This window comes from Eptesicus fuscus, chromosome 18 (genome assembly GCF_027574615.1).
Source record: "Eptesicus fuscus isolate TK198812 chromosome 18, DD_ASM_mEF_20220401, whole genome shotgun sequence".
Lineage (NCBI taxonomy): Eukaryota > Metazoa > Chordata > Mammalia > Chiroptera > Vespertilionidae > Eptesicus > Eptesicus fuscus.
The window spans coordinates 25,130,062-25,390,394 of NC_072490.1; the positions used below are offsets into that span (position 1 = coordinate 25,130,062).

Below are 260,333 nucleotides of genomic sequence, written 5' to 3' on the forward strand. Positions count from 1 at the left end.
AATAAGTTCTATACATACCTCATTTCGCTTAATGCTGACAGCCAAAGGAAGAGTAAGATATCATTATCTCCACTTTATAAATGAGGGACCCAGGATTCGGAGAAGGCCACACAGTCCAAGGTGCAGCGGGACTTAGATCTGAATTTGTCTGGTTCTCCCCAAGACTGTATTCTTTATGCACCTTCCTTCTCATGAGAAGAGGAACTGGCTATAAGGCACAGAGGAAATTAGCCAGAATTAGGCTAGGATTCTAGTCCTAATTCTACCCCAAACTCCTGGTGCCAATCACGACATCTCTGGGCCTCGGTTTTCTGCGGATACAAATTGCATCTGGCTCATTAAATGAACTAATACTTAGCACAAAGCCTGGCATATGGAAGATAAACAATGTTAACTCTTATTATCTTCCTGCTCTTCATCATAATGATAATTAAAATGAAGGAGATGGGGTGATTTTCCCTACAATGTCCTCAGTTTATAAATTCTGTGATAAAGAATTTGCTACTTTCTTTGGTATCTGCGGCTTTTTTCTGGAACCCTTTGACCAGTGACCTCAGCTTAAGGATTGGTCTTTACGTAAAATCAGCCACTCCTTCCTGTTACCCTCTAGCTCCGCCTCGTCCCTGGGCTGTCCAGCCCGCTGTGGGTTTCATTCATAGCTGTGACAGAGAACTGTGATTTGGTGACTCTCAGAGGATCCCCCCAGCGGAACTCTTACGCTGTGTAACTGTGTTCAGCTCCCTCTGCAGCACCTGAGCGAGCCCTCCTGCCAGACCAGCAGGTTTACTGTCCAGTGAACACATTTGCAGTGATAAATGGATCACCCTCCACAGCATCAATGCAATGATCTCATTCTGTTATCTGATGCCCTGTAGACTATGGGATGGTCCAGGATGCAAGAGTCAGGCTTGTTCTGATACATACTGGCTATGTGATGCTGGGCTTGTGGCTTAACTTCTGGAAGCTCCATTTTTCTCAGCTGTGAAATTGGTTCGGTGAGACTTGGCAGGCGTAACGTGCTAATATAATACGGTGTCTGGCTTGCGGCAGCTACTCAATAGAAGTTAGGGACCATCCCTAATGACTGTTTGGGAAGCTGGTGCTAACTCTCAAGGTAATCCAAGGAACAAGGTTGTGTAGCCCTTCTGAGAGGACTGCTCATGGTTCTATAAGCCTTTGACAATGGGTTTGCCTTCACCGTGCTGCTGCTGTCACTATTTAAGAAGCAGATTTCGCAACAGCTCTCACTTCAGCATTTCTCCTTGGCACGGGTTGGGATGTGACCTCAGACACCTTCACATTCACAGCTATTCCTTAGCAGTGGGCTGAGTACATGGCATTCCTTCCAGTGCCTTCCAGGGCCCAGCGTGCTGAGTCAGCCTCCCCTAAACACGGAGTGACTGTCTCAGAGCTTCTGCCAGTGTTTGCAACCTGCCTGGTTGGAAGACATTTTTCCATGCCCGGAAGCAGTCCCTGACCTCCGCATCTAGGCCTCTTGTGTCTTCACTTATCTGAGTGAGAATAATTGCCCACTAAGTAGGGTTTTAACATGCAGTGTAGTTTTACCCCAATGCCAATGGATGCAACTAACATAGGATCAAATTTGCTTAGTTTTGACCAGAAATCATTTGGAGCTGATGTTACAGCAATTTTGTGACTGTACTTCTCAGGCAAGGGTTTTTTCTCAAAGTGGGGTCTAGGGGCCACTTCCATCAGAATTTCACAGGCCTAATTGAAATGCAGAGTTCCAGGCCCTCTGATCCTACTAAATTAAAATATCTGGCTGTAAACACAGAAGCTGCATGTTCATGTGCCCTTTAGGTGATTTTTATGCAGATTGTGTTATAATTTTACAATTTGAATTGCTACAAAAGCATTACTTGCTCCAATTTTACAAAATCAAATACCATTCACCTCCTTTCCCCTCCCAGACCCATTTCCCAGAGGTTACCTTATAAACTTTTACTACTTCTAATTTGTACCTCTCTATTTCTAATGAATGTGCTAATGCCTCCATTTTTATATCATAATTATTTTAGACATTATCTACTGAATTCCTATAATAACTGATAAATATGTAGCAATTTATTATCCATAACATAATTATCCATCCTTACCTTCATGATATAGTCCCTTAGGTTTTTGTTCAATCAAGAGGGTTGCTATTTTATGTCTATAGAAAGATTGCTTAGTATTGAGCCAAGAAGGGACTATAAATCTTTCTTTTTCAACTTCTGTTTTATCTTGGAATTTCAGCTCTGTCAAAGAATTGTCAATTTTATTTTCTAAATGCTCAAACATATCCAATACTTAGCTTTTCTTTCCCTTGCCTGGGACATTCCACTCCCAGAGTACCCCCATTCTTCTGCTCTGTGCAGATTCTTAATTCTGCTTTCCTTGTTAGACTGCCTTCGACCTGGTTCCGTGTCTTCCTCTTTCTTAGTTCACTAGCTTATTTTGAAAAATCATCCTCCAGTAACTTCCCTAAGAACCAGTGCATCACAGATATAATTTTTGAGTTCTTACATGCCCCCAAATGACTTTATTCTGCCCTCATACTTGGTTGATGGTTTGTACTGGGTTGAATTGTGTATTCCCAAAACCCTGGGATCTCAGAATGTGACCTTACTTGGAAATAGGGTTTTCACAGATATAGTTAAGATGAGGGCATACTAAATTAGACTAGGCCCTAACTTCAATGACTGATGTCCTTACAAAAAGGCCATTTGAAGACAGACACAAATAGAAGAAGGAAGGACATGTGAGGACAGAGGAAGAGACTGGAGTGTGGTACCTACACGCAGGAACACTGGCATTGCTGACAACCACAGAGACCAGGAAAGGAACATGGAACGGATTCTCTCTTTAAAAAAAAACATAGCCTACCCAACACCTTGATTTGGGACTTCTGGTATCTGTAACTGTGAGAGAATAAATTTCTGTTGTTTTAAGCTGCCCATTTTGTTATGGCAGCCTTAGAATACTAGTACATGGTTTATCTGGGTATAACATTCTACGTTGACCTCAGAATTGAGCATAATTTGCTTCCCAATTATGCCAGCACTACTCCGTGGTGTAGAGCTGCCAGTGTTGGTTTGAGGAGTCTAATGCCACTTTAATTCCCATTTTTTTTTTTTTTTTTGTATGTGAAGTACTCCTCCCACCACAAGCTTTTAGGATATTTCTTTACTCCTAGTACCTAAAATTCATAAAGTTCTTTCCTAGTGTATTTCCTTTTTTAATTAATGTTTTTAATCTGGCAAGTCAAGTCCCTCAATTCTGGGTATTTTTTGTTGTTGTTGTTTTCTTGGAAATTTTCCTCATCTCTATTTGTTCAAAGTTAAAGTCCCCCAGGTTGGTGTTCCCGAATTTCTTATCCTGTTTCTTATTCTCTGTTTCTCTCTTGTTTTACTTTCCTGAGATTTTCTCCATGTTGCATTTTTTGTTTGTTTGGGTCTTTCTCATACTGGAAAGTCTCCTCAGATGCCCAGTGATGATTGGCTGTCTATATTTAATTTTATTTTTTCATTAAATTTATTGGGGTGACATTGGTTAATAAAATTATATACGTTTTAAGTGAACAACGAAGAGTGGGGCAGCAAATAGCTTTTTGGAAACTTTCTGTGAAAGAGAGGGTTGCCAAGCAATTCTGGAGAGAGGAAGAGAGCTTAGGCCCCAACCACTTTACATAAAAATTTCAGTTGCTCTCCTTGTGACCTCTGCCTCATCCACATCTTTTGTTGTACTTACTGCTTTAAACCCTAAGCTTTCCAAAAATTCAGATTGTTTCTTTTATTTCCCTTTAAAAAAACCAAGTTTTTAGTTTTCTCCACTCTGCTAAGAAAGTCACCACTCTTTTTGAGAGATTTCGCTCTCAAAAAAAAAATTTGTGTTAATTCTTATTCGTGGCTGTGTATTCTTTACTTCTCTTTATGTTTGTAGGTTAATTTCTCTCTCCTTTTATTTTCTAATGTACAACACACAGCAAATATTTTTTTATTATTTAAAAATTTTAAATTAAATTTATTGGATGACAGTTTAATAAAATTATATTGGTTTCTGGTGTACAATTCATAACACATCATCTGTGTATTGCATTATGTTCACCACCCCAGAAATACTTCTATTATAACATTTGTTTAGTGAGAATCCTTCAGTTAAGAACACTGATAGTGAAATTAAAGAGAGATGAGTAGACCCCAGTTCTGACATTTATTACAGACTGAGTGTTTTTGAAACTCAGCTTCCTGTTTTTAAAGAGAGGTGGAAATACCCATTTATGAGTAGTCAGGGCTAGTCCATAGAGGTTAATGATTCTCACTTTAGGGATTCCAGTTAACTGGATCACAAGTAGGAAGAAAGTCATGGTGAGTTTAGGCTAATTCCTACAATCCCTCCAGATCCTCAGCATTTTGTCCCATGGCGTGGAATAAAAAGTGACGATGGGGAGTGATCATTTAATTCATTTAACAGAATCATTTTGTTTCAGAACGAACTTTCTGATAGAGAACCATCCTCAAAGATTAACTCGCACACTGTTACAGTGCAAAGGAAGGAGAGGATAATGTTGAAAATTGTAAGCTATCTCTTCATTTGGTCAAAGTGTGACTTCTCCACAAGAATAGGGCTGATTGGAAAGTTTCCAAAGACAGTTTCTCATTTTTTAAAACCTAACTGTAAAACCCTCAGGAATAAGAAAACATTAACTCAGAGCCAGAATTCATAAAGATAATAACAAAATGTTCATGGCTCAAGAAAAGAGTTGTCACAACATGTTGAACCGTTATATTTTAAACATTAACAAATGTTCCAAATTTCCACATGTAGGCCCAGACTGCCTGATTTCCACAAATTTTAGGTATTGCTTAATGAAATATTATTTCCCCAACAGCCTACTGACTCTTATTCATGAAAAGTAGAATATTTATACTCTGAATGTCATGAAGGCATATTTTGGAAACATTTTCATTATTTCTTGCTGCTCAAAATGACATATTTTCTTTTTAAACTAATATTTTTCTGATTTTAAAAATAATGTGTCAAACAGAAAATTTCAAATAAACAATTAACATCTGGCATTACAGTTAAAGCTTATCTCAATTTGGATGCTCCATGTTCATAAAAAATAATCTGTATTTAGATTTCATAAAATTAAAGTTAAAAAAGTAGATTGTGGGAGGGAGGGTGAATAGGTAGAGCACAGAAGATTCGCAGAACAGTGAAAATATTCTGTAGGACACGATAATGATGGACATATATTATACATTAGTTCAAACCTGTCGAATGTACAATATCAAGATGGAACCATAAATGTAAACTCTGGACTTTGGGTGATAATAATGTGTCAATGTAGATTTATTGATTATGAAAAATGTGCCACTCTAATGGGACATGTTGATAATGGGAAATCTCTGTATTCTCCTCTTAATTATGCAGTGAACCTACAGCTGCTTCAAAAAAAATTTTTTTTAAGTAGGTTGAAATACCAAGTTGTTCCAAAAACGTAATAGTTTTCTAATAGCTATGTTGGGCATAAGTTTTTTTAATTTAAATATTCAGCCCAGCCAATGTGGTTCAGTGGTTGAGCATCGACCCAGGTACCTGAAAGTCACTGGTTCAATTCCAGGTCAACGTACATGCCCACGTTTGGGGCTCCATCCCCAGTAGGGGACGGGTAGGCGGCAGCCAATCGATGTTTCTAGCTCTCTATCTCCCTTCCTCTCTTTCTAAAATCAATAAAAACATTTAAAAACATAATGTTTGTAATTACAGCTGACATACAATATTATATTAGTTGCAGGGGTACAACATTGATTAGACATGTATATGATGTATGGTGTGATCTCCCCATGCTCTCCCCCACGCCCCCCCCACCATAAGTCTAGTACCCATCCGACACCATACATAGTTTTTACAATATTATTGACTATGTTCCCATGCTGTATTTTACATCACCATGACTATTTTTATAACTGGCAATTTGTACTTCTTAGTCCCTTCCTCTTTTTCATCCATCCTCCAAACTTCCTCCCATCTGGCAACCCTCAGTTTGTTCTCTGTGTTTATGAGTTTATTTCTGTTTTATTTTTCTTTTAGATTCCTCATACAGGGTGGGGGAAAAGTAGGTTTATAGTTGTTCACATGGAAAATAATAAATAATAATGCAAGAATAAACTGTGTTTTGCTTACACCTGTAAACCTACTTTTGCCCCTCCCTGTATAAGAGAAATCATATAGTATTTGTCTTTCTCTGTCTTATTTCACTTAACATAGTACTCTCTAGGTTCATACATGTTGTTGCAAATGGCAAGATTTCATTCTTTTTTTTTTTATGGCTGTGTAACATTCCATTGTATGTATGTACCACATCTCCTTTATCCCTTTATCTATTGATGGACACTCAGGTTACTTCCATATCTTGTCTATTGTAAATAAAGCTGCAATGAACATAGAGGTGTATGTATTTTTTTTATTATTGTTTTTTATTTCTTCAGATAAATACCCAGAAGTGGGATTGCTGAGTCATATTACTGGATCCTGTTTGCTAATATCTTGTTGAGAACTTTTGCATTTATGGTAATCAGGGATATTGACCCTAATTTTTTTTTGTAGTGTCTTTGTCTGGTTTTGATGTCAGGTTAATGCAGGTCTTATGAAATGAGTTAGGGTGCCTTCTCTTCAATTTTTTGGAATACTTTGAAAAGGATAGGCATGAATGTTTGTTAAAATTCACCTAGAAGCCATCTGGTCCAGGGCTTTGTTTGTTTGGAGTTTTTGATCACTGATTCAATTTTGTTAGCAATTATCAATTTGTCCAAATTTTATGTTCCCTCCTCATGCAGCCTTGGAAGATTGTATGTTTCTAGGAATGTATTCACTTTTTCCTTGTTCAAATGTGTTCGTTTTCTTATAATCCATTGTATTTCTGTGGTGTCAGTTGTCACTTCTCTTTCACTTTTGATTGTATTTGGGCCCTCTCTCTTTTTTCTTGATGAGTCTGGTTGAAGGTTTATTAATTTTATTTTTTCAAAGAACCAGCTCTTGGTATTATTGATCTTTTTGTGTGTTTTTTTGACTCTACTTTGTATATTTTCACTCTGGTCTTTATTATTTCCTTCCTTCTGCTCACTTTGGGCTTTGTTTGTTCTTTTTCTAATCTTTAGGTGTAAGATGGTTTATTTGAGATTTTTCTTGTTTCTTGAGGTAGGCCTGCATTGTTGTGAATTTCTATCTTAGAATTGCTTTGGCTCTGTCCCATGGGGTCATTGTGTTTTTATTTTCATTTGTCTCCTTTTGGTTATCCCTTGATCTCATTGTTAACCCATTCATTTAGTAGCGTGTTACTTAACCTACATGTGTTTGTGTGTTTTTCAGATTTCAACTTGGAATTGACTTCTAGTTTCATATCATTGTGATCAGAGAAGATGATTGTTATCACTTCAATCTTCTCAAATTTATTGAGACTTGCTTTGTGGCTTTACATGTGGTTTATCTTGGAAAATGTTCCATGTGAACTTAAAAGGAAAGTATATCCTTTTCTTTTTGGATCCTAAAAATATTAATTAAGTCCATCTGGTTTGATGTGTCATTTAAGGCCACTGTTTTCTTGATGATTTTCTGTCTGAATGATCTATCCATTAATGTCAATGGTACATTAAAGTCTTTTACTATTGCTGTATTGCTGTCACTGTCTCCCCTTATGTCTGTCAATATTTTCTTTATATATTTAGGTGCTCCAATGTTGGGTACATAGATGTTTATGAGAGTTATATCCTCTTGTTGGAATGATACCTTTTTCATTATGAAATGCCCTTCCTTGTCTCTTATTACAGCCCTTGTTTTAATGTCTATTTTTTTCTGATATAAGTGTTGCTAACCCAGCTATTTTTTTTTTTCATTTCTATTTGCATGTAATATTTCATCCCTTTACTTTTAGTCTGCGTGTGTCTTTTGATCTGAAATGGATCTCTTCTGGCAATATATGTGTAGATCTTGTTTTTAAAATCCATTCAACCACCTTTTGTCTTTTGATTGGAACATTTGGTTCATTTACATTTAAAGTAATTATTGATATGTATGTTGTTATTGCTATTTTATTGTTTTCTGATTGTTTTTGTAGTTCACTGTTACTTTTGATTCTCTTGCTCTCTTCTATTGCATGTTGATGACTTTCTATAGTGTTGTGTTTGGATTCCTTTTTCTCTCTTTTAAATATTAAAAAAAATTTTTTTAAGAGAGAGAGGATGGGAGAGGGAGAGAGAAATATCAATGAGAGAGAAACATTGATTTGACTGCCTCCTGCATGCCCCCTACTGGGGATCAAGCCTACAATCCTGGCATGTGCCCTGAGTGGGAATTGAATAGGCAACATCTTGGTGCATGGTATGACTCTCAACCAATTTACCCACACTGGCCAGGGTTCTATTCATTTCTCTTTATTTCTTATATATCTATTGTATATTTTTGGTTTGTAGTTATCATGTGCTTCCTATATATCAAGCTGTGTTTATAGCAATTAATTTTAAGTTGATGATTACTTAAAATTGAACACATTCAAAAATCACTACAATTTTTACTCCCTCCACATTTGTGTGTTTGTCATTTTTTCTTCTTTTATGAGTATGTGTTTGTGTGTATCGCTTGAATTATTGTTATATTACACATGATCTTCCTACTTTTGCCTTTTAACCTTTGTCAATACCTTTGTACTTGGTTGATCCACTGCTTTTATTGAAGTGTTTGCCTTTGTCAATGAGCATTTTTTTCTTTCCTATATTTTCTTATTCATATTTTTATCTTTTCTACTTAAAGGAGTCCTTTTAACATTTGTAATTCTGATTTAATGAGAATAAACACCTTCAGCTTTTTCTTGTTTGATAATCTCTTTATCTCTTCTTTTATTTTAAATGATAGCCTTGTGGCTAGCATGGTCATGATTGTAGGTCTTTGCTTTTTATCATCACTTAGAGTATTTGGGCCTACAAAGTTTCTTTGGGGAAATCAGCTTATGGTTTATGGGAACTTCCTTGTAGGTAACTAACTGCATTTCTCCTGCTACTTTTAAGCCTCTTTGTCTTTAACTTTTGGGTTGAATTATGATGTGTCTTGGTCTGGGCCTCTTTGGTTTCATTTTGTTTGGGATTATTGTGCTTCTTGAACTTGTATGCCTACTTCTTCCACCAGGTTAGGGAAGTTTTCAGTCATTATTTCTTCAAGTATATTTTCAGTTCCTTGCTGTCTCTTTTCTCTTTCTGGTACCTATATAATGCTGTTCCAAAGATCCCTTAAACTGTCCCCATTTTTTAAAATTCTTTTTCTTTTTGCTGTTCCAATTGGGTGTTTTCTGCTACCTTGTCTTTTAGATTGCTGATTTGATCCTCTGCTTCATCTAGTCTTGTTGTTGATTCCCTGTAAAGTATTATTCATTTCAGTTATGGTATTCTTCATTTGGTTCTTTTTTTATGGTTTCTATCTTTTTGTTGAAGCTCTCACTAAGTTCATTTATCTCCTAAGTCCATTGAGCATCCTTATAATGAGTGTTTTGAATTCTGTATCTGGTAAATTGCTTGTCTCCATTACAACTAGTGCTTTTTCTGGAGTTTTGTCTTGTTCTTTCATTTGGGGCATGTTTCTTTGTCTCCTTATTCTGGCTGTGTCCCTGTGTTTGTTTCTATGTATTAGGTAGAGCTGCTATGTTTCCCAGGCTTGGCAGAGTGACCTTATGTAAGTATGCTATCAGGCCCAGTGCTACTATCTCTCTGTTCACCTGAGCCAAGTGCTCCAGGGGTGTCCTTCGCATGAGTTTGTGTCCTTCTGTTGTAGTTGTGCCTTGATTTCTGTCAGCACATCAGTGGATGTGGCTAACCCTCAGGCTGACTGGCTGTGAGGGCTGGAGTGTTACTTCAGGCAAGCTTCTGTGCAGGAGTTGACCCCACAGAGCAAGGGTCACTTTAGGGGGGCTCTGGAACTAGCCAAGCCTGCCCTTTGGATGTGTCATTTGTGGAGCTGGTTGGGTGGTGCTCCAGTGTGGTCTGAAGTGGGCTGCTGGGTGTGTGAGTTCAGGAGCCTTTTAGGAGGAGCTCTAGTGCAGGTCAAGGTCAGTCACCTTTGGTGCCCCGCTTGGGGTTGCCTAGTGAGTACTACAAAATGCTCTGCAGTTGGTTGCCACTTGTGCTGGACTTGGAAGCACGAAGGAGAGGCTATGCTGTGACTCAAGGACACCCACCACTTGTGCCAGGCTTGTGATCATTTAATTTATGTTCTGAGCCAACACTGTCACAGCTTATGGCACACATGGGACCTCCTGATGGTAGTTACTATGCAAGTTGAGACTGGTTGCCACTTGTGCTGTTTGAGGTTTGTATGGGATGCTTCCAAAGGGTTCCTATATTATGAATCTTACATCAAAATATGAAACTACTCCTGTAATGATCCTTCCTCTAACACTTGCCTCCTGTGCAAAGATTCATGTGTAGAATTTAGTTATTTCCTGAAAAATTAATTTAACATGATTCTTTAGCACAAGATCTTTCCAATAAAATAGCCACCCACTGTACTAAGCTCTATACATATTCAGTCCTCATAACAGCCTTATGAGTGGGTACTATTATAATCTCCATTTCAGAGAAGAGAAAACTGAAGTCCAGCAAGGCTAAATGATTTACCAGTCAGTCACAGCGTGGTGACACGTTATTGGCATTCACTGATGTATTATTTCCATCCAGTTGGCTAGTTATGTGTTTGTTTGTTCTCCAACTCATTATCAAAAGGGTCTGGGATGACTTTTACAAGTAAACATCCAAGAATGATGTTTAAGAGAAAAATTTAACATTATTCAGATGACCTGACATGAGAACAACCAAGTAAAAGGGAGGGGAGGGACACTTGGTAAGAGCTCAAACTACGTTCATGCCAACTGCATACCTCAAACTTCAAGGGTGTTTTTCAAGATACAGAGGAATTCAGACCATGTTCCAAGAAGAACAAACAATGAATTTCCTTTCTCGAGAAACAAAGGGAAGGACATTGTGGCAAAAACAACCTCAGAGGGACATAGGCTGGAGGTGTAGGAGAGATGGAATCTTCAAATGTGAGTGCTTTCTATTCCATGAGTCAGTCCATGCTAAGTTGTCATAGATGGCAGATCTCCAAGGGAAAGCTTCTAAACTAACAAGTTTGCTTTTGATTGACAGCTCTAACGTCCCATGATGTGATCATTGAAGGGAATCAACTCCAATTCTAGAAAGTTAAGAAATGAAAACTCAAATAATTTGTAAAATTCAATAATAAAACATCAATAGAAAAATAGACAAAATACAATAAAATATGCAATAGGAAAATGAGCATCATTACACTTAATGATAAGAAGCTAGAATTAATGAATTCAGCAGATGCTTGTCAAGCATCAACCAGGTCAACCCTTTACTAAGTGCTGGGTATTTCATTGTGAGAAAAATCAGACAAGTTTTCATGTTTCATGGAGTTTAGAGATGAGTGAGGAAGACAGACATTAGTCATCTAATCACATAAATAAGTCTGAAATTGTAATTTGGTACACTGACAAAATAAAATAAGGATGCCTGATCTAGTTAGGACCTTCAGGGTTGCTAATCCTGGAAGAAGTGATGAATTGAAATCTGAAGAAAAATTGGGAATTAGTAGGGGGAAGTGGAGGAGGTAAGTTGGAGAGAAAGAGCAGTGTATGAGAAGACAGGGAAGAGGATGTCTTCTTATTAAAATCAGAAATGAACATTAGTGCCTATTAACCCCAGTATTATCAAACTCCAGAAAATACTGACAAATACAATCTATAGTAATAAAATGGTAATATGATAATTAGACTGGATGAAGCCAGGGCTGCGAGGGAAGCCAGTGCAGGCAGCCAGGGGAAGGAAGGCCTATTCTTGCACGAATTTTGTGCATTGGGCCTCTAGTGACACAATAAAACAAAATGGGAAAGGAAGAGGCAAAATTATTATTTTGAGATAATATGATTATCTATCTAGAGAAAACTGTAATAAAATTATTATAGTGGAAAGGATGTTCAGCAGGTTGATTGATTATACAGATATACAAAAATCTATAACTTTTTATGTATCAATAATGAGAGGACAGTACTGACAATAACAACAATGTAAGATACTTAGGCATAAATATCTTATTATTAAGCATCATGATGCTCATTTTTCTATTGCATAGTCTATTGCATTTTGTGTATTTTTCTATTGGTGTTTTACTATTAATAAGAAATGTAGGGAAACTATAAAATTCCCCTTAGCAATATGAAAGAAAGCAAATGCATTCAATATTCTTAAAAGATAGAATATGTAAAGATGTAATTTCTCCCCAAAGTATTATATAATTTAACATGTTTGGGAGGATGGACATAGAAATTGAGAAAATTTTTAAATATTTCACCTAAAGAATTTTTTAAAATACTATTATCAGGTGATTTGCTTTATCATATGTTAAAACATACCATGAAGCCTTAGTTGTTTTAACTCAGTAAAAAAAAGACATAGGTGAATCAATGGAGTGATACAAAGTTCCAGAAACAGACTCAAATAAATATAGGATTTTAATATACAAGCATTTCTGATAGCTTGACTGAATTCTGTCATTTGGAGTACAGTACCCTTATGGTACTACCCTCTGATCATTGGAGGATAAGTTGACTTTGATCATCTCTATTTGCCTGAAATAGGCTTGGATTATGCCTTTTGTCTTGGCATAATTTTTAATAGTGCTCTCTTTCACTCTCAAAAGTGTTCCCTTTTGGGTGATACATTATATGGTCATCCTAGTAATATGTATTGTTTCTCATTTTTCCAAATTATAAACAACACTTTAATAAATATCCTAGCGGCTAAGTCTTTATACAGAATTTTTATGACTCAATCAAAGCATGTGTGTATTTTAAGTTTTTTCATATATATTGCCTTGCCTTCCAGAAAGATTGTACCAATTTACACTCCCACCAGCAAGTATGAGGAGCATCATTTTCCCAAAACCATTCATTTTTAGAAATCTTTGTCTGCTTAAAAAGTGAAATAGTATCTCATTGCTTTAATATCACTGTTCATTACTGTTGTAGATGAACATCTGCACAGATTTGTGTTTTTTCACTGCCAGCAACACAATTCTGGGTGGATGAAATCAAGAGGAAGGCAGGGGAAGGATATCCAAAACCCGCAGAATTAAAGGGAGCTGGAGAACGAGGCTTAGGAATGCATAAGATAGGCATTTCTGGAGGTGAGGAAGCAGGTACCCCAGAAATGAAGTCAGTGTAGAAGGGCATCATTGGGTTGGATTGGCTCAGGACACCATCACAGAAATAAAATGGAACCCCAATAGTTTTGGTCTCTATTCCTTTCATAATATTCAAGTTCCGGTTGACCTAGTTTGAGCCACATGCCTGACCTCAGGCTAGGAATGGGCAGTGCCCTGATTACAACCACTGAACCCTAGTTAAAGGGAAAGCGGTAACTTCACAAGGGAAATCAGTGTGGTTACCAAGAGGCAATAGATCTTGGGCAGCCAAACCCACAGATGACTATGACAGCTTCTTTCCGTGTTAGCTATTTATTTCGCTCTGCAAGCCATCTATTCCTAATCCTTGCCCATTTTTTATCCTACAGTGTTTTTGTTTATTTTGATTTATTTTTGTTGACTTATGAGAGATCTGCAAGTATGCTTTATTGTTTTATTTGTCAATTTTCAGAGCAATAATTTGGTGCCCTAATAGTTTCCAAGGGTTGTTTAAAAAGCATTTCTAAGGATATGTTAAACTATATACTAACCATCTCTATTGTTTTTTAATTAAATATATTGGGATGGCATCTACACCAATAAAAGAGACAGATGCAAATTGACCATCACTTCACGATGCCCACCAGCCAATCAGGAGTGACTATGCAAATTAACCCAACAAAGATGGTGGGTTAATTTGCTTATGCAGGTGCTGAGCAGCCAGGGGTAGGACGGCTGCTTGTGCGCACGCCGGCGTAAAGCGGCCTGGGTCCCGAGGACAGATGTCCTCGGGACCCAGGCAGCTCTGAGCCTGTAGGCCTGCAGGTAGGCCTGGAGTGGCCAGGGTCCCAGAATGCCCCAGCCACTCCGGGCCTACTGTCGCAGGCGCAGAACCACTGGGGTCAGGGCAGGAACATCCCCGGGACCCAGGAGCTCTGAGCTGGCGCACGCGAAAGCGGCCAGGGGTAGGGCCGGAACGTTCCCCGCAGTGAGCGAGCAGACAGCAGGGCCCTGCTTGCCCCTGACCCCGGCGGCGAAGGGCAAGCAGGCCCCCACAGAGAGCAGACACCAGGGCCTGCGGTGGCGTCAAGCAGACAGGTCCGCAGAGAGCAGAGAACCACGGGGAGCAGGCCTAAGCCATCAGTAGGACATCCCCTGAGGGCTCCCAGATTGGAGAGGGTGCAGGTCGGGCTGAGGGACGCCCCCCCCATGCACGAATTTTGTGCACCGGGCCCCTAGTTAGTTAATAAGATTGTATACGTTTCAAGTGTACAATTCTATGACATATCATCTGTATATTGCATTGTGTGCCCACCACCCAAAGTCAAATCTTCTTTCTTCACCATATATTTGACGCCCTTTACCATTTACCAACCCACCTCCCTTCCCTCTGGTGAAGATCATACTGTTTTATGTGTCAATAAGTTTTTGTTTATTTGTTCTTCTTGTTTGTTCAATTATTTACACACACACACACACACACACACACACACAATGGAATACTATTCAGCCATAAGAAATAATGAAATATTGCCATTTATGACAACATGGATGAATTTTGAGAATATTATGCTAAATGAAATAAGTAAGACTGAAAAAGGTCAACAACCATATACATTTTAAAGCTAAACTCAGTAGGGCTTTACAGAAACACCTAAATATCTCTTCATTTTGTAATTCATAGACGTTAAAGGCCCCTCTCTGCAGGTTTTACTGTTGTCTGTTGAGCTATAATCTACACTAATAAAAGAAAAACATGCAAATTGACCGCACCTTCGCTACACCCACAGCCAATCAGAGTGAACAAGATAGCGGTTAATTTGCATATGCGGGCACTGAGTGGTCTGGGTCTGGGAAACATCCTCCAGACCCAAGCCGCTCAGAGCCTGTAGGCCCGTGCTTAGGTCCTGAGCGGCAGGGGCCCCAGAATGTGGCCTGGGTCCCATAAACATCCTCCGGACCCAGGCCACTCCAAGACTGTAGGCCCGCGCTTAGACCCTGAGCGGCAGGGATCCCAGAATGCCCCCTGGCCACTCAGAGCCTAAGGGTGCAGGCGCCAAGCGGCCTGGCTCCCGCAAACATCCTCTGGACCCAGGCCGCTCCGAGCCTATAGGCCCTCACTTAGGTCCTGAGAGGCAGGGGTCCCAGAACGCCCCCTGGCCACTTCAAGCCTATAGGTGCAGGTGCCAAGGGGCTGGGGGCAGGGCGGGAACATCCTGTGTCACCATAGTGCCCCCAACTGCTTGGGAATGCTCCAGCACCAAGTGGCGGTTTGGGTCTATGCCCCCAGCCAGGCGCCCACGATGGGGGGCTGGCTGCTGGCCTCTGGGGTGTGTGGAGACCCCGGCGGCCACCGCTGCGTGCGGCCCAGGGGTCCCTGCATGCCCCCCAGCCTGGCACCCATGGTCAGGGCTCATGCAGGAGGCAACCAATCAAAGTGTCCCTCTCACATTGATGTCTCTCTCTGTCTCACCCTCTCTCTTCCACACTCTCTAAAAATCAATGGGAACATATCCTCAGGTGAGGATTAAAAAAAAAAAAAAAAAAGAAATGCATATCCTATGAAAGACACATCTTGAAAATGCCTAAAGAAGTTGTCATTTTTTCTTGGTGAAGGGACTGGAGTCCGTGTTCATGAAAACACCTTGGTGGCTGTGGTGACTGGCAGTGGCTGCAGCAGCGGGGTGATGGGGCTGGTGCCTTCCCCTGATCAGCCAGGTTGCCTCCCACAAAGGGAGGCCAGACTGCGGCTTAGGGGAGCAGGCCTAAGCCATCAGTAGGACATCCCCTGAGGGTACCCAGTATGCAAGAGGGGGCAGGTTGGGCTGAGGGATCCCCCCCCCAACCCCAGTGCACGAATTTTGTGCACTGGGCCCCTAGTTAAAACATAAAACTGTTAAGAAGCTGGCACTTTTTCTTCCCTCTCACTGTAGTAATTGTAACACTGGCTGCCATATCATAAAACCACAAAATCACAGTAGTTTAAAGGATGATTTTAATACATGGCCACAGAGTTCTTTGACATGCTTCTCACTGAAAAGTGAGCTCTGTATCCTGTGATCTCAGTTCTGGTCTCTGTGACTATTTGACCAATAAATTATAAAGACAGACAACATAAATAATATTGTGCCAGTTTCTTGGCCCAAACTTCAGAAAAAAAGTGTCAGCTTCTACAATCTGTCTCTTGGGACATTTGCTCTTGGAATCTAGATACTGTGCCTTGAGAAAGGCACGCAGCCCATGGAGAGTCCAGCGTGGACAGGAACTGGAGGCCTCCATGCCTCAGCCCCAGCCAAGCTCTTGTTGACACCCAGCAGGCACTTACAAATCATGTGGCTGGCCCATCTTGAAACAGGTCCTCCAGTGACTCTGTCCCAGCTTATGCCATGTGAAGCAAGGGACAACTGTCCAGACAGAGCCCTATCCAAATCCCTTTTGTGAGAAAAATAAGTGATTGCTGTTAATTTTAAGCCTCTGAGTTTGGGAGTGGCTTGTTGCACAGCAATAAACTGATAGAGTGTAACCCATTAGAAGTTCATCTTTCATGCCTTCTATATGGTGATTTTGAGGCTTTTTTGAGGCATGTTTCCTCCATCTTCTGTCTCCATCCCCGCCTTGTGAGTTCAGTCACTTTTTGAGGAAAGAGTAAGGGAGGAAATTAGTGGGGAAAGAAAATTTGTTTTTAAGCTCTCTGGTCCAGAAATAACCCATCACCTGCACTTGAATTTCTATTGGTCAGAACTAGGCATATGCCCACACACAGATGCAAAGGAGTCTGGAAATTGTGGTTCTTAGCTTCCTGGTTACAAGTTCACAGTGTGGAAGGTGGAACACTGATCTTTGGTGGAATAAGCGGTTGTCTGACACACTCACTTATCAAAGAAATTGAACCTTCTTCTTCCTTAGGCAGCAGAGAAAGAAGAGAACCAGCTGTTTCTGTTCGAAGAATCTCATCGTTCACCCTGTGTTAGTCTCCTCCATAGCATATTTATGGGCAAAATATGTAAAAAAAAAAAATAGAAGCCTAGTTGTGACTCGTGGTCTTTATTTAAAATAAATCGTAAAAATCTATGCTTATCACGGCGATGCATTTCTTTTTGGGAAATTAGATGATTTCCCACTAAGGAATCAAACATAGGAAACTTAGAGGAGATTACCTAGGAAAAACAAGCTGTCTGTGTTGTATGTCTTTTTTTGTTTGTTTGTTTCAGCTTTTATTTTTCCTCTAGAGGGAATCACCTAACATTTAGTAAAGAAAGATATGATGTAAGATGTTCACAGAGTCAACTGAACCCATAAGGTCTTTCTCTCATATAACTTCTAGTAATACACAATTATGGAAATAAAGAAAAGTACTAATAAAAGCAGCTCTTATCTATCACACTTTGAATACAATCCAAGCACTGTTCTAAGGGATATAATGTAATTATTTAGTGTTCACAATACTAAGCAGTATAGTGTTACTGTTATTAATTTATAAGTGAGAAAATTTAGATATAATTAAGTAATTTTTCCTATAAAAAAAGAGTTATAGTGGTAAAGGCAAATAAAGACTACATATTGGATAAATCCTTTCCCACTCTGATTCAGTTCAGGTTAATTTTACAAAATGAGATTGCAAATTCTGCACTGTATTAACAAGATTTTGGCAGGACAGAAGAATTTGCCACAATTTTAACATTAATATAGCCTTCCTCAAGTATGAATTATCAGTTGAATAACTTGTTAGCTAAAGCAAATTAGTGTCCCATATGTATGACATTTATATTACAAATCCTCTGATTTCCCGTAAGGGCTAAAGACCCCGATGTTGAGAAAGGTTTGAATGATTAATGTCTCTAACATATTCGCTTCCATCCTAAGCCTTCCCACTTTTCTCACATTCATGGATTTTTTCACTTTTTCACCATTTGAACTCTTATGCCAAATGAATTCTGAAACACAAATAAACCTCCCAATCCTAACATTTCTAAGGTTTCTCATAACTAACAAATGCCAAATAAATTTTGACTCTTCAATAAAAACTTTACATCCACAGTATTAAGTTATTATCCTCAGATGCTTTCCCACACTCCTTATAAGCTTTCTCACACTCCTTGTTTGTTTCTGTTTCACTATAGGATTTTCAGATGTCAATTAACTTCTGAACCTTCCCACATCTTCATTCACTCCTCTGTCCTGTATGAGTTTTTTGATGTTGACTAAGTTCTGAGCCACGACCAAAGGCCTTCCACATTCTTTATACTCGTAGGGTTTTTCACCATTGTGACTTCTCTTGTGATAAGCCTGACCTTCACACATTCCTTACATGTATGGGGTCTCTCACCAGTGTGACTTTTTTTGATATAGAATAAGTTCTGTGCTACAAATAAAGGCCACTCCACATTCTCTACATTAATAGGGATTCTCACCAGTGTAAGCTCTCTGATGTTGAGTATGGTCTGACCCACATTCCTTATATTTATATGATTTCTTACCAATATGAACACTCTGATGTCAAATAAGATGTGAATCAGAGATAAAGGCTTTCCCACATTCCTTACATTTATGAGGTTTCTCACCAGGATGAATTCTTTGATGTAGACTCGGTTGTGAGGCACAACTACATGCCTTCCCTTGTGCCTTACATTCATAGCATCTTTCACTAGTATGAATTACTCGATGAAGACAGCTGTGTATTATAATAAAAAGCTTGACCACATCCTTACATTTATGGGGTTTCTCACCAGTGTGGATTCTCTGATATTGAAAAAGGTGCCAGGGACAGGTGAAGGCTTATCCACATTCCTTACATTCATAGTATTCCTCATCCGTATGAATTCTCTGGTTTAAATGAAGTTGGGAGGTAGCTAGAAAGGCCTTCTCACACTCCTTACATTTATAGTGTTTCTCACTAATATGAGTCATTTGCTGTTTAATGAGTTGTGAACTAGAATGAAAAGCTTTCCCACATTCCTTACATTTATGAGGTTTCACACTGGTATTAATGCTCTGAAGTTTAGTCATGTCAGAGTCACAGATAAAGGCATGTTTCTTATTTCTGCTAATTTTCTTGCTCTCATGAATTCTCTGAGGCCTAATCAAGTCTGACCTACTATTAAAGGCTTTCCCACATTCTCCACATTTGGAGTCTTTTTCCTTATTAAGGCCGCTTTCATGTTGAGTTTGGTGTGATTGGTATCTGAAAGCATCCTTGCATTCACATGATTTCACTCCAGTATGAATTATTGAGGTGCTCTGTGCATTATGCCCTGATGGAAGTGGACCTTTTTCCAGAGGTTATCACAGCTGGTCTGAAATGTCCACCCTGTTGTCTCTGACCCGGGTGCACTCAATGTTAGAGCTTATAGGTTTCTTGGTCATTTCCAGTTGCAATGATTTAATTTCATACCTGTCCTCCTTTGGAGATAAATTCTTGATTTCTCTTCTGGACTCGCAATCTGGGCATCATTCTTTTGTCTTCTTCTTTTTAACAATCCAGGGCTCCTGCCCCCGCACCAATAAGGAGATCACATCTGGCTTAGAATCAGAAAGTCCCAGCGAGATCAGGCTGCTATAATTCTCCAACATTATATCTCGGTACAAATCCTTCTGAGCAGAGTGCAAGCAATCCCACTCCTTCTGAGAGACGTAAATGGCCACATCTTTGAACATCAAGCCCTGGGCTTTCTTATTTCCCAAGGACAGAGGAACCTACCCACAGAGAAGAAGGCAGCCCAGCTTCACCATGGAACCAGAGGCAACTGTGGGTTGTATATTTCAAAGCATGGCCGGTCTCATAGTAAGAAGTAATAGGTTATAGACAAGAGATCAGGGGAATAATAGTTTGGGGCTCAGCTCTGCCACCAGCTGCTGTATGACCTTGCACGCCCTCCCTGCATCTCCATTACTTCGGTGGAAAAAGGAAGAGGTTGGACTTGATAAACTTAAAGGTGTGTTGTTGTTTTTTAAGTTAATTATCTGTGATTCTGAGCACCACTATAGGAAAGGCTTCACTCTTGGAAACATGGAAATAATACCATGATTTATACTTCTGATTGCTAATTAATATTGTCCCCTATCAAATTATCCCCTCTTCAAAAAGTTAGAGTGAGAACCATGGATTTTCCATCTTTGCATGGTGTTCCCTTAGCAACAATAGCAACAGAAACTGCTCTGAACCTTAGTAGTGATAAATAAAGAGACATGTCTTAGAATTCTTTCTCACAGACAGAAATGACTCCCAGCTTAGGATTCATGAGTCCATAATTTCAGCAGGAAAATGCGAATATATCATTTCCTCCTCACTCCCGAATTTTAACTTGAAGAGATCAGCTAAAAAGGTGAGAAGGACATAGTGTGTGTGTGGGAGGGGAATTCTGCAAGCAAATTCTGTTCCCAAGTTATAATTAAGAGATATGGCTCGGAGGCTCTGCTGTCAGGAAAATGCCGACCAGATAAAACCCAAGCTTATGTCATAGGAGATAAATCTCTGAATCTTGGATGCATTTACTGAGTATCCATTCCTTTAGGAAATGTTTTAAATTTTTATTTTATTTTATTTTATTTTATCACCATTTATCCACTCTATACTCCCTTACATGTAGAAAATTTTTTGTTTCATGCATGGCCATAACTATTTTTTTTTTCCATCACTCCTGCCACTACTGTACAGAGGCATTCTGGATTTTGTCTCCAGAAACTGCAGCCTCAGCAAAATGGAAGAATGCATATATGAATCTCTGCATGATGTGGGTGGACATGTAACGTGTGTCCGTGAGTGTGTATGAACATGTGTAATTCTGCACCATGGATCCCAGAGGATAGATGATTAATCACAATAAACCTAAAACTCTTCAAGGTTCTGAGAGAAAAGAGTGGGAGAAGAACATCATATCCAAGAACATTCTCTCACACATCGACCCGGGCACGCGATGCTTAGCAACGAAGTCCAACACAAGAGACCTTGGAATAGAAATAATATCCAAGACAGAGTTCGTTTTGTGAGATTTTTTGGGGGGTGGGGTGGGGGGTACAAATTATTCCTTCAAAGGGCTTTCCTGGAATAAATAGAAAACTAAGATGTTTACCCATATTTATTCAATAATCTTTCTTACAGAAAAAATTACCATTTGGAGTAAAGTTAATTACTCTTGCTTCCATAAAAAAGTTCAGTAAAGTTTTCAATTTATTTTTTTAAAGTATTGAAAATCTCTCACATTGGCATCATTCATCTCTTATTTATTTATTAAATATATTTTATTGACTTTTTTACAGAGAGGAAGGGAGGGGGATAGAGAGTTAGAAACATCGATGAGAGAGAAACATTGATCAGTTGCCTTTTGCACAACCCCTACTGGGGATGTGCCCGCAACCAAGGTACATGCCCTTAACCGGAATCGAACCTGGGACCCTTCAGTCCACAGGCCGGAGCTCTATCCACTGAGCCAAACCGGTTAGGGCAAGTTTTCAAGTTATTAACTTCCTTCTTGGTCTTATTCTGATCTATTATTAGAGTATTCAAAGCTGCTAAAAACATAGATTTGCTATTTACACTTTACACCAAAAGACTCAATATTTACACCAAAAGGCTGTAACTAATTGTTCTTAAGGGGAGGAATCACTCTTCTGAAAATCCTGACTTATTATATTTTTACAACAGAGATTGGCTGCTTCTCCAGATGTCTAAATAGGCTTTAGTTCAGGCAGTTTAAATACAGGGATCTGTTCTGGCTGAAGACGAGTTCAGTGTAGGGCTTCTTCAGAGTAGGTTTTCCACCCCTGGTTCCATGAAAAAAAACCAAGACAATGTTTTAGTAAACCTTATCTGAACTCTTTTTACTACGTGCCTACCACAATAAGAGTCCTTCCAAATTTATCATTGTTCTTTAGATGCCTCTTTACAAAATGCACGGTGAGTGTGACTGTACCTGGGGACACAGCTTGCCAATACATCAGTAGTGCTGCCTACACCCCATATTCCAGCCACTGTCCTACCGTTCCCTTAAATAATGGCTCAAAGACGTGCCTGCAGACTGAGAAATCACGCTTCCTGGCTAGTCAGTATTTTAAGTCTGAAATCTAAAATTTATGATTGCTATGAAACCTTGGATGCATTTTAACTGGAATGCCTTGGAAAATTCAATATTTGAATTTGAAACTGAAATTCAATATTTGAAATTCAACATTTGTGGATCACTTTACAAAAACACAGTCTGCCTTAGTTTTAAACTCATAACTGAAAAGGGACAAGAAACTTCACATGAAGTTTGCCTCCAAAGAGTATCATGCATCTTATGGAGGGATTTCTTCATAGACTTTCGAGGACCTCCAAATCATGTCGTAAAACTTAAATAGAAAAAAATTATTGGTGTTTTCATTTCAAAACTGACAAACTTTGCCCAATGCACTATGATAGATAAATCCACCTCTTTGGGGAAAGAAAATATATACATGTTAAGGCACTCAAAGTATGAGTTTAAATCTTTCTCATAGCTTTTAGGGAAATTACCTAAAAGAGATCAGGCTACAAATTGAATTATTTTATATGTAATAAAAAAGAACAATTATTGTCAGAAAAGGGGAAATCATATTATTACTAGTTTTAGATATGTCCTTTTCCTTTAAAAAAAAATGTTTTTTTGCCCTAATTGGTTTGGCTCAGTGGATAGAGCATGGGCCTGCAGACCAAAGAGTCACAGGTTAGATTCCAGTCAAGGGCACGTAACTTGGTTGCAGGCTCCTCCCAGCCCGGGGCCCTGGTCAGGGCTTGTGCAGGAGGCAACCAATCCATATGTTTCTGTCACATCGATGTTTCTGCCTTTCCATTCTCTCTTCCACTCTCCCTAAAAATCAATGGAAACATATCCTCGGATGATGATTAACAACAACAACAAAAAGTTTTTATTGATTTTTAGAGAGAGAGGAAGGGAGAGGGAAGGGCCAGTGTGGGAGCATGCCTGCACACAGCCTAAGAGGAGTTGACATTGTGTTTGAATTGGGTAATGTGGGCCTTCATCACAGCGTGATTTTCTTTGCTGTTGCTGTTCCGCTCTTTTCTGAGTTCATACGCTGACCTAGGCACACAGACTCAAAAGGCCTCTCCAGTAAATGTCAATGTCCCTCCCCTCGCTTCCCCTCTCTGCACTCAATCCATATGCTGATGGCTGCTCTGACAGTTCCCAGGGAGAGCCAGATACGCCAGAGAGTTCATCTTCTGAGAGCACCTCTCAGCCAGTAAGACAGGGATTTGTGGGATAAATAACCAAGGCTGTTCTGCACTGTTTCCCAGCATTCCCCTCTGGGACTGAGCCCCAGATGTCCACAGGGTCACTTGCTAGATAACATTCCTTTCATTGGCAGCCTTCCCTTTCCTGTCTCACTTCTTAGAAGTGTTTTCAAGGATCACCTCCCAAATAAGCTACTTGCACATGAATCTTTGTCTCAGGGGTCTGCTTTTGAGTGAGAATGGGAGAGCACACTAGGAAAATTTCCATACTAGCCCAGAAAAGACAATGAAATCATGTGTAATCACATTGCAGAGACAGAAACGTAGGAGGTTTTGCTGTAACCGTTTCTAGAAATACATCCTACCACCCTTACCTGTGTCAGATTGCTTGGTTGTTTGTGTATAACCCCCGCATTCACTTCGTGGTTCATTTCCTGAGTTTTGATCTTGGCATCAATAATTAGTAGCTTGGGCAGCATGCTTGAGTTTCTGTGCCTGTTCCCTCATTTGTGAAAGACACCTCCCCTATGTGGCTAACTAATTGCTGTTGTTGCTGCTACTGCTGCTGCTATTGTTATTATTACTTCTCTGTTGTTTTCCTGAATCTTTAGACAGTTCATTAGGGCCACCTTGTCCTTTCTTGACGGCAAACAAAAAAATTTGAGGGAAAGCTTAAGAGCCTCCTCTGGGACCAAAGGGTTAAGGTGATATTCTTGGGAGTGATAACAAGATCTATGAGGAACAGTTCCCACAAACAAGATCAATCTTGGGGTCAGAGGTCAGATTCGCAAAGTCCAGCTGCCCCTCCCTTGCCATCCTTGGAGGATTATGTGTTGGCTTGATTAGTGGGACTAGTGGGTTTTCTTATGGAAGATGAAAGATATTTCACACCATATGGGTTTCATTTGTTTTCCGTGCCTTTAAAGACAGTACATACCATTTAGTCTTGAGAAGAGGTTTTTGAAAATTTCTGCTAAATCCCAATTACACCCTAATGGCCTATTAAGAGTGAATCGACCTCTCACAGAATTGTACCAGAGGAGTAAATCTCACAATGAGAAACTCTGGTTCAATGTCTCCAGCTTCTCAACATTTATTTCACTGAATGGGGGTGGGGGGTGAGGGGTCTTTCTCTACCCTGACTTCACAGCTGATTCAAAACCTCGGGGCTTAAAGAAAGATATCTGGTGATTTAATACATGCCCTAAGAAAGTAATTGTACCAGTAAATGCCTGCCACAATATGGTAAGAGGGGTCTGAAAATATATTCTGGGTTGTATTATTGCAAGATTAATGAAAAATAATATTTCTGGACATTCTTTAAGGTCTTAGAGGACACAAAAGCAAAGACAGTGAAATTTACACTGTTTGCAACTGACCATGTAACTGACAAGTTCCCCAGTAACAACAAGATAGTCATTTCCTAACCGGCCTCTCCCTCCCTACCATCCGTGATAAGAACTTGAGTCTGCCCTTGTCTGCAGATGAAGATGGGTGGGGGATAAGAGCCAAATTTACCTACCCAGCTTGGGGTTTTATATATATATGTGTGTGTGTGTACACATACACACACACACTAGGGGCCTGGTGCATGAGGGGGGAGGGTTCCCCTCAGCCCAACCTTCACCCTCTCCAATCCGGGACCCCTCGGGGGATGTCCGACTGCCAGACATCCCTCTCACAATCCAGGACCACTGTCTCCTAACTGCTCAACTGCCTGCCTGCCTGATAGCCCCTAATTGCCCCCCTCGTTCCCCCGTGGGCCTGGTCACCCTACACAGCCTGCTGCTTGGTCGTTTGGTTGCCCCTCACTGATCCCCCCCCCCCCCCTGCCAGCCTGGTTGCCCCATGCGGCCTGTTTGGTCGTCTGTTGAGTTGTGATGATCGCTTAGGCTTTTATATATAGATATAGATATAGATATAGATATAGATATAGATATAGATATAGATATAGATATAGATATAGATAGATAGATATAGATAGATATAGATATTTCAGAGAGAGAGGAAGAAGGAGAGAGAGAGAGTAACATCAGTTATTTCAGAGAGAGAGAATCATTGATTGGCTGCCTCCTGCACACCCCTAGTGGAGATTGAGTCTGCAACCAGGGCATGTGTCCTGACTGGGAATTAAACTGTGACCTCCTGATTCATAGGTTGACACTCAGCCTCTGAGACACACTGTACTACTTTAGAATACCTGAGGTACAATTAGAGATTGTCCTATAATTCTCCCCACTTCCCAACTGTTGTCTATAAGCCTATTTAGTGTGTCCTTATAAAGTACAGACTTAGAACTCCTATAATATGGACATCTGCATGCTCCTTTTCCCATTTCTCATCTATTTGATAAGCACAAAAAATCACCTCTACTTGTCTCTAAGAAAAAAAAAGCTCTGCTATCATCAATAAGGTGAACATCTCCTCTCTTGGAGAAGTTCTTTCTCTACCATATTTCTTGAAAGAGTTTGCTCTCCTGTAATTCCTTCATCTCCTATTCACTCAATGGGCCCCCAAGTTCTGGCTCCCACCTCCACCCACCCATTCCTCCAACAGAGCTCTCTGCACTGCCAAATCCAAAAGATACTCCCCAAGCCTCATCCTTCCTGACATCTCTGTGACCCGTGGCTTCGTCCTCGAGTCTCTTCCTACACAGCTGTCCTCCCCTGGCTTCAAGACGGGGTTCTTCCCAGGTCTCCTCTTGCCTGGCTGGCCATTCTTTCATAACTAATCACCATGTCCTGGAGCATCTTAAGTTCACCTGGTTATGACCCTTCAGCAATATTCCCACTGCCCTGAACAGCCCGTTCTTCTCATCCCTTAAATGTCAGCTATTTACTAGGACTCTGCTCTCAATCTCTGTCCCCATATAGTCTATTATCCTTTTAAACAGGAATCATATCATGTTACTCTGCTAAAAGCAAAACAAAACAAAACAAAACAAAAATACCTTCATTGCTCTAACTAAAAAAATAGAGATGGAACTGCCTTTGACCCAGTGATCTGACTTCTGGGAATATATCCCAAGAATCCTGAACTACCAATCAGAAAGAATATATGCACCCTATGTTCATAGCAGCATTATTTACAATAGCCAAGATCTAGAAACAGCCCAAGTGCCCATTAGTAGAAGAATGGATAAAATTAAAAAAAAAAAAAGCCATGGTACATTTACACCATGGAATACTATGCAGTTGTAAAAAAGAAGGATCTCTTACCCTTTGCAACAGCATGGATGGACGTGGAGATTATTATGCTAAGCAAAATAAGCCAGTCAGTGAAAGACAAATACCATATGTTCTCACTTATATGTGGAATCTAATAAACAAAATAAAGTGACAAACAAAATAGAACCCAGAGGCATGGATGCATAGAACATACTGACAGATGTCAGAGGGCAGGGGTTGGACTGAATAAAAGAAGGTGAAGTGATTAGCCGAAGAGCATATATGCATAGTGCATGGACACAGACAATGGTATGGTGAAGGCTAGGGGAGGGGGCAGGAGTGAGGCCTAGGTGGAGGTGAGCAAAGAGGGGCGAAATGGGGAATATCTGCAATGATGTCAACAATGAAAAACCCCACCTCTATTGCTCCCATGACCTTCCCCCTTCCCATTTCCTCTCTGGTTTCATGTCCTCCTACTTATCACTTTACTCTCCTAGTACTCACTTTTTATCTCTATTCAAGGCTTTGCCCAAAGTGATGTTCTCACTGCATTCAAATTGTAATCTTCCTCTACCATCCAATAAAATGCTCCCAACCCTCTTTCCTCAAGCACCAGAAAAGCCGGGATCTTGTTTATTTCATTCCCTGATGTATCCCTAGGGTCTAGGACAGTGCCTCTCACATAGTAGGTGATCAGTGAATATTTCAATGAATGATGAATAAATGAACTCTCCCTATATCACCTCATACACTCCTGTGGCTTCAACTACTAATTTTATGATGAACCCAAATCCATGTCTCCTGTTGAGACTTCACTTTCAAGGCCCAGACCTGTATGTATCTATCTGGCCACTGAGCATCACCATTTGGAGAGCTCCCAGTCATCTCAAACTCAAAATATCCAAAATAGAATTATCTTCTTCCACCTCCCTCCTCAAACCTTCTCCTCCTCCTATGTTCTTATTTCAGTAAATGGTGTTGCCCCCACATCGTTGCAAACCTGAGAGTTATCTTAGACTCCTTTTACTCACTCACTCACTCACTCACTCACTCCTCACCTCCAATCCATCACCTACCCCACCTACTTCTCTCACCTCATTTCATACCACATCCCTTCACTGTCCTGCCAGCACTGACTTCCATGCTTTTGTACATGCTGCTCCTTCTATCTTACTATTTCTTTCCCCTCTCAACATTCCTCATTCATCCCCAAGTCCAACATTTATCCCAAGCATTGTCACCTTTTTTCCAAGGTTCCTCCCATAGTGCCCAGGGCATACAGACCCCTAACACATTAATAATAGCACTTATTTATCCATCTCCAACACTAGACTCTGAGGTCCTAAGGTCAGAGACCATGGCTGATTGCATCCTGGTATCTAATACAGTATCTGCAGCATATTACATATTCAAAACATGTTTGATAAACAAATGGATGAGTAAACCAAGTAATATTCCTGGATGTTCTTTTTATTTTATTTTAAATAAAACATCATTTTTATTGACAAGTTATATCAATGGATTTCACAGAACAATAGAAATTAGACAGTTTCAAGACATGGAGAGTAACATTGCAGCAAACAGATTAATTAATACTCTTCATCCTTTTAAAAGTTCCAGCAATACAGCAAAGAACATTAGCTACTTACCCATCATTTCTCTGGTCCAGAAATGAAGAATTGCATAATGAGAAAAACTGGGGTCACTTTAGGCAACCACTGGTATTTATAAGATACTACATGCCCGGTGCACGAATTTGTGCACAGGTGGGATCCAGCCACCTGCCCTGATGGGGGCCGATAAGGGCCGGTGGGGGTGGGGGGGGGTGGGAGGGGATATGGGAGGGGATATGGGAGGTTGGCTGGCTGGCTGGCCCTGTCCCCGATTTGGGTGGGAGGGGGGTGATCGGGGCTGGGCTGGCTGGGGGGAGGGGCCATGGGAGGTTGGTGGGAGCCTATCGGGACTCTGATCAGGCCGGTTGGCCACCGCAGTGCACGTCACTGTTCGTTCCGTCATTCCAGTCACTTGGCTTTTATATATATATAGATAAGGACCCCTTTTTCTCTGCTTTTTTGCTTTAGTCTAAGTGGAAGAAAGTCTTTTTTGAGCACTGGTCAAAGTTTGATTCAGTTGTGAAAAATGGTTTGAACAGCAAAAGATCCAGGACATAAGATAGAGTGTTTTGAGATGCCTAAAACAATAATATGTCAAGGGGACTTGGCTTGTAGTTAAGGCCATGCTATCAAGCCTGCCGATAGAACTGACATGATTGTTGGTGCTGGCTGGTCCATGGATCACAGGCTTATGACTCCCAGAAACCCTTCTATCAGACTGGTATTTCCTATGGGACTGTACAACACATGGGCATTGTTTGTATGTGCGCTGCACTTGTAAAACTAGTTCTGGGTGAGCTAGAAACCCTGTTACAAGGAATCACAACCGCCTCTTTCAATAATGATCCCGGGATGAGGAAAGTATACTTGTGTTTTGTTTTTTTAATCTTTATTGTTCACAGTATTACATATGCCTCCCTACTTTCCCCATTGACTCTCTCCAGCCCACCCCCACCCCTCACCTCAGGCCCTCACCACCTCACTGTCTGCATCCATGGGTTATGCATATATGTATACAAGGTCTTTGGTTGATTACCTCCCACCCACCATCCCCCACCTTCCCTCCAAGATTCCCTCTTCACCATGCTTTCATGTCTCTGGATCCACTCTGTTCATCATTTTTATTTTGTTCATCTATTCTTTAAAATCCTCATACTATATGAGACTTGAAGTATCTTCTTAAAATCCTCATACTATATGAGACTATGAAAACATGATTACTTCTTTTAATCATTTCAGGTAAAAGCAATAATAATTTGAGATGTCCCAGTGTTTGCTTTGTTGTTGTTGTTCCAGCATTTTCCCAACCTTCCTTGCACCCAAACTGAAGGGCCTATAGAGAAGTCACCACTTTGAAGCCACCTGTCCTGGTGCCGCTCTGCCATGTGTATGAACGTTAAGTCTCATGATTCAAAACACTCCAAGAGGGACATGAGAAAGTGGCTTTATTCGTTACATTCCACTTGGGGAGGAACTGAGGTTAATGGCCTGGCCAAGGTAGCAACTGGTGACTGATGTCTACTCCAGACTTGAAGTTCTGCCCCAGATTTCAGAGGAATCCCCATTCCATGGGAACCATCTCTGTTGTGAGCTTGTCGTTTGCCAAGTTGACATTCTATGCTATAAAAGCATGCTCCGGGGCTAACCTCCTGCATTCACATCCCAGCTCTACCACTTACAAGTTTATCTTTCTTCATATTAAATTTTTTTTTCATTACTTAGGACGACAGTAAACAGCAAATTCTAAAAAACAAGCACGTTTGATTCCACTGAAAAGGGATAGTGCCACCTCTGACTTCTCAAGACTTTGCAGCTGCTGTTCCATTTGTCTGAAACCCTCCTTTCCCTGCTTTTATGCCTAGCTCACTCTTTAGATCTCAGTTTGGACTTTATTTCCTCGGGGGACGCGTCTTTTGGAGTCCAAGTCCCTGTTAGAATCCCTTCCCTAATGTTCCCATTGCCGCGCTTCCCCAGTCCAGCAGTCGCCACCTGTTTCCATCTGTTTCCCCCTAGTGAGACTGTAAGCCGAGAGCCCGACTTGGTTTTGGATCTCAAGCATCTAATAGCACTAGTAGCACATAGTAGGTGCTCGAATATTTGTGAAAGGAATAGATGTATAGGTTCGTGAATGGACAGCGAGAAAAATGTCAGTCAAAAAAAGAGTCAAGGATATTCCCCTAGGGCCCCTGGCCCCCAAAGCACTTGCCAGCAGTCCTGGGGCACGCGGTGGGTGGTCACCTTCCATAGCCAAGAGGAAGGAGTTCCCACCACCCCAAGACTAGGGAGCTCCCTTGCTAGCCCCTTCCTTCCGCAAGAAGACCCTGGAACACAGACGAAGCTGCTAAGCAGCAGCAGTTCCAACCCTCCCTTTGGGTCGCGCGCGTCCCTGCGAATCTGCGGGACGCCAATAAGGTGCACACCTCGAGCGCCCACATTGTTCCAGACGCCCAGTGTCTGGAGGGTCGCCTCCTTGGTGGGTACCTCCCGCGGTCTGGAGCTGAGGGTGGACATTGGCGTAGGGGAGAAGCCAGCGGGGCAATTACAGCCCGCTGCTAATCCCTCCAACTCCCACTTCATCACCTCCCTACCGCTGCGCTGCGCCCCCTTCCTGGGAGTGCACTGGGCCCGGGGCCGCCAGGGCGGGGAAGGGTCGGGCTGGGGCGGGGAGAGCCTTTATATAGCTTCTAGGAGTGGCGTGGGAGCTGCCGCCCGCCCAGAGACGCGGAGAAGCTAGAGGCTGCCCCTGATGCCTCGCAGCCTCCGGTCCCTTCCACGTTCCAAGGTCCCTGCATTCTGCGCCTCCAGCCGCGCGCTCTGGCGCTCAGTGCGAGTCTGGAGGAAACTGGTCCAGGGCTTGGGAAGCGCGGGGTGGAAGTTTTCCCTAGGTAAGTCCTGCACCGAAGTTTGCTGGCAAACGAGGCTTGCAAGTGGTCAGTAGTTGCATGAGCGGGACAGGACAGATAGAGGGGGCTGTGTGAGGACTGCGAGGAAGGAAAGAAGTGAATTTCAGAAGCTCACAATCAACTCCTGTTTTTCACCTCCCAAGCTGTTAGCTGCCCTCACCCATCCATCCTTCTTTCCGTTTTCTGCATCCCTCTGTTGGAGAGCCTACAGCACACTCTGTTGTCTCTCTGCTCCTGGCTCCGTGTCCCCCACCGCACACACCCGAGTGCCTCCAAAACGGAGGGGTGTCTTACCCAACAGTGTGTCCCCGTGCCCAGCACAGGGACTGATATGTGGCAGGCGCTCGGAATTAAGCAGGCAACAGAACGGATGAATGAATTTAACCAGCGTGGGTCAGGAAAAGTCACTCCCAAGCCTGTACAGAACAGCCTGTACTTTTGCTCCTGCACCTCACCCAAACTTATTAAAGACAGATTGAGGTTTTATTATTGTCTGGAGGAAGGGAAGAAGACAGAAAAAAAAAAAATGTGCCCTTTTATGAATGCCCAGTAACATTCTGCAATGAGTGGAACTGCAACTACCTGGCTCAGTATCAATTGTGCAAATTATTTTGATGAGGGGAGGAGGCAGGCTGGAAGAGGGGGAAATGTGGAAACGAGGAGGTGATTTCTTCTCTTCTGTGTCCTTTTGTGATAAAGATTTCTCATTTCTCTTTCTAGAAGTCTACTGTATGATGATATTTAAAGATGACCTGTGCCAGTGTGTGTGGGGGGGAATATTTAGATCCGAGAGATGGTGGTGATATTGATTAGGAGTATCTGAGATGTCAGTGGAAATCGTAAGACTTGAGATAGAAAGGATATCAGAAGTCTTTTGTCAAGAATTTCTAAAGTTACAGAAGTAGCAGTCACATTGCTGTTTCAAAACAGATCTATTTGATGTATTGTTAATATAAAAATTTCAAGTATACCATTTTGAAGTTACACTGTTCAACTTATTGTTTAGTGGCCCCATAGATGGGATCACCCACATTAAAGTCCTGAAGAGTCTAAAGAAATTGTTTCAAAATACATGGCCTTAAAAGGTGTTTTTTTTTTCCTAATGAAAAATGTTGTTCACTTCCTCCCTCCTCCCTCATTTTATTTCAAAATAGTATAAGTGCAGAGGAGGACCTGAACAGAAAGCTTATCTTCCACTCAAAAGTACACGTGAAGTCAAATTTTATGATGTACTTAACGACTCTATGTTAAGCACTCACTGAAGAATCATTATCTTAGCTTTTTAAAAAGTAACAAAAACCTTTTAATTTTACAAAACCTTCTTGTGAAACAATTCTCAGAAAAGACAGTGTTAAACATAATATACGTGCCATTTCTACTTTTCCCATTCCCTCCAGATATTCCGAATTTCAGAAAAGTTTGAATAGTTGGAATGTTTATGAAGAAAATATCTATTTTTATAGACAGGGTCAAGAGCAGTTAATTGGGTCACCAAATGAAGGTCGGGTTACAAGAATTGTGAATAAAAGTTGTTGGTTATTCATCTATATGCACAGTATACTATGTAGTCCCACTAATATAGTGGTTTTTAAAATGACTGGGAAAAAATCCACTACCTGTGGATTTCTCAAAAATATGCAATTGCTAGCTGCCTCTGCAAACAAATAAAAGTGGTCCCGACTAAGTGGATGTCTTTGAAATCAAAGATCTCCAACTCCTACAATCCCAAGAAATAAATATGAAGACTAGATTTTCTATACTTCTACTTTTATAAGTAGCATGAATATAAGACCTTTGTATGGTGATCAAATGTTGGCCAGAATACTTTTCCTCTCTTCCTGACCTTTCTGCTGCTGTCATTGTCATTTAAAGTAGGAAGTGGTTTAGCTTTGCTCTGAGACAGGTCTAGGTTCAAGTTGTGGACTAGCTTGGGCATTCACTTAATCCAGTGGCTTCCAACCTTTTTTTGGCCATGCCCCACCTAAGCATCTCTAAAATCCTGATGCCCTCCCCCCCCCATGACATATAATTTTTGTTATTCAAAAAATGAACTCCTGTTCACGTGGAGAAAGCCCAAAAGGCCATTAAAGGCCATGTTCTTTGGAAGCTTGGTCTAAACAAGCTTCCAAAGAACATGGCATCCATGAAAGAGAAAAATAAAAGAACGAAAGGACAGTTGAAGTACTGAGGAAGAAATCACTAAGAAATTGTTAAAAAATAATAACATGAAGTGATATGAAAAATAGCAAATATTTTCAAAACATACAATAGAGAACTGAAATGCATAAATATGTCACAATATATATTTATATACTGTATATGAGGTCCCTAGAACCATAAGAAATGCAAAAAGTTCACTGTTAATAACTCATTCTCAAATTGCACCCCCTTAAAAATAAAATTGCCCCCCCTGTGGGGCATGTGCCCACATTGGGAACCACTGACTTAACCCCTCTGAGTCTTTTCTCACCTGTCACATACCCACCTAACTCACAGAGACGTGTGAGAAAGAATCAAAAGATTCTTATAAAATGCCAGGCGTAAGTGCTCACTAAATGAGGGCAATGGTGATGATGTTGGTAAATTCTAAGCATCAAGGCAAATAGAAGTATTCCCAAAGTTCAGTTAATGTTGAGCCCAATTTTATTCTATGTTTTGACCTCACTGAGATACCTTCTTTCCATGAAGTATAACATGTAATGCATGACTCGCCAAACATTATAATTTCCCTGTTTCCCTGGAAGTGCTCCACTTTGTAGAGATCATTTAAGGAAAGACCTATCACTCAGGCATGCTGCTGTTCTGGAAGAGATGTTTGGGAATTGTGGCTCTACTGATTTCGCTATGCATTTCTTCATATTTTATGCTTTACAGTTTGGGGCAACTCTTCCTAGAGAAGTCAAAAGTACACTCGATGGTTTCATTTCTTTGGATAATGGTTTTGTGATAACAAAAGTGTCTATTTTCAGCAGAAAGGTATTATATTTGAATTTTCAGAATTTTAAAATAAAGTCCCCCAAAGTAACCTTAAATTCTTCAAGGGAACAGAGAGTTAAAAAGTCAAACTAGATCCTTTACCGAACAATGACTAATTAAAGGCTAAACTTTTTAAATAAAGAAATAATCCTTAGAGAGTGTTGGTCTCACTCCCTCTCCTCATTCTCTACCCTCCTTCCAAACTTTTTCTTTTATTGGAGTGACCCCCAAGGTCCTGGCAGGGAATTTGGAAGAGATTGCCATGAATAAAAATGGATACTGTTTGGCTAACATAAACCATGTGCAGAAGAAAAGATATCCATGTCTCTCAGGTCCCTGACACTTTCCACAGTACCTGGTACTTAATAAAAATTAAATTAATAAAAGACTTCAAATTTCAAACGTCTGGCTGACGTTTTAATGCTTCTCATGTAAATCTGGAGCAGTTGCACTTAGAAAATCCACTAACATGCAAAATCTCAGGATGACAAAGAAGGCTGTATCACCTGTACTTGTGTCTCAGCTTCTGACCTTCACTTTTGCTACAAACGCAAGAAACAGCTGATCTATCTTTACTAACTCTTAAGTCTTACCTTTATCTGTTGTCTTCATTGACTGAGGTAACCCTAAAAGCTAATACTTTTTATGGCTCCAAATAACAAGTCTAAGAAAATGCACTGATTTCATTTTGCCATGAATAGGAAATTTTCCCCCAAATGCTCTAACAGTAGAGGGGATATGAATGTAAACCTCAACATACCCCTTAAGTCACAAAGACATATTAAATAGACATTTAACCATTCTTCAATCATTTACAATTAAGGATTGGGTATTGATTTGACTCTAAAATGTTTTTGTCATGCTCCAAGTACTGTATCCTTGACTTTAGAGGGGAAAGATTTTGCCAGAGTTAGTTGGCAAAGGTATTTGTGTTGGCTTGAAAAACTATAAGCTAATCACTGAACAAGTCCTTTAAAAACAACTTGATTAATGCTTGGAAAGAAATTCTGACTGAAAATCTCCAGTACATGAGTCCAAATACAATAAAAGTTTGAGGATCACGAGCAAGTCCTAGTCACTTTTGGCAATTACTGTTTGGTGGACAAGACCCCAGAGTGGCAAATGGTCCTTGTGCTATCTTTTGGTACCCCCTACCCCACCATAAACCAGCATATGTAGTTAAATCCATAATTACACATACTTCCACATTTCTCTGGGACAGTTAAAATCTATAATACTAAGAAGATGACGTTATACATTGCAGCAGATTTCCCTGATGTCTAAGCTTTCCTCTTCTCTGCTGGCTAGCAGATGATGTCAGAGCCCTGCCCAAATTCCCTCTGAAATCACTTTTCAGTGCCTGTTGGAAGCTTCTTCCTTCAAGCACCTGTGAAGGTCACAGGACTTTCTTTGGCCTTGGGAGCATGCCTGAGTCATGTGAAGTGGGCCAGAAGGGTCTGGGATTTAACACCCCCAGGAGCAACCCTCGCCCACTAAACAGAAGAAAGTTGGTGACTAGATAGCCCAGCTTTCTCACAGTGTGGCGGAGGCAACTCTTGATTGGATTTTCCAGGGGTGCCCAAGGTAAAAAGCTCCAGCTGCCCAGCACGGTAACTGACCTGCTCATTAGCAATTCTACAGGCTTCCTTCCCTTCCCTGCTTCACTTCCCTGCTCTGCAACCAGTGCTCCCAGAGATGACCTCCTAAATAAACCAATTGCACAAATCCTTGCTCACAGTCTGCTTTGGGGAAAACCCCACCTACCATAAGTTTGTTGACTGTACATGCAATATTTTTGCTGTAAGTATACCGTAGATTCCATTCCAGCCAAAAATTGAATCAAGAATGGAACTCTTTGCACTCTGGAGAACAGAATTTTGTCCCTAGCCAGTGCTGTGTCACTTGTGTCTGGGCCAGTCAGTTTGTTGGTCATGACCTGATCCTGAATCCCCATCAGCTCTTTGAGAGCTATGTCATGGGGACATGGAGAGATATATCAGTGAGGGCCCAGGGTGGCCCCAGAACAGTGAGGGCTCAGTGTGACCCCATCATTAGAGAAAGAGTGAATTCTGCTGGTTATGAGAAGTGGTTCAATACAGACAATAGTAGGGTGAAGGCCTGGGAGGGGCGGGTATGGGGTCAATAGGGAAAAAAAACAAAGGAGACATCTGCAATACTTTCAACAAAAGGATAAATTTTTTTTTAAAAAAAGAAAGAAAAGTGGCTTAGACACATGCTCTGTAAAGATGGAACCGGCCTCTCTATATTTCTATTGGGTATTCCTACCTCCTCCACAGGTTTGGCCACCATTTACCTACTATTGTATTAGGGTTCTCCAGAGAAACAGAACTGCTAGAGTATAAATGGAAATATATAAAAGGAAATTTATTATAGGAATTGGCTCACATGATTATGGAGGCTGAGAGTCCTGTGAGCTGCCATTTTCAATCAGTCTGAATCGAAAGGCCTGAGAGCTGAATGCTAAGGTTCGAGGGCAAGACTAAATGGGTGACCCAGCTCAAGCAATAAAAGCCAATTCGCCACCCTTCCTCTGCTTTTCTGTTCTATTCAGGTCCTCCCTGGATTGGCTTGTGCTCACTTGCACTGGTGAAGGTGATCTTTACTCATCCTATCTATTAAAATACCGATCGCTTCCAAAACACCTTCACAGGCACTCCCCAAAATAGTGTTTTACCATCTCTTAGCTCAGTCAAGTTAACATAAAATTAACCATCCTGTTTACCAATTACTTTCTAATTCCCCACCCCACTGCCCCATCAGGCCAGACCTCTCCTCAGGACTCCAGATCTAGATATCTAACTGCCCACACGGCACATGAACATCCTCCACCACAAACCCAGCACAGCAGTATCTCTTCTCCCCACAAGCCCTCCCCTGTTTCTAGCAATGGCACAACTCAATGGCCCCACCAAAAAACTCCAGAGCAGCCTTGAAGCCCTGTCCTTCTCCCCAGCCCTCATCAACAGTCCCATCTAATCAATCTCCAAGTCCTAACAATTTTATTTCCTAAGGATCTCTGCAACCTTTACTCCCCCTTCTCGTCACCTCTGCTCCTAGTTCCCAAACATTGTCCTTCCTTTCTTCCAGACAACGCTGCCTCCCAGTCCACCTCCCTGCCTCTGGTCCTGCTCCTCCTCCAGCGTCCTCCATATTCCAGCCTTGGCAACCCTCCTAAAACCTGTACTGTCCTCGCTTAAAATGCTCCACTGCCTTTGGATAATATTGTGGTTGAAAATCCTCCTGCCATCCAAGTGTTACTACCTCTTCTGCCTCATGCCTTCCTATTTCTTTGTCAGCATCCCCAATCCTCCAGTTTTTTTAAAGGAGACCTACCTCCTGCCATTTGCATTTGGAATTTCCTCTACCTGGAACTGTATTCTCTAGACTCTAAATCTGGTTACCTCCTTATCTTCCATTAGAACTTAGCTAATTTGTCCATTCTTTGGAAAAGTATTATTAAGGTACCGGGCCCTGGGTCCCCACAATTCCCAGTGCTTCTCCTGTCATATTGCTCTCCCACTAAACTGTGACTACTTTGCCTTTCATGTTCACCAGGCTATCTTCAGCGCTAGCCACTTAGTAGATGGTCAATACATATCTGTTATATAAATAAATGAGCTGAAATCAGGTTCCTTACTAGCTTATGGGCAAGTCACATAAGCTCTCTGAGCTTTAGTTTTCTCTTTTAAAGTAGAAACCATATCCACGCACAGGGTGGTTGAGAGGATTTTATGAAATCATGGATTTTTGGTTCCTGGCACATAGTTGGTGATCAATAAACGATATTTCCTATGGATTCAGGAAGATAAGTGCTATGCTTGATATGACACTTGAATATAGGGACTTTGGGTGGGACCCAGAGGAAGGAAATTGTCATTTAGCTAAAAGCATCCTGCTTTCCTGATGTCCTTTCAAACCGTGCAGAGAGCGAGTCTGGGGAGATGTAAGTGACATAATGACATATAACGGCATCTGATTCCCTCACACAGTTTCTCCCAAACAATCCTTCTTTTTAAGCTTCAACATCTGCATTCTCTGGATTAGTGCCACGATTCCAGTTTCTACACTGAGGCGCATTTTCCAAGAGTTTTTCCATAATGAATTATTCCCCAACTGCCATTCCTCCTTGACTTCTCCCTTCTTCCACGATTATGGCTGTCATCCTAAACCAGCAGCCTTAGCACCTAATAACTGGGCCTCCAGGGACCTGTCATGTAAATGCTCACCAACTCTGATGCACACTGTCGTTGATTTGACTGGGTAGAGGCAAGCACTGAGCAAATTAACAAACTCGCATGGGCCAATGATTAAGGCAAGGAACGTTTCGGATGTTAGTGGTAGGGAGTGAGTTAAGTACATATTGGGATGGATATTAGGACATTAGCATCTGAGAGAGCTGTATGAGACTTTAAAGACTTGTAGGTATTTTTTGTTGAGTTACTGCTTTGGTGTCTTTACCTAAGTCGATGGCAATTCAGTTGTCAAGGTAACAGAGCAGGGCTGCCCAGTCCCACTTCAACACACAAAGTTTTTGAATGTCCTTTTTTTCCTATAAACCCCAACTATTTGGGCACACATAATCATTTATGATCAACAGTCATTATGTAAAGAAAATTATATAAGTTGATGGTTGATGGTGTTGTCTGTGTTAGAGACCCACCTCGTAAGTTCACAAAAATGTATTCCTAGATGCAAAATACTTCAGATAGATGCCTGTTTTCTCCTAAAGCGTGAGGGTTTCATTTATCTGCTCCTTTATTTTATTTCTCAGTGCTCCATCATTTCTTTCCATTTCTTCATGGAGATCGTTGCAATTAGGCACAGATGTTCCATTGTCATCTCGGTCCACAGCTATGAATGTTATTGATTTGGGTAGGGCACTGGCCACTGAAAGAGAGGTGGTGATTACATCCATTGTGTGTCTGCTAAACCTCCCACTCTGAGAAAGGAGACGTGTGCTCTGCTTTCAGAGCTGTGGCCATGCCACTAGCAACAGCCAGTACGCAAGAGATGACCAGGCTGGAACCACCCCAAGCAGAAGGAGATGGCTGACCTCAGGTTTATTCTGTGAGTGTAGTGATCCGGGCAAGATCACTGGTGCAGGGACAAGGGTGGGAGGTGGTGAGAAGTGATTGGATTTGAAATATATTTTCAAGGCACTGTTGACCAGACTTATTGACGGATTGGCTGTGGAGTCTTAGAGGAACCTCTTCTTTACAGTATAGAACATATTTGTGTGTTTTTTTGGTAATATATTTTTATTGATTTCAGAGAGGAAGGAAGAGGGAGAGAGAGATAGAAACAGCAATGATGAGAGAGAATCATCGATTGGCTGCCTCCTGCATGCCCCCCACTGGGGATCAAGCCCGCAACCCAGACATGTGCCCTTGACCAGAATTGAACCCAGGACCCTTCAGTCCGCAGGCTGATGCTCTATCCACCAAGCCAAACTGGCTATGGCAGAACATACTTGTTTTTATTTAATTCTTTCAAAAATACCTTGCTTCCTCAATAGACTATAAGATCCACAAGGACCAAGAGCATGTCTGGTTTTACTTTTCTATTGCCTGCCTGTTGCCTAGCACAAAGAAATGAGCAGAGAAGTAAATGTACTAAAATTACAGATGAGGAAAATGAGTCACTGATAGTTTTAAGTTAAAGGATTGGCCTCAGGCCTCTCAGCTCAAACTAGAACCCGTGTCTCCACACTCCTCGTTCAGGCGACTTTCCCTCTGACAGTAGAGCCTCTTCTAAACACTGTGCTCTTTTATTTGGGGAGGTGGGCCTACCAATATGTACTTTAAATATTCCTAATGGGTGACTCAACTGTTTAGCCAGGTACCCACAAATGGCAGCAAGCATTATTCTAGTCACCTCGAGTCTGTGACATTTCTTTTCTTCTTTGACCTTGTTTTCTTCTCCAGTAAAATTGTTGATCTCATCTCACCGTTGGTGAGGAGGTTGGCCTAAGCCAGTGGTTGGCAAACTGTGGCTCGCGAGCCACATGCGGCTCTTTGGCCCCTTGATTGTGGCTCTTCCACAAAATACCACGGCCTGGGCGAGTCTATTTTGAAGAAGTGGCTTTAGAAGAAGTTTAAGCTTAAAAAATTTGGCTCTCAAAAGAAATTTCAGTCGTTGTACTGTTGATATTTGGCTCTGTTGACTAATGAGTTTGCCGATCCCTGGCCTAAGCCATCTGACTTGTATTCTGTTTTGAAAGACACCACAGCTTTTGACAAGAGCAGCTGGTGTGTTTAATCTTCATATAAGAAGTTAGCTATTCAAAAATGCTCGCTCCCCAAAGGCATTTTGAAAAAAACACAACAACACACAAAAACAGTTGAGGCAAGCTGTGATTAAGAGGGGGAAAAAGAATAAAAGGCAATTAAGAGTTTCCTGGTTCTCTTGGAAGAGAAAAGAGAGGCTGAAATGTAACTTTCTCAAGCAATGATCACATCCTTGGACCTCTGCCTTTCTAATTAAATTCCCGATTTATACATATGGATAGTTCGCTTAATGAACAGCTGGTAAAATTGGATCTTTGCTCTGCAGAGGGTTACCAAAGCGCTTCAGCGTTTCTGTGTGATTGAATACTATTTAAGCCTGAAATGCAAAAAGATGCAATTAAATCTCAGCTCGCTGCTCATCCTCTAGGCTGCACCCTCCCTGGTCTGCATAGTAATTGGTTCTGTTCCTTCCCATCAAGTGACGTCCAAGCTAACCTTCCCCGTTTCCCTGGCCCTCTCTTGGAAGCGCTCCCAGTGTGCTTTATACCTTTCTCGGGCCCTGAGACCCGGTCTCCACCCTCCCGAGGCTTCCAGTCTGGTGGGAGGACAGACAGTAATGAAATAAACACTCCAGTGGAGGCTTCATCACAGATTTGAGATGAGCTATGGAGAGAAAGAATAAGGTGCCCTGCGAAAAATCACAAAGGAGATCTAATTTGAGAGGACAGCGGAGGAACTCGCTGAGGAAGTGGCATTGCAGTGAAGACCTGAGCCAGGGTGGAGGGGCAAACACGTGGCTGGAGAGGGTGGCAGCAGTCAGAGGGACACAGGTCAGGGCCCCTCAAACTTTGCTGTGCACACACACCTTCTGGGGATGACATTTCCCTGCAGACTGACTCACTAAGGCTGGGATTCTAAATTTCCAACCGGCTCCCACGGGTGCTGAGACGAGAACCGCACTGTGAGTAGCAACAGTGTAGGCAAGGGTAGGCAAAGCTTTTCTGGATAGAACTAGATAAACACGTTAGACGCTGGGGCCATACTTTCTCTGCTGCGACTACTCCACTGTGCCAGTGGGGTGAAAAGGCAGCCTTAGATAGCAGGTAAATACTGTGTTCCAGTAAAACCGTACCTAGCAAAAAAGGAATCGGGTTGGCTCCCAGGTGGTAATTTGCTGACTCCTGAAGTAGAATGAGATGGTATCCATTCTCAGCCTTGACTGTACATTAGAATCACCTGGGTTTCAAAACAATACCCACCAGGTTCCTACTCCAAATCAATAAAATTAGGATCTTGGGGATGGGGCCCAGGCATTGGTGCAATTGAAAAGCTCCCCAGGTGATGCTGAAGTGCAGGCTGGGCTGAGAGCCACGGTGGGTCTTGATTTCCTTTGATAGTCTCCTGTTCTCGACCTAGCCCAGTGGTCGGCAAACTCATTAGTCAACAGAGCCATATATCAACAGTACAACGACTGAAATTTCTTTTGAGAGCCAAATTTTTTAAACTTAAACTTCTTCTAACGCCACTTCTTCCAAATAGACTCACCCAGGCCATGGTATTTTGTGGGAGAGCCACATTCAAGGGGCCAAAGAGCCGCATGTGGCTCGAGAACCGCGGTTTGCCGACTACTGACCTAGCCCAAGGAGATAGGTAAGGCCAAAATAACCCCACCTTTTTTTTTAATTCTGAGACACCACCAGTTGCCCAATAGCTTTCAAGAAAAGGGAAAAAACCTAGCAGGAAATGTAACAAATCAATAGTAACACCCATCGGGATTTTATGAATGTTAAGATGCGGGGAGAAGGGAGCTTTAAATCCAGGAAATACGGTATCCCCATTCCTTTACAAAGGAGGAAAAAATGAGGCACAGATGTACTGTACAGATTGTATGATGATGCACCAAAGGAGATAGAAGGAGATATAAGCAAAATACAGCGACTTCCTTCCCCTCAGGGCCTCTGCAGGTACTTGCTAGTCTCCCTGCCTTGGACTCGCCTCACCACCTCCTTAGAATCCCCAGTCTATTTCCTGCTTCTGTCTCTGGTCTCTGGTTAGTCTTCTGGGATGTCCTCCCTGACCCCACACCCAGGGGAGGGGCCCCTGCTGGGAGCACCTCCTGCCCTTAGTGAGGTTCCCCATCCAAGCTCTTTCTGTAGACACAGACTCATCCTCCAGGCCCTGGAGAAGTCGTGAGGGCAGGGACCAGGACTGCTTGTCATCATTTTATCTCTATCACCTGGTGTGATATTGGGATTTATAATTATAAATGTTTTGGTCTTCCTCCAGAATTCCTGGCTCACAGCTCCCAAAACCATTGGAATTTCCTAAGCAGTCGGAGCAATGGGAGGAACTTTGGTTATATTTTGGCTCTTGTCTTCAGTTCCTAAAATAGCTTCAGGGCCATAAGGGTGAAATGGTGCCTTCTTATCCACAATGAGTCCCTTTCCACTGCACCTGGGTGTATGTTAATGAGGAGACTCTTGAAAACACCTAAGGATAGGGGCTGGTTACCAGGGAATCAAGCATTTATAGAGGGTTGGAATGTTTAGTCCCACCCCCTGATTTCCGGGGGAGGGAAAAAGCTGGAGGTTGACTCAATCTCCAATGGCCAATGGGTTAATCAATCATGCCTATTTAACGAAGCCTCCATAAACACCCAAAGGACTGGGTTTGGAGATTGGTGAGTGCCTGGAGGTGCTGGGAGTGTGGCTTGCTGGGAGAGGTCATGGAAGCTCCGTGTCCTTTTCTCACTCCTTGCCCAAAGCATCTCCTCTGCCTGGCTATTCCTGAGTTGTATCCTTTTATAAAAAAAGCCAGTAACAAGGTAAGTAAAACATTTCTCTGAGTTCTGTGAGCCACTCTGGCAAAACTAATTGAATCCGAGGAGAGGGCTGTGGGGACCTCTGGTTTACAGCCTGTAAGTTAGAAGCACAGGTGACCGCCTGGACTTGTGATTGGCATCTGAAGTAGGGAGAGAGCGGGGCTATTGTGTGGCTGAGCCCTTAACCTGTGGGATTTGATGCTGTCTCCAGGCTGTGTCAGAACTGAGTTGGATTGTAGGACCCCCAGCTGGTGGTAGAGGATTTTTTGGAGGTGTGGGCCTCCCTAAACCCTGCTCCCTTCCCCTCCCCCCACACGTGAATTGGTGACCAGACCCGCTACACCTGGTATATCGCAAGGACTCAGGAATATTTGTGGAATGCATGCACTTTGGCCTAGACCTGCTTATTGTTACCTATAGCAGAGTGATTTAGAGCGAGGGTTCTCACAGTGTGGCCCCAGGCCGGTCCTATTCGCATCACTTGGGAGATTGTTAGGAATGTAAATGTTTACCTCAGCAATTTGTCTCAGCTAAGTCTCCTGGTGATTCTGTATGGGGACCACAGATTAGGGTATGGGCTCTGGAGCTAAACCTCCTTGTTTTAAACCTTGGCTCTGTTCTTTAAAAACTGTTTGGCTCTGGGAATTTGCATTGCCTTTCTGTTTGTGTTCTCATCTATAAAATGGAGATGATAAAAACAATAGCTGCCTCAATTGAATTAATGACAGAGTTGCTAGCCCAGCACCTGCTCACTGCTAAGAGCTCAAAAATTGGTTAACTGTTAGTGGTATTATTAGCTGTGCAACTATGGGCAAATTCATTAACTTCTCTGAATTTAACTTTCTTTATCTTTAAAACAAGAGTGAAATCTTGACCTCACAGGGTTTTGCAGGTTACTTGTGTGTGATGGTTAAATTTATGTGTCCACTGGGCAAGGCTACGGTGCCTAGTTATTTGGTCAAAGAGCAATCTAGATGTTGCTGAGAAGGGGTTTTTAGACATGACTAACTTTTAAATCAGAAGACCTTAAGCCAGGGGTCCTCAAACTTTTTAAACAGGGGGCCAGTTCACTGTCCCTCAGACCGTTGGAGGGCCGGACTATAGTTTAAAAAAAAAAAAAACTATGAACAAATTCCTATGCACACTGCTAAGTCGGTTGCTAAGCAGGACAGGCAGCAGCGGCAAAAACACCCGGCGGGCCGGATAAATGTCCTCGACGGGCCGCATGTGGCCCGCGGGCCGTAGTTTGAGGACCCCTGCAAAGTAGATTTCCCTCTTTATGTGGATGGGCTCATCCATCAGTTGACTTTAAGAGATAAGACTAAGGCCTCTCAAGTCTTCAGGGAAAACTGCCTTCAGTCTCAAAACTGCAACATCAACTCCTGTTGGAATTTCTAGCCTGCCCTACAGAGTTGAGACTGGCCAGTTCTCACAACTCCTGCTCCATACGTCTATATAGATGCAGACAAAGATAGAGTTTATATAGAGATATTATGTATAGTAAATATCTCTATATATAGTCTAGATATAGATATAGTCTATACACAGATATAGTCTATAGATATATCTATATTTAGTTTATATATACACAGAGACAAAGATGTTGATATAGTCTATATATAGCTCCTGTTCCATACCTCTATATAGATACAGGTGTGTATATATAGTTTATATGTAGAGGTATATCTATAGAAAAGTCTGTGGAGTATGTGTGTACATATAGATATAGGCACACCTTGTTGGTTCTGTTTCTCTTGAGAGCCCTAATACAATGTGTTAAAAATGTGCAGATCACTACTTCTCAACCTACATAGTTTCTCAACTATTGACATTTTAGCCAGATAATTCCTTATTGTGGAGAACAGTCCTGTGTATTGTAGGGTGTTTAGCAGCATCTCTGGTCTCTACCCACTAGATGCCAGTAGCGCTGCCCTCTTCCCTCAGCAATAAAAATTAAATATATATATATATATATCCAGGCATTGCCAAATGTCCCCTGGGGAAAAAATCTCCTCCAGTGAGAACTACGAAAATGCAGGAGCCGTTTCTCCCTAGTTCACTCCAGTTAAACCACTGCCCTCCTGTCCACACTCTTCCCTTCCCCCATCAAAATAAGTTTATCACTTTCCACAGAATCTGGCTCAAAACCCACTGCCACCAAAGCTGGCCCCGAGAGTCCTCCCTCCTCCAGATCCCACTTCTCTGCCTGTGTCCATTTCACTGTTTTCCAGTGGTTTTTTCAGTCTCATAGACATGAATTTTGTTTGCCCACTTCCACTGAACCTCCTTGAAGGAAAGGCAGTCCTAGTAAGAACAGATCATTTTATTTGACTCTAAATTCTCTTTACCAGCTTGTGACCTTGGGATAGTTACTCACTCCTCCTGAAGTTCAGTATTAATATCTACAAAATGTAAATAGTTGGATCTACTTCAGAGAGTAGTGATGAAGTACAAGCACTTTTTAAACTATAAAAATATAGGCTTTCCCCCCAAAAGCAGAGCCATGGCTTTTATATATTTTTGTAATAGGATAGCCAGTACAGGGGGTTTAGAATGAAATATAACCTTGGAAAATGCTAAATGAACAAATGAATTTGCATATTCTATTTTGCATTTTGTTTTATTTTCTTCTGATAGCTTTTAAAGTAATGTAGGCAGGGTCCTTTCTAAGTTCTTCTGAGATTAATATATCAATTACCTAGCGGGGCAGTTGCCAAGGCAATGCAATTTGCTTAGTTATTGATTTCAGGTTCCCGGAAATGATGGCACTCATCCATAATTTTACCTACTCTCAGTGTCTATGCCTTTATTTCCTTGGGAGCAGCCATGCTTGAGACCAAGCATTTGTCCTTCAGCAGTAGCTGAAGCAGTCCTCTTCCAGAAAAATGATCTCTGATCACTCCCCCGCTGAAGCATCAAGATGCTGCTTTTCTGATTTCCTGCAGCCCTCTGGGTCCCATCACAGATCTTCCCCGCCCATTAGATGAGTTCATGAGGTTGAGGGCTCTGTTTACTGGATTTTGTATTCCCAGGGGCTGGTGCACTATCTGGCCAAAGCAGGTGACTTCATTCATGAGGATGATGATGCTTCACTAGGGCTCCAATACCATGTTTATCTGACTGCAGGATGCCGCTACTTCCATGCCCCATGGACACTTCAAACACAGCATTTCAAGAAAAGACTAAGCCTGACTCTTCCTTCCTATACCAGTTATCTAATGTTGAAAAACAAGCTACTCTAAATGAGTGGCCTAAATACAGCAACTCATCTCTCATAGTTTTGTGGATTATTTGAGTTTCTTTGGACAGTTCTTGGTCAAGGTCTCAGTCACGTGGTGGCTGGATGTGGAATCCTCAGAAAGCTTTTCAATTACATGTCTGGTACCTGGGCTGGGATGGCGGGATCATCTGAAGGCTACTCAGGCATCTCTCTCTCTCTTTGCTTTCCCATATAGACCTTCTGTGGGGCTATCTCAGGCTTCTTCATAACATGGAGGTCCTAGAATAGTGGAACTCATTACGTGGCGATTAGCTGCCACTGCTCATGCTCCAAGAGCTCCATGAGCCTGGGTGGAAACCACAAGGCTTCTAATGACAACCTAAAAGTCTCAAAATATTGCTTCTACAACATTCTATTGACCAAGTAAGTCATAAGGCCAAGCTGGGTTCAAGGGAAAGGAAATTAGGCCCCCTCCCTCAGAATGGGAGCACTGGCAAAGAATTCCTGGCCATATATGATCTACCACATTTTCTAACAAGTGTACTTTCTTTCTTTTCTGTGTGATTCCAAAATAGAGATTTTGTTTATTAAGAATTATTTAGTGTTTGCATAAAAATTACCAATTGTTCCTCACTGGGTTTTTAACTCACATGAATTCTTTGGGTCGAGGGTCCCTCTATTCACCCCAACACTTTCAAAATACAGCTCTTATTAGTGCCAGGAGGAACAGTTAAGGCAGCGAGGTGTTTCCTTGGGTCTTGGCATTCGGAGGGCTCATGGTCTCCTCTCTGAGAACACATATGATAGGTAGTTTCTTAGGTGGGGTAGGCTGTCCCTGAAGAAAATACTTATGCAGAAGTATGCAAATTCAGTCATCTGTGGTCAGTTACTCATACCTGATAGCTTTTCAATAAAGTCCCCTTGGTCAAGGTCATCAAGGGCTTGCTGGTTGTTTTCAACTATAAAAAACTGTCTGGAAAAAGACAGTAGGAAAGAGCAGGGTCTATACTGACAGTGCTGTGAGGCTGGGCTGTGCACCCACAGGAGAGCACACAGCAGTCTGCTTTTAGCATGTGTACTTTCTTGACAGAGACAAGTTTGTATCCTTATATCTTAAGAATATTTTGTAAAGAAAACATATATTGGAATGAAATAGAAATTATTCACTTTTAAGTTACTTAATTTTCTTACCAGGTTGGTTTTCATTAGACATGAACATTCTCAGCTCAAGAGTTTCTGTTGGTTCCTTCTTTCTTCCTGCATTATATTGTCTAGCATTGTTTTGCCTTTCTTTATTCATGACTTCCTTGAGATATATAGAAAACTACAAAGAATAATGTAATAAATATCCCCTACCCAAATTGAAAACTAATAACTTGCAATGTTTGTTTCAGAAATAAATATTACAGATAGGGTTGAAGTCCCCTTTCTGATCTGATTTTCCATTTTGCCTTCCCAGAGGCGACCACTGTTCTTAAATTGATTTGTGTTATTCCCAGCTTTGCTTTAATATACATATGCTTTAAAAAATAGTATCTTGGTATGTTTTAATAGTTTTACATGGATTATATTATACTTATTCTGGGACATCCTCTCTGAATCTCTCATCCAGGGATGGGAGCACTACAATGAATAAGTCATATCAATCTATAACTAGTTTCCTCACTCTGTTTTGAGATTTATTCCTATTAAAGCAAGTAGAGCTAAATTATTCATTTAATGCTTGAATAATATTCCCGTGTATGAGTTTATGCCAGATTTATTACTCCTTTTTTCTCTTCAAGAACATTTAGGTGATTTGCAAGTTTATAAATGTCATAGAAGTCTTCTTACGCACATGTACCAGAGTTTCTCTAGGGCATTTACATTAGATGGAATTTCTGGGTCATCTTTAATTTTACTATGTACTGCTAAATTGGTCTCCAAAGTGAATATATCAAATTATACTCCCACCAGCCATGTATATGAGCTCTAATTTTCCTACATCCTTATCAACCGTTGGCATTGTCAGTCTCTTTAAATTTGCCAATCTAAGAATAGGGAAATGGTATCTTATCATTGTTTTAATATGCATTTCCCTGTTACTGTTAATGTTAGGGATCTTTTCCTATGTCTACTGACCATTCAGATTACCTCTGCTATGTCTACTGACCATGCAGAATTGCCTGTATGTATCCACTGTCCACTTTTCTATTGGGTTTAATAGTTTCTTATTGATTTGTAGAAATACTTCACATATTCTGGGTGTTAATTTGTTGTTTGTTAAATATGTTTTACCTCTAGGCTAGTTGCTTGTTTCTTATTTATGATGTCTTTTTAACATCTAAGATTTTAATTTTCTTACCTTCACTCCTTTATGGTTTATACTTTATCCTATCTTCCTTAAGAATTTCTTCCAAAGTTATAATGATTTTGGTTTGTATTTTTTTGTCATATTGCTTTTGGAGAGTCTTTTGTTTTATCAGAGTTTAACTTTAAGAAATACTATGTTTTCCTTAAATAATATCTCCCTTCCATCTTCCATGTTGTTGTTATTGAATATTTTAGTTGCACTTTAGCTTAAAACACCCCAAAGTATTTTCTTTTTTTTTTTCACAGTCAATATTGTAATTGGGATGGGAGAAGTCTGTAAGGTGAAATTATTTTTAACAGGGTATTAACCAAAGCCTAAGGAGGACGTGCTATTTAAATAAACATCTAAGCAGAGTGAGGAAGCAGAAAATTCAAAGGAGCAAGCTGTTCTGTTCAAGGAAAAGCAAGATGGGTGAAGCTGGAATGATTTGGGGAGGGGAGAGAGGAAGGAGATGAGGTCAGGGGATTAATAGAAGCCAGACCATGTAGGGCCTTGATGCACATGGTAAGGAATTTTGAGTAGATGTATGATATGATCTCATTTTTTTTTTTTTTAGTTTAAAATAAAGTCCTCTAGAAGAATTTGTAGTTGGGCAAGAGTGGGTGCAGGGAGTCCAATTAGTAGGCTTTTGCTAAAATCCAGGTGAGATGATGGTGTCATAGATTAGGGTGGAAGGAAAGAAAGTGCTGAGAAATGGCTGGATCTGAGACCCACTTTTAAAAATAAAACCAACAGTATTTGCTTATGGGTGTGAAAAGAAAGAGAGGAATCAATGATAACTCCTATGCCTCTAGCCTGGGCAGCTTTGTACTAGTGGTACCATTTACTGAGATGGCAGCTATAGTTAGCTGTGCATAATTTAACAGTTGATTGTTCTTTCATTATTTGGTACACAGGGGTTGGCAAAAGTAGGTTTATAGTTATGAGTACACAAAAGAGTTTATTCTTGTATTATTATTAATCATTGTATTTGTATTACTATTGTAAACCTACTTTTGCCCACCCATGTATGTGTTACAACTCAACAATAGATGGTGGGTCTGTGTCCCGCAACACAGGCTAACATAGTTGGACACACTGCATGCACACTTGATTGATTAGTTGATTCCACTTCTATCAATTAATAGCTGTGTGACTTTTGGCAAGCTTCTTAACTCTATAAATCAATCTCATTTGTAAATTGAGTTTAGTATTTATTGATATTTTCTGGGTTGTTGAGAAGATTACATGTTGCCCTTAGAACAATGCCTGGCACACCTGGTCAGCAAGTAACTCTTCTTATTCATTTTGGGAACTCTTCCCCCCAACTACAGTCAGTCAAACCAGGGATCTTATGAGGAACTCTCTACTTGGTTTGCTCAATGCAAAGTCAGAATGTTTTTAAAAGATACTTAATATTTTTCAAAGCTGATAGAGAAAATCCATGCCGACTTCAGAATGCCACTCTGTGTCTGACTCTCTCTGCAACTTAGAAGATCAACAATTAGTAGGTATTTGTTGAATGTCTACTTTGGGCTTAACTGCCAGGATATTAAAAAGAACCATTAAGATCTAATTCCTATTCCCTGTCATCCTAAGCCATGTATGCTTTTGGTTTAGCTGCAATAAATATTTTATCAGCTACCCAATATATTTTATTACCACTCTGGCCCTTCTGGGTATTGCTGGACAGATCTCAGATTAGCTGAGGTCATTGTTGGCTTTGTAAATTGTGTCAGTATGGCTGTCTTCTTGTAGCTTTAGCCAAATAGAGAAAAACAGCATCTTGAAGATGAGGAGCCTGTATTCAGACTTAATGGGGTCAGCTGTAAGCAGAAATTCACATTTGATATTCATTGAAAAAGAAGACAATTAAAAAAATAATTTCCAATAAAAAATAATTACAAATGTAGATTATCTGTTAATTCTAACACATTAGGTTGGTGATTTTCAACCTTTTTCATCTCATGGCACACCTAAGCTAATTACTAAAATTCTGTGGCACACTAAAAAAATATATATTTTTTGCTGATTTGACCAAAGGAAAAAAAAAGTATAATTTTGATTTATTCCCACCGGATGGCTGTTGTTGTGTTGGCTATTGTCCTTTTTCAATTTGACCATTTAAGGGAAAAGAGGTCGGTATCCCTGACTAAATAGGTATATTGCCCATTTTAAAAATTCTTGCAGCACACCAGTTGAAAATCACTGCATTAGATAAATCTCCATCTGCAGAGAACTGGATAGCATGCAAGCCTTAACCTCAAGGAAGGCAATATGATGTAGTTGAGAAAGAATGAACTCAGAATACTAGGGCTGGCTGTGCCCTGGGGAAATGCTTAACCTTGCTAAGCCTCAGATGTTTCCTTTCTAAGCCTCGGATGTTTCCTTTTGGAAAATGGGAATAATAATTCCTACCTACCTCACAGGGCCACTATCGGGATTCATGGAGATAATGGCTATAAAAGAACTTATGGAAAGGTGCAAAATGTTATATCTAAGCAAAATGTTATACCTTGCTTCCCTATTTCTCAGCCCATTATTACAAAACTTATTAGAGATGAGTCTCAGGGGGACAAATTTCTCCCTGTAACTGTCCCATGTCATTGGACTCTTAGGTTAATTGCCTGATTTTTTCTTTCCTCTAACTATACTTAATCAGAAAGTTGGTTATTCTTTTTCTATACATTTATTGGATCTCAAGTACACAGAATTAGATTAATCCTAACCCTTTGCTCATTACACACTCTCATCCATGGCTCCTTGCAAGACTTTCCTAAATATGTATTTATATGCTTATTTATTAATAATAAACACACCAAACGACCTGTATGAGAATCAGAAGGCTAATAACATATCTATAATAGGTTCCCTCCTAATCCCATCTCCCTGCCTCCCACATCCTATGTAACCACTATTCTGGATCCTGTATTATTATTTTCTTGCTTAAAAAAAAAAAAGACTACTTTTTAGAGCAGTTCTGTATTCACAGCAAAACTGTGCAGAAGGTACAGAGATGTCCCATATACCCACTGCCCCTACACATGTACAGCCTCCTCCATTATCAACATCTCCCAGTACAGTGGTACATTTATTCCAATTTACATACCATTACCACGCAAAGTCCATAGTTTACGTTAGGGTTCACTCTTGGTGTTGTACATTCAGTGGGTTTGGATAAATCTATAATGACATGTACCCACCATTACAGCATCATACAAAGTAGTTTCACTGCCCTAAAACTTATCTGTGCTCTGTCTGTTCATCCCTCCTTCCCTCCAGCTCCTGGAAACCACTGATCTTTTCACTGTGTTTAGCTTTGCCTTTTCAGAATGTTAAATGTTAGAATCATATAGTAGAATGATTAGAATCGTATGTTAGAATCATATAGCCTTTTTCAGTTTGGCATCGTTTACTTGGTAATATGCACGTAAGTTTCCTCCATGTCTTTTCATGGTTTGATAGCTCATTTTTACTGCTGAATATATCCCATTGTCTGGATGTCCTACCATTTATCCATTCACTAGCTGAAGGACATCTTGATTGCTTCCAGGTTTTGACAATTATGAATAAAGCTGTTGAAAATACCTGTTTGCAGGTTTTTATGCAGACATAAGTTTTTAACTTTTTTTGGATAAGTACCAAGAAGCATAGCTGTTAATTAAACCACCAAACTGTTTTCCAAAGTGACAGGCATTTTGCATTTCCACCAGCAATTTGTGAGAACTCTTGCTGCCCCACACGCTCACCATCATTTGGTAGTGCCAGTATTTTGGATTTTGGCCATCTAATCTAATAATAGACCAATATGCAAATTGACCACACCTTCGCTACACCTAAGCCACGCCCACCAGCCAAGCCACGCCCACCAGCCAATCAGGATGAGTATGCAAATTACCCCAACAAATATGGCGGCTAATTTGCATATCAAGACAGCGTGGAAAGAAGCCAAGAGCTGCAGAAGGGAGTAAAGCTTCAAAGAAGCAAGCAAGCCGAGGGGGAGGAGAAGGGAGGAGCGAAGTCAGGGCCGGGGGCGAAGGGAAAAGCAGGCGGGCTGGTGAAGAAGGCGGGGCAGGCAACAAGGAAGGAGCGGAGGCAGGGCCGGAGGCGAAGGGAAAAGCAGGCGGGCTGGAGGAGAAGGCGGGGCGGGCGACAAGGGCGGAGCAGAGGCGGGGTAGAGTGCAGCAGGAAATCCTATTGCAGGATTTTTCCTGCAACGGGAACGCTAGTTCTAATATAAGTGTAGTGGTATCTAGTTGTTTTCATTTGCAATTCCATGATGGTTTGTGATGTGGAATGTGTTTTCATATGCTTATTTGTCTGATGCAAATCTTATTTAAGTTGGCTATTAAGGTCTTTGGCCCACTTTTAAACCAGGCTGTTGGTTTTCTTATTATTGAGTTTTCAGAGTTCTTTGTATATTTTAGATAACAGTCTTTTATCAGATGTTTCTTTTGCAAATATTTTCTAAGAGTCTGTGGCTTGTCTTCTCATCCTCTTGACATTGTCTTCACATATAACAAGTTGTAAATTTTAATGAAGTCCAGCTTATCCATTATTTCTTTCATTGATCAAGCCTTTGGTGTTGTATCTAAAAAGTCATAGCAAACCCCAAGGTCATCTAGTTTTAATTTATGTTGTCTTCTAGTGTTTTATAGTTTTTCATTTTAAATGCAGGTTTGTTATTCATTTTGAATTACTTTTTGTGCAGGTGTAAAGTCTGTGTTTAGACTTATTTATTTACTAGAAGTCCAACAAGTGAAATCGTGCAGACCCGCCCACCTGTGTGTGCCCCACCTGCGCTCACAGCCCCGCCCAGCCATGCCGGTCTTTGGTTGTTACAGCGTTAGGGCCACGGGCTTTTTATATAGATAGATTTTTTTTTTTTTGACATGTGAATGTCCAGTTGTTCCAGAACCATTTGTTTAAAAGATTATCTTGTTTCCATTGTATTTCTTTTGCTCCTTTGCTAATTTCTTCTCTCATCCCTGCCTTTGGCAATCACCAATCTGTTCTCTGTATCTATGAGTCTGAGTTTTTCTGTTTGTTTTATAGATTCCACAATCAGAGAGATTATATGGTATTTGTCCCACTCTTAATTCACTTAGCGTAATGCCTCCAAAGTCAATCCATGTGCTTGCAAATGATAGGATTTTCTTGTGTTTTTTTTTTTATGGCCAAATAATATTCCATTGTATCTATACACCACAATTTCTTTATTTATTCATCTATTGATGGACATTTGGGTTGTTTCTATAACTTAGCTATTGTAAACAATGCTGCAATAAATATTGGGTTGTTTCTATAACTTAGCTATTGTAAACAATGCTGCAATAAATATGAAGGTACCTATATCTTCTCAAGTTAGTGTTTTTGTTTTCTTCAGATAAATACCCAGAAATAGAATTGCTGGATCATATGGTATTTTTATTTTTCATTTTTTAGGAACCTCCATAGTAACTGCACCAATTTACATTCCCACTAACAGTAAACAATGGCTTCTTTTTCTCCATAGTGTCACCAACACTTACTTCTTGTCTTTTGATAATAGCCATTCTAACAGGTGAGAGGTAGGAACTCATTATGGTTTTGATTTGCATTTCCTTGATGATTAATTATGTTGAGCATGAACCTGTTGGCCATCAGTATTATTATTATTTTTCTATTGAGTTGTATGAGTTCTTTATATATGTTGGATGTTAACACCTTATCTGATATGTGATTTGCAAATATTTCCTCCTATTTAGGAGGTTGCCTATTTATTTTGTTGATGGTTTTCTTTGCTGTACAGAAGCTTTTTTAATTTGATGTCCCATTTGTTTATTTTTGCTTTTGTTGTTTTTGCTTTTGGTGTCAGATTGCCAAGACCTATGTCAAGGAACTTACCAACTATGTTTACTTATAGGAGTTTTATGGTTTCAGGTCTTATATTCAAGTCTTTAATCCATTTTGAGTTAATTTTTGTGTATGGCGTAAAATAAAGGTCCAGTTTCATTCTTTGGCATGTGGCTTTCCAGTTTTCCCAAGACCGTTTATTGAAGTGACTATCTTTTTCCCATTGTATATTCTCGGCTCCTTTGTTATAAATTAACCATATATATGTGGGTTTATTTCTGGGCTCTCTATTCTGTTCCATTGATCTGTGTTGTCTGTTTTTATGCCTATACGATACCGCCTTAATTACTATAACTCTGTAATAGTTTGAAATCAGCTTTGTTCTTTTTCTCAAGATTGCTTTAGCTGTTCAGGTCTTCTGTGGTTCCAGACAAATTTTACAATTCTTTGTTCTATTTCTGTGAAAAATGCCATTGGGATTTTGATAGGAGTTACATTGATACCACATACTTTTTTTGTCTTATTGCATTAGCTAGGGCTTCCTGTATGATGTTGAAAGACAGTGGCGAGAGAGGAAATCCTTGCTTTGTTACTGATCTTAGTGGGAAATTTTTGAGTTTCCCACCATTAAGTATGATGTTAGCTGTAGGGTGTTTTTTTTTTAATAGGTATTTTTTATAAAGTTGAAGAAGTATCCCTCTGTTCCTTGTTTACTGAGAGTCTTTATCATGAATGGGTATTACATTTTGTCAAATGTTTTTTCTATATTGATATGATCATGTGATTTTTTTTTAGCCTATTGATGTGATGGATTACATTGTTTTCCAATGTTGCACCAGCCTCACATAGTTGGAATAAAGCTCATTTGGTCATGGTGTACAATTCTTTTCATGCATTGTTAGATTGGATTTACTAATATTTTATTGGGGATTTTTGCACCTATGAGTCATACTGCTTTATAGTTTTCTGGTAACGTGTTTGTTAGGTTTGGTATTAAGGGAATGCTAGCCTCATAAAATGAGTTATGAATTATTCTCTTTGCTTCTGTCTTCTTAAAGAAATTGTAGAGCATTTGGTATTATTTACTTTTTAAACGTTTGGTTGAAATCACCAGTGAACCTGTCTGGTCCTGGTGTTTTCTATCTGAGAAGGTTATTAATTACTGATTTAATTTCTTCATCAAATATAGGCCTATTCAAGCTGTCTATTTTTCTGTGTGTGAATTTGACAGATTGTGGTGTTCAAGGAATTGTTCCATTTCATTTAGGTTATGGAATTTGAGGTTATAATGTTGTTCATCGTACTCCTTGATTATCCTTTTAATGTCCATGAGATATATAGTGATATCCTCCCTTTTATTTCTGATATTAGTAATTTGTGTCCTCTCTCTTTTTTTCCTCAATTAGCCTGGATAGAGGATTATCAATTTTATTGATCTTAAAGAACCAGCTTTGGGTTTTGTTGACTTTCTGAATTGATTTCCTGTTTTTAATTCCATTGCTTTCTGTTCTGTTTTTTTTTTATCTCTTTTGTTTATTTTGGATTTAATTACTCTTTTTCTAGTTTCTTAAGATGTTTAAATGACCGATTTTAGATCTTCTTTTCTGATATATGCATTCAATGATATAAATTTCCATTTAAACTCTTTTGTTTCATTACACAAATTTTGATAAGTTGTGTGTTCATTTTCATTTAGTTCTAAATATATTTCAGTTTCTTTTGAGGTAATGTCTTGTTTACTCTTCTTCAACAATTGGGATATATTACATGTATCTTTTCTGTTATTGATTTCTAGCTTAATTCCATTGTGGTCTGAAAGCAGACATTGTATGATTTCTATGCTTTTATTATTTTTTAATATGTATTTTTATTGATATCAGAGAGAGAAAGGGAGAGGAAGATAGAGCCATCAATGATGAGAGAGAATCGTTGATTGTCTGCCTCCTGCACACCCAACACTGGGGATCGAGCCCACAACCCAGGCATGTGCCCTGACCAGGAATTGAATTGTGACCTCCTGGTTTGTAGTTTGACGCTCAACCACTAAGCCACACCAGCTGAGTATGATTTCTATGCTTTTAAATTTAAGGTGTGTTTTATGGCCAAGAATGTGGTCTGTCTTGGTGAATGATCCATGTGAGCTTGAGAAGAATGTGTATTCTGCTGTTGTTGAGTGAAGTAGTCTATTGATGCCCATTATATCCAGTTGATAGATAGTGGTGTTGAAGTCAACTATATCCTTATTGATTTTCTGCCTGCTGGATCTGTTGAATTCTCCAACTATAATAGTAGATTCATATATTTCTCCTTGCATTTCTATTAGTTATTCCCTTGTGAATGTTGAATTCCCTAAGCTCTGTTGATAGGTATATACATGTTTTCTTAGAGCTGTGATCAATTTATCATTATGTAATGCCCCTCTTTATTACTAATAAATTTCCTTGCTTTGAAGTCTGTTCTTTCTAAAATTAATATAGCTGCTTTCTTTTTATTAGTGTTAGCATGGTATATTTTTCTATATCAATTTACTTTTAATCCATATGGGTCTATAGTTCAAATGGATTTCTTGTAGACAACACAGAGTTGGGTCTAACAATCTCTGTCCTTTAATTAGTGCAGTGATGGGCAACCTTTTGAGCTTGGTGTGTCAAACTTTGCCAAAAAACTGAGCATAACTCGGGTAGTGTGTCACTTTGAGGAAAAAACATTATTTCGCAAATGTTTCATCCTCAGGAGCAGCAAATGTTTCATCCTTGGCATGCAGCCGCCTCAGCGGCCGCGTGTCATCAGAAATGGCTACGCTTGTCAGTGCTGACACGCGTGTCATAGGTTCGCCATCACTGAATTAGTGCATTATGACTATCAATATCCTATTTTCGTCTTCAATTTTTTTATGGATTTCTAAGTTTTAATTTAATATTTTATATGATTGCATTTTCTTTCCTTAGCATATCAGTTATACTTCTTTTTTTTTTTTTTACTTTTTTAGTGTTTACACTAGAGTTTGCAATATGTTTACAACTAATCCAAGTGCACTTTTAAATAACACTATACCACTTCACAGCAGTGTGAGTACCTTATAATAAAATCTAATTTCTCCCTGCTGTCCATTGTAGCATTACTGTCATTCATTTCATGTATTTAGAAGCATACATAAATGTGTATATTTACAAATATGTAAAATACATAATTGAATATATTGTTGCTGTTATTTTGAACAAACTGTTATCTGTTAGATTAATTAAGAATAATAACAAGTTTTATTTTACCTTTAGTTATTCTCCAGTTCTCTTCCATTCTTTATGAATGAGTGTCTGACTATCATTTTCCTTTGCTCTGAAGAATTTCTTTTAACATTTTTTGCAAGGCAACAAATTCCCTCAATTTTTATGAGTCTCAGAAAGTATTTCTCTTTCACTTTTAAAGAATAATTTATTAAGGTAAAGCAGGTTGGTGAATTTCCCCCTCTAAATATTTCACTCCACTCCCTGCTTGCTTGCATGGTTTCTGAGAAGTCCAGATGGAATTCTTATCTTTGTTCTTCATAGATAAGCTATTTTTTTTCTTCTGGCTTATTTCAGGATTTTCCCCTTGATTTTATGTAGTTTGAAAATTATATGCCTAGGTTTAATTTTGTGTTTGTTTAATTTATCCCGCTTGGTGGTTTTTGAGCTTCCTGAATCTGGTTTGGTGGTCTAACATTAATGTGGGGAAATTCTCAGTCATTATTATTTCAAATATTTTCCCTTTTTCTTTTTCTTTTTCTTCAGGCATTCCCAATACACATATGTTACACTTTTGTAGTTGTCCCACAGTTCTTGGATATTCTAGTGTGGGTTTTTTTCCCATTTGTTTTTCAGTTTTGGAGGTTTCTGTTAAGATACCCTCGAAGCCAGAGATTCTTTTTCAGTTGTGGTCTGAATACTAATAAGTCTATCAAAGACATTCTTCATCATCATTACAGTGTTTTTATCTTTAATATTTTTCTGGTTCTTTCTTAGAATTTCCATCTCTCTATACATTGCAATCTGTTCTTGTATGCTGTCTACTTTATCCATTAGAACTCTTAGCATATTAATTATAGTTGTTTTAAAATCATGGTCTGATGATTCCAACATCTCTGTCATATCTGGTTTACTTCTGCTTGCTGTCTCTTCAAATGATGATTTTTGGCTTTTCGGCGTGTCATGTCATTTTTCTTGATAGCCAGACATGATGCACTGGGTGACAGAAACTGCTGTCAATAAGCCTTTAGCAATGTGGTGGTTGGGTATGGGGGAGGGGAGTGATCTCTGTGATTAGGGCTCAGTCTTTTAGTGAGCCTGAGCCTCTGGCCCTGAGTTTTACAAGCTCCCATTCCTAGATGGAACAGCATGGACGGTGGAGCTGAAATTTCCCTACTCCCACATGGAAGGCTAGAGTGGGCTGGAGTTGCGTATTTCCTTTCCCGTAGGTTGGTTAGGCTCTGATAAAACCCCAGCTGGTTAGGCTCTCATTAAATAGTATCTCATGAGGGCCGACTTTGCTAAGAAGAGCGGAATGTTCTGGTGTATTTCAAAATGGTTCCTTTTCCCTTATCCCTGCTGGGAAAAAGATGGTATTTTTCTTAGATATTCACTGTGAGAACCCAAGAAAGCTCCAAAGTAAAACTCACAAAAGTGTGTCCTCCTGGAGTTTTTATGTCTCAGACTTGTCCACAGTGGGCCTGCAGCAACTTGTCAATTACAGTTCAGGTTTCCTGCCCCAGCACTGGCTCCCCCTGGGGCTCAGCTCTTTGGTTTCTGCCCAGGTAAGTTGTGATTCTCTGTATTTTTCTGTTTCTCTCTCCCATTTGAGGGGGGGAAGGGGAGGTGTGAGCAGCAGCTTGCCTGGTGAGCTCACTTCTCTTATAGATATGAGTTGTTGATTTTTCAGTTTGCTCAGCTTTTTAACCAGTGGCAACTTTCAAGCTTCTTACTTGTTGAATTGGAAACCATCTTTTGCTTTTTAAAATATAGTTCTGTCACATTTACAGTTCACTAAAATTATACAACTTTATTTTTTTTTTTAATGAAAAAGGATATACTGCATGTAGTTTTTTGGAACTTATTTTTCACTCATTCAATAGGTCATCATTTTTTGTACCTAGCTGTAGTTAATTCAACTGGTGGATGTGTAATATGCCTTTGTGTCAGTATGCTACATTGACTTACTCATTTTTTTCCTATCAATAACAACCGCTTGGGCTGTTTGTAGGTTTGTGTTATTGCAGTCAGTGTTGCTGTGAAAATTCTTGAACACCTCACCTGGCATATGTGTGAAAGATCTTCCACAAAGTAGAATTACCAGGTCTTGGGACATGAAAATACTCCATTTTATAAGATAGTGCCAAGCTGTTTTCCAAAGTGTCAGTACCAATTACACTTCCTACAGCAATATATAGGAGGTCCAGTTTATTCACATCCTCTCCAATACTTGATTTTTTTTTGGACTTTTTAATTTTTGTCAAGGGAATGAATATAAAATGATGTCTCAATGTGATTTTGATTTGTATTTCCCTGACCACAATTCAATTTGAATGTTTTAGCATTTTAGCATTTTTAGCATTTTAGCAGCTCTTTATGTGTTTAGTGACCAGATGTTTTTCAGTTCTATGAAACACCTGTTCATGTTTTTTGTCCATTATTTTGGGGTTATTTAATCCTAGAAATTCTAGGAACATTTATATATTTTCTATACTAATCTTTTGTCGGTATTGTGAATATCTTTTTCAAAACGTAACCTGCCTTTCCACTTTCTTTAAGATATCTTTGAACAGGAGTTCTCATTCTAATACAGTAAAATTTATTGATTTTTTTTTTGTACTTTCAATGTCTTGTTTAATAAATTCTTTCCTAACTCCAACTACAGTCAGAAATATACCGACCTATAGTTTTTACTTAATATTTTAGTTTTGCCTTTAATATTAAAGAATTGTATCCATCTGTAGATGACTTTTGTGTACAGTGTGAAGAAGAGATCTGATTTCACCTGTTTCCATGTGAGTAACCATCTCTTCACCCCCAGCCCAGTGACCTACCGTGGCAACTATGCATAGTATGTCTCAGGCTATCTATTCCATTTCTTTGGTCACATTGTCCTTCAGTAAAGTTTTATAAATTTTGTCATCAATCTTTTACATATTTTAATATGTATTTCTTGGTATTTGATATAATAATGCTATTTTAACCTGACTCTTCTAAAAAGACTTAACTTTTTGAGTTGCTTATTGCAGATATAATGCCGCTTGTATCTTGATGTTATATGAAGATAACTTGAATACTTCCCTTGTTATTTTTAATAATTTGTCTATAGATGTAAATATTTATGTCAGTTTCAAACAATAACTACTTTATTTTTTCTTGATCTTTTTCAATCCTTGTGGCTTTAATTTTTGCTAGAACCTAGGAGTGAGAGAGCCACCTTTTCTGGTTTCTCATTTTAAAGAGAGCACTTTTAATACTTCCCCATTTGGATGATATATATTAGAGATTTTGAAAATACATTCTTTGTCAAGTTAAGTAAGTAAACTTCTAGTTTACTAGGCTTTCTTTTTTAAATTATTAATTTATGGACTGGTTTTCCTTTTGTGTTTATGATTTTGAAAATACATTCTTTGTCAAGTTAAGTAAGTAAACTTCTAGTTTACTAGGCTTTCTTTTTTAAATTATTAATTTATGGACTGGTTTTCCTTTTGTGTTTATACTTTATCTCTTTTAGCCTGTTAATGTGATAAGTTATATTTATATAGTTTCTAATTTTAAAACATCTTTGCATTCCTGAGATACTACATCATTACCAAGATGAATTTTTCTTTTTTTATACACTGAAGGAGTTGATTTTCCTAATATTTTATTTAGACGTTTTTGTGTCTGTATTCATGAGTAAAATTGGCCTTTAATTTTTCCCTTCTCATACTGTTCTTATCTGGTTTGCATATCAAGATTACACTGGCCCCATAAAACTGAAATGGCTAATTTTCATCTATTTCTAGTCTCTGATGTAATTCATAAAAGATTCAGATGATCTGCTTCTTGAAAGTTTGGTGGAACTTGCCAATAAAACCACCTAGGGCTGGAGCTTCCTTTCTGTGATTATTTTAAACTATTCCTTTAATTTTTAACTTATAAAAAGTACTTACCTTATCTACTGTTGTATCTCTTTTTCATTCATACAGTTCTCTATTTGTGTCCTTTCTCTCTCCCTCTTTGATCAGTTTATTGTGAGGTTGGTGCTTTAAAACTTAATTTCCTTTATCTTCGTTTTTTAGTTTGCTAACCTGCGCACATTGTTAGCATTTTAGCATCTCTCTATTTCTTTTGGGTGGATTCTGTACTTTTTCTAATTTCTAAGTTGGGCATTAATTCCTAGTGGGCTTGGCTTGGAATTTTAGTCCCTTGAGTTCATGTAGTTGGGTCTGGGAGGATTCCATCAAAGATTTTGACCAAAGAGGTTTAACAGTCAAAACATGCTCTTTCTTTGGCTATGGTTCACCCCTCCAATGGAAGACCTGCCCAGGTGGTGTCTGAGGGGCACTTTCCTTCATTGGACCATTTCAAAACATGTGCTTAGCATTTCAATGTGATTTTGGCTTAATTGTTCATATATTTTTCTCTTCTAGTACTATCTGTTAGGCCAAGAACTGTTCATATGTGGCACTGTTAAAATTGAGAGAGAATGTCATCCCTGTGCTACAGGTGAAAAACCTCTGGAAGTAGGGTGGTGGTGTCTGAAGTCATACAACATCTTCGGAAAGGAGTGACAGCCAGGCCCTGAGAATATACCCTGCACTCTTTCCACCGAGCCAAGCACACACTTCTCCACACAGAAGAGTGTTCATTTTATAACGTGGCAAGGTCACCTGCATGACCTTGTTCCATATGAGCAACACATCCGGGCCCTGTCTGCTGATCCCAGAAAAAGCCACTGGGGAAAGTGTGTGTTGTTGGGCTCACCATCATTGACTCAGGGTTTATTTGTTCCTATTGTGCGCCAGATATTCATCCTGCAGCATTTAAAGATGAACTAACATCTTACACTGAACATTTGTGTTCCTGCCTTTTGACTTCTGAGAAGTCGAAATGGGTCAAGGAAGGGAAATTGTGAAAGATTGGGGGTTAAATAAGCAAACAACCGTTTGCTTGAACTGTGTGGCGCAAGGCCAGTGCAGTTTCTCCCAGTGCAGCAGCTGACAATATTCTTGTTTCTGAAGAAAAATAAAATTAGTATTTAAAAATGATGTATCCTGCATGCTCATTTCAAAGGAAAGAAACGGTAATGAATTCTGCTGAAGTTTCTTTTGTATTTTTCTGGGCTCTAAATATGTACTAGCTCATGAATTGGCTTCTATGAAGCAGAGGTCTCCCTGAAACCCCTGGTTTATGATAACCTCAAGAGAGGTATTGCACAAGCTCTAAATATTCTGATTTTAAACCATGGGTTATTGGCTGTGTTGCTTTTGCAGCTGTAGTTTAAATTAGAAACATCCTACCTTCTCAGCAGAAATTTTACAGAGATCCAGATTGTGGGTGTTTTTTTTTTTTAATTTTTGTTTTGTTAACCTCACCCAAGGATATTTTTTCCATTGTTTTTTTAGAGAGAGCAGAAAGAAGGGAGCGAAGTGGGGCGGGGGGGGAGGGAGAGAGAGAAACAATTGATAATGAGAGAGACACATTGATTTGTTGTCTCCTGCTGGGGCTGGGGATTGAATCTGCAGTTTAGGTACATGCCCTTGACTGGGAATTGAACCTACGAACCTTCGGTGCACTGGCTAATGCTCTAACCACTTACCAAAACAGGCCGTGGCGAGATCCAGATTTTTAAAAAGGCTTTTTTCCCCTCAGCAATATTTTTAGTACTCATGATTACAGTAGTAGACAGAAGAACCTAATATTTATTGAGTACTATTATGTGCCATGCAGTGGGCTTAGTGTTTTCTTTTAATTCTCACAACTATATGAAGGAAGTGTTTCCTTTATCTCTCGTTTTATAAAAAGGCTTTTTATAGCATAAAACTTCCAAAAGAGGTGTACTACCATCATCTTACTTGATTTAGAATAAATGCAGTACAACAAAATTGAGTTTAAAGAGACATACCTTTGAGAGTGTTTACATAATGAGAAGCAATCAATCTCATCGTTGTTACATTAAAATGGAGTGTACCACGAATTGAAATTTTATGTAAATTTCTCCTGCATTCTCCCCTCATGCCTTTGAATATTTTTAAAATTTATTTTAAATATTGAGATATTTTAAAAATGTAATGATGTAAATCCTGGTCAGGTCTAGTGGTAAAACAACATACAGATTATAGGCGATTCACCTCTGGTTTGATGTGGTAACAATAAGCCAAGCCTCCCAAGCATGAACTTGGAGGTTCAGTCCCACCACTGGTCCCAGCACACACGAAGCAGGGCGCAAAAGCACATCCAGATAACCTTTCATTGGGCTTCCACAATGTTGAATAGCCTTACAGCACACTAGGTTGCGGATTCCATTAAAATAGTGCAAGGAGATTGTGTTACTAAATGCCGTCCCAAAGAACTCAACTCTTAATGTACCATGTACAACTTCTAATGTGTTGACCGTCTGCATGGGGAAGTTCCTAAATGCTCCATGCTGCTTTGGGAGTGTTATCCTCACTTTTCTATCCAGGTTTTAACTTGTACTCCTTTCCTTCCATCTTTGTCATTTACCCTGTGGACTGTTCCTGAAGCCTTTTCTGTTTTCTCTCTCCTAACTCTTAAAGATCGCACTTGTTTATAAAGCTCATCACATAAGCAGAAAAAGAAGTGGCTAACAGGAACCCCTGGTTTTGAAAAGCCAAAGTAAGAAGGCAAGAAGAGAAATACCAGTATTTCCTGATACTTCTTTTTTCTTTCTTTTTAAAAATCTTTATTGTTGAAAGTATTAGGAAAAAAAGACACAGAACGAAGAAACTGGATGATACTTTTTGTGTTCACAATACTGAGTTTAGGGTGCAGAGGAACTGAGTTTGAAAGTGCAGATTTTAGAGTCAGGCAGATGTGGGCTGTAGTCTCCACTGGGGCCCATTTTATCAATGTGACCGTGGGTCAGTTACATCTCCTTCATGAGTCTCTGTTTCCTTATCTGTAAAGTTGGAGCAATAATGTCACCTGCTACTAGGTTTGTCATCGATATCTAACAGGAGAACAAATGTGAAGCTGCTAGCACAGGGCATGGCACATACTAAAAGCTCAGCAAAGGTAGAATTTGTTATTATTGTATACACATTAGAAACTTTGCACAGATGGTATGACTTGGTTTTTCCTTGGGGCGATCCACTTTGGGACTAAAACTCCTCTAAAGTGATAGGGTTGAACTAAAAAACCACAACCAACCACTTACAAGTCCCTTCCAGCTCACAGATTACCTCTGGGAAAGGATTGATAAATTGACTAACAGCCTGAAAAGTTGATCTCATCTAGGCTTCTGATAAAGGAATAGAACAGAGTCCCAAATTCCAGAATGTCAGAGGGACGATGAAGTAGGTGAAAAAATAGGTGGAATTGCTCATGGCAAAGGTTCCTTTTCTGAAGGGGGTGAACTATTAAGCACCAGGAGCCTGCCAGACAAGGAGTGAGGCAGCCACATAGAACCTCGCAAATACACATGTGGGTGAAAATAAAGCAAGAAACAGACATTAGTTTATTAATATGGATCAATTAATTTTTCCATTAAATGGATGAATGAGTGTTATGAATGAGCCTAACACTTAAGTAAAATATTTATTTTCAATATCTTTAATATCCTGTTTCACTCCATAAAATGAATAACTGAAGGCGACTAATTAGAATTAGAAACATCTTACCTTGGGCAGTTCTAGGCAGTTGGAAGCAAAATAGTACAAATTGAGTCATTCTGAGCAGCAAGACATCGTATGGGATATGGAGGGTCACTACTTACCTTTTGTCTTCTTTCAAATTTAAGGATGAAGAGAAATTGTTACTTTTCTAATTAATTATGTAGGAAAAGGAAAAAAAAATTAATTGGCCACAGCTAATGACATTTACTGCTCAAATATGAAATACACCTACGTGTTTGGGATGGAGCAATTGCAAAATCAGGCCTTAGATTGTCCCAACCATGAACTCTGAATTGTCTTGGCAATGAGGAGACAGCGGATGATACTAGGGTGCACAAAAAAAAGTGACTAATAGGAACACGTATTATTGTTGGAACTATAATGCTTCTGGCTACCTCTATTGACAGTCTAAAATCTTGTGTTTGTGCAGGGTCCGGGGACCAGGAGAAACCTGTGATTCTGTAAATGGTGGTGGTCCGCTTCTCACTAAGGCACATAGCAGATCATAAGGTCAGGAGGAAACCGCGAAAGTTCCTTATCCCCGGCTGCACCCAATTTATTACATAATTTTGTGTATTCTTATATGTGTGAGTCTGGTTTCCCAAATAATATCCAAAACAGTCTTAGATGTTTTTCTTTTCGCCCTTTCAGATTTCAAGTTGGAGATTTTTCAGTTCATAATATGAAAATGCTGCTGATTTTGTTCCTCGTAATAATTTGCTCCCATGTTTCTGTGAACCAGGATTCTGGTAAGGAAAAAATTGGGAAGAATTCTTTAACTCATTGTGGAAAATATATATGATTTTGACTTACTTAGAAGTTGAGTTTCGTTTCGCTGTCTTGATTTTGATAGTGGGAAGGGTGGGTGGTAGCTCAGTTTCTTTTTGAAGCTAATTTGTCTCCGGAATTTGCTCATTGTGAACGATAGGAAGATACAAGAGCCTCTATTTTGTCCTTAGTTTCAACCCCGTTTAGGTCTTCTGGGAGGTTGCATAAAATTCTGTCTCTTACTATTAGGTTCCGGCCTAAAAATCTTGGAATGTATCTTCCTAATTCATTTGTGCCAAAACATCATCTTGGTTACACATACAGCTTTTGCTCCCATTTAAGCGATTTAATCTGATATTGTAAAGGAAATGCTTTTACTCTGAAGAGAGAGCACCATAGCTGTCTACTGTCTGTCAGCAATCTGGATCCAGTGGACTTGAACTCAAAATACTGGCCTACCCTTCTCTGCCTCTACCAATTCTTAAATAACTAGTTTGCACACTGGTCCCTTCATGTCCAGGGCCACCTGTGTTAGCTTGTACAGTTTTCTCAAGGTAGTAAGTTTTCTGAAGAGGTAAACTAAGACTCAGCCCTGCAAGCATCTTCCTTTGATGTCTCACTGGGCCTGATATTAAGCTTTTTAAAGAAAAAGCTGAATCTAGCTCATGTGCCAGTTGTCTACATTTCCTTCCTCCACACACAAGAGGTGAAGGTTTATCCATGAATAGGAAGGCCGCTTGGGTCACAAGTCAAACCATCCTGGGCAGGGCTTGCCCGACAGTCCTCGTAGGGGTGCCAGCCTTCTCTTGGAGGAAGATATTAATGCACCCTCTCTTAATTCTTTCCCTAAAATGCTACTGGCTAAGTGATCATCAGAGGAAGCTCAAAAGTGGTTGAAATTAGGTTATTTAGAAGACAAGAAAGAATGGTTTTATCTACTGTGCCTCATAAGACTGCTATGAAGAGAATGAAATAAACCTAGAAGTGCCAACGCTGGTTTCCTACCAGGTGTAGATAGGAAAAGATTGATTTTATTTTAATTTGATTATAATGTATCGAGTAATCATATCAGATAACCGGCATCTGAGAGTGAGGAGGGGACCTTGGATATTTCCTTATTGAATCTTCTCATTTTAAAGGAGAGGAAACAGGCCCAAGTATATTGAATGGCTTGACAGAGCTGTTAGCTGATAACAAAGTCAGGACTTCTGTTACTTGTTCATTTGCATCGTATCTTCTTAAATATACGCCATCCAGACCCACACAGACATTTCCCTTCCTTCCCCGGATAAGAAATAGATCCTATACTAAAGTGCTGCGAACTCTGAATTCAAACCAGCAGATCACCAATACACAGCATTTTTGTGCTTGAACCCAGTGATTCTCTAGCACATAAAAATAGAATTCTGTATACCCAGCATTGAATCTGGCATTGAATGAAGCCTTAAAAGTTCAACAAAGTATTATATTTCTCTATAAAAATTACATTTTTATAGAAACTAAAACCATAATAATTTTCCTAGCTTAAGGTATACTGATTTCCATCACATTTACACATGTATGAATAAATTTATCAATTGTAATGCCCACTCATATGGTTTATAAAAATATTGTAAGTAATCTTAAAATAAATTAAGGCAATCTCATATTTTTATGATTTTTAAGCACTTTTTAAACTTCATCAATTTGACACTGGCAAACAAAACTAATATTTTTATAAATTAATCACTTACTTTGTTGCCATGCTTAAATTGGATCACAATAAAAGATTATCTTTCAGATTTCTCTATTCAAGCAAATTTGAAGCAGTTTAGTTCTCAGTTAAAATTTTTATCCTCTTGATATAAACTGAGGTCAAATTCTGAAAGCAAAAATTTAAAAAGGTATAAGGGGAAATTACCTACTACCAGTATAAAAACACAGGGGTTTTTACTCTAAATTTACCTATTTCTAATGAACCTATTACTTGTAAAAGTGATGTTTAATTTTGCAATTGGTTTAAATGAGAGGATGGAGATATATATATATATATATATATATATATATATATATATATATATATATATGAATTGGCCCTAGAAACAAGTATTTTTTCTGGAGAAGATGTGTAATTTCAGGCTATTATTTTCAGTTCATTGGGAAGGTATTAAAAATACAGATAAAAGAGCAAAGTATGTTTTCCCCTGTGTGGTTGGCATTAAGTATGGCAGTACCTCTTTAACGTTTATGCTTTGTTGATTTGGTTGTGTGTGGGTTTGCAGGCCCTGAGTATGCAGACGTGGTGTTTCTGGTGGACAGCTCTGATCACCTGGGAATTAGGTCCTTCCCTCTGGTGAAAACATTCATCAACAAAGTGATCAACAGTCTCCCCATAGAGGCCAGCAAATACCGCGTGGCCCTGGCCCAGTACAGCGACAAGCTCCACAGTGAATTCCAGCTGAACACCTTCAAGAGCAAGAATCCCATGTTAAACCACCTCAAGAAGGTGGCGTTCTTGGGCGGCGCCCTGCGGATCGGAAACGCTCTCCGGGAGGCTCACAGGACCTATTTCTCTGGACCTGCAAACGGCAGAGACAAGAAGCTGTTTCCCCCGGTTCTGGTGGTCCTGGCTTCGGCCGAGTCCGAGGATGACGTGGAAGAGGCTTCCAAGGCTCTCCGGGAGGACGGGGTGAGGATCATCTCGGTGGGGCTGCAGAAAGCGTCTGAGGAGAACCTGAAGGCCATGGCCACGGCTCAGTTTCATGTGAACCTTCGGACTGTCAGAGACCTCAGCACGTTCTCCCAGAACATGACGCAGATCATCAAGGATGCGGCTCAGTACAAGGCGGGAGCAGTGGATGATGTTCTTATGGAAGGTGGGCTTAGGTGCACACATGGAAATGATGATAAAATGCTTTTGAGAAATCAATGTGGAGAGAGGGTTGAGTCTCCATGGACCTCCCTTTCCCCAAAAGCTGGGCTGTATTTTTAACTGTTAAATATCGGTGTGTTCCAAAGGGCCTGTTGATTGTGGCTATTTTATTTTATTTTTTAAAAAAATATTTTTACTAGAGGCCCGGTGCATGAGATTTGTGTACTCCAGGGCAGGGCGTCTCCTCAGCCCGACCTGTGGCCTCCTGCAGTTCGGGAGCCCTCGGGGGATGTCCAACTGACGGCGTGGCAGTTGGACATCCTTAGCGCAGCTGCAGAGGCAGGAGAGGCTTCCGCCACCACCGCTGCACTCACCAGCTGTGAGCCCAGCTTCTGGGCTTCTGGCTGAGCAGCGCTCCCCCTGTGGGAGTGCACTGACCATGAGGGGGCAGCTCCTGTGTTGAGCTTATGAACATCATTCAAGTGAGGGGCGGGGGAGAGCCAGTAAGAAACAATTTGCTCCAAGTGTACAAGCAACATAGAAAACTCCCATTATTTCTAGTTAAATCAGTTGGAATGACATGACATATAAAATTATATGTTAATAGAGAATGCTTTTCTTGTGGTCATCTATGAAAATATGAGTCCTATTATGAGTATCTTTCCCAAATAAAATAATAGCAAAAGTATCCTTGACATCTCAGTATTATCTCTTAGGAATATTTGGACTATGCTGATTTCAACAGCGATGATGCTTAATGATTTTAATATGATAGTAGTAGCTGCTGTTCATTGAATGACTTAGGTCCCAGGCCACAGGTTAAACACCTTATCTCATTTAACTTCCATAACAACCCTATGAGGTAGATATTACTACTATCTCCAGTTTATAGAGGAGAACGTTGAAGCTGGGAGTTTAGCTGAGATCCAGTATTTGAACCCAGGACCCTCCGATAGGAGCTTCATAATAATTTCCTGTACCTCCTTCTTTCTTTAAGTGCATAACCCAGCTCTGTAGATGTTCTCCGTGCCTTTGAATGCTGAGCAGAGAAGCTGACCCACTAAAATTGTGCTCCTTCCATCCTTGCCCACACAGTTTGCCAAGGCTCCTCGGTGGCCGACGTGGTGTTCCTGTTGGATTTGTCCGTCAATGGCAGCCAGGACAACTTGGACTATCTTAAAGAGTTCCTGGAAGAAAGTGTATCTGCTCTTGACATAAAGGAAAACTGCATGAGGGTTAGCCTCGTGGCCTACAGCAATGAGACGCAGGTGATCAATTCACTGAGCAGGGGCATCAATAAGACGGAGGTGCTCCAGTCTATACAGGGCCTCTCTCCCCTGGCTGGGAAGGCCTACACTGGGGCCGCCATCAGAAAGATCAGGAAGGAGGTCTTCAGTGTGCAGAACGGCAGTCGGATGAACCAGGGGGTGCCCCAGATCGCCGTGCTGGTGACCCACCGGCCGTCGGAAGACAACGTGACCAAGGCCGCCCTGAACCTCCGGCGCCAGGGCGTGGCCGTCTTCACGATGGGCGTGGAGGGGGCCAGCGACAGCCAGCTGGAAAGGATAGCATCGCACCCCGCCGAGCTGTATGTCTCCAGACTGAAGACCTTCTCCGACCTGGTCGCTCACAACCAGACGTTTCTGAAGAAGCTGCGGAAGCAAATAACGCACACAGTCTCTGTCTTCTCAGAGCGCACCGAAACCCTCAAATCCGGTAAAGTGTTTTGCTGAGGGAGGTATTATTCCATCCTTTTCTTTTTTTTCTTGCCTTTCAGGTATTTTGTGTACAAAAGCGATTGGTGTGGGGTACTAGGTGGGAAGTGAGAATAAGTTCCTAATTTCTTACTTGACCTTGATCACATGGAATGTAATGGGGGGGAAATAAAAGCTATTGAGGTGTTGGAATAGGTCAAAAGGGTTTTCCTTTCTACCTCCCGTTTTGTGCAGCTTTAATTGGATTCTTTGTTACTTACAGACACCCCAGAATACCATCCTTTGCTGTTTTTCTCTCCACTTTCCCCCTCTCTCCTCCTCCTCTCATGTTCCCCTGCTCTTTCCTTCGTTCCTTTTTTCTTTTTGTAACTTTTCTCTCCTTTTCCCTCTCCCCTCATCGTCAAAATTCCAACTTAGAGAGTGAACAGGAAGCATGATTTGGATTGAGAACACTGTAATTAATTTGTTGTGAAGTACTAGTCTAGTACCCATGAGTTTAGAGAGACAGATAATTATTTTGTATATCTTATATATACACACATGTGTGCTATGTAAACATTTTGTGTGTGTATATACACACATAAGTATATATGTTTACATTCTTCAACAAATATTTATAGCATGTTTACTATAAAATTGCCCTTGTCCTACACAAATAAGGCCACTGGCAATACCCCTACTTTTGTTAAATGACCAGGAGTGAATAAGGAGTAAATTATTTATTCAAATTCTCAAGAAATAGAGCTCATCTCTCCACAACGTTCAGTTCCAGACCTTCTCCATTTCACAACACGCCTCTTGACTTTTTGCAAAGCAGTTACTTACTAATGAGAGAAGTGGCTTGTGAAAAGCATTTTCAAGTTTTCTCTCTTACCTTTTGCTGTGTCCCAGTTGGCCTTGATTCATGGCAGAGAATGATCAGAATAGTCCTAAACTGTCAAAAGAAACTCCTTTGGCCCCACTGATGCCGAGTCCCCTGGGCTAAGCCAGCAGAGCGTTTCTTTTACAGCGGGAAGCTGTTTCCCGTTTGTCCCTCTGAAGATGCTCGCACTTGTTCTTGCATTCTGCTCCCATTTCTTCCTCACACGTGCCCCCATGCCACACTCAGCCTCTCGGTTCCCCCTTAGGTTGTGTGGACACTGAAGAAGCAGACATCTATCTGCTCATCGATGGCTCCGGGAGCATCCAGGCCACGGACTTCCAAGAAATGAAGACCTTCCTGTCAGAGGTCGTAAAGATGTTCAACATCGCCCCCCAGAAGGTGCGGGTTGGGGCCGTCCAGTACGCCGACAGCTGGGACTTGGAATTTGAGATCAATAAATACTCAAACAAGCAGGATTTGGGGAAGGCCATTGAGAACATCCGGCAGGTGGGTGGGAGCACGAACACGGGTGCAGCCCTGAATTTCACGCTGGGGCTGCTGCGAAAAGCAAAGCAGCAGCGAGGAAACCGCGTGCCGTGTCACCTTGTTGTCCTGACAACTGGCATGTCCCAGGATAGCATCTTGGAGCCTGCGAACAGGCTGAGAAAGGAGCTCATCCATGTTTATGCCATCGGGGTCAAGGAGGCCAACCAAACACAGCTGCGGGAAATCGCAGGCGAGGAAAAGAGGGTGTACTACGTGCATGACTTTGACGCTTTGAAAGACATAAGAAACCAAGTTGTCCAAGAAATCTGTACGGAAGAAGGTAGGAGAAGGGCGACTTTCCCTTTGGACCCGGGCTCACAGGTGGCCCTCTTGCAATATTGACATTGCACGTTTGCAGAAACAGCATGAATTTCCGGGTTGAGATTTGTTGACTTGTGTTGCTGTGCTTGTTTCCAGAACAAAACGGGGGGCCCACTAGAGTGTGGTTCTGATTCATATCTGAGGCATAAAGATATTTGATGGAGTTCTCCCTTATTAGTATTAATTAGCCTCTTCCCACAAATCCCTGCTAATATATATATGCTTAGATACTGCGTATGTGAATGACCAAATGATTTCTTATTTTAAGGAATATTTCAGGTTTATTTAAGTTCAACAATACTTTTATGGACTCTTTTAGAGCTCTATCAGTAGTTTTCAACCAGGGGAATTTTGCCCCCTTAGGGGACATTTGGTAATGTCTAGAGACATTTCTGGTTGTCATAACTAAGGGAGTGCTACTGACGTCTAACAGGTAGAAGTCAGAGATACTGCTAAACATCCTTCAGTATCCTACAATGCGTAGACTACCCTCCCCAATAAAAATTATCTGGCCCCAAATGCCAGTAGTCCTGAGGTTGAGTAATATACTCAATCAAATCATTAAATAACAAATAGAGTGGTCACTTTATGGCCTCTAGTGCTTTATTTACTTACTAACTAACCATCCTTACCAAGCACACCTTTAACTTCAATATAGAATTTTTAAACTTTTTTTCCTGTTCACTCTTAATCTTTTTTACATGGTAAACATTTCACTTTCTCCCGTGCAGCCTGCAAAGAGATGAAAGCTGACATCATGTTTCTGGTGGACAGTTCTGGCAGTATAGGAAGTGAGAATTTCATCAAAATGAAAACATTTATGAAAAACCTGGTGAGTAAGTCTCAGATTGGGGCAGATCGGGTGCAAGTCGGCGTGGTCCAGTTCAGTGACATCAATAAGGAGGAGTTTCAACTCAACAAGTACATCTCGCCAAGTGAAATTTCAGATGCCATCGACCAGATGCCTCACATGGGACAGACCACGATGACTGGTAGTGCCCTGACCTTTGTGTCTCAGTACTTCAGTCCCGCCAAGGGGGCCCGGCCCAGCGTCAGGAAGTTTCTCATCCTCATCACAGATGGTGAAGCTCATGACATAGTCAAGGACCCCGCGGTAGCACTTCGGCAAGAAGGCATCATTATCTACTCGGTGGGGGTGTTTGGCTCCAATGTCACCCAGCTGGAGGAGATCAGCGGGAGGCCAGACATGGTGTTTTATGTTGAGAATTTTGACATTCTGCAGCAAATTGAAGATGATCTTGTTTTTGGAATATGCAGCCCCCGTGAAGGTAGGCCTGGGCATACCTGCTAGTGGGATTACCCAAACACCACATGTCCATGTTCGTCATTATTTCTACACATTGAACACTGTAAACTTCTTGTTTGATTGAAATGTTCATCCTAGTGGCTTTAGACCTACATAGGCAATGTGACTTTCTTCAACAGAACTGTTAAATTCAAGAGTCAGTAAGGAACAATTTTGGTCCACCTAGATTCTCTCCCATTTGTAGACAAATAGCAGTAGGGTGATGAGGCCTCCATTGAAGAAAAGTGGTAACATCCTGGGTCTTAGATCAGGTTCCCCGGATTCTTGTGGAAGTGGCTTTTTGAGAAGTCGTTTTCAGAAGGGAAGTAAGGAAAGCAGGACAGGGCATGGATAGGAGCTAAGCAAGAGGGTGGTCTTAGCTGGAGTCTCGCTTCAGCCTGATCCCCTGGGAAACCAGAGCATGAATTACACTATAGAGTCTGTTTCACTTTGAGCTGAAGGGCCCAGCCTGAGTCCTTGGGCTGTGTGTGGGCTCCCACAGCAGACCATAGAGGGGCATACCCCGCTGCTGGACAAGGTAGCTTCCCTTTGACCTAACATCTACTATATGCCAGTTATTTTACAGTTTTTAAAATCCATTACTTATATAAAATGAGATGACATTTGTAAAAACACTGATATTTTTTAAATCCTATAAAGGAGGACTCTAGTAGGAAGTAAATAGTAGAGTCCCAGTCTTCCTCTCATGAAACTACAGAGGAATGGAAGTGATAAAACAAAAGCCCTACAAATATAAGAAACTTATTTATCCTGTGATTCTGGGGGCTTGATGACAGAAGCATTCTGAAAAAAAAATCTCTCTGATTGTCTCAGTTGAGTTTTGAGAGAAGGAGAAACCTTGTACTGTTACTCAAATAACAGTTTTGTTCAGTTCCCACTAGACGGTTGATCGTGGTCTGTTACTTGTGGTAATTGAGATACACCTAGTTTGTATTTCCTGGTAATTCTGCAGGGAGCAAATCTGAACTCTTTGAAGGAGCAACCCTGAGTAAACTACCCCCAGACCTCAGGGGAATCCAAGCAAGCTCCCCAGGGCAGCTGAAGGGCAGAAGGACATCATTTCCTCTTTGGTGGAACCCGCCCAAAAGAAAAAAAACTCATGTTTTTCCTTCCCATGTTGGAAAAAAACCCTGTTCTTCCCTACTGTTTCATCCCTGTTGTCTTCTATACTAGTCACATGGCACACTTCACTTCTGATACTTCTGGTCACAATGTGTGGGGTTTTTTCCCATCTCAACAAGCAATTCTCGGATACCAGCAGGGTGTCCAAGAATTCAACCCAAGTCAGACCCTGTCTACCCATCAGATCCCACAGATTGAGGGCTCACTCCCATAAGACTGCCCCACTCCCCACTTCAGACACCAGTCACAAGTCCAGGTTACCACCTGTGCTTCTGACCAACCTGCTTTATCGATGGAAGTTTAACAACTACCTTCTTGGGTTCAATTAACTTACTAGAGTGGCTCATAGGACCCAGGAAAACACGTTTACCAGTTTATTAAAGGCTATGATAAAGGATCCAGAATGAAGACATGCATAGGGCAAGTTATGAAGAAAGGGGTGCAGAACTTCCAAGTATATATAGCATATACTGTGTCATTCCCAAGTGCCTCACTTTCCCAGGATCTTCATGTGTTCATCAAACAGCTCTCTGAACCCTGTACTTTGGGGATGATCCATCATTAACTCCATTTTCAGCCCTTCTCCCTTCTCTGGAAAATGGGGATGAGGCTGAAAATTCCATGCTTGCTCTTTCCGGTGACTCGCCCTCACCCAGGAGCCATTCTTTCCAGGAGACAACAGGAAAGAAACACATAGTAGGGGCCCATCTAGAGTCACCTCATTAGAACAAAAGACACTCCAGTCACCCAGAAAATTACAAGGGTTTCGGGAGTTCTGTGTCAGGAACTGAGACAGAGACCAATATGTATTTTCTGTTACACAGCCTTTCTTGAAGTCATTGGGGGTAAATATATTGGCCCCAGGGTTTTCAACAGCCCTACCACTGAGTGAGCAAGTGGCTGGCAAGAGAAGGAAATGTGGTGAACCTCTGCTGGAGGGGTGGGGGAATCCTTTCTCACAACTCCCATTTCCCCAGAATGGAGGAGTTAACATTTGGAACATACTCTTGTAAACTCTGCAGAGACATTGGGCTACATAAGGATTAAATCATTAAACATTTTACAATCCCACTTCTCCAGAATGAATGAGTTGGAGTTTAGACCTCTGCACTTTTCGTAGATTATGCTCCATACACATGGGTTAAGTATTAATTGGAGCTTTCCTGCTTTGCTTTCCATGGCATTGACCCAAGGAATACAAAATTAACGGGAGCATCACCGTAGTTGGGCCAGTGTGACATGGGCTTAATTCTATGATGAGGCCCAATAATGAAAATAATGTTTCCAGAATGTCCAAAAGGGGGGAAATGTAACCCTGAAAAGTCAGCGGTCATATAACCATGAAAAACTAGACAGTGTTGCCAAATTAATTTTTTTCTTTGGCCATTTCCCCAAGGCTTATCTTGAGAATAAAAATTTCACAAACCATATGGCTTAAACAGACAAATTCCTATAAATGAAAGCAAAGTTGAAAGAACCATTTATTCAGGAAAATTTCCACAGAATTGTAATTTTTTTTCTAGTCCAAAAGCATGTCCTCCTCTCAACTCTTACAGAAGATTTTACTTTACATTAGCTTTGTCCTAAAAACCCCCCTAGTTGAATTTTATTATGTACTGCCAACACAAATACATATGTACTAGAGGACCTCGGGGGGTAGAGGGGTCCCTCAGCCCGGCCTGCACCCTCTCGCAGTCTGGGAGCCCTGGGGGATGTTTGACTGAGAGCTTAGGCCCACTCCCCAGTCAGACATCCTTAGTGCAGCTGGGGAGGTGGGAAGCTCCCGCCACTGCCACTGTGCTTGCCAACCGTGAGCCCAGCTCAGGGCTTCTGGCTGAGTGGCACTCCTTCTATGGGAGTGCACTGACCACCAGGAGGCAGCTCCTGCATTGAGCGTCTGCCCCCCCAGGTGGTCAGTGCGTATCATAGTGACTGGTCGTTCCACCGTTCGGTCGATTTGCATGTTAGCCTTTTATTATATAGGATTGTGTATGTTATCTAAGGAATGGACATTCTAATAGACTGCTTGATCCAATGGAGGGGAGACACTGGCAATTAAAAAGCAGGCGAGGGGCGGTGAGTCTCCCATGATATCCAAAGCTAACCTCATGGTTTTCCTTTCTCCTCCTCTTAGAATGCAAGCGAATTGAAGTTTTAGATGTTGTGTTTGTAATTGACAGCTCTGGCAGCATTGACAGTAATGAATATAATATCATGAAGGATTTCATGATAAACTTGGTGAAAAAAGCTGATGTTGGCAAGAATCAGGTTCGGTTTGGGGCTATGAAGTATGCTGATGACCCACAAGTGCTGTTTTATCTGGATGACCTTGGCACAAAACTGGAGGTGATTTCAGCGCTCCAGAATGACCAGCCCATGGGGGGCAACACATACACCGCTGAGGCACTAGGCTTCTCGGACCACATGTTCACCGAAGCCCGTGGCAGCCGCCTGCACCGAGGGGTCCCCCAAGTCCTCATCATAATCACCGATGGGGAGTCCCATGATACAGAAAAGCTCAATGCCACAGCCAAGGCCTTGCGGGACAAAGGCATTCTTGTCCTGGCCGTGGGGATCGCGGGTGCTAACCCTGTGGAGCTGCTCGCCATGGCAGGATCAAGGGACAAGTACTTCTTCGTGGAGACTTTTGGAGGCCTGAAGGGGATATTTTCAGACGTGTCAGCCAGTGTGTGTAACTCCTCACAAGTAGGTAAGGCTTGCCAGTTAAATTTTTCTTCATTATCAGCAGAGGTCCAAATGAGGGAGAAAGCAATATCCCTCAAGAGTACGTTCTCCGCCCTATCTGGTTTGGCTCAGTGGATAGAGTGTCAGCCTGCGGACTCAAGGGTCCCAGGTTCGATTCTGGTCAAGGGCATGTACCTTGGTTGCAGGCACATCCCCAGTGGGGAGGGTGCAGGATGCAGCTGATCCATGTTTCTCTCTCATTGATGTTTCTAACTCTCTATCCCTCTCCCTATTGTGAAAAATCAATAAAATATATTTTTTTAAAAAGAGTACGTTCTCCAAACAGGAGAGGAGCACTAATCACTTTATAGGGCATCTCATTTGGCCCCCTCCCTAAAGAGGAATACATTCTGCAACAGTACTACTCTCTTCTGTCTAAACTCTTCTCATGGTGGGGAATTCACCATTTTTTGAGTAAGCTTTATTGATTGGGGCACAAATTAGTTTCCATGTCATTTCCATCCATTAGTTCTTCTTCCTGCTTTTTACACAAGAAATCAAATTCCATACCTTCCTAACAACTAGCGATCATTGCCTGAAGTCTTTTCTCTCCTCCAGGCTAGAAGTCCCTGGTTCCTTGTTCCCTTGCCTGTTTCTGTTATGACACAAGCTTGTTTAAGACATGGAGCCCAATAATGAACATTCTATTCCAGCCTCAGATGTTGCCAGAGCAGAGTACAGTAGGACTTCCTTTGCCCTGGCTGCTGTTTCTATTCTGGCATCTGGAGATTGCATTGCCACCTTTATGTCTATGTGTCTGTGTGTCTGTCTGTCTGTATGTATGTATATAATTCATTCATTCATTCAGCTGTCCTTTTACACTTTTTCAAAGGGAGATCATGGTCTATTTAAATTCCTTGTCTTTATTAAGAGTATTGTACTAAAAATACTACTTTTTATTAGATAAGTTGCTATTAACCTAGGATTCCAACATCTTGGTACAGTTCTTTTTAAAAATTAACTTTTCTGGTTTTCATAGATATTGCCTCCTAAGCATGCAACTACTGTCTTTTTCTTTCACAAAACTAGCAAACTCCTTCTGGGTCTTACTGAAAACTAGGACACATCTCTTATCTTCTGGTGGCCAATGCCTAAGATTCAGTCTGTCCTTTTCAACTTCACTGTAGAAGTTGACATTGCATTTTTTTTTTAATACGTTTTGTTAATCCTCACCCAAAGATATTTTTTCCATTGGTTTTTAGAGAGAGTGGAAGGGAGGGAGGGGGTGAGAGAAATGTACTGCTTCCCCGCCGAGGCCAGGAAGCGAACCCACAACCCAGGCATGTGCCCTTGCCCAGGAATCAAACCCATGACCCTTTGGTGCATAGGCCAATGCTCTGACCACTGACCCACACCAGCCAGAGTGACATTGCTTTTTTATTTTTTAAATATATTTGTATTGATTTTCAGAGAGGAAGGGAGAAGGAGAGATAGAAACATCAGTGATGAGAGAATCATTGATTGGCTGCCTCCTGCATGCCCCACACTGGGGATCAAGCCCCACAACCCAGGCATGTGCCCTGACCGGGAATCGAACTGTGAGCTCCTGGTTCATAGGCCGATGCTCACCCACTGAGCCACACTGGTCGGCCTGACATTGCATTTTTAAACAGAAAGTTCTTTCTTGGGCAGGAAAAGGTACTTTGTTTCCTTTATTGAATCTAAAACAAAGAAATTTAGTAATTTAACCAATTCCTGAAGGATCTATTTATCATATTTCTATCTCTTTTTGCATATCTCAACTGTGGGATTCTTAGACTCCTTTTGTTTTTCACAAAGCTAAGTGAGTTAGGTCCATGGTGAGATCTCTGGGGAATTCAGGGAAATGCTAATGCTTACCAGAAGGCTAAGGGATACGCATGAGCATGTGCCAAGCATAACTCATTCACTGGCAATCATCTTTCATATTCTTTTTGTTTTGTATTTTCTGTGTTAATACCAAGGAAGCATACTATACTATACTGAATTGTTTGCTCAAAAATAGTATTCTCAAGTAGATATTTTTGCCTCTATGCATCAGAAAGGGGATGATAAAGAGGAAAACTTCTGAGATATCGATCAGAAGATATGATTTTAAAACTTCAATTTGTCTTAATAAGCCAGGAAAGTACTCATTGGCTCAACTGGCCAGGGAGGCTGAGTCAGTACTACAAACCATCTGTCTCTTTGGGTGAAGCTCTGAATGGATGTGTGCTTTTTGTTTTACTTGATGTGCTACTGTCCCCGGGTTTTCCAGAAGGGTTAAGGCTAGATCACAGGTTAGAGGAAGTTCTCTGTAGCAACCCTCCTCCCCCAGCATTTGGAAAAGAAAATGGTGTAAGACCAAATGGAAAAGCAAAGAGAAGTATAAAAAAAATGTGAGTTGTTCACCCCTAGTTCCACCTTTGGAACTGATGGGTTTTATTTCTTCTCCAATTAATGTGACCACAGAGTGGCTTACTATAAGAAACCACTTTCAGGAAATACCATTTCCATATAGCTGCAAACATTTAACTGAATCAGGCTGGGTGAAAGAACGAAGAACAATCTAATTGTTGTTTTGTCCCTTTCCCTGTCCTTTGTAGATTGTGAAATTGAAAAAGTAGATCTTGTTTTCCTCATGGATGGTTCCACTAGCATTCATCCAGATGACTTCAAGAAGATGAAGGCCTTCTTGGCATCGATTGTTCAAGAGTTCGATGTCAGTGCCAACAGAGTGCGTATAGGAGCAGCCCAGTTTAGCCATACCTATCGGCCAGAGTTTCCACTGGGAGCGTACATAGGGAAAAAGGAGATATCATTTCAGATTGAAAACATCCAGCAGATCTCGGGAAACACACTCATCGGCGCTGCACTCCAGATGGTGGGGCATTTCTTCCAGCCAGACATGGGCAGCCGGATAAATGCCGGCACCCCACAGGTGTTGCTGGTCCTCACAGATGGCCAGTCCCAAGATGAGGTGGCTCGGGCTGCTGAAGACCTGAGACACAAAGGTATCGACATCTACAGCGTGGGCATCGGGGATGTGGATGACCAGCAGCTCATTCAGATCACCGGGACTGCAAGTAAGAAACTGACGGTTCATAACTTCGATGAGCTGCAGAAGGTCAAGAAAAGGATAAGTCGCAACATCTGCACCTCAGGGGGTGACAGCAGTAAGTATTCAGATGTGTCCCTCGTGTTCACTGACATTTGCCTCAAGCTCTGTTTACGGCTGGTGGGAGAATTTAGATTCCTGCCTCTGGATTTCAAATGGAAGGTTTCACAGTTACCAAGTATTTTCTTGTGACTTGTGATTGAGAAGCAGGGCATCCGAGAGAGTTGTCATTTCTCCCCCTTGCCTCCTGGGAGAGCATGCCCTCTGTGTAAATGTGAATCCTTCGATTTCAGACGCTGGGAGGAAAAAGCCGTTGTTTATAATCTGGTTGGTTTCAGAGGCTGGAGAACGTGTGTCAAAGAAACAAACCATTTGACAGATTTGGGTTGCCTGGCAATAGGGCCTACAGAGCTGCCTAGTGCTGCGGTACAAGGATGCAGGGAATGTCTTTAGAGGGTTATGTCTTTATCATGAAACTTTACTGTGGACGTTAGTAAATTTCTTCTTAAAACTCAGCACATTTTGACATCCCCCCCCCTCCAACAGATGGAAGGAAAGGTAGCTTTTTCTATTTTTGTATAAAAAGTGCCTAATAGGTTGGCTGTGATTCTGTATAATGGTAAACATTAACCCTGGATTTTCACCAGGGAGAGAAAAGCCTACACAGTTGCTAAGAGCAGCTCTGAAGACAGGCAACCTGGCTGCTCCATGGCCATTTTTTCTCGGACAGTTTCTTCTATAAGTTTGATTTTCTCATCTGTAGAATGCGAACAATAGCAGCACCCAGTTCAAAAGATCGTTGTGAAACCTAAATGAGAAAATGCATATTGAAGCTTTACTTTGATTAAGCATGACACCAAGGATGTAATTATAAAGGGCTCTATTTTTGTCTACCACCGACCCATGAAATTGATTCATGAGGGCCAGCTCCTCGCTTTCGGGAGATAAGTGAACCTCTTCTTGGTGCTTCACTGTCCATCCCAGTGTAACGATTCAAACTTCAGACTTCATTCAAGGGCACTCTGCTTTCGTAGCCAGCCACAGGCTGCTCCCCTGCCACAGAGAAGAGGCCACATGTGCTTGGCATTTTATCCATTGTTCTCACCTCTCACTTCTACCCCCCTTCTCCCAGGCCCTGCCCTCTTCTTGCTAACCATGCTTTCTCGCCTTCCTGGAATGGGCTGGGGAAGGGAGAAGAGCTAAAGAGGTACAGGGAAGTTGGCATCTGACGGCACATGTCAGCAATTGGTTTTCTATGATGGTAGCCCGTGTCTGAAGTGGGGTCCATCCCTAGGTCCTTCAAAGATTTTCCCACCTTCCCCGATCATTACCCGCCCCCACCATGGCACATTTGTCAGTGGACCTTTTTTTTTTAATATATTTTATTAATTTTTTACAGAGAGAAAGGGAGAGGGAATGAGAGTTAGAAACATCGATGAGAGAGAAACATTGATGAGCTGCCTCCTGCACACTCCCTACTGGGTATGTGCCCGCAACCAAGGTACATGCCCTAGACCAGAATTGAACCTGGGGCCCTTGAGTCCACAGGCCAATGCTCTATCCACTGAGCCAAACCGGTTAGGGCATGAGTGGATCTTTTCACCATCGTTCCCTCGAGGAAGATATGCATGTCTCAATTCCAGACGTTCCCATGCCTTCCTCCACTTCTGAGCATCTGGTGATGCCTCCAGCTTTATTCTGCTGCCATGACTTTGCCCTTCCAGTAGCCTTGTTGGACAGGAGATCAGAGGAGCCCACAACAGCCCTTTCTTATAGGCAACCATAGCGACTCCATGGGAAACAGGAACATGTCAGTTTCCCTGATAAACACTGGAAGTTATGCGCCCCCGCCCCCAGTGTGGCCACCTCTTTTTTGCAGAGAGAGCAGCATGCCAACCTGCATCTCATTCGTTAGACTTTCTAGGCTTGGGTAATCTCCAACTTATCTCTTAAAGCTCCTCTCTCCTGACTTCAAGAAGAAATGACCTCCTTTCCTTATACATGTGTGTATGTGTATATGTGGTGGAAGAGCTCACCACACATCAACAGCTCTCTCCAAAAATGCTCTTCCGGACTCCCAAGTTCAAACCTTTTATAAGACCCAACGTGTAGGCTAAAGCTTAAGAGTCCGAGAATTGATCAGGGACTATTGTCTTTGTAAATCCTGCTTCATGATCTCCCCGTCCTTTGGCATGTGTCTGGTGACTTCAGCCAAACCTTCTACATTAACTTAGTGTTTCACATGAAATACCCATTTCCAGTTATTAGGCAGGAAATTTTTCTTGGAACTATCTATTCTCTACTTGAGAGAGTAAAAGAAAACCATGTGGAAAATCAAAGCCAGGAGTATATGCACCAAGTAGTGAGCGAGTTCTCTTTAAAGGAAACAATCCTGAGTGTGAAGACAAATAAATAAGGAAGGAAAATACCCCAAGATAAACTTGAAGTCATTATGGCAGCAAGCAAGAATGTGAGGCCTTTTATAGCCAAGCCTGTGGGCTGAGGACTGAGGAGGCTGGAATGAACACTGATAATGCTTCAAAGGCATGTGCAAATATATCAGAGGATGCCTGTTCTCCTTAAACTATAAACTCTCAATTCAAGGAAATCAGACAGAAGCTTGGTGTGGCTCAAAGTGAGCCACACTTACAATGTGAACATCTAGCTTTGCCTCTTATTAAAATATGCATAACTTTGGAGACATCAGTATTCCTTCTTAGTTTTCCCATCTGTGAAGTTACATCATCTCCGTTTCTCTAATTGTACACTATGATTTCATATGTGTGAAAGGAAGGGCAGCTGCATGGGGATCTGAGAGAGGTGACTAAGGATCAATATTTCTGGAGCATCTATCAAGGGTCAAGTGTGGTGCTCTAAGCATTTGGAATGCATTAGCTCAATAAATTCTCCCCAAAACCTATATGGTTTATATTTTTACTAGGGGCCCAGTGCGTGAAATTCATGCACTGGTAGGGTCCCTAGTGGCTGTCAGCTGCGGGCCGGGGCCTCCCTCCCTTCCCCCAGCTGCCTGCTGCTGCTGCTGCCGCCGCCAGCCCGGTCCTCCCTCCCTTACCCCAGAAAGTCCCAATCCCTGGTCGAACTCCCAGACAAGAACTGGTCGAAGGAACAATTTGCATACTATGCTTTTATTACATAGGGTTCCCAATTATAAATGAGGAAAATGGGACTCAAAGGAATATTGCTAACTTGACCCAGAACATACAGGACATAACAGACTAAGCAAATTTTGAAACCTAGGTCTGACTCCAACCAGTTTTGTTGTTGTTAAATTAAGCTGCCTGTTTTCTTGACCTAGTTGTTGTCTAGAGTATCTGATGCTGATGTTATAAAGAGATAGTGTCTAAGCGTTCTGCCTCACCAGTTTCTATCTGGAACTGAAGACATCATGGGTTTGTACCTTGAAATTGTTTCCATAAGCTGCTGCTCCCTAGTGAAACCACTTACTGTTAAGTTGTCACTTTCAACATCACAATCTAGTAGCAGAACTAGTAACCTAGCTGACCTATCAACACTACCCAGGAAGTAGTAAAATAAGGTAGTTTGGCATACAGACTCCAAACAAGCCTGAATTCCGAGTGTGAGATCCACTGCAGTAACTGGGAGACCGCGGGTAAGCTGCCCTGTCACAGCTTCCTCTTCAGCAGAATGAATATCAGAAGAGTTCCTACTTAGTCTGTTTCATAAGGATAAGTGAGATCCTGAATGGGATCTAATGTTCAGTGAGTAAATGTTCAGTGAGTATTAATAACTATCACAGAGTGTTGCAGAGGGTATATTTATAGGAAGTGATCCTATAAATGCAAAATACATGGAGTGATGAGTTGGTTCCCAGAAGGACAATTTACCAAGAGGTGCTTGGTTTAGGAACTTAAATATTTTAGCAATATTTTAGAGCCATGTTCAAATTTAATATCTCAACATATACCAGATTCCTCTAAGCAACTAAATTCCAAAGTCTGTTTTTTGTTGTTTTTGAACCTTAATTTGTGTTTATTTTCCTGATTTTTCTTTGAGCCTGGCTATTCTGACTACCTAGAGAAGACCAGGCAGTTCTCAGGATAGGAAAGTCCTGCCTTTTTCTTTGGCATGGAGCCATAATTAGGTAGCCAGAGCATCAAGTGTACCTCTTATCTATGTATCATCATGGAGAGATGAATCAAAAAGGAGATTAAGCAAAAGGCCAGTCTGATTAAGATGAGATAAGAGACACCCTCTGGATTTGATTCAAGGAATGTGGGAACTATAAGGAAAATTAAATGGTCATTTCCAGCTTACCTTAACAAGGGTCTCTGTATGTCCCTGTCTTTACTGGGCTCTCTAGAAAATGGAGCTCAAAGCAAAGTTTGTGCTAATATTTTATGTGCTAATACTTCAGAGAAGCAGGAGTGAGTGGAAGGGAAGTCATACAGGAAAGGAGGGAAAGCAATACAAGATGTATGTTACCAAGCTAGCTACAGCTTCTTGAGAAAGCATCACCAGCATGTTGGTCATTCAGAACACCGAGGAAACCACACAGAGGCACCATATAGACCTCCTGGGAATAAAGGAGGGGATTAATCTGCCAGTTCCTTCCCATCTATGACCTCTCATTGGTCAGAGATTACCCCATGGAGAGTCAATTCTCCCATCCTATGTGTTGTGTTATCCAGCCCTTTGGGGAAACCAGATACAGAATCCACAGTGCTTTATATCTATGGCTAAGCATGGTGGAAGGAGCCAGAACTCCCATGAGTACAATTGGGTTGGACATGGGCATCAGAATTATTGTGGCTCTACTGTAATGAGCATGATGGAGGCCATGTCAAAGTCCTCCCCAACCCCACACACAACATTGGGAAACCAGACAATGGTGGCAGCCGAGGCTCTCCATTGGATAAATGTCCAAGTACTTGGTGGGGGGCGGGGGGCAGGTTTAGGGGGGGCGGGGGAGGAGGTCCAAGCACATCTGGAAGAGGTATATAAACTAAGTCTTTTACAGTAACTGTTTTCTTAATCATTCTTTTCTTTTTGAAATCTCAGATACCCCTTCTTTCAAAGGCCACACACAAATTTATACTTGCTAATAACTGCCAACAGTCTGACTTTCCCCTTTATTTTCTCAAGAATCTGTCTTCTAATCTTATTAATATATCATACCTCCTGCTGATGGCAGATTCTTCTAATTCTTAATAAGAATCTGCCATCATCAACTCCGATTAAGGACTTTCTTTATAAGTCAGATAATTAAAATCAGCTTTTGGGTCTGGCAGGGAACCATAAGACTATAACTGTCACTCCAATCCATTCTTTTCTGTTCTTTTGTATTTTTATTTTGAAACATAATCTTATTTTTGTAGGCAAGAAAATGAATTCCCAGAGGGGTTAAGAGATTTGCCAAGTTATTTAGCAGTAACTGAGTCGTGACTCGTTCATGACTAACACTAAACTTTGTGCTTTCCCAGTCAAAGGCCTCCCCCTTCCATGCCTCCACATGCTGTTTGTAAGGACTAGTCAAATGCTTAGGACTTAGTTTACTTCTCCATCTTATCACCCTCTGTAGCCAGTCCTGTGAATTACCTTCTTAATTTCCCTACACTTATTGCCCCTCCTCTATTCTCCTCACTCTTGCTATCCTAATTTAACCCTACCTTTCTCTTTGGAAATCCAATTTTAACCTTCTCCCTAGCTCAATTCCCCAACCATCCCTACCTTTTATTAACTTTGAAGGCTCCCAATTTGAGAGCAGATGTCTCTGTAGAGTTTTCAAGGCCATTACGTGAGAGTCCACTCGTTTAGTATGGCCTAATTCCTCTAATTGTATTTAAACTCATAGCTGCTAGCTCTGTACTTGCTCCCCAAATTCTATTCCTTGGATCATATCATCATGGAATTATTTGCCAATTTGAATTAAAGAAACACAAGGAACTTATTTACTAGACTTTGTACTTTCAGTAATCTAGACCAAAAAAATAAAATACTCAATTTTTATAGGGGATAGTTCCCAGGATTCCTCAATGACATTTTGGCATTTCTATGTTTTTTATGTGTTTTGTGTGTGTGTGTGTGTGTGTGTGTGTGTGTGTGTTTTCTCACAAGAGACTGGTTTCCTTGAAGGCAGTAACATATTTTGGTTACCGAATGGTTTTCTAACAATGTTCATCCAAGAGGGAAATTTTCAATCTCAAGATAGAAACGAAAGGATATAGATTCAAGAGGAATTTGGGAAAGGATAAATTCTTATGCTTCCTTCTGACTAGTTTCTTTCTTTTCATTTCACTTTCTGACTATTGGGGAAGAGATTTTTCCAATAAAGTAAGTGCAGTAAAATTAGAAAACCCGCCATTCAGGTTTTCTTAATAACATATTGATTCACTTCAAATGTCATAGTGATTTAAAATCGATTATCAAGTAAGGCTTTTATATTTTTCCTCACCTGACTCTTCTCATTAAAAATGAATCAAGTTACTGGCCCTTGTTTTAAGAATTGAAACTGACATTTTAGTTCGAAAGATTTGCACATGTTTAACTGACCAGTGTGTCTGGAGGTGGTGAAGGCAGACATTTGTTCACACAACAAATATCTGAAAAACTGCTCATGCAAACAAAGCAAGGGGAGACTATACACTCCTCCCCTTTAACTTACCAAGCAAGCTGTGTATGTTGAACTGATTAAAAAAACGTTGAAGTTTTTTAGCCAAGCTAACGTTCTTGAAAGAAGAGCATATGTTACATGACTTTATTCTTCTCTAATTATCTTCCCTTTATGTATGAGGCTCAGATGAAAATAACAAGCTCTTTCTAGTTTCTCCAGTGCTTAAATGCTCCTGGAGTTGATAAGAACAATAGCAAAGCATTTTTTAAAATATGTTTTTATTGATTTTAGAGAGAAGAAGGGAGAGGGAGAGAGAAAAAGAAACTTCAGTGATGGGAGAGAATCACTTGGCTGTCTCTTCAACCCCCGCCCGGCACACGGGGGATTGAGAGGGTACCTGGGCATGTGCCCTGAGAATTGAACCTGCGACCTCCTGATGCACGGGGTAACACTCATTAGTGCAATACCTCTCTAAATATTTCTTGAGCCCCGATATGGCATTGGCTTTGCCTTCCTGAATGGCTGAGCTCTGCAGGCAGCACCATCTTGGACATGGTTAAATGTGGGGAATTTGGTGCCCAGTTTTTCACTGGTAGGACCTAAATCAAGCAAGATTTCAAAGGATCTCTTGGAGCATTTGTGTGCCATTTTACTTTTTCTTTTCTGAATGGATTTTAGAAGACAGAAAGAGGAAATATTCTTTTTGTGATGTTAAATAATCAAAATCATTCCTTTAGTTCTCTGTGATTTCTTTTTCTAAATTATTGCTCTATACAAATGTTTTTATATTTCCCTTATACTTTAGTATTAGTTGAATGTTGATAAGTAGTGTGATGTGAATTTGTGATTTTAGACTCTTAAAAAATTTCTACAATATACTTTAGATATTTAAATGACTCTGCATAGCTTTTTCAATAGCCACGATAAAATCTTCCAGAACTTTGTTATAGAATCATCTAGATTTTATACCAGCTAAAAATTAATAATACTATATACTTTTGCGGGTTATGAAAGAGTGATTCTGGGCCTCTTCCATTATTCCCTCGTGTTCTTTCTCATTTTCCAACTTTGTAACTGGAATAGAAATAAAAATTCCAAGTCCCTTGGTTCAGACATGGCATCCAAGTCAAATAAGGGGATTATTTGATCTAATAAGGTCTGTTTTTTTCCTTAAATCCTAGACTGTTTTGTGGATGTTGTGGTTGGATTTGACATCTCCACCCAGCAGAAGGGGCAGACTTTGCTCGATGGCCAGTCTTGGATGGAAACCTACCTCCCAGACATCCTACGTGCCATCAGCTCCCTTAATGGGGTTAGCTGTGAGGTGGGCACAGAGACTCAGGTTAGTGTGGCTTTTCAAGTAACCAATGCCACGGAACAGTACTCTCCCAAGTTTGAGATCTATAGTGAAAACATACTGAATAGCTTGAAGGATGTAACAGTGAAAGGACCATCCTTTCTCAACACAAACTTCTTGAGTTCCCTGTGGGATGCCTTTCAGAATAAATCAGCTGCCCGAGGCAAGGTAACTTGGTTTTATTTTATTTGTTGGTCTGTGGTTCCGATGACCTCCCTTTTACTCATGTTTCTTTCTTGGATACTTTTCCTAGGTGGTGCTCTTATTTTCAGATGGATTGGATGATGACATTGAAAAACTTGAACAAAAATCTGATGAGCTTAGAAAAGAAGGTATTGAACATGGGGGAGGACTGGGGGAGGGATGATTATTGGTTTTATACTCTCAGAACTCAATTCTGGCTCTTACGTTTCCAGGCACACAGCCCTGAATTTGACAACCTTTCTACTCTGTATGCACTTGGCAGAGCATGAGTTCTCAGAACATTCTGGCATTGACATTTTTTTTTAACTCATGCCCTATGTATATGAAAAAACACTGAATACAAAGTCCTATTTTTTCTCACGTATTACTCTATTTCTTCCTCTCAAACTTTCCAGGAAAGTGTTCCTGTCTAACTTTGCCTCACATGATCTAATATTGCTACTTCTTTAGTATCAGCAGAAGTGACCATGTATTTCTTTTAGACCAAGGAATGGGAGAGTGGGTTTATGTTCTTCAACACTCTTATCGTTTTCAGAGTTGCAAGCATTATTGGACAAATTTACTCATGTTTGGGAGCTCTCTAATCAGTTCCTTTCTTCAGACCAGAGAATGACCCACCATGGTGTCTATGAGTGTTTAAAGCTCTGGTACCAGCTTTTGGCTTCAAGAACTAGTGCCCAACCTGGCTTCTTGTCAGTTCTTACCCAAAATATGGATCAGTGGAACGCATCCAAATGTTCTGGTTTGACTAAGAATAGGAAAACCTTCCTGTAAGTGGTTGCTGCTGGTGCCCCTCCCAGATTCCCTCTTCCAGCCAGGTTCCCTTCCCCCATTCTCCAGCTGTGAGTGTTGGCTGCTAACAACTCACAGGTCCCCTTTCTCTGAGGAATTGCCCTTGGTCAATGGGCACCACCTCACTTGGAAGGTGACTTCCTACCCCATCCCTAGGCAGCAGGTTGAGTACATAGAGTTGAATTTTTGCCTCAAAATAGCACCATGTGGTGTGATTTATGTTCTAAGTTCCTCAGGGGACCAGGCTGACACTAGACTCCAGCGGAAACACTGTCTTGCTCAGCTCCTTTCTCTGCCCTGCCCTGCCCTGCCCCCCTCCCCACTTTCTTCTGAGAGTTCTTCCTCAGTAAATTGTGTGCAGCCAAATCGCTGTCTCAGGCTCTGTTTCCAGATTCTCTGACCTGAGACATCTGCTTCAAAGCTTAGTTATTAGAGATTTGTCTTTACTATTTTGGTTCTCGCTCTTCCATCTTAAACAAACTGCAGAGTTCACTGAATTTGCAGCTGGAGGATAAGGACTTTTATTTTGCCCTTTATTTACTAAAGCTACTTTCTCTATATTCTATCAAGTCTTGGCATTTCTTTCCTGAGTTGTAGTGGAAATGTTAATGAACGGGACCCTAGCGTTCTTAGTGGGGAGGTGTTTTGTTTGCTTTATTTCAGCTTTCCTTTTGGGAGGAAAGATGTATCTCTTACAGACAACATCAAAATTTTCTCCGGGAAGTTTGTCTTGGGACACCCAGGTTTCTAAGACCAATCTTCATTCTTCCAACTCGCAAAGAAAAATTAGTAAATCGATTTCAACTTCAGAAGCTACTTTTTTTTTTTCATATCCTCAGAAATTCAGGATCTTTGGGAGAGAGACAAAGGGATGATGGCCATATGTTCTTTGAAAGATGTCAAATGGATAAGGATGTCTCTAGCTCTGGCTTTCCATATTTAAACACATGATTTCTGGTGATGCCGGGACCTATGATCTATTGACCTTACCATATTTAAACACAGACCATTTCTGGTTCATAGGTCGGCGCTCAACCACTGAGCCACACTGGCCAGGCTCTGTGGATCCTTTTAAACTCACTATCTCTCTGTTATAATTTCCCCTGTCTCCAATTTAATTAGTCCTGGAAAATGTAATTCCTTTCGTTCTCTGATTAGTCTTGTTATTTGTCAGGCTTTTATTGCTGGGGGAAGTAGACAATAAAATGAGTGTTCCTCTTGCAACTGTTTTCCTAGAATAACAGTTTAGACACACACACATGTGCAGAAAGATTAAAATAACCCAACCCCCCTCACCTGGAGACCTGTACCTTGTGTTGGCCAGGCCTGAATGCCCTTATCACTGTTGCTCTGACTGGAGCCACCGATTCAAGTGACCTGGCTGATCTTCTCTACATTGAATTTGGGAAAGGATTTGAGTACAAGACCCAGTTCGCTATTGGAATGAGGGATCTGGGGAGCCAACTGTCAAAGCACCTGGTAAGTTATTCAGAAAAGGCAGGTGAGTTTAAATTTTCTCTTTGTTTTGTACACAGGTTTAAAATTTATGCTTATGAATTTGAACTCGTTTTGTTCATTGGGGAGTGCAGAAAGAATTTTCTGAATTAGTGGACAGTTGAAATAAGAGGATGTTTTCAAAGAAAGTAATACAGTAGAGAGATGTCAAAGCATGTTTGATTTACATGCTTGGCCAAAAAAAAAAAGAAGGAAAAAGAAGCAACTAAAGAGCACTTACAGTCCTGCTCAAATTAAGTGAAGGAGTGTAAGTGCCAAAGAGAGTGTGAGATCTGAGAGTCAATCAGCTGCTCCCTCAGCCAGCCAGCTTGCACATTCCTTGTGGGTCCTAAGTGTCACAGCTCACCACACTGAGTGTGATTCTAGTGCCTAAGATGTGTATTTTCCCTGCAACATGCCTGTGAGAACCACTTACATTTAGGGTTTAACTGGAGAAAGAGCCATCTGCTCCAACGTTGAGGAAGAACTAGTTGGATAACCTCCTCTGTTGTACTTGATGAGCAATGGAAAGATGTGTGAAGGCTGCCTTCACTGACTGAGATTTTTGCCTTATGATCTATTTTTAAAACCTAATGTTTACGTGAGATGCGTCTCAATCATATTCCTTTCAGAAACATATAGGATTTCAAACTAGAGTGATTAAGTGTTACCAAGTTGTGTGGCAGGCACTACTTTCACCTTAATAAATGGCTAATAATTTATAATTTGCTTATAATTTATAAAACCTATAATCAGCAAATTAGGACACTCTTCAATAAAGTGAGAGGTCCTGCTATTTTGCACCTACAGAATTGGTATATAAATAAATGTATAAACACAATTTGTTCAGTGTAGTAATTGTGCAAAAAATAATTGCTTAAAGAATATGGAAGTTTTTCCCTAACCGGTTTGGCCCAGTGGATAGAGCGTCAGCCTTATGACTCAAGGGTCCTAGGTTCGATTCCAATCAAGGGGCACATACCCAGTAGGGAGTGTGCAGGAGGCAGCTGATCAATGTTTCTCTCTCGTTGATGTTTCTAACTCTCTATCCCTCTCCCTCCCTCTCTGTAAAAATAATAAAATATATTTTTAAAAAAGAATATGGAAGTTTTGTTGGAATTTCTTTCTACATGGGAAAACAATCTATTTTTAACAATGTATTTTTTATCTCTACTACTCTTAGAAATCTGTAGTGGTAATTCATAGCAGGAGGAAGTTATTCCTCAAAATAATTCTGTCAGTTTTTAAACATTACATAAATGCAACACATTACAAGAAAAACTTAATTTTAGACACAGAAGATTTATTTTAATGTTAATAGTAGAAGTGTTAATGCGCTTAAAAACAGGATTCAGGTGTAGGGTTCCAAAGAAAGTTGATATTATGTAATTTGAAATCAGAGAGTCTATTTTGTTATTATTATTTGATTTCATGTGTTTCAAGTGTTATTGGGTTTGATAGTTTCAGGAAAAAAAACAACAGAATTTTCTAATGTCAGAAAAGAAACATTATATAATAAGAGACAAAGAAGGGAAATTGCTAAATAGTTATCACAAAAGATTGCATTTTCCACCACACTAGAATTTTGATGGGAAACTTCTCAATACAAAGGCTGATTCTGTCCCACTAAAGGCAAATCATGGCATTTACTGTAAACAGAATTTTCCTAAAAATAAATTTTGTGGGTTAATTGTAAAACTGCAATGGAATATGTCTATTATTCAGGGTATGATTAAATTAGACCCAGGATGAGATTTACTCAGCTATTTAAATATAGAATATAATTAGAATGAATTTTTGGCCAGAGTAGACAGAGGAATACTCTCCTCCTGCTTCCACCCTCTCCAGCAAGTGCTTCTGAAATGTTGAACATGCAACTGGTGTTTGTGAGACCCTGTCACACACACTGTTTTAAAAGTATTTTCCAGTGGACTCGGTTCCAAGCAGTGTGACATTGGGCACCATCTATACCCTCTAGCATACAAAGAATTCACAAGACAGGAAATGAAGAACACAGCATGCATTCATTTTATTGAACAAAACATTGGGGGCAGACTTATATAGGGCAATCAACAACACCATGGTCAATGCTGGGATGGGGTGGGAACAGGAAATCACATAAATTAGTATACAATGAGTTGGCCATGCCTAAACTGATAGCATTTTGAGAACACAGAAGATCTTCGAGTTGAATTCGACTTCCTCATATGCTGGAGAATGCAGATCACAGAACAAAGGATGGATGGTAAAGAATGTCTCATGCGTTCTCTCTAGAGCACGGTCACTTTAATGGTGAACAGGCTTCTGAAACTGACAGCTGTCTGGATCACACTGGTGAGCTTATATGTGTGTTTGGGAAGCAATGTCACCAAATGTATTCCCTGCCTTCCCCCAAGGTCAATGTTGCTGAAAGGACTTGCTGTTGTTTATTCTGCAAGTGCTTTGGAGGAGATGGAACAGTGGGAGATCCTGGACCACCTGGGAAAAAGGTAATTTTAAAATGTATGGCTCACTTTATTTGAAAGTAGTATGTCTTTCAGACATGAGTTCAGGTAGAAGTAAGGGGTGATTTTAACTTCTGGGTAGAGCCTCTGAGGCAACCTGTTATTCTCTTTTTATATGTCAAACTAGATGGTCAGGGCTTTTTCTTGGCATTCTAAATTGGAGTGTTTCTAAAAAACCTTTTGTACAAGTCTCAGGAGAAACAACTGCCAAGATAATTGATTATCCAATGTTCTGGCATTGATGACAGTGATGTAGGAAAATCAATTGTCGTCTTTCATGTTAAATAATGAAAAGCTCCTGAATACCATTGTCATTTCACTTTTCATTTTTAATGACTGCAGAGCCATTTAAATCAGGAATATTTTGTGTAGTCTGCTAAAATCAAGCTAGATCAGATCACCCTGTCATAGCAAAAAATGTTCAGATGTTTTATTCAGCTTTAGCCAGACCCAAATGTTATCACAGGTGTATAGACAAAAACAGGCCAATTATGAAAACAGTAACCAACAACAGACTAACCAAAAAATGTTACATGCCCTGTGTAAAACTATGTTCTGGGAGTTTAGGAAATGTTCAAATATGTACAACCATATTAGGATGTATTTAATAATGATTTCAATACTGCTTGTTTATATGTGTGTTTGACTTTTGAATAATTTATAGATAGCACTGTAACTCCCAAATTGTCATGGTTGTGTCTCCGAAGAAAGTGTTTGGACTAATTATTTCCTGATTGCTTCTATTTCATGTTAAAAAAAAAAAAAAGAAGTGGTAGAATTTTCTTAAAATCGGGGCTCAGAAAGAATAGAAAGAAATGTGGGTGGTCTATTTTTTATATTTAGCATAAGTCATAAAAAAGATTTTTTAATGAGAAGAGAATAATTCTAGTTTGTCAGGGGCACATACAGCTGTGTTCATTTGAACATGTGTCTGGACAAAACTCTAGCACTATATATAACCTCAGAGAGACATATGGACATATTATGATTCACTCACATATACACCCCCTTGAATTATCTAGATACTTGTCTCAAAATTCCATTTATTTTTATGTGTATAAATGCAGCCTAAGTTGTAGCAGAGAACTAAATTTTTTCAAACTCTTTTCTAAATAAAGTGAAACTGTAAAGTTGAAGAATTTTGCTTGATTACCTCTGGGTTTTGCTTTATGGAGTGTTAATGTGCTCTTCCTTTCCTTATTTCCAGGGACTCCCAGGTTTCAAAGGCAGTGAAGGCTACCTGGGAGAGGAGGGCATTGCTGTAAGTCAAGGTTTTTTTTTTCCAGCCTCATTTATTCCTAAGGACATATCTACAACATGTAATCATTTGTGTCAATTCAGAGGACATGGGAAAAGTCAGAGGTCTTTCCTAATCCCCATAGGGCTTTGCTTCTGATGATCATTAGTGGTGATTTGTTAACCTACTGTCTCTTCTTTCACCATCCACCAACATTGCACAATGAACTGAATGCAGAACTTATCTTCCTCACTAGAGGAGTCAGATCACTGTTATTTCCCCCTTCCTGATCCATTTTGCACAGGTAAACCAACACACCACAATGTTTATCAAGGATCTCACTCTTTCTTGCATCCATTATCCCTTCCTTTTCTTCCTCTCCCCTTCCTCCCACCTTCTTCCCTGTCTTTTCCCCTCCCTCCCATCTATCCATCCATGCATCCATTCATTTAACAATTATATATTAAGCATCTTACCATTTGCCACATTATTTACCAAAGTTTTCTCTCACAAATGTATTCATTATAGTGCTAGGCCCTAGAAATTAAAATTAATAAAAGACAAGGATGGTTCTTAGGTAACTTCTAGACTAGTAGAAAGGCAGATAAGACAACTGTGTTTTCAGCTGTTACACACAAGTCCCATACTAGAGGTACAGTGAGATGCAGTGTGACAGAGTGTAGCAGAACAAATACATAACAACCTCAACTAACAGCCTGGGTGGCAGTTGGGGCTTGGAAGAAGAAGGCTAATGCTTGGGCAGACATCTGAAGGACAAATGGAAACTTATCCGGGCAAAGTTTGCGAGGGACAACATTCTATTACAGAGAGAACGGTGATTTCAAGGGCATGAGTCATAATTGTATGTGTGCAGAATGGCACATGGTCAACCTGGAAGGATCCCAGTTCACAGTGAGAGGAGGTTATATGTCAACTAAGATTTAGATTATTGGGAGTCTTGAATACCCTGTGAAAGATTTGGAGGTGCCTTCCAGTTGGTGGGCAGTCATTGAATGATGTTATGCATAGAAGTAAAAATGATGGGGCTATGGATTTAGAAAGCATACCCAGGCAATAATATGGATGATGATAAGGCAGGGATTGCAGGTGGGAATCATGCAGTAGTAGGTGCAAGGCAAAGTGGTCTTAATCTTAGTATGAATGGGGGACAGTGTGAATGGAAGTAAAATGAACATAACTTACTGACTACTAGGGAGAGAGAAGCTGAAGATGACACCTTTGTTTCCAGCTCACAAGATGTACAGTCTGGTGGGGTCACCATGACAAGGACTGCAGGAGCAGCATTTATTTTAAGTAAAAGAGAGAAGGACAATGGATTTTGGTCTAGAAATCCTGCCTCTTGCTTAGTTCATATCTGACGCATCCTTCTCTGAAGTCTCACCAAATTTTTGTTATCTGTTCCTGGAATGCCTCCTGAAATCTTGAGACTACATCTTAACTGCTGGTTGTTTTATATAGATACTGCTCTACCCATGACAGTATCCACATGAGATCTAAAGCAAAACAAAGTTGTCAACAGAGTAGGTCTGATTTACTTCCATGCTTAGTTTGTATAAACATGAATTCTGGATTGTAAACTATGAGCAGTCACACTTTTTTTTTTTTTCCAACACAAAACTTGTCAAATTTTCAAGACAGATTCCAGATTACAATATAAAAAGTTCACCTGGGTCTGTGCTCTTTCTCAGGGAGAAAGAGGAGCCACTGGACCAGTGGGAGAGCAAGGTACTAAGGGATGCTATGGCGCCAAAGGTCCTAAGGTAAGGGTCACAATAGACATTGTGAAGTCTTCCCAACATTAATTCTTTCTTCTTACACTAACCACTATTTTCCTTTCTATTTTCAGGGACTCAGAGGACTATATGGACAGGAGGTATGGTACCAAACGTATCCATTTATCTTCTCATCTGCTACCTAGAAATATTTTTATTTTTGAGATTATTGACCAGTAGATTGTATGCATGAAGTTTCTGTTGACCTTCCTTTCTTATTATCAATGATTTAACTTTGTTTATTCCTGTATTTTATTGCAGGCAATGTATATTATTTGTTGACAGTTTTTATTACTGAGTAATCTTTGATATTACACAAGGCCAGCCTAACAAAGAGGCTGTCTATGGGACACAAAATTAGCCTTTTTGTTTGGTGTCTGACCTCTTTGCACATAAATGTAACGCACTCTATTCTGATCACACCTGTCTTTTTAGGGAGAAGTTGGGGAAAGCGGAATTGATGGATTAAATGGTGTACAGGTAGAGCTTTCTCTTTGTGCCATAAAGACCTTACTGAGCTATTTTCTCATTAAGAAAATGGGTATTTGAATTTCTTCTTCTGTTTCTTAGGGTGACAATGGTCAACCTGGAAGAAAAGGAGAAAAGGGAGATGAAGGATCCCAGGTAGGGATTCAGTAAATAGACAACATGAAAACTATACTGGGGGATTAAAGATGTGATTAACAGAGTAGAAGCGTTACCTTAGGTGTATAAGTCATCTAGTGCCACAAAATTGCTTTGTGATAAACAATCACAAAACCTCAATCACATGCAACAATAAACTTTTATTTCTTATGTGTCTGAGACATTCAACTGATGTAGGCTAACCTTAGCTCATGTAGGTTGCCTGGGGACTTTGTTCCACATGTCTCTTATCCTACTCCTGGGACCAGACAGCTGCCTGTCCATGTTGACCATGACCTTTTCCTGGTCTTGGCAAAAGCACGAGAGGAAGTAGAAACACACAAGGTCTCTCAAGACTTCTGGAGGGCTAGGCTTGGAAATCTCACTGTGACGTTTCTATTTCTTTCTGTTGGCCAAATCACATCACAGCCAAACTCAGGGGTAGGGAATTTTGTCCCCACCTCCCTCCCCCCATACACACACACAGTTGAAAGGTACTACAGAGTTACATGGCAAAGAGCAAAGGTTCAGAGAGGAGTGAAGAATTGAGGTCATTAATGAAAAGCAGCTACCACACCAAGAATGGTAGCAGAGTGTTGACAAGAGTGTGGTGCAGGGCAGCACGTTGAAAGTGTATGCTCTTCATTCTCATCTAGAACAAATACCAACAGCAGTCATCCTTCCATCATTGACTTTATCTTTTATCTGTCTTTAGCATATGAACAGTTGAGTCAGAAACCCACTTTCTAGCTAATGCAACCACCTTGGGGAAATAGATAGTCTTTCTGAATCCCAGCTGCCTCATTAAAAGAAAGATAATAAACAATACCTGGTTTATAAAGTAGTTGTAAAAACTAAACAAGATGATAAAGGTGTCTGGAACAGAGTTCACCATTGTGGCAGATAATTGAGGTCACTCTTAAATTATTCATAAAATGCCTGAAACTATTTTTTTTTTTTGGTTGTTCCTCTTTCTAGTTTAAAAAATAACTTTGGGAAAAATATTTAATTATTCAAATCAAGGAGAAGATAAGCTCCTTGTGAATATTCATGTTATTAAAAAGTCTTGTTTTGTCCATCTCCTGATTTTTATTAACTTTAGGGAAGTCCAGGAAAGAAAGGGCTTGCTGGTGACCGTGGAGCAAAGGGCCTGCGAGGAGACCCTGTAAGTGCTGGGGCTGTGCGGGCTGTGAACTAACATCAGGGCTCGGATCCCATCCCCACTTTAAGGTACTGCAGTAGCAATCCTAAGTTCAAATCAGCACAGGCACAGCTGTGGAAGTTTAAAAGGAGGTTTGTCTTGTTAGATCCATGTCGTAAACAGGATGAGAATGGACAGTGAGAAGCCCTTACCCTTCATTTGCACGGGTATTTTTTGAGAATACACATTCAGAAATGTCCTTGTGCTTTGGAGCTGTGAAGGAATTACGGTCTACTTCATCATCTTCCTCTGGGTACCTCAGAATATGGACAGAGGAGAAGAAACAAAGCCATATGTTTTTTCCATTCTCCAAGAGTCTTGAGATGAAGCACATTAGCTTCATTGCTTTGAATCCAAGCCAGCTAAGATTATGTTAGGCCAAACTTAAGACACAAGGTGCTTGCTCTCACAGGAACATAACCCAGTTAACGGTGTACAAAGTGTTGATTTGATACATTTATGTATTGCAGTATGATTATCACCAGAGCGTAGCTAACTCCTCTATCATGGCACATAATTATCATTTCTTTTTTGTGGTGAGAACATTTAATATCTAGGCTTTCAGAAACCTTGAAGTTTATAATATACAGTCTCATTGTCTCTAATCACTATGCTGTATATTACATCTCCAGAACTTATTGAACTGTAAAATACATCAGAAAAGTACACAAATTATCAATGTATAGCTTGATGAATGTAAATACACCTGTGTACTCACCACCCAGGTAAAGAGAGAGAACATTAGACAACAACAAAGCATCTGAAAAACCCCCGTCATGTCTACTCAAATCCCTACCAGTCCTCCCTAAGCTAATCACTATCCTAGGATCATAATTAGTTTTACCTGTTCTTGAGCTCTAAGTAAGTGAATTATTTATGATATACTCTTCTGTTTCTGGCTTCTTTTGCTTGTGAGATTCATTAATGTTGTTGCAGATAACAACAATTCATTCTATCTCATTGCTGTATAGTATTCCACTGTATGACTATACTATGATTTACTTATCTATTCTGTTTATAGACATTTGGGTTGTTACTGGGTTTTGCTATTATAAATAGCACTTCTATGAACATCCTTGTATGTGTCTTTGGGTGCACTGTTGCACACATTTCTATTGGATCTGTACTTTAGGAGTAGACTATCTGGATGATAATTTATATGCCTATATTCAGCTATCATTTTTATAGCCAAACAGTTTGCAAAAATGTTTGTACTAATTTGTACTCCCACCAGCAATCCGCCAGAGCAGAAAGGCTAAAATTTATAGACTGACAATACCAAGTGTTGATAAGGATGTGGGGCAACTGAAAATCTCACAGGCCCTTGTCTTTAATAACTCTTCCTCCAGTACACATGAGTTGATCAGAGAAATGATTTGATGCAATATATATTAGCAAATGTAAATGTTAGGTATGCTCTGAAGATAATTCTGTTTATAAAGTTGAGGAATTTACACTGGAACACAACGATGCTTGCTAAGTGACATCTCCTGACAATAGTCTGGTGACCTAAGAGTTTTCAAACAACTTCAAGCTATCTAATTAAAAACAAAAACTATCTACAAATACAGATATTTAAGAAATAGCAGCTTAAGTACAAAGACATTTCAGTATATGATGGCCAAAAATCCACTTGGGGCATTGCTATAAAACTTCCATTCACTTTGATCAGAATTTCCCCTAATTGTCTGAATGATAATATAAAATCTTTAGAGAATCTGAATAATATAAAAGGATTTCTATTTAAAAATAAATGTTCTGTGATTTCAAGATGACTGCAATTCAACCCACTAGAGCTTCTCCGTATTGTGCTGTTTGTCATTATACTAACTTTAGATGCTTCTCCAATGCATAAGAATTCTTCCCAGCCACTTAGGGATATACTGCACATCTCAAATCGAAGACAACTCTGTGGTTTCTGTGGGTTGCTATTTCAGGAAAAAAATAAGAAAAAAGATATTTTAAAAGAAGATTGATAGAGTAAATAGAACACACACAGTCAAATTATTTATAGGGATACATGCAAATGATTCAAATTCCTGAAAAATTTATGCTTATTCAGAGAGGAAGTCCAATCATACAAAAATCCAATCACAGTTTGGCTCTTTGGAATTTCCGATTTTGACCAAAATATATTATTTTTTATTTCATGTAACTTGAGGGGTTTAAGCGGGGGAGAACTGAGCTAGATCATTTGTCTGAGCTACAGAGTTCATCATTCTAAACCATACCATTATTAGAAGCCCAAGTTTAATCATAAGTTTGTGTTACCTGATGCTCTTTTGTCCACTTTCATAGAATTTGAAAGACTCGACAAGATCCCATTCAGACTAACCAAACAATTGATCCTCATAAGAATTAGGACATTCTAGTCAGTACAATGTGCTGGAATATGATTTTTTAAATGTCATCTCCTTCAATCAAATAGTTCAGAGTTGGACCACAATATGAAGCTTTATACTAGTACACCCAGTGGAATAAATTCTGGACTTTACATTACCTTCCTTTTCATTACACACCTTTCTCACCAAAATGTAACTCTCTAATATTGTAACTTAGGTATACCCTGCTTGGAGAACTTCACAGAAATACTTAAACTTAAGAATAAAACAGAAAAAAAAGAAAACAATCTTTGGCTTTAGTATGTACGGGGGGGGGGGGGATAATTTTTCATTTAAGTTTTAATAATATCAGTTATAAGTTCTAAGCCCGTCTTTTTCACTCTGTTAGCCTATAAACTCTGTGAGGATAGAAACTACTTGTTTAAAAGCTTACTGAGTATCTGGAACAATGACCTGTCCCTGTTGGTGATCACAAATTACTTATTGATTGATGAAGGTAATCTGGGCTGCTGTCAGCCAAAGAGCCCGGCAGCTGACACTCAGCAGGACCGGGTAATTGTCGTCCCCTCTCAGTTTATTGGAGCATTGACTGAATTGACTGGCTCCATTGATTGTCCGGGCATCATGGTGACACTGCTCTGTTTGTGGTCCTAACTACCCAAGATAGAAAGCTTTCCGTTTGGCCCACGTAAGATAATATCCTACAGTGTGTGCCTTTTCAGTGAGTTTCTGCTGGAACATTTGTTTGCATATTGAGGAAAACTCTAGGATTTTCTGAAAACCAAAAAAGGAGGGCTAAGCATATGGGGAAGAAAGCAGCCAGGAGTCCAAGAGGAGAAAGAGGGGGTGGATGGCAGATGCAGTCCCCAGCTCTGCTCAGTGTACGTATGTTCCTGTGGTGGGTGGAGCCCATTTCGAAATTTGCCTTTTCCCAAGGGTAGGGGAGAGTAAAGTCTCCCAACCCTCAAGAATAAACTTGCCTAGGCTCCCAGAAAAAAAAGAAAAGTTACGAGAAAGGATAGCAGTAGCAAGAAGGGATACCTCCAGAACCAGGTTAAGAGTTGTCATAAACATGCCCTAGCCAGTTTGGCTCAGTGGATAGAGTGACGGCCTGAGGACTGAAGGGTGCCAGGTTCGATTCCGGTCAAGGGCACACGCCTGGGTTGCGGGCTCGATCCCAGTAGGGGGCGTGCAGGAGGCAGCCGATCAATGATTCTCTCTCATCATTGATGTTTCCATCTCTCTCTCCCTCTTCCTTCTTCTCTGAAATCAATAAATATATATATATATATATTTTAAAAAGAGTTGTCATAAACACAAGTTATCTCACCCTTGCTTCCCTTGGCAAGCTCTAGATTCCCTCCTCTCCCCCACCCACTCTCACACATGCACACACTTTGAGTTTCCACTCCCTTCTGATAATACAAAGCGCAGGAAGAAAAGAAAACTCTTGTAACCATGTACAATCTTAACCCGTTTCTGCTTTCAATTGGGTTAGACTTCTGTCCACGTTTTGGTGGAGACTAAATATGTTATACACAAGGCACATTTTTTTAAGATAAATGTTCAAAGCCTATTGATTTTTCTTTTTCTTTTCTATGTTTTAGGGAGTTCCTGGATTTGACAATAGCATAGAAGGACCTAAGGGCTTGAAAGGAGAACGTGGAAGAGAAGTAAGTATGTGGGCATTTGAGAGGAAACTTGTAATGATGTGGCAGCTGGGAGGCCCCAGTTCTTGGACATGAAATGCACCTAAAGAATTTGGAATCAGAGTGGATATACTTCATGCAAAAAAATTATTTTTAGGAGCAAAAGGATCTTTTACTCCTTATCTGCTACTCTGGGACTCAAGAAACATTCTCTTCTTCTGAATTTGGGGTGACTTGCTTCACTGAGCCATACCCTTGAGGTCATCATTTATGAATGTAAACATCTAAACTCTAACTTAACATGTAGGGCTAGCTAATAGAACTAGCAAGTGAGTTGTTGGCCTTGCCAGGATCCAGAGGACACATCCCTTAACAAGACATCATATTCTTCATAGTTTATGATTTTTAAAAGTGCAAGATCTGATCTATACACATTCTCAAGGCAGGTTTCCTGGTATTAATCTCATGAAATTTTCCAAGTACCAATTTGATCATTTTAACTTGTGGTGTGTTTCTTAGAGTTTTAAAAAATTTTTATCTGAATAATATGTGTCTCTGGATCTTCTTGCTAATAAGGAAGTTTCCTTGGCGACTCCACCTGGGGGAGAGGTCTGATATGGTGGAAGGACTTTATTTTGGGGACTTTGTCTCTTACCATCTCTGTGGCCTTGGGCCACTTTCTGTAAACCCCAATTTTCTCACATGTAAAAGAAGAGTAAAAGCCTACTTTTGGCAGTTTTATGGTGGGAATTCAATGACTAACCCTGCCATCTCAGAAACCTTCAGGAAATGTTACCTGCCATTTTTTGTTAAGTGACAAATGTCTCAATGTAGATTCATAAGTAGGCCTTCCTTTTCTATCTTGGGAAGACTTGTGAGTATTGTGAGGTTTTATTCACATTAGGGTGTAATCTACGCAGGTTAACTAAACAGAACAAGAAGTCCAGAAGTAGAAATCCAAACCAGTAGTACCTATACTGAACACGTGGCATGCTTTCATTGTCCACTCTGTGGGGATAGTTTGATTTAAAGACTCTAACTACTCCCTAATTGCAAGTTAATGCAGTGGTGATGAGCAGATGAAGCCATGCCCTTAGCATTTTGTTCTGTAGTTCCTCGTTACCCACAAAGAGATGGGATTTATGACCAGTGGGAGTAATGCTGCGTTCCAGAGGGAGAATAACTCTCTGGATGGTGGGTATCCCGCCTGCTTCCCTGGAGCAAACAAGCTGAGGTTGAAGAAGAAATGTGTCAATGCTGTGTAATTGCTGTTGCACGTCTGTTTGTTCATTTGACAGGGTAGAAGAGGCTGGCCAGGCCCCCCTGGAACACCAGGCTCCAGAAGACAGACAGTAAGAGCCTTTCTAGGCTGGTAGCCTAGATTGCAATGGAAATGGCTGATTGTGGGGAGTGGTGGGGCGGTTCTGTGGGGGCTCAGTACCTTGGGAAACTGACCTAGGATGTCTGTGAGAACTGAGCTGGAAAAGGACTTGGGAAGGCTCTTGAAGCTCAGGCAGGAAGATTCTGGCTACAGGGGAAATGACCAATCAGGAGAAAGAGCTTGGCAAAGAGAACAAAACCAGCTAGGGGAAGCATTGTCAGAGTTTGGCTTACCCACTAGGCCAGCGATCTTCAACCTTTTTCATCTCACGGCACACATAAACTAATTACTAAAATTCTGCAGCATACCAAAATATATGTGTGTGTTTTTTTCCCCATCTGACCAAAAAATAAAAGTATAATTTTGATCCATTCACACTGGACGGCTATTGTTGTGTTGGTTGTTGTCAGTTTTTAAACATCCTTACCTGTGGATATGTTTTTATTGATTTTTAGAGAGACAGGAAGGAAGAGCGAGAGAGAAACATCAGTCAGTTGCCTCCCGTATGTGCCTGACTGGGACTGAACCTACAATCTAGGTCCGTGCCCTGGTAAAGAATCAAACCTGTAACATTTTGGTGTACAGGATGATGCTCCAACCAACTGAACCACCTGGCCAGGGCTGTTGTCATTTTTTTAATTTGATAATCTATGGGGGAAAAGGTCAGAGCCCCTGACTAAATAGCCAGGTATTGCATGTTTTAAAAATTCTTGCAGGACACCAGTTGAAAATCACTACACTAGGCTAACTGAGGTGCCCAGTGATGATGTTTTAAATCCAAAACTTCATTCCTCTGCCAAATTTAATAACTATGTACTTAGCAAAGTGAGTCCTGGTATAGGTCCTCTCTCTGTTCTTACTTCCATTTTGTTCTACCTTATAAATATTTTCTTGATGGAATATAATAGCTGGTTCTATGACCTTCTGCCCAGAAAATACAATCCTATCTAATAAAAGGGTAATATGCAAATTAACTATCATTCCATCACAAAGATGGTGGCGCCCATAGCCACAAGATGGCAGCACCCAGTCCTCTCAGCCCCACCAGAGTCCCCCAGTTCCGGGGGGGGGGGGGGGGGGGCGGCCGCTGAGAGCGGGCAGCGTGAGCGGCCTGGTGGAATGCTTGCCTCGTCGCTATGGCAACGAGGCAAGCGTTCCCCACCCAATCGCGGATGGGCTTCTGGGCCGCAGAGAGCCTCTGGGCAGCAGAGAGCCTCTGGGCAGCGGGCTCAGAGCGGCCAGGCCCCGCAGAGAGCTACTGGCACACGGATTCATGCGCAGGGCTACTAATGAAAAATAAATGTGATTTATTAAACTAGGTTTTATTTGTGTTCAGTTTGAAAAAATGATGCATGTTTATTGAGATATATTGTATTAGTTCTAGGTGTTCAACATAATGATTGGATATGTGTATACATTGCAAAATGATCACCACATGTAGTTACACATTTTTTCTTATAATGAAAACTTTTAAGATTTACTCTCTTAGCAACTTTCAAACATACAATACAGTATTATTAAGTTAGTCACCATACTGTACATCCTATCCCATGACTCATTTATTTCATAACTGGAAATTTGTACCTTCTGACCATCTTCACCCATCTTACTCACCCTCTACCCTCTGCCTCTGGCAACCAGCAATCTGTTCTCTGTATCTGAGTTGTTGTGTTGTGTTTTGTTTTCAAGATTCCACATAAAAGTGAAATCATACAGGATTTGTCTTTCTCTGAGTTATTTTACTTAACTTAATGCCTTCAAGGTCATTCTAAATGGCAAGGTTTCATTCTTTCTTAATGGCTGAATATTATTGTGTGAATAAATCCATTGTGTATATATTCCACATTTTTTTAAATTTACCCATTTGTCAGTGGACACTTACTAGTAGGTTGCTTCCATGTCTTGGCTATTGGAAATAATGCTGCAGTGAACATGGGGGTATATTTTTGAGGTAGTGTTTTCGTTTTCTTTGATAAATACCCAGAAGTGGAATTGCTGGATCCTTTGGTAGTTCTATTTTGTTTTGTTTGTGTGTGTTTTGTGGGGGGTTGTTTTTTTGGTGTGTTTTTTTTGGGGGGGGTGGGGGGGGGAGTTGTGTGTTTTTTGTTGTTGTTTTGAGGAACCTCCATACTTTTGAAAACATTATATATTTTTAGGGGTGTAAAAATATATACCTGAGAGTAAAATTAGGTAGGTCATGTACTTATGGAACCTTTTAGGATCTTTTGTATTTGCTTCTTTGCTTTTCTGTTTTTTTTTTTTTTGTTTTTGTTTTTTTTTTTAGTGAGTACTTTAAACCAAAGATTCTGTGCTTGACTTCTTGGAAGAGCATAGAGATTGTAAAAGAATCTTTATCCAATAAGGAGAGATAACTTTGATAAAATGTACTTAAATGCCTGCATTGGATTCTAAATTAAACCTGCCTCTTCTCATTTTGCAACATTTTCTTTCATTCTTTATTACCTATCTAGCTTTCTCCAACTTCCTTCACCTCCCCACCCACAAAATACACAATGTTTTAAAATTGAGCACAAATAAAAACTAGTTTAATATATTTCATTTATTATGCATTGTATTTTCTGAGCTGAAGTTCATAAAAACAGCTATTCTGCTCCATTGAGAAAACATTTTTCTATCTTGGAACACACTCCTTCTTTGCAAGGCAGAGAAATGGAAATAAAAATAGAGATTACATTTAAAATGTGCAGAATTTGATCGCTGTTGGAAAGCACTTTACTACTGCTGTTTTAATGCATCGAAAGATAAAGAAATACATTTGCTATTCATTTCACCTTCTAAGAGGGTGTAGCCAGCTTACATACCCCGAGAAAATATTTTGAACTTCAAGAATTTCATCCCAGAAATCCTGGCAGGAGACGTACTTTTATTATTTTATAGAGGCTATAGTCTCTCTAGAGGCAAGTGCAATATGACCATGTGTTATTTAAACAGCACAACTCATGAGAAATATGGCCCCATCTTGGGTTTTAGATTCAGCAGTGTCATCCATGAGTATAAGTAGGACTTCCAGCTAAAGATGGCCAAGTCAAGGTAGTATTATTTTTTTTTTTCTTCAGAGAGGAAGGGAGATGGAGAAAAAGAGAGAGAGAGAAACATCAGTGATGAGAGAGAATCATTGATTGGCTTCCTCCTGCACACCCCTCACTAGGGATCAATCCTGCAACCCGGGCATGTGTCCTGACAGCGGAATCAAATCAGGACCTCCTGATTCATAGGTGGACGCTCAATCACGGAGTCACACTGGCTGGGCCAAGGTGGTTTTTTAATACTATCCCCCTTTTGTGCAGTTCACCAAGAACAACAAAAGAAATGTAAAATAGTTCAACAAAGAATGACCACAACTTTAAGCTGCACATGACAACTATTGGCCAAATATTTAAAAATCTGTATCCTAATGAGGGAGGCTTTGGAGAGCTGACACATAGCACCTCAGACCTCGAGCAGGGGTCAGATTTTTCTAAAAGTAGCTGCCATGTTCCTGAAAAAGCTGGTGAACAAATTCCAGGGCTACTACACATTTTGAGAAGATCAGGGAATATACTGATAGAAACACAGTTTAGCAGAGGAGGCAAATAATGAGAAACTGAAGAATATTCGATTTTTAGCAGCCTAGGCCATGGAGGCTGTAAAGACAGAAGAAACAGTGACTCTCACAGCACAGAGAAACTATGGCTTTAAGGACTTTGTGTGAGTTCCATGAGTCTCTTAAATGCCAAAATTTGAAGGAAGAGGGAGCCATAAGGTATAAGAAATAATTCATGATGAGAAAGTATTTGAGATAACATACCTATATCAAAGCTATTGACCAAGTCCAGCTGTATCCCATTAATAGTTTTTCAGTAAATAGGTGACCCTATTCAAAGGTGATTAATAGTGAAAAATATTAATAATCTTCATTGTTAATTAGATGATTACTAATCAGGACTTATGCATAGAAATTGCAAGAAAATAAGAGAAAAACTACATGAACCCAGGTCAGATAAACCCTCATGAGAAGAGGAACTACTTAAGGAAAAGGTAAAACAACTCTGGCAAATAGTTCTCCAAAGTCTCAAAAAAATTAAAACAGTATGACTGCTCTAAAACAAGTCTAAAGAACTGATAAAATGATAGCAAGTGAAAAAAGCAAGCTGGTAATGGTTGGGGAACAATGGGAAGTGAAAAAAATATAGAAGATAAGCTATATTAGAAGCAACAAAAAATTAAAATAAGTATGACTGAAGATATAGGCCAGCATCTATAATAATAAAAGTGTAATATGCTAATTAGACCAGATGTCCTTCCTGATGAAGCCAGGGCTTCGGGCTGCGAGGGAAGCCCAGGTCCCAGGTGCTGGAGGGAAGCCTGGGTCTCAGGTGCTGGAGGGAAGCCAATGATGGCAGCAGGGGGAAGGAAGGTCTACTCTTGCACATATTTTATGCATTGGGCCTCTAGTATGGAATAAAACAGAGATAGAATATCAACAGCGGAGAGCCAACAAATGTAGAATTTGCATTACTAAATTAAACCAAAAAATTTCAGAAATGTAATAAAATATCACTTCTTGAAGCCAAAGCTCAAATAAGCAGAGAGAAAAGACATATCTGACTTAGAAAAAAAAAATGATATGAATATATCAACACTGAGCCACAGCCTATTGAAATTACCAAACTTACTACATAAAGAAAGAATGTTGAGACTTTCCAGGTGGAAAAAATAGAAAACTCAGTCTGTCTTCGGCCTTCTTCCCAACATTCAGGGACAAAGGGAACAGGAGAATGGCTACCGAGTTCTGAAATAGAGAGTTTCAAGATTTGGATACTCACCCAAGTTGTCCTTTAAGTGTATAAGTACTTAATATGTCAAGCCTTCAAAAACTCAGCATAGCCCTCATGTTCCTTTCTTTAAAACTTTATAATAATAAATTTGAATCCCTCTAAGTGTAGAAATAAGGCTAAACCATAGAAACTGTGATTACAGAACAAAATGTAAATTTTATACATTTGACAATCTAAAAATTATATGAAAATAAGAAAGTGGGAGAAGTGTAGGGAAAGTGCTGGTATACTGTGTCCTCATATTTCATTGTAGAGAGTCATTGTCTAAGCATCATTTTAAGCTAACATACAGTATGTATTACCCTAAACTCCTGAGTTTTTAAAATAATTATTTTTTTTTTTTAGGAATGTATTATTTCTCATTGTCAAGAAATGTTACCTCCTGACATTTCCAATTCTTTCAGTTTCATTTTTTACTCTATTAAATTCAAATAAAATTAAATGTAATATTTTAATTTCAAAATAGCATGAATAACATGATCCTTTTTTAATCCAAAGTACCACTATTTAGAACTCCATCTGTAAACATGCATAAGAAGATACCAGGAATCATAATTACCAAATGTTAATGAGAGTTATTTTTAGATGGAAGATGTGGGATGGCTTTTAAATTTTTATTTTGTGTATTTTCTGCATTTGAATATTTAAAAATCAGCATGTATCATTTTTATAATACCAGTAAAGTCATTATCCTTTAGGAAAGCAGAAAAATCTGTATCACTACTGAAAAACTCTAAAATGTAGGTAATGAACAGTCAGGACTCCTCAATGCTACAAAATTTTGCTGAACTGATCAGTGATTGGAGGCTGGCCAGTGGTAGGGTGTGGCATGCAGGGAAATCTCATCAGTTGACCAAATCTGACCTTCCTTCATTTGGTAAACTTTTATTGAACACCTACAATGTACCAGCAACTCTACTAACTGCTAGACCTACAAACTCAAATAAGACATATCCTTTGCTCTCAGGAAACTTAGAATCATGTTGTAGAGCATGGTATCTCAACTTGCTATTGACATTTGGGCTAATTCTTTGTTGTGGGAGGCTGTCTTGTGCATTTTAGGATGTTTAGTGTCATTCCTGACCTCCACCCACAAGATGCCAGTATCACCCCTGACTTGTGAGAAAAAATATCTCCAGATATTGCCAGATGCTCCCAGGGAAGGAAGCAGGAGGTGGAGGGGGGGGGAGGGGGGGCTAAATCCCCCAATGTTGTCAAGAGCCACTGTTACAGAGGAGAACAGAGCTGTAGGTATAACAAGCACTGTGCCAGGAGTCTATAATGGATTGGATGGTTGGGAGGAGGAAGGACCAGGACCAGAAAGCGGAGGATGGGGTGGGGATTGGAATGGGATGTTGGCTCTTTCTGAGCCAGACTTTACTGAGAATAAGAATAGATCCTTGTGCCATGGCTAATGAGAAGCAACTGTAGCCTCAAACTAAAGCATGGTCTTCAGTCCTATTAAGTCCTGAGGTTCTGTTAGTTATGCTTTTTCCTTTTCCTCTCTCTTGGCACTATTGTAGGGACAGCTTGAAGTGCTCTAGGACAGTCATTTATCATGGTGAATGAGTTTGCCGTTAAGATTCAGTATTGCCCTGGCCGGGTAACTACTTTGGTTAGAGCGTCATCCTGATATGCCAAGGTTGCAGGTTCAATCCCTGATCGGGGCACATACAAAAATCAACCAATGAATGCATAACTAAGTGAAACAACAAATATCTGTTCTCTCTCTCTCTCAAAATCAATTTTAAAAATTTGGGGGATAAAAGATTCAATATTGATGGAATGCTTTACCATTAAGAATGTCTTTCTTTATTTTTTCTGGGGATTCTCTTCTCACATCAGTCCATACCTATATGGGAAAGTGGGTCATGGTAAACCACCAGGAAGCTGTGCTATGAGGGACCAAGGGACTGAGGACTTTTCTGAGTCTTTTTACTCTCACATCTTCTTTGGGGAGATTTTCTTGCTGTGCCCATTCACATTCCCTTTCACAGATGAGTAAGGCTGTCTGGATGTGCTACCAGACAACTATAAGCCTTTAGGCAAGTCATTAAGATGTATAGGTACTTAATTTTTCCCACCTAAACATTTTAAAATTTGAGGCACAATTGTAAAAATCATCTCCCCTATTTCCTTGCATTGTTGTTGTTTTTTCTTGCTCTCACACCTACCCAGGGTATTTAAAACCATGACTTTCATAATGAAGGTGCCAGCTGATTACTTCTGGAGATGTTCCCATTATTTTTGTGAATGGTAGATTATGGTCTGTCTCCACCACTAGGCTTATAAACTCCTGCCTAGGGACAGGAGTCTGGGTTTTCTCACCACCACATAGACAAGTGCCTCTAGGAAGCTGGAGCTCAATAAATAGGTGTGAAGTAATTTAAATCAAGCTCTGTCAAGGTCAAACCTTAAAGACAGAACAAATGTTTATTGATGATCTTTCAAATGCTATGATAATGGACCAGATATTTGGATGTGGAGGCCTGTTTTTTATCATATAGGAAGCTCTTTATTTTGCCTAAAGATAAGGCTGCATTTCATTCAGTGTTCCTACCACAACCAGATGTATCCACCTAAACCCCAGGTCTGGCCATGTACATTTTCTGCTCCAAGAACCCCAGTGGGTTCATTTAGCAGAAGCTAAATGAAGTGTGAACCCTTCATCTAGTGTTTTCAGCTTTAGTAACCCTAATACTCACCTTTCTTCTCACATCTTAGACCCAGAATTGCCACTATCAAATACACATCCTATTTTCCCATTTTATTTTTACTTAGGCTGGTATCCTCTGCTAAAAAGAAGACTCCTTACATTTTCTCCCTGGAAGACTCCTACTCATCCTCCAAAACCCATCTTTAAAATCTTTTCTTCCAGGAAGGTTTTCCCCGATTTCATTCTAGAAATAATTGCTTTCTTCAAAACCCATATTCCTACCATTCCCCTTTCCCGTAGCATGTGCTGTACTCTGCCTTATGAATATTCATCTCCTCCCGTCAAACCCAAAGAGTGAGGGTGCTCTGAGATCAAGGACTCTGTGTCTGTGGATATGTGTGTGTCATCCTTAAGCTCCTGTGGTGGCCATCCAATGTGTGTTGTGGGTAGTTAATCCTTGGTAGATATTTTTCTTAATGAAACTGAAGTGAACTGATTCAGAACAGATAAGCCCTTGTGCTAAAGGAAGACAGACTGCTTCTTTCCCTCCCTCTGATAGGACTGAGACTTTCATCAAAGCTGGTTCCTCAGGGTTTTCAAGAAGTAGGCCTCCAACCATTTCCCCAGATGTAGTCTGTTTCCTAGATAATAATAAATTCTGACTGAAATAATATTAGTAGAATTTAAAGTCTGCAATCTTGGCCTCTCAGAATTTTGAGCTGAATATCTCAAATAAGTTTCCATCAAGAAAATATTGTCTGATAGAGTGTGAATTTTCCAAATCCTGGATATCAGTATTGCTCTTACCTTACGGAGAGATCCTAATGTAGACAATAAAATGTCTTTGTCTCTTGATATCCAGATCTATGAAGTATTGATCTGGCATCTACCCAAACCTAATCCTACATATGCGAGTAGTAGGAAAAACCCACTTGATTATAGAGCACCATTCTTTTGATTGGATATTTTAATAGCAAATGGAATTGAGTGACTTTTGAATGATTGTGGTGATTCTTTCATTTCTTGACAGGTATTTGGCTTTGTGGGGGATGGGTAAAATTAGTTTGGCTATCGTTAGCTTCTGCCATTAATCTATAATAAAGTTCATGAAGTCAGTTCTCCCTCTGGCTTCCTGCCTGCTGGCCACTCTAGACCCGATTTCTGGCTTACGTGGTCATACTTTGGAAAAATAAAAAGAAATAAAATTCAAACCAGTCAATTTTGGAGCTTCTGTAAGCAGCTCCAGTAACCATTTAGTGGAGTATGAATTATTGACCACAATCTGCTCTCATTAGTATCTATAGATTTCAATTGTCTATGATCTTAATTCCCTCTTGCCTTAGGATTGGAGTTCAGAGTTGGCAACATTTCGCTGTCATGGTGCAGAGGATAATTGAATGTTTTGAGCAATATGTGGAAACATTTTGTAATGTTAGTGCCTTAAGGTGCCGATTACTAATTTAAATGAAATATCAAAAGCATTTTTTTCCAGAGTTACTGATACATACCTCTTCCTCCTATTTTAGGCAGCTCATGGCCGAAGGGGACTTACAGGCCCACAGGTACACTGTCTTTTTTTCTTAACTCCAAATGATAAATATTCTGTGTCCCCTCAAAGAGCTGGAACGAAGACTCTGACACGTCTCTTCCAGGCCCGAAGTTCTTTTCTTTCTTATGATATTGGTTGTGGAATAAAATGTTGGAAAACTTTAAGGCTACAATTTCAAACACTCAAATCTTAAAAGAAAGTGAAAATGTGGGCACTTTATTCAAAACCATAAAAGTTAATGATAAGAGACATTCCTTGGCCCCATTACTGTTAAATTGAACTTTGAATTACACAAACTCTGGTAACTCAGTTGGGGACTTTTCTTTTAGGCTTTGGCTTAATTATCTCTGAAACCTTATTTAGAATTTACATAAACCCATTTTCAACCAAGAGAGTACAATAAAACCTTAATGTAAATGGTATTTTTGAATGCTTTGTTCAGAAGTGGGCTACACCAAATATAATCACATCCCCTTTGTACATGTTGGTGATACATTATACAGGCTTCTTGAACCTACAATATTTATGAGAGAGCAGTTGTGACTTCGAATTTTTCGAAACTGAGGAAACACACATCCTCGTATTGAAAATACAATGATGATAAGTAATAAATCCACTCTGAATCACATCACGATGAACCTCCAGAATGTTAAAGAAAGCATCTCAATCACCTCCGGAAAAGGCAGTTTTACCGGTGAAAGGAATAACAAATTAGATTGTAGCAGACTTCTGTTCACTAATAATACATGCCAGAGACAACAAATTAATATATTGCAGGTGCAGAGGCAAAATAGCTGTTACCCTAGAATTTTGTAGATGGCTATACTATAGGTGAGGAAAACAGACATTTTTAGATCGGTAAAGACTACGACTGTACCATCCACAGACTTTACCCCATCCACACACATGCCAAGGTTAGACTTCAACAACAACAAAGCAGATTCAGAAAAATGGCAAAAAACAAATGAAACGAGACTGGGGAGAGAAGATGTTGAGAAATTTCCTCTTTCTGTTTTCTAGGAAAAGGCATCAGTAAGGGGCATTTAATCACACCCAACTGTATAACAACTGGGACATAAATTTGGGCTATCCCAGTAGTTGCCTAAAATAAACTTTCTTAATCCTTTCTTACTCTTCTTGGAAATCTTATCTGGCAGAGTTCAAGGGCAACATGAAGAGAATACTCAGCTATTGTTCCTTAAGTATTTAAGCTACTCGAATAAAAATAGAATGTTGTAAGATGCCTAGAGATTTTTGAAGAAAATGCAAAGTAAATTGTGAGATTTTTTAGGCCAAATGCCCAAGTTAGAGATAGCATATTACAAGCATTATAGGAAAATAAAGGAGTGTGTGTCCGCGCGCACACGTGTGTGTGTGTGTGTGTGTGTGTGTGTGTGTGTGTAAAGACTGAAAGAGAATACACAACATAATAGCTGTCATTATTTCTACTTAATGAGATTATATAAATGTTTTATTTCCTCCTTTGTATTTTCCTTTATTATTCATCTTTTTGCAAAGATCCTGCACTGCCATGTGGTTGAAAAAGTATTTATAATCTTGCACATAAAGGAGACAAAATTCTCAGGAAACAGTGTTAACAGGTTGATTCTCTCTCACTATAGGGGACAACAGGCACCCCAGGCCCAGATGGACTTGAAGGCTCGCTGGGACTTAAGGGCCCTCAGGTACAATTAAGACTAATCAACACACAATAGGGTGGTGAAGGCCTGGGGGTGGGCTAGAAGGGGTCAGTGGGGAGGGAGGGAAGAGGACATATGTAATACTTTCAACAATAAAGGGTTTTTTTAAATAGAAAAAAAGACTAATCATGATGTGAGAACTTAAAGAATCAGAAGCCTTGATAGAACCCCTCGGCCCATTCATTGCCCTTGAGGAATTATAGTTGTTTAAAGGGTTTTCAGGGCAATAAAGTAGTGGAGCAACACAATCTTGACTTGTACAGTATTTGGTCTCCCTTATCTAAGTTTTGTCCATGGAGAATGAACATCCTGGGCAGCGGTCCCTGAGCGATTCTTATCTGTGGCAGAGCTCAAGGGCAACATGAAGAGAATGCCCCGCTCTTGAGTTCAGGCGAACTAGGGTCTTCTAAAGAGACCTTGAGCCAAGGAAAACATTGAGCCTCAAATTGGGAATTTTGGCCAATTTAGCACAGTAAGCTCTCAGTGTTACATATCTGGATGCTGTGCTGTAGAAGAGTTGGCTCCGCGCTAGGAAACAATTATTCTAAATACAGCTGAGGTCTTCGGCGGGGTGATCTGGAGTGTGGCACTCAGCCTGTGCTTTCTAGCTCGCTTCTCCTGGGAGCTGCCTCCAGCACTTTTTTGCTTTACAAGGAACAAGCCATGGTTGGCTCTGACACTGCTCACATGAGGGAAAAGGAAGCATGTGCCAGAAAGGGCAAGATGTAGCCTGAAATAATGAGAAGGGAAAGGAAGTCCTAGAAAAGGCTGAGATGAAAATAAAAAGACTACGAACGTAAGAATATTCTTTCTTTCTCTTTCTCTCTCTCTCTCTCTCTCTCTCTCTCTCTCTCTCTCTCTCTCTCTTTTAGTCTTGAAATCTTGAGAAATTATTTTGCTGTTTGGCAAATGCAGGACAAGCAAGGGTTCTGCAATTTTTCAAAGTTTTAACCCACATGGTTGTTAAAAAAAAAACACAAAACCTAAAGTGACTATTAGATGTTGGCAGTGCATGGAAGTTGGGCAAAACAAATATCCTTAGATTTATCTCAGAAGAGAAACTTTGCTCACATTTACCAAGATTTCAGAGCAGCAAACAGTTTGCTCCTTGGACCTCTATCTCTTTCGAGCTTGATGGCTTTTCTGTGTCTTACTTGCCAGCCTAGGAAAGTTCCTTTTCCCACCTTCAAATGAGAAAGATTTGCCATTGGGGCTGTGGGGAAGCATTTCAATAGGTTGCCTGGCTTTATTTCATGCTAAACAAGCCATATTACTCTAACATCCCTTCTTCCATTTTATAGATTCTTACTTTTTTTTCATGACATAATTTTAAAATAGATGTGAAAACCAAACACAGCAGGAAGGTTTGTCTGCATAACACATGGAAGCCACAGTTAATAAGCAACATAACATTCCCAAAGTAGAACTATCCAAATTTCATCTCACTGCATGCCGTATCTTGTTTATTATGACCCGTCTTCAGTGTGGTTATTGAATAAAAGTTCCATTTAAATATTTCAGTCTTGGGGCTTATATAATTAAGGATTATTTTTTTCTTTTTAGGATTATTTTCTTATAATATATGCAATTGGAGTATAAAGATGCTTAGGATAATTAGAAAGCAGTGCTGAAAAACTCACCTGTTCAGTATTTCTTCATTTGGACTGCGAATGCCCAACTGTCTGTCAGATTGGACACATGCGCCCCCCGCCACCCCCTACAGAGGGAGAGCGCGACAGATCAAGACAGAACCAAAGACACGCATGGACTTCTCTTTCCAATTTCTTCTGTCCCTGTCACTGACTTAGCATGTCCATTTTAATATTCAAGTCAATATTCAAGTGTTCTCTTTTAGGGAGAAAATAATGCTTTAATTCTCTCTACCTAGGGCCCAAGAGGAGAGGCCGGTGTGGAAGGAGAAAAAGGAGGTCTGGGAAGTAGAGGACCCCAGGTATGTAATGCCAGCAAGTGACCGCCTCTGGCTTTGATCTTGCCTTTAATGTCGATGTCCTTGTGGTTTCTTTCCTGCAGCTGGATCTCTTAATTGCCTGTGAACCAGCAAAAGTGTATTAGGTTTGACCTCATTGCTCAATATGGCCACACCACACCCTGGCCCCTAGCTTGCTATGCAGGCTATCATTCTGTCCAACACAGAGCTGGTTTCTAGCTCTACGCCTTAGCAGCTCAACCATTATTGTGAGGTTAAGAACTCCTCCCTAGGTAAATCAGGTCACCTCACTCCCTTTATCTCAATCCTCAGGAGCTTTCCAGGCGTCCCAAATACAACCTATTCCATTAGTGGTCCTCAGCCTAGCTATGTCCGAGAATCTCCTGGACAGACTGTAAAACTGTCCACCACTTGGGACCCTCCCCATACCACTGACAGCAGAATCTCGAGGTGAGGCCAGGGTCTCAGTAACTTTAATTCTCCCAGGCGATTCTAACATACACGCCAGTGTTGGGAATGACTGTCCCACATCAGCATTCTCAAAGGCTGAAGTATGTAAGAATCACCTGCAGAACTTGTTAAAATGCAGATTCTAATTCAGGAGGTCTGGGGTGGGCTTGAGATTCTGTACTTTCAATAATCCCTCAGGGGAGGTTGCTGGTGCTGGTGCTGGTCCCTGGACCACACATGGAGTAGCTAGGTCCTCCATGCTTTGGCCCTTGCCTACTTGCTATCATAGTATGCACTTGTTTGTTTAGCTGTTTTTGTCCCTCGTCTAGATTGTAAGCTCTGTGACAGCCAGGGCTTTAATCTTGCTTATACTATATTCCAGAGTCCAGAACAACAGTGCTGCTGCACAGTGGAGCTCAATGCATATTTGAATAATGAATCAATTAGTAAATGAATGAATGAGACATAGTTGGGACTTAGACTCTGGGCTAGAAGGAGGATAAAGGGAATCAATCCATTATTTTGTGTCCATTCATTCCACTGGGCAGTGGTCCAACACTGTAAGTGGATGTAGTCATCATCAAAATGTTTAAGAGGCTATTTGCATAAACTTATATCTCATGGCACAATATTTTAAAACATATTAATTACTACTCATGAGGATATTTTCCCCCATTTTTTGATGAATGTGCTCCTTCAAAAAGCATGAAAATTTTAAAATTTTACGGTAGGATTAAAGTGATGAAAAGTAACTATTTTGCCTTCACATCTTTGAATCATTAAAAGCTTGCTGGCACACAAATTGGGATTTAAAAAAAAAAAAGCTAAGGGAAACATATATTGGGTGGTTATCTCATCTGTTTATATAAAATATTGAGATGTAGATGGGTTGAAATTCAAAGAGCTTAGTAATTGCCTTGCCCTAGAATCCAAAATTGTATCCAAGTGGCTGTTACTTTAATAAGTTATTCCATTTTCCCTGTAGTGTACTTCTGGGTGAGTCCCCTTTAATCTTGCCTTGGCACGATTGGTCATAGTCATAAATCATTCAACGTCTTGGCATTGCCAGAGGTAGCAAAAGGCACCACTTGTCCCTGGTCTGGCTCCTCCATTTATCTAGCTGGAAAGCATGGCTTTCTTTCTTTGCTTGCTTTCCTTTAAATACCCTTGTCAACACAGTGAAAGCAGTATTTCCAAGATGTGTAGAATTTTCTATGTTCAGGACATGATGAATGAGATCTCATAATTGTTGTTTCCAAAGGAAACCCACAGAGACAAACACAATCAGGTAGACAAGAGGGTGTTATTCTTCACTGGCTCTAAACCCACTGACACAGGCTTTATATTCCCTTATCACACACAAGGACCAGCCACTCGGGTGGAGTCACATGAGTGTTTTCTAATTGCAGGCTTGAAAGTTGCTCTTAGGGTATACATTTAGAAAAAAAAGGGTGTGATTTCTGTTGACAGTGTTCTGAAGGCTTGTTAATTTATGGAGTGTGGGAGCATTTTGCATAAATCAAACATGTGCTAACCCAGCCAAGTATATGGCTATGATATAAAAGAAATACAGTCCATGGCACAATGAAAAAGAAGAAAGAACTTTGAAAGTCATGGCATATCTCATCATTGATATTTCTATCTCTCTCTCTCTCTCCCTCTCAACTTCCTCTCTGAAATTGATAAAAATATATTTTAAAAAGAAAAGAAAATCATGGCATATCCATTTGTGCCTTCCTTTGTTCCTTTCTTGTTTGGTTTACCTAAAGGTCCTACAATCACATAACCATGGGCTAGAAAAGGAATGGGAAATCAGACACAAAATACCAATTCCTATAGGAGCTGCAATTAGTATTCTTTAAAGATGTAGGGTTTTTAGTGAAATAATGACAGTATCATATGCAATATCAAGGAAGGTTGAAATTATTCAGTGCGAATTTGGGATACAAAGTAGAAGTTCATCTTTACAAAGCGTAGCATAGTGGCCAAGGGCATAGCGTCTGAAGCCAGGCTTCCTGGGTGTGACCTCCAGACTTGTGCCTTCATAACTGTGGGGCCTTTAGTAATTTATTTAACCTCTCTGTGCCTCAATTTTCTCTGCTATAAAGTAAGAATAGTACTCATCGGATTGTTGTAAAAATGAAATGGTTTAATATGTAGGTGCTTAGAAGAGTGCCTGCAATATGGTAAGAAAAGTATATATGTTTATTACTGTTATATTGCATCAGTGTTACCTAATTTAACAGAGCCAGTTTATACCCAAAGCATGCTTATAGCCAATCCAAGGAAAGCCAAAATAATAACATATAACAATATGTAATCTGTATTGCAATCATCGCATTTCATCATTCTTCATAGTCTAGGTTAGGTGATCCATCAATCATTTCTTTTACTCATTTACAAACATTTACTGAGTGTTTCCCATTGTCAGGCCCTGTAGTAGGATAAAAGGATGAGTCAGACACGGTCCCAACCCCCCAGTGCTCTCAGGCTCATAAAGGAGACTCAGGCAAACAGATAATTGAGATGTGATATCCTAAATGTTAAAATAGAAATATACCCTTGCCTACTTGCTATCATTTTCCTGCATAGACCATTACTTAACTCTCTTGTGATATTTGTGAGTTTTGTGTATGTGTGTATGTTTTTATCACAGAAGAGTTATTTTTGGAAGTTCTTAATGACTGAAATAAGTGTGTCTGATTATTAAGATGATTGGTGTTTTTTTACCAGCATTTGTTACAGTAATCCAAAAATAACTATTCTAACCACTTTAAGTTACATAGGATGCTTATTTTTGAAATAATAAAGGTTCTAGTCAGAAGAAAATAGAATTATGCCCAACGTAGTGGGAGAAGGATGGAGTTAAAGGACAAGAAGAATGATTTAGCTTTTGCAAGATAAGGAGGTGTTTTCCAGGTGACCACAGGAAAAGGGCAGGCATCCAAGGAAAAGAACCAGATTATATAGAAAAGGATATTAAGGTGAATTTGAAGAACCACACGGGGTTCAATGTAGAGGGAATGTGGGATAGACTGGCACTGTCAAGATCAATATCTACTCAGGTGTCTTGGTGGTTTGTTCTTGCATTAGCCCTCCCCTCGCTGACCTTCTGATTTGTAAAAAATATATATATTTTTATTGATTTCAGAGAGGAAGGGAATGGGAGAGGGAGAGAGAGAGAGAAAACATCAATGATGAGAGGGAATCATTGATTGGCTGCCTCTTGCATGCTCCACACTGGGGATCTAGCCCCAACCCGGGCATGTGCCCTGACTGGGAATCGAACTGTGACCTTCTGGTTCATAGGTCGTTGCTCAACCACTAAACCACGCTGGCCAGGCTGACCTCTTGATTTTTTCTCTCAGACTTACAGAAGCTGAGCATTTAATCTCGTTGGGTTGTTTCCCAGCCTGATATTTGCTGGTTGTGAGCGTAGGCATGTGAGTGTGCCCCCATGAGTATAGTAACAAACAGAATTCATTTTAAAGTTGAGAAGAACCTGCACCTTTTATCCCATCCAAAATCAAGGTGTCCTTGTCAGTGCCCCAGCCATGAATCCCAAACTCGAGTGCAATGCCCTCTGATAAGATGCTAAGGACAATTTTAAAAAACATTTAAATTCTAAAATTCTTCTATCCTCACTTAACACTAAAGCAGTTGCATTTGCCAAGGACTGCAACATGAACAAAAGTCACCTTATTGGAGGTTAGATCTGGCCCCAGACTCCTGCACCAGGTTTGGAGATTCACATTTTTGAAACTCCAGTCTTAAAGGCTGCACAGATGGTAAGAATTTGGGAATCCCACCCAAGACACGGACCTCAAAACAGAAAACAGAGTGGCTGGGAGTTCCACTTTAGAGTCAGAATCAGCCCTAAGCTTCTATTCTAATTCACAGCTACTCTTGATCTCAGATCAATGCAACTTTTTGACTCCTTGATATCTGGGGGGTGGCAGGGAATTTTTCTCCTTTCCTTTAGAAACATGGCCCCTTATATAACCAGCAGTATTTGAGAAGGTGATTTATCTTGGTAACAATTCACTGAAGCTTGAGCCCATTCACACAGTTGCAATCCCTACTTTGGTACTTTGCATGGTCCTGCACAGGAAATAGAATTAGGTTTTCCAATGTTCTAATGAAAAGGCTCTTTCTGCATCCATCCATCCATCCATCCATCCATCCATCCATCCATCCATCCATCCATCCAAGAAATCTTTTATTTTGGCAGGCTTTCAAACAGAATAATCTCTCATTGTGCTTGTGTGTGCTTGAGGTGACTACACAAGAAGTAATCTCCCAGAAATATTCTTCATCTCACAGAGCCCATTATGCCTGAAGGAAGCACAGAAAATGGGCTCCTACACAAGACTTCCAGTTTATCCCTTATTGTCAAGAACACTTAAAATCCTTCTACTTCTTCCTTCTGTTGATATACATGAAAATTCCCTATGGAAAACCAACAAAGTAAACACATGATTTTCTCTCTCCTGAGAACCGTTCCTAGATAGGCAGTTGAATAAGTAAATGAAAAGATGGGTGAAGTGATGGGTTCTATACAAAGTTCTAGAGATAGGAAGTCAATAGGACATGCCCCTTCCTTTAAGGAGTGTGCAGGCTTTTATCTAGTGGATGAGAGAGAGAAATAAGTGAACAGTTGCATACAGAATAGAGGAATCTGTGGGACAGTTGTGAGATCCAATACAAGTACAGTGTTCTGCTATTCTTCTCGAGACAGTGATGCTAAAAATAAGATTTTCAGGAAAGGGAGATTATTTTTCTCCCTAGATCAGGGGTGGGGAACATCTGGCCCAAGGGACATATAAGGCCTGTGAAATCATTTGGCCTGGCCCTGCCAAGGCAACCACAGGTGGGACTCAAAATTTAATAAATCTAGGAGCTTTTTTCATAGCAACATAAATTTATATTAAGTGAATTATAATAAGCGAATGATGTTATAAATATCCACATGGCCCTTGGCAGCAAAAAGGTTCCCCACCCCTACCCTAGATTTAAAAAAAAAATGGACCAAAGCTAAGGGAACAACTTGCACAAGTGTGGAGATGTAAGACACAAAAAGTATTTGATGACTTCAGATGGTTTAATGAGCATGAACATAGAATGATTGAAGTAGTCACAGATGACTACAGAGGCATGCAATACCAACAGTTTCAGGGATTTTTACATATTAATACAGTACTAACACTTTATTCTGAAAGTTACTCAGAATTCAGAATTTCAGACAAAGTGACAGCAGCAGCCTGACATTTTAAATCAAAAGGAGAAAGGAGTGGGGAATGAAATAGAGAGAAGCCAGGCCATAGGAAGCCAGGAATTCGGCAGAAAACAAGAATGGCCAGAAGGCAGGTGATGGCAATGGGAATGGAAGAGAGGGGCATACAGAGAAGGGATGCAATCTGTATGAACTGTAGTAATAGCTGCTTGGTTTTGAGAGATGAGCTAGAGGGAGGGGTCTGGGTGATTTTTAGGTTTCTGGCTTGGGTTTCAGGGAGAGTAAAAATGGCACCATTTCTTAATGAACAAAATATGAAACTAAGCAGGACTTATGGTAAATATGATTATGTTGGTAATCAATTCCTGTGGGATAGCCCGTAGGCATTTTAATGTATGAGTCTGGTGTTCAGTTGAGTAGGTTTGGACTGGAGATGTATATATGGAGGCGTCATTTTGTAGAAGTGGTATGTGAATCCATGGGGCTGTCACTCAGGAAGAAGGGATAAAGTGAGAAAATAAGGTCAGAGGATGGGGCCCATGGAGATTTAAGAAGCAAACAGAAGAAGGGGTGCCTTCAAAGTTTCCTGAGAAGAGACGAGAGAGAGGCCAGGAAGATCGTGGTAACTGGATGGCACAGAGTTAATGGAAAGTTTCAAAGAATGCAGCATCAAACTCAAATAAGGTAAGAACAAAAAAGTCAACTGGATTGAACGTGAAGGTCATGGGAGCTAGTTCCATGCAGCAGTGCACCTGGAAGAAGGAAAAAGGTTGAGAGCTATGAAGAGTGACAAAATGAGACTCTTTTCAGACAAAGAAGGGAGAAGGAAAGATGGAGAGCTGTGGGAATATCACATTATCTTTCTTAGTAACGAGTTCATTGTTCAACAATCTTCCCTATTAGGAAAATTGTTTGATGTCCAACTTATTACAGTTTAGTTTTTTTAAGATGAAAAGATTAATGTCATTTTTTTCTTCTGAACAAAATTAATTTGCCAAGTATAATGCTGATTACACAGATTTTGTTTATTTTAAATTATAGTAACCATGGTAAAAAAAATAATTGTGAAAGTGATTTCAATTCACTGGGATTGTTTAAAAGTACCTTTAAACAGTTTAACCAAGTGAGATTTCTGTTGCCATATGTTTTGAAAACCCAAAGGAAAAATCTGATCAACAGTGTCAATAACATACGAAGACGTTTGGGCTGTCTCTGAATTGGGATTTTTAAATGTTCACCTCTAAAGCTATTCCAATAAAACATTCTTTTAGAATGTTGGAGAGACTTCTATTATATCAAATAGATTTTCCATATAGATGTGTGGTATGTTTATCCATCAGTTTAAGTTTTGTTATATTCGTCAGTAAGACCTTAAAGCTTTCTTTATGTAGTTCTTTTTATATTTCTTGTTAAGTTTATTCTAAGAATTTTACAATATTTTTCCCATTGGTAAGTGGAAATTCATTTACTTTTCTAACTTATTGCTAGGAAAGAGAAAAGTATTTCATTATATTATACCACTTGAACATGTCTTACAACTGCAAATTTTTTAAGTCAAGTTTCTTGAATTTTCTATTGTACAAATAATAATATTTGCCAGTAAAGATGTTTACCTTACAACACACACACATTGCTTCTTGGCCTTTTGATCAAGGGTAGAGATCTATTCTTATAAGTTTACAACACACACACACTTAACATGCTTTCTACCAAAGCAAGGGACTAGGAAGACTATAGTTCAAGGCAAATGTCATTTTGAATGCCCACTTTAAATGGTTGACATTTTAGCAACATCTGCTTAAAATCTAAAATCTCTTTGGAAGGAAGCTCAGTCATTTAGGCAACATCTGGCAAGAATTACTTTGTTAATTTCCCTTTATTTACCAGTCTTTACTTGACAGCTATGACACTTTTTTTTTTCCAAAGCAGGAATCAATAAAGCCACAAGTCTTTTTGAATCTGTGGTTCATTTTCCTCCTAGCAGAGACACAAACGGTTAAAAGGAAATTTGCTTTATGTTCTGCTATATTTGCAATTCTTATTTTGTTTCAGGGGCCTCCAGGACCAGGAGGAAAGGCAGGGAGTCGAGGCCATTTGGGAAGCCAAGGAAACAAAGTAGGTCACATACTTTATACCCACCAAAGTTAAGGTTTTCTCCTCAAGGGAAATGTGTCTGATTGTATTAGCCAGAGCCCTTTCAACAGAAAGGAGAACAGATCCCATTGCCCCTACACCCTGGCTTGATTCTTAGAGAGCCAGCAATGTCTAAGGATGTGGGTGTGGACCAGAATGATGTCAGGGATTCCAGCGCAGCATAATCTCAACAGGGGCTCCTCCCAATCTGAGCTGAGGGACCTCAGGGAAGGGGGCCTCTTCTGGGGGCATGCTTTCCTTTCTCCTTCTTTCCTCCCTCCCTCCTTCCCTTTTATTCCTCCCTTCTTCTCTTCTCCATTCATACACACTATTCTTTCTTCCATTATTTTTTCCTCCATTCAAACCAACCTTTGCTGAACACCTTTTAAGACAAAGGCACTGACTGGACTGGCATGCAGCGGGACTAGAAAATCAGCTCCAGGAGAGCAGAGATCTTGGTCTGTTTTGCTTACTGATGCATTCCTAGTGCTTAGAACAGTAACTGGCACATAATAAGTGCTTAGTAAATATTGGATTCCTGGGAGAGTTTGTGTGTTGTACAATGATAAATATGATATGGAATCAACCCCACAGAATTTAGAATATTTTCAGGACAATAATCTCTGTCATCAAGCAGTCAGGAATGTGGGACAGAAATAGTGCTCATGGAAGTATTTTTGAACTGGGGAAAGAGGCTTCATAGTGGCTACAGACTTTGAATGGACCGTAGAAGATAAGAAGGACTTTGGCAAGCAGAGATGGGCATTGGAAATTTCAGGTAAAAGAAATAGGGCAAACCCTAGCCGGTTTGGTTCAGTGGATGGAGCGTTGGCCTACAGACCAAAGGGTCCTGGATTCGATTCTGGTCAAGGGCATGTACTTTGGTTGTCGGCTCCTCCCTGGTCTGGGCCCTGGTTGGTGCTTGTGCAGGAGGCAACCAGTCAACATGTTTCTCTGTCTTTCCCTCTCTCTTCTACTCTCTCTAAAAATCAATGGAAAAATATCCTCGAGTGAGGATAAAAAAAAAAATAACAAAAAAGGATACCATTATCATAAAAAAAAGAAATAAAACTAAGGAAAGCAAAGGGTTGGAAAATCCTGGGAATGGGTAGTTGGGGAATGAACAATGATCCTGTCTGATGAGCACATAAAGAATAAGAATGTCCGTGGTTACTGACTTTATTACCTAGTGGGTACAGTGCTATTTACAATTTTTGAATGGAGTGTATGGACACAGCCAGTCTTGGAAGATTTGAATAGGCAACACAGTGTAGAAATCTTTTGAAGGCTGCGAGATTGGAAGCTAGGAGACGAGTTGGTATGTTCACAGTTTTCAAGATAAGCAATGATTGTGTGATTTAGCAGGGTGAGGACAGGAGCTGCTCATGATGGTTTTGTGGGACTCTTCCAGTCGGAAACTGAATCAGAGGGAAGAGGGCGAGATGATTCATGGGCTTCCAACATGCGTGGCAACACATCACAGAAGGAAAGGGTTCAGGGCTAATTGGAGATGATTTCAGAGTCATTTGGACTCTTGGGAATATCTATTTGTAAGAAGGGGAAGAGAAGACAGACAATGACTTACTAGAAAGGATAGGAAAGAGACAGAAAAGCACACTGGATGCTGTGAAGCTGTGTTCAAGAGCGAGAGGTCAAGGGTATCAGCGGGTGCACATTTTGAGAGCCACTGTCCAGAAGGAAGGCCCTCAGGGCAGGTGATATGCTTCCCTTTCATGGGACCCTCTTCTGTTTCACCACAGAGCTCAGCGCTGGTGAACATTTGTCCATTTGCACTTCTCACACTTATTGTGTTGCCTTTCTGTCCTTACAAATGCGTTAACCACTCCCACTCAGTGTGGGCTACACCACTTCCACACTTTCTTCCAAAGACTACACTGTGCAAAGGGCAGGGGTGGGGGGAAACTAGGCAATGAACTTGACCCACACTACCTCAGTCAGGTGATTAAGGTTAACATCAGTAGTGATAGCCACGTTGACAAGGACACACTCTTGAGATGATGTGATGAGAATGGCCCTTTACCTCTGTGGTCTTTATCCCCAAAACCCATAAAATTCACCATAATCATGAGAAGAAAACATTAGAGAAACCCAAGTGGAAGGACATTCTACAAAATACCTGACCAGTATTCCTCAAAACTGTCAAGGTCATCAAGAACAAAACTGTCAAGGTCATCAACATCACTGTTGATACACTCACAGTCTAGAGGAGTCTAAGGGACATGGCATGAGATCCTGAACAACAACAAAAAAGGATATTTGATAAAAATTAAGGAAAGCTGAATAAAGTATGGGCTTTTGTTGATAATAATGAATCAATATTCATTTATTGTGAGACATGTACCTTACTGCTATAACTAATGTAATGGTCAGTGGGAGCATATAGGAACTCTAGGTACTGTCTTCATGTTTCTGTAAATCTAAAATCTAGAACTTTGAAAGTTTTGTTGTTGCTGTTTTCCAGAAAAGGAATTAACCTTCTTTTGTAACCTGTCTCAACTTTCCCAAGTAGCTGAAATTTCCTCAACATAACACTGAGATTGATTCAGAAGTCAGAAACAATTGCGAGGGACGCTGTGCTACTTTGGCTATATTGATTGACACATCAAACCTTCAAACTAGATTAATACGTCTGTCATCTTTGCAGCAGCCAGATGATTTGCATGGATCATCATGGATCGCAGTTTTGTTACTTTTCTTAAATAGTGCAGAGCTTCCTCCTTGACTAATGGTATGACACTTCCAAGGGTGCGTTCCATGGCACTGAGCAGCTAAGATGGCAACTTGCTCTAAACAATACATCAGACTTGTTGAGGCTTCATTGATCAATAGAGGAGACCTCAGTAGCCAGTTCCTCTGGTAGTGGTTGCACAATTCCCAGTCCTGGCCACACACCCCTTGTGGATGTGTGATACACATGGGTGCAGTTAAAAAGTGTTGTCCTAGTGCCATCATTTTAAGTTTCATTTACAAAAACAGCCTAACAAGGATACATTTCATTGTTCTGTTTAACAGGGGGAACCTGGAGATCCGGGAGAAAAAGGAGCTATCGGCCTTCCTGGTCCTCGGGGCTTGCCGGTTTGTAGTTTAGCATCACTTTTTATCTTTTAGATAAAATGATTGCCCTTGCAATGTTCAATGGATATCAGGTGTGGGTCTCTGGAGGGAGTGTTAGAGATACCACCCCAGTCTAGCCTTACAGCTTTCTAGAAATTGAGATGTTATCCTCATCTTGGATTAGCTCCTTGGCCAGCTTTTCCAAGGTGGCAACTTCCCAGGTACCAAACAGGCCTGGCCAGGGTGCTCTTGAAGCTAGATCATAAAATGGACAGAACCTGTCGTCAGCATCCCGATAGCCCTTCTTCCATTCTTTCCTCCCATCAGAGCCCAGTCATCAGAAACCCAACCCATGCTTGGGGGACTTCTCACTAAGGCCTTCTACAAGGGTCCCACAGTAGCCAGTGCCCAGGCATTTAGGTCTTATTTTTATTTGGCAAAGTGAAGATGGATTAGTGTTACAGTATTAAAATACAAGTGTTCCCTGGAAGGGAGAACACCACTCCTTCCTTTTTTTGAGATTACTGCATGCCTGAAATGTTTTATCCTCATAATAACACCAGGACTGGGTACAATGATTATTCCTACTTTCTAGCTGGGACTAAGGGACAGTGCTGTATGTTATTGAGAGACGTCTTTAGTGCCACTATCACCAAATGCCAGTGGCCTTCCCCAGAGAATCCTGCTTCCTAGTTTCTCCTCATCAAACCCCAGAGCTGCCTGTCCAGTTCTTTTGCGAACAAGCCTGCGTCTGGCTGTAGTCTGGGATGCGTGTGATTAATCGCTTTGTCTGCAGGGTGATGATGGCAACCCAGGTTATGGCAGCATCGGAAGTAAAGGAGCCAAGGTAAGGCTTGTCGACAGCAAGCTGGACGCTTTCCGTGTATCTTTTGTTGTGTGGTTTTCGTTTGTTTGCCACACTTGAGAGAACAAAGAAAGCAGAGAGCAAGGCAGTTTGGGACTTTTGGAGAGAGATTTTGGTAATTTATTTGCTGATATCCTATGGGGAATGGAATGGAAATAAATTTTTAAAAAAACTCACAACTATCTGGTGGTTTAAGGTGCAGGCAACAATTGAAACTTGGAAGTCGGTGTTCTGGTCCTTTTGCTGAGACGTGCAGCAGGGCCTGACTGGTTCCGGCCTGAACAGTGCGGCCTGAACAGTGAATTGAATCGGAGCAGCGCTGGCTTGAGTGCACGCAGGGAGGATTCCAAAGTGTGTCCTCCTCTTCTTATGTTTACTCTAGCCATTAGTGAGAGCTTCCACAGGGCCTTTATAAGTGCATCGGGCCAAGTAGTAACTAAAAACATTTCAACTACATCAGAAAGATAAGTTTTATTTGTCACTGAATATTTAAATGTCTGGAAGTAAGCTAGGTAAGTTTCTTGAAACCAGTAATTTATATATATTTATAGTAACTACTTAGAAATCCTAATAACATTCATAAAAACAATAAAGTGAAGAATATCCTTTATGCCTAGCTGGTATGGCTCAGTGGTTGAGCATCAACCCATGAACCAAGAGGTCACCTGTGCAATTCCCGGTCAGGGCACATGCCCGGATTGCAGGCTCGATCCCCAGTTAGAGGCGGGCAGGAGGCAGCCAATCAATGATTCTCTCTCATCGATATTTCTCTCTCTATCCCTCTCCCTTCTTCTCTCTCTAAAATCAACAAAAACATATTTTTTAAAAAAAGAATATCCTTCAACCGAGAGACTTGTATGCATGCATATAAGCATAACCAATAGACGTAGACAACAGAGGGTGAGAGTGAGGGCAGGATTGGGGGGTGGGGGGAAAATGAGGGGATAACCACACATTTGTAATACCTTACTCAATAAAAAATAAAGAATATCCTTTATGTAAAATGTTTGGGACCTATGACAAAGAATTACTGAAATGTGAAAGAGAAACTTCAATGAATAAAGGCTAAAACATCATAAAGGATCAGTGTAATTCCAAATGAAATCCCAGTGGGAATGATGCAACCTTAGTATCTCATAAAAAGGGAAATATTAAGTAGCCTACAGCATTGGAACATTAGCTGCTTTTTATAATGAATGTATATAGTTTATAATTATATAAAGACATTTATAATTATATGTCACATCATTATGTGACATATCAAGTAAAAAAAAATCAGAGTACAGTCAGGAAAAAAAACCCAAACACCATTTATGCCAATGGTGCTCAAATGCATTTTAAATAGCTAAAAGAAAATATAGCCCAGTATTTATAATGAGGAATGAGATGCTGGGTGATGGGAAGTGGGTGACTTTACTTGTTTCTATTCTTTTGTATTTTATATATGTTTGAGGAGATACTACATTTAATAATCAGAAAACAAACTTTAAAAAAATTTTTTTCAGCAAATGGGGATTATCATATGTCTTCAACTATAGTCTGTGGCCAAGGTAAGGCAAGCAGAGAAGCAGAAAATGAAAGAGCAAGTTTAGGCTCCAGGCTTTCCCAGTTCCTCCACTGAAATCCGTTTTCAGAGGACTGTCTCAGAGACACCGGGCCCAACAACCAGCTTTCCTGTGACACGCCTACGGGAGGAGAGCTGATGTGTAATTCCTCCACAGGACACGTTTACCCACTTACTTCGTGTTGCCACAATATTGTAGTGAAACCAGTAAATACTGGTTCCAACATAGAAGTTGAAGTCAGTTTCTCAAATAGTGCTGTACAGTTTGTTTTCAACCTTTCCTTGGTTTAGAAGCACTAAAGCAAAATAAGGCAGCGGGTGAAATTAAACTCAGTCTAAGCCTACGTTGGTGATATATGCATATATTAATTTTCCATACTGTCCATTCTAGGGACAAGAAGGATTCCCTGGAGAAGGTGGACCTAAGGTACTGTGTGCTTCATACTAACTAGAGATGGATCAGAAACACTTCTGGGTTATGAGATGCGCAACGGACCATAGAAGGACCGTTCATTAGAAATGAATTTAAAAATCTTCACAGGGGAAAGGAGGGAAGACAGCAGGTTTTTTTAAATGAAAAGAAATTATTTTTAGTTTTAAATTCATAGGCAAAGGAAGAAATTACCCTTATTTATTTGCCTCTGCACCTGTGCTCCTTCTCCTCTGTCATAACCAGTTTCTTCTTTGTGCAAAGGAAAGAAAGGAAAATGTAAGGAAAACCAAAATTATCTGGTATCACCTGCCCCAGTTTTCCCAATGAGTTTATAAATCGCCTTCAGATAATAAGTTAGCAATGCTGTCCTCTACATTAAGGCTTTCACTTTTGCCAGAAACGTTGACTGAGCTCAGTAAAGGCCAGGTCCCACGATAGGATCAGGGGACAAGGTCAAGGGCACAGTTCATGCCTCCAAAGAGGCTGTGTTCTGACTGGAGAGACAGAAGCAAAACAATGAGCACCAGTGTGCTGGGCAGACAGCTATGAAAATGGGGAAGACACCTCAAAGAAGACTGTTAAAGATAGAAACGCATATGAAAATGCCTTCATGTTGGAATTAGTTTTAAAAACACATTGAGAGCTCTCTTTGATTTTACTAACTATTTTATTTTTCTGAACTTATTCAGGGTGAGACTGGGGACCCTGGGGGTCCAGGAGAAACTGGACCCAAGGGAGCTAGAGGCCAGCGGGTAAGTTTCTTGGATGCTTACAGCCGCGGCTGCTTTGGGAAGTCCCCTTCATGTTTCTCAATCATTTGAGTTGTCCCCAAAGACTTGTAAAATGTGTGTATTTGTTCAGGGCAAGCTTGGGGAAGGGAATGCTGCTCATCCTTCAATGCCAGCAAGAAGGTGGATGATGGTTTGCTTTTAGTGAGCAAGTTCACCCCTTCTGGCTGCCAATGTACCCTCTTGAACACTGGAAATGAGGTTGTTGGTGGTGGCTTTTAAAGTGGTCTAGTGTTCTAAAATGTGTCTTGCGCTGCCAAAATATGGCCAGTTGAATCCCGTCTCCCTGGCAGGTTTAGTACAACCCCTTGCCCACTGGCATGTTGTCTTCACTAGAAAGATTTTGTTAAGCTGCTCTAATGAGGTGTGTGCCCGGAAAGACCCTCTCTTTATTGAGCTCAAGAGGGTATCTCCCGAGCTTGGAGAGAAAGTCTCCGTTTATTATGAAACTGAATGTGTCTTTATTATTCCGTGGAGGGAGCTAGATATTGCCTAATGCTCTGAATCATTCAGAATAAACACAAGTCTGCAGTAATTCTCGTCAGCATCCTTGGGTTCCTGTGGCTCAAGAATGGATTTCTGCATTTGCTGACTCTTGCTGTATCCTAGGCTTGGTGTGAGATGGCTGCTTTAGGAAAGAGACAAGCTCATGACAATGGTCTCCAGATACGTTCTTTGTCTCTCTTGTTCAGAACACCACTGATGAGGTAAACTGCTCTTAACACCATGCCAGGCAGGAAAAGAAAAACACAAAATCTGATAGACTTTGAGACTAGAGGTGGTTTTCCAGTTTTGTCATCAGAGTTCATTTGCATCTGGGTAGTTTTTTGGGTTGGTTTTTTTTTTTACAAAGTATAGTAAGAACTTTAGGGATTGTTTATGTAGGGTTTAGGGGTGCAAAATAAAGAATCTGATCTTGCCCTAACCGGTTTGGCTCAGTGGATGGAGCGTCGGCCTGCAGACTCAAGGGTCCCAGGTTCGATTCCGGTCAAGGGCGGGCATGTACCTTGGTTGCGGGCACATACCCAGTGGGGAGTGTGCAGGAGGCAGCTGATCGATGTTTCTCTCTCATCGATGTTTCTAACTCTCTATCCTTCTCCCTTCCTCTCTGTAAAAAAAATCAATAAAATATATATTTTTAAAAAGAATCTGCTCTTTTTCTCCATCCTGCTTCTCCCAAGAGAACTGCTTCCCAGCTATAAATCTTTTCCTCATACATATTTTTGGATGACTATCCTTTAACATTATGCTCTTTATAAAAAATGAAGACAGTGATAATTAGAAATATAATTGGAAAAGACTTTCAAATTAATCTAGATGCCATCTGCATTGGAGTATCTCTGGAACCTCTTTCCCTTGGCTTGTTAATGAAATCATTTACCCTTGAACATTGGAAACCTGCTAACAAGTTCAGCTGCTTGTTGGACTCCCTCGCCCCACCCCCCTACCCCACAATGGCACATTAATCATTTTTAAAAATAAACAAACGAGTGGGTAATACATAAACTTTTTCTCTTGGCCTTTGGTTCCTTGAATTTCTTCTTTTTCCCACATAGGGCAATTTATCACTGTTTGTAACTCGCTTATTTCACCTGTCACGCAGCTTTTCATCTCTGTGAGTATTGTTGAAGTGGAAGTTCAAACACTGAACACTTCCAGGTTTTCCCTCGCAGAGTTGACGTTTCTATTGGAGGATGTTGGCAAAGCGTTGCCTTAAATGTTGAGTGCCTCCTTAGTTCTCTTGGAATGCTTACATTTCCAGTTTAAGTTTTCTAAATCTTCACCTTGGTGTTTTGTTGTTTTGTTTCACCAACTGAAGAATTTTATTTTTAATTTGCCGTGATTTTTAACCTGTCTTATTCTGTGTATTGAAGTGTGTTTTTATGTACTTACATTTTTTATTAACTTTACACATGTATATACTTGAAGGCAGGTTTTTTCAAACTCAGTAGTGACATTTTGGGCTGGATAACTCTTTGTTGTGAGGGGCTGTCCTGAGCACTCTAGTATAGTTAGCAGCATCTTGTCCTCGATCCACTCGATGCCAACAGCCACCACGACTGCCTCCCCCTTGTGACAGCCAACGATGTCTCCAGACATGTCAAATGGCCCCTGTGGGAGGTCTTCAAAATTCTCTCCAGTTGAGAACCATTGGTTGAAAGAATCAAGTAATTTCACAAGATCTGTTAGGAAAAAATGGCAATCCCTCAGCCCCTATTTCTTCTCTCTCATTTTTCTGGTGGTCTCTTTGCTCTACTTTCTGGGAGATTTCTTTGACTTTATCTCACAATGTTCTTCTTATATTTTAATTTCAAGAGTTCATTTTTTTCTCTCTGGATATTCCTTTTTTTATACTCTTCTGTTCTTGTTTCATGGCTGAAATGTCTCCTCTTACCTCTCTTGAGGATATAAATTAGTATTTTTTAAATCTCCTTTGCTCCAATCGTCTGTTTCCTACAGGGTTTTTTGCCCGTTTTTCTCTGTATTTATCATATGTCTGGAGAATGGGATTTCTCTTCCTATTGAGGACAGAAAGGCTGATTGGCAGCCGTAAGGCCTTGGGGCTAGTCAGCCACAAGTGTCACTGGAAAGTGAGCTGGCTGAGTTCTTAGCAAACCTCTGGTACCAGAATCTTAGGTCTTTCGTCTTTGTCTAGTTAGATTCTCCTGAGAAGATTCTTGCAATTGCCTACCTGAGGGTGGAGGTCTGGCTGCCAGCTTCCTAGGACCACGTGGAAAAGAAGAGCCGAGGGTCCACATCTATTTCACATACCTTCCTTCGATCTCTGTCCTCAGGACGGTGCCATTGGCCTTCAACTCTTCCTGGAGGTCCCTAGCGTAGACAACTCAGTTTTACTGTCTGGGGTGGAAGAAGGAACATTCACCCAGAGAATTGGAAAGAGATTGGTGGATTCCTAAGATGATTTTCAACCAACCCTTGATTTAGCCTCTCCCTTTTGCCTCTACGTCTAGAGGTACCTGGTGCTGACAATTTCTGAGCCTTCTGGGAATGTTATAAAACACACGAATTCTTGGCTTTTCCTGCTGTTGGCTTAGGATTCAGCTTTTTCAGATCTGCTAAGTCATTTAACACTTAAACATCTGCTTTCCAGCCTCCAAAACTTTATGGCTATTATCTCCTTTCTCATTCTCTACATGCTTGTCGGTTTTTTGTGGGGGTGGTTTTGCCTTTAAAATAACCCCACTTACTATTATTGTAGTAAGACATTGGGAGGGTTCAAAATTAAATGCATATGCTCAGTCTACCATTTTCCCCTGAGAGGTTAATCTATATCTTCTAAAAGAAGAAAAAAAAAAAAGATCAGTAAGTTTTGTTGTTGTTTTCCACATAACCCAGCAAACTGTGAATATCATTGGAATACCCAAAGGGCATCAATAATTATTTGCTGTTCCATAGGCCATTGCTTTTACAAATTAAGTTGATTTTAGACAACTTCATTTTTTATTCCTATAAAGGTTACAAATTCTGTGGCATTTAGAATGAACAAAGGAATATTGTTCAAATTTTTAAACTAAATTCTAGCTTTCCTTATGATAAATTATATTGTCGTGTGAACATGGAAACATTCCTGGCATACAATAAGTGTCAACAACTGCTGTTTTTATGACTGTTGCTATTCCCCATTTTGCTACAGATATTTTCAGCCAACTGTGAAATGTTTTCTTATTATTGTTTCAAGGGTTTTTATATTAAATTTTTTGTTTTTCTGGGGGTTTTGTTCATTTGTTTTTCACTTTAGTCACTAAATAAATTTAGATAAAAATTCATTTAGATAAAAATTTCTCCCTTAGCCCATCAATTCCAGTTCTAGCAATCTTCCCAAGGAAATAATCAGAATTGCACTTATAACTTTATGAAAGCATTGCTTATTACAACAACAGCAAACTTAAGTGCCAGTGGTAAGGATTGATTAAGTAAATCATAGTATATTTAGATAATGGAATACTATGCAGCCGGGAAAAATGGTTTTGCAAAAGAATATTTAGTAACACAGAAGTGTCCAGAGATATATATATTTAGTTTAAAAGGCAATAGGGAAAAAAGTATAAGATTGAGAAAAGAACATATAGATTAATACCAATAAAATAAATAAAAGACTAGAAGAAAAGACACAAAATGTTAGCAAGCATTATTTGGGGGAGAAGGTATTACTGAGGACTTTTTTTTCCTTCCGTGTACTTTTTTACATCTCTTTCTAAAATGAAAGTGAATTGCCTTTGAAACTTAAAATGCCCAAACCCACAAACGCACACATATGTGTAAATATAATTTTAAAGTAAATAAATTCTGCTTTGAGGTATCCACTGCACTTCCAGGAGAGCCGGGATCCCCTGGGGAGCTGGGACCTCCTGGACGCAAGGTAAGTTGAAAAGCCATAAATCAGACCAGATCCTTTTCCAAATAAAAAGTCAGTGCATGGAGTCTTCTTTGTCCAGATGTACATACTTTCTGTCTCTGGCAACTATTTTCCACCTTTATGTGCTCAGAACGAGGAAGCAAAAAGATGCCAGTTAAATATCAGTTGCCATTTCTTGGGAGGTGGAGAGAACTGAGGGAGTAAATGAACAGTGTAAAGACTAAAATGAGATTTCTCAACTATCAGCACATTTATCTGTCCAATCCTTGTCCTCTTCTTACATTCAATAAATGATCAGCAAATGAAGGAAGGTAAGAGAAAATTAATAAGTAGTGAATAAAATGGTCCAAGTTTCATTGACATGAAATTTGCTTTCCTCAGGAATTTGGGTGGGCTCCATTGCATTTTTCTTTTGAGTGTCTCCCTTAGCCAGACTCTTCCTGTTTCAAAGATGGGATTAACACGTGAAATTCGAGCCACTTTGTTCTTTCTGTCCTCTCTCAGATAGATTTACGTATGTAGGTAAGTATATTCATTTATGAAAGACAACTGGGATTACCTTTCCAGATGTCAGATTGAGTCTGGTCCCTTTGTCCTCCAGCCGATGATGGGAACAGATTAAGGTTCAGCTCAGCTCCTGTTCAGTGGCCAAGACAAAGCATGGAATTGAGGAGCTCCCAACCTCTGTCTGAAGGAGGGGCAGGCATCTGGATGGTCCAGCCTTACCTAGTTGTAAGCCATAGGCCTGCTCCAAAGCTTTCCGTGCCAGTGACCATGGTCGGCTCCATCCTTAGATTCTGGACAGCCCTTAACAAGACCCAGGATTGGAGGAAAGTAGCCTTTGGAAGTTAGTGTTCATCAAACGTGCTGCTCATTGGTTATTCCCCTTAGAATGTTGTTGCACATTAGGTGAGGAATATCTACGTGTATTCTTTCTCCCCCCTCTAACTTAATAAGAATAAAAACTTGAAAAAGTTACCATTTTCTCAGAGTAATGTTGGTGCACATTCTGGCTACTGATGTATGTGCCTAGAGCAGTGAAACCACGTTTTGTTTGTTTGTTTCCCTAGGGTGTGAAAGGGGCCCAAGGATTGGCTTCATTTTCCGTATGTATCTCCTGACTCCCACAGAGTGTTCCAAGCACTCCATGCATGAAATGTATTTTATTTTTAAACTTCAGGATCTGGCAGTCTGTTGGTTAATTCTTTCTGTTTTATTTTTGAACTCTAGATGTGTGAGCTCATTCAGTATGTGCGGGACCACAGTCGTAAGTACCCTGCTTAAAATGATCACCCAAGTTGTCAGCATTCATAGAAGAAAAGCAGCAATTTCTCACTCAAAATTGAGACAATTTACCAGCCAATTTCTTAAAATTAGAAATGTCACTGCATATATTTTGAGTCAGCATAGACTGGTGACCATTAACTAACGCCCTCTCTTGCTGCCAGCATGTCTAATGGAACCTCTTCCAAGCACTAAGTAATGATATATCTAATGCTTCTAGGGAAAAATGAGATATGAGGTCAGAACTCTCTGGATGGTGAAATCAATCAATCAATGGACAATCACAGTGAACACTTTAAAATGATTATTAACGCCTGACCCTGGCTGACAAGATTGAATTCACCTGGTGTGAAAGGGACAGCTGTGATAAGGTGTCCTGGTGTTTGGGAGCCCAGATTTTGGTTTATAGGATTGGAAATACCTGGAAAGGTGTGCTTGATTACTTTTAGTTGGACTGATTTACTTATAAAATTATTCATTCTGCCAATAGTTTTTCCTCTCAAAATTTTAAAAGCAAAAAGGCATTTTGATTTGGCAAATGCTTGCTCTTTTGAATTTGATTTAAGTCCCTTATGGCAGCTTGTCCTTATCAAAATAGGTGTTACCACCATCAAAGGAAGTCCATGTACAAGATCGGGAGAGAGTTGAATATTTAATGTTCATCTACAAATGCTCATTGACTTTCTAAACATTGACTGATATGAAGAATCAAATTTCACCTCAAGGCATTTTGGGAAAGAAAAAATAAACAAGTAGAGCTGATTTCTATAGAGAGCATTGGTCTCAAAGATACAGACTTAAAAGCTTTGAATGCAGGGTTGATTTTTTTTTTTAATCTTCACCTGAGAATTTTTTTATTTTTTATTTTAGAGAGAGAGTAAAGGGCGGGAGAGAGAAACAGCAATGTGAGAGAGAAATATGGATTGGTTGCCTCCCACATGCACCCTGACTGGGGATCAAACCCACAACCTTTGGGTGTACTGAAGATGCTCCAACCAACTGAGCCACCTGACCAGGGCTGCAGGGTTGATCTTAGCTCTGCCTTTATGCAGCAGAATGGAACCATCCAATGATGGGAGTCAAAATATATACATTGTGTCATGAAGACTGGCTGCTTGGGGCTGAGTTTGCACAGTAGGCCTTCTGACATGGGAGTCATGTGAACTGTGATGACTCAAGAGTAGATCCAAGTATGATGAGGCCTGATCTTTTGAAATTTGAGGGGCTCGATAGAAAATTACTAATTCAAAGGAGGGTGCAAAATTATTTCAAAAGTAAATGTTCTTTAGAACAAAAAAGGAAATCACAATGATTTCTGCAGGTTATAAAAGTATGTGTTCATGTGAGCCCATGGCTAGGGACCCTCCCAGGGCCTTGCAAGGGGCCGCAGCAGGTGAGAGAGCAAAAGCAGTGCCGTTCCAGTACAACTTTTTGCAAGAATGGGAATGTTCTGAGGCACTGTCGAATACGGTGGCCACTAGCCACGTGACTCTGAGTACTTGATAAGCTGAATTTTATATTTAATTTCATTTTAACTAATTAAAATTTAAAGTCACATGTGGCTAATGGCTTCCCTGTTGGACAGTACAGACCTAAAACTTAAGCTTCATTTGCTTCAGAATAAATCTATGTCTGATGTTTATACACACATTTATGTGTGTGTGTGTGTGTGTGTGTGTGTGTGTGTGTGTGTATACAAATATAATTGAGAGCTATAGAAATCTACATGAGGAAATTTAGAGTAAAGAGAGGATAGGGCCTTTTAACTTTCCAAATTCTGTGCACCTCCCTGCAACATAATGCTCCCTCCCAGGCCAAAGTTCTTTTCCTTGACAGCTGGCTGCAGGCTGCTGATTTATGGCTGTTTATTGTCCCACCTCTCCATTCCCATTCCCTGTGGAAGGCGCAGGGCATGTGCCAAGATGCTGGGATGCATCTGCGTTTTCTCCAAACCCTATCTGTTGCTTTGATTTCTGAGTCATCTAAAAAAAGCACGCAGTGCAGAATCTCAGCTGCCCTGATTTTCCCACACCGTACAGAATTCTGTTCTCCTACCAAATAATAACCTAATCTCCTTTGTTCTTCTTCCCTAGCTGGCGGACACGGTGAGTAATCTTTATTTACAGCATATTATATAATCAAGCCCAAAATGTCATGTATCTGGAGAGATGAGTTAGAATAATGTGTTGCCTACCGAATGATATAAATTTTACCTAGGCTGTCTTTGCTTCTTCATACTGGTAGCATAGACCTGCCTTCAATCAATCACTCAGTTTTAGCTGAGTCTCACAGCTATTTCTCAACCAACTGGTTTGATTTTTTTATTATTAAAATTTTAATGACTAGCATTACCACTTATCTTAATGTTGGGTTTTTTATAGTAATATCCCCACGATTTGTCATATTGTCTCTGTAGTTTAGAGGTTAGGAATTAAGATGCAGAAGGGAAAAAAATGGAAACTAAAAGTAGAGATGGTCAGATAGCGAGTAAGCTGAATGTACAATTCAGATCATACTAAAATCTATGGAGTTCATGCCTGATGGTAATTACCAAGTTGGTTGATTATCTTTCAGTGCTAATTTTTAAGTCTTTTACAAATGCCTATTACATATGTTTGTATAAATCCATCATCCTTCTTATACCTTTATACCCTTATACTAGTACCTTTTAAAATATATATTTTTTATTGATTTCAGAGAGGAAGGGAAAGGGAGAGAGAGATAGAAACATCATTGATGAAAGAGAATCATTAATAGCCGCCTCCTACACGCCACACACTGGGATCAAGCCCGCAACCTGGGCATGTGCCCTGCCCGGGAATCGAACCGTGACCTCCTATTTCACAGGTCGATGCTCAACCACTGAGCCATGCCAGCCAGGCCCTTATACCTTTTATGTAAACCCACCAATCCGTGCCCTCTGATTGCTTGTTCACTCATTCAACAGATAGTTATTGAAAGCCTATTATGTGCCAGTCTTCCCCAGGAACCAGGGACACAGGGGTGGCTAAGATGGATGTGATTCCTGACTTTAGAAGTTTCCATCCCAGTAGCGGATCCAGATAATAATCAAAAGAAAGAGTTACACAGTCCTATAGTTGCTATGAAAGGCATAAAGAATACGATACTCCATCACAGAATAATAGGGGAGGGTAGAAACCCTTATGGATGGAGGGCTTCTCTTTGAGGCAGGGACACTGAAGTTTGGCCTGAAGAATCAAAACCAGCAAGCTCTTGTAACAGCCGGGCACAGAGAAGTGCAAGTGCAAAGGCCATGAGCCAAGACAGAGCTAAGCATTTTTTAGGAGCTGATGGAAGCCCCATGACTGAGACACAGAGGGAGGGGAGATTGGCATTTGAAAAAAGTAAGCCAAGGCCAGGTCAAACTGAGCTTCCCAGGTTACAACGAGACAGCTGGATTTTATCTGAATTAGAATGGAAGACTAAAGAATTTATTAAAAGTATGAAGCGGGGAGAGCATGAGCTGATAAACAACTTTTTGAAGCTTATTTGGAATAAGTGTCAAAGCCAGAGGACTACTAGTTAGGAGGCTGTTGTGGTGTTTCAGGCAAAGATGATGGTGGCCTGGATGAGGGTCACCATTGTCATGTTAGTTGAATGGCCTTGGTTTGGTTTGCCTCCTTCTATCCTCATCATCACCTGCTCGGTGCCAAGCAGCAGCCATCAGTATACAGTGTGTGGCCACAGGGCCATGTTGTTCTCGGTGTGGCAATCCATGCCTTGAGGAGGCCTCCTTGATGCCACCACAATCCAACCCTTCAGTGTCCTTGGGTTCTTGCAGCTTGCTGGGTTTGGGGGATGTGTTTGGAAAGTTGAATTAGCCCTTTGGTGTTTTTCCGGAAACTTGAATTTGTTTATATCTTCAGCCAGTGCTGCGAATCCTTTTTCCCTTTACCTCTCAGTCTGAAGCTGTGTTGTCGTCATTCCCACATGCAAGTTACAGCCCCAACACAAAGCTGGTAGAACCACTTTTGTGTTTAGTCATAGTTCCACTCATTTTTTATTATAAAATTGAGATGACCTTAATTTTTAAAAATCTTTAAAACCCACTAAATTAGACTCAGAGGCTAATACATTCTGTCCTGTCTCCATTGAGATGCACAGTGGCATTTGGAGTTGAATGTTTATTATTAGTTGTCCTTTTGCCTGTGAAGGTCAGAGTCAGGGACCAGAAGGAGATCATAATCTAGCTCTGAGGGGGGATCAGACCCAGCTGGCCATGGCAGAGGCCTTCCTCCTTGGCCAGCCTGGGCCGGACCCAGCAGGTCTGAGTTCCTGAGCTCCCTATGAACAGCTGGTGGTCTCATGTGCTTATTATCTCTGAGTCTGACTTGCTGGCATTCGAAGGAGAGGAGACACCCCTCCAAGAGAAGCACGCTGAGATTTTCAGACATCTTCCCCATTGTTAAAGTTTTGTTCTTCTTCCTCTACCTCTATTGCAAAGAACTGTCCTTTGCTTCTTTTTCATTCGGGCAACATTTATTAGATCCCTGATATATGGCAGGGACTAATAACTTGGCAGATCAAGAGAGACACAAGCCCTGTCTCCACACTTCCTAAATTAGTAGGAGAGGCAAACATTAATCAGATCTTCAGACAAGTGGAAATTGCCAACTGTGATAATTACAGGGAACTGGGATTAGAATGAATGAATTGGGATCATTGACTAAATCTGAAAGTAATGCTTACATTTGAGTTTAATAATCATAATTCAAAGTTTCTCTAAGTGGTAAGGTATTTATTGATTAAACTTGCATTTTAACTGTCACATAAAACATCAGTTAATTTTTTTTTCTTATTCTTTTAAGTGATAGAGTTCTCTCAGTGAAAAAGTCTGTAATAATAATTATAATAGCAATGGCTAACATTAATTGAAAACCTATGTGCCAGGCACTGTTATCCTAAGTGCTTTACCTGTGTTGATTCATTTGATCTTCAGCACAGGCCTATGCACTGGGAAATGTTAGGACTGACATTTTACAGATGAGCAACCTGAAGCGTAGAGAGGGTAAGTCCCTGGGACAAGGTCACTTGGCTCGTCAGTAGTTGGGCCAGGACTTCCCGGTAGTGCCTGCTGTCTTTGCATCTGTCTGTTCTGTATAGTGTGTCAGTTCTCTTCCAATCTTTAAGAACTTATCAGCAGAGCTCTCACACCCATTCCTTTTTATCTCATTACAGTTCCTCATTAAGTAAAAAATACGTTTTAGTTTATTTAACTGAGTGAATTTCCAGCAACAAACATGATGCCATTGGTCCAATCTCTGTAGGTAAAAGGAAGGGCATGTCCATGAGGTCTTTATCATTTAGAAGGAATTTGGAAATTAACTTACAAATGTCATTAAAACTCAAAATGAATTGTAGACTTTTCCTTGTGTTTTATTTAAAAAGAGCAAATTCAGATTTTTAGAGTAGCATTTTAAGTATTCAATTTAAATATTTAATATTCCAATTTTTAAAAATATTTAAATTGTTAACGCTTATTTAATGTTTCAGTATTTGACCATTTAAAATTACTTTGCCTTCTATGTGTCTTTTTTTTTTTACCACCACCTGATCCTGGGCATGTATGTTCTTGCCTTTTAGGAAAACCCGAATGCCCCGTGCATCCCACCGAGTTGGTGTTTGCCTTGGACCAGTCGCGGGATGTGACGGAGCAGGAATTTGAGCAGATGAAGCAGGTGATGTCCTCCCTGGTGAGCGGCGTTCAAGTCCGGGAGAACAGCTGCCCCGTGGGGGCGCGCATCGCCGTGGTCTCTTATGACTCCCATGCCAGGCACCTCATCCGCTTCTCAGACACCCACAGGAAGAACCAACTCCTCAGGGAAATCAAAGCCATCCCTTACGAGCGGTCCTCTGACAGCAGGGAGATCGGCAAAGCAATGAGGTTTATCTCCAGGAACGTCTTCAAGCGAACCCTCCCGGGGGCTCACACAAGAAGAATCGCCACACTTTTCAGCAGCGGTCAGTCTGCTGATGCCCAGTCCATCACTACGGCCACTATGGAATTCAGCGCCCTTGACATCATTCCCGTCGTGATTGCTTTCAGCAATGTGCCCTCCATCAGGCGTGCATTTTCGGTGAGAGGGTTAAGCCTTTTATGTGACTTTTTTTTTTGGGGGGGTGGGGATTATATTCAGAAGTCTTTATAACAAAGTAGAATTATACTATTGAGTACTGTCACCAGGAGTGTGCTAAGCCCTTTACATGCATTATCCTGTTTAATTCTAAAAGGTACTATGTATGACATAGGTATAATTGTTATTCCAATTATATTATGAGAAAACCGAGTCTGAGAAGTTAGCCTATATGCCCAGGGTCACACAGCTAAGAAGTGGCAAAGTCAGGACTTGAACCCAGGTTTGCAACTCCAGTGCTTCTGCAAGGGACTCTGAGTTGCCTCTGGGTGTCAAGATACTCAGTCAGGAATGCCAATAAACATTCCTGGACGTCACTTTATGGCCAGAATAAGTAATTGTTACTCTACAATGAAAACCAATTGACTGATTTTATAGCTTCACCAATCATGTAACTATCTAGATGTTATAAAGGAAAAGCCGTTCTAGTTATAGCTTCTTAGGCTGAGGATTAAATTCTTACTGTGTAGCGTTCCTAAAGAAATCTGGGATCGAGGTGACCTTTTTTTTTTAAATGGTGGTATAATTGACATATAACATTATATTGGTTTCAGGTGCACAGCATAATGATTCAATACTTGTATATATTACCAGATGGTCACCACAAAAAATCTAGTTAACATCTGTCACCGCACAGTTATAAAATTTGTTTTTTCCTTGTGATGAGAACTTTTAAGATTTACTATCTTGGCAACTTTCAAATGTGCTATACAGTATTAACTATAATCATGCTGTACATCACATCCCCATGACGTATTTATTTTAAAACTGGAAATTTTTACTTTTTTACTCCCTTCACCCATTTCACCCATCCTCCCACCCCACACCTCTGGCAGCTATCAAACTTGTTCTCTGTGTGAGTTAGGGTTTTGTTTTTAGATTCCACACATAAGTGAGATCATATGACGTTTGTCTTTTCTCTGTCTGATTTGTTTCCCTCTGTATAATGCCCTCGAATCCCATCTATGCTGTCACAAATGGCAAAATTTTATTCCTTTTTATGGCTCAATAATATTCCATTGTACACATACATACACGTCTTTATCCATTTATCCATTGGTGGACACAAGTCGTTTCCATGTCTTGGCTACTGTAAATAATGCTGCAATGAACATAAGGTGCAGAGACCTTTCTGAGTTAGTATTTTTGGTTTGTTTGTTGTTGTTTTTCTCTAAAAATAGCCAGAACTGGAATTGCTAGATCAAATCATAGTTCTATTTTTAGTTTTTTGAGGAACCTCCAGGCTGTTTTTCATAATGGCTGAACCAATTTACACTCCACCTAGAGTGCACAAGGGTTCCATTTTCTTCACATCCTCACCAGTACTTGTTACTTCTTGTTTTTTTGAAGATAGCCATTCTGACCTTTAAAACACCTGCCCAAAGTGGCTCAGTGGCAGGGCTCTCTTACAAAAGACCTGCTGAACCCAACCAAGTGTCCTTCCTGTCCTCTGTGTTGGCCCACTATGGTGTTTTGTTCTGCACGTGTGTGGAACCATGAAGAGGGGCCCCACTCAGCAGCAGAAGGGCCTTAGAGGATACAACCTGAATAAAAGGCTACGCGCTGGAAGACTTTCATTTGGAGGAATGAACGTCAGAAGCAACTGGATCACTGTCTTCAAGTGTGTGAAAAATTATTACTGGAGAAAATTAGCCAGCTGAACGCCAAGTTAGCAAACTTTCGTATTAGAGAAACTGGGATTGATAGCAGTAGGAAACTCCAGGTTAGAGTAAAGTAAGCATTTTCTCAGGGCAAGATTGATTTACTGTTGGCATGGACTGGCTGGCTCAATGTAGGTGGTAAGGCATCACCTTTGCCTGAAGGCCTTTCCTAGGGGCAGTCACTCACCAGTCAATGACTTCTACCTGTCTTTCCCGGAGACTGGAGGCTAGGATTAATGGGCTTTTGACCTTTCCCACTTTGTAATTTTCTGTGAAGGTGATCAAATAAGCAGGACTGAGTTAAAACGAAGCACTAGTTTATAAAAGAGCAAGCAATGCCCGTTTCCTAGAGTTGTTGTGAAGATGAAATGATGCGCTGCTGTGCATCAGAGCTTAGTACATAGCAAGCACTCAAGAAGGTAGCTTTTGCTTTATTATCATTCCTTCGCTTGATACTGAACTAAAATCTGTTTAACAACATCGAAGTCTAGGTTGTAGAGGAACTAAAACTGCTATTAGCCTCACTGAGCTAACTCAGAATTATGCAAACGATCAGACTGGTAATATCAGCCTCAGAGAAGAAGCTGCACATACATTAGAAAAGACTGGGGCCAGCAAATGAAGCTGCTGTGAGGTGCAGGAGCTCCAAATTCTGTAAGTGGATTTGGTTACTCACTGAGTCCTCATAATTCCCTGTTTGTTGAGCGCCCATGTTGGCCGTTGGCTTTATTTAGCCACAAAACAAGGGATAACTTAATACCTAATGCAAATAAATAATTGAGGGTACTTGGAATATAAACTTAAACTGACACAATTCCATCACTCGCTCAAAGGTATAGGCACAGCATATAACTTAAGAAAACGTATTTTGTTGGCTTATTTTAAACCTTTTGCATGTTAACGTGTCACCTATAGGTTCTACCCAAATCACCTAGAGACTCTTTGCTCCTTTCTTGAGGGAGTTCATCTCAAAAAGGCACCAATGAAGGTACAAATTCTTGACAAAGGCCCTGCGCAGAATTGGCTCCAAACACGCCTTGGACAGAAGAGTGAGAGATGCAGACAGAAGTCAGAATTGGTCCCGAGGTTCATTCATCCAACAAATGTTTGTGAGCACCTCATATATACCAGGTGCTGTCCTAGGCTCAGGGGATACAGCACATCCCCTGAGGGCTCCCAGACTGCGAGAGGGTGCAGGCCGGGCTGAGGGACCCCGGCCCCCCCCCAAGTGCACGAATTTCGTGCATCGGGCCTCTAGTTTAATAAGAATAGCATTTAGTAAGAACTGCCCAGACCCTGCGACCCTTGTCCTACTACTTTAAACTTTCTTTGAGCTTCGGTTTCCTCATCTGTAAAACAGAGATGATGAACATAAGAAAAAAACTCACTGGGTTGTTGAGATAATGGGTAGAAAGTGCTTGGTGGTCTCTCATGACCCATGTGGCACCCACCCTGTGCCAGTAAGTGCTTTTCTTTTTTTTTAAAATATATTTTATTGATTTTTTACAGAGAGGAAGGAAGAGGGAGAGAGAGTTAGAAACATCGATGAGAGAGAAACATTAATCAGCTGCCTCCTGCATACCCCCTACTGGGGATGTGCCCACAACCAAGGTACATGCCCTTGACCAGAATCGAACCTGGGACTCTTGAGTCCGCAGGCTGACGCTCTATCCACTGAGCCAAACCAGCCGGGGCCAGTAAGTGCTTTTCAGTGATGAATCACTCAGTAGCCTTGTTAGCTAGGCGTGTGGTTATTCCATTTTACAGAGAAGGAAACAGGCAAAATAACTTGTCATACAGCTAACGGGAGCTTCAGGGCTCACACCCAGGCAGTGCTGTCAGCCACCCTGACAGGCTGTGCCTCCCCTCGGCCTTCTTAGAAGCAGCAGCGTTGCTCTCTCCACATCTCAGTGCTCTGAACAGTCCTGGGAAGTTCTTGCAGCCCCACCCACTACGCTGTTCTTTCTCTCACTTCTCCTCCTCGCAGATCGACGACACTGGCACGTTCCAAGTAATAGTGGTTCCGTTCGGGACCGACTACACGCCAGCACTAGAGAGACTACAGAGGTGCACGTTCTGCTATGGTAAGACCCACAGAGAGACCAGATTTTGATTGGGCCTGTTAAGCACGTTGAGTCACCCTTGGCAGGACCGGCTGGAACTTGGCAGCTAGGACATGGGTGGCCTTGGGAGAGTTTCCCTGGGACTCTGGGCTCACCTCATCACACAGCATCCTCCACAGATGGAGCCTCTCAGCTTCGAGCAGGGGCTCCTCCTAGGTACCACAGCAGGAGGATTACATCCCCAGGCCTCTCTGCCTCATGCAGCTTCCAGGAACCAGCAAGGATTTTTAGAAAAATGTAGCCTGTCTCGTTGCCAAGTTTTTCATTCTATAAAGCAGAGGCCGGAAACGTCGGGCCTGCAGGCCATATAAGGCCCGCAAAATCGTTCGGTCTGGCCCTGCCAAGGCGTTAGGGGTGAGCTAATTAAATGTTTGACCAAATATAGCAGGCTCATTTTGAAGGTGATAATTCTGTATGGCCCGTGAATGATGTTATAAAGATCCAAATGGTCGTTGGCAGAAAAAAGGTTCCCCACCCCTGCTATAAAGTATATTTATGTGTTTCTAAATCCTAAATATTCACACCCCCAAAGAAATGTTTTACAGTATAAGTTGGAAATTAGCAAAAATCCGTGCGTTTCTCATTCGAAAGATGCTTCATGGGCTCCCAAATGTGAAGCATCAAGATTTGCAGGTCTGGTTTGTGTGTGGTTGTGTTTATACAGCCTACAGGTCTAGCTGGGGAAGTGGCTGACCTGTATTTGAGTATTCTAGGAATTATGAAATGTGTGAAAGCTGCTGAGATCACTGGTGGGTGTGATGGCTAAATTATCAAGCATTTATTAGAAACCGTGCCCTGTCTAATTGCTTTACAGAACACTGATGATAGTGGTGATGATCATTAACACCTAAGCTTTGGTGTTTATTGTGTTTCAAGCACTTTTCTAACTGTTTCATCCAATCGATAGAATCAGCCTAAAACGTTTGAACTGTTATTACCGCCATTGTACAAATGAGGACTAGAGAGATGAAATCATTTGCTCAGGGCCTGGCAGCCAGATCCATCCCAAGAAAACTAGCTTTAAAACACCTGCAATTTATGATAGCAATGATCCCATTATTCTGCCCCTTGAAACTGTACTTGGCCTTGAAGAAAACGTTTAATTCCTCTCCTCCTCCATGTTTACCAATGGGACGCTAATGCTCGCCATATAACTGACCTCACAGGGAGGTAGTAACTCGGAGGCAGAAGCAGAACTTTCCCTAATAACCCTCCCTTCTTCCTGTCTTCCCCTCTGCTTCCCTCTATTCAATCTCTCTCCTTCCCTCCCCACCTCTTTCCCCCTCCTTCACCTTGCCCTCTCTCCCCCTTCCCTTTTCTCCCTCTTTCCCTCTCTCCCTCTCCCCTCTCCCCTCCATCCCCTCCTCTTTCAATTGCACAGAGTGTTAGGCGCTGGCATTCTTACTCAAAGCACTTAAAGTGCTAACCATACTGTGGGGAGCTACATCCCACCCTCTCTGTTCTCAGTTGGCTCTCAAACATGTCAGTTACCGCAGTATGCTGTATGTTGCACAGTCAGAAGTTGCACATGTGTGACTGGGGATAGATTTTGGCTTCATTTCTTGGCTCCATCCCTTGTTTTGTCTCCTAGGCATTTAAGGGAAGATATTTTGGCTCTCATTTCCCGCAATTAAAAAACCCCACAAAATTGAACAAATGGGCAGCCTGCTGTCCCTGGTTTTAGAAACTGCCTTGCACACAGGTGACTGTTCAGTCATCTGACTATTAAATATGGTCATAAAATTTTACTGAATGTTAGTAAGGGAAATGTAACTTGTCCAAAGCCACATGGAGTCCATGAACAAGAACGAAGCTAGGAAGTTTGCTACATCCCCTAGGATCTGCATTCTGGTTATTAACCTTTCATCGAATAGCTTTCATTTGCAGCCTGGGCTCATATCTAAGTACCAGCTGTCCACACACATGTTATTCCATTCTCATTCTTCTTCTCTTTGGTTTTTAAAGAGGCCATTCCCATCCTTAACCATTAACTATTCCTGAAAACCTAGGACTATAGAATGTCAGTCCTGGAAGGGCTCTCTGGGTGAATCTAATCCAACGACTTGATTGTGCAGAATCGGGGCCCAGTGGTGTCTTGGATAGAGGCACAGAGAGTGTTCCTGCGTACAGTGAGACCGAAACCCAGGAATCCTGATTCTCAGGCCAAGGGCCTCCTCACCACTACACCACATGGCCCTGTCTCTGTCAATACAACACTGACTTCATACGTAGAAACTTCTAGAAATACTGCTATCCTTTGATGAAATTGTTTTACTTGCCTGCCCTCAGTGTCACCTCTAAAATTAGAAGATTAGGTGACCTTTAAGATATTTCCATTTTTTTTTCATTTCTCTGAATATTCATATGGCAGAGTCAAAAGAATTTACTGTTTTTATTACTACACATTTTTTGTTAAATGAGCTGTACATATTTATTAAAATGATCACATGCTATGAAAGTTTCTTAACATGCATTATTTATATTTATTTATTTAACAAACACATACTGAGCTTTCAACTAATAATCACTATGAAAATACAAAAATGAAGAGTAGCTTTGTCCTTAATGTCTACACAGATAGACACCGAATTATAACCCTTTATTCAAATTGAAATAGAAGATTCATTGATTTCTTCACTCCACCTTTTAAAACAGATTACCTTTCATAGAACAGTATGAGCATAAGGATAAAGGTCATTGGTTTAACCTGTATATTGTCAAGTAGATAGATCATTTTATATAATACAGTATACTCTTTTTTTTAAATCCTCACCCAAGGATGTTTATTGATTTTTTTTAGAGAGCGAGATACATTGATGTGAGAAACATCAATTGGTTGCCTCCTGTACACGCCCATACCGGGGATTGAGCCCTGACCAGGAATCGAACCTGCAACCTTTTGGTGTATGGGATGATGCTCCAACAGACTGGGCCAGTATACTCTTAACAGCATGAGATAAATTGTCCACTCTGATCTTTATAAACTTAAAAAACAGCTAAGAAGAAACTCGTGTTGAAAACAGCTTAAGTTTTAAAAGTCATAGATACATGGAATAGACTGACAAATATCAGAGGGGAGGGAGGCTTGGGGGACTGGATAAAAGAAAGTGAAGAGATTAGCCAAAGAATATATATGCATAGCCCGTGGACACAGACAACAGTGTGGTAAAGGCCAGGGGAAGTGGGGAACGGGCTAGGTGGAAGTGGGCCAATGTGGGGAAAATGAGGGACATCTGTAATAGTGTCAACAATAAAAAATAAAAATCAGATAGTGTTAGTGAATGGAATGAAGACCCAGGCTGGGTATAAAATCTGCACTTCTGGATACAGATGCAAACCATGTACTAGGAAATCTTCCTAGTGTTGATGTCAGAGTCATTTAGTAACTATTTTAAGATCAAAGATCGTACAGTTTACAAATTTTGAAATCTTTGAGATGCTGTCTTTCCTGTTCTGTGCATTTCTGTTCAGTAACCGTAGGTGCCTTCTGGTCTGCAGATGTCTGCAAGCCAGATGCTTCTTGTGATCAAGCCAGACCACCCCCCGTGCAGTCTTACATGGATGCGGCTTTCCTGCTGGATGCCTCCCGACACGTGGGAAGTGCAGAATTTGAAGACCTGAGAGACTTCTTGGGAGCACTGTTGGATCACTTTGAAATCACCCCAGAGCCCGAGACCTCTGTCACTGGAGACCGGGTCGCCCTGTTAAGCCATGCTCCCCCCAACTTCCTACCCAACACTCAGAAGAGTCCCGTTAGAACCGAGTTCAACCTTACCACCTACAACAGCAGACGGCGCATGAAGAGGCACGTGGAAGAATCGGTTCAACAGCTAAATGGAGATGCTTTTATCGGACATGCCTTACAGTGGACTCTGGACAATATCTTTTTAAGTGCGCCGAATCTGAGAAAAAACAAGGTCATATTTGTGATATCTGCTGGGGAAACTAGTCACTTGGACAGAGAAACCTTAAAGAAAGAATCTCTGAAAGCCAAATGTCAAGGTTATGCCCTGTTTGTGTTTTCCTTTGGCCCTACTTGGAATGACAAGGAACTGGAAGATCTAGCCAGCCACCCTCTGGATCACCACTTGGTCCAGCTTGGTCGAATTCATAGACCTGACCACAGATATGGTGTGAAGTTTGTGAAGTCCTTTATCCATTCAGTCAGGCGTAAGTCATAAAATCTGTTCTTCCTTGCATGCTTGGAGAGCACTTGGTACAAAGGGTTGACAGGCTGACACGGATTTTTGGAAACCCCGTGCATGTCTTCCAGGGCGCTGCAGGGTCAGAAAGGAAAACACGTAATGATGAAGGGTGGCGGGAGGGAGCCTCTGATCCCTAAGCTTTTCATTTTCTGGCTCATCTTTCTTATGTCTCTGGTTCCTATGGAGAAACAATCATAGCAAGCAGCTGCTCACGTATCTGTCTGCATGGGACACTAGAGTCTGGGGGTGTGGAGCCTCGGGCTGGACTTTAGCTATAAAGTAGAAGCCCTTTTGCCATGTGACATTAGCATGCTGCCCTTTGATGAAAAGTGTCATCCGTTAACACATCAGAAAAGAGCCACAGAAAAATTCAACAATTCTTGGCTTGGCTTTTACAAGTTCAAAAGGCAGCGTTTGAAGTATGAGGAGATAACCATTTGTACCTGTCAGGATGAAAGATAGGTTCTTGCCAAACTTTCTCAGTCTTGTTAATGACTTTTTATGATGCCAGTAATTAGTGCAACTGGTGCCCATAAAAAAATCTTTTTAAAGTCATGGCTATATTTCTTGGAATGAGCTTGCCTTGAATGTCTGCAGTTCAATTTGAATGCAATAGGATGCATACAAAGAAGCCATGTCCTGATCATGTGTGATTCCGGAGGCTGAAAAGCCCTTGGTTGAATTTCTGAATGTTTTCATGGTAAATGAGCCCTTGGAGTTCAGATAAATAAAAGTGAACATGCAGGCAAAAGAGCACCCTGCTTTTTGGGAAACTATAACCATGACAATGTTATACACCACTTTTCTAGAAATTAAGTATCTAAAGATCTTCAATTTTTAAATCTAGCTGTGAAAGGACAAGAAGTTGAAGAAGGCTCTGACATAATCATTTTCAAGCCTGCATACTTAATTCCATAGCAGGCACACAGACTCACACTCACCCATGCAACATTAACATGCATTTATTACACGTGAGCCACTCACTGTTCAGGTGCAGAGTATCGAAGGTGACAAAACCAGACATGGTCCCTGCCCTCCCTAATTCTAGCCCAGCGCCCTCTCCAGGTTGTGACTCTTATTTAACACACTGCTGTGATACAGTTGGCTATTAAGCACAGTCCATATCATCATCAACACATTTTCTAAGAGGAACAAAATGACTGGCAAACAACCTGGTGCTTAGAGTTAAGATCGATAAACAATTAAAATTCAGGTGCACAATAAGGGGAACGTCACAGTCTGGGGCCATTCAGCCCAGCAGCCCGCAGCCCATTCTACAAACAGTGCTGTCTCGCAGCCCCGACGAACGTGCTACATAGGATGACCCTGGGTCAAAAGGAAGAGATTTAACTGTTTTTAACAAATATGTTCAACTTAATGCTTCAAGGAAATAAATAATACACTTTTTTAAAGTTAAAATGGTTTTTAAATGTTTAAGTGATGTGGTAAGAGGCATGCTTTATTATCCTGAGAAATTAATATACTTCCAAATGAAATGAGCCACTACTGAATTAAACCCAAGATGGTGTTTGTTTCTGTTGTTGTCAATGATACAGAGACCATAGAGGGAATATTGTTTTCCCTTTGCATTTTGTTATTTCAAAGGAGCAAATGAAAATAACTTCTTTTTTTTTTTCTTTATTGATTAAGGTATTACATATGTGTCCTTATCCCCCCATTGACCTCCCCCCCTCCCCCTGGAAAATAATTTCTGATTAAGTCATGTCAATTAGAGGCCAGACTCTTAGGACTGGCTCAGGATAGCTCCTCTAATGTTTGACCAACTTTAGAAGCTTTTACTTTTATTGAAAAGTAAGTCAAATTCTCCACCTATAAATTTGGCAGAGATGTATTTCTATTTATTTTATATTTTTATTTATTTCAGAGAGGAAGAGAGGGAGAGAGAGATAGAACATCAATGATGAGAGTCATTGATTGGCTGCCTCCTGCACACCTCCTACTGAGGATCAAGCCTGAAACCTGGGCATGTACCCTTGACTGGAATCGAACCCAGGACTATTCAGTCCACAGGCCAACGCTCTATCCACTGAGCCAAACCGGCTAGGGCCAGAGATGTATTTTTAAACCCCAGTTTTAGAGACTCCTCTGAGAAATCGACTCCCATCTTCTGTGCCAGCCCTAATCAGTATCTTCCTTTGGTGAATGTTGAAAACTGTGATGTGACACTTTGCATATAGAGCATTTTTGCTATAATGTTAATAGCCGTACATAAGAGACTCATCACAAATTTTTCTCTTCCTAGGTGCACTCAACAAATATCCACCAATAAACTTCAAAACGAAGTGCAACAGACTCAGCTCCACAAACGTGAAGCAGCCCCCACAGCAGTTGCGAAGGTATTAGCTGCTCGGCATCACTTGATAAATGGAGGTACCCTCCTACCTCCCCCTTCCTTTCTTCCTCCTCCTCCTCCTCCTCCATCCTATTTGGATAAAATCTATCGCTAAATCATATGAAAATACAATTTGAGGGGACAAGAGATAATCAAAAGGGACCAGGTTGATTTGAAAAACAACAAATAGAGGTGTGTGTTTTTTTAAGTGGAAAATCTAATTGTTGAAATAAAACAGTCAATGGGACTCCCCAGTGGCAGTGAGCATAACTAATAACTAGATCTTGGTTTCTAAACAGCATTCCCTACTAAAAGGAACTAGGGTTTCTGGGAGCAACAGCTAATTCTAGGCTGCAGCGGAGAAAGTGCAGTGTGAGCCTGGAATATTCGTTATGCCAGAAAGCAAGAAAGTAGTCAAAAAACTCACAGCAACGTATCAAAGGGACAGTGAAGCTATCTTGAAAGGATTTTCACTGGCCCAATTTGGGAAAATTTGAATATCAAAAAGAATAATGATAGTAATGGACAAAAACACACTGATTTTTTTTTTAAATCCACAACTCTGTAGAGAGACCCAAAAGAGGAGGAGGGAGGAAGAGCGCTTCTTTATAGAAGTATGCCAGCTAATGTGGAAGAAACGGTAGGATTAGAAAAGCACCAATTTGTAATCCCAAATGTCATAACTGAGTCAGCAAGGATCAGGGAATGCTAAACCCATGGGATGACAGGTTGTGGGCGAGCAGGCTAATTACACAGTCTCGGGGAACCACTCCCATGTTACTTAGTAATACAAAGCAGGAGGTGTGCCTTTATGTGGTGAGATCTGGCGATAAGACCAGGCAGCACCCACTTTAACCAAGGTCTGATATGTGCCTCCCAAGATGATGCAGGAGACATAACACCTTTGTGAGATTCCTGCTGGAAATGTTTGAGCCAAGTCTAATAGTGAGGAAACCACTGGGCAGTTCCAGAATGGGGAACATTCTTCAGAAAGCTGGCCTGTACTCTTCATAGGTTTCATTGTCACGAGCTGCAGAGATGTGGGGCACTTAACTGCTCTGGGATGGGGAAGACTAGAGACATAATAGTCAAATGTAGTAACAATGTAAATCTTGACTTGATTCTAGTTCGAAAGGAAAAGCTTATACAAATGACATTTTGGGGACAGTTGGGGAAGTTGAGTATGAACAATATGCTGGATGATATTATTGATTCATGTGGATTTCCTTATGTGTGGTAATGGTATCATGTCAGTATAAGAATGGCTTTGCTTTTGAGACAGGTGTGCTAAAGTATTTAAGAGTAACATGCATGATGGCTGCAGCCTACCATCAGGTGGTTTTCTGAAGAGGAAGTAGGATGGTGTGTGTGTGTGTATGCATATATGTGTGTATATAGATATACGTGTGCGTACATACACACGGAGTAGCAAGACGGGAACAGTTGAAGAATCATTTAGGTGAAAAAGTGTGAAGGTATTTATTCATGAGTCTGTTCTTCCCAATATTCTGTGCATTTGACAATTTTCAAAATAAAAAATAACTTGTAAAACTCAATGGATGAATTCAGGTAACTAATGGACACATCTGAAGAAAAACAATGGACTGGAAAATATATATGAAGAAATTACCCAGAATGCAGAGAAGATAAATTTAATTTACAGGCAGTACAGAATGAAAAGACTAACCTATCAAATTGGGCTTCTAGAAAGATAAAATAGAAAAAATAAATGAGAGAATATTGAAAGACAAAGAGATGATCACTTTCAAGAAATTATGAAAGATGAATTAAAATATGAAGGAAAGACAAGGTGTAACAGGCAGAATAAATAAAAAGAAAACAATTAAGCATGGGGTAGGGCAGTGGTCGGCAAACTCATTAGTCAACAGAGCCAAATATCAACAGTACAACGATTGAAATTTCTTTTGAGAGCCAAATTTTTTAAACTTCTTCTAACACCACTTCTCCAAAATAGACTCGCCCAGGCCGTGGTATTTTGTGGAAGAGTCACACTCAAGGGACCAAAGAGCCACATGTGGCTCGCGAGCCGCAGTTTGCCGACCATGGGGGTAGGAGAATGCAGAACACCATGACAAGAAAACTGAAAGCAGCTGGAAAGCTCAGCTACACAGAAACTATAATGAGGCTGGCAGCTGAGTTATCAGTAGTGACAGTGCTATTGAGAACCTTGAAAGCACTGGGAGGAAATTTTTGTCAACTTAGAAAAACTGTGTTTCAAAAATAATGGTAAATCAAAACAACTTGAGTAAACAAAGAACAATAGTTCACCACAAAGAGACCTTTGCTAAAGGAATTTCTGAAATACGTACTTCAAGGAAAATAAAAATGACCACCGAAGGAAAGGCTGAGATGCAAGAAGAGTGAATGATAAAAATTTGTCAATATTTAGATAAATCTAAATAAATGTATTTTTAAATAATAGCAGTGGGGTTACAAAATGGCTGTACTTGTTAACAAAACTTTGGAAATAAAACATTTGGCACCTCGTGATTTTAATAGAAAGAAATAATTGTAAATAGGAGATGTCTGTAATACTATCAACAATAAAAAATATATTTTAAGAAAGCACACTCAAGAAAACAATTATACTAGGATGTATAAATGTTATTTATGTATTAATTACCTAAACATGAGAAAATACATTAAACAATAAAATCATCTTTTGTTATTAAAAACAAACAACATAATAAATATTTTTAACAAAAAGGCAGGAAAAGGAATAAAGCATGATCGAATCCATTTAAATATATCAATAATAAAAATAAAAGTACATAGGCTAAATAAGCAGAGATTGATGGATTTAGGAAACAAAATAAAACCCAGCTATAACTGTTTTCAAGAGACACAGCTACAAAATAAGAAATGGAAAAGTGCAAAGTAACATTAAGGGGGGAAAATATACCAGGCAGATGTTTTGCTTTTGTTTTTTTTTTTTTTTTAATATATTTTTATTGATTTCAGAGAGGAAGGAAGATGGAGAGAGAGAAACATCCATGATGAGAAAGAATCATTGTTGGCTGCCTCCTGCAAGTCCCCCACTGGGAATCAAGCCCACAACCCGGGCACGTGCCCTTGACCGGAATCGAACCTGGGCCCCCTCAGTTCGCAGGCCGATGCTCCATCCACTGAGCCAAGCCAGCCAGGGCAAGGTAGATGTTTTAAAAAGAAAGTTGGAGTAGCTATGTTTATATCTAATAAAATATACTTTTAAATGAAACCACTTTGTGGGAATAGAGTTACTTCATGATGACAGTGTTCAATCCTAAATTTATAAGAGGGTAATAAAATCTTAAAATATATGAAAGTGGAAATTTAAAAGCTACACAGAGAAACTGCCATAGAACTGTCATCAGAGTTGGAGATTTCAGTAAACCAGTCTCAATACTGAGAGGTGAAGCAGACAAAAATCAGTAAAGAAGTAAAAGATTTAATCATAAGTAACAAACTTGATTTAATATACTCAACTAGAACCCTGCACAGAAAAATGAGACATTCTTCTGAACAACACATGGAGCATTAACAGCTGTTGAATCAAGGTAGAGTTTACAGGTGTTTGTTGTGCAATTTTTTAACTTATCAAGCAAATGTCAACACACCTGTAAGAATTGGTACCATCAATCCAAATAATCAGATCACAATGCAATTAAGTTATAAATTAATAAAAACAATATTTAAAATTTTTTTATTTATTGATTTGAGACAGGGAGAGAGAAAGAAACATTGATTCATTGCTCCACTTATTTATATATTCATTGGTTGATTCTTGTAGGTGCCCTGACAGGGGATGGAACCTGCAACCTTGGCACATCAGGACAAAGCTCTAACCAACTGAGCTATATTTTTTAAGCGTATACATTTTTAAGTTAAAACCACAATCTAAAGGGACAAAAAAATTCATAATGAAAATGCAAACATACTTAGATTATTATTGTATAATAATCAAAATTTATATGTCAAAACTTGTGGGACACCTCAGAAATTCATAATTTAAGAAAACTTATAGTCTTATTATGTTAGGAAAATTTTTTAAACTCTAAAAGTTATTGAGCTAAACACTGTTCTTAAGATGTTATAGAAGGAAAAAGTAGAATATACCCAAAGATAGGAATAAAGTAGACCTTAATATTTTTAAGATATTTTAAAAAGTATCAACAAAGGCAAAAGTTCGTTCTTGTAAAACTTAATAATAAACATATCATATCTTTTGCCTGCATGAATACTACTTACATTTTTTAAAAATTAGAAATAATTTAAATCAAGTAGTTAGAGGAGGGTTGGTTTTCGTGGTAAATCACACTGTACTAACACACACACCTGCCCACATCAGACTGAAATCAAATGTGTGCACCGGCCGCTGGGAATCACACGTAGGCAGGTGCCTTCGACAGTGTGCCAACTTTTGTTGTGCCGAGTGTGCATTTCTGTGTGGTGGTCAGAACCAGAGAGGCACTCCCAATCCAGAAGCTCCAGCTCCAGAAAGAAGCGAGGAAGCCCCGGCCTGGAATGGCTCCTTTCACCTTGCTGGGAGGCAGGGAACTGTCCAGCAGCAAATGCTTCCTGAAGTCAGGCCTGGAAATGCCTGTGCTGTCAGTCCACCAAGAGCAGGGCTCCCCCTGCTGCAGGTGCCTGGAAGTGTGGGAAGGGCTTCGCATTTTCATTGGGCTCCACACAAAATGCATTGGGTCACAACTGCGAAGGCAAATGCAATAGTCAGCTTATGCAAATTCAGAGGCATTTTGGGAAACGACTCCCTGCTCGTGTTGTTTGAAGAACAATATGAGTTGAGGCCGGTATTCACATTGCTTTTGGAGGGGAAATTTATTTTCCCCTCTTCCCTTTGCCTTAGATATATACCTGGAGGGCTCAGCTTCCCCTTTGTATCCAAATAGTGAAATGCTAGGAACTGACTGGGGCATCAGAAATTGAGACATGAAGCCCATACCTCGCTTGGGGAGCTCCCTGATGGTGTGTTAGGCTGGGACACGCGAGGCCTCCTCCAAGTGACCAAAGACTATAATGAAAGGTAACAAGGCGCATAGCTGCTCCTGAAACTTCCTGCCTGAGCCTTTCAAGGAAAGTGAAGCAGAACTGAGCACAGATTGAGGAAGATGAGAGTGCCTGCTAGGCAAGCGGCCTCAGAATGACCTGCATAAGAATTAGATCATTCTGCTGTGAGATTTAAAGAAATACAAGTAGAAGCTGGTTCTTATCAGATGGAAAAAGAAAGGAACTGAACCCAAACGCAATCAAGCAAGGACACAGATGGCCAGTGAGGGCAAGATTGCAGGGCAGCCTCTTTGTAAGCACTCAGATCTGCTCAGAGGCAGTAAAAGCCAGAGAGCCGCCTGCGTATTGTTTGATTCAGTCAGCCAGGGAAGCACTTGGCCAGACTTGAAAGCGTTGACAGACCAGAGCCAGAACAACTGAATTGTAAAAATGGACAGTCACCAATGCCATATGAATAATACATCTGTTATAATTCTGCTTTCCAACGTATGTTTGTTGGACACAAAATGTATGTTAAAATAAAAAGGATTCTCAAAATAGAAGCAATCTTGTCTGCATTTTCTACTCCAATGAACCCAGTCGACTAGTAAATGCAGTATGGCTGAGTCCTGATTATCTGTGTAGATGAGGAATCTGCGATCACAGAGAACTGAAATCTACAGTCAGTCCCTTTCACCTCATTCTATCCAGCTTTGCTGGAGGCAGGCACATATTGCAAGATGAATTGTCTGTTTTATCTTGACTACCTAGTGTTGTTGTTACCAATCAGTAAAGAAGTATCTGAGCAACATAAAGCAGGAGAACTATATAAACTCTTTATGGTTCCCAAACAAGGTAATCAAAGGATTCTTATCAAATGCTTATCTATACTAATAAAAGAGAAACATGAAAATTAACCATCACTCTGCTACACCAAGCCATGCCCACCAGCCAATCAGGAGTGAGTATGCAAATTAACCCAACCAAGGTGGCAGCTGGCCATGGAGCTGGAGCAAGCAGGAGGCTTGGGTTGCCCTGGCAATGGAGGAAGCCAAGCTTCCCACCCGCCCTGGCCGGCCCTGGCTTCCACTCAAGGCTATAAAGTTTCAATTATAGAAGATAAATAAATCCCAACAAAAATGGCAGTGGCCACGAAGCTGGAGCAAGCTGGAGGCTTGGGTTGCCCCTGGCAATGGAGGAAGCCAAGCTTCCTGGCCGGCCCTGGCCTCCACTCAAGGCTACAAAGTTTCAATTATAGAAGATAAATAAATCCCAACAAAAATGGCAGCAGCAACAGAGCCGGAGCAAGCAGGAGGCTTGGGTTGCCCCTGGCGATGGAGGAAGCCAAGCTTCCTGGCCGGCCCTGGCCTCTGTTCAAGGCTACAAAGTTTCAATTATAGAAGATAAATAAATCCTAGATACTTGCTTCCAACTGGCCCTGGCCTCCGCTCAAGGAGGCATTGAAAAAAAAAAAAGAGGGGCTGGGACCTTGGGTTGCCAGGGGGTGATCAGGCCAGGATGGGATGGCAGGGGCCGTTGAGGGTAAACAGACCAGCATGGGGGCCAGTTGGGGGTGAGCAGGCCGTCAGTGGGGGTCAGTTAGAGGTGATCAGGACAGCAGGGGGGGGCAGTTTGGAGTGAGCAGGTCAGCAGGGGGGCAGTTGGGGGTGAGCAGGCCAGTGGGGAGGAAAGGTAGGGGTGAGCAGACCAGCAAGGGGGGCAGTTGGGGGTGATCAGGCTGGCGGGGGTGGGGGGGGCATTTGGAGGCGAGCAGGCCGGCAGGCAGAGTGGATAGGGGCAATCAGGCAGGCAGGCAGGGGAGCGGCTGGAGCCAGCAGTCCCAGATTGTGAGAGGGATGTCCAACTGCCAGTTTAGGCCCGAACCCTGTAAACTGGCACTAGGACATCTTTCGAGGGGTCCTAGATTGGAGAGGGTGCAGGCCGGGCTGAGGAACACCTCCTCCCCTCCCTCCCACCCCCTGCATTAATTTCATGCCCCGGGCCACTAGTCCTATATAATAAAGAGCTAATATGCTAATTAGACTGAACAGCAGAACCATCCAGACCTTCCGGACGAAGCCCAGGCTGCAAGGGCCAGCCGAGGCTGCGAGGGTCTGCTAGGGTTGGCAGAAGCTGTGAGGGTTGGCAGAGGCTGCGGGGGCTGGCTGAGGCAGCTGGGGCTGTGAGGGCTGAGCCCCTTGCATGAATTTTGTGCATTGGGCCTCTAGTCCAATATAAGCTCCTATATAGAACAGAGTGAAAAAATGGGAATTCGGAGATGTGGTATTTATAATGTTCAACCCTTTTGAGAATATTAAATATTTGAGGGGGGTAATGCTATGCCAAAGAAGCAGCTACCAATTACAACTTTTTCTTAACAAAGGGAGGACTATAACAAAGACAACTAAACTTACCATGAAAAGTATCCCAGGGGAAGAGAAGGGAGAGACCAGTACAGATAAGTATAAGCCATGAAAATTGTTACAGACTCAAACTAATGCAGTCTCCATGACCAGTGGAGCCATGTTTGGTGTGTATATACAATTAGGACTTTGGGTAATCTGAGTTCAGGTTTAGTCTGGAATTTGATAATACAGAGAAGAGCAAAAATGTGAGGAAACTGTATTTGTATGGAAATTTAGCCAGGACTGAAGTTTTTGGTAACTGGAAGTTTGGTGATCAACTTAGTACTGATAGCATTGATGGAAGTGAACTGAGACACACTTTGGGATATGAGTTTCAGAAGCCCAGACATACAGTATGTAATGCATGGAGGCTTCAGGGTCTGTGTAACATGGATGGAATGGTTTTCTTTGCTGGTTTGATGTCTCCTTCACCCCTAGCTATCATTATAGATGAAAGAAGGTATGTGGTATGTGTGAAAGACGTGAATTTAATTTTAAATTCTGTATCTTTCACATATTCGTTTTCTAAATATTGATGTTCTTGTGAGAGAGATCAGATTTCTAGCTGGTGAAAACAGAAAAATCCAAATGAAGAAATAGATCATAGTGAATATTGACACTATTTCCCTGGTCTCCACATTTGGAGTTCTCTTAAATCTTCTCTGGACCACAATCCAGCTAATTGCTAAGGTTTATAGGTGTTGATAAGCCTTCTCTTCTTATGCCACCAGGCGGTCACACATTCACCCAAAAAATATTTATGCAAAGCTTATATGCCAGGTTCCTCGTACCTTAACTGTCCAACCTGCTCCAGACTACCTGACTCCATGTGCTTTTAAAAGTATGACATTTATCATTTCACTTCCTTTTAACAATTCTTTTTTTTTTAATGTATATTTATGTATTTTAGAGAGGAGAGAGGAGGAGAGAGAAATATAGAAATATCGATGATGAGAGCGAATCATTGATCGGCTGCCCCCTGCATGCCCCCTACTGAGGTTCGAACCCGAAACTCAGGCATGGTGCCCTGACCAGGAATCAAACCATGACCTCTTGGTTCATAGGTCGACTCAACCACTGAACCACACCATCCAGGCTATCATCTCACTTTTCTTGTTCCATCTTGATGATTCTTCATAGTGTCCTAAATAAAAACCTAGTTCAATGGAAGTAACATTGGACTTTTTTTTTAAAGTCTTTATTGTTGCAAGTACTACATATGTCCCCCTATTTCCCCCATTGACCTCTTCTAGGCTGCAAACATTGGACTCTTAGTATCAAAGGAGTTGGGTTATAGTCAGCTCTGTCGCTGACCTTCAACTCCTACATGTACCTCAGTTTCCTCATCTGTAACCAATAAAGCACCATGGTAACTAAGGGAATTCACTTATTGCTCACAACAGCATAGGTTGTTTTTTTATCCTCATTTTATACCTGAAGAAACAAGGACCACTCTATGTAAATGATTTGCTCAGAGCTGCTCAACTAATAAGTAGAGGAAATGGAATAAAAAATGTTTTTTAAACCAAAACTCTTCCCACCGCTTCCCTGTAAGTGTAAAACAATGATGCTAGCTGAACGGCTCCCTTCCTGTGCTGTCCAATAGAGGAGCCCACTAGCTTTCAATTACATGAAATTAAAAAATTCAGTTTCTTGGTCACATTAAGCACGTTTCACGTGCTGAATAGCCACATGTGACCAGTGAAGATGACAGGACATTCTCTGCAGCACAGAATTTTATTGGACAGGCTAGAACTTCTGGTCAGCACTTGGCTTCTAGGATTCCTTGATTTCTTAGTCTGACACTCAAGGCATTTCAGAGCCCGACTCCAGCTCTCTTTGCACTGATGGGTTACCCACCACTTCCAATCAACCTCTTTGTGCACCTGCCAGACAGGACACTGTTTCTATGTCCCCCACTATCCCTACCACAGTGCCTTTCATAGAGCAAACATTTGGATGGGTGGATGGATGGATGAGTGAAAGGAAGGGAGGGAAGAAGGACATGGCATTCACTTATGTTTTCATTAGACAAATATTAAGTGTCTGCTAGGTGCTCAGCACACTTCTTGGTTCCTGGGATTACTATGGTGACCAGACATGGTCTTGGGAAACTTAATTTCTATCTGAGAGGTAGAAGAATGGAGAACAGATCACCAAGTTTACAAGTAAATAATTCAGATAGTATTAAGTGTTATGAATAAAATAAGAGCATGTCGTGCAGAGTGACTGGAAGCGGGAGTGGGACTGGGAAAAGTACAGAGAGGGTGGTCTCTAGCAAGGTACTATTTGCACCTAAATCTGAATAAGCAGGAGCCAACTATATAAAGTTTTGGGTGGAATTGGTTCCATGAAGAAAAAATTTTTCTGTTGAAATTACAGTTTTGCACATTTGACAAGATGTCTTACCAACTTCTGATACATCTGCTCAGTTTAATAATGCCCAGTTTAGTCATCTTCATGAAATTACCCTGAAGGAAGGATGCAGTAAGAAATGGGTGCAACAATTAATTTAGGAAGAAAGATTATAGAGAGTCTATTAACGTTGAAATGGCATCTATCTTCTATGATGTTTTTCTTCTTTTGTTGTATAGCTTTGTTCCTGGACCACACAAAGCAGCCCTTAAAGAAGATGCATTACAAAAGGCAAAATTCTTTCAAGATAAAAAATATGTTTCAAGAGCAGTAAGAAACAGCAGAGATAATACTGTTCGAAATTTCACCAGAAACACATTCCATACCTTTAAAAATGGAAAGAAGATGATAAAAACTGTTCCCAAATGACATATAAAGGAAGTGCTTGAAGAATTTAACCTTAGGAAGCATGGTAAGACTCTGGACTTATGTAACTAAATTCACTGCCAAAATCATGGATCACTTTTATTTAGATTCTGCCTATACTGGAGGTCCACTATATTGGACAAACCACAGGTTGGAGATTGAGGTAACTTGACCCCTTGCACTCATTGGTATTAAAGGTATATCTTGTCCATTTACAGTATTTGACCACTCCTGATAATTCCAGCATGCTAAGACTGATATATTCAAGAACTGTTATTAAAAGATGGCAGAATGAAGAAGTATTTTGCAAAGTCTAATGGCGATTATAATCTGCAGGTGAATTTTATATAGTGTATACATGTGTGTATATGGGCCAATGATAATTCTTTTTATTATCGGTCTCTGTCCAGTCCATTTTCTGCAAACCAAACCATCTTTCTCAATTTAGTACTGTTTAATGCTGACCTGTTTAACCAAAGGTTGTTTTGGAAGATCCCAACATTTACCTTAGAAATTGATGCTGTTGTTATGTCATAATTTTGAAAATGTGGCCTTCCACAAGTCCACTTGAACACATCACTGTCTCTGGATGGATTGAGTAGTCCTCCGATGGGGATGTACTGGAAGGTTTCCTCCCATCTTCTGCAGTTGTTAGCTTGGACAGTTGGGAAGCAGAGGGTAGTTTTCCATTCTCCCCCCACCCCCCAAATCCTCCCTAATTTACTGAGAAACTGGTTAATAACCCCAGAATATAAATTATTGCCTTTGAGCTGGAAGTTCCCTCTTCATTATGTAGAGCCTCCTACCTGGCCTTTATATGGACTCTTATTCTTTTTCTTTCCCATTATTGTCATTTATTATTTTTTACTCATCCATATATTCTTTAGACAATGAGAGTAAGGACACACTTGTCATGGGTGAAGCTGAGTTCCTTTTACCCATCAGGTAGCTACTTAAGTCAGTGAATAGCACCAAACCGGACTGGCAGAATCTAAAGAGAGTCTTAAATGCACACGGAGTTTGGAAAATATAAGGAAGTTGTTAATGTTTTAATCTTCAAATACATATGGGGTTAAGCCTCAACCAGCATTCTCTGACAGCTCTCTCCTTACCCCCAGCCAGATCATATAATTAATGATTAATCTTATGATGGTGCTGATATTTTCAACTAAACACCAATGCAGCATTATTTAATTTAGATACAATGTTCAGCCTTTACCTCAAATTGTAAGAGCTGGCTCCACAGTTGGTAGCAGTGGCCCTGCTGGGCAGAATATCACTCTCTTCAGGAATGAGAGAGGACCTGCTTGGAAGTATGGGCCAGCTGGTTACAGACACCTACCACCAGTAGGTATGGTCCGATTTGCTTTTCTATACCTCTGTTCATAAAACCTAGAAAAGAAGGGCTATCTGCAGTGTTTTTTTAAACCACGCTTCTGCCATCCTTACTCAGGCAACTCCATAGAGAGAGCTCCCAATGTCTTCTGGGCGAGGCAAGGAGTTTAAATGTCATATTCATACTCAGGTAATAGAGAAAAATAGAGCACATCAGGTTTCTTCATATCCTAAGTGGTCATAGAGATTCAGGAAAAAAATATGTTCCAAGTACAGGAAATTGATGAGCAATATTTAAGAGGTATTTTAATAAAAGGAATTTTTCTAATTAACTTGGGAATAAACAAGTACTCCTTTCTCCTCGTTATTGCTGGAAATATGTTTGTTTTTAAATACTGTTGAAATGTATCTGTCATTTTTTTTTGCATTGATAAGTAAAATACACCAAACAAACATTTCCTTGGTGATTGAGATTATTTTAGCATTTTGTGTCATTTTATTTGAGAGAGAAAAACATCAATGTGAGCCGAAACCGGTTTGGCTCAGTGGATAGAGCGTCAGCCTGCGGACTGAAAGGTCCCAGGTTCGATTCCGGTCAAGGGCATGTACATTGGTTGCGGGCACATCCCCGGTAGGGGGTGTGCAAGAGGCAGCTGGTCGATGTTTCTCTCTCATCGATGTTTCTAGCTCTCTGTCCCTCTCCTTTCCTCTCTGTAAAAAATCAATAAAATATATTAAAAAAAAAAAAAACATCAATGTGAGAGAGACACATCAACTGGCTGCCTACCACATGCGCCCTGACCGGGGCCAGGGATTGAACCTGCATCCCAGGTACGTGTCCTTGACCAGGAATTGAACCCAGGACCTTTTGGTGCATGGGGCAACGCTCTAACCACAGAACAACACTGGCCAGGCTGGGTCACCTTTTTAATCATTAATAGGTGAAGGATCTGAAACATACTGCAAATATTCAGTTCTTTTAAAAACTAAATCCTTAACATTAGCATTGTCCATGATTTACCTCTTTCTCCTAAATGGGGAACATTGCAAAACATACTAGTAAGTGTAAATTTGGTAAAACCCTAGTTAAACCAAGAATCACACAAATAAGCAGTGGTGTTTCTTGATTTTAAAATGTAAATTAATTGACTATAAAGAACATGCCTCCTATTTTCTCTGCACTGAGTTGTAAGTCAAACATGTAGAGGTTGAAAAGACATGCAACTCAACATAGCATCAGATTGTAGTACTTAGTATCAATTCAACAAAATGACCCCTGTAAAAAATGGGGGAGGATATGAGAGAATAGATAGTAGGAAGGTGAGAAAAAAAATTATATTTCCATCAGGCCAGTCCATTTTTTTCCTCAGCATTTCCCATGGTTATCAGTCCCAGGTTATCTAATGGCTCCAGGGTTGAAGCCCAGTCTCAACATAACAGTTTATGTCTCAAAAAATTTTCCCCCAAACTCTGCAGACTCTAGGTGTGACTCGGTAGCTAGAAGCTGGAAATAGCTGGGCAGACATGAAGAGAAACAAAGGCAATGCAACATAGTGTAAAAGCTTTTCAGTTTGATGTAGTCCCATTTGTTTATTCTTACTTCGTTGCCCTTGCCCAGGGAAACATACCTTTAAAAATGTTGCTAAGGTTGATGTCAAAGACTTTACTGCCTGTTTCCTTCCAGTTGAATGGTTTCAGGACTTACATTTAAGCCTTTAATCCATTTTTAATTCATTTTTTGTATATGGTGTAATAAAGTGGTCCAGATTTTTTTTTTTATTTGCATGTATGTATAGTTTTCCCAACACCATTTATTGAAGAGACTGCCATTTCCATATTATACATTCTTGGCCCCTTTGTCATAGATTAATTAACGATATATGTATGGGCTTATTTCTGGGTTCTCTATTTTGTTCCATTGATCTATGTGTCTGTTTTTATGCCATACTTTTTTTTATTACTATACCTTGTAGTATAGTTTCAAGTCAGGGTGCATATCTCCAACATCCTTTTTTTTTTTTTTCTTTGCCAATTCAGGGTTTTTCATAGTTTCATATACATTTTAGGATTATTTGTTATATTTCTGTGAAAAATGTCATTGGTATTTTGAATGGGATCACATTGAATCAGTAGACTACTCTGGGGAGAATGGACATTTTTACAATATTAATCCTTCCAATCCATGAGCATGGTATGTCTTTCCATTAATTTGCATTTTCTTCAATTTCTTTCATCAATCCCATTAATTTGCATTTCAATTTCTTTCATCAATGTTTTTCAGAGTACAGTCTTTTAGCTCCTTGGTTAAATGTATTCCTAGGCATTTCATTCTTTTTGATACAATTGTAAATGGGATTGTTTTCTTAATCTCCTTCTGATAGCTACACAAACACAACAGATTTCTGAATATTAATTTTGTATCTTGTAACCTTATTTACAGATATGTTCCCTCTATAGCCACTTTAAGAATTTTTATCATAAGAGAATGTTGAATTTTGTCAAATGCTTTTTATCTATTGAGATGATCCTATAACTTTTATCCTTCATTTTTATTCTCGGTTTTGTTAATGTTGTGTATTATGTTTACTGATTTAGAATATAGAACCATCCTTATATCCCTGGAATAAGTCCCATTTATTTGATCATGGTGTATGATCCTTTTAATGTATTGAATTCAGTTTGCTAATATTTTGTTGAAAATTTTTGTATGTATGTCCATCAGAGATATTGACCTATAATTTTATTTTTTTGAAGTATCTTTGTCATAGAGTTTGAAAGTATTCCTTCCTCTTGAATTTTTTTGAATAGTTTAAAAAGCATAAGTATTTTTTCTTTAAATGTTTGGTAGAATTTACCTGTGAAACTATCTGGTCCTGAACTTTTTGTTTGTTGGAGTGTTTTTTTTAATTACTGATTCAATTTTGTTACTTCTATTCAGACTGTTCAGCTTTTCTATTTTTTCCCTTGTTCAGGCTCAGGAAGTTGTATTTTTCTAGCAATTTATCCATTTTTTTCTAGGTGTTGAATTTGTTAGCATGGTATTCTTTTGATTCTTTGTATTTCTCTGGCGTCAGTTGTAACTTCTCTTTCATTTCTGATTTTATTTGGGCCCTCTGTGATTTTTTTTGTGATAAGTCTGGCTACAGGTTTATTATCTTTTCAAAGAACCAGCTCTTAGTTTCATTAATCTTTTTTAGTCTCTATTTCAACTCTAATTTTTATAATCTTCTTTCTTCTGCTCACTTTGGGCTTTGTTCTTTTTCTAGTTCCTTTAAGTGTAAAGTTAAATTGTTTATTTGGGATTTTCCTTGTTTTTTAAGGTAAGCCTGTATCACTAAAAATTTCCTTCTTAAAACTGCTTTTGCTGCATCCCAGGGATTTTAGAAAGTTTCATTTCCATTTTCATTTATCTTAAGATATGTATTTTAAATTTCTTCTTTGATCTTCTTGTTTAAATAGCATTTTTTATAGTCTTCACATGTTTGTGTTTTTTTCCAGTCTTCTTGTAATTCTAGGTTCAATACATTGTGGTCATAAAATATAGTTGATATGATTTATCTTCATGAGTTTATTGAGACTTATTTTATAGCCTAACGTGATCTATCATGGAAAATGTTCCATGTCCACTTGAAAAGAACATGTATTCTGCAGTTTGGGGGTAAAATGTTCTATAAATACCTATTAAGTCCATCTTTTCTAATATGGGTCATTTAAGGTTACTGTTCTCTTGTTGATTTTCTATCTGGATGATCTATCCATTGATGTAAGTGGGGTATTGAAGTCCTCTACTATTATTGTATTACTATCAATTTGAATTGAATCAATGTCCTTTATGGCTGTTAATATTTATTATATTTACCTAAATATTGTTGAATGTGTAAATATTTACAAATGATACATTTCCAAGATTGACCATTTTATCATTATGTAATGCCCTTCTTGATCTGTTTTTACAATGTGTTTTAAAATCTATTTTGTCTGATACGAGTATTGCTAACCTAGCTTTGTTTTCATTTCTATTTGCATGGAATATACTTTTGCCATCCCTTCACTTTCAGGCTGTGTCTTTCGAACTATAGTCTCTTGTAGGCACAATATAAATAGGTCTTATTTATTATGCATTCGGCCACCCTATATCTTTGGATTGGCGCAATTAGACCATTTACACTTAAATTACTTATTTATTTTTTTTTTTACACTTAAATTATTAAGTATTTACTTACTGCCATTTTGTAGTTCCTCTCTATTCCTTTCTTCTTCTTTTGCTTTCTTCCCTTGTGGTATGCTGGTTTTATTTAGTGTTATGTTTGAGTTCCTCTCTCTTTGTTTTCTGTGTACCTTTGTAGGTTTTTGGTTTGTCATTACCATTAAGTTCATATATGTCCATATATAGTAATGTATTTTATAGTAGTGTATTTTAAGCTGATAGACGTTAAAGTTTGAATGCATTCTAAAAATGCCCTCCAGTTTTTGCTGTCATAGTTTCTATCTTTTTGTTTTGTGTCCCCTAACTACACATTATAGTTGATTTTCTTACTTTTGTCTTTTAACCTTAATAACTTAATTTATTGCCTTTACTATATATTTGCTTTACTTGTGCAATTTCTAATTCATTTATATTTTTTATTTCTGGTTATGGACTTTATTTTTCTACTTAAAAAAGACCCTTTAATATTTCTTATAAAGCCAGTGAGGAACTCCTTTATTTTTTACTTATCTGGGAAACTCTCTCTTTTTCATTTCTGAATAACAACCTTTCCAGGTAGAGCATTCCAGGTTGTAGGTTCCTTCCTTTTAGCATTTTAAATATTTGTATATACTGCCACTCTCTTCTGGCATATAAAATTTCTGCTAAGAAATCAGCTAATAAATAGCCTTATGGGATTTCCTTTGTATGTGACAGTATGTTTTGGTGTGGTTCTCTTTGGGTTCATTTTGTTTGTAACTCTCTGTGCTTACTGGACCTGGAAATCTGTTTCCTTCCCCAAGGTTAGGAAAGTTTTCGCCCTCTCTCTCTTCTTCTGGGATACCCTACAATACAAATGTGAGTACGTTTGATATTATCTGAGATGTCCCTTAAACTATCCTCATTTTTTTAATTTATTTTTTCTTTTTGCTCTTGATGATTTCCACTACTGTGTCCTTTAGGTCACTAATCTGTTCCATGTTATTTAATCTGCCTTTGATTTTCTCTAGTGTATTTTTCATTTCGACTATTATAGTCTTCAGGTATGATTGGTTCTTTTTTCCCCCACGATCTGATTATTATATTTTCTAACTCTTTGTTGAAGTTCCTGCTAAGTTTGATGAGCATCCTTATCATTGTTACTTTGAATTCTTTATTAGGAAAATTACTTACCTCTGTTGCATAAGGATTTTTATCTGGGTTTTTCTTGTTCCTTCATTTGAAATATATTCTTCTGTGTTTGTTACTATGAATTAGACAAAACAGCTCTCTTCACCTGATCTTGAAGGAGTGGCCTTGGGTAGGAACAACCTCTGTCTAGAATACGTGTGCTGAGTGATTTTGACAGGCTGGCTGGAGCTGTATGGACATGTGGTACCCTGGGTGCTGTCTAAGGAGGCCCAGGGTGTGGGGCTCCAAGGACTGGCTGACCAAGGATGTAGCAGATATTTGCAGAGGTGGTCAGAGCTGCAGCAGGTGCTGGCCGAGCGGACCAGGGTAGCTGTGGAGGCATTACAAGTCAGAGTGCTTGGACGTAGCTTCCTCCCATGCTACTAGGTATAGGGGGAATGTGAACAAAGGCATTCACCAGTACCTCTGATTCCACAGAGTTCCCACAGTTCCCCATCTGTTCAGCAAGCACCTTCGGGTAAGTAAATGGATTTTTTTCATATTATAGTCTTGGTACTCTTTAAATCAGTTTTACCTCTCTCTCTCTCTCTCTCTCTATATATATATATATATAGATAGGTAGATAGATAGATAGATAGATATCTATCTCTCTCTATATATAGATATATATCTATATCTATCTATATATATAGAGATATAGATATATATAGATACCTATATATATATAGATAGATAGATATCTATCTATATATATATAGATAGATATAGATATCTATCTCTCTATATATAGATAGATATCTACATATCTATCTATATATATAGAGAGATATAGATATATATAGATACCTATATATATATAGATAGATATCTATCTATATCTATATATATCTATTCTCTCTCTCTCTCTCTCTCTCTCTATATATATATATAGATAGATAGATAGATATCTATCTATATATATATATAGAGAGAGAGAGAGAGAGAATCAGGCAAGTTGCTCATGTGGACTCCTTAGTATTATCCCTCCCTGAAAGTCACTTGGGATAGGGTTGGGGTAGGGTTCCCGTATCTCTGTCTTTCCTACCTTCTCTATGTTGTGGAGAAGCTGTTCAATTGGCCCTCAGATGTTCTTCAGGAGGAACTGCTCTATATGCAGGTGAGTTTGGGGTATTTCTAGGCCACCATCTTGTACCCCTCTTCATTCCTGACCTTCTGAATGGCAGGATTTTCCGATCATTTTGTTTACACCTGTCTAAACACTAAGTGTATTGAATCATGAACCCAGACATATTCATTGAAAACTGTCATGTACCATAACTATATTATATAATTACAGCAATTTAAATTTTTGGAACGTTTCTTAAACAAGTAGTATTTTCCCCAGACTCAGATTATCTATACAACTTTTCAGACTGAGAGACTCATGTGATTAATTCAAAGCTTAAATATTTTGAACACTATAAACCCTTCTGCAAGTGGATAATAATTAACCCTTTGCACTCGCTTGCTTTTTTCTCGATTCCTTTATTCTAATGCTAACCATGTCGAGTCACACTCGACATCCGAGTGCAAAAGGTTAAATGTGGAGAGAGTATCAGGTATGTGTAGGAACAATAATCAACAACCTTGAAGGGTATATTTTAGTGGGAAAGGCCAAGTTGGGCCTTTTAAAAGTAAATTTATAGTAGAGCCTATAAAAAAAAACAGTAATGATGGCTAAGAGACACATTTTTCTAGAGCTGATAGACAGAAGGTAAGTTCTACAGTATTAAATAACTAATACATTAGACTACAAAACACACAGGAAGAAAGATGAGAGCAAAGTCCAGAGATTTGAGTGGAAGGCCTAGTTCTGCCACTGATTCTTTGTGACACCGAGTCCATTTCTTCAGAACAAATGTTGCTGGAGAGTGTATTCTTCTGCTAAGGTTTACCATTAAAAGCACCACCAAAAACAAATGAAAACCCTTAAGATGCTTGAATACAATTTATTGGCTGCTTAGAATAGCATTTTTAATAGCAAAAATGTGTTTACATTATAATAGCTTACAACCATCTTTTTTCAATACAAATTACACTTGAGGTCGTGTAAGTCTTAGCATTTTAGATTCCTCACCTCTGTGACACACAATAAAACATCCCAGATACTATCTGGCTGATTCTCACAGAGGTATGCACAAATGTACTAGACAAGTACAACTTCTTTAACCACCTTGGGTTGGAATTATTTTTTCATGAAACATTAATATAATATAGACATGATTTTGAAAATTAAGGAAAGGAATCGATTCTCACTTCTCTAAATACACCTTTTCTCTTAAGCTACAGTATATTTATACAAATTATACAAACGACTAAGTTTTCATTTCCATACCTTAACAATCCCATCTCTAGAAGCAGTTACAATGAAGCCCTGTGTTGTCTGGAACGTGGCAACATCTGTGATGATATCATGATGTCCCACAGGCAGAGACTCTGGGCCCCTCCGAGGGGTGTCATCACTAGGTCCTACCTTCTGCTTATTCTGAATTTCCTGTTTCATGATTAAAAGTCAAGGAGAAAGCCAGAAGTTAAAAGCCTATACCACATTCTACCTTCTGTGATAGGTGTTGAAGCTAATGTCTCTTGTGAAGTAGACATGCTTTCACAAATACACGGAGGGAAAGGAGTAAAAAGAGAGTCCAACATGACATTCTAGGTTTCCAATTAGACTCCATGAGGAGCCACTTACAAATGTGGAAAAATTATAAAAAAGCTAACCTGTGAATATTCTCAAAATCAAAAGGGAAAGCATATAATTAAGAGAGATAAATGACCAGAATAGGGAAGTAAAAACACATCAGATGTTCTGCATTTCTAAAGCTCACTATTCATGAAGGAAGCACACTTTCATTTATTGGGCACTTACTCGGGCCCTTTCAGGTATTTATCTCATCTGAAGTTTTTGTCTAACTCAAGAACACAAGCTTTAGAGTCCCAACATTTAGATTTGAATCTCACCTTTGCTGCTTACTTACTAGCTGGATGATCTTAAGGAAAATAATAAGACAACTTGATAAGGAAGTACCTTTAAGGACTGAGCAAGTTATAAAGTGCTTACTTCAAGTTGTATACTTATATGTGCACTTATTGAAATGTTTATTTTTCTCTTAGCTTTTCTGTATTTTTAAAATTAACATTTCTTAAATTTGGAGAAATACTGCCACACTCGACCAGCCATTTACTTTAATCAACGCAATGCTTATGAAAGGCATTTTTATACCTACAAAATTTGAAGGAAAAACTGCCTTTACCTGGACGACTTCAGTGCCTTCAATTATTTTCCTGTAGTAGGACACTGATGGAGAACTAGTACTTCCTGCAACAACATAGGACCTCTCTGGGTAAGCCAAGTCCCAAAACCTAGGGAAAAGGAAACGAATGGTGATAATCTTTGAAGGAGAAGGGGAGGAACTAATATTGGCTTGCATTTATCAATGCATAACTTATTTTCTTTTGCATTAGAAAAAGATATTTTTCTAGAACTATATAAAATTAGTTACAAATGAAGGATTAATAGCTATCCTTGCAAGATGTGGATGACTTTAAACAATACCGTAGTGCTAAAATCCTATATAATTAAAGGCTAATATGCAAAGACCAAACGGCAGAACAACCAGTCACTATGACATGTGCTGACCACCAGGGGCGTGTGCAGAACATGGTGGGCACTGGCCGTGGTGGGATGGTGAAGCAGGGGTGCCAGACCAAGGCAGGGTGCTGGTCGCTGTCATCAGGGCGAGCCTCTGGTGGTTACTGAAAATTCTCTGCTCCCATGCACTGCAGTCCCGCTGGCGCTTGCACCCGCTGCTGGCCCTGATCGTCCCTGAGGGCTTCACCACCTCCCCATGCTCCTGAGAGGTGATCAGGACAGCAGCCTCCGCTTGCACCTGCTGATGGTGCCAGCCCCAATCACTCCGCACAATCAGCGGGTACAAGCGGGGCCCGGCAGGTGTGGGCTGCCAGCAGACAGGGGAACAGGGGCCAAGACCCGCCCCTAGGCCTACCGCAGCCTCACGGCCCACAGTTCCTTTCAAGGTGCACGAATTCGTGCACTGGGCCCCTAGTATATAATAAACCCCACCCCAGTGTTAACTGTAGTATCCATCTATATTTTATTAACATTCCCCTTTTATCTGTTGCATAAAGTGTTCTTTATCAGATACTATACCTTATTTTCATGTCTGAGCCAGCTGTCAGCAGGATAGGATTTCCATCTGCAGGACTACAGTAGATACCATGAACACTGTGAGGAGAAGGCTTAAAAGAAAGAAATATGAGTCAAATATAAGGTAACAGTGTATTCCACAAATGGTACCATTTCTAGAGATAAGTCAATTGTCAGGCTTTAAGAGACTGATTATGTATGTCTTGTATATTTCTTTCTTTGGAACTTTAAAATGCATTCGCTTTGTATCATCCTAAATAAAGAGGCAAAGACTGTTCAGCTTCCTAAAATTTTCTATTTTGGATCAGCAGGAGAAAAAAATCTTCCCTTTCTTGGCAACATAATTAAAAACAAAGTGTATATAAGAGGGTCATGTTCCATTTTTTTAATGATCTAAACATCAATCTGGGCTTTTCCTATTTAACCCAGATTTGTACTGGGGTTCTAAAGAGATATCACAAACTTTATGGAGCTAGTAACCAAAACGCCCAAAGAAACAAACACTAGTCAGCCCAAGGAAATGAAAAGCACCCAGGCTGCAATGGCCACCTAATACTTAAACATAACCCAAAAGCCCAACAGATCATGTTTGGTAAAATGTCTGCAATTGTATTGGCCTTTATGGTAAAAACTGGAGTCAAACCTGTAACTCAGAAAGCGGTGGTGCACTACTGGCCCAGAGAGTGAATCTTCTGTCGCCCGTCTCCATGTCCCACATTGACACTTCATTGTTGCCCTGAACGGCTAAGGGAAACAAAGGCCAGCACCATTACTCAGGTAAGAACTCTGCACTCACATCTAGGTAGATAATCCAAGTCAGCCTGTACCCATTTCCATTTTTTCCCATCCTGCAAGGAATGTTCACTAGCACTTTTAAATACCATTGTGACCCTGTCACACTAGACTAGAGTGCAAAGAGATGTTTTTAATAGCCTACCAGTACATATTTACTGAAGTCCCACAAAGTGGGGTGGAAAGTCAAATCATAAAGATTTGCCAGTCTAGAAGTAGAAAAAATACAAAGAACTACAAAGTTCCACCTGAACTCAAGAAAGGAAAAGATCACATCCAGGGGGTAAGAATCTAGGTTGCCTCATGGAGATGTCTACACCGAGACTGAAAGGACAAGTAAAGCTGGACGGATATAGGTGGCCTACAGGTAAATCATTTCAGGCAGAAAAAAATGGAATGAGCAAAAAACGCAAAAACAAATCGCTGTGTTTTGGGGAAGCCTGAGCAGTTGGTCTGAGTGAAGCTCATTTGTGATAGTAGAAAGAGGAAAAGGTAAGGAAAGATTACAAAAGAAGAAAACTGCAGGCCTGAGAGACATCCTTACGGGTTTTTGAGCAGGGGGAATAATAATACCCAGCCGTCATTCATACTAATTGAACCAACAATATTTACTATGAGCTAGTCATTGTCCTAGGCACTGATGAAAAGGCAGCAAACAATTTCAAATCATTCCCTGCTTCACAGCATTTACATACTAGTGGTGACAACAAACCACAAATATGCAAAGGCCCTGAGCAGGAATGTGCTTTTAATTCAAGGAAAGAACCAGGAAGCCAGTGTAGCTGGAGCAGACTGAGCATGGGCAATCAGCAGAAAATGTGCAGTAGTGCTCGTCACTGTCCACTCTCAGGTTGACCCCCACGAACCACTAACAGGATCCTGTGACTGCTGGCTTCTAGATGGTTTGGGCCTTGGTTTAAGATAAATGGCACCTCAAAATAACCAGGTCCTAGTCCCAAGCCTATGGATGTTACTTTATATGGAAAAGTGACTCTACCAATGTGATTAAGGATCTTGAGACAGGGATGGGTGGTTATCCTGAATTGTCCAGGTGAGCCCTAAATGCAAATACAAGTGTCCTTATAAGAGGGAGGCAGATGGCGCTAGCTTTGAAGATGGAAGAAGGAGTCACAAGCCAAGGCATACAGCTTTAAAAGCAGAAAAAGGCAAGGAAATGGATCCTCCCCTAGAGACTCTACGGGGAATGTGGCCCTACTACCACCTTGATTTTGGCTCAGCAAAACTCATTTTGAATTTCTGGGCTCCAGGACTGTTAAAGAATAAAGGTTGTTTTAAGCTACCAAGTTAGTGGTAATTTATTACAGTAGTCACAGGACACTAACGCACACCTACACGACCCCAGTAAGATCAAGAGATGGATGAAAAGTCAGTCACCTCAGGCTGGTTGTATCCCTCACCTCAAATCACTACTCCTCTCAAAGGGGCCTTTTCTATTCAACTTCCTTCCAAATTACAGTAACCATCCCCTTCTGCCTTCCTCTGCTAATCTGCTGGTACCAGCCCTGTTTTATTGCATGTTCTTTTATACTGCCTCTACTCCTACACCTTTATAAACAGTTCCTTTGGAAATAAATCCTCCTCCTTTGGGTATGCCATCTATTTCCTGTTAGAACCCTGACTGATAAAGGTCAGAGAGGCTGCAGGGGAGAAGTTTGGCTGTTACTTAGGATGAGAAGCCACTGGAAGGTACTGAGCAGAAGAAAGGACAGTCTTAAGAGGTAAGTATCAAAGCAGGGAGTTACAAGGATATTGATGCATAGAGACAAGAGATTATGGTGGTTTGGACTAGGGAGTGATGGAGACAGTAAAAAGGGGTCAGATTCTGAATATCTTTTAAGATAGAACATATATGATTGGCTGATGGACTGAAGTGGACTAAAGGAAGAAGAATCAAGCACAACACAAGGCTTCTTTCTGAGCAGTTAGCATAAAAGAGCTGCTGTTTACTGAGGAACACTGTAGGATGGGCAGATTTGTCTCAGAGGAAGTGGTGAGGAACCTGGTAGAGAGGAAACAAGTGTTCAGTTTGGACATGTCAAGTTTAAATTAAGATGGCTATTCAACCTCTTAGAGGAGATTTTAAATAAGACAACTATAAAAATTTGAATAGGTTTAGTATTTAAATATGGCATAAGATCACAGAAGGAAACCAGTGTAGAAAGAGACGCGGTTGAGACCAAAGACTGAGCCCTGCGGCAGGCCACAATTTAAAAGTCAGTAGATGAGGAGGAACCAGCAAATCAACGAATAGGTGAACAGAGAGAGAGAGGTCCTTGGAATCAGGTGGGTGAGTATTTTAGAAAGAGGAAACAATCCACTGACCAAATGTAAGTCCAATAAGAGGCGGGAGGAGTGATGACCACTGAATTTGACAGCATGGTGACAGGCAGCAGCAGCGTATGAGATGGACTATGTGTATGAGAAGGGACCAGAAAAAGCCTAGATTCAAGAAGACCAATGAGGAAACATTAGAATAACAAGACCTATATTTATCAAGCACTATTTCTGCCCCAGGCTATGTGCTTTATATGTGTTATCTCAAATTCTTACAATTCTGCTAGGTAAATGTTTTAAACCACATTTTACAGATGAGGAAAGTGAGTTTCAGAGACCTGCCCAAGTATTCATACAAGAAAATGTGAATGCTCAATGAGGGGAGGGAAGAAAAGGAAGGCTGTAAGAAGCACAGTAGAAACAGATCAATAACAAATGGTAACAAGGATGAGTCAAGATTTCTAGGAAGATGGTGGCAGCTTTATCAAAAATACGAGATGTAAGAGAAAGAAAACGAAAGGGAAACAGCGACAGCAATGGAAGGTGATGTGGCAACTGATGAGATTATTTTTAAACAATAAGTGAGTGGTAATGAGATATCAGTGGTGGGAACTTCAAAACAGAACAAAATCAAGTATTCTGTTCATATGTAAAATAAAAACTTAAGAACATGAGTCTTGGCAGCACTAAGAAAACCCTCCAATGTACCTGCTATCACCCAGGACTGATGACGGGGGTGCATTGAGAGGCGTCTGATCCGAGCCCTGGAAGGATGGCAGTGACTGGAAATTGGCAACTGGAACCTCATGTCCCAACAAGCCATGGTACCACTGCTTGTACCTTAAAGAGAAAAAACAAAACAACGCCCAAAAGATCACCATCTAATGATTAAAGCGTATCAGGCTACGTTTATACAAATGGTAAACAGCATTAACTTTGTATGAATATATTTTAAAACTGACTTAGTCACTGAGAAAAAAACTTTGTTGTCATGAAGCTGTCTCAGTTTCAAACCACCTTTAGTTATTAAATAACAAAGATAAAAGTGCTTATCACAATACTACAGAAGTGTCTAACAAATGTAAATTGAAATGAGTAATTCATTAATTACTGGCACTGTCATTAATTGCCAAAGGCACACAAAAAACACCCAGAAAATCTAGAGGATACAAATTGAATTTGATACTCAAAATGTTCAGAAGCCTTAAATAACCAGAGATGTTTTACTGGCATTCAATGAACATCTTACCAATCCCACAGTAAGGGGCAAGCAGCTTTGTAGCTATCCCAGATATCAATCATTTCCATGTGCCCTTTTCCACAAAACATTCTGGAGACAGGTATGGGTGTCTAATCATAGCAGAAACTGGCATATGTTCTTGCACATCTGCCCACAACAACTCAAATCCCACATACAATGCCGCCCACCCCAAAAGAAAGTCTACCCTAATACTTAGCAGCTGACTGTGACAGGGGCACCGAACATATTCTTGGATAGATCTCCAATTCCACAGGAGAGACTGGGGGGTGGGAAAAGACAAAAGAACAGCAGGGTCCTTCCGTCTGTCACCCTGGCCCATACCAGGACAATGGCTCAAATGACCACAGCTAGTAATGGCTGCCCCCTCAAAGCTGGCCTGGCTGCCTGAGAGAGAGCCACTGCCATCTGCTAATACACTAAGTGTTGAATATCTGCTCTTCTAGGCCTGGCATTACATCTTCCTGTACCTGTACAGTTTATTCACACAAAAGGCAAAAAATAATGCATTCCATATAAACTCTATAAAAAGTAATAAAAGGGCATATGTTTCACAATCATAAATGCAAGTTAGGAAATCTAAAAACCAAAATTCAAACAGCAGATTACAATTCTTCTGAAAAAGTACCAAATGGGGGGGGGGGGGGGGGGGGAGAGAAACGATGTGGTACCTTCTCAAGGAGCAGGTTCAAAGCTCTATGGAGGGAAAAAATGTGAAACTACAACATGGCAAAGAAGCAAGATCACATGGTACATCTCCAAACTTTGAGGAATAGGAGGCAGGAAGGAATAATAAGGCAAGAAATCATTCAGCACCAGGCCCAGTAATAGTTACTTTCACCTCATTAAATAAATCCTTCAAGCAGCCCCTGAAAGGATTAGCCCCTTAAAGGATACTGAGACTTAGAGGAGTTAAGTAGTTTGCCTGAGGTTATTGGAATTTAAGAGTCTGCCTAAACTGAAATGTTCTCATTCATAAACCAAGCCTGCTGCTTCCCTGGCAGAATAAGAGAATGCCAGCCAATCTGATCGCTGTAATAATTATAAAGAGGCTCATTTAAGAACAAAGAGAAAAAGGAAATTGTCTTATGCATTCAGATACATAATTTCACTCTTTCTAATCTGTTTTTTAATGAATAAAAATTAAATTGCAAGTGCTTATAACATAATAATTATGAAAAGAAAAGATGGGAACAAAAGAGAAAAAGCTTTTACAAGGAGGCAATCCAGACATCAGTGGCATTCAAACCTCAGTCAAGGATTTGAGAGTGAGCTTACCAATGCAGAGCCAGCACTGGTGGATGTCCACAGCAAAGGAAGTTATGAGGCCGGACTTCAAATCGTGCTTTAATGTCCACGCGTTGCTTGAAGACCTGAGGTCCCAGCCAACCAGAGAGCCATTCACAGTGGCATAGGCCAGAACGGACTGCGCCCCGGAGTTGAAGTGATGCATATCCACAACACAGCCATCCTCCTTCGGGTCTAGAATCCTAAAGAAATACACAAGAGGCCAAACCTTTTCCAGTCTGAAAACATAGTACCAGTCTCCATTAAGATAAATTTATATTCTAATCATGGTCAAGACATAAAAACTGTGACCCATTAGGACAATGATAGCTGAGGCATTTTAAAAAAATTATTTTAGACATACAGAAGAAATGCAAAAACAGTACAAAGAATTCCTGTATATCCTTTACCCAGCTTTCCCTATGTCAACACCTTACACAAAATCATAGAACTTCTATCAAAACTAAGAATTTAACATTGGTACAATACTAGTAAAGTGCCAAATATATTAGGGTGTCATCAGTTTTTCTACTAGTGTCAACTGTTCCAGGAGCCAAACCAAAATACCACATGGAATTTGTCATGTCTCCTCAGTCTTTCATTTTCTTTCATGACCTTTTGGAAGGCTACTAGTGGGTTAATTTATAGAATATCCTTCAATTTTGGTTTGCCTCATGTGTTCTCACAAATAAGACTAAGTTTATGCCTTATTGGAAAGGAGACCACAGAAGTGACATGCCCTTCTCGGTGCATATATAAGGGAGTACCTACTATTAGTATGTATAATTGGTGATGTTAACCTTGATCATTTAGCTAATGTGGTATCTGCCAGGTTTCTCCACTGTACCTTGCTATTTTTCCATTTATAACTATAACTAGAGGACCGGTGCACAAATTCGTGCACTGGTGGGGTCCCTTGGCCTGGCAGGCGATCAGAGCCGATGGGGGCTGGCCAGCCAGGGAGGGACCACCGGAGTGTTCCAGGGAGTGTCTGGCCCTCTTGCCCAGTCCCGATCGGCCGGACCCCAGCAGCAAACTAACCTACCAGTCGGAGTGTCTTCCCCCTGGTGGTCAGTGCGTGTCATAGCAACTGGTTGAGCGGTCGACCAAACAGTCGACCCATCAGTTGGACACTTAACATATTATGCTTTTATTATATAGACTAGTCAATATTTAGGGGAAATGCCTGTGGTGTTCTAATAGTGACTTTCTATTTCCTTCATTCTTTCTGCATTTATAGATTAGAATTATTCTATATGAAAGAGTTGTCCCTTCTATATTAATTTATTTGTTCACTTATTTATATCAGTATGGACTCAAGATATTTGTATTATTCTTTGAGTTATTACCCAATACTATTGTGATTTTCTTTTTAAATTTAGATATAGTAAAGTTCACTGTCTGTGGTATACAGTTCTATGTGTAGCTATCATATGCAAATATCTATGCAAAAAAATTTTTAAATAGTAAATGAATAGCCACCTATCTTCTACCACAGAACCATAGAGAATAATTTCACACCCCAAAAATTGTATTGTGCATCCCCTTTGTACTCAACCCAATCTATTTTCCTCCTTATAATTTTATGTTTTCCTGAATGCCATATAATTGGAAACATACAACATAGAGCCTTTACGTCTGACTCCTTTCATTACAAAAAAGGATTTTAAGATTCATCGATGTTGTTGCATGAGTCAATAGTTTACTTCTTTTATTACTGATAATAAAATAAAAGTAATAAAATATTACTGATACCTTTTTATTCCTTTTTATGTACTAGCCCATTGTATGGATATAACTGGGGTTTTTTTAAGCTTACGCATTTTTAAACTATAAAGAATATCAAATCTTTGTCAGTACATATGCTTTTGTACACACTAATTTAGTTTTCACTCTTAGATCGTGAGTCAGTCAGCAAACATTTTCTGTAAGGAGCCAGATAGTAAATATTTTAGGCTCTGTACTGCATGTTCTTTATTTTGTTTTTTTACAACCCTTTAAAAATACAGAAATCATTCTTAGTTTATGGGCCATACTGCAGGCTGTAGTTTGCTGACCACTCTGTCTTAGATAAATAATTATATTTCACAAACATTCTATTACAAACTATATTCCCTCTAAAGCGATGATGGAAGTCCAAATGCCAAATAAAATGTGTCAAGGTGTCACAAATTCATAACAATTGATCTGATTGAATGAAGCAAACAAACAAAACAAAAAGGAGTCATGGAAAGGTTTCTCTGAAACACACACCTGTCAAACAAACAAAACAAAAAGGAGTCATGGAAAGGTTTCTCTGAAACACACACCTGTCAGGTACAGTGAAATCTAAATATCCTAGCACAATCTCCCAATCTAGGTAGCCCGTGTTTGTTTAGGGAAAAGACAGTAACATGCATACTGAAAAGCACTAGGAGCTGAGAGGGATCCATGCACAGATTGAGCATGTCAGTGTGTGTGCCCTGCCAGCACAGTCACCACACAACACATTTTCCCAATAGTTCTTTGTTACTTTACATGGAACTCAATAGGTATATTGTTGTAGTCATCCTCTGCTGAAACAATTTTAAAGAAAACTGGCCAATAATAGTTTTTTAGTTAAATGTCATATATAGTATGTCCTAGACAAAAGTTGGCCAAAACTGTTTCATGAATGTGTAAAAAATAACACACTTTTAATACAAACAAATGATAAGAACCTAGGTGATCCAACAAACATCCTTTTCTGCCTTACCTACCTCAATGGGCATGACTTATAATCCACTTAACTGTAAGCATCTCCTCATTCTGCTTTCTTCCCCTAGGGCCCACCACCTCTGCTGGCCCTGCCTGCTTTGGCTGGCTAGCTTACACTTGGTCTCATCTCTTCCAGGCCTTCTTTCTTATTCCCTGTAATATGGTACATTATCACACTGCATTGAAATCATCCTCCCATACACTGTAGTTCCTTAGAGAGCAATAACTTATTTTGTCTTTGGAACCCTCAGTGTGTAGCATACTGGTCAGTTGAAAAATTGTCCTGCTTTATCTTTAAATATCTTACTTGGCAAGTGTTTACTCTGTAGGCAATCATGATTTATAAGTAGTGAAGGAACCTCTTAAATAAAACCAGCCAGTATTTTGTTTTAAAATGATAAGCTAATCATCTGAAAAGCTACACTCCATGTTTCCAACAACTTCAGAGGTTTTAATGCCAAGTGACAGATGACATTTGTTTTCTTTAATGAAGAACATCCATATTCTCAAAATCAGCTAGCCAGAGTTCTGCTTTTAGTAACTGAGAGATAAGATGTAACTGATAATTAGATTATTCAGATATATTCCAGACCGGAATGAGCCCCAAGTTCAAAATTGCCCTTCTGATCTTTTGACAAACTGGCAGAAAATAAAACATGCGACATAGTTTTCTAAAACTAACTACATGTGATAAAGATTTGAGTTGGAAACACAACTGTATTTCACATGCTTAAAAATAGAAGTGCAATGTAATAAATCCTCAGTTGATCCAAACTACATTGAAGAGGGAGGGCTAAATTACTCTAGGGCTCTAAATGCAGTTAAAAAAACAACCCACAAAAGATAGATACCTGCTTTGTAGAGGATGAATTTTAGGAGACTTGGGCAACTTAGAAGCCTCGATTCCAAGAAGCTGGACAGCACCATTATCAGACGCTATGGCCAAGTAGTGGGAACCCTGGCAGAATGTGAGAGTCTTGACATGTCCTCCAATTCGGCTATATGTAAGAATAGATCTGCACAAAAGAAAACTAGGATTGCATTTCTGAAAGGCCACAAGAGCATTATTATTGCTAATATTAAATATCTATGACATTAACAAAAAAGTACTACTTTGAGTTCCATTACATCTCCTTGATCGCGTAACAAAAACAAAAGTCCCACTCAAAGGTACAAAATCGCCTTTTCTTCTGATAATTTCAAATGGCTACCCTGGTTTGGCTCAGTGGATAGAGCATCAGCCTGTGGACCAAAGGGTCCTAGGTTCAATTCCGGTCAAGGGCACATACCTGGGTTGCAGGCTCCTCCCCGGCCCAGGCCCTGGTCAGGGCTTGTGCAGGAGGCAACCAATCGATGTATTTCTCTCACATTGATGTTTCTCTCTGTCTTTCCCTCTCTCTTCCACTCTCCCTAAAAATCAATGGAAAAATATCCTCGAGTGAGGATTAAAAAAATCAAAAGGCTATCCTCACATACTTCTCTCCTATCACAGAAAGACTATTCATCCTTCTTTTCAATTGGAACTCCCATACTTGTGGGTCCTGATGCAGTTCTCCTTCCACTCCTGCAAAACCTTAAACCCTACTCATACACCTTCAGTTACTCTATAATCCCTAAGCGCAGCCTAGCACAGCAGGGAAACACTGGCATGGAAGCAAAGAGCTGAGTTCCACTATTGACTACCTATATGATCGTGGTCGAGCCACTTAACCTACTCTGTCTTCGTTTACTCATCTACAAAACAAGGACTGCCCAATTAACTAACTGGGACATAGTAAAGCTCAAATAAACTATAAAACATTAATAAAGGCAAAATATTATGATAATATTCAGTCTCTCCCACACACATGCTGACCTCTCAAGCTGTCTGTCCTCCTTCCTTATATTCATTGCCAAAGTTCTTGAATATCTGATCTACATAGGATGCCTGCCCTCCATTATTACCAACTCCCTCCTTCATTACCCTACACATAGGTTGCATACTCACCACCTAAGGAGCCATACTCTAAAAGGTCTCAAGCCCTAATCAGAAAATTTATTTATTTATTTATTTTAAATATATATATTTTATTGATTTTTTACAGAGAGGAAGGGAGAGGGATAGAGAGTTAGAAACATCGATGAGAGAGAAACATCGACCAGCTGCCTCCTGCACGCCCCCACTGGGGATGTGCCCGCAACCAAGGTACGCGCCCTTGACCGGAATCGAACCCGGGACCTTTCAGTCCGCAGGCTGACGCTCTATCCACTGAGCCAAACCGGTTTTGGCAGAAAATTTATTAATCTCTATATTTTGTTATATATCCTTCCAAATGATTTTCTATGCGTATTATAATATATTCATATTTGCTTTTTAAATAAATATGGATCGTATTTTATATTTTTTATTAATCACATCTCTAGTTTACTTTTTAACAATAGCTTTGTTGAGATACAGTTCTCATACCTTAAAGTGTGCAATTCAGTAATTTTTAGTATATTAACAAAATTCTACATAGATTATCAGAATCTAATTCCAAAATATTTTCATTAATAAGAAACCCCAAAAGAAAGCCACCTCACACCATCAACATTCACTCCCTTCTTTCCCCTCCCCCTTAAATTTTCTATGAATTTGCCTATTTTGAATGTTTCATATAAATGAAATCATGCATTATGTAGCCTTCTGTACCTGGCTTTTTTCACTTAGCTTAATGTTTTCAAAGGTTCATCAAAGGTTCACCCATTCCTTTTTATGGCCAAATATTATTCCCTTGTATGGATATACCACCTTCTGTTTATCCATTCATCAGCTTATGAACATTTGTGTTGTTTAGCTACTATGAAAAATACTACTATAAACATCTATAAGAGTAAAAGCATAATATGCTAATTAGACCACACAAAGCCATAGCGGGCAGGGGCCACGGCAGAGGCGGCAGAGGCCCTGGGCCGTGGCAGTGGTGGGCCGGGGCCAAGGCCCTTGCACGAATTTCGTGCATCGGGCCTCCAGTTTGTGTATAAGTCTTTGTGTAGATATATGTCCAAAGTAGTGCCTATAAGGGCCCACCAGAATGGTAGATGAGTAAAGAGAGACAGGGACAAGGTAATGGGAGAGATGGAAATGCCAGTATGCTCAGTCTCTCACATTTGTGTTTCTCTCTCTCTCCTCTCTTCTCTCTTCTCTCTTCTCTCTCTCTCTCTCTCTCTCTCTCTCTCTCTCTCTCTCTCTCTCTCTCTCACAGGGACAAGGTAATGGGAGAGATGGAAATGCCAGTATGCTCAGTCTCTCACATTTGTGTTTCTCTCTCCTCCCTCCCTCCCTCCCCCCCTCCCTCCCCCCCCCCCCCCCTCTCTCTCTCTCTCTCTCTCTCTCTCTCACAGGGACAAGGTAATGGGAGAGATGGAAATGCCAGTATGCTCAGTCTCTCACATTTGTGTTTCTCTCTCCTCTCTCTCTCTCTCTTCCTCTCTCTCTCTCTCTCTCTCTCTCCCTCCCTTCCTCAATACTAAGATATAACTTAGAAACCATAAAATTCATTCTTTTTAAAGGGGTTTATAATATAATCACTAAGTGTGGAACCATCACCATTATTTAATTCCAGAACATTTTCCTCATCCAGAAAGAAACCCTGTACCCAATAGCAGTCACTCCCCAGTGTTCCCTCCCAGCTCCTGGCAACTACTAATCTATTTTCTGTTTCTATGGATTTGTTTATTCTGGACATTTCATATAAATGGAATCATATATGCTAGATGGCCTTTGGATCATGCTTCTTTCACTTAGCATAATGTTTTCAAGATTTATCTATGTTGCAACAAGAATCAATATTTCATTCCTTTCTACTAGTATTGCTAAGTAATATTCCACTATATGGATATACCATATTTGGTTTATCCATTTGACAGTTGACAGACATTGTGGTTTCCACTTTTTAGCTATTATGAAAAATGCTGCTCTAAACACTAGTGTACAGATTTTTGTGTGAACATGTTTTCAACTATTTGGAGTTTTTCTACCTATGAATGAAATTGCGGGGTCATAAGGTAACTCTATGATTAGCATTTTGAGAAACTGCCAAACTGTTTTTGCAAAGTTGCTATACCATTTTATATTCCCACCAACAATGTATGAAAGCTCCAATTTCTCCCCATGCTCTCTAACACTTGTTATGGTCTTTTTATTACAGCCATTCTAGTGGGTGTGAATTGGTATCTCATTTTGGTTTGGGTTTGCCTTGCCCTAGTGACAAATGATGTGAAGTACCTTTTCAAATACTTTTGGGTCCTATTTGGAGAAAAATCTATTTGAATCCTTTTTTTTTTTTTTATTGTTGCTTTTTTATTGAGTTGAATGTGTTTATTGAGGTGCATGTGTTTGTAATTGTTATGTTTTCCTGAGGCACTGACCCTTTTATTATTATAAAATGTTCTTGTCTCTAGTAGCAATTTCTATCTTAAAGTTTATCTTGTCTGATATTAATATAGCCTCACCAGCTCTCTTAGGTACTGTTTGCATGGTATATCTTTTTCAGCCATTTCACTTTTAACCTATTTGTGACTTTGAATTAGACAGCACAGGAATATGTTGTTTGTTCATCCTTTCTGCCCTTTGTTTATGTTTAATGTGAGTATCAATAAGGCAGGATTTATGTATGACATCTTGCTATTTGTTTTCTCTCTCTTACATGGTTTTTGTTGTTGCTGTTCTTCTGTTCTTCCGTTACTGCCTTCTTTTTGTGAAAAAGATATTTTTAGTATCCATTTTAATTCCCTCGTTGTTTCTTTCACTATGTTTCTGAGTTTTACTAAGTATTTTTAACAGTTTATTTTTTAGTGATTGCCCTAGGAAATACAATAACATCTAAAAGTGATCAAATTAATACTAATTTAATTTTATTAATAGACAAAAACTTTGCTCCAATATATATCTCTGTTCCCTGCTCCCTTCTCTGTACTATTATTGTCATAAATTATTTATTTACATAAGCCCCAAAATACAGTTTTACAATTTTTCTTTATAGGTCATTTTTAAGTTAGTAGGTAAAAATAGTTACAAAAAATAATTTATATTCTCATATTTACTTATGTATATATTTTTTCAGTGCTCCTTATTTCTTCAGGTAGGTTCAAATTACTGCCTTGTGTCTCTTCCTTTCAGCACAAAATATTCCTTTTAGGGAAAATCTGCTAGCAATAAATTCCGTTTTTATTTCACTTGGAATTTCACCCTTTTTTCATATATATATATTCTAGAGGCCCGATGCACGAAATTCGTGCATGGGGGGGGGGTAACCGCAGCCCAGCCTGCACCCTCTCCAATCTGGGACCCCTCGAGGGATGTCCGACTGCCCGTTTAGGCCCGATCCCAATAGGATCGGGCCTAAACGGGCAGTCAGGACATCCCTCTCACAATCCAGGACTGCTGGCTCCCAACTGCTTGCCTACCTGCCTTCCTGATTGCCCCTAACCGCTTCTGCCTGCCAGCCTGATCAGCCCCTAACCACTTCCCTGCCAGCCTGATTGATGCCTAACTGCTCCCCTGCCAGTCTGATTGCCCCTAACTGCCCTCCCCTGAACGCCTGGTCACACCTAACTGCCCTTCCCTACAGGCCTGGTCCCCCCCAACTGCCCTCCCAACTGCCTTTCCCTGCAGGCCCGGTCACCCCCAATTTCCCTCCCCTGCAAGCTTGATCGCCCCAACTACTCTCCCCTGCAGGCTTGATCGCCCCCATCTGTCCTCCCTTGATGGCCTGGTCCTCCGCAACTGCTCTGCCCTCCTGGCCTGATCGCCCACAACTTCCTCCCCTTACAGGCCTGGTCCCTCCCAAATGCCCTCCCCTGCTGACCATCTTGTGTCCACATGGGGGAGGCCATCTTTGACCACATGGGGGCAGCCATCTTGTGGGTTGGAGTGATGGTCAATCTGCCTATTACTCTTTTATTAGATAGGATAGAGGCCTGGTGCACGGGTGGGGGCCAGCTGGTTTGCCCTGAAGGGTGTCCCGGATCAGGGTGGGGTTCCCTTGGGGCGTGAGGCGGCCTGGGCGAAGGGCCTGTGGTGGTTTGCAGGCCGGCCATGCCCCACAGCGACCCAAGCGGATGCCCTGGTATCTGGGATTTATTTATCTTCTATAATTGAAACGTTGTAGCCTTGATCGGAGCCAAGCCTCCCGCTTGCTCCATGGCCTCAGCCATTTTTGTTGGGATTTATTTATCTTCTATAAATGAAATTTTGTAGCCTTGAGCAAAGGTCAAGGCAGGCCAGGGCTGCAGAAGCTTGGCTTCCTCCATCGCCGGGGGCAACTCAAGCCTCATGCTCTCTCCAGCTCCGTGGCTGCTGCCATTTTTGTTGGGATTTACTTATCTTCTATAATTGAAACTTTGTAGCCTTGAGTGGAGGCCTGGACCTGTGAGAGTGTGCGGAAAGCTTGGCTTCCTCCATTGCCAGGGAAACCCAAGCCTCCTGCTTGCTGCAGCTCCATGGCCACAGACATCTTGGTTGGGTTAATTTGCATATTCACTCCTGATTGGCTGGTGGGTGTAGCAGAGTGATGGCTAATTTGCATATTACTCTTTTGCTAGGATTAGAGGCCCGGTGCATGAAATTCAGGCACTCGGTGGGGGGAGGGTCCCTCAGCCCAGCCTGCACCCTCTCGCAGTCCAAGAGCCCTTGGGGGATGTCCGGCAGTTGGACATCCTTAGCACTGCCATGGGGGTGGGAGAGGCTTCCGCCACCGCTGCTGCACTTGCCAGCCTGTGAGCCTGGCTTCTGGCTGAGCAACACTCCCTCTGTGGGAGCACACTGACCATCAGGGGGCAGCTCCTGCATTGAGCGTCTGCCCTCTGGTGGTCAGTGCGCATCATAGCGACCAGTCATTCTGCCATTTGGTCAATTTGCATATTAGCCTTTTATTATATAGGATGTTTGTAGAAGAAGCATTTATGGAAAATATAATCTAGAATACTATAAAGGATTAAATTGAAAAATCTTTGTGAAAGTTTAAAAAAAAACAGCAATTTTTCAAGTAGTCCTCAAGGGACAAATTAAAAGTATAATTCAAATAAGAAAGAAAATGGCAGGGCCAAGATCCAGTGGCCTAAATCACCAATCATAATTCAATCAAAAAGTTGGGACTGGGAACTGGGTAGTCAGTCCGCCAACATAACACATAGGGGAGAAGCATCAGTAGTCAGAATGTGCCAATAACATTTCCTGAGAAAACACATCACTTTTATTGCTCTAACCCAGCCACCAGCTGTTCCTCACTGGGTTCTGGCACTGATAATGATCTGCTTACCCCCTCATTGGTTCATGAAGGCATGTGATGAGAGCAACACATTCTGTTCCCTTCTCTTCTTCCCCACCCCAGACCTGGAATGAAGCACCTCCAAGCCAAGGCCTATTGCACTCAACAAGAGAGCAGGTGTTAATGGCAAAGCAAGAGAACAGATGCACTCAGGGGAAATCCAATCTCAAGTTAGAAGTTGGATTCATCTGTTAGCTTTGCAAAATCTCACTTGTTAATTCCCACAAGATTTTTACCACGGAGCCATGCCCTCTGTATCCCAGCATCATACTTTAGGCAGTGGTATTCAAGTGTCACATTTCAAAAAAAGCTAACAGATGAATCCAACTTCTAATTTGAGAAGTTTCCTAATGTCAATTAAACTTATCCTCCTAATAAAAGTGACAATGAATGCAAATGATGATGGTAATAACAAAGAACCATTTGGAAAGTAATTATCAGAAGAGATGTTTAAAATGTTTATAAAAATGCTATTAACAGTGGGGGAAGAATTAAAAAATGGTTGTAAGCAAGGAAGAGGCAGGGATTGTATGTGGAAGAATATGAGGGGAATAAGCTGGTATGATGCTAATGCTCTGTATCTCTAGAGAAGTTTAAGTTGCACAGATGTATTTGTTAAAACTCATGAAATGGTTCACTTAAGATCTGTGTACTTCATAACATAAATTTTATGCCAAAAAAAAAAACACTATAAACAAATATTGAGCTCTAGTTAATGATATGCAAGCAGTTTTTAGAGGAGTTTACTGATGTCCACAACTTACTTTGAAATACATATTTTAAAGATAGATTGATAGGAAGATGGATAATTATGAGAGCAAATACAATAAAATTATTAATTACAGAATGTGCATGGCAAGTACATGAATGTTCACGTGAGACTCAACTTTTCTTGTAGGTTTGAAAATTTCATTAAAAATTTTACAAAAAATTGCTACATGGACCCAGGAATCTCATATCAGTTTTTGTTTTATATTCTGACCAATGCAATGCCAAGAGAGAATGAATAGGGAAGCAATAATTAAGCATGGTGTAAAAATACAGAACCCTTTTAAAAAAAATGAATAGCACAAATTTGTATGAGAGTGATAAGGAGTAAACTTTTAGTTATCAAAGATATTTTGCTGTTTGATTATTCTGTGGTTAACTATGGTTAATGAACTGAGAAGAAAAGCACCAGAGATTCCCCACATCTTTTTATGTACATAAGATTCAACTTTAACTTCTAACAGTTTTCTTTTCAGACCCATACCAAACTAGGCACAAAATATGAATATAGCTGAATTGATGGTAATGGGGAGCTGGGGGAAGGAATGGGGGTGGCAGAAAGATTGCATATCAAGGACTTAACTACAGAGCAATACAAATCTAAAATACTTCTTATAATCACACTTATCAAAATCACATCATGCATATTTAAAGTTTTCAGTATTTCAAGCCATAAGCTATCTCTATTTTGACAATTAACAGTGGGGCAATGGTAGTATGTGTTTCCTTGCATAGCCAGCCATTCCATCATTTTTTGAGTTTTCTCTTACTCATACTCCATCTAATCCATTCAGCAAATCAGATTGGCACAACCATCAAAATATATCCAGAAGCTGGTAATTTCCCAACATCTACACCTCTTCCTTGAATTACTGTAAAGGCCTAACTGCTTCTGTCCTGTTCCTTTTCAATCTATTCTCAACAATCTAACTCAGATCACATCTCTCCTCTGCTCAGAACCCTTCAAAGGTTCCCCATTCCCTCAGAGTAAAAGTCAAAGTCCTTTACAACAGCCTACAAGGCCCTATATAATCTGGCCCCTCTTGTTCCCCTCTCTCATTCATTCTGCTCCAGCCACACGGACCTTTTGGTTGTTCCTCAAACATGTCAAACATCTTTCTACCTCAGGGCCTTCGAAATCCCTGTTTCCTCTACCTAAAATGCTTCTCCCCAAGATATCCACATGCCTCTCTCCCTCACCTTTTTCAGGTCTTTCCTCAAATTATGTTTCTCTTTGTGAAGTATTCTCTGGCCAATTTATTTAGGATTCTACCCTATTGCATTCCCTATCCCTCTTTCCTGCTATCATTTCCTCCATAACATTTTTTACCAACTAACATACTGTATGTTTACTTATACTGTTTATCGTCTATCAGCTCCCACAGAAAAGATATTTTTGTCCATTTATCATTGCTGTATCCCTGGCACTAAGACAATGCCTGTCACACATAGTGTAAGCAATCAATCAATATGTTAACTGAATGAATGAATGGACTCTCCCCCTAAGCATATTTTACCTGGTGGTAGTGGTTTTCCCCTCCATCTTTTGACTGTTCCAGATTTTCACTGTACCATCATTTGAACATGTTGCAAAAAGTGAGTGTTCATCAGAGACTCTAATTCGATTCACAGCAGATTTATGTTCATGAAGATGTGCAACTAGTAGCCCTTTAGGACGCCACCCTGAGAAAAAACAAATGAAACGTTTATAAATACAATCTTTCCCTCACCGCCCCCCCATCTATAATCACCAACAATCAGCATGAGAACAATGATAAGAACTAAACAAAACGTGCCAATACAGAGTGGTCTAGTGGGCCATGACAGATACTATTATCTATTAAGACATCCAAGATAACAATTAAGTGTTTCTAAGGTAGCCTTACAAAGATTGGAGTTCTCTAGTATCTGAGAAGTAACAATAGTAGCTTGCTACCCAGAAAAACCCTGACTACTTGCTCGGTAGCAAGAGGTAATGACTATCCTGACCTAGAGAAATTGGATGCTAGGAAGGCAGCCTGAGTCTCAAAGACCCAGATTCACTATACCATAAATGTCTGATCTGAGGGTACATATTTAAACTCTCTGAACTTCAATTCCTCGAATGTAAAATGAGTGAAATATTACTTCAACCAAAAGCTCACTACATGGATAAATGAGATGTATAGAGTCTAACTCTGACCCAAGTGCATGGTAAGCACCCAATGTTGATTACCTCTCTACCTGCAGTCATTTATTCTATGGCATCAAAACATGTTAGTATAAATGGTATTATAAATTACAGCCTCAGAATGCCCATGAATTTTCTAGTACTTTTTTATGACATCTACTAGTATACCTGTTTTATTATATATTTTTTGTGTATGAGTAATTTCCTCTAATAAATTATAAATTCTCTGAAGCTAAGACACCAGGTTTTATCTATTCTGAATAATTCACAGTATCTAGCATGTCCTTACACATAACTGTCTTTAAGGTTTGATGAATAAAATTCTATAGTATGTACATTTCATCATTTTTAATATTAATTTTAAAATAAAACAAAACAGAAAGCTACTCTAAAGATCATACTATATTAAGAGTTAGCACTGTGCCTACTTAAGTAATAACAATGTCATTTTAGGATGAAATTCTTTTTTATGAAGAAACAAAAATGAAACCAAGACTACTTCCAAACTTGGCTTACACTAAGATAAAAAATACAATGTCTCCCCTTGGATCTCTAACCCACATGTGTGAGAAGAACAGCTGGATATGATTTTTAAGGAAGATATGCTGGATTTGAAAACTATCAAAACACTTTGCCAGGAAGTCTAGATAATCTCCCAGGCTAGGTTGAACATTTCCCTCTAGAGAAAATCAATTTCACACAACAACTCAAGTGTGGGGGAAAAAAGTAAGAGCCCAACAGTCACTGCACATTTCTTGAACCACAAAATTTGACACCTTTTCTGTGATTAATGTATAAAATGTATAACAGCTCCACTTAAAGTACAAAATGCCACTTAAAAAAGACAGGTTCTATCAAAAAATAAAATAGCTTGCGGTCAACTTTTTTTAAAAGCAGTGTTGGTAAATAATATTGAACTATATTACAGAAACAACTTAAATATTCCAGTATATTTATTTTGATAAGAAAATTTATGTGACTTCAAAATGCCACTAACCACTTAACAATATTTTCTAAATCTTTAAATCATTTATCTATACCAACATTTTCCCTGAGTTCACAATAGAAGCCTATGGAAATTCACATAATTTTAAATCTCTATACATAACCACACTATACATTTCTCCTCAATATTCAAGATAAATTTTTATTATTAAAAATCTATTCATAGAAACTCATTAAAAATGTTTTTCAAAATCTGCAAATCTAATATGAAAGACTAGCTCTACCACATTAAACTGGGAAGTCGTAACTGAGCCACGTTTTCATCTGAAATACCTAACTTTCTTTCAAATCTCAGCATGTAGGAGTATTTCCCCCAAAATCTTAATGTTGATAATTGTTGAATGGTTGGGTATAGGTAATTTTGTTTTCTTTTCAAAGCACCCATAATTTTCCATGTTTTTAATCATTTTTTAAAAGAAAATTAAGATGTTGCCCTAGCCGTTTTGGCTCAATGGATAGAGTGTCGGCCTGCAGACCAAAGGGTCCTGGATTGGATTCTGGTCAAGGGCACTTGCCTTGGTTGCAGGCTCCTCCCCAGCCCAGGGCCTGGTTGGTGTTCGTGCAGGAGGCAACCAATAGATGTGTTTCTCTCCTATCAATGTTTCTGTCTTTCCCTCTCTCTTCCAAAAAAAAATCAATTGGAAAAATATATCCTCCGATAAGGATCAATTAAAAGAAAATTAAGATGTTAAACCCTTCAGAAATTAAAAGTTGAAAAAGAAGCCTGACATTCAATGAGAAAGCAGTATAGCATTAAAGCTAGCAGGTGAAACCTAACTTGGTAAATGGGGAAAATGGGCCACAGACAGGCTAAAACAGTGACTTAAACAAGACACAGCAAGTTGCCCCTACAGCTAAGATGATCCAAACTCCACAATTAATGACTTTAGACTTCTCACTTCCTGCTTCCTCCTCTAGGCTTCCAAAGTGGCAGTCTGTTCTGACTCCCTCTGCCTGGTAGTTAATTATCAGTACCCTGCATTAGATTCTAGGCTTTAGCATCCAGGCTGGAATACAACTGCCTAGCAATGGCACCTTACCAGGCGGTGGTGGTTTACTCTCCCACTCTGCATTTTCCATCATCTGCTTAGCTATTCTCTCAGCATTGCACTGCTCCCGCTTTTGTTGTATGAGTTGCTGAAGCTCAGTTTTACAAGTCGTGATCCGAATCTGGCAGGTGGACGGTAAAATTGTACTACTTAAAACCTGTATTGTTGGTTTTCTACTTTGGGCATGTGTCACTTCTGGAACCTACAAAACAAATAGAATTATAGGTATTTATATCATAAGCAAAGTATATCTGTTGATAAAAATGTACCTAAGTTGTCTTTATTCATTAAATCAGCTTTTTGTCCTTATTAATATACTGATTTTTAAATACATTCAAATACAATGACGCTTTCAATGAAAACCTAGTTAAAATTAAGTTTAACCACAATATTACATATGCAAACTTCTACATTAAAAAATCAGTGTAGCAATAACATTAAACAAAATCCTCATTAAGTTAAGTGAAAAGAATAGAATGTTATCCATTTGTTCAGTAAATATTTTCATTTAAGATATGACTGGCTAGGGAAGAGTTACCTTAAATTACAAATTTACTTCAAATATATTTAAATCATCATGTTATTCTCACACAGGGCAAACCTGGGACTTTTCTTCCCAGAAGCGTTTTTGTTATTTACAGATAAAACGATGTTATACTAGAGGAAGAATAAAAAGAGAATTAAAAGGTTCACTGCACACTAATTTATAATCACAGTTCATAATGATGTCTCCAATCACAATTTCAAATCACTTTATTAGTGAGTACTCTAAAACAAGACCTTTTTGATGCTTTCAATAACTAGATTTCCCCTTGGCTATAAAATTAAACATAAACCTGTCTTAAAAAGAAACATGTCCTCCTACAGTACAGTACACAGCCTTTAAACATCCAAAAGGAAGACTATTGACTAGGTGATAGTACCTGCGGAGAAGTTGACAAGGGGACACAAATGCCAGCAGAGGACTCAGAACGAGAAGGCTTCCCAGTCTGAATCACCTCCTGGTCACTCCCTTTAGGCAGGGCCTGTGGGATGGTCGGTGGTTCCAGTGACCCAAACATGCTTTTCCATTCTTCATTTACATTTGAGTCTTGTTTCACATGTTTTCTAGCTACAAAAACAGATTCAGAATAGACTGAAGGAAACCTCTAAAACCAGTATGTATTTTACTGCTTTTGTTTTTTGTTTTGTTTTTTTGGTGGGGGAGAGACAGCAATGGACTTTCACCCTATTTGTTCTTTATGATCTCCAATATATTTATGTTTATATTTATATTAAAACTCATTAACTCTCGCTTCATCCCTAGGACAGATGGAACAGATGCACTTTCAATGGTGTTAATAATTAGACCTGATTGCTTCCTAGTTTCCCAAGGCTAGCTCACTTTCAAGTAACACTTCATCTGAAGAACTAATAACAAAAATAACTTTTTCAAATGTCAATGACCACACTGCTAAATATGACCTATTTCCAGGATTGGTTGCTGAAAAAAACAAAGTAAAAATAGAATAAAAAATCAATTGTTATACAGGTACCTCCTGACCATAAACAGATAAGAAATCATCTTTGTCCAATTACAAAATGTATATTAAGTAACACAAAGTTCCAGAATTACCAAAATATAATATGAATTACTCCCATAAGTTTGTATACCTCATAAACTATATAGTTTAGTGATACACTGCCATATTATTTTACAAACATAATATATGCTATTTCACAACTTGCTTTTTCTTCTAGTTAACTAAATATGTTGAACATTTATTTCACCAATCCCTATCAATGGACACTTCATTTCTTTTTTTTCCACTGAGAACATCTGTATACATATTTCTTCACATGTATGTTAGTTTTTCTTAGAAGAAATTTCCAGAACTGAAAACAGTGAGTCCAAGGGTAAGGACATTGCCTTCTAACAAGAGTATGTTCAATTTATAATCTCATCTACAGTGTATGAAATACCTATTTCCATACACCCTTGTTAACGCTAGGCATCAGTCTTTGCTAATCATATAAGCAGAAAATGGCATCTCACTGTCTTAATTCGCATTTCTTTATTTACCTTTTCAAACATATGCATTTCTATTATTCTATTAGTTGTATGTTCAAATCCTTCGCTATTTTTCTTGTGGCAGTGCTTCCATTTTCTTATTAAATGCAATGCTTTGCTTATTACGAATGCAAACCATTGATAATTAAGTAGCAAATACTTTATCCCAAATTTGGCAATTAGAGGTTTATTTTAAATATAATTCATCAGCTGCCCTCATAAGCTGATACTTGAATAGAGGAATTTTTAAAAACATGTACTTGGAAGTGAGTATATCTCCAAAAAGGGTTAAGGGAAAAAGGCTTGAGATCTTAAAAACCTCATATAATCAAGGTCAGTGTCACCATTACAAGACCTGACAATTCTAAATCTAGAGACTTCAAATGATTAAGGCTTCTCTGGTCTTCACTTTCTTGTATTTCATCGTTAATAACAAAACTATTCTTTTCAAATCACTGGACATTACTCACTAATAACAAACTAGAAACATTTCATTTTACATAAACTACTCACTTTGGGTTAGTGCTTAAAGGATTAAAAAATAGAATTTCACCTTCAGTCATACACCTCCACAGAGGCAACATGATTTTATTACAAGAGTAGAGCTTTAGAGTCAAGCTTTGATTTGAATCTGATTCTGACACATACAGAGCCGTGACTTTGACAGGTTACTTTACCTTTAACCTGTCACTTCTCCACTTTTCCTCCCCCAAATCTTCCTACTACATAATGGAGTCACTCGCTGTATATGAAAGTTCTTTATCTAGGATATGTGACTTTTATTTTATTACTAATTAGCTAACAGTAGCTTTATGAAATAACTAATAATTACAAGCTACACACACAAATGTACTAACCTCGCTTGTCATCTGGTTCCTGTTTGGTTTTAACAAGATCTACTTGTCTCCCAGTTATGCCCAAGGCAGCCAAGTCAATTACGCCCTTCTGACTACTATCATGAAGATGGCTCTGGTCCACTATATTGGCCTTTGCTTTGTTAGATTTCATCATGAAGTCTTTTAGTGCCAAAAGTTTGTCTTCCTCTTCCTCTGTCATTCCCTAAAACCAAATAAAACCATATGTTCTCGGTTATTTTTGCAAATAGTAACAACAGGCCTCGGAATGACTGAGAACTGAAGGGTGAAATTACCCAATTTAAAATTCTCAGAGTCAGCATGGTAAAATGAAGCAAGCAACAGGCAAGAGAAAAAGAAAGTAGCAATACAGAAATACATCTCACTACTCTGGTCTTCCAGAACACACTCTCTCCAGTAGGACACTTTCTATTTTGTATTATAATTTATATCCTAACATTTTTTCTAAATGAGAGCATTCAAGTATAATCCATTTTAGAAATCTCCAAAGAACTTAATGCAGTGCCTGGTATCGAGTAGATCTTTAATATATAACTTTGAATACACAAATGTTAAGTATCTAAACAATAAATCTGGAAATACACTTTTAACCAAAAAAAAACAAGTATACCTAAGTCCACCTTGCTCCGAGAAGTGTTGAGAATATTTAATGAGATACTGTGTGAGAGCACTGCATATACAGAAAACATAGTACACACCTTAGGAATTGATAGGCATGGTGGCTGAAATGCAGATGTGAGCAACTAGCATTTTAGGATAACATTACTATATTTGGAGTCAGACTGCCTAGGTTCAAATCCCAACTCTGTTACTTGTATACCTGTGTGACCTTGGGCAACATATCCAATTTCTATGTACCCCTACTTATTTATCTGTAAAATGAAGATAACTGCTAGCACCTATCTGACAAAGTTATTATGAATTTTTTATAAGTTAATCCACCTAAGACACTTAGAAAATTTGAAACAGCTAATAAATACTAAATAATTAATTTAAATAATTTATTCAATGTGCAACTTAAGTATTCTGGTAAATGGAACAATTCTGCATTTTCTTAACTTTCCAACCATGCACAGAATCCTCTAAAATGTTATTATGCAAGTAAAAAATTACTAAAATGTAAATGGCAATTCCCGAAGCCTCAATCTAGAGTTTAAAGCAATAGTCACAATCCACAGTCACAGTAAGACCAAAAAAAAAAAAAAAAAACACACACACAAAACACTAGAAAGTTAGAAAGCTGAGAAATAATAAAAAATTGCATTGAAGTACAATAATCACAGAGAGAACCTTGAGGGATTGTTTTCTAACTTTAACCTGAAAGTAATTTATTTTCACTTCTCCACATGCAATCTGCTTAATATAGTTTTTTAGCTATAGTAAGACTTTCATTCTTTTTTTAGTCTCTATTTTAGTTCACAAGAGAGAGACCACAAAAGGGAGAGCCATTGTGAAGACCATTAAAAGGAATGGAGCACTGATATATGCCACAACATGCAGAAACCTTGAAAGTATTTTGCTAAGTGCCCTGGCCAGTGTGGCTCAGTTGGTTGGAGCATAGTGCAGCAAAAGGTGGAGGATTCAATTCCTGGTCAGGGCACATGCCCAGGTTGTGGGCTCATCCCCAGTGGGAGTGTGCAGGAGGCAGCCAATCAATTATTCTCATCACCGATGTTTCTATATCTCTCTCTCCCTCTCCCTTCATTTCTGATATCAATATAAATAAATAAATAAACAAATAAATAAAACTGGACAAAAAATATGAAACAACACTTTTCAGTCCTGGGCTCGATCCCCAGTGGGGGTGTGCAGGAGGCAGCCAATCAATAATTCTCATCACCGATGTTTCTATTTCTCTCTCCCCCTCCCTTCATTTCTGATATCAAAATAAATGAATGAATGAATGAATAAATGAATGAATAAATAAATAAATAAATCTGGACAAAAAATATGAAACAACACTTTTCAGTCCTGGAAAACAGGCAGAACAGGGCTGTGATCTCCAAAATAAAGATGAGTTCCATAACTGTCCCAGCATACTTTTCAGAGAGTTACCAGGCCATGGAAAAAGAAGGGAAAACTCAAGAGCATAGTAGAGCTGAGTTCAAGAGAGTCAGAGTTCAAGGAAGCCAAAAGGTTAAATGTGAGGATCCAAAAACTGGATAGAGGATGGATCTGGGACAGAGCAAGAGCTATAGAGGTGTCTCCTCAAGTCTTTGCCTTATTAATACAGACATACTTCCTTTAATTGCACTTTGCAGATATTGCATTTTTTACAAATTAAAGGATTTTGGCAACCCTGCAACAAATCTATCGGTGCCATTTTTCCAGTAACATTTGCTCACTTCATGACTCTGTAATTGGTAATTCTCACAATTTTTTCATTACTATATTTGTTATGGTGATCTGTTATCAATGATTTTTTGTTATTACTGTAACTGTTTTGGGGTGCCATATAAAATGACAAATTTAATGGGTAACTGTGTGTGTTTTGACTGTCTACTGTTCCCTGTCTCTCTCACTCTCTTTGGGCCTCCCTATTCCTGAGGCACAAAAATATTGAAATTAGGTCAATTAATAACCTTAATTAATAACCTAAATGGCCCCTAAGTGTTCAAGTGAAAGGAAGAGTCTCACATCTCTCACTTTAAATCAAAAGCTAGAAATCATTAAGCTTAGGGAGAAAGGCATGTCCAAGCTGAGATAGATCAAAAGCTTGTCCTCTTGTGCGAAACAGCCAAATTATAAATGCACAGAAAAAGTTCTTGAAGGAAATTAAAAGTGCTACTCCAGGGAACACACAAACTATCCTCCATTCTGTGAAGGCTGAGAGAGGGGAGGAAGCTGCAGAAGAAAAGTTTGAAGCTTGCAGAGGTTGGTTCGTGAGCTTTAAGGAAAGAAGCAGTTCCATAACATAAAAGTGCAAGGTGACATGGCAAGTGCTGATGTAGAAGCTACAGCAAGTCATCCAGAAAAGCTAGCTAAGGTAATTCATGAAGATGGCTACACTAAACAAGATTTTCAATGTAGACAAAACTGCCTTCTACTAGAAGATGCCATCTAGGACTTTCACAGCTAGAAAAGGAAGTCAATACTTGGCTTCAAAGCTTCAAAGGACAGGCAGATTCTTTTGTCAGGGGCTAATGCAGCTGGTGACTTTAAGTTGAAGCCAACGCTCATTTACTATTGTGAAAATCCTTGGGCCCTAAAGAATTATGCTAAATCTACTCTGCCTGTGCTCTATAAATGGAATAACAAAACAGATATGACAGCATTTCTGTTTAAAACATGGTTGACTATTTTAAGCCCACTGTTGAAACCTACTGCTAAAAAAAAATAACTTCCTTTCAAAATATTACTGCTCACTGACAACGTACTAGTTACCCAAGAGCTCTAATGGAAATGTACAAGAAGATTAATGTTGTTTTCATGACTCCTAACACAACATCCATTCTTCAGCCCATCGATCAAAGAGTAATCTCAACTTTGAAGTCTTACAATTTAAGAAATACATTATTTCGGAAGGCTACAGCTGCCAGAGGTAGTGTTTCCTTTGATGGATTTAGGCAAAATGAATTAAAAACCTTCTGGAAAGGATTCACCATTCTAGATGCCATTATGAACATTCATGGGCCCTTGCCAGTGTGGCTCAGTTGGGCATCGTCCCGTGCACCAAAAGGTTGCTGGTTCAATTCCCAGTCAGGGCACCTTCCCAGATTTCGGGCACAATCACCAGTAGGGAGCATGCAGGAAGTGGCCAATTGATCTTGCGCTCTCACATCAATGTTTCTTCTCTCTCTCTCTCTCTCTCTCTCTCTCTCTCTCTCTCTCTCTCTCTCTCTCCCCCCCCCCCCCCAAATCTCTCTTTCCCTCTTTCTAAAAATCAATAAAAATTTTTTGTTTGTTTTGTTTTAAAAAGAGCCTTTGTGGTTCACAGGAAGAGGTCACAATATCAACATTAATAGGAGTTTGGAAAAAGTTCATTCCAACCCATGAATGATTGAGGGATTCAACACTTCAGGGAGGAAGTAAGTGCAGATGTGGTGGAAATAACAAGAGAACTAGAATTAGAAGCGGGGCCTGAGGATGTGACTGAATTACTGAAATCTCATGATTAACCTCTAATGGATGCAAAGTTGCTTCTTATGTATGAGCAAAGAAAGTAGTATCTTAAGATGGATTCCACTCCTGGTGAAGACTGTTGAAATGATGACAAAGGACTTAGAATCTATAATCATAAAAGCATAATATGCAAATAGACCAAACAGCAGAACAACTGTCCAGATGACCTTCCGATGACCACGCTATGACACGCCAAGGCGGGTGCAATGCGATTGGTCAGAGGCCCTGCCATCGCCCCAAGATAGCCCCGCAGAGGGAGGCCCAGGCCACCAGTCAGTGGCACTGTGCCTGGTGTGAAGGGGCCGGCCAGCAATCACCTCACAGGAGGAGGCCCAGGCCAGCCAAGCAATTGCACCCCATGCCTGTCGCCCGCAGAGGGAGGCGACCAGTGGCGGGGGAGGGGGAGTAGCACAAGAAGGCACAGGCCAGACTGAGGGACACACACACACACAGACCGTGCACAAATTTCATGAACTGGGCCTCTAGTATTAAATAAAATAAATTGATAAAGCAGTGGCAGGGTATGAGAGGATTGACTCCAATTTTGAAATAAGTTCTACTGTGGGTAAAACACTATTAAACAGCATCACACGCCACAGGGAAATCATTTGTAAAAGGAAGAGTCAATCAATGTGGCAAACTTCTTGCCTTATTTTAAGAAACTGCCACAACCAACCCCAACCTTCAGGAACCACCACCTTGATCAATCAACAGCCATCAACATAGAGACAAGACCCTCTAACAGCAAAAAAAAATTACAACTCACTTAAGGCTCTGATAATGCTTAGCATTTTTCAGCAACAAAGTATTATTATTATTTTTAATATATTTTTATTGATTTCAGAGAGGAAGGAAGAGGGAGAAAGAGACAGAAACATCCATGATGAGAGAGAATCATGGATCGGCTGCCTCCTGCAAGTCCCCCACAAGGGATCAAGCCCACAACCCAGGCATGTGCCCTTGACCAGAATCGAACCTGGGACCTTTCAGTTCGCAGGCCGACGCTCTATCCTCCAGCCAAACTGGCTAGGGCAACAAAGTATTATTTAATTAAGGTGTGTACAGTATATATTTTTAGACATAATGCTATTGCACACTTAATAGATTACAGTGTAGTGTGAACATAAATTTTATATACACTGGGGGAAAAAAAAAAAACTTATGTGACTAGCTTTATTGCAGTTATTTGCTTTACTGAAATGAACTGGATTTAACCCACAGTGTCTCCAAGGTATGTCTGTACTGAACAATGTACACATGAGAGAAAATTACCTGAGGCCGGGAAAGAGCAACAAGAAAAGAGTAAGCCAAACAATTCCCAAACCTCACTTGGGGGTGGGAATCATTCATGTTTCCACCAGCCAGAGAAAGACCTCTTACTACACAGAGCATCATGTCCTCAGAAGTCCTTAGTAGTTGGACTAAACTGGCCATTAACCAAAGGTTGCTCTGAATCTGTCCTAACAAAGCTTAAAGGCAAGGCTTAAAAGGATCAAACTGGTTACAATAACTTAACTGTACAACAGGAGAAATCTAACACTATATAAAGAAATTCAGCACCCAACAACACAGAATTCACAATTAATAGACAAAGAAACTGGGTAGCTAAAGGTCAGAGATTGGAAGAGAACTTGCAAATTATATATCTTCAATTTTATAACTTTTTAATTTTATATATTGTATATATAATATACAATCAAAAGTTATTAAAATAAAAATAATTTAAAAGTTTAAAATGTAAAGTATTTGTTACTTTCAAAATTAGGAGTGAAATTATTTGTATTCTGTATTAGAGTCCAACCAAATAGATACGAACAGAACAGGGAGCTCTTGTAGATGAGATCTATCTAAACAGCCCTGCCATGTGTCATCTCCAGATGCTAAGTACTACTGAAAATCTGGAGTACAAATTCCAACTTCCATATGGGTAATGTTCCAAAAGTATACTTTAAGTCTATTATCTGGAACGCTGAACACATTTTCCCATAGAAACAATGGCAGGCTGGTCTACAAAGGCCTATTTTACCCATGATGTATATCAAGTGTAGTTCTCTACAAACAAGCACTGTAGAACCCCAAGTAAAAAAAAGAAAAAAAAAATCTGTGGGAATATTCAGAATTCCCACTTGTGGAGACTATACACATGTCTTTTCCCTCTGTAGCCCTCATATTAGGAGCAAGGACTCAATTCCGCTACTAGTCCCAAGAAACTCAGGTATTGCAAGAACCAAAAAGAAGTGAAGGCAAAGAGATGAGTTGCACAAGAACTTCTTCCTAAGTCCACACAAAACCTATGAAAGCTTCTCAGTCTTAGTTCCCTGTCCTTTGTTTACTTTGAGAAACAAGACAACACGGTGCAGGAACATGGGCTTTGGAGTTAGACAGGTTTAGGTTTAAATCTCAGCTTTGAAATTTAATGAACTGTGTGAGCATAGTCAAGTTAACTACCTTCACTGACTCTTAGTTTCCTTATCTATAAAATGGGGATCACACCTGCTGTTCAAGTTCATTTTAAGAACAGTCACAAACTTTAGACAGTACCAACTACAGTGGTAGACTCATAGGTTCATGAAAAATGAAACCTGATGTTTTTCTGTTACTTCTGAGGACCTCTGAGATTCTGGCCTGCTCTTCCTTCTACTAGCAGCACCTGTCCCTTGAAACAAACCACTCAACCCTTAGGTGTCTCCTAAAACTTCTGTTTATGTTAACAGAAATAACATAAAACAAGGGATTACATGTTCCTCTTTCCCCACTCATACAAATGAGGGGATAAACCACAAACAAATTAATATATCAAGCAAACATTTAGAGGAACAGAAGTCAGTGAGTTTTAGTGATATCATCATGGAGACTGGCACCAAGGGAGCAGCAATGGTAGGTTTGGGAGAAGTTGCAAGGTTATGAAAACTGCTCCTTTCTTCTCCCTCCTTTCACCCACATCAGTAGCAAAACCTACACCCACAGCAAGGTGAAAAGCAAAAATTAGAGGCCAGAGAAGATCCATGAAGTAACCAATGATTTACAATGAAAAGGAAATTTCAGTACAGAAGCTTTTAAATTAATATACAAGATTTGAAGGAGGGAGAGGAATATAAAGAATCACACCATCTAAGCCCAAAGAAACATCTAAATTGGGGTAGTTTTTACTGCATGCTGAAATATTTTTAAGAATTACTTACTCAGGAGAAACAACAGAAAAATGGGATTCACTATCCAATTTTCCATTATTTGCTTTCTAAAATATAAAATACATCTACTGTAAGAGCCAAGGTTAAAAGAAAACCAAAGAAAAAGCTCTTTGGCGATTCAAGTCACATCAAATTAAGTCTCCTAATATATAGGAAACAGAACCACTGGCCTGGAAGGGATATTCAGAGACAGCTCAAGCTTCCAGCAAAATTTAAACCTAAAAAGAACCAAAACAGTTAATGACTGGCCTCTCGTAGGAGCCTGTTCATATACTCAATCACTGTTGGGCATCAAGCAGTACTGGATATTCAGTGACAGGTACAATACAAGAAAGGATTTACACCCCAAAACTGATCATATTCTCTCTCTGCAATTGAAGCATTTTCTCATCAACTTTTCTCCCTAGACAAGACATGACTGACAAGCATTCTATTAACCAAAACGTCTTGCAGACTTAAAGACAGTCATTAAAATTGTCTCTCAGAATTTGCTTTATGGCTCATGAAGCATTTATTCAAAAATTGTATTCTTTATTGCTAATCATTTTTTTTCCTATCTTGAATTCTGTAGGTTCCACACATCCCTATTAAAACAGGATGCTAAAACTAGACTTAATATTTCTAGACAGACCCTACTAATGACAAATATAATAAAAAGATTACTTAATAGTTCTAACAAGATTTGTTAATTGATCCAAATTCAGAGGAATTTAAGATACAGCAGTAAACTGGTTTATTCAATTTAGGATGCATTACAAATTCCAGTTATTGCAGCTGTTTGCATGCCATGAAAACTCTCTGAATTTGGACTGAAACAAAACAGGAATTTTCTGCATTGCATCTGTGTTCTGCAATGTTTAATTAATTTTCATTATATTTTTAGTGAAATATGGAACTGAATCAAGACCACTATTAAATCTAAGCTTATATCTACCTTTTCCCTCATTTCTATAGCCAATAATCAGAAAATAAAACTTATTAGGTCTCCCATGATTCCTTATTTAGTTCAACCCAATGACTTCTCATCATCCTAGTATCTCCTAGATACCAAAGCAAATGCATAAAACAGTTGCCAGATTTATTTACTTATTTAGTCTGATGCAACCAAATTAACCAAAAATATTTTTAATAGCTAAATGGATGATTTAATGTTTTTATGAAATTTGCATTTAGCCTGGCTGGATTGGCTCAGTTGACTGTCATCCCGTGCATTGAAAGGATGCCGGTTCAATTCCTGGTCAGGGCAATACCTGGGTTGCGGGTTTGAGCCCCAGACAGGAAGCAAATGGAAGGCAACCAATTGATTGCAATCTATCTGCCTGCCTGCCTGCCTATCTATCTATCTATCTATCTATCTATCTATCTATCTATCTATCTAAGCAAGTCCTTGGGTGAGGATTTAAATAAAAGAAATTTGCATTTAAATGTAAGATTTCAGAAAGATGATACAACCTGTGAGAGCAGTTTCTTCAGAAGCTGTGCTATGGCAGGATCCTCAGGTGGAGGGCAATCAGGAAGAGACCCATTCCGTTTTTTCTGACGCATGTGAAGATGTCTGAACAAGCTAGTAATATCTTTAGACCTCAAAGCATAATCAAATATAGAACGACTTACTGGCTCTTTTAAAACACTGAGTAAAACAAGTTTTCTTTCAATCTGTATCAGAAACATAAAAAGAATCAGTCAAAACTACAATATTTTGTTCAGTTATTTTCAAATTCAATACAATTTATGTAAAGTTAACACAGGTATTTATTTTTTCTAAAAAAATGCAAGACATGAACATCTGCAATTTTTGTTGAGAAGAAAAAGGAAAACTCATGACCTTTAAAGAGCTCATGTTTTTCTTCTTTTTATTGTTAGCATCTCAGTACACATCTGTGTCTGTGATACTAGAAGACTAATAATTAATACCTATGCTAGAAAGTTTAGAAAATGAAAAAGATTTTTCTATATCCCAAAATGTCAAGTGACTTCCTAGATCTAAAAAGCACCTGCAGCTCATAGGCCTAACAGCCAAGAGGTACTGATCCAGAAAAGATGCGCAATAGTCACAGGGCTTCCCTGCAGCCATCAGGTTTTCCCAGTAGCTTCAATAACTTCTAAAAATCACTACTCTCTCATAGAGTTCATAAAATCCTGCTTTTTTCTTATCCCCAAGAATATTCTCCTTGTCAATGCATTTATAATAAAAGGGAAAATCACTACTAAGAGTAATCAAGAGAACTTTCTTTAGATATATTTAACAATCTGGTGACTTGGCCAGTGGAAACCAGCATAAAAGGCTACCTTTTATCTAATCCAAAATGTAGAAAAATATAATTTATGAAACATATAGATAATTAGCTTTTCAACTCCTGATCCTGGCCTTTCAAAATATCAAACACTGATAAAAACAAATAAAAAATTTTAAAAGAATTTCTGAGAAAACAGAATGGTACAGATTTCTAACAAACCACTTATATGTCATATTTATTATAGTAAACCACAACTAAAAGTTATTACCAAAATATATGCAATTTTTAAATCCAAAAGACATTTCACATTGTGCTATAAAAACTTTATAAACAAACTTCTAAATAGAATAAGTGGTAAAAAGTAGTAGGAATCTCTAGACCTGATCTTCAAGGAAACTAATAAGCTTCAAAAAAGGGGGAACATATTTTCTAGTAATATTATTCATCTTTCATGTATAAATTGTTCTTAGGGTAAAAGCAAAAAATTTTACAAACTACAAAATGAAGAATGGTGATTCCCAAAAATAGATGAATCTACAAGGAACAGTAAGGGCTGAAGGCACAGCCAAATCCTCCTCATGTCCAGAGGATATCCAAGGCCACTTTCTCCAACAAAAGGGAAAGGACATTGGGATATAAAAGTAGGAGAAAGCCAGAAGCATGTGAATTCACAAAAGAGAAACGGTGGTTTAGTAAAAATAGGCCATTTCAGAATGTCTTAACAGCCAGAATAATCCCTCAACAGTCCACTCAATTTAAATTATCTATTTTGATAGTTAGCTGTCCAGCAAGATAAAGGGTATAAACACTGACAAGTTGGGTAAACAACTGCCTTGTACAAACCAAAGACTCAAAGTTTATCATCAAGTGCTGTACTGCTGGGCAGGGGCAGGGCTGTAATTATTAGGTTCTTTTCTAATTCTTTATAAATGCTGACTTGGACTGAACTCTGTTATACTTTTACAAATAAAAGCAGAGGTCTATTAATATAATTTATTCTATATTTCACTCAAACTGCAAATGCTTTACAACATTACACATAAGAAAATAAAGTATGAATTACTGGCTGCTATATTATGCATTACATGATACATAACATAATAGTCTCTTGAACGTTTCTCACCTTCAAAATATTTGATCCATTAACATTAATTAGCTTGAAATGAATTTGAAAATGCCCTAGCCCAATTTAAATCTTTAAAATTTTAAATAAAAACAAAACTCTCTAATTTTTTTTTTAATGGTGCAGTGTGGAGGGAGATTAATTCCAAGTTGAAACATGCTTACCTGTATTATTGGTTGAGTAATATATGGATCAAGGTAAGGCATCAGTTTACAATACACATCAGCTGTGTTTATTTGATGAGCTACCACTGTGATAAATCCCACAGCACCATAGCGTATCCATAGATTGGGATGACACAGAAATGGAGCTAAAGAAGAAAAACAATATTTGGCTTAAACAATGTTCATAAATAGTTTCAAACTATCAGGATAAATAAATTTTCACCTTATAACACAACTGATGATAAAGATTATACCACATGTTACTATCAGGTGCCCTCACATACAATTATCCTGAGGCGTAAACTCAACCAAGTGAACATAGTGATATAATATTCCCTATCATAAAACTCAGCAATACCATAAAAGAATAAAAACAGCTACCTCCTACCCTAGCCAGTTTTGCTCAGTGATTAGAGCGTCAGACCAGAGACTGAAGGGTCCCAGGTTCGATTTCGGTCAAGAGCATATAGCTCAGTTGCAGGCTCGATACCTGGCCCCAGTCGGGGTGCATGCGGGAGGCAACCAATCAATGTCTCTCTCTCTCTCATATCAATATTTTTATCTCTCTGTCTCTCCCTCTCTCTTCTACTCTCTCAAAAAATCAATAGAAAAAAAATCCTTTAGTGAGGATTAACAACAACAACAAACACAGCTACCTCCTTTCTGAGAATTAAATTTATAGTTTTTAGTCAGGCCTGAAGATGGGTGGGCATCTACTCATTTAAAAGACTGGATTAGAAACTATTAGACATAAAAAGTCTCAACACTATATAGCAAACTATTACTCCCTCCTCCCATTTCCCCAAGGAAGTCCAAGGACACATCATCTACCACAAGAGCAAGGAAACGAATAAGCCATCTCTTCTCCAAGCCATAAGCATTACGATTAGGAAACAATTTCACCTGATTCTTTTTAATGTAACAATTTGATCAAATCTAATATATTGCAAGGCATTATAAATGAAAACTACAAGGCAGAAAACATAATGCCCCTTCTTAAAGAGTTTAAAATATAAGATTAAACCAGAAAATTAAATGAATGCCTTTTCATCCCTTTTAACTATTTTGTGTACTACACCAAAAATCAGTGATTTCAACTAAATGAAGATTTAGAATAAAATTCAAACTTCTAAATGTAAAAAAAAAAAAAAATTGTATTAGGTCTGAGCATGCAAAAACATCAGCATTTAGAGCAGGGGTGGGTAATGTCTGGCCCTGCCAAGGCATTAGGGGTGAGTTAATTAAATGTTTAAAATATAGCAGGCTAATTGTTAAGTTGATCATTTTGTATGGTCTGCAAATGACATTATAAATATCCAAATGGTCCTTGGCAGAAAAAAGGTTCCCTACCCCTGATTTAGAGGATATTAGTTTTGGCCCTGGCTGGGTAGCTCAGTTGGTTAGAGCATCATCCCCATAAGCCAAGGTTACGGGTTCAATTCCCAGGGCGCACCTACAAGAAAGAATCAACCAATGAATGCATAAATAAGTAGAACAACAAATCAATGTTTCTCACTTTCTCTAATTAATAAATTTAATTGAAAATTAAAGTATCTAGAAAATATTAACTTCATAAGAAATTCATGCCAATAGAAAAATAAGAACAATGTCATGTGCTAATAATACTTATAGCATAAAAAAGGGAAGGAGAAATAATTGTTCAAAATATGTCTCCAACATTTTCCCATTCCAATTCTTTTAACTGCACATGGAGAAGGTTTTAATTATTTTGTAAGCATCCTGCAGCCTCTGATACATCCAATAGGGAGGACTGGTAATTTCCCTTTGACAACAGGGAAAATCAGGACTGGAAAAACACCGAAAAACCTCCAAACGTAACTAAGACCAAAATGACTTGGCAGGAGTTGCGCTCTGTGTGAGGTGGAATTATTGGTCCCAATTCTTTCCATTATCTGTATTATACAACCATACTCTTGCCTTGTATTCATGCTTCTGGCTCAGTCATATTACCTGCTCTGGCCAATGGAATGTTAACACAGAGGCTTGAAAAGCTAGGCTTGCTTTCTTGTACCTCTGCCATCACCCAAAACATAACCCCAGAATGAGACAGATGGATCACAGTCACCACAGTTTGGAGATGCAAAGCCAAAAGCATACAGCTTACAGATGCATAATGAGAAATTTACTGAAGCATTTACTGAGATTTTGTGGTTAATTGCTATATAGCATTATTATAGCAATTAGTAGCTAATAGATACAAAGAACCTTAAACACTCAAAAAAAACAACAACACACACACACCAAGAAACCAGAATTAAGAGGATTTCCTAAAAAACAGTGTACTCAATCTTTTCTCTACCCAACGCATTCCAATTCTCAGGGGACAAGCATCGGGGAAGGTGAGTATTCAGAATATCTGTGTGGGAAGAGTACAGTTTTTGAAAGAGCTACCAAAAATATCATGATAATCACCATCACCACCACCATCACCACCACCACTATTCCCTTTAAGAATCAATACCAAAGACTGACTATGCTAACAGAGAGATGTGTGCACTTTATCATTTGTTTTAAATAGGTGTTTCTAAATTACAAAAAACTGCTTTTCTTTTAAATAGTTTAAAATGACAACAAATGATTGTTTACTTAAATTTTCTCAGCAAGTTTTCTTTTTCCCCTTAGCTGGTCCTAAATTTAGTTCATTCTAAGGGAGTTCCCCATCCAAGAAGCTGTACCACTACACTGGATTTATTCTATACCTAAAGATAATAATTTGTTTTTATGCTAAATTAAAGATACATATGTACTCAATGTGTTCATCCTGTAATCAATGACTAGAAATAACAGGGCCCAGAAAAAAACTCTCTAAAATTAAAGAGGAGGGTAAAAAACTGTCTTTATGATGTTTTTACTTAAAAATTGATAGACATCCATTTTTCAGATAAATAAAATGCTAATTATAAGCTACATTATATAAAAAATAATTTCCAAATTAATCAATCAACAGAAGAAATGTATTTATGTGAAATCAGAATATACTAGAGTACATATTTATATACAGAAGATATTAACTAAAGAGAATCAAAGGCAAAAAGCAAGAAAAACTTGACCTTGGGAAGTAATGCCCCTCTTACAGGAGAAAAAAAGAAAGCACTGATATGAGAATTTAAAAATGAGAACAAGCAGGAAAATATTCCAGGCAGCAAGATGTGCATGTTCACACAATACATCTTCTCATTTATATAGGTTGCCAAAAAAACATGTTTACACACTTTAAAAGCTGATAGCTCAATTGATGCTTCTTTCTTTTCAGCCAGACTAAGCTTTGAACAAAGGAAATTCATCCTAAAATGCTACTGGAAATTTGAAAACACAGTTGAAATACAAACAATGCCTTTATAATTATTCAAAGCATATATACATTTCTGGGGACAGGTGACAAAAAAATTATTCAATGCTGTAGATTCTTTTAAATTTTGAAAATGAACAGTATGTTAATAAAGACTGACTTTATAATCATTCAAAGTGTGTAGACATTTTTTGGGGGACACCCTATATTATCATGAAAATGCATGCTTTCTAAATCTGCCTTACAATACACAGGACCAGAAATTCAAAATCATTTGTTTTTTGTTTTTGTTTTTTTTTTTTTTAAATATATTTTATTGATTTTTTACAGAGAGGAAGAGATAGGGACAGAGAGCTAGAAACATCGATGAGAGAGAAACATCGATCCGCTGCCTCCTGTACACCCCCTACCGGGGATGTGCCCGCAACCAAGGTACATGCCCTTGACCGGAATCGAACCCGGGACCCTTGAGTCCGCAGGCCGACGCTCTATCCACTGAGCCAAACCGGTCTCGGCTCAAAATCATTTGTTTTATTATAATATTAATAATTTTTTATTCTGCTATTAATTCTTTTATAACATTTTTTTCATTGATTTCAGAGAGGAAGGGAGAGGGAGAGAGAGACAGAAACATCAATGATAAGAGAGAACCATCAATCAGCTGCCTCCTGCACGCCCTACACAGGGAATCAAGCAGTGACGGGGAATCAAACTGTGATCTCCCGGTTCATAGGTCAACAATCAACCACGGAGCCAAGCCAGCCAGGCTAGTTTTTAGTTTTGTTTTTTAAATAGAGATAATGAACCCCTTAAGGTTCAACACTCTGTAGCTCATACGAAAAATCAAAAATATTTCAATATAATGGAGATTTTATTGTATTGCCAATACTCAACCATTTTCTATTAAATTTGGAATTATTTTTAACATAATCATCAAAAAATTCAAACCAAATTATAGTTACAAACTAAAAGAATGATTGAAGCTATTAGAGAATAAAATAAGCAATCTATATATACTTAAATTTTTCACACAAAATTATTTTAAAGCCACATTCATGCCTTAAAATTCTCCAGAAATCTTATATATCTTTACTAGCTACTATCTAGTTTCCCAAAAATAAAAATAAATAATAACTCCTTTGTCTTTTTCCTCTGAGGAGTTCCTCAAAAACAAACAAACAAACAATTAACCAAGTCTAACCAATTTTGGTTTTCTATTAATTTTCCTTGGCAAGGCATTTACAGCAATTAAATATTTTATCTAGAGGAAATATTCTAAGATTTCATGTCCTCTCTGGATAGAGCCAATTTGCAATTTTATTTTGATTATTTTCTTCAAGTGAAGTGATAAGACTAAAAGCTCCGGATAGTCTTAATTTTAGAGTGCGTAATTTGACTTGTTTGCACTTATTCTGAATCTTAAATTGAGGTAAATAGGTAATTGCTGTAAAGGTCAAGGGATTAATCCCTTTCACTGGTTAATAAAATTACCAACAGTAGAAACTTCAATACTAAGAATTCTTAACTGGCAATGAGTACAATGACACATGTCACAGACAATCATCCACATCCAATTTCAACATGACTAGTAGTCCAATGTCCAAAAAAAACAAATTGACTCTTCAGAGCAGTTATAGACTATCCATTTTGTGTTAAAAAACAAGCCCTGTTCAGTGTTGTTCAGAGTGTTGGCGTGCACACCAAAGGGTCACAGGTTCAATTCTGGTCAATGGCATGGAGCTGGGCTACAGGTTCAATCCCCAGCCCTGGTAGGGGCATGTGCAGGAGGCAATCGATGTGTCTCTCTCACATCAATGTCTCTGTCTCTGTCTCTCTCTCTCTTTTCTTTCCTCCTCTCCTCTCTCTCTAAAAAATCAATGGGAAAAATATCTTCAGTGAGGATTAATAAAAAAAGCAAAATCTTCTTTTTTCAAGTATCACAAAAACTTAATTACAAATGAAAACAAAGAAATTATTTCCCAACCCAGGCTGGAGAACCAAATGATCCCGTTTGCCTGCCTGCCTGTCTCTCACAAACATACAAGCATCCATGTTTAAGCATGTACATGTGTGTGTACATTCAGACACATACATACACAATATGGGAACAATGAAGTTGAAAATCTGACTCTATATTGCCTAAAAGTTTGACAATGCTTTATCAATGTTTATTTCTCTTCCCATTTCCTAATTTTCCCAACCTAATCTTGAGAAACAGAAACTTACCAATATCACTGGCAAATTCGTAGACATGGGGTTTTTGTAGCAGCCCTAACTGGCACATACAGGTAAGGGCATTAAGAGCTTTCACAATAACAAATTCCTCAGCATCACTAAGACCTTGTTGCAGCAGGGGTTTGAGAATTGAGGAGCTCTGCCAGCCAACATAGGCAGCAACACCTGGAAAAGAGAAGTAACATTACATGATTACATACTCTATACCTGGAAGTGCAAATGCCACTAAGTAAAACAATAAAATTAATTGAAAACCAAATATATTGAGCAACAGTCAGGGAGACGACACTGAACTTCCTACCCAGCACAATAAATGAAAAGACCCACAACAAAATAAATGACCAAGAAATTCTGGAACACTGAGGGGGAAGGAGAGGAGATCCTAGGAACTTATGAAAAGAAAAATATAGGTCCCCTAAAAACGAAGGAGAATGATTGGCTTTAGATTATCTTCAGCAACAACAGAGAGGCTAGAATACAACAAAGCAAGCAATTTCACAGCTTCTCAAAGGTAGGAAGTACCCTTCTCTCCAAAACATTCTACAGCATTTGCAGAAACATTAATACTATTGCCATATAAGTTTCTTTCCTTTTTTTATTTTTTTAGGAAAATACACCCAAAAGCAAATATTTTAGCAGTTACTTTCCCAGATTATAAGGTAACAAAATCTAAATCCTACAGCTTTCTGCTACTACATGAGAAAGTTTGAATACCAGCAAAGCTTTCCAAAGTGTAGAAGAGTCTTTAAACCTTTTGAGTTAAACAGCAAGCTGTTACAATCATGTCCAAAATGATATAAAGAGGGTTAATGGGTAATTATAATGACATGGCTTTAGCATATAACATTTCATAACTGACCACATCTAAATTTTCTTTCTAATTAGATTGATTTTCAATCATAATTACATTTTAACTATTATTTTCTGATTATAAAAGTTATATACTATGTTTAATTATAAAAAAATTTGACAAATACAAAAAATATAAAGAAAACAATCACTTACAATCCCAGTCCTACATGTAACCACTATTCATACCTTAGTATATATATTCCAGTCTTTTGTATAAATACATATGATTTACTGTTGTTATCTTTATACAACTGGAATCATACTTTAAATAGACCTACACTACAGTCACTTTAATAATATTTCATGATACTTTCCCAGGGCATTAAATATCATTTTAAAACAGTTTGCAATGACCATATGGTATTTCTTGATATGGATGTATCACAGTTGAATTAACCAATCCCTTGATCAACTAAGATATTCTTATCATCCAAAAGCAGCAGGAAGACAGACAGAAATACTAGGAACTCAATTCATTATTAATAAAATTTAGTAGTAATATCACCTTTTAAATTGCATGTTTTTGAGAATTCAAAACCTTAAAGAGAAATTTAAAAAACAACATACCAACTATACTATCAAAAAAAGCTCCACGCAGATGCCAATCATTCTTATCATTCAGGAAAGTAATCATGTGAGACAATAAAACATCATTGGCTTTTTGACGTCCAAAAAATACACACAGCCGAGTTATTCCATTTTCCATTAAGGTTTGTTTCACGATATTTTCAGGGTCACTTAGCAAAGTGACAACTTTCTGCTGGACCATTTCATGCAAGGCTTGGAGCTCTAAAAACAAAAAAAAGTAAAACTAGAATCTATTCTTTTTCCTTATACAAATACACAGTCTTCCTTCTTACTCCTCAGAGAAATGGATTAAGAAGCCACCACAGAAAGTCTATAATCACTACGTTTTTCCACTATTTAGAACTCTGAAGGGTAGATAGAAAGCTGAAATATAAAACTGAAGAACATCCCAATGAGCTGACTTCACAAGCTTGGCTACTATCTCACTAATTAAAAAGCTCTATTTATGAGGCTTAAGTAGAAAAGCCTGGGAAGCACCAGAAAAGAGACCATACTGCTCCAATAAGATCAACTTAATCAAGGACTTGAAAACACTAGACTGGTTCAGGATATAATCTGATGGTGCAGGGTAGGCATTCTTTTTTTATTTTTTTTTAAATATATTTTACTGATTTTTTACAGAGAGGAAGGGAGAGGGATAGAGTTAAAAACATTAATGAGAGAGAAACATCCATCAGCTGCCTCCTGCACACCCCCTACTGGGGATGTGCCCGCAACCAAGGTACCTGCCCTTGACCGAATCAAACCCTTCAGTCCGCAGGCTGACGCTCTATCCACTGAACCAAACCGGCAAGGGCAAGAGCAAGCCTTCTTAAAGGCTGGATTAAATTTCAGAAGCACACTGCAAGTCCTGTCAAGGCTTTGCATGATCTGCCTACCACTCATGGCCTTATCTCCTATCCACCCTCCCCTTATTTACTTACTTATCTGTCTTCCCCTTACTAAAATGTAAACACAAGAGCAAGGATCTTGTCCGTCTTAGGCACTATTGTATTCCTAGTGCCTAAAGCGGGCACAAAATTGCCTGATGCAGAGCTATCTTTGACAATTATCTGTGGCTACCTGAATAAGGACAGAGGCCACTCCTGGTGCATCCACTGTCAAGGGAAATGGATTATGTTCACATTAAGAAAAACTTCAGGTTAACTCCCCAAAAGTGTTAACACCTAAATTCATTACATAAAAAGATCCAATTACATGGTTCTAGAATATTAAACAGTATTATTTTCTAGTTCCATAGAAAAAGTGAAGATTTCCTTTCTGATATATTCTTCTGTAGTTCAAAATTATTTGTCTTGAACTCCATATAATTATGCTGTCTTAAAAATTATGCTACTTTCTACAAGTAATAGAGCCACTGCAGTTATCTGTAACATAAAAATCTGAAAACTATACTTCTCTAGTTTTTCTCAACTAGAAACATCTTAGAACAGACCTAAGCATATTATTTCACTTCTAAATATCTAACTCAAAAAACATTAACTACAACTCTATCCCCACTTTAATAAACATATCTTTATTAGAAATTGTACGAACGTAAAGAAACTAAGACAGGCCCAGCCGGTGTGGCTCAGTGGTTGAGTGTTGACCTATGAACCAGGTATGAACCAGGAGGTTCAATTCCCTGCTAGGACATATGCCCAGGTGGGGGCTCGATCCCCAGTAAGGGGCATGCAGGAGGCAGCCAATCAATGATTCTCTCTCATCATTGATGTTTCTATCTCTCTCTCTCCCTTCCTCTTTGAAATCAATTTTATATATATATACACACACAAACACACACACATATATATTTTTTAAAGTGGCTCTTTAAAAATAAAAAGAACTCTGACCTCAAAGAGTTTATCATATCTGTCCCTTTACAGTAAAATGTGTGGGTTTTAACATGTAAATCATAGATAGTATAAAATAAACACAAGCTTATGATTGAGGATACACAGGATATAGTCACATAAGGAGAAAAGATTTAGATTCTTTAGCTATGATGTCAATGGTTTTTCTTTTATCATAAGGATGAAATAATTCAGCTAGCTTTATTATTGACACAAATCAATTCTGGCTGAAAAACAATTGAGCTTAGAATCTGTAGCAACAAGCTGATCATTTTCTGGCTAGATAAGTACTTGAGAATAGAGAGAACAACCAGAAACCAGGAACCCTTCCTACCTATAGATCTGGTATTTTTCACCTTACATGAAAATTAGAAATGATGATTTGCTCCAAGTTCACATTAGCAATTCATTCTAAGTAATAGGAAATCTGGAACAGAGAATCATACTACCTGTGTCATAATTTCCATTGGGATGTGTAACTTCATCTATTTCTTCACTATTTGGGTCATTTTCCATATTGAGATTTTTTAACTGTACTAATTCCAGGAATCTCAAAGCTGTTTCTGCCAGCAGAGCTATGTTTTCTATAAAAGGAAGAAAAATTATAATTATCTTCTTAAATCTCTGTAATGTTTATAACTTTTCCTCCCTAACTCTTTATATATAAAATAATCATAAAACTAAGGAGGAAAAGTAAAACTTTTAAATTTAGCACTTAACCAAATCATATTTTAGTAACTAATTTCATAATCTACAACTATTTCTAAACTATCCTATATAATAAAAGGCTAATATGCAAATCAACCGAACTACGGAACAACCAGTCACTATGACATGCACTGACCACCAGGGGGCAGATGTTCAAGACAGGAGCTGCCCCCTGGTGGTCAGTGCACTCCCACAGGGGGAGTGCTGCTCAGCCAGAAGCCAGGCTCACAGCTGATGAGCGCAGCAGCAGTGGCGGGAGCCTCTCCTGCCTCTGCAACAGCGCTAAGGATGTCCAACTGATGGCTTAGGCCAGCTTCTGGCCTAAGCCATCATTTGGAAATCCCCCGAGGGCTCCTGGACTGCAAGAGGGCGCAGGCCAGGGTGAGGAACCCCACCCCAAAGTGCACGAATCTCGTGCACCAGGCCCCTAGTGTTTTAATATTGAACATAGACATCTTTTTAAAAGGCAAAAATAACCTAAAACACAGCACTCAAATCTAATGAGAAAAAAAAATCCTTTTAGAGTCCTACCCTTTAAACAGTATTTTGACATTAGACTAACAAACATTCACATGGAAATAACAGATCAAGCTGGGCTTTGGGATCACACAGACCTTGGCTCAAATCTCTACCCTGCCACTTACTAGCTGGCTGCTTAACCAACCTGAGCTTCAGTTTCTTCACACATAAACGAGTCACATCTATTTCAAAGAGCCATTACCAAATTGAATCAATCACTGTTGGATTGCTTCACAAGTGATACTCTGAAGTTCTTAAGGAACCAAAGTATGAGACTGTTTGCCACACTTCTGCAGTTGTCTATATTTTCTTCTTTCTCTTTCTGGTAATCTAGTAAAACTATCTGATACTCCTCACCACTGTGAAAGTATCTACTTCTAAGTTCTGCTGTCATATTTGCTATTAATTATATCTACTCTATTGCTTATATCTTCTTCCTTCCATTTTTATTACTGTTTCTACCCTTCTTTCTCTACTACTTCTGTGCTTCTTAGCTTAACTCTGTACTCTTCCATCTTTGCAGTAAATAGCACTGAACATAAAGTTTAACTACTTTATTTTGAATCTGACACTCACTTTCTCCTAACTTTTTACATTTCCGAAACTGAGATGCATCTCACATTGAGATTTTTCAGTCTACCAAATGCATTGATTCCCTCCACCTCTCCCAGGTTCAACACTGTTCTGAATAGAACAGAAATTTACCTCTAAGTAAGCAAGATATTAATACCCTGCAATGCCTGCTCAACCTAAAGATGGAGAAATTTGGGGCCATCCTCTGGTAATAAGTCAAAATTCTAGATGAATATCCCCACTTTAATTAACACATCTTTATTAGGAAAAGTCTCTTATTTTTCTGAACCTCTAAAGTCTAAGTTATGCTTATTTCCCCATTGAAGTTTATAAACCACAATTTGAAAGTTGACATAAGATACAAATCTATACCAACCTCTCTGAGCTAAAAAAGAATAATGTAAAAGAAATTTACAAATTGATTTTAAACTTTTAATTACTAACATGTGTGGTTTAATTATACTTAACCATACAAGTTCAAACATACCTCTGGTTCTATTAAAAAAGGTAGCTTTGTCATGCACCAAGCCATCGTGAAGAGACACGGCAAGGTACTGGCACTGTCCCTGGGTTATCATGGACTCCCATCATAAAAACCCAGAAGACCAAAGAAAAGCAGGATTGCTTCAAAATCAAGGTCTAGACCAGTAACTCTGAGAACTGAGAAAGAATTAGACCAGATACATCGGGGTCATGTTTTTTTTTTTTAGACTCTCTCATTCACAATTTCCTCACTGGTAAAATGAAGGAAAATAACAGTCACTGCTCAAGGCTTTTGCAAGGGGTAGTTGTGAAAGACATACAGATCTTAGAATCTTAAAATCTAGACTTTATCTAAGAATCTAAAATCTATCTTAGAATCTATGTATCTCTTGCAATTAACCCTTGCAACAAGCCTGAACAGTAGATACCCTGACACACAGCAGGTTTTTCAACAAATAGCATTATTTTTATGCTATGACTATTAGTAATTGACTATCAATATGTTAATATGGCACCTACACATCAAAATCTTATCTATTTAACACAAAGAACAGACTAAGATCCCCTGGGTAAAAAGTAGGACATGAAACCCTAAAGATACAGCTTGTTTTTAAAACCTAAAAACTGTTATTTAATTTTATCTGGCTCAATTGTTAATATTTACCAAGTGAATTATAAATATGCTTTGTTACAAATGATAAACTCAGATATATCTTAAAGAAATCCTTCATTTTCTAGCCCTGAAACTTATAACTAAACAGTTATGGAAACCAGAAACCATACATAAGTAAATAGGCTGATAAATAAAAATATACATATAAAAAAAAGAAACCCAACAACCGCCAATCACTTTTTGGATGTGCCTAGTATATAAGGCCAGCGTCCAAAGACCATTTTTCACATGTTCCATTAAAATACTAACAGGCGTCCTGGCCGGGTGGCTCAATTGGTTGGAGCATTGTTCCATACACCAAAAGGTGGGGGGTTCAATCCCCAGTCAGGGGTAAGGGAAGCAACCTATTGATGTTTTCTCTCTCTCTCCTCCCCCCCCATTTATCTCTCTAAAAATAAACAAACATACTCTCAGGTTAGGATTAAAAACATCTGTAAGATGTTTCCTAAGCAAGCATCTTACAGCAAAGTGACAATATCATCACCACGTTACGTACTTCAAAAAAGAATCCCTGATTTCCATAAGATTACATTTTAGAAATAAATTATGGAATTATGTAAATGTTTCAATGGCATTTCCATGCCGTAATAAACATTCAGAATTTAGGGAGCTAAAAACATGAATCTGTATCACTTGATTTTATGAGAATTACAAGTAAAACATGCAGGTGTAACACACTTCACCACAAAGCCATACATCCTAAGCACTATAGTAACTGAAAGGATCTTTAATTCAGTAAGTAAGGCTAGATTCTTTCAACACCAAATTACCCATCAAAATAAATCTTTTCAACAATAATTGTTGCATATCCTAAAATTGATATTCAAACAGCTTATTTGTTCAGAGAAGCTTTATAAAGGCCTAAAGACATACCCCAGAAGCACATATTTGTAAACATTAGTCTCCCTTCAAATTAAATATAATACTCCCAGTAAAAGCACAAGATTCTGTATTATATACTTTTTACTAGCTAATTCTGATCATTTCAAAAATGAGAGTACACACAAAAGTTGAGTCCCAGGTACAGATTAGCTATAAATATTACTAAAATGTACACAAATAGTTCAGGGACCGAAGGTCATTCTCAGAATTCCCAAAGAAATCAGAAAAACAAGAGGTATTAGTCACTAACTTCATAAATATGAGTAGCTATTACTTAGACAATAATCTCTTACCAGCATAGGCTAGTCTGACAATAGTAGCATCATCTTGGGCCAAGTGGGCTATGCCCGGCAGAATATATTCCGGATAGATATTGATATCATTGCGAGGAACCTCTTTGACAAGAGCTAGAACTTTGGTCAATGTCCTCAAGGCTTCAGCCCTCACTCTAGGAACAGAGTCATTGCTGAAATGCAAAAGATATGGAGTAATACGATCCAAAAGAATTTCTACACTTAATCGTGGAGCCAAATGGAGAATAAGTTCCAAAGCAGCAAGTTTGGAATCACAGTATTTAAGGGTCTGTAGACAGGATGTTATAACAGACACCAAGATAACCAGCCCATTTTCCTTGGGCTCTCCTTCAGCTTTTTCCGGCAGATCATGCCCACAGAGATTGTGAATAATGTTGCCCAAATCCTTCCGTATAACCAGAATACGCTCATCTGCAGAAAGAAATGTTTCCTTGGCAAACTGGGCCATGTAGGGCTGAAGGAAAGTGTAAAATATTTCAGGAAAGGCATTGCCACGCTGCTGCTTTAAGTAATCTTCTGCCTCTAACCGTTTATCTGGCTCACGGTGAATCATCTGAGTTACCTATACCAAGGGGAGAAAGAGAATAAAAAATGGATTTGAGAACAGCAACTTAAGTCAGAGAAAAGCTTCAAGGGCATTTTAACCATGACTTAAAGGATATCTGAAGTAATTCTGACTCTCCTCAATCTTTACCATTCAAACTACTTTCAGAACCTAACAAGTAATATGTGACTCTACTACTGTCCTAAAAAACAACAAGAAATTACATACTAACATATTACAGTTGACCCAGACACATAAAGAGGAGGTGAATTCTGTTCAACATTCCCTATTTATTAAGACAGAAGAGTAATATACTGCTGCCCACAACTCAAGGATTCTTAAACTTTTTCTGAGCAGGAGATGTCACTGAGAATCTGAGGAAAGCAATAGGATTTTCTTCTGAGAAAAGGGTATACACACAAGTTTTGCATACAAAATTACACACAAGTCTGAAAAGAATTACAGATCCCCTAAAACCTGTTTACATACCACAGTTCTGGTTTAGAGACTTATTTTCACAAGCTTAAGGAAATACCTGGTTTAAGTGTAGCACTAGCATCTGTTCACAAAGGGCATCAGTGGTTTAAACTTTTCAAGTAGTGTAAAAGAAGTGTTAAATCCTGCAAATACTAGAAATGGCATACCTTATTTGAATTTATCTTATGTTTTCTAGCCTCATAAGAAAGTTTTTTCAATATACAGAGCATAGTTTAATCTTTCCTAGACCATCACACTGTATTAGCCATTATTCAAATACTCAAAATATCATATACATATATCTAGTTATTTGAGCTTTCTGTTTAAGAGCCTCATATTGAACTTGGGGGAATCAAATATACTATAAATAAGGAAGAGTGACCTAATAGAATTACTTTGACATTTAGGTTAAGCTTTAAAGATTAGTCAATTCACTCCTTTCACAGTTAAGAAAATGTAGGCCCAAATTCATGCCAGTGTAACTTGATGAATGAATGCCACATCCAAAGACATACCAGCCAAATATACCAACTCCTAATCCAGCTGAGCTAAACATGAGCAAAATTCGTTTCCTTTATCTAAAGCATATTTTTTAGTATTTGCTATTTGTAAGAGAAATTAAAATATATATTTCCCTACCTTACTAAAGGATATTTTAAATACACCATATCCTTTCCATGACTCAGAGTCATCGTAAGGATCAGTTCCTATACTAACTGACTGACTTTAAAAAGATCCCCTCAAACAGTAATATGGACATATGGCTTATATGACCTCCCACAGAATTCCTCATATCTGTTCTGCTATACTAATTTGTGATTCTACATCTTCCCTTCCAGAACTGCCCTCAGTGTCAAGGGTAGTATACAAAGTTAGTAGCTTCCATATGAAATGGCCTTATACTGCTGCATTATATTCAAGTTGATGTTTCCTGTCTTCTTCATATCTTACTAGCAAGCTCTGGCCTGGACAACTTCGCTAACCCCCAGGCATCTCCTTACCTCCACCTAAATCCATCCAAAGCAGACTAAAGATTATAATGGGTAGAGGTGTCTGTGTGAGTTTCAGTGTGTGTGTGTGTGTGTGTGTGTGAGAGAGAGAGAGAAGAGAGAGAGAGAGAGAGAGAGAGAGAGAGTGTGTGTGTGTGTGTGTGTGTGTGTACGCGCGCATATAAAAAATTAAGTCACAGGAGCTCTGTGTCTGGGAAGAGGGTGAGGGAATTGTACATTTCTCCCTAATAAAGTAAAAACCATGAGGTATTTGTATTAGTCTATAGGGCTTTATTGCTTTGTTTCAAATTTATAACATTTTAGAGAATGGACTAATGCAAAAGAACACAATTCTATTAAATTCTTTATGGCAAATATTTGTAGCATAGTTACCAAATCTCTGATACTGCGATCTTCAATTTTATTTAGCACTTGTTCAGGGAAAAACTGTCCATTTCTATAAGCCAAAAGTTGAGAGAGATCAAATAATGGTACACCTTCTGTAAAAAGTTCAGCTATCACGCAACCTGGAAAATAGCAGATATAATTTCATTAAAAATGAAATGCAAGAAATCATTAATATAAAGAATTCAGAGAATTCATAAAACTGAAAATGTGAAACCAAGTAAACTGAATTATAAATTTTAATGCAATATACAACAATCAATCAATATAGGGAAAATGTCTATTGCCTAATGGTCAGTTTCAAAAAGTGTAACATCAAAAAGGCCCATTCTATTTTTGCCCCTCCTTAAAAAACAACTTAAATAAAGTTACTTCCTAGTTCTATAATTTTAAATGAATGTGCACATATAATGTACACACCATACATTTAAAAATAGATGGCTAGAGTAAAAGCCACAAGAAATACACTGGGGTTTTTTAAGTATGGATTTATAGAAATTAAATTCAAAAGGAATTACTGAGAAGTCATAGCTGACAATCATTTATTCATTAAACTAAAATTGTGTCTACTATACATTAGGCTCCCATAGTACATGAAACAGATAAAATCCCTGCCCTCATAAAGCTTTCATTATAGGAAGGGAGGCATAAAATAAACCAGTGAACAAAAACTATTATAAAATGAGAAGTGCTAACCCAATTATAAAATGAGAAGTGTGGTTGTTAGAAGAGATAACCCAATCATTTTGCACTTATGTAATCTTTTATAGGGAATTTAAAAAAAAAAAAACCTATCCACATTTCAAAAAGGACAAGCAGTTTCACTGAATCACTGTATAACATACATTTAACAATTCTTTTTTTTAATTATTGATTTCAGAGAGGAAGGGAGAGAGATAGAAACATCAATGATGAGAATTATTGATCGACTGCCTCCTGCAGGCCCTTTACTGGGAATAGAGCCTGCACATTTAACAATTCTTAAAGAGATCCTTACATAGCATTAGCTCACAGCCTTTGCATTTGCTGGTCCTTCTGCCTAAAATGCTATTCCCCAAGTATACACATGGCTTATACCTCCACCTCCTTCAGATCTTCAGTCAAATATCACTTTAGCAGTGAGGCCTTTCTTGACTGCCCAGTTTAGGCCCACAACTACAACTACCTCATACTCCACACCTGGCACATTCCCTTTCCCTGCTGTTTACCCCACAGTACCAACTGCCAAATTATATATTTAATGTATTTATTTCTTTATTGTCTACATGCCCACTAGAAAGCAAACTCCATGAGGAAGGGATTTTTGTCTATTTTGTTCACTGAAAAATCCCGACACCAACTAAGACAATTCCTGAGACATAATAAACTCAAAACATTTATTTCATTAATTTCTACCTATAGAGTGTCAAGTTTTAGAATAAAAGACTTAAAAATAGCTATTACAAACATAACCAAGAAGGAAATAGAATTGAACATTATGAATCAACTGGATCTAACAGAAATCAAAGGAACACTCCACTCAACAATAGAATACAAAATTTTTCTCAAGTACAAATGGGACACTCTCCAGGTTGGACTGTATTCTAGGTCATAAAACAAGGCTCCATAAGTTTAAAAGAACTGAAATCACACAAATTATGTTCTTCAAATCACAACAGAACAAAGTAAGAAATTAGGAACAGAAAAAAATTTGAAAAATTCAAATATTAAGAAGTAATCACACTCCTAAATAACCAATGGATCAAAGGGCAATTATGAAATACTTTGAGATGAATGAAAACAAAAACACAACATACAAAAACATATATGATGCAATGTTTAGAGGAAATGTGTATCTATAAGCACCTTAAAAAACAAGAAGAGAGTAAACTCAAACCAAAGTAAACAGAAGGAAAGGAATAACAAAGATTGGAGTGGAAAAGGGACATTACTACCAACTGTACAGAATGAAAAGAATTATGAGAGTACTTTGAATAACTATATGCCAACAAATGTGATAATCTAGATGAAATGGACAGATTCATAGAAATAGATTACCAAAGCTGCCCTAAAAAGAAATAGAAAATCTGAACGAGCATTATAAGAGATTGAATTGGTTATAAAAATTCCCCACAAAGAAAAGTCTACACCAAGATGGCTTAACAGGTGAATTCCATCAACTTTGAAGGAATTAGCATTTGCCCTTCACAAATTCTCTCAAGAAATGGAAGAGGAGGAACACCTCCCAACTCATTCTATGATGCCAATACTACCCTTACACCAAACCAGATAAAGACATCACAATAAAAGTACAGACCAATATCTCTGATGAATATAGATTTTAAAATTCCTCCAAAACTGAGTGTAGGAGTCCCTACCTATATAAAATAAATGAGGGGAAAGAGGACACCTGAGTATAATAGAATGCTGAGGGCCTATTGGTCAATGTGGAAAAGTGCTGGAACTGGAAAATCATCATTTTAAAACCATCTCAGTAAAGATTGGATCAAGCAAGAATCATCAGTGGATGCCAAATCCAGGAGAAAATTGTGACAACTGGTCTTGAAGTTTCTTCCCACAGGTTATTAGTTGCAAGGGATTTAAAAAATTAACTATGAAGGGGAGAAATTGGGCAATATCTTGACCATCAGACACCATTTGACTGCAGAGGTGATACCATAAAGACACATCATCACCTATGTACTATTCTTACCGAAAATGCATAAACTGATTGAATCTCAAGAAGACAGCAGACAAACCCAAAATGAAGAATATCCTATTAAAAAACATGTACACACAAATGTATATGTAAAGCTGGTAAAAACCGAGTAAGGTCTATGTATAATCTAGTTAACAGTAATGCAACAATGTCAAGTTCTGATTTTGACATTGTACTAGTCATGTAAGATGTCACCACTGGAGGAAGCCAGGGAAAAGGGTCTTCACAATTTTTGTAACTTCCTTTGAGTCTATCATTTAAAAATAAAAAGTATAAAAATAATTGTTAAAAATTTAAGGGAAAAAGTATTCTTCATAAAATGTCAATGCCATAATGACAATGTAGAAATGTTACAGATTAAAGGAGGCTAAAGAGACATGACAACTAAATGCAATATCTGACCCTAGACTGGGTTCTGTCCTGGAGCATTTTCTCTATCCGTGCATCAACTGATGGACACCTAGGGTGTTTCCATCAACCTAGGTGCCCATCAATTGATGGACTTGGCTATTGTAAGTAATACTGCAATAAACATGGGGGTGCAGACATCTTTTCAAGATAGTGATTTTGGCTCTAGCCAGTTTGGTTCAGTGGATAGAGCGTTAACCTGTGGACTGAAGGGTCCCAGGTTCGATTCTGGTCAAGGGAACATGCCCGGGTTGCAGGGCTCAATCCCCAGTGAGGGGGCACGCAAGAGGCAATCGATCAATGAATCTCTCTCATCGTTGATGTTTCTATCTCTCTCTCTCCCTCTACTTCCTCTCTGAAATCAATAATCATGTATTAAAAATTAAAAACACACACACACAGTCTCCTGTGTAGCTCCCCTGTAATCCACTCTCCATGCTATCTATAGTCGGTATCCTGTCTAAAACACGTATCTGATAAACCAAAGGACTTACACACTTATATGCATAGCCATAGACACAGACTATAGGGTGGTGAAGGCCTGGAGGGAGAGGGGATAGGGGCTGGGCAAACCAGGGTATGGGAGGGGGGAGGGGGGACATCTGTAATATTGTCAACAACAAAAATATGTTTATTAAAAAAAATAAAACACTTATCTGACAATGTCTCTGAAGACTAACATGGGCATACAAGATCCTTTCTGATCTGGGCCTTGCTTACCTCACACTCTATGTTCCAGATATCCTATATCACTTAAAGTGCCCTAATAAATGAGTGCATCATATCATGCTTCAAGTCTTTGTATAAGCAACACTCTGCCTGAGAGAGACTCCCCTTACCATAGCTAGCTCCCAATCATCTTTCAGGTCTGTTTACATGTCATCCTCCCAATAAAGAGGCCCTTCTTGATCCTGCCTCTCTACCCCATCACCACCATGGAAACTAATTTAAGTATCTACATGTTCCTATAACGGCACCCTATGCTTATTACCACCTCAGCAAGCCACATTACACTGAAATGTCCTTTTTCAATCATATCTCCCCATTAAAGTATAAGCACCATGAAAAAAAGGGACATAATTACTCATCTATGTCTCTAATGCTTAAGACACTGCCTGACACATAGGCAAGAATTCAAATATTTCTTAAATGTTTGAATGAATTGCTCTTGCATTTTCTAGGCACTTAAACATGTCCAATGAAAGAACACTAATAGAGTGTATGAGGACAAATAAACTTTCAACATATAGAGAAAATTTTTAAAGCTACATTTCTATATTCGAGTTAAATTATATGTACATTCCCCCCTTAGCAAATTTAGCCAACTCAAATACCTGCCGAAAAGATGTCCATTGCTCGCTTCAATTCTCCTCTTGTTCTCTGATTGCTATTTAAGTCTACAAGTGGAGTTGAAGGATCTCTCATATATTCTAACTCAGTGGCAAACAACCCACCATCAACAAAACGTTCAGGAGCAATATAACAAGTTCTCCTCCGTGAGGTGTCAAAGAAATAATTGAAATCTGCTGGGTTGTCTTCTGGAAGGTAAGTGGGTTTAAAACTGGCAAAATCAGTTAAGAGGACCCAGTTCCAACTGGTGACCATTACATTCTCAGTCTTGATGTCCCCATGGCGGACTCCAGATTTGTGTGCTTGGTCCACAGCTGTCAGGATCTGGAAAGCAATCCAACGTTTTTCAATGTTGTTTAAGAATGGACGGGTACTTATGCGATCATAGAGATTGTCCCGCACATATTGCCTGAAGAGCATGGCTGCTTTCTCAGATGCTTTTTCGGCTGCTTTCTGGAAAGGTAGACAGTTTTGTGCAGAATGAAGCCTGATTTTCAGTTCCTCCAGCTCTTGTTTATAGCTGGTTAAAGGCAATGTGGGATCCTGAATCGCAAAGACCTTCACAACCACCAGGCCTTCTCGGTGCTTCGCTCTAGCAACTTTAAAGAAACGAGTACTCCCCAGGCTCTTATCATATTCAAAGTCATGGATATCTGAGAAATAACTCTCCACAGAAAGGATCTGGGAAGGAGCAATGCCAGCAAGCTGATTTCCCATAATGGCAGCAAGTGCCTCCGGGTCAGTCAATTAGGAAACACCACCTGTTAAAAAAAAAAAGAAGAAGAGGAGGGAGAACGAAACACGCAATGAAACACCATTCTTTATTTGGTCTCCTCCTAAAAGGTAGATGTACCGTATTTCTCTTCCATTGAGATCATTGTACCTATCCTCCCAGGCAGCCTCTAAATTTCATACACATTTATCTAAAAAAAATCTTGTTATTTTATGTTGTCCTTTCCAGGAGCTGGGCTGTATTTAAATAGGCCCCTTCAGTATTAAGTTGAAGATGTTAAAATTTGTATTTTCTAATTTTTAAAATGACTAAGCCTTTACTATATGTTCAGTATTGTACTTAGGGCTGTGAGAGTGACAAGTCATTGTTCAAGAAGAACTTGTAGAATTAAACATAAGACAAAAACACATTAAAAACTGGTTGAGTGTGGTCCTATGAACCAGGAGGTCAAAGCTGGATTCCCACTCAGGGCACAGGCCCGGGCTGTGGGCTCAATCCCCAGTAGGGGGCGTGCAGGAGGCAGCCGATCAATGATTCTCATCATTTATGTTTCTCTCTCTCCCCCTCTGAAATCAATAAAAAATATATATATATTTTTTTTAAAAGCTTAAAACTAAGAACCACCTAATACAAGTCACTGAACTTTTCAAAGGCTAGGCTAACATCCAAAACAACAGTATCTCCTGGGCCTTTCCAGCCTGATTCCGGGGTGCCTTCCCACCCAGCTACTAGAAGGCACAAAGTTGTCTGATTTGCAACAGCCACAGGGAAGAAACCCTGGCAAGGATGTTTAAAAAGTAAACCAAAATACACAATTGCCAAACACAGCCCAGGGTTTTCTCCTAGCTCAGGTTTTGCAGGAAATAAAAGACACACACACACGAGGCCATGCGCACATATAAACATTTACCCTAGACTCCGGAAAAGTGTCCCAGGTCGGTCATTAGCTCACACTAAGGTCATGGTGGGTCACTTCAGGGTCTGGGCGAGGAAGGGAGTCGGCAGCCTAGTCAGTCGCCACTATGAAGGGGGTCTTCCTTCAAAGGCAAGAAGTGGGGTGCTGGGGAGGGACGCAGAAAAGTCCCAATCTCCAGGAACCCCAGTTGTCCTCCCGGGAGAACTGGGGAAGCTTTCGGGGGCGAAGCAGACCGAAGAAGCCAGGCGGACGCAATTGCACAGATACCCAGGGAGCTGCCCCCGCCAGCCCCCTACTCTGCCCTCAGGGCCACGCGTTTTCGGGCCTCGCCTTCCTCACGCGCGGACTTCTGGACTCTCGGGGTCCTCTACACTCCTCCAGGTCCTCAGCACCGGAGGGAAGGTGGAACTGGGAGTGGGAGGGAGACCGCCAGTTCCAGGGAAACACTTGTTCAGCGGCTGCACTCACAACAAACGCCGAACTCCCGGGAAAGCCGCCGGCTGTGACCTCACTTCCTGCCGCGGAGCGGAAGTTACGGAGTGAGGCACGAGGCAGAGCGCCTTAAGGGCGTTGGTTGCTAGGAGACGGGGAAGGGGCGTGGTCTCGCCCCGTGAGTCTAGAGAGGAAGAAAGTAAAATGCTTTGACAACATCTAGCCCTTCTCATCTTTCTTTGAACTTTGGGGCTTCTGAAATCCCCCAGAACTTGTTCAGACACCCCTTCACCTCAAGCACACAAGTTATTTAAGAGAATTCACAGGCTTATTTAGGGAAGTTAATATAATTTACATACAATTAAACAGTTCACCTGTTTAAAATACAAAAATCAATTTATACATATGTAAATATGTATACTTATAAATACATTTACAGAGTTGGCCAATCATCCCTACAATCTAATTTTGGAACATTTCTTGACTCCTCAAAATGAAGCCCTGTAACTATTAGCAGTCACTCCCCATTCTCTCCATTCCTCCCCCCATCGCCCAGCCAGCCCTAGGCAATCATTAATCTACTTAGTTTCCATAGACTCGCCTATTACAGACATTTCATATATATGGTACACAACATCTGCGCGCTCTCTCACCTTTTTTTTTTTTTCTACAATATGTGGTTTTTGTGACATTTCTTTCACTTCACTTTTTTTAGGATTACCTCTGTTGTAGATTGTATCAGTACTTTGTTTCTTTTCGTTGCCAAATATTCTATTGTATGAATATTCCACATTTATTATCCATTCATTAGTTGATGGATGTTTGGGTTGTTTCCACTTTTTGGTTATTATGATTAATGCTGCTATAAACATTTATGTATAAGGCTGTTTGAGGCCATATGCTTTCCTTTCTCTTGGGTAAACACCTGGGAGTAGAATTGTGAAGTCCTCTGGTATTTCTATGTTTAACATATTGAAAAACTGCACAATTGTTTTTTTTCAAAGTGCTGCACCATTTTACATTCCTACCAGCAATGTATGAGGGTCCCAGTTTCTCCACATCTTGGCTGACACTTCTTTATCCTTTTGATTACAGCCAACCTAGTAGGCATGAAATAATATCTCATTCTAGTTTTTATTTGCATTTCCCTAATGACTAACGATGTTGAGTATCTTTTTATGTGCTTATTGGCCATTAATATATCTTCCTTGGAGAAAGTCTATTCAAATCTTTTGCCCATTTTTAAATCGGTTATTGGTCTATCATTGAGTTTTAAAAATTCTTTATTCTAGATACAAGTCCCTTATCAGATTTACAAATAGTTTTCCTCTGTGTTGTATTTTCACTTTCTTGTTGGTGTCCTTCAAATCACAAAATGTTTAATTCAAAGCTGAACTTTTAAAATCATCCCTGCAACAATTCCTCCTCCCTTCCCCCACATCCAGTACTACTACCCACTTGATTCCCCAAATTACAAATGTGGAAGTCATTAAGTCATCCTCGATATCTTTCTACTTTCTCCCTCTTTCACCTGTCCCCATTCAATAAACACCTACTCCTAATAAACACCTACTCTTTCACCTGTCCCCATTCAATAAACACCTACTCCTACTCAGTGTCTTATTTAAAAACACACTACTCCTGTGCTGATTCCATCTTTAAAACATGCCTTAAAGCCACCCACGGCTCTCTCTTCAGAGCCTGGGTAAGTCACCACCATTGTTAAGATGTCTAGATTTTGAAACCTACTCAGAAAAAAACAGCATCCTCCCATATACCAAGGGTCTCAGGTTTGATTCCAAGCTGGGGCACATACCTGGGTTTAGAGTTCAATCCCCAGCTCCCATAGGATAAGGTGACCAGATTTTAACATTGGTAAAGCGGGACACCATTGACCGGGGAGGGGGGGGGGGGGGGGGGGGTGTCTTTTTTTTTTTTTAATATATTTTATTGATTTTATACAGAGAGGAAGAGAGAGGGATAGAGAGTTAGAAACATCGATCAGCTGCCTCTTGCACACCCCCTACTGGGGATGTGCCCGCAACCAAGGTACACGCCCTTGACCGGGATCAAACCTGGGACCCTTGAGTCCTCAGGCCAACGCTCTATTCACTGAGCCAAACCGGTTTCGGCCCCCCAGGGGGGGGGGTCTTGATTAAAAATTTGGTCTATATTGTAATCGATTTTGGTTTTTTTAATAAAAGGAAATTCACTTCTTAGATCATCGTTGAATTTGCATCCTCTTTTCTTACTCATTATGTTAAAAATCTAAAAAAAGTAATTTAAAATTATATTGTAAATTATTATATACATATTGCTTAAAAACACAGTAAGTAGGTACATAATTACATGAACATATTTTATTGTTAGTTTATAAATTAAATTAATTTGATTGTTATATAGTAAATATATTTTAAAAATTATTTTAATCCTATATTTCTTTCTAAATAATAACAATACTAACTTGTATTATTTTTCCTCTGAATTTGCCGTAACGTAAGTCATAAGTGTCACTTTCAAGGCCGGCACTAGACTTTTTGCCGCCACTATAAAATATAAATAATATGAGTACTGTCTGCTAAATTCAAGAAAATTTATGTATTTATGAAATAAATAATAAATAAATAAATAAATTACTTACCTAAATTATCTGAATAGCTGATTTGTAATGACATCACTTGTTTAACTAGCTTACTAGCACGCAGTACGATGTGTATCGTCTGAGAGACAGTTACAAAATGTTTTCGTCGTTGTCAGTCCCAAAAAATGCCATTGTTCATTAAGTCCAAACAATGGTGGTCGAATTCTAACAACTGATCAACAATGCGAACTTTGATAAGCAGTTCTCGATAATCAGTTCTCAACAATTATTTGTTATTATTAAAGTTTAACATTACAAAATTAACAAAAATAATATAAAACTCGTATTCTGGCTACATAGCCACATGGCCACCGAAAACCATATATTCCCTTCCCGTTCTCCCGCTGTTCCTTAGCTTGTAATGTATTCTTTCCAAAAATCGGGACTTTTTAATTTCTTTATTTTTTATTTAAAAAAAATTTTTTTTTAATATATTTTATTGATTTTTTACAGAGAGGAAGGGAGAGGGATAGAGGGTTAGAAACATCGATGAAAGAGAAACATCGATCAGCTACCTCCTGCACGCCTCCCACTGGGGATGTGCCCACAATCAAGGTACATGCCCTTGACCAGAATCGAACCTGGGACCCTTCAGTCCGCAGGCCAACGCTCTATCCATTGAGCCAAACCGGTTAGGGCCAAAAATCGGGACTTTTTTAAAAAGCCGCGTGACGCGGGACAAATTGTTAAAAATCGGGACTATCCCGCCAAAAGCGGGACGTCTGGTCACCTTACCATAGGAGCTCATGCAGGAACAACAGATCGATGTTTTCTCACACATCAATGTTTCTTTCTCTCTCATTCTCTCTCTCCCTAACCCTCTCTAAAAATCAATGAGCATGTCCTCAGGTGAGAATTTTAAAAAAGAAATTAATTTACTTTTTATTTTTTAAAATGTGACTACTAGATCAGTGTAAATTACATATGTAGCTCATGCTATATTTTTATTAAAGAGCCATGCTCTAGACCTAACTTCCAGCTTATCCTATCTAATAATAGACAAATATGCAAATTGACCATACCTCTGTCACACCCACAAGCCATGCCCACAAGCCACGCCCACCATCCAATCAGAGCGAGTATGCAAATTAACCCAAACCAAGATGGCTACAGCCACAGAGAGCAAGGTTTCCTAGGTAACAGAGGAAGCCAAGCTTTCCACCTGCCCTTGCCAGGCCTAAGCCTCCACTCAAGCTACAAAGTTTCAATTATAGAAGGTAAACAAATGGCGGCAGAATGGAGCTTGAGAGAGCAGGACAGGGTTACCGCCGGCAACAGGGGAAGCAAAGCTTTCCGCACACCCTGGCCAGGGCCACCCGCTTAAGGCAACCAAGTTTCAATTATAACCCCAACACAAATGGCTACCGGCCTTGGAGGGAGCCCCAGGCTTGGCTCCACTCCAGGCTACAAAGTTTCAATTGTAGAAGGAAAATAAATTCCAGATACCAGGGCCTCCAGCTTGCATTGCCAGGGGGTGTGGCCTGCCTGCAAACCACCACAGGCCCTTCGCTCAGGCTGCCCCACACCCCAAGGGAACCCCCACCTGATCCGGGACGCCCTTCAGGGCAAACCAGCTGGCCCCCACCCCTGTACCAGGCCTCTATCCTATCTAATAAAAGAGTAATATGCAGATTGATCATCACAGCAACACGCAATATAGCTGCCCCCATGTGGTCAAAGATCCTGCCCCCATGTGGACACAAGATGGTCACCACAAGATGGCCAGCTGGAGAGGGCAGTTGGGAGGCACCCGGCCTGCAAGGGAGGGCAGTTGAGAAGGACCAGGCCTGCAAGGGAAGGCAGTTGGAGGTGATCAACCCTGCAGGAGAGGGCAGTTAGGGGTGACCAGGCCGGCAGAGGAGGGAAGTTGGGGGCAAACAGGCTGGCAGCAGAGTGGTTAGGGGGTGATCAGGCTGGTAGGCAGAAGCGTTTAAGGGCAACCAGGAAGGTAGGCAGGTGAGCTGTTGGGAGCCAGAAGTCCTGGATTGTGAGAAGGATGTCCGACTGCCCGTTTAGGCCCGATCAAAATCGGGCCTAAACGGGCAGTCGGGCATCCCTCGAGGGGTCCCAGATTGGAGAGGGTACAGACTGGGCTGAGGGACAACCCCCCTCCGTGCACGAATTTCGTGCACCGGGCCTCTAGTCCTATCTAATAAAAGGGTAATATACAAATTAACCCTCACTCTGTCACAAAGATGGCGGCGCCCATACCCACAAGATGGCAGCGCCCAGTCCCCTCAGCCTCGCTGGAGTTCCCCAGTCCTGGGGAGGGCTGCCGCTGAGAGCAGGAAGTGTGAGCGGCCTGGCGGAATGCTTGCTTCTTCGCTGTGGTGATGCCCTGGCTGCAGAGGGCCTCTGGGGGACAGGGGGGCCGGCCTGCAGCCTCTGCAGCCTAGTGCAGGCCGGGAGAGGAGATGGTGGGCCCGCCTCCCACAGAAGCAGTGCGGCTCCCTCCCGAGGAATCCGCATGGGTCCCTCCGGCTCCTGCGGAAGCCACACGGCTCCCATGGAATCAGCGTGGATATTGTGCAATGGACTACTAGTAAAAAGTAAAAGACACAGAGGAAGAATTGAAACAATACCATCAGGAAACAATGTCACAAATCCAGAAAATGGAACCTTAGCCTGGATTCCTCAAATTCAATACCATGAAAAACATGGAGAGACTTTTTTAGAATAAACGACTCCAAAGAGACATAAAATTCAAAAATACTGTGCAAAAACTTCAACCTGACCTGGGATTAGACGCAGCTATAAAAGGCATTTCATGCATAATTGGGGAAATTTGTATAAAGACTGAATATTTCAGAGAGAAAGAAATGGCAAACAAAAGTTTTTTAAATTGGTATTTATTTCATTCTGCTATCACTTCTCAGTGTCTTATTTAAAAACACCTACGGCCCTAACCAGTTTGGTTCAGTGGATAGAGTGTCGGCCTGCGGATTGAAGGGTCCCAGGTTCTATTCTGGTCAAGGGCATGTACCTTGGTTGTGCGCACATCCCCAGTGGGGGGTGTACGGGAGGCAGCTGATCAATGTTTCTCTCTCATTGATGTTTCTAGCTCTCTGTCCCTCTCCCTTCCTCTCTGTAAAAAATCAATAAAATATATAAAAATAAATAAAATAAATAAATAAAAATACCTACGTTGCCTGACCTATAGTTATTTCACCATTATACACTAAGAGACTAGTAGACAAAGAGGAGAGAGCTAGTCTCCAGTTGCCTTTGAATGTGTAATACTGGGTGAGACTTTGTTCTAAAATAAATAGAAATGCAAGCGCTAAATGAAGTTTTTAAAAGAAGACTGTGGTTGTCCAAAAAAATCAAATAAGTTTAATGATAATAAGTACCATGGGGAAAATGCAGTATCTGTAAAAATATAAAGAGGGGAGTATCAAGATCCTCCAGAAGTGCTGGCATTTAATCTGGGACTTAAAGATGAGCATGTTTTGGCTACATAATAAGTAGGACAAGGAGTGTTCTACATAGAGGAATGTGAGGCCTAATGGTGGACAGAAGTTTGACAGATTAGGAACAAAGAGAAGGCCAGTGTGTGGGACTGAGGGGACAATGAATGATGCCAACTCCCACAGGGAAGCTGGGTAAACAGATGCCATTTATCAAAGCCATTCCTCTAAGAGTAGGAATTTCCACCAATTCTCTTCCACAAAGGATTTGAAGTGACTTTACAAAATTAAATCAGACAATCAAAATAGAAACAATAAATATTCATTAAAAGGAGCAGAGAAGTGGTACTTGGAATTGGTGAATTGAACTTCAGATGAATTTTCAATTTGAAATAGTAACAATTTATCCCAAAAGGTAAATTTATGGTTCACATAGTTCCCATTGTCTAGAAAAGGAAAATAAGCTAATAAATATGCAAACAAAACATTTTCCCTAGACCAACTTCAAAGTGGAATTTTTCCTTTGACTCATTACAGAAAAGACATTCATTAACATGTTAAGTAAGCATCATGAAGGAAGTTTTTCTATAGAATTAGGTCAGTGATTCAGCCAATAAGGTGCCTAAAACTGGAGAGCAATTCAATAATGTGCTGATAGCACCTTCTGTTCTTCTAGGTACTCAATCAAAACTCCTTTTCTAGGGTGACTTTTTCCAGTTCTGTGGCTTTAAATATCATCAATATGCTTCTAATACTATTTTTTTCTCTCAAACTCTTACAAAGCCCCTGAGTTCATATATGCAATATCTATTCAACCTTTATACTTGAGCATGTAATAACAATTTTTAAAGCAACAACTTTTATATATATATATGTTTAAAATGTGCCAGATATTTATTCACTTAAACTAGCCATTAATTCCATAAAGTAGATATCTTTACATCCCCATTTTCAGAGTAATATAAATAGAGGCACAAAGAGCATATTCTTAGTTAGCAACAAATAATAAATGAGAAACACAAAGATATTGATGTATTAAACAAGAATACATGTTGTTTTTGAGTAGAAAACAATATTTGACCAGTTTAAATTCATTGGTGATGTGTAGGTGTGTGTGTGTGTGTGTGTGTGTGTGTGTGTGATTGTTGTATTTATGTTCAATATTATAAGTTTGGGCATTATATAATAAATACATGGGAAATGAAGATTTTCTGTAGCAACTTTATCATATAATTATTTGGATTAAATGAAATAATACTAACATATATTAGGTTTTTGAAACATATTAAATGTTCAAATGTGTATATCAATTTGAAATACCATACCAATGATAATAGGGATTATATCTCATTAACTTACATCTTTAAAAATTAAAAATTCTGAATGCTAATTCTGAATATGTATTACTCTTTTTTCTTATTCATGGTTAATACATTTTATTGTAGAAAAGTGAAAATATATAAAAGGGGGAAGATGCATAATTCCATCAATATTTTAGTATGTATCTATTTTACATTGTTTTGAATGCCTATTTGTTCATATTTATTTTTCACAAAAATGGGATTATAATGTACATACACAATGAAAACCTACAGTTTTGGAAATCTGAGATGTATATGTATATAGGTTATAATAACATGGATGAGTTTATGTGTATAGTAGGCTCGATATATCTATACATTCTATTGGTCAATGATTTTATGAATATTTTACTATGATAAATTGTCATTTTAATAGTAACTTCAGACACTGCAAGTTCATTCAACAACCGTTCCAACCAACTTCTCCCTGTCCACCTCTACTATAGAGATTCTGAAAACTAAATACTTTTTAGATTCCATATATAAGTGACATCATACAGTATTTGTCTTTCTCTGTTTGACTCAGTACAGTGCCCTCAAGACCCATCCATGTTGCCACAAATGGCAGGACTTCCTTCTTTTTAATGTTGAATAATATTCCAATGTGTATATATACCACATCTTCTTTATCCATTCATCTGTTGATGGACACATGCCTTATACTTGGGATGTTTCCCCCCATGAGATATAGGAGAAATCTGCTAGCACCACCTTTTCCCCTTTGACCTTCCTCCAGTCTTGATCATAGATGCAATGTCCAGAGCTACTGTAGCCATAATGTGACCACAATTCAAGAGGCATAGGAAAAGGTAAGGAGAATCACAGAAATGCTGGCCTGATAATGGTCAAGCCTCTGAACCAATGTCAACAGCCTCAGTTTCCAAATTTCTTATTATATGAGAAAAATAAGTATTTATTTAAGCCACTCTGGGTTGGATTTTCTGTTACTTGAAACCAAACATCTTTCTTAACTGATAAAATACTATAAAAAATACTATAAAAAGTTAACTAATTTATGTTGCTCTGGAACTTTAAATTCACTTAATTCCAGGGGGCATCACTGTTTAGTCTGCAATTATACTGGAGTTGACTTTTATATCACAGTCTGATCTTTACGGGTCTCTTGTTTGTAGCAGGTGGGTATGCCCATGTGGCTTGAAAAATAAAACTAAATCCATGGCCTTTAGTTCATGATTCTAGCAGCTGAATGTGGTTTGCTTGTAAGAATGAAAATTCCCCTGAAATGTTAATTGATTCAGTTTGACAGTGCTTGCCATATCATAAATCAATATCATGCTTTTCTGAACTGGTAATAAAGATGGTAGAATAAAGAAGAATCGGTAGTTATGGGATAGGTAGGGTTGGGGTTTTTTGTTTTTGTTTTGTTTTGTTTTTAACGGAACTTAGCAAGATTGAGATTCCTTTCTTTTGGGGATACCTGTGCTTTGTAGGAAAGGACAGAATTACATCAGTATTATAGGCTAATCTTAATCCTAATCAAGCTCTCTTTATTATTTACTAGAGGCCTGATGCACGAAATTCGTGCAAGGGCCTTGGCCCCGGGCCCCACCCACTGCCGTGGTCAGGGGCCTCTGCCTCCTCTGCCTTGGCCCCCACCCGCTGTGGCTTTGTCTGGAAGGAAGTCAGGAAGGACATCTGGTCTAATTAGCATATTACGCTTTCATTATTATAGACTTATATGTTATATATATATATATTGGGGGAGGAATCTGATTTAATCTACATGTTTTAGTTATCTATTGCTGTGTAAGAAATTACCTCAAAACATAGTGGCTTAATAATTTTTTAATTTACTATCTCTCATGGCTTCTGCAGGTCTAGAATTCAGCCAGGGGCATCTCATCTCTGCTCTACAATGTCTGGAGCCTCAGCTGATGACTTGAAGGCTGTGGGTTGAAATCAACTAAATGCCCCTTTATTCACATGTCTGGAGGTTGGTGCTGGCTGTGGCGGAGGCCTAGCTGCAGCTGTCTGTCAGTTGCAATAACCACACATAGCCTCTCCATGCGACCTGGGCTTCCTCACAGTGTGGTGGGTAGGCTCCAAAGGCAAACATGCAGAGAAAGAGACAGCCAAGGGGGAGCTACATTGCCTTTTATAATGTAGCCTCAGTGATACAGTGTCATATCTGCCACCTTACATTGGGTGAGGCACTTATAAAGGTCTATTCAGGTTCAAGGAAAAGGAACATAGATCTCCCTCCCTTGCCCAAGCTCCTCCCTTGAGATGTGAGGCATGTCAAAGTCACAGTATAAGGAGAGCAAGTGGGGTGGGAAATATATTTATATATGGGCAAGCATCTTTGGAAAACATAATCCACCATATTGTACTATTACCCCATCTCTCTAATGAACAGCCATGCCATATGTATGAGTGTTTTGATGATATTGACAGTGCTCACAATTTGGGGGAAGGTCAGAGGTTGCTACTGGTATCTAGTAGTTAGAGGCCAGGGATGCTGCTAAACATTCTACAGTGCACAGAGCAGCCCCCCCCCACCCCACACACACACACACACACACACATAGAAAGAATTCGCCTTAATAGAAGTTGAGAAAATCTGTCTTAGAGTATTCATACTCTACAAGTATCCTATATAATAAAAGCCTAATATGCAAATTGTCCCCTCTGGTGGTCGTTTGACTGAGAGTTTGACCACTTGCTATGATGTGCACTGACCACTAGGGGGTGACGCGGAACATGGTGGGTGTCAGCGACACAGTGCTGGCAGAGGGCAGCAGTGAAGGCACTGCCGGCTCTGATGGGCCCCAGTAACAGCGATACTACAGTGGGATGGTGGAGCAGGTGAGTGGGCAGCGCCAAGCCAAGGTGGGTGCGAGTGGGGGTCTGATCGCCCCGCCGATCACCTTGCAGACAGTCCCCTACCCCCCCTCCCCCCCCCGGGCGCCCAGGTGCTGAGGGAGCCAGGCAGGGGGCCCAGCCCTGATTAATCGCCCCATAGGTGGGATGGTGGAACCAGGCCAAGATGGGGTGCCAGGTGGGGCTGCGATCCTGGGGGTGCGAACTGGGGCCCGATCCCCCCAGGCCAACTTGAGGGACCCCACCATGCACGAATTTGTGCACCTGGCATCTAGTTTAGAATAATTAGACAGAAGATAGAGGGATCTATAGAAAACATTAAAATTCTGAAAGTCTTCCTACTGAATCATTCTATTTAATATTTAGTATTATGTACTATTTATGGTCTACAAATAGCAAAGGTCATTCATTACTTAGGCAAATTTTGATTCCAAATATGGTACACTGAACATCAACCTTCACTGAACACAAATAAATGAAAATGTATCCCCTGTTCATGGATCAGAAGAATTAATATTATTACAATCTCCATACTACTTAAAGCCATCTGTAAATTCAATGCAATCCCTATCAAAATTCGAATGGCATTTCCCACAGAAATAGGAAAAAGCTCAAGCAACAAAAGCAGAAATTAATAAATGGAATTATGTCAAACTAAAAAACTTCTGCACAGCAAAAGAAATAATAAATGAAATGGCAATCTACAAAATGGGAGAAAATATTTGCAAATCAGATACTTGGTAAGATGTTAATATCCAAAATATGTAAAGAATCCATATAGTCCAATAACAAACAAAACAAACAATCTAATTACAAAATGGGCAGAGAAACTAAATAGACATTTTTCCAGAGAAGACATACAAGTGGCCAACAGGTACATGAACAGATGCTCAACATCACTAATTATCAGGGAAATGCAAGTCAAAATCACAAGGAGTTACCACCTCATACATGTCAGAATTGCTATCATTGAAATGATAAGAGATGACAAGTGTTGGCGAGGTTGTGGAGAAAAGCCCACCCTTGTGCACTGTTGGTGGTAATGTAAAGTGGGTCCTCAATAAAAAAAAAAAAGAAGAAAGAGCGAGCTACCATATGATCCAGCAACCTCACTTCTGGGGTATATATTCATATATTCAAAGGACGTGAAGTCAGGATCTCAAAAAGATATCTACTCTGCAATATTCATTATAGATACTTATTATTCTTAACAGCCAAGATATGGAAAGAATCTAAGTGTCAATCAACAGATGAATGGCTAAAGAAGATGTGGTACATATACACAATGGAATACTATTCAGCCTTGAGAAAAAAGGAAATCCTGCCATTTATGACAATATGGATGGACCTACCAGGCATTGAGCTAAGTGAACTAAGACAGAGAAAGACAAATACTGTGTGATATCACATATATGTGAAATCTAAAAAAAGCTGAAGTTATAAAAAAGTAGAGTAGAATGGTGGCTACCAGGGGCTTGGAGGTGGAGAAAACAGGGAGATTTGGGTCAAAGGGTAAAAACTTTTTATTATAAAATTAGAGGCCAAATACACAAAATTCGTGCAAGGGGCTCAGCCCTCGCAGCCCCAGGTTCGTCCGGAAGGATGTCCGGGAGGTCGTCCAGAAGGTTATTCGGCTGTCCAGTCTAATTAGCATATTACACTTTTATTATTGGGGATCTAATATACAGTACAACATGGTGATTATAGTTAACAATACTGTATTATGTACTTGAAAGTTGCTAAGAGAGTATCTTAAATATTCTCACCACAAAAGAAATGATAATTATGTGAGGTGATGAAGTGTTGAGTGTCACTATGGAGGTAATCATTTCACAGTATAGGTTATCAACACATGTTGTACACTTTAAACTACATAATGTTGCATGTCAAATATATCTCAAAGAAAGCTGAAAATATAAAATAAAAACTTCTCAGTGAACAAAATGAGTTTATTAAATGTATATTCCATGATTTTTATATATCTTATAGCTCTACACTTAGAGCAGTGATGGCAAACCTATGACATGCGTGTCAGCACTGACACGTGTAACCATTTCTGATGACACGCGGCCGCTGAGGCGGCTGCATGCCGAGGATGAAAGATTTGCTGCTCCTGAGGATGAAACATTTGCGACTAGAGTCTTGGAGTTAGTTTTTTCCTCAAAGTGACACACTACCCGAGTTATGCTCAGTTTTTTGGCGAAGTTTGACACACCAAGCTCAAAAGGTTGCCCATCACTGACTTAGAGGGCATTTTTGTCATGGACTTTTATACCCTTTGTGTGGGAAATTTCTTTCTGTATTACTTGGAAGAATATTTGTCTTAAAATATGTTTTTTGTTAGGTTTTAATCACCTTCTCCCCTATCCTGAAATCTAAGCTTAGAGGAAATCAACAATTGTAATGTAGGCCGTGAAGAAACGTAATTCCCTTAAGAACCCATGCATACCATGTTAGCCTGTTTTTGCTGCTCCTCCTTTTTCATATTGGTCATTCACTAAGCATAAAAAGCCATCTAATATTTAAGTGCCAACTCTCTAATAAAGATGAAACTGGCAGGTTTCCCTCTCCTCTCCACAGTATGCCTCATTGGCTACACACAAAGCAATTACAACTCACCAGTCAGCTCTTTTTCATGTGATAGCATCAGCAATTTTGCTCAAGGCTTCTTTTTTGATGAACAATAGCAGAAATAATGGCCTAATTCACTTTAAAGAACTATTTGCTTTCTCCAAAACAATTCAATATTAACCAAAGTTCTTCCTAATTAAACCAAGGTCATCCAATTATGCATTGTAATACTACAATGCTTTTTAACAATATCAAAGTGAAAGAGATTTATTAGAAAAATCTTTAAAACAGAAATTAATGTGAGCTCAGAGGAAGACAAATCCTGATCTGTTTGAATTTGCCATGTTTTAAATATACTTCCAAGTCCTTTATGGATCCCAGGAGAGTCTATTTTGTCTTTCAGTGCTGGTCCTAACACAATTTGACATATCCTCAAGCCTTTAAATGTGATTTGAAGATGCTTGAAATATCCTGTTACTTCAGAGAACAAAGCAGCCATGTTGATTTCCACACCAAGAACAATGAATTCTTACCTCATTCCTTATAGTGCATTTCTGAACTGATCTGGGGTTCACTTTATTTTTTCACCACCCCCTGTAAGATTGCAAATAACTATCTCTATCTACCTTCGAGGAAAGAGGGAAAAATACCTCTTAACACTTTATCATATTTAAGATAAAATAGTAACAATAGTTATGCAATAGAAAACTGCTTTTCATCCTGGGGCTGGGAGAAGGTGATAAACTCTTTTTAAAAATTTTTTTTTCCTTTTTAAAATTTTTATTATTTTTTAAAATATTTTTTTATTGTTTAAAGTATTACATATATTAGTACATATATCTCCTCCCCCCCCCCCCATTGACCTTTCCCTAGCCTCCCCTACCCCTAAAAAAAAAAAAAGATAAACTCTTTACAAACATTTTCCCACTAGAGGGCAGTGCATCCCAGTGGAGGGTCATGGTACAATGTCCCGGGATGTTAAATGAAGATCGCATAGCAAAGGTGGAAAATGTATGTGATATAATGTTAAGTGAAAAAAAAAAAAATAGAATTGAAATCTGTAAAAATTATGTGTGCTTGTGGACAAGAATCATATAGTAGTTAAGAACTTAGTCTTAATCAGATTTTAAATTCATCCTTATCTTCACCACCTATTGACTATGTGTCCTTGGATGAGTTGCTTAAAAATCTCTGAGCCTCAGTTTTTCCATCTGTAAAATGGAGACAATTACAAATAACATATAGGATTGCTGTGAGCATTAAAAGAGATCTCATGTGGAAAATGTCCAGTGTGGTGCCAATCATATAATACTGGTCAACAAAAAAATAGCAAGGTGATAATGATAATGAAAAACAAATACTGAAAAGAAATATAGAAAAACTAAAATAATTTTAGTTATTGAACTGAGTTGTTTATAGGTTATTGGTTCATTTTATCTTATTGAAAATTACATTGGAGTGTTTGAGATGGAACATAGTCTTAATTGAATTTAAATGAAATTATTCCCTGATAAATATTCTGTTTTTTTTCTAATATCCCATCTTCAGCACTTAAACTTCAGAGAGAAAATTTTTCATGTTGCTACAAAATGTTATTTTTCTTATTTTAATGTTTAGAATATCACATTTTTTGCTATTTATTTTCATTTCCTAAGTGAATATTCTGTCAACACCCCAAAGAAAAATGAAATATATAATTTGTCTTTTAATGCTTTTAAATACTATTCTGCATGAGCTATGCCCTCAGGGAGGGCACAGTATATTTCTCTTAGAACTCTCAGTATAAAAAGAATTTATCTGATGAAAAGTATAAATATTTACTAGATTGTCATATATGCCAATTACTCATTACAAATGATTTCTTTTTTTACATCTGAGTTCCAGTAATCATTTAGAAGTTCCATTACAGAGGCAAATATGGCAGAGTAACAAGGCTAAAATAGTCTATCACTGGAAATGAAAGTTCATATAGAAATAAAAATTTAATGCTTCTGAAATTATAGTGTGAGTCAAACTGGAAATATTTAATTTATGAAACTTTGATTTATTTATTGTTCACTCTGTTTTTGGTCTTTTAAAAGTAGCTGACTCACCACCATCCATTATATGAAAAATATCAAATAAAAGCCAGTCCCAGGCAATAGGTGCCATCGCAGGCATTTGCCTAGACCAGTGGTCGGCAAATTGAGGCTCTGTTGACTAATGAGTTTGCCGACCACTGGGACAGGGGCTTAATCACAAGGAACAACAACAGCCTGTAATTATTGGAATCGAGAGTCTAGGACTATTATCATCATTCCTACATCACAGCCATCACCGATGTTACTAAGATGACCACCATTACCAACATCATCACCACCATCACCAATATCTTCACCATCACCATTACTCCTTATACCTTAACTCATTGTACACTGTTTTCATCTCCTATTTATTTGATCCTAGCTGGCCAGTTTAATAGAGAAGAAGGAAATTGATTAAGGATTTCCTGTACCTTGTTGTATTCTAATCTCAGATATAAATGATATTATATTCTTATGAAACTAAGAATGGCAGGTAATCACTTCCATATCTAAACCAGGATAAACTCTTGAAATAGGCTCATGATGGCCACTAGGAAATATCATCAGACCAGGAAGCCAAGGAGCTATCCTTCTGCCTACTTGCCCATCACAAATGTACTCCGGTGAATCCAGAGGGAAGTTCTCATCACTAGGGTGTATTCCAGAAAACAAAGGCCTCTGTAAGTATAAAGAAGAATAAGAAACTTGATGTACTATATAAAATAGGACAATAGCATCAGTTTGGCTCAATAGATAGAGTGTTGGCCTGTGGACCAAAGGGTCCTGGGTTCGATTCTGGTCAAGGGCACATACCTCAGTTGCAGGATTCATACCCAGCTCTGGTTGGGGGTGCGTGTTGGAGGCAACCAATTGATGTGTCTCACATCAATGTTTCTCTCTCTGTCCCTAACCCTCTCTTCCACTCTCTTTCTAAACATCAATGGAAAAATATCCTTGGGTGAGGATTAACAAAAAGAGAAAATGTGACAGCAGCTTCAACTTAATTATCCTCTGTTCCTTGCCCTTCTGGTGACCCTGACCTTCATCCAAGAATCTTGACCAGTTTAGCAAGGATAACAATTTTCTTAATTAAAGGATTTTGCTCAATATTTCTGGATCCAAAAGTTATTGCATACAGTGGTTCCTAAACCTGGCTGACAATAAGAACCACCTGAGGAAGGCTAATTTTTTGTTTCTTTGAAACAAGTTCTAGAGGCTTGGAATGCCAAAATTTAAAAACTTCTCCAGGTGAGTCTGATGGTTTTCTACGCCTGAGCATCACAGGGCATAGATGACAATCTCATCTCTTCACCAGTTCTGGCATCACAAAGTTCCCTGATCTGAATGTTCTTTAATGACAACAGAACCACTAAATGTTCTTTAATGACAACAGAACCACTATGTTCTTTAATGACAACAGAACCACTAAATGTTCTTTAATGACAACAGACCAGGAAATAAATCTTTGAAAGCTTAAGATGGAATCCCTGTTTTCTCCTTGCCCAGCTGTGACCCCACCAGGCAGAAAGCTCAATCTAAAATGGATGATAATGGGAAGCCACCAGGTCCTGGAAAATTGTTGGTGCAAGAAATCTTTGGCCATACAACCCCAATTTTCAGCTGACCAAGAAGATGCAGTATCTCCTATCAGAGCTATGCAAATGAGACCCAGGGGTCAAGGTCTTCAAAGGCCTCTAATCTAGTAGGATGATCTGCTCTGTTTCATAACTTGAAAGACTCTCACCCAGGAACTACCCTAGATGACTCCATTTAGAACCTTAACATGATCACCAAAGGCTTTGGGAGTTAGGGATAGGCTAAGGAGATATAATGATCTGATATATCACTTCCCTGTTCTAAATATAAATGGGGACATTCTGACCATGAACTTCATTTCAGATTGCCTCCCTCCTATACTTGTGCCTATTCTTCAAAAACATGGATATACCCTCTCTCCACCACTGTCCTCCTCCATCATTTGTATTGGCTACTGCCTCTTTGATCATCAAAGAAATTATCCCTTTCCATGGAAGAGTCAACCACACAATTTCTGACTCTAGTAACCTCTATTTTTATTTCGTTGGGCATTGAAAGATCTCAAAAATTCTATCTATACCTTCCCACTTCCCACCCTTTATAAACCATTACCTAATAGTGCACAAAATTTGGGTTCAGATTTCTCCATTTCTAGAACTGCTGAGATAACACTCCTAGAGTTAAAGGTTGATCTAGTTACCATGACATTTTGATATAATTTACAGCAACCTTTACCTTCCACAACAAAATAGGAGCCAGTTTGTACCAAGTTAAGCCACCTACAGTTCAAGAAGACCTGAATGCTAAAGAACCTGTCAGCAGGCATAGAGAAACTCAAAGTGGCAGCTGCCCTGTGACTCCCCTCCCATTGCTAATACCCCCACCTATGCCAAAGATCAGAGGGTCTAGGCTAGGAACACTTCTGGGTAACAGAAAAGGTTTGCCCCATCACCTGTATCCCAGCACCCCTCTTCCATGTGCCTCCACCAAAATCTCACTATTCTCTACTGGCCAATGAAGGTCCTATTCTCTGCTTCATACTCCAGTGGCAAGCCCCAGTGAACCAAAATTGAGAAGATGTAGTGGGCTCGAAGTGACCTCAAAACTTGAACCAGTGCTTGGTTCATTAGGAAGGGAGTGGCTGAGAGAACAATCAATGGAATTCTGCCCTTCATCTTGGAAACAGATAAAGCGAAATGATCAGTGGGAATCAAAGGATCAGTGGGAATCAAATCAATCCCAGGCAGTCCCTTTAAATGGGTCTGACTTGCCAGTACATTGCCCCACAGAGGACAAAGGAAAGCATAGTAGAGCTTGCAACAGCATATCTCAAGATTTTCCTATTATGTCCTCTTACACATCTGCTCATAACATTTACTTACATCCTCCTCCTTTGTTTTGTGTTTTCATTCAATTGCACTGAGTCCCACACCACGTCCTTCCATTGCCCCCCACTCCCACATACACCACTTGCCTTTATCTGTTAGGTCAGAGGGGTTTAAACAAGTTGGGCTGGCCTCGCTCTTCCCTCCTAAGCTTTCCCACTGCTGGGAGGAAATGAAACTAGAGAACTTTAAGACTATGCTTAGTATGTGAGCAAGGTTCTTCCTGTGCAGTTTAATACCTTAGATTTGGGGTAGCTTTTTACTAGGTCTGATTATGGATTTCAGGAAAGACCTAACCACAAAGAAGCTACTTTTCTCATATCCAGGAAGGCTAAGTTCACTTATGGCAGCAATTAACATCCATCTGTGTTCTTCTATTACTGTGTATCCAGTGTGTGGGTAAGAACTTGGCAGAGTGACAGAGGATATCTTTGTCTTGGCGCAAAAATAATTTAGTAAGATGATGTGAAGGGAGACAGACAGGTGTTCTTTGAATTAATGATAAGAAAGCTGTCTGGGAGGTTATTAGTAGTATTTTAAATGTGCTGATTCAGATAATGTCTGATTTTTCAGAGGATGACCTTTGAATTCAGCCTTAATTCCTGAAGCAGAAGGTAACCTTACATGAAGCTTTCAAAGACTTCTGAGCTTCATGCCTGGGCTTAATTATCTCTCCCCAGTTGTGAACTTTGGCAAAATTACAGAAGTGCTACTGTCCTGCCAGTAAGCTGGCCACTCCTGTAGAGACTGATAAATCATTCTTGATCTCGCCAGAATTCTCATCACACTTCAGTCATTGATCTATGGGAAGTAAATTAATAGCACAAGGAGGAAGGCAAGGCATATGATATGAGTTATTTGCCAAGTGGGCCACTGACCTGGCATGCATTTGGTGATAGATATTAATACTGGACATGCTTTCAGCATTTAAATTTGGCACATTAATCCAGTAGCAGGGACATCAAGCAACTCTCTTTTTTGGGTCACCCTCCCGCCCCCCGCCCCACATTGAATCATTACAGTTGAGTCACCTTCTCCAGGAATCTCTCATTAAGCCCTTACATAGAATGATGTGATTTTATATCTAGTCCACTAAACACAATTTCCATAGGACACATTTAACATAATACAGATAAGTTATGTATTTTATTGCCTGAATATGGCTCAATGGAAATGAGACACTTTTTAAGCAGGATTTTTTTAAAATTTAGGACATATTAGCAAAAATTGTGCTAAGGATGCAAGTACCCACATGAACTAGAATAAAAAGGAAAAATAACCAGAAAACCAGACTTAGGAGACAACAAATTAGGTGGCATCTGTTCGACTTGGCAGGATTCCTTGAAATAACTTCACACTATCCCACAGCCAAAGAGGCTTGTTGATGAAATGAGCCTGAATCTCCAGCTAGATCTGAAAACAAACCTCCTCTTGTTTCTCTAGGCTGGACCTCCAACTCCACTGATTATTTCCAGTTAGCCCCGGGCCCTGCCTTGAACTTGACCATGCTTTTGCATTCCTGGTCATGACTTTGGATCCTACCAATGATTACCCAGCTTCTCTGGCCTGGCAATGAATCCCCAGACTACCTACAAGCACCCTTCTAGTTTGACTATGTCCCTAAGCCTCTCCTCCCAATACATCCTTCACCATAGAGTTCTCCATCAGCTCTACCCAACAGCAACTACCTGTTGGGATTTAAAAGGCACTGGAGAGGTCTCCTTCCTCATCACTTGCTTCTCTAGGGTAGCTTTCCCAACAAGTTCATGTAGAATTGGCAACTCCCCACTTTGTGTTCCCATTGTACCCTTGTAAAATGTGCTGAATTAATTTGTTTACATGGCTATTTCCCCTACTCAAGTTATTAATAGCAGATATTAAATACCTTCTAACTTTTTATTTTCCCATTGTCTTGTACAGGCCATTCATAGCACTTCATAAGTCTTCAATCAATGCTTGATAAATGAATAAATGCTTTCATAATATAGTCATCTTTTCTCCAACACAAGTTTGAAGTTCTATTAGCAGTTGAATTATTTCCACTTAAATCACCCTAGAATGACTCGCATGTCTATCACTCATGGAAAATATCACATCTACTTCTAGAAATGTCATATGAACTTTCAGCATCCTCTACTCAAGATAAGAATGTTGAATTTATGTAGTACATTTTCATTTATGTGGTATTTTTGAGATAATTAATTGTAATTGACATTAAGAATTTAACTGTGTCTTAGGCACTATTCTTAGTACTTACATACATTGCCTCTATAAATCATTACTACAACCCTATGAGGTAGGAACTATTGTTATCTTGAAGAAACTAAATCTAGGATAGTTAAGAAACTTTTCCAAGTTGACAAGGTTAGTAAGTGACAAAACCAGGAATCGACCTCGTACCTGATTCCAGAGCCCTGCTTAACCACAACATAGCCCACCTCAGAATAATCTGTTCATCTACCCTCAACACCAGACAATGAAGATATACCTTCAAAGCCTCTAAAGAGGGAAGTGGAAACCCCGAAAAGCAAAGTTATGAAGTATAAAGGCGAAGCCTAAAATCTATTCTTGATTCCCTTGCTGGTTCTTTAGTTGAACATTGTACCTGTGGTCTTCTCAATGCAATGGACACAATAGGAGATGAGAGAACCTTATAATGCTTACACCCAAGTAGATTCCAGTATCTCTATTATCTTTCTTTTTATTGTTAACCTTGAGCTTATTTTCTTAGTTTTCCCTTTATTCTAGTTCACCTGCCTTATATTATTTTCTCAGATACCTGACACACACACACACACACACACACACACACACACACACTCACACACACATTTACAGGAGAATGGGGAAATACATAGATTTAAGGTAATGGTGTAAATTGGGGAGGAGGATAGTGAATACTGCCAGTGTGTAAGTACCTCTTATCCCTGCCTATCACTATTCCAGCCATTACCCCCTGTAATTTGAAGAGCACTGCCCTACAACTCACAGAAGAAGATAAAAGAATGGCCAATAAACATATGAAAAAATATTGAACTTAGTAATCAGGAAAGTTAAAACATTAATGAGGTACCATTTCATATCAGACTGGCAAAAAGTTTAAAGCCTAATAACACTGAACATGGGGAAATGGGAACTGTCAACCGCTGCTGGTGGGCATGTAAATTCATACAACTACACCAGAGAGTAATTTCACAATATTTAATGAAGGTGAAGACTGATGATACTTCTTGCCAGAGAAATGTTGCTTCCAAATGTATCCCTAGAGAAACATGCATCCCACATGCATCTTCAAGGATGTCATTTGAAGCATTATTTTTCATAAAAAAATATTAGAAGCATAAATGTATATTAAAAGGAAATTGGGAAAATACATTTACATATGTTTAAATGATGGAATCCTATGTAGCAGTGAGAAAAGCAAGTTAGTGCATGACATGCCATGACATTTATATCAACTTTGAAAACACACAATTCTAAATGTTTTTATAGATATGTACATATAGAACATAAGCATAGATGTATGCACAGGAAGGATACACATCAATGTTGGCATTGTGATTGCCTCTACAATAATGGAGATAAATACGACTCCTGTTGTGAACAAAAGGACCACATGTTTAATATTTTCTTTCTTTTAAAAACTAGTTTGAAGCAAATATGAGAAAATAAAATTTGTGACTTCTAGATAGTCACTATTCAGAGGTTTCTAATGTTACTCTTTTGTATTTCTATATGTTTAAAATATTTCAGTAGAAAAACAAACACTCTAGTTTCAAAAGAGTTAATCAGAGTCTAGTAAGAGAGGCTGCAATTAAGGACAAAGAGGTTTGAGGACATAAATGGACTGAGACAGCTCCGATGCTCCAGAGACTGTGAATTACTGTCAAAGCCCGGCTATGCATCACCTAAATGGAGGGTGGTTCCTCTTCAAGGCCAGCCATGGTTATTTCCCAGCAAGAAAGATAGTTTGGACCTGTCAGACTACCTTTTATTTCTCTGCAGTCAGGTAGAGTTTCTGTGATTCACATTCTAATATCGCTTTTCTTTGGTAAACCTTGCCACCCACACAGGCATGAGAGGAACAATATTAAAGCAAAATTCAATTTCCACCAAAATATGGTATGCACTGACTACAAAACAAAATTCTTTAAGTGAGCCAAGCCAAATCCTTCAGGTGCAGAATTCTTATTTCCTTTGTGGTCTTTTCTTACATCTTGCTGCTAAAAAGACTTTAAAGTTTTATTTTTTGAGGACTTGGGAGCCAAGTTGAAGAGCTGTTCCAAAGATGGGAAAATTTTAGTATGAATAAGGATAATATATATCTACAGGAGGTCTAAACACATCAAATAATGTTTAAATCCTTGAGTTCAGTTTCTCTCTCTCTCTCTCTTTCTCTCTCTCCCTCTCTCTCTCTCTCTCTCTCTCTCTCTCTCTCTCTCTCACACACACACACACACACACACACACACACACACACACACACACAGCTAGTTGGTCACCTTGAAGATGCTATTCATTTTTTTAAATTGATAAATAAAAGGAAAGAACTATTTATTCAGCCTTCCCTATATGAACCATATCACTATATAATCAAATAATAGATGAGTTTCTCTTTATAAGTGATTTCCAACAAATAAATGAAAAAGGAAAGTGAGAATACAACCATCGCCATTTTACAGCCCCTAAAGAATTAAATCATCCGAACATTAAGCATCCATAGCTGCTCAGGGCACAAAAGGAGGGACAAGCAGACATTACTCGCCTCCTGGTGAAATACCACCACCTATGAAATAATCTTGCTAAAAAAAAAATAATCAAATTTAATTCTGATGAAGCCCAAATTCCACATACCAATTTACAAGAATACAAAGGAAATGTTAAAAGGGAAATATAATCAGCAAAAATCCAGGCTGTGGGCCACTACCAGAGAAATCATGTTTCTATAACAAGTAATCACAAAGAGAAAAAAAAAGAGAGAGACGAAGAGGAACTGTCAATTCAGAGACTCTGAGGCAAACCTTAAAAAAACAGGCAAAACTAAATTATGGATTTTAGTTTAGATTTAGCACATTGTATGGAAAAAATAAGGAAGCAAATATTAGAAAGTCAAGATAATGTTTACTCTTGAGGGAAGATGAGTGCAGATTGGGACAGGACACACGTAGGAAAATCTGTCTTCTGACAGGAATGGTGGTTTCAAGGATATTACCCTTACACAGTCATTCATTGAGCGTTATAGAACACTGGTTGCTAACAGATTGATGAGAGAAATAATAATATATTCATTTACCTCAAGTGGAATGTCAATAGATCTGTAATTGCATGATTCCTATCGAAAGCTTTGAGAGCACATCAAGTAATTATGAAAACAGTGTTAAAAGAAGGGAATACAGTGGCAATTATATTCCATTTGGCTGGAATGTAATTTAATTTACTACATGTAAATACCATGCATACCTGCCATGTGCAATTTATCAAGAGAAGTCTGAAACCTTGTCTCTTACCATGTCACTAAGAGGCAAAACATAAAATGATAAACACAAGCCCCTTAACATCTTAATCTGCAAAAATGCAACAATTCAGGTCAGAAAAAGAATTTGAACTCTTTTTTTATGCCATAGAACAAAATTAAAATTCATTTCCACATTTTAGCATATACCTTGCCGCAAAGTCAGAGACAATATGTCATATCCTAATTTCTTACAGAGTTAATAAATCACACTTATTACAGAGTGAAAAGCAAACAGCATGAATTCATTGTTAATTAGGGAACAGTCATATATTGTCTTCATATGTTACTGACATTAAGGAGTGTATTTAAAAGAAACTTTATAATACAGGAGTTATATATTTTTGCTTCAATACATTCAATTATAATACATCATAAGATTATTAAAAAGTAAATCCAAAAAAGGATTTGTAAGATTATATATTTTTGTGAAAAGGATTCTAGAATTTCTCTTTTAAAAGCAGAAAGAGGAGGAGCCTGGCAAATGCAGGTCTAGAGGAGAATAACTCCCCTTCTTAGTTTATGTGTAGGATCTTTCATAATCTGACCCCACCTATCCTCTAGCTTCTTCCTGCTCCAGCTTATTTATCCCCACATTCTTTTGAGGCACTAAAACCTCTATGGCCCTATGTGTCATATTTTCCAAACCCACCCAATCTTCCCATAACTCTATCCTGTGCCTATTCTCTCCTGCCATTTTTCTCTAATTACAATGACAAACTCCTATTCATATAATGGGTCCCAGTGCAAATGTCCAACAGAGTTAATCAATCTGTGGTCTCTCAACCTGAATCTTTTTTTAAAAAATATATATATATATTTTGTTGATTTTTTACAGAGAGGAAGGGAGAGGGAGAGAGAGAGTCAGAAACATCAATGAGAGAGAAACATCAATCAGCTGCCTCCTGCATGCCCCCTACTGGGGATATGCCCACAACCAAGGTACATGCCCTTGACAGGAATAGAATCTGGGACCCTTGAGTCCGCAGGCCGATGCTCTATCCACTGAGCCAAACTGGTTAGGGCTCTCACCCTGAATCTTGATGTCTGAAACTGTAAGTATTGTACCATATTGTAACATCATTTTGAACATCTGTCTCCATCCAGGGTTGTCAGATAAAATACAGGGTGGCCAGTTGAATTTGAATTTCAGGTTAAAAAAACAACAACAAATAATTTTTTAGTAGAAGTATATCTCATGCAATATTTGGGATATACTTATACTAAAAATTTTTATTTGTTGCTCATCTGAATTTCAATTTCAACTAGGCTCCTATATTTTTCTGTGTTAAATCTGGCAACCCTGGTCTCTCTCAACCATAAGATCATAAGCAAATTAAGCGTAGGATTAACTATTCTTTATATCCTCATAATGCTGGGTATATTTCTGTAGTTTTCATTAAATGTGCACTGAATGAATACATGAATGAAGTGAGACTCTTGGACGAACACTTTGAGAAATCCACACTGCTATTTATTCAGCAAATACCTATTGAGCACTTACACTGTTTCATGCACTATCCTAATAGCAGCAATAAAACACTTTTAAATATGCACCAACAATCTAGCACTGCAGCTTTTAAATAACGTTTCCAAGGCTTTCAAGTAATGGATGCTCAGGAGGTCGAATGGTTGTATCTGGTTCTTGATCTATACTGTTTAATTGTCCTGATTGACCACAAACCAAACAAAGACCCTGTTCTTGTGGAGTTTAGTGGAGATAGATGACAAGATAGTAAACAAATACATAAATGATTTCAGACAGTTATAAAAGTGCTATGAAAACAACCATGTAGGGTAAGGTGATGAAGAGTAAGTAAAGGCTTCTCTGAGGAGGCAACCTTTGAGGTGAGTGCTCACTGATGAGAAGGAGCCAGTCTGTGACAATATGGGAAAGGACATCAGAGCAAAGGCACAGCAAGCCAACAATAGGAAGAGGAACAACTAGGGTGAGAAACAGAAAAAAAAAGCCTCAAACAGCAAATCAAGAGTGCTCGAGCTTCACAGAGATGGGTGGGAGGAGAGAGAGAGGGAGGGGGGAGCGGGGGAGGCATCTAAAAGCATGCTCACTATCATTAGCATTCAGGCAAATACAAATTAGGACCACAATAACATATCACCATACTTGCACTAGGGAAACTAAAATCGAAAAGTCTGACAATAGCAAGTGCTGATGAGGATGTGGAAGCACTGAAAATCTCATGCACAGCTGGTGGGAATGTAAAACAGTACAACCACTTTGAAAACGGTTCCACAGTTTTCTTTAAAGTTAAAAATATATTTATCATACAATTGTGTGAGTGCATGTATGGCAAAGAGAAATGAAAATGTTTGTCCAAACAAAGACTGCACACCAATGTTCATATTAGCTTTGTTTATTTATTTGTAAAGATATTCCTTTTTTATATATTTTTATTGATTTCAGAGAGGAAGGGAAAGGGAGAGAGAGATAGACACATCAATGATGGGAGAGAATCACTGATTGGCTGCCTCCTGCACGCTTCCCTACTGGCAATCGAGTTCACAACCCGGGCCTGTGCTTTTGACCAGAATCGAACCCAGGACCCTTCATTCTGCAGACTGACTCTCTATCCACTGAGCCAAAATAGCTAGGGCCATATTAGTTTTATTGATAGCAGCAAATCACTGCAAATAGCTCAACTCTCCAAGAACAGGTGAATGGATCAACTCCTTGTGGTATCTTTATACAATGGAATACATCTCAACAATCAAAGAAACAATACTAATACACACAATGACATTGATAAATCTCAAGAACATTATGCTGAGTCAAATAAGTTGGACACTATAGTAGATACTATATGATTCCATTTATATGAAACTCTAGACAGGCCAAACTAATGCATAGTGACAGAAAGCAGATTGGCATTTGCCTGGGGCAGAAGTGGTGGTGCAGTAAGGGAATTAACTGCAAAGCACAAGAAGAAACATTTTGAAGTGATGGGAATATTTCCTATTATGATTGTAGTGGTGGCTTTAGTGGTGTATAAATTATTTGTCAAAACCCATCCAACTTATATTTAACTAGAGGTCCAGTGCGGGAAATCACGCGAGACCCAGACCCCTCGTGCCGTAGGACCCCAGACTCACTCCTGCCGCCACTGAGGGACCCAGAAGTCCCTCCTGCCGCGGGCACCGCAGGACCCATTAATGCACCTCCTAGTGAGTCTGGTTGTTTGGTCATTCTGCCATTATGGCGTGATGACCACAGGCCTTTTATGATATAGACTAGAAGCCCGGTGCATGAAATTCGTGCACGGGGGGGGGGGGGGAGGGGTGTGTCCCTCAGCCCAGCCTGCACCCTCTCCAATCTGGGACCCCTTGAAGGATGTCCGACTGCCCATTTAGGCCTGGTGGGATCGGGCCTAAACGGGCAGTCGGACATCCCTCTCACAATCCAGGACTGCTGGCTCCCAACTGCTCACCTGCCTGCCTGCCTGATTGCCCCTAACTGCTTCTGCCTGCCAGCCTGATCACCCCCTAACCACTCCCCTGCCAGCCTGATTGACGCCTAACTGCTCCCCTGCCGGCCTGATTGCCCCTAACTGGCCTCCCCTGCTGGCCCAGTAACCCCAAACTGCCCTCCCTTGCCAGCCTGATTGCCCCTAACTGCCCTCCCCTGCCGGCCTGGTCGCCCCCAACTGCCCTCCTCTGCCGGCCTGTTCACCCCTAACTGTTCTCCCCTGCAGGCCTGATTGCCCCCAACTGCCCTCCCTTGCAGGCCTGGTCCCTCCCAACTGCCCTCCCCTGGTGGCCTGATTGCCCCCAACTGCCCTCCCCTGCCAACCATCTTGTGGCGGCCATCTTGTGTCCACATGGGTGCGGCCATCTTTGACCACATGGGGGCAGCCATCTTGTGTGGTGAAGTGATGGTCAATTTGCATATTACTCTTTTATTAGATAGGATATGGGTACATTTTATTACATGTTAATTACAGTTCAGTAAAGTTGATTTTAAACTGCTAGAAGAAACTATGTATTAAATTGCTAAAAGGATTCAGAATTTAGGATGGAGAAAAAAATTTATCATGTTAAGTTACCCAGAGAGGATTATGATTTCTGGAACAATGATTTTAAAGAGCAGAGGAGCCAGCCCAGGGAGAGGAAATCACAGGAGCAAAGCACAAGAGTAAGAAATTCACACAGTGGGGGGAAAACCAAAACAAAGATTTCTATGGTTTGGAGTTGATTTTTATGACAAAGTAATGTTGCTGAGAATTTGGGCTTTATTATTTTCTCATCATTGTTCAGCTGCAATAAAGCACTAATGCACAAACAATTAACTACTGAAGCTTTTAAGTAATGTTTCTCAAGCTTTCGGCTAATGGATTTTCAGGGGGTTGAATGGTTGTGTCTAGTCTTTGACCTACACTGTTTCATTATCCTATCGACTGACTCGTGAAATTCTATCATGCGCAGTGGTGTGCTATAAATGAAGCTTTGTTCCTTTTGTGAAATCCAGAGCTTGCTGCCTTTCCTCCTGGCTCATGATCAAGAATCCGGCTGCATCTTCTCCCACTGCCTGAGATAGAAACCTGACAAATGACCATGAAAATGACAGTATGATATTCTATCAGAAATCCACATGAGCTCCTCTGGTATAAGATTTTTTTTTTTAATCCTCGCTGGAGGATATTTTTTCCATTGATTTCTAGAGAGAGTAGAAGGGAGGGAGGAGGGGGAGAGAGAGAGAGAAACATTGACGTGAGACACATCAGTTAGTTGCCTCTTGCATGCACCCCTACCAAGGCTGGGGAACCTGCAACCGAGGTTTTGTCCTTGACCTGGAATTGAACCTGCAACCTTTCACTCCGCAAGCTGATGTTCCTCCAACCACTGAGCAAAACAGGCTAGAGTGGGTTTGTGTGTTTTTTAATTGAAGTAAGACAGATATTAAAGTGCATAATGTGTACTAATCTTAGGTATAGTGCTCAAGGATCATATATTATATGTATCTCCATGTAATCACCCCCAGGTAGAGAATATTTCCAAAACCCTGTAAAGTTTCTTTGTGCCCATTCCCAAGTAACATCACAACTATCACCTGCTCTTCTCCTTCAGAGGTAACCTCTATTCTGGCTTCTATGTCTATAGATTAGTCTTGCCTGTTCTTGAACTTTTTATATGTCTTCTTTCACTCATCATTATGTCTGTAAAAATTTATTCATGCTATTGTGTGTAGTATATTGATTTTTTATTGCTGAGTAGTATTCATTTTATAAGCATACCATAATTTATCCATTCTTTTGTTGAAGGTGCGAACCCAAGCCATCTACTTTCATACAGCTCACTTCCTACATTAACATAGCTTTACTATTCCACTGGCATCATCAGTATAATTTTACTATTTTAGGAAACTCTTATCCAGGAAGATGAATGCTGCAAACCACTTTTCTATTCACTCTAGGAACTTCCTGAAAGAAACTCAACAGAAAGCATCAAACAATCATTTACACTCCTATTCTCCTTAAACCTTTTCCTTGCCTTGCTGTGTCCATCAATCCTAAATTATTATATCACTACCCTTACCCAGTCCTAACCAAAACTCATTCCCTTACATTGGAAGATTTACTTTAAAGTCAACTTTAGAATTTCATAAATATCTTGATTTTTCCCTTCGCAATCTGAGACACTCACTAAGGAAATTTTGTCAAGATAGTTCTTGACTTGACTTTGTCTTATCAACAGGTGATTTTGGTAGCAACGTAGGGAGCCAGGATTCAATAAGATACATTGGCTTCTCAGGTCTGGCTTTTATAAATAAAGATTCTATAAACATTTTTGTACATTCCTGTTGTTGTATTAATCCTCACCCAAGGATACATTTTTTTCCATTGATTTTCTTTTTTAGAGAGAATGGAAGGGAGGTAGGAAGAGAGAAAGAAAGAGGGAGGGAGGGAGGGAGGGAGGGGGGAGAGAGAGAGAGAGAGAGAGAGAGAGAGAGAGAGAGAGAGAGAGAGAGGAACATTGATGTGAGAGAGATACATCGATTGGTTGCCTCCCACACACACCCAGATGGAACCTGCAACCCAGGTACATGCTCTTGACCAGGGATTGAACCCAGGATCATTTGGTGTGCAGGCCAATGCTCTAATCATTTCTCTTAGGTAGACAGTCTGGAGTGGAATTGTGTGCCTGTATTCTAATTTACCTAAATGGTATCATGTTATATAGCTCACTATAAAAATTTGGAGATTTCACATAAAATCGAGCTTTTCAGCTTTTCTTGAAAAAACTGAAAGACTTGGCAATACCAGGTCAGCATTCATTCATTTTCAGTTGTCTAGACTTGAACAGAAGCTAC

At 39.6% G+C, this 260,333-nt stretch overlaps 2 protein-coding genes across 2 annotated transcripts; one reads left to right on the forward strand and one right to left on the reverse strand.

The window, feature by feature from the left end:
• Window positions 1-66,095: 66,095 nt before the first annotated feature.
• Window positions 66,096-163,709, forward strand: COL6A6 (collagen type VI alpha 6 chain). The gene is made up of 36 exons (XM_008153248.3): window positions 66,096-66,162; window positions 68,443-69,036; window positions 70,128-70,748; window positions 71,875-72,435; window positions 73,208-73,765; window positions 77,060-77,635; window positions 80,235-80,804; window positions 88,520-88,863; window positions 88,949-89,027; window positions 91,016-91,170; window positions 93,582-93,674; window positions 94,897-94,950; window positions 96,636-96,707; window positions 96,794-96,820; window positions 97,155-97,199; window positions 97,290-97,343; window positions 98,446-98,508; window positions 102,494-102,559; window positions 103,834-103,887; window positions 112,937-112,972; window positions 114,582-114,644; window positions 116,548-116,610; window positions 124,343-124,405; window positions 127,457-127,519; window positions 128,295-128,345; window positions 130,319-130,354; window positions 131,050-131,112; window positions 135,467-135,529; window positions 136,597-136,632; window positions 136,757-136,793; window positions 138,904-138,915; window positions 142,415-142,908; window positions 146,614-146,710; window positions 150,248-150,919; window positions 153,218-153,311; window positions 163,314-163,709. The coding sequence occupies exons 1-36, from the start codon at window positions 66,096-66,098 to the stop codon at window positions 163,501-163,503; spliced, it is 6,786 nt and encodes a 2,261-aa protein (XP_008151470.2). The 3' UTR covers window positions 163,504-163,709.
• Window positions 163,710-172,124: 8,415 nt separating this feature from the next.
• On the reverse strand, window positions 172,125-230,692 carry PIK3R4 (phosphoinositide-3-kinase regulatory subunit 4). Its single transcript, XM_028129344.2, has 20 exons — window positions 230,254-230,692; window positions 228,595-229,371; window positions 224,143-224,276; window positions 221,719-222,301; window positions 218,037-218,171; window positions 215,735-215,956; window positions 214,307-214,480; window positions 208,771-208,916; window positions 206,699-206,902; window positions 197,916-198,117; window positions 195,932-196,119; window positions 195,000-195,210; window positions 192,302-192,467; window positions 183,579-183,743; window positions 179,983-180,194; window positions 178,155-178,286; window positions 175,003-175,103; window positions 174,363-174,451; window positions 173,446-173,554; window positions 172,125-172,685 (listed from the first exon to the last, which is right to left on the reverse strand). The coding sequence occupies exons 2-20, from the start codon at window positions 229,325-229,327 to the stop codon at window positions 172,515-172,517; spliced, it is 4,077 nt and encodes a 1,358-aa protein (XP_027985145.2). The 5' UTR covers window positions 229,328-229,371; window positions 230,254-230,692; the 3' UTR covers window positions 172,125-172,514.
• Between the last annotated feature and the right edge of the window lie 29,641 nt (window positions 230,693-260,333).

What these genes read in the sequence shown, in the direction of transcription:
- COL6A6 (XM_008153248.3), top strand. Translation starts at nt 66,096, where the DNA reads ATGAAAATGCTGCTGATTTTGTTCCTCGTAATAATTTGCTCCCATGTT. An exon ending in GCCAACTGTCAAAGCACCTG is followed by an intron (nt 91,171 to 93,581) that starts GTAAGTTATTCA and finishes CCTTCCCCCAAG; the next exon opens with GTCAATGTTGCTGAAAGGAC. An exon ending in TGGGAGAGGAGGGCATTGCT is followed by an intron (nt 94,951 to 96,635) that starts GTAAGTCAAGGT and finishes GCTCTTTCTCAG; the next exon opens with GGAGAAAGAGGAGCCACTGG.
- PIK3R4 (XM_028129344.2), bottom strand. Translation starts at nt 229,327, where the DNA reads ATGGGAAATCAGCTTGCTGGCATTGCTCCTTCCCAGATCCTTTCTGTG. An exon ending in GGGAAAACCACTACCACCAG is followed by an intron (nt 183,744 to 192,301) that starts GTAAAATATGCT and finishes TCTTTTGTGCAG; the next exon opens with ATCTATTCTTACATATAGCC. An exon ending in CACCGCTTTCTGAGTTACAG is followed by an intron (nt 174,452 to 175,002) that starts GTTTGACTCCAG and finishes CTTTCTTTTAAG; the next exon opens with CCTTCTCCTCACAGTGTTCA.